This window comes from Carassius carassius, chromosome 38 (assembly GCF_963082965.1).
Source record: "Carassius carassius chromosome 38, fCarCar2.1, whole genome shotgun sequence".
NCBI lineage: Eukaryota > Metazoa > Chordata > Actinopteri > Cypriniformes > Cyprinidae > Carassius > Carassius carassius.
In genome coordinates, this window is record NC_081792.1 from 18882519 (window position 1) to 19129336 (window position 246818).

The window sequence follows — 246818 nt, forward strand, 5'->3', positions numbered from 1 at the left end:
AATTTGACGTATGTCCAAAACCTACTTTTGCGAACTAGTCCTAGGTTTTTCGCCCAATCTGAACCAAACCACTGCAGAAATGTTCTCTGGCCAGTGAATATCAATAATTATCAAAAAAAAAGTAGAAATTTCGACTCACTGTCGTAATGGGATGCCAAAATGTTCGAAAGTCGAGGACCAATTTTACGCAACAGGCTATAACTCATGAATGAAATGAGATATAACCAAACTTGCTGAACATTTTTATTAGCTAAAACTTTGGTCAAATAAAAAAAATTGCAGACCTCTGCCACTTGGGGGCGCTATAAAAAGAAAAAACACATAAACGGCTATAACTAGGCAACCGTTGGCTCGATCGACTTGAAAATTGGTATGCAGTGTCTTGGTCTGAAGGGGCACAAGTACCTATGAGGACATTTGCATATCTCAAAAAACATGGCCGCCATTGGCCAAAAAATTTTAGGCACCTATTTGAAAGGGTTAACAGATGTTGATCGGAACGAAACTCGCTGGGTACGTTCGACTCATGAACCTTAAGGTCTGTAAGAATTTTGAAAGAAATCGGCCACTAGTTGGCGCTAACGAGTTTTATGGCTCTGTAATCACGTGGTGTTTCACATATCAACACAATATGCATATCATTTGAAAGATCTCCTCATAATGCACAACTTTGCCTCAAGAACCATTGCTGTCAATCAAATCGTTCAATTGTTATTCACAAATATGTTAAAAAGCTACTTTTGCGAACTAGTCCTAGGTTTTTTGTCCGATTGGAACCAAACCACTGCAGTAATATTCTGTGGACTCTCTAGATCAATAATTATCAAAAAAATGTTGAATTTTGTACTTTGGTTGGCTTTAAAGGGGTAATTTAGAAAAAGGGTGTGGCCAAACACACCCCAAAGCCGATAAAACCTAAACGAAAACTCAAAACTTTATGAAACTTGGTGAAATCATGTAACAGGTGACTCTTAACAAGCATGCAAAGTTTCATGAAGATCGGACCATAGGTGGCGCTATAACAGTAGAAAAGGTCTCAAAAACACAAGATTTATATGGTAAATGGCCTCAAATTGGTTGAAAATGCTCATATATTCACACAAACACTTGATCATATGATAGATCTCCTCATTCTGAACAACTTTGCCTCTGGGAGCGAAGATGTCAATCAAACCGTTCATTAATTATTCAAGAATATGTTAAAAACCTACTTTTGCGAACTAGTCCTAGGTTTTTAGTCAGATCAGAACCAAACCGCTGCAGTAATATTCTCTGGACTCTCTAGATCAATAATTATCAAAAAAATGTTGAATTTTGTCCTTTGGATAGCTATAACAGGCTAATATAGAAAAGGGGCGTGACCAAAATACCCAAAAGCCTATAAAACCTAAACGAAAACTCAAAACTTTATGAAACTTGGAGAAAACATGTAACAGGTGACTCTTAACAAGCATGCAAAGTTTCATAGAGATCGGACCATAGGTGGCGCTATAACAGTAGAAAAGGTCTCAAAACACAAGATTTATATGGTAAATGGCCTCAAATTGTTTGAAAATGCTCATATATTCACACAAACGCTAGATCTTCATATCATATGATAGATCTCCTCATTCTGAACAACTTTGCCTTTGGGACCAATGTTGTCAATAAAGCTGTTAATTAAATATTCAAGATTAGTTTAAAAAGTTACTTTGGCAAATTAGTCCAAGGCTTTAAGCTGAAAATCAATAAAACCACTGAAGTACAATTCTCTAGACTCTGAAGGTCAATAATTATCAAAAACATGTTGAACAATTGCATTTGGACAACTATAAACCAGTAACTTAATAATATGTTCTTGTCATAGTGCACGCAAAGGCCTATTAATACAAACAGAAAGCCCACAAATGATCAAAACTGTGTAAAATGATGCATAATTTCATTCTAAACAAGCATGCAAAATTTAAGAGAGATTGGGCAAAAAAAAAATAACACTATAACAGTTATGTTTAAAAACAAATTGTTGTTTGAGTAAATGCAATTTATAACCACTAGATGGCAGCGGAAGACCAATAATGGGCTCATTCAGCTAAGTTAAACAGTACTGTTGAAAGGATTCATTAATTCAGGCCTAAACAATCAAAAAACACTGTTACAAAATTTTAAATCTCATTGAGTTAAAGTTTTCCATTTTGTTTATACATATATATCAGTTTTTAAATGTTTGCCACATTATGATTACAGTGAAACCTGAAAATGACATCTAAACTCTGAAAAACTAGTTTAATCATTTAATTTCAGTGCATGTGTCTGACTGTGACTACCTCAGAGGCCTTAAATGCTTGAACCCCGGTAAATGCTGCTTGCAGCTTTAATTATTATTATTATTATTATTCTTCTCCCCTAAAACTGAACGTGCAGCCCAAACCGTAAGGCCTAGAGACTTGAAATTTGGCCAGATTGTAGAGCTCAATTTGGGGAGAACCTATCAAAGTCTCAGCCCAATCGGCCAAAGGGGGGCGCTACAGCGCAAAAAACAAAATTTTCAGACATTTTTGGCCATAGATCGTAAACCGCTTGACGTAGACTCAAAAACTATGCATCGTTGTGATCCTTGGGTTAGTACGAAAAAAATTGTTTTCTGCCTTTTTTTACTCTACGACGCACCGTTTTTCCGTAAAATGGACCTAAAGCTCAAACCCACTTTTGCGAACTAGTCCTAGAATTTTCAACCAATCGGAACCAAACCACTGCAGAAATATTCCCTGGACACTCAATATCAATAATTATCAAAAAAAAGTTGAAATTTCGATTCTTACGCGAAACAGCACGCCAAAAAGCGTCTATGCTAACGTTAGCCAAATGTTATTTTGACTATAACTCTTGAACGAAATGAGATATCTTCACCAAACTTAGTACACATATGTATGAGCTGAATCTTTGGTCAAATAAAAAAAATTGCGCATCTCTGCCACTTGGGGGCGCTCTAAGATAGAAAAAACACATAAATGGCTATAACTAGGCAGCCGTTGGCTCGATCGACTTGAAAATTGGTATGCAGTGTCTTGGTCTGAAGGGGCACAAGTACTTATGAGGACATTTGCATATCTCAAAAAACATGGCCGCCATTGGCCAAACAATTTTAAGCACCTATTTGAAGGGGTTAACGGAAGTTGATCGGAACGAAACTCGCTGGGTACGTTCGACTCATGAACCTTAAGGTCTGTAAGAATTTTGAAAGAAATCGGCCACTAGTTGGCGCTAATGAGATTTTTTTGGCTCAGTAATCACGTGGTGTAACACAGATTCACACAATATGCATATCATTTGATAGATCTCCTCATTATGCACAACTTTGCCTCAAGAACTATGGCTGTCAATCAAATCGTTCATTAATTATTCACAAATATGTTAAAAACCTACTTTTGCGAACTAGTCCTAGGTTTTTCACCCAATCAGAACCAAACCACTGCAGTAACATTCTCTGGACGCTGTAGATCAATAATTATCAAAAAAATGTTGAATTTTGTCCTTTGGTTAGCTGTAACCAGGTCATTAATTAAAAGGGGCGTGGTCACATACAAACAAAAGCCTATAAAACCTCAACAGAAACTCAAAACTTTACGAAACTTTGAGAAAACATGTAGCAGATGTCTCTGAACAATCATGCAAAGTTTCATGGAGATCGGGCCATAGGTGGCGCTATAACAGTATAAAAGGTCTCAAAAACACAAGATTTATATGGTAAATGGCCTCAAATTGGTTGAAAATGCTCATATATTCACACAAACACTAGATCATATGATAGATCTCCTCATTCTGAACAACTTTGCCTCAGGGAGCGAAGATGTCAATCAAACCGTTCATTAATTATTCAAGAATATGTTAAAAAATACTTTTGCAAACTAGTCCCAGGTTTTTAGCCAGATCGGAACCAAACGACTGCAGTAATATTCTCTGGACTCTCTAGATCAATAATTATCAAAAAAAATTGAATTTTGTCCTTTGGTTAGCTATAACAGGCTAATATAGAAAAGGGGCGTGACCAAAATACCCAAAAGCCTATAAAACCTAAACGAAAACTCAAAACTTTATGAAACTTGGTGAAAACATGTAACAGGTGACTCTTAACAAGCATGCAAAGTTTCATAGAGATCGGACCATAGGTGGCGCTATAACAGTAGAAAAGGTCTCAAAACACAAGATTTATATGGTAAATGGCCTCAAATTGTTTGGAAATGCTCATATTCACACAAACGCTAGATCTTCATATCATATGATAGATCTCCTCATTCTGAACAACTTTGCCTTTGGGACCAATGTTGTCAATAAAGCTGTTAATTAAATATTCAAGATTAGTTAAAAATGTTACTTTGGCAAATTAGTCCAAGGCTTTAAGCTGAATATCAATAAAACCACTGAAGTACAATTCTCTAGACTCTTAAGGTCAATAATTATCAAAAACATGTTGAACAATTGCATTTGGACAACTATAAACCAGTAATTTTATAATATGTTCTTGTCATAGTGCACACAAAGGCCTATTAATACAAAAAGAAAGCCCACAAATGATCAAAACTGTGTAAAATGATGCATAATTTCATTCTAAACAAGCATGCAAAATTTAAGAGAGATTGGGCAAAAAAAAATAACACTATAACAGTTATGTTTAAAAACACATTGTTGTTTGAGTAAATGCAATTTATAACCACTAGATGGCAGCGGAAGACCAATAATGGGCTCATTCAGCTAAGTTAAACAGTACTGTTGAAAGGATTCATTAATTCAGGCCTAAACAATCAAAAAACACTGTTACAAAATTTTAAATCTCATTGAGTTTAAGTTTTCCATTTTGTTTATACATATATATCAGTTTTTAAATGTTTGCCACATTATGATTACAGTGAAACCTGAAAATGACATCTAAACTCTGAAAAACTAGTTTAATCATTTAATTTCAGTGCATGTGTCTGACTGTGACTACCTCAGAGGCCTTAAATGCTTGAACCCCGGTAAATGCTGCTTGCAGCTTTAATTAGGGGTTCAAGCACGCAGTGCTGAAACCCTATTGTTTTTGTTAGGATTTTTATTATTATTATTATTATTCTTCTCCCCTAAAACTGAACGTGCAGCCCAAACCGTAAGGCCTAGAGACTTGAAACTTGGTCAGATGATAGAGCTCCATTTGGGGAGAACCTATCAAAGTCTCAGCCCAATTGGCCAATAGGGGGCGCTACAGTGATCGAAAATGCGTTTTAGCTAATAGCTCCTAAAGCGCTTGTGATAGAGCCAAAAATTTAACATTTCTGGAATCCTTGGGTCATGCGAAATGAAAAACGGTCACTCTGATTTTGGGTCTAGGAGGCCTCGTTTTTTCGCAAATTTGACGTATGTCCAAAACCTACTTTTGCGAACTAGTCCTAGGTTTTTCGCCCAATCTGAACCAAACCACTGCAGAAATGTTCTCTGGCCAGTGAATATCAATAATTATCAAAAAAAAGTAGAAATTTTGACTCACTGTCATAATGGGACTCCAAAATGTTCGAAAGTCGAGGACCAATTTTACGCAACAGGCTATAACTCATGAATGAAATGAGATATCATAACCAAACTTGCTGAACATTTTTATGAGCTAAAACTTTGGTCAAATAAAAAAAATTGCAGACCTCTGCCACTTGGGGGCGCTATAAAAAGAAAAAACACATAAACGGCTATAACTAGGCAACCGTTGGCTCGATCGACTTGAAAATTGGTATGCAGTGTCTTGGTCTGAAGGGGCACAAGTACCTATGAGGACATTTGCATATCTCAAAAAACATGGCCGCCATTGGCCAAAAAATTTTAGGCACCTATTTGAAAGGGTTAACAGATGTTGATCGGAACGAAACTCGCTGGGTACGTTCGACTCATGAACCTTAAGGTCTGTAAGAATTTTGAAAGAAATCGGCCACTAGTTGGCGCTAACGAGTTTTATGGCTCTGTAATCACGTGGTGTTTCACATATCAACACAATATGCATATCATTTGATAGATCTCCTCATAATGCACAACTTTGCCTCAAGAACCATTGCTGTCAATCAAATCGTTCAATTGTTATTCACAAATATGTTAAAAAGCTACTTTTGCGAACTAGTCCTAGGTTTTTTGTCCGATTGGAACCAAACCACTGCAGTAATATTCTGTGGACTCTCTAGATCAATAATTATCAAAAAAATGTTGAATTTTGTACTTTGGTTGGCTTTAAAGGGGTAATTTAGAAAAGGGGTGTGGCCAAACACACCCCAAAGCCTATAAAACCTTAACGAAAACTCAAAACTTTATGAAACTTGGTGAAATCATGTAACAGGTGACTCTTAACAAGCATGCAAAGTTTCATGAAGATCGGACCATAGGTGGCGCTATAACAGTAGAAAAGGTCTCAAAACACAAGATTTATATGGTAAATGAACAGCTCATTCTGAACAACTTTGCCTCTGGGACCAATGTTGTCAATAAAGCTGTTAATTAAATATTCAAGATTATTTTAAAAAGTTACTTTGGCAAACTAGTGATAGGGTTTAAGCTGAAAATCAATAACACCACTGAAGTACAATTCTCTAGACTCTGAAGGTCAATAATTATCAAAAACATGTTGAACAATTGCATTTGGACAACTATAAACCAGTAATTTTATAATATGTTATTTGCATAGTGTACACAAAGGCCTATTAATACAAACAAGAAAGCCCACAAATTATCAAAACTGTAAAATAATGCATAATTTCATTCTAAACAAGCATGCAAAATTTAAGAGAGATTTGGCAAAAAAAAAAATAACACTATAACAGTTATGTTTAAAAACACATTGTTGTTTGAGTAAATGCAATTTATAACCACTAGATGGCAGCGGAAGACCAATAATGGGCTCATTCAGCTAAGTTAAACAGTACTGTTGAAAGGATTCATTAATTCATGCCTAAACAATCAAAAAACACAGTTACAAAATTTTAAATCTCATTGAGTTAAAGTTTTCCATTTTGTTTATACATATATATCAGTTTTTAAATGTTTGCCACATTATGATTACAGTGAAACCTGAAAATGACATCTAAACTCTGAAAAACTAGTTTAATCATTTAATTTCAGTGCATGTGTCTGACTGTGACTACCTCAGAGGCCTTAAATGCTTGAACCCCGGTAAATGCTGCTTGCAGCTTTAATTATTATTATTATTATTATTATTCTCCCCTAAAACTGAACGTGCAGCCCAAACCGTAAGGCCTAGAGACTTGAAATTTGGCCAGATTGTAGAGCTCAATTTGGGGAGAACCTATCAAAGTCTCAGCCCAATCGGCCAAAGGGGGGCGCTACAGCGCAAAAAACAAAATTTTCAGACATTTTTGGCCATAGATCGTAAACCGCTTGACGTAGACTCAAAAACTATGCATCGTTGTGATCCTTGGGTAAGTACGGAAAAAATTGCTCTGCGCCTTTTTTTACTCTACGACGCACCGTTTTCCCGCAAAATGGACCTAACGCTCAAACCTACTTTTGCGAACTAGTCCTAGGATTTTCCACCAATCGGAACCAAACCACTGCAGAAATATTCCCTGGACACTCAATATCAATAATGATCAAAAAAAAGTTGAAATTTCGATTCTTACGCGAAACAGTACGCCAAAAAGCATGTATGCTAACGTTAGCCAAATGTTATTTTGACTATAACTCTTGAACGAAATGAGATATCTTCACCAAACTTAGTACACATATGTATGAGCTGAATCTTTGGTCAAATAAAAAAAATTGCGCCTCTCTGCCACTTGGGGGCGCTCTAAGGTAGAAAAAACACATAAATGGCTATAACTAGGCAGCTGTTGATTCGATCGACTTGAAAATTGGTATGCAGTGTCTTGGTCTGAAGGGGCACAAGTACTTATGAGGACATTTGCATATCTCAAAAAACATGGCCGCCATTGGCCAAAAATTTTTAAGCACCTATTTGAAGGGGTTAACGGAAGTTGATCGGAACGAAACTCACTGGGTACGTTCGACTCATGAACCTTAAGGTCTGTAAGAATTTTGAAAGAAATCGGCCACTAGTTGGCGCTAATGAGATTTTTTGGCTCAGTAATCACGTGGCGTAACACAGATTCACACAATATGCATATCATTTGATAGATCTCCTCATTATGCACAACTTTGCCTCAAGAACTATGGCTGTCAATCAAATCGTTCATTAATTATTCACAAATATGTTAAAAACCTACTTTTGCGAACTAGTCCTAGGTTTTTCACCCAATCAGAACCAAACCACTGCAGTAACATTCTCTGGACGCTGTAGATCAATAATTATCAAAAAAATGTTGAATTTTGTCCTTTGGTTAGCTGTAACCAGGTCATTTATAAAAAGAGGCGTGGTCACATACAAACAAAAGCCTATAAAACCTCAACAGAAACTCAGAACAATCATGCCAAGTTTCATGGAGATCGGGCCATAGGTGGCGCTATAACAGTATAAAAGGTCTCAAAAACACAATATTTATATGGTAAATGGCCTCAAATTGGTTGAAAATGCTCATATATTCACACAAACACTTAATCATATGATAGATCTCCTCATTCTGAACAACTTTGCCTCTGGGAGCGAAGATGTCAATCAAACCGTTCATTAATTATTCAAGAATATGTTAAAAACCTACTTTTGCAAACTAGTCCTAGGTTTTTAGCCAGATCGGAACCAAACCGCTGCAGTAATATTCTCTGGACTCTCTAGATCAATAATTATCAAAAAAAAAATTGGAATTTTGTCCTTTGTTAGCTATAACAGGCTAATATAGAAAAGGGGCGTGACCAAAATACCCCAAAGCCTATAAAACCTAAACGAAAACTCAAAACTTTATGAAACTCGGTGAAAACATGTAACAGGTGACTCTTAACAAGCATGCAAAGTTTCATAGAGATCGGACCATAGGTGGCGCTATAACAGTAGAAAAGGTCTCAAAACACAAGATTTATATGGTAAATGGCCTCAAATTGTTTGAAAATGCTCATATATTCACACAAACGCTAGATCTTCATATCATATGATAGATCTCCTCATTCTGAACAACTTTGCCTTTGGGACCAATGTTGTCAATAAAGCTTTTAATTAAATATTCAAGATTAGTTTAAAAAGTTACTTTGGCAAATTAGTCCAAGGCTTTAAGCTGAAAATCAATAAAACCACTGAAGTACAATTCTCTAGACCCTGAAGGTCAATAATTATCAAAAACATGTTAAACAATTGCATTTGGACAACTATAAACCAGTAATTTTATAATATGTTCTTGTCATAGTGCACACAAAGGCCTATTAATACAAACAGAAAGCCCACAAATGATCAAAACTGTGTAAAATGATGAATAATTTCATTCTAAACAAGCATGCAAAATTTAAGAGAGATTGGGCAAAAAAAAAAAAAAACACTATAACAGTTATGTTTAAAAACACGTTGTTTGAGTAAATGCAATTTATAACCACTAGATGGCAGCGGAAGACCAATAATGGGCTCATTCAGCTAAGTTAAACAGTATTGTTGAAAGGATTCATTAATTCATGCCTAAACAATCAAAAAACACTGTTACAAAATTTTAAATCTCATTGAGTTAAAGTTTTCCATTTTGTTTAAACATATATATCAGTTTTTAAATGTTTGCCACATTATGATTACAGTGAAACCTGAAAATGACATCTAAACTCTGAAAAACTAGTTTAATCATTTAATTTCAGTGCATGTGTCTGACTGTGACTACCTCAGAGGCCTTAAATGCTTGAACCCCGGTAAATGCTGCTTGCAGCTTTAATTATTATTATTATTCTTATATTTATTTTTTTAACATCAAAACAAAACTCATATGGGTTTGAAATGATGTGAGAGTGATTAATGACTGAACTATCCCTTTAAATCAAGGAAGAGAGCCTAGATAAACAATTGACATCAAAACAAAATACAGACACTGCAAATCAGAATAACACAATGTATAAATAGGCACTCACTGCAGATGGCCAAGGTTTTTTTGTTTGTTTGTTTTTGCCACAAAAAAAGGCCATGTAGAAATATATTGTTGTTAGCAGAAAGTGTTTAGCGCTTTCCTTTCTAGCACCAAAAGGTTTGTGTAGTATATGGTCAACATTTTCTTATTAGTGGTTTTTCTGTTTGTCTTTCCCCCAACTCTCATCTCTGTAAAGAAATCATTAAAACTTATGCATCAATTCCTCTCGGTCTCTTATATATTTCCTTACTTTTTTATCTCCAAATTCACATCACCTACCTCCCTGTCTTATGCAAATAAAAAAGCTTTCTTATCCTCCTTCCCTTCTGTCTGCCTGGCAATACCTCAAAAGAAAACAAATGGCTATCACTGATCTAAACAGAACAAAACTCAAACTGAGAAAGCGAGCTGTAATAGTGGGAGAGGGAACAGCAGTGGAATGCAAGTGAAAAAGAAGCAGAAGAAGAAGAAGTTTTCAAGGATAAATGCTGCATTTCAATGAATGTGAACGTGTCAACCCAGACAGCAGGGTAACCAGATCTGCAGACTTACCTCCTGATTTAGGTCAGGATTGTTTGCTTAATTTCATGCACTATTTTCTTTCTCATTTCTTTTTCTTAAATTTGTTTATCATTTAGTCAATAGAGATTAAATTCATAAGACATAAAAGGGAGTCCAAGGGTGGGTGGGTGCTTTTTCTTTGGCTCAATAAATGCTGACTAATACAAAACTCTTCTATAAAACAAGTGTAGACTATAACAGTAATGAGCATCAACCCTTGCCTCTTTCTCTTGTGAATACAAACAAATGACAAACCAAGAACAAATAAAGAAAAGCTAATTAAATTAGGAGAACTCCCTAGCCTGGGGGTCTAAGTTGCAAATATAGCAATCAACATATTTCTTCAGGAACATGCATTTATCCACATGCAACTTTAGTTGAGTGCCAATTCAGTTGACAACCATTTTAGACACACTTTATGAACTGCAGACATGCATTCAGATGAAAAATATTTACTGGAATCTGTGGTGCAAACATGTCATAATGCCAAAGCAGCAACAGAAACCACTGACCGCAGCAACTATTCTGTGTTAAATTGGGAGAATTCTGGAAAATCCCTTGTGTGCTGTGAAAGTGTCGTACATGATTAGTAAACAGTTGAAATAAAGAAAGCTGAATAATTTAACCTTACTGAATGTATGCTTCTCAAATCCGATCTCTTGATTCTCATAATGAATAGATTTTTATTATAAATCACTATTACTCTGGGTGTTTCTCTTACTTGGGTCTTCATTGGGAAGATATTGAGGTTCATCTGTGGGTTCCTGAGGGATCTGAGGGACCGGAGGCATCACAGTAAGCTGGAAGATGCGTCTCTCGTGCAGGCCGCAGTAGTGATGGTGGAGATGACAGGAGTATAGACCCTGATCCATGGGCTGGGTGTCTGAGATGATCAGAGAGAAATCTCCCTGCGAGAACGCTGTGGCAGAAATATTCATCTTTTGCTGAACAAACAGCGGTCCGTAGTGACGTCTCTCACCAGAAGCGTACAGGTCGATGAGCCGATCAGCACGGTCGTGTCGGACCCCTGGAGGTTGACGGTCCCAGTGCACCACTTGTTGTTGGTCCTCCTGAGTGTTGCCCTCTGTCCAGATAGGCCGGCGGTTAACACAAGGGAGAACCACCGTGCTACCCACCAGAATCACAAACACTGCCTTCTGACCGTCCCAAAACCGCCTCTCCTTACGTGCTGAGAGAAAACCACAGCAACATGTATATTTGAGTATACATATACAGTATAATTACTGTTCAAAGGTAATTATTAAAATACATATTTTAATTTTTTTTTACTTTTATTCAGCAAGGATCCATTAAATTGACCTAACTGACAGTTAAGACAAAAAACTATTATATATGGTAAAAAATAACATGTTTTCTACAAAAATATTAAGCAGTATAACTGTCTTTGACATTGATAATAATAAAAAAAAATTACTTGAGCACCAAATTAGCAAGTCAGAACGATTCATGAAGGATAATATTACACTTGAAAATTCCAGATTTGCCATCACAGGCACTGAATAAATTTGAAAAGATATTAAAATATTTATTTTATTTTAAATTGTACTAATACTCACTGTCTCTATTTTTTATTTTTTAAGTTGGTGAATGGAGATGAAAAGAAAAGTGCAAAGTTTGCTTTTCAAATGGTCTTCACATTCTTTCCATTCTTTAATCATCAGCCAGCTCCTTATTTGGCATGAACTTAAACAGTCTGATAAAGATGCAGGTTAAATGCCAAGAATAGCCAGACAAAAATCTCCTCTTAAATATGAAGTGAATTTACCAACCTGATCTGGTGACATTGAGCTGAACTTTGATTGACTCATACAGGTGGCAGTAATGATGATGCAGGTTACAGGAGTAGATTCCTTTGTCACTCACTGCAACATCTGTATGAACCCAGAAAAAATGTATCAATTTAGAATCAAGAAAAGGAACATTCTGAAATGTGAAGGTTATATACTGTAGGTCTTATGTAGTTTAAAAACTTGAGAAGTTTGAATGGATTTGATGTTCCAAGGGATATAGCTGGTGGCTCCCAAAGCATTCTGTGTAGTTGTTAGGCAGTTCCTCTTGGTGCTTACTATGATGTTATTTACAGAAAGACAGACTGATTGACTGGTGGCTGCTAAGGTTTGAGGCTCATTTCTAGGGAGTTCCTTTGCATTGCTGAAAAGTATCTCACCTTTGATTACCAAAGAGAAGTTGCCATCCTTAAAAGCGGTCTTTGTCATGTTAATCCGCCCCTGGTTGTAGCCATTGTAGATGCGCTGGTCTCCAGTAGAAAACATGTCTATAACACGTTCCATTGCGAGGTCTGGGCCAATACGAAGTAAATCCCAGTGCACTACCCTTTGGCGATCCTTTATGCGGTCTTGTGTCCACACCATGCGCTGACTATGACATTGCAATACCGCCTGAGATCCCTGCAGCACGCTGATATTGTACGTGGCCACCACCACGCCACTGCCATCACTTTGGCCTAGTGCTGAAACACAAATGGCCGGTTTCCCGGACACAGATTAGGCCTAATCATTGAAAAGCACTATCATGTGTGATTACCCAAATTTACATTACACTGTTGTAATCAGCCATAAGTAGCTAGAGAACCAGTAAACTGGTGTTTGAAGTAATCACAGAATTCTCAGTCCTGCCGCTGTAGTTACTCTTCTCTGTTCATAAGTTTGGGGTTGGTAACTTTACTGAATGTTTTTGAAAATAAGTATCTTATGCCCACAAAGACTGCATTTATTTGATCAAAACTATTGTAAACACAGTAATATTGTGAAATATAATTTTCAATTACATATGATTTATAAAAAAATTATTATCAGTGTTGAACAGTTATATGTGGAAACCTTGCTAAAAGAATCTGGATTATAAAGAATAGAAAGTTCAAAAGAGCAGCATTTATTTATTTTCAATTAAACAGAAATCAATTGCAGCAATGTATTTGTCAATACTGTCACTTTTGATCCATTTATTGCATCCTTCTAAATAGCATTAATATATTTTTTTAAGAAATCGTACCGGCCTTAAACTTTTGAATGGTAGTGTATATTTTTGGATACTTATATTGTTAAGTAATATGCTCTATACACTTTTGATTACATTTTTTTTTAGTTTTAAGTAATGTGCTTACCAGGGCTGAAGAGGAATGAAGCCAGAACTGTAAAATAAGCAAAGAGAAAAAATTTAATACATAAGCCACCTCATACTTTTCTTCCCACTAGGTTCAAGACTAGAGATGTGCCATAAGGGATTTATCATTGTGTTTTTTTTTAGAAATAACTGTTAAAATTATTAACTCTAAAAAAATCAACCTGCTGGATGTTTTATGACAAACTGGGCCTTGAAACTACCAACTGAAGGCTTCGAAGCACAATAAAACAATATATTGTAGGTATAATATGTGAAACATACAGCAACACACAAAAAGACGGAACCATGAAACATGGTGATGGCCAGCCATGTACAGTAGGCTTCCCTGTCTGCATAACATTACTTTGTCAACAAATATTTTGGGAAAATGAGCAGCACCAATATATTGCAGCTGTCTGGAAGGATTTTTTTGGATGTTTGCATGAGTCTACTATCAGGAATAAACACCTCTTTGTACATCTACAAGAAGAATCCAAACACTCCAGGCTAATAAAACATTACCTTGTAATCTCTGCTCAAATTTAGGCTTAGAATATAAACATTTAACTATTACCTAAACCCAAATTATTCTCAATCACTGAAATGTTTGTCAAGTTTTGTAAATTCAAGGGACAGCTCACAAAAAAAGGCCTACTGAAATTTGCCCTGCAGTGGCTTTCTTTGACATGTTCATGAGATAAGTAACAATCACTGATTTGTGAACAAAACAGTCAGGTTTGGAACAATATGAGGGTAAGTAAATGATAACCACAATTTTCATTTTATGAACTTTATGACTAAGGGAGTGGTTGGACAGTCCCAGATTATCTTGCATTAAGAGGGTCTGGGACAATTCAACCACTCCCTTAGTCATAAAGTAGTAACATTTTCTGTGTTTCCATTTCAACATGCTACAAAAATATAAGAGAATTATATAAAATGGGTTGGTTTCCTTTTTTTCTATTCACACAACCCACAAGCTTAAAGAAACACAGTACAAAACACAAAAAGTCTGTTGGATGAACAAGACATTTTAACATTTCACAACCATGTGAAACACAGAATTTCATGAAAAACAAGAGCAGTGTAGTTCTTTTTGCACAGCTGTCTCTAACAGCTGTGACTACCATTCAGATGACTTAACCAATTCTGTACAATTATTTTCAAAGCAGTGGTTTCTCTGAAAGAGCAGACTGAAATATAATGCTTTTTAGAGACTTTTACAATAAAGAAAGATATTCAGTTAAGATACACAGTAATAATTATTTTCACATGGGTTTTCATCTCTGTATATGATCTTTGAGGGTTGTTATGTCATAATGATTTTGTGTCAAATGAGTGAAAAATAAATACTTTTGGGAATGTACAGCAAAACCTGAGGGCAATAGAAAGTAATAAGGATGTGTTAGGAGAAACCACAATCATTAGAGTGAAAGGCAGAGGAGGAGGAGAGAGAGTGTCAAGCCTTTGGAATCTGCAGAGGAAGCATTTTGAAATGCAATGACTTGTCCATTTGCTCATATAGGGTATTCATCTTTCATTCACATATGCACACTCAAATTCACACAAACATGTTGAGGGCAAAACAGCACCTGCACATTAGACTGTAAACCTACAAAACTGCATCTCTCTTTCTATATCTTTTTCATGTTTTCCCCAAAATGACAATTCTGTGCCATTTACTAACCCCTATGTCATTCCACATCTGTATGACTTCAGTGAAACACAAAAAAAGACATTTTAAAGAATGTTCTTGGCAAAACAAAATTGGACCCCATTGACCTTCATTGTATGAAAAAGTACTTTGTTGTTTCAAGAAACAGTAAAGCAGGTTTGGAATGAAGCGATGTAAAGTAAATAATAAAAGAATTGCATTTTTGGATGAAGTCAGGGCTCCGATGTTTTTTTCTTCTCAGAATTATGAAACAGCTTCAGAGGAACTGTATTTAACTGAATAAGGAACTGTATTTTTAGTGATGAAAATGATTTCATAAATAGTCCTACACCAGAAATGAGCCCGGGTTCTTAATCTCAGCCCAGCAGAAAAAGAAAAAAAAAGCAGTGCTGTTTATCAAGCCTGGGTATTGGCTTTGTAACTGTGGTTTGTTTATATGGGTTAAACTATAGGTAAGATTTCACTTAAGTTGTCTCACAGACCTGCTGAGTGTGCAGAATCATAATGTTTTGGGATTATCCACTTAAAACAGAAAACCATTGCAAAATGTCTAGTGTATTAATTTAAGATGAATGGTCAAGATAGGGGATAAAGTGAAAAGAGTAAGTATAGTGAACATTTTACTTCAGAAATTCAGTGTATGGAGAATTTAGCAGGCTGGATTGATGAAACAAATCCATTTAGAAATTCAAATAGAGCCACAGACATGTATAATTCAAACAGAGTTTAGTTTTACACCAAAACATTAAGCTCTGATTGAAAAAAAAAAAAAAAAAAATTGTCATTGGCCCAACTGCCAAAAGGACCTGTCTTAAAGGGTTATTTCACCAGAGAATGAAAATTCGTGACCCTCGATGCATCCTAGGTGTATGTGACTTTCCTCTTTCAGAATAATTAAAAATCGGAGTTATATAAAAAATTGTCCTTGCTCTTCCAAGCCTTTCAATGGGGTAAATGGGTGTTTGTTGTCAACAGTTCAGAAGACGTGAAATAAAGTGTCCACATCTGTATTAAAACGTCCCTCATATGGCTCCGGGGGGTGAACAAAGGCCCCCTGTAGCGAAATCATGCATTTTTGTAAGATAAATATCCAGATTTCAAATGTAATAAACAATTTTTTCCTCACTTCTGCTGACTGTGGGGAACCAGAAAACATGCAGGTGGATCAGCGCAGCGTGGTTAGTGACAAGCGCGGTGAGAGAACAAAACAAATCTCTGGACACGAATCAGAAGCACAAAGTGAGGAATTGTGAAGAAAAACATCGTAGGATTTTGAAATAAGCAAAGAGGTGACTGGTTTTCCTTTGCTAAAGTAAGGACACTTTGTTTCCTTTTCTCCTACATTTCCCAGAGGCGAGCGCGACCCATACATCTTCCAACTTCCGCTTGCACATCTTCATTCTCGAGTGAACTAATCCTTTAACTGACCAAACCTGGTTAATCATACGTTTACAACACTGACTCAATCTGTGATGAGTAGATCTGAATAATAAAACATCTACACTTGTTTTAAATAAAACCGTATGCCTTTGCTGTTTGTGTCAAGTGAATCACCCTGAATCACTCCCGAGTTCTAAATATGCAACTCTAGGTCCAATGTGTTAGGTAAGGGGAATTTTCAGTGCAAAGAGAATACGAAGAATAAGCTTCAGCTCTTTGTAAACCATCACTGGATCAGACATTTCAACAAGAGAAAAACAAGGCCATCATGGACAAATATCTCATGCTCACCACCTGAATTCCCCTCTGCACAAAATAAAATTCCATACCACATCTAGCATTCATTCCACAGAATGTCCAGAAATATATTAATTTCCCTTTTTATCTTTTATGTGCTTAACTTTTGGTGCTCATATCATGATGGGGGCAGAAACTTCTCTTTAGGTTAGTTCAAAACAAAGTCATCAGTCTTATTGGACACAAGTTTGAAGTTATCTGCGTTTCAACAGTGCGAAATACAGACTGAAAAAAAAACATTAAATTACTTAAAACTTTTAAACAGCGGATAATATTCGCAAACATTTACTACTCTCCAGAGACATGCCAAAGATAAGCCTACACTCAGGTGAGAGAAGGGCGACATACTGTACCTTATATACCACACAAAATTAAGCATTTTAGTCAATTTAAATATTATAGACCATATTTATTCATATCCGTCCATGTAAATAGAGCCACACTAAAGCTTAAAGAACAACAGTAACTTTGTAGGTAAATCAGATACTCACGTTGAGCCAAGAAAAGCGCTCGAGCGCACAACGTCACAGCCAAGTTCTTCATGTCCGATATCTTGGGTTATTGACTCTAGGATGTGTTGAAAGCAGTATAAAGACGAAATTGTAGATTTATTCACCTAACAAACTTCTATCGCGAAGGAAGACTTGCTGTTTGTCGACCAGCGACATCAGCGAGACTTAGGTCTGTGCAGAGCAAAAGTGGGCGTTTATCACCATGTGGGGGTTTTCAAACTGCTGGGTGTTTCTAAATCATGCAATCTAAATGATCCCCCTTACCCAACCCCACCCCTAAACCTAACGTCACTATGACATCAGCAGCAGTCTGCTCTACTGACCCGCCTTCAGTTGACTACTCTCTCTCTCTCTCTCTCTCTCTCTCTCTCTCTCTCTCTCTCTCCACTTGTCTGCCCTCTTTAAACACGAACAACTGTTAAACCACTGAGCTACGGTCTTTTTTCATATCCTTTAAGCCATTAGTGATGTGAAATAAAATGTAGGCTATACTTGCTGGTGACTCACGTTTTGCGAGCAAATATGAAAATCTTAAAAACAGTTCTTATAAGAAAATTAGCAAAATGCGCTAATAAGTTTTATGATATAGGATCTATTTATTAGCCTACAGCAGAAAGCCGTCCAATATCAAACGATTCCCGAACTAAACGTCTGCGTTCAGCCAAAGAAGCTTTTAAATTTTCTTTCCACAACATATATTTCCCCCCATTATCAGCAGAAATCACTGTCACTCCGTTCAACTCAAGTTCACTGACAGGTGAAATAGCATGAGTAGGATATTTGAACAGTCTTTGCGGAATACAAATATATAGGCCTAAACTGGGGTGCGTTTCCCAAAACCATAGTTGCTAATTAAGTTAATGCAATTTCCCATTGCTAACCAACAAAGTTCCTAACAGGTTAGCAACTATGGTTTTGGGAAACGCACCCCAGTTTAGGCCTATATATTCAGTTGTATAGTTGTATATCCAGGTCAGTTGTTATTTATTTATTTATTTATTATTTTTATTTTTTGCATTTCACGACGTAATTTTTTTGTATTTTACAGATGATCATGCAAGTTGCATGGCCAGAGTTGTCTAATGTAAGACCTGGTTATAATTAGTGAAGGTGGCCCCAGTTAGCATTGTTTCATCAGGGTGTTGGTGTGTTTACAGGCGTTTCTCACAGCATGGTTATGAGCCACAGTGAAGACTCAGCTCCCTCTATGAGCAATAAAACTCTAGGAGAACAAACCATCAAGACAGCCTCATTCTCCTAAGAACGAGAAAAGAGAGAGGTACAAATGTATTTCTACAGTTAGGCAATTTTAGACTATAAAGATGTGGAAGCAGATTCTAATAATTTCAGTAGCCATATTATAAATACAAAACAAATTCCAAAAACGTTGGGACACTGTACAGATTGCGAATAGAAACAGAATGCAATGATGTGGAAGTTTCAAAATTCAATATTTATTCAGAATCCAACATAGATGACATGTCAAATGTTTAAACTGAGAAAATGTATCATTTTAAGGGAAAAATAAGTTGACTTTAAATTTCATGACATCAACACATCTCCAAAAAAGTTGGGACAAGGCCATGTTTACCACTGTGTGGCATCCCCTCTTCTTTTTATAACAGTCTGCAAACGTCTGGGGACTGAGGAGACAAGTTGCCCAAGTTTAGGAATAGGAATGTTGTCCCATTCTTGTCTAATACAGGCTTCTAGTGGCTAAACTGTCTTAGGTCTTCTTTGTCGCATCTTCCTCTTTATGATGCGCCAAATGTTTTCTATGGGTGAAAGTTCTGGACTGCAGGCTGGCCGTTTCAGTACCCGGATCCTTCTTTTACCCAGCCATGATGTTGTAATTGAAGCAGTATGTGGTCTGGCATTGTCATGTTGGAAAATGCAAGGTCTTCCCTGAAAGAGACGACGTCTGGATGGGAGCATACGTTGTTCTAGAACTTGAATATACCTTTCAGCATTGATGGTGCATTTCCAGATGTGTAAGCTGCCCATGCCACATGCACTCATGCAACCCCATACCATCAGAAATGCAGGCTTCTGAACTGAGCACTGATAACAACTTGGGTTGTCCTTGTCCTCTTTAGTCCGGATGACATGGTTGTCCCAGTTTTCGAAAAAGAACTTCAAATTTTGATTCGTCTGACCACAGAACAGTTTTCCACTTTGCCACACAGTCCATTTTAAATGAGCCTTGGCCCAGAGAAAACGCCTGCGCTTCTGGATCATGTTTAGATATGGCTTCTTTTTTTTACCTATAGAGTTTTAGCCGGCAACGGTGAATGGCACTGTGGAAAGTGTTCACCGACCACGTTTTCTGTTAGTATTCCTGAGCCCATGTTGTGATTTCCATTACAGTAGCATTCCTGTATGTGATGCAGTGCTGTCTAAGGCCCGAAGATCATGGGCATCCAGTATGGTTTTCCGGCCTTGACCCTTACGCACAGAGATTGTTCCAGAGTCTCTGAATCTTTGGATTATATTATGCACTGTAGATGATGATAACTTCAAACTCTGTGCAATTTTTCTCTGAGGAAACTCCTTTCTGATATTGCTCCACTATTTTTCGCCGCAGCATTGGGGGAATTGGTGATCCTCTGCCCTTCTTGACTTCTGAGAGACACTGCCACTCTGAGAGGCTCTTTTTATACCCAATCATGTTGCAAATTGTCCTCCAGCTGTTCCTTATATGTACATTTAACTTTTCCGGCCTCTTATTGCTACCTGTCCCAACTTTTTTGGAATGTGTAGCTCTCAGGAAATCCAAAATGAGCCAATAATTGGCATGACATTTCAAAATATCTCACTTTCAGCATTTGATATGTTATCTATATTCTTTTGTGAATAAAATATAAGTTTATGAGATTTGTAATTATTCCATTCATTTTTTACTCACAATTTGTACAGTGTCCCAACAGTGTTGTACAGTGTTTTTTGGAATCGGGTTTGTACATGATATTGTCATAATTGATGAGCAAATAGCCCATTTATTTCTGAATATTAAATTGCCTTAGTTGATGTTACATTTCAGCCTGCTCATATTTTGGTTTACATAAAAATGATGTAAATGATGGAAATATAAATTGCATGAGCACATCTCTTTATCAGCTGTACAAACAACATATGAAGTCGAAGGTTTAAAAAAGAAAGTAGATTTTTGCTTCCACCTTGTGGATTATTGGAATATTGTAATTTCACATTTGAGAGCTCACTCCTGTACTGCACTGCATTCTAAACCCATGTTGCATTAAATGTCACACCAAGAAAAATAAGCACATAGTGTAACCAAAACATGATTAAAATTAGACAAGGACCATTCAGATTTGCTTGGAATGATATAAACATTTGGAGACACTCCAATTTTTGGAATTTCCTCTCAATAACAAGGGATGATATCATTCATTCAGTTTCATAAATAAAATGGACACATTTTGGCAGTGGATTTGGAGTCTGAAGCATTTTAATGGGAAGCTTGCAGGTTGTGTTTTCTCTTTTCTTTCTTTCTTAAGAAGAACTGTGCAAATTTGTAACCTGTAAATATTGAAGCTACATATGTAAACCAATCAAATCCAGAGATAAGACATAAGATTCAGCCCTTTTTTGATGTCAATAGACAAATCAGAGACAGTGCTAACCATTCAAATAGCAAAAAGAAACATAATCAAAAGGCATCAACAATAAAAATGTTCTACAAAACAGAGGAGGTTCAATAAATACCGTATTTACAGAACACTAAAAAAAAACAAATGCATGCAAGTTGATTATTGTGGCGTTTGAAGCAAAAATAGTCCACAGTTGTTCTTTTTTTTTCGTATCACAAGTGAGATTCAGTAAATTCCTACAACCCATTTTTATTTTAGGTGTTTCAGGAGCTACATTATCTACAATTGAAAAAAGCCCTTAGGACTCAGAGGTCAAATTAATTGACAATTCAAGCAAAATGACAATTCAGGTAAATTCTGGAATTAACAGTGCTTCTGAGCTTATAGTCATACTTTTTGTGAAAATAGATCAAAGGGCATGTATGGAATAGAGTTAGAAGTTGGAAACAATTATTTTCTTTTCTGTCCCTTTTACTCTGCAAAAGCCCTGACTGGTGCATCACTGAATGAAAACTGATTAACTCAAGTCTCTTTTTGTCAGACAGGTATTATACAAAATGTCTTTGTACATTATATATAACCCTTTACCTTTATATTCAACATTGAATTATAGTCATGGCTTTTAACTGAGTTCCATAGTGTTCTCCCTGTTTCTGCCTGTTTATATTTGAGTCACTGAGTTGTACTTCCTCTTGGGCACATATCTTTGCAGATGTAGTCTTGGACCAAAGACTTGGTTTAAGTCCCACCAATAGACCAGCTAATGGCATCAGCTTCATTTACACCAATACTAAACTTCCCTAGAAAGAGAGACAGAGAGAGAGAGAGAGAGAGAGAGAGAGAAACAGATTTTCTTTTTAAATAGTAAATTAATGATATATCTGTAATGTGACATCATATTTAATATAATTTCAAAGCAACCGAATAGCATTTCATAACAACAAATCATTCACTCAAACATCAGGGAACAATGAGAGACCTTCAACAAGGTGGAAAATATATACAATACATGGAAAAAAGTGAAAACCTCGGTACTCAGGATTCTAGATCTAGTTATTGTCTCTGAAGGTCCAATTCTCTAATAAATCTGGGTAGAGACTGAGTTTATTAGATAAAAGACACTGGGGACAAAAGCACTGGCTGTTGAAATGCCAACTTCCTATGATGACTAGACAATAGAGGCTTAGCTATCCTGTGCCTCACTGACCGAGATCACTGTGTCTCAACCTATTAAAAGCTATATTAGAAGAGCACATTGTCTTCTAATGGGCTGAGTACACTCTGATGGCTAATGGTGTGCCACACTCTGCAGAGACCATTAACAATGAGGAGGACACGCTGTGCGAGCATGTCTGGACAATGAAGGAGAGTTTTATAACAACATGCCGGAACAATCTGTCAGCAAGCTATTAGTGAGATGACAAGAGTTTGAGGGGTACATAGTAATGCCTAGTGCTCACATCTTTTTATAGCAAGTTTATAAGAATGGCTAAATTACCACGTGCAGTTAGTGTGAAGAGAGACAAGGACTAAGCAACATGTTTGAATTGCAATTTGTTTGTGGATATACGACTGAAATTACATTTTGCATTAAAAATAATACCTATTTTATTAAAACCTATTTTATTTTCATGACAAAATATTCTCAGTAATAAAACTCATCATGTCCATACACAAGCACTAAATTAAATGTAATACAACAAATATTACCAAATTCTACTTTACAAATGTACACTACCATTCAAAGGATTGGAGTCAGTAGGATTTAGTTTAAGTATGTATTAAATTGATAAAAAATTACAGTAAAGACACTTACAGTGTTACAAAAGAGTTCGGTTTCAAATAAATGCTGTTCTTATGAACTTTTTTCAAAGGCACCTGAATATATCACAGTTTCCACAAAAATATTAAGCAGCAATGTTTTCAATATTAATAAAATAATAATAATTATAATAATAACTGTTTCTTGAGCACCAAATCAACATATTAAAATGATTCTGAAGGATCATGTGATACTGAGGACTGGAGTAATGATGATGCTGAAAATGTAGCTTTGCTATTCAAATGAATAAATTACATTTTAAAATATATTAAAACGCTTCTTTTAAATTGTAAAAATATTTTACAATATTAATGATTTTTTTAATAGTATTTCTGATTAAATAAATGTAGCCTTGCAAAAGACTCACAAACTTTTACAGTACTGTGTACTTTTTTAATTATAGTAGACTGAAAATTGTCAGTGTAAAAATACCTAAAATTGGTTTCCTTATCTTTGTGCAAAATAAAACGATATATATATATATATATATATATATATATATATATGTATATATAATCTAATTATGAAATTAGAGTATGCATTTTAAAGTGTAAATATTTATTTATTTTTTCGATTTAGGAGTGAAATATGACCTAAACATGTGAAATATTAGGTGTGTTTGTAGACTTACGATGCTGTCAGTGTTGAATTGAGCACCATGGTAGCACGTATCCTGTGCAACTGAGCCACAGTCAGTTTCTTATGCTGCTGAAATTGCTGCTGGGTTAGCACCAAGTCACTCTTTTCCTCCAGACCACCAGAGGGTGGTGTCTCATTCTCTTTAATCTCAAAGTCTGCCTGGCCATTGGGGCAGCTGAGAGGCCTTTGTACATGCCTGGACTCTGCTCTCCTAAGAGTGTTTGTCAGTTTGTTCGACAGTGTGTTGGGGTCTTCACGGAAGTCTTCCTCGTCTGTCTGGAATAGCACTGTGCTGTGAGACATCTGTTTGGCGAGGTGTGTCAAGCTCTTGCTGATGTTGTTCCTGCCAGAGGGACGGAGAGGACCTGTGAGGCATTGAAGGAGGTCATCTTCGGAGCGTGACCTGAGGGCAAAGTGCTGCAGGTGGTCTGGACGTGGCTGGATGGGCGAACGGCGCCGCAGTGTATGTGAGCGACAACCTGTAACCTGAGAAATCGCCGAAAAATCATTCTTCTGGCCAAGCTCCTCTTTGCCTGCACTGCCATCTAAAATATAGGACTCATTAACAGTAATCTGAGAGCCATTCCAGCTCAATGAATCCTCCTCATCACCATCTTCATCATCCTCAAATGCCTCTTCTTCCTCCCCAGCATCAGTCTCTTCTCCCTCGCTCTGGCAAACCACCCCCTTTAAGTCCAGCTCTGTGATCAGGGACTGAGGTGAGAGAGTTCCATATGCACTGTCTATAGAAAGAGAGCGACTTTCTGGATCCAGGTCTCTGGCACCCAAATCACTCAGACCTTCCAGAGTTTTACTGTTACTAGTAGAGAAGGAATCTCGCAGGCTTGATGAAGACAGCAGGGAATTTCTCAGCGATGCAGTCCGAACTGTCGACAAGGACCCAACCTCATCAGTTTCTTCCATAGTCGCCACAGAAAGGGTTTCGGTGGAGCCATCAGAGTGACTTGGTGAAAGAGAGAGGCTTTTGGAAAAGAAAAATTTAACTTTGATCTTTAATAAATCTATTGTGCCATTTCTATATTTAATTATATTTATCACATACATTATTAATGCATTAATACATATCAGTTTCATATATATATATATATATACACACATACATCATTTAAGCAAGAAAGATACATTTTATCTTTTATTTACATTTTAATTGATAGATTTGGCACAGGCTTTTAGCTAAAATTACTTACATTGCATTACTTAGGAAATGAAACCATAGTTTTGCTAGTGCCATGCTTTACTGTTCGAACTACATACACTATATACTATATATACAGGATATAAAGAAAACATTACCTCTTGCCTAGCGGCTCTCTGTGCTGTATTGATGGAGAGCTAGAGGTGGACATGCTGCTTTCTGTCTCATCCTCATCTCTGTCATCAGTGTCATCTCTCTGGGTCTCAGAGCAAAGTCTCTGGAGCTGGTTCTGCATGGGAAGACTCTTCAAATTAAAACCAACAATCAAGGCCAATGGTTACAGTAACCAAACATTATTAATCAGAAGGATGCAGTAGGTTAATTCGAATTACCTGTGCATTGTAAATGGCCTCAATCCAACTGCGGCCCTGAGTGCCACTGTTGGCCTGAAAGCAGTAGGAGGCAACAGCACAGCGAAACTCGTTGAGGTAGATAAGGAGGAAGCTTCCTGGGTCTTTCAGCTCTCTGCACACCATGTTATGGATGACAAGAGGCTGCCGGATCACCTTCACCTTCTCCACACGCTTCACGGACTTAGTAATCAACAGAACATCAGTGAATAGGAAACAGTATACATCCATCTGTCGGAAACAGGAGTTAATGGAGACCAGTGAGAAGCTTTTAAACAACTACTAGCTGTTAGTTACAAATGTATTTCATACTAAAGTGCACTTATAAATGCAAGCTTTGAGTCTTTTTCCAGTAACAAATAAAAAAGAAGGAAATCGTACCCTGCTCTCTTTACCCTCCTTCATTTTAAGAGCTCCCTCTAGGAGCAGCTGCCGAGTCTCTTCAGGTGGGGTGCCCATGACTGGAGCAGTCAGGTCAAAATTATTATATTCCCTGAGGATCTGAAGGATCAATGCACAGCACAATGGATGATTATAGAGACACCGAGCAGGTCACGCTGTTTGTTTCTTCAAGATCTCATATAAACCAGGCAGCATTCTGAAGCTATGATAGTGACTCATAGTTTATGCATCTCACCCTCTCCACCTCCTCGCTGGCCCCCTCCACAGCCTCATACGCCTCTATGCGTCCAGCGATGGCAGCCAGCTTCTGTTTTTCCTCCCTTTGTCTCATTTGTGAGTCCACACTGTTAATGAAGCATTCAACAGTAGCCACCTGACCACAAAAGCAAATATTAACAGTAGTTTTGGGGCTGTCAATAGATAGTAAAAATAAAAGACAATAAAATTAGCCTCTAGAAAATAGACATAAAAGAAAAAGAAAAAAATATGAAAGGTGACGTGACATTTAGCCAAGTATGGTGACCTATACTCAAAATTCGTGCTCTTCATTTAATCCATCCAAAGTGCACACACACAGCAGTGAACACACACAAACCGTGAACACACACCCAGAGCAGTGGGCAGCCATTTAGGCTGCGGCGCCCGGGGAACCCAAATGGGGTTCGGTGACTTCTCAGCTCAAGGTTCAGGCTTATTTGTTCATTAATGATGTCAGCAGCAACTAGTCAACATCGGCTCAACTTTACATGGTTCAAATTCTTAGAATTATTATTTTTTTAAACCAAGAATTTAAATGTGGTCTTAGATATTTGAATATGTCAAATTATTGTGAATCCCAAAACCCATGGGCATGAACACACTATTGTAAACAACATTAAAATAAACAAAATACTACTGAATAATGTGTGCATGTGCACCTCCTTTCTTACCATTTTGTTAAGGGCCTCACGAGTTGCCAGGTCATCTGTCTTTTTCAACACACTTTTGAGCAGCAGTGGGTATTTAGTGAGCCTTTGATGAGGCTTCACCAACATGTCTGTCAGCTTCAGACGGTTGCACTGTTTATGAGTTTCTGCCCACTGCAGGATGGAAAGTTTATTGAAAGTCTCATTTGGTGAACAATCATAAACATACACTCACAGCATAAGCAAACTATGAGAGAAACACTGAGTCATAATGAGGGTGCTGTCACTGTACAGGTTATTATACTAAAGACCTCTCATATCTCTTGTATATAATAAACCTTCAGAGCTGCCTTTATATTTGCCGCCAGACTGAATCCATCAAAGGTTAATGTGTCTGTCTGAAGAGCAACCAGATACGGATGGTAATAATTACTCACAGTTACATATATTCTGAAGAGCTCATTGTCTTTCAGTAAAGTGCGCATGTACTCCATACAGGCCTCTTCTTCCATGCAGTAACGGATGTAGGGCTTGAATCGGAAACCAAACTGCACACAAAAAATTTAAGTAAAATGAAGTTTAAAAATCTTTAGAGGCGATTTTGATAACTTTAAAGGAATAGTGCACCCAAAAATGAAAACTGCTGTAAATCTAGTAATGAGTGCTGTCAGAATGAGAGCTCAAACATTATAATGATCTACAAGTAATATACAGTACATGAGTCCAATCCAGCAATTAATATCTTCTGAAGTTAAAGGCGTTTTAACTTTAAACCATTACTTATGGCCAAAATACCAGTCCACAATCAATAAAAATGCTTCATCCCCATACTGTCCTCATCAGAATCCACCAACATATTTGTTAAGAACTAATTGGGATTGTTTTCTTGTAAAAGGTGCTTGATCTGTAGATATTTCTTTTCTGAATACAAGACAACTTTTTCACTGGAAGAAGCACTATTATGGACTGTTATTATATTTTAGCCTGAAACAATGGTTTAAATATTTTATTAAATTATTTTTAATTTCACAAGACATTAATTTATAGACTGAAGTTTTACTTATGGATTATTGAGATGTTTTTATCAGTTATTTGTACTCTCATTCTGATGGCACTTATTCACTTATTCAACAAACTCATAAATTCTGTATCTCAAGGGGCTTCAAGGGGTCCTATTACGCTCTTTTACAAAGTCTTGGTTTTGTTTTGGGGGTGTACTAGAACAGGCTCTCATACTAGGTTGTTAGAAAAACCACATATTTTTCACATATTTTACATTATTACAACACCTCTCTCTCCAGTCTAGCATGAAACAGCTCAAATAGTTCCTGTATCAAATGAAAGCCCGTCTTCTGAAATACGAAATGCGCTGTGATTGGTAAGCTGGGCCAGTCTGTGTTGTGATTGGCAGCACTCGGCACCTGGTCGGGAAATGTCATACCCCTTACCACCTGCGATCTTCAGTGTAAATACAGCATCAAAATCAAATAAATTTGAACGTGATTTAAACCCGGATGATTGTAACCACTCTAAGTTCGTCTGCCTTGGGAAACCTATCTCTCAAATGGACCACCGACACTCTATCTACAATCTCAATTATGAGTGTCAATGGTCCATTTGAGAGATTGGATGGCGATAATGCACTTATAAGTTTGCAATCAGCCATAAAGCAAGAAGAAGATGACGCGTCGCGCTCAGGACAGTTCAGACATTGTGGTGAAAATCAGAGGTAAATAACAATATTAATACTGTTCAGTTTCTTGCACAGACCGATTGTTTTGTGTCTTTACACATCAATGTATCGCCACGAGCTGCAGGGTTTAATTTGATTTTGTTTGTGTTTGATATATGACTGTCAAAGCTGTGATTCCCATCCACTTACATTATATGACTGACAGACTGCAACGATTTGAGTTAAAAATCTCTGTTTGTGTTCTACTGAAGAAAATTGGATGCCCTGGGGGTAGGCAGATAAAAATCAAATTGTATTTTTTGGGTGAACTACCCCTTTAAGTCTTGAAAAATGATGTGTGCAGCAAGCAGTGTCTCCTGTGTGGGATAGTGTGTGCACACACTCACCGTGCTGAAGCCCTCATGTAGTTCAGTGGGGTTGATCACTGATCTTTTTTGTCTGGTTTTCTCTAATGTCGGCAGCATGACCTCAGCCCACAGGGATGTATGCAGTTGCACAATATCCTGAATGTTACTGAAGAGGCGCACAGGTTCGACTTCACTTAATAAACCACTCTCCTGCAGGTTTAACAGGCCACATAGAAACAGCTGGCAAAAGAGGAAAAGATTCTGATTATACCATGCTATAAAGTTTCACATGTAATCTGTCACAAGTCATATAAAAGTATCATAAATGCTGAAGTCAATGAGCATTGGACAAGATAAATATAATAAATTTGTCTCATGGTCTTGTTGAAAACAATGAGAGATATTTCAATGACATTATCAGACAGATTTCCACAAGTACTAAGATACATGCATTGAAGTTAACATCAGTGGGCTCTTACATCTGTAATGACGTGCAATTTCTTGATGTAGTCTGACTCTGTCTGAAGCAGTTCCCATATGGCCTCTTGTTGATGGCACTGACGTCTGGTTAAAATCTATACGAAAAAACAAACAAAAACAAGTAAAAACACTATATTTCGCATGAACATACGTACCAGGATGACTCTTAATTCATTAAAGAATTAAGACCAAATGTAAACAATAATAAGAAAAAAAATTTCTTGTGTACCATATCAACATATTAGAATGATTTCTTAATTATATTGTATAGTTTGAACAAAGCTGTACAGTAAGCTGACACCAATATTTTATATAGTGATGACAAAACACTCTGCTGAGCTGGTTCTGCATGGGGAAACTCTTCCTATTAAAACCAACAATCAAGGCTAATGGTTAATGTATTCACACATTATTTATCAAAATAATAGCTAATTTAACAATAGTTTTGAGAGTTAAAGTTTTTCCAGACAGAAAAGATTGATCTGTCAGACACTTAGTAGAGAGTATAATGAAGATCTTTCCTGATAATTCATCTAGTCATCTAGTTACTTCGACAAGGGCAATAAAACTTCCATCTCCATGATATATACCAAAACATCAATGAAAAAGCTTAACTCATAAAACCATTCTTAACTGACAAAATTACCAGAATTACATGAAGTAAGATGATGTTATTCTACAATTTATGATGGGATATAATTTCCTAATAAAATGATAAAATGATAAAAAATAGTGTGTTTACTTCAGGATTGTCCAAAAGCTGCTTCCAGCTCTCTTCTAGCTCCAGGCTGGGCTCCTCTTCCCATGAGTCTCTGTGGAACGAGAGCTGTGGAGGCATCTTGGGTAATCCGAACATAGTGTATGAGTATAGTTTACTCTGCAGCTGTTCCACGCGATCACACTCCTGAGAAGAAAAATTTAAACATTTAAAGTGGAGAGGAAATTAAAACTGAATGAACTTATTATCAGGGCTTTTAAAGATTAACTTAGGCATTAGATGAATGTAAAAATAAGGTTGAGCAATGAATTAAATATTTAATACCATCTGATAATGGTACTGATATATTGTACATACCAAGCATAACACAAGCTATTAAAAACTCCAAACAAATTATGAGAATATGCTTACTATTATTATATATAAACACTATGGTGTATTGTTTGAAGCATGGATTTAATGATCTCATAAGTGGTGGTCACCTTTAAACAGGCATTGTTTTCCAACTTTAAGCTATTATGTGATTTTAACAAGAGTCACATAGAGAGGAAAAGAGCACAGCCTGCTATTTGACCCCAACTTTACACTCCTGAGCCAGCCAGGGTATCAACCAACCTAAATCTCTAGGGCATGCCAATAAATAAAAAACATCAAAGGTCCAACACGTGAGGGAAAACGGAGTGTGGACTTATAGGAAAAGTCTACTTGTACATTTTCCTGTTTTTGGTTCATTAAGTGGAGCAATACTTTGACAAATTGATATCTCTTCCTTAGTGGTTCCCTACTCACTCAGTGTGAAATGCAAAAAGCTTGCCAGGAATATGTAAGTGCTTGTTTTGCATATGAGAAAGTGCTTTGCACATGTACTGTAAAACAATCCTTGAATGCTCACAGATGCTTACCTTCCCAAGAGAGCCGTTTCCTGAGTTGGAACTGAAGAGGCCGCTGAAACGACTGGCAGCACGGTTCCTCCATCGATCTGTACCCGTTACAGATCCTGGAAGAGAACTGCTCAACTGGGATATGGAGTCTTGATTGGGGACACTGGCATCACCCAGAAACTCCGGCATGTTCTTTCGCCGACGCGCTTGACCCTGTCACAGACAGAGAGTGAGAAAGAGAGGTGATGAGAAAAAGTAAAAGTAAACCGAGAACAAAGTTTGAATCGAGGCAGGGGCTGGGGTGGTCCTAGACCCTTCATAAAAGTTAAAAGGAAAAAAAAAGAACACAAAAGAAAAGGAAAAAAACTTGGGGGGTTCTATAGTTTTTTTTAAATGAATAAACAAATAGGCTACTTTTTTTTATTACATTTGACTAATAATAAATATTTACAAATATTTTACACCATGGCATTAGCAACGCTGAGGTAATGGGTTCGATTCCCAGAGGAAAGAAGAACTGTTGAAATGTGTAGGCTACCTTTATGTTTGATTATTGACATACTTGAGTTATTTTATCTCTAAAACAAAATTGAATTTACAAAATTTTACATGTGCCTTTATTGACTACAAATATTTATTAAAAAAAAAGAGAAAAAAAGCAAAGAAAAACATTAAAATTATTCATTATTATTATTTATAATAATAATAATAATTATTATTATTATTATTATTAATTAATTTAGGAAATAATTATATTTTTATCATTATTTACATTTCATTATACAAAACACAGGCAAGATGAATAAACCAACAGTGTAGCAATAGTCACAGAGGAAATGCTTCTGTCATACAAACTTTGACAAAAAGTCAAAGCAGACACCTTTTGTCAAATTGTCAGGCTAAACTGTGGAATTTTAAGTTCCAGATGTAGTCCGGCTCTGACAGGTAAAGGAAGCACAAATAAAACACTCAGGACATTTATACATAAACAAAGACAGGCCTGTTCTCAGATCATCTCCGTACGTTCAGGGACATCTTTCACCTGAGGATGGGACAGCACATGTGTGTTAAAAAGAAGAAGAAATAAACTGTTGACCTTAGGGAGCATATTCAGCTGTCAACAGGTGAAAATGCTATTTGGGTTTTGTCAACATTCTCTGTTTAGAAAGATCAAAGCATTAGAGACTTGACTGACAAGAATTAGCAAACTCTGTGACCCGAGCCAACGAGAGGAACCCTTCGGCAACAACAGGAAAAGAGACAAGGCATGTCTCGGAAAGCAGGGGAAAAGCTTTTCCCTGTTCACGACAATGGGAAGAAATGAAGAATGCATGAGTGTAGCAGGGAAAGCCACTCAATGTCCCTTGAGGTTCATTACTTGGACATTGTGTTCTGATGATGCCTTTCGTTTCAATGGAAAATGCAATTACAATGAATTAAAAACAAACCTGGCATTTTTCGTCAGATAAATGTTTTCAAGATCTTCAGGCCAATTCATTCGTCAGTGTTCTGGGACAATGCCAATGTTTCTAACGGACGTAATGTTCTGTGCCCAAGATGGACTTCATGATGAAGACAAAAGCCCATTTGTTGCTTACCCAGATTGATAAATGTTTCTAGATCAACTCAGTATGTTTTAATCAGAGAAATTAACTCATCCGATCTCTGAAAAGCATAGATCAATCAATGTTCCCCTACTTGCTACATGTGACAGACAATACTGGCTGCAGTAATTCAAATTCAACTAATTCAAATCACCCTTCCAAGATGACAAGCTGACATTGTCTTGGTCTATGTCCATCGGGAGAACCTGTTTGACTCATTTGTTTGGTCGAAGGAACACAAAGTCAACACTGCGCCCAGACAACATGTGATGATATTATATTTCCAAGAGTTATCACAGCGACTTCTGTATACACTTAATCATGCCAAAAAAGCAGACTTTGGCTCATCCTCTAACAAAATCACTTTTAAAATGAGCCAATATGCTTGATGACACCATTATATTTGTTATATTTAATAAGAAATGTGTGAGTTCGATAAGAAAGAGCAATACAAGCGCTGCAGGCAACATTTTCCCTATCAATTCTCAGACAGATGCTCTTTGACCATTTATATTTGATAAAAATTTTTTTATACAAACCATGCAGACAAAGCCAAAGTGTCAAACACGAAAGAAGAGCAAAAATAAGCTCACCGTAGATGTCAGAGGCATTTCCAAGGCAGTCCAGAGCATTGCACGGCATCAAAAGAGAGCCTGGCCCATGCTGCTCCCACAATGAATCTCCTACAACCTGCTTCCCTCCTGCAGCCTCACAAAAGCTACATTGATGTCAAAGGACTAGTGCATTCAAATCCACTTCTACAGGCTCGTTGGCTTGCGTGTCTATGTGCGTGCGAGTGAACCTGAAGGAGGCTGAGAGGACTGAACGGTAGACCGCTGCATTGCTGAGGAGGGCTGGCCGGATGTCATAGTAACTGCAGAATCCTGCCCTCCTATTGTGTGAGCAGGAAGAGAGGGGAAAGGAGCAGGGGAGGAGGAGCTCCTTCTGCTACCTAAACTACCTCAAACAACCGATCCTAGCAGCGGCTCGCTTTAAAATCAACAGCACTGAACGAGTGACACGAGCTGACTGCAAAACAGTGTTTAATGCACATCTGCTATGTATGCAGAGGGCGAAAGGGAATAGTGATGCTGGGCACCGTACGGCTGCTTGTGTGTATTATTTTTTTAAACAGTATGGATATTTTCAGAATCAGTTTGGTAGGACAAATTGGTCATTGTCCTAGTCAGCAAGTAAGGATGCTCAAACAGTTCCACAGGGCTTATACTTCAAATCAAACTATAAATTGCTTACGTTTTGTTGTTCCTGCACATTAAAAAGAGACTTCATCCAAAAATGCTCTCTCTCTTGTTGCAAACCTGTATGGCTTTTCTGGAACAAGAAAGAAGATATTTTGCAAAATACATGTGTTTTTTGGGTCCATAAATTGAAATTGTTGTTTGGACCACATTGCCTTTAACTGTGCACTCTTGCAAATAAAGACTCCAAAAGTTTTTTTTCTTCTTCTTTAACTACAAACATTTCTTGAAAGAACAAATTGTTTCCTTAGTGTGAAGAACATTTTTATAATCTAAAGATTTTTTATCCACTGTAAAGAATCTTTGTGCAGTTTAAAGTTTATGTGGATGTTAAAGGTTCTTCATAGAACTCTTGATGTCAATAAAGAACCTTTATTATACATTTTTTTAATGATGTGTATGGACAGAAATTTAAAATGTAAAGATCAAAATATCTTATTTTGTGTTCCACAGAAGAAGAAGAAAAGTCATACAGATCTGGAACAACATGATTGGCAAGTGAATGATCTCGGAATTGTAATTTTAGGGTTAGTATGGCCGCCATACGGGTGAACTGTTAGAAAATATTTTAACACACACACCCTTCAAATTTAAAACAGAGAAACATCTCAAGATGGTTGAACAAGTGATCCGGATAAGTGTTAAAAATGCACTGTGAATATAAACACATTTGGGGTCCTGTTTTTTGAGGCACAGCACACAATTCTTCACTTTGTGACAAGTCCAAAGGTAACTTGAGTGATTGTGACTAATTAGGTGCTTGCACAATTTGCATAATGGCCTAATTTGCATTTTGCTGAGAGTCTCTCTGAACCGTTCAAAACCAACATTGAGAACAGGTAAGGAAAGCAAGATCTCTCTGCTGAGCTCTGTCATCTTCTTAAATCTTATTGGGATAGAATTTTGTGTTTTAAGAATCTTATTTTGTGTAAAAGCTCTCTTTACTCATGTGATATTGCTTGCAGAACATACACAGTACACCCCCTTCAATAAATAAGTTAAAAGTTGCTAAAGACAAGGCTCATTTTACACATGCAGAAACGAAACACTTAGGTCAGCAAAAGAGTTAAACATTCCAGGTGCTTCTGTACATTGTTACACATTTACACAGATTTCCCCATTAAGTAACACGTTTCTAATCATGTGATGCTGCATAAAGATAACAGAAGAGAAATTGTAGGATTCTGTTTCCCACAAAAGACATAAAAATGGTACATTTCATATAAATCTTATATAATATTCATTTAACTGGAATCACTGGAATAATATTACAGTGTATAAAAAAGATGACTGACCCTTCTCAGCGTAAAAATAGGATACATACAGTATCTTTTAATGAGATTTTAATTAGCTATTTCTACAGACTTTCATGAAACTACTTTGTATTAAACACTAATATGACATAATACATTGTAAGCAGTTAACTTAGATGCAGCCACATGAAGTAAAAGAAAAAAATGTAGGTTACCTGACCTTTTTTTGGAGAAAAAAACCATAGTATTTTCCTGAACTTAGAGGATTTGAGACTGATATGAAACCTGTACAATGCAGAAATACCTTGATCCCTTGTTTAGTATCTCCGGGAAGATACGTAGGACTGTAAGGAGAAGTTGGTGTAGTCTCAGGCATGGGGCGCAGAGGTGGCGCATCTCCAGCTTCGAAGCGCTGCACGCGGGCAGCCACCAAACCCGTAGCAAGAGGCCTGTGGGCATGAGTCCGGGGAAGCTCATTCAGAGGGCTGCAGTGGATGAGCATTCCACCTGGAACCTCAGGTAAAGTTGGCAGGCTGGGTACATTCCATGTCCTCTGACGAAAATTCAGCATTTCCACGCTGGCACGGGTTTCTCTACCATGCAAAAAGGTGTAAGATGTAAAGGTCTGAATGGAGTAGTTCCAGTAGATCTGGTATAAAAGATACCTTGTCAATGATTTAGTTCTCTTCAAATTTCCTGTAGTTTTGAGTCATGGCTCAAAAAAGAAACATCATGGATGATGACTGTACTCAAATTCTCCTCAAAAGTCCTTCAAAACTTTTAACTTGTTCTTCCGTTTCTTCTCTGTCTTCCTGTGTTGTTCCACATGTGTATCTCCCTGCTTATGCACCAGTCTTCTGATATGACCTTTGACCTCGATGCCAATGCACGTTGGAAGGTGGAGCGACACTCCTGACACTCTTCCTTGGCCAATCTGTTCTGCTTTGTTCCGTCTTTCACTGATATGACACACAACACTGCCTCTCCAGATGGTATTAACCGGCTGTATGGCGCTATCTTATCATTTCTCTATGGCTTGACAATCACTTTTATGGCTAGCTATGTAAATCTTACTGGTTAGCACAGGTCTGACCTTAGTACAGTAAAAGGAACCTTACAGTACAGAAACATCACTGCTGCATTATATCTTCAGAGCAAACTGCACCTGTCATTACAAATCACATTAATCCATGATGAAACAAGATCAATATGTATGAGGATTGAATGAGTGCAAATACATTTTGCTGAATTTCTGTCTTTCCTGTTGAAAAAAAAGTGTTTGTTTACAACAAGGAGCCAATCGTTCCAACTAATTCCACAGGACTTTCCATCGCGGACATCCCGGGTGAAATCGGTTAACCTTGTGCTCCACTGAACTGCTGATGAAGCAGACAGAACTTTTGGACAGGCACAAGGAAATAAAATGTCATGAGCTTTGAACTTTGCTCCTGTTTGAGACCGTATGCAAATGCTCCATGGGAACCGGAGGTGGCTGATTTCAACACAGGCCGAAGAACACATTCAAAGTTTCACAGGATTGAATTGTGCTCTATCAAAAGGACGAGTGTTTGCTTTAATGGGAAGGTATATTTGTTTGATTTTGAGCTTGAATACTCAGGCTGGCACATGCTGCTTATGTGGAAGTCCAGTCATTTGGCAGCACTATCAGGATTTCCGAGACACATCCCTTTTTTCAAACAAACTCAACCCTGAACGTATCTCTGATATGATCCTAAATAAAGGCAGGCTGGTTTAGAAACCTTGCAGTCACTAAATGAGAGTTATACCGGGAATAAGTAACAGGTGGCAACACAAGATTGTCATAAAACAATGAGTCAGTTGTTCACTGGGTTTGCGGTAAGCACTTAAAAGTAAGCACATTGACTTTGGAAAAAACATTTATTTTAATTATGTTTCACAAAACGTTTGCACGATGGATGAAATTGCAGGGTTTCAGATGAGAAAAATCATATACTATACACTACTACAAGAACAGTAAAAACTGGATGTGATAGAAATAATAAAATGAACGAGAGAGTGACAAAGAAAAAGGGGAGATTGGGTCTAGTTGTCAATTTTTTTTACTCAACGGAATATTTCCAAAAAATAAGGTTTTTTTTTTTTTAATCTTCTATATATGCACACACTACTGATCAAAAGTTTGGGGAAAGTTGGATTATTTTATTTAATAATTTTTTTATTCAGCAAGGATGTCTTAGATTAATCAAATGTAACAGCAAAGACTTTTACAATGCTACAAAAAACGTATTTAAAATAAACTTTCTATTCTTCAAAGAATCATGTAAAAAGGTATTAAGCAGCGCAACTGTTTTCAACATTAATAATAATAATATTAATACATGTTTTGTTGGGCACAAAATCATCATATTAAAATGATTTCTGAAGGACCATGTGACACTGAAGACTTTAATAATGATGCTGAAAATTCAGCTTTGCCATCACATCAATAAATTAAATTTTAAACCATATTAAATTAGAAAACATTTTAATTTTAATAATGTTACAATATTATTATTTTAACTGTACTTTTGGTCAAGTAAATGCAGCCTTGGGAAGAATAAGAGACTTCTTTCAAAAAAGCTCAAACTTTTGAATGGTAGTGTATCCTAGCAAAAAACAATCAAACATTTCATCTTTTAATGCCCAAGAAATAAAATAGTGTTCTCTGAACACGTTTGAAGGGCATGCTGTCACACTTAATAGGGTAAGCTGTCACCATGGAACCTGTTATCAAGTCTTTTCAATAAAATCTAAACAGTAAAATAAACTAAACAATTCATGAAATAAAAAAAGGACAAAGTCCTTGTGTCAACTAGCCCTGGTCTCCCCTGTATAGAGAGAGTGACCTACCAGGCCGACCAGCAGGTCTGCCGCCTCTCGGCGTCCCAGAGAGCCATGCTCTGCTCGGTCAGTAGAGGAACTACGTGTGCTAGAAGACCTCATAGTGGGCAGACTGAGAGAACGGGGGTCTTTCACACACCTCTCCACCTTCAGCTCCTCTCCTGGTCGAGCTGCGCACACACACACACACACAATAGTAATTTATGCATTGTGAAAATGTCTCATGAATTTATCTAATTTCTGATAAATTCTCCTGTTGATAAATGATCCAGAATTCATTCATATCATTATTTAACATTGAACATTTTAAAGGGATACTCCATCCCAAAATGAAAATTTTGTCATTAACTGACATTACCCCCCATGTCATTCCAAACCCGTAAAAGCTTTGTTCCTCTTAAGAACACAATTTAAGATATTTTGGATGAAAACCGGGAGGCTTGAGACTTTTGAAAACGGGGAGGTTTTGCCAAGTAAGTTATACTGTCAAGGTCCAGAAAAGTATGAAAGACATCGTCAGAATAGTCCATCTGCCATCAGTGGTTTAACCGTAAAGTTATGAAGCGATGAGAATACTGTTTGCAAGCGAAGAAAACTAAAATAACGACTTTATTCAACAATTCCTTTGTCAACAGTCTCCTCTGTGTCTCTCCATATCACCGTATGCTGTGTATGCTCTTCTGTGTCAGCCGGGCAACAAGGATGCACTGTTTTCTTTCAAATCAAAGCTAAATACACGTAGAAACAGCGCATCCTTGTGGCCCGGTTGACACAGAAGACCATATGCAGCATATCGAGAGACACAGATATGGAGAGACTCAGAGACAAAGGAAAAGCTGAACAAGGTCAATATTTTTTTTGCACAAAAAGTTTTCCCATCGCTTTATGTAACCCAGATTGGACGTCTGATGGCAGATGGAGTATTCTGACGATGACTTTCATACCTTTTATGTACCTTGACACTTTTATTTACTTGGCAGTCAATGGGCAGTCAGAAGGGTCCCGATTTTAATCTAAAATATCTTAAATTGTGTTCTGAAGACGAATGAAGCGTTTAGGGGTTCAGAATGACATGGGGCTAAGTGATTAATGACCACATTTTCATTTTGGGGTGGAGTATCCCTTTAATTACTTTGGGTCATTCTCAAATCATAAGATCTTGAGCATTTTATGCTTCCAACTGATGTATGTACTATTTCAACAAATAGCTTTTTATTGAATCTGAGGGAATGTATGAACTTCATGTACATCATTAATACATTGTAGGTTAGTGTGGATAAAGGCTATGCCAAATACATAAATGTAAATTCTATAAAAAGTTCTATGACCATTTCAAGTGTAAAAGTCAAATTCATACAGTATTTTTTTTTCAACATTCCATTACAGAAACTTCTAAATCATAACATGCCCTTTGTTTTTTCCTGAGAAAATGATGCATCAGTATCACATTCTCCTTCTCTCTGATAAAATGCTACATTGAGAATCTCCAGCTCACCAAATCACATATTCAGACTTTCAAAATCCATTCAGATTGTGTCTATATAGTTTTTGGCTTAGTCATTAGAAATTGTAGCTGGAGGACCACAAATTTTTACTAAAAAAAATACTGATATAATGTCAAATGTACAATAACTTTTCCTTCACTCTCACTGTTACAATAATAATTTGAGTTCTGAGATACAACTGTTTTGAATTTGATTACTAGCCAATAAAGACAGAGTACTGTCCGTTAATTTCACAGCATTTAGAAGGCAGCAGGGCATTACCTCGTACTCTGAGGTAGTGGCCACCAAAGCGGTAGGCTTCAAATCCCAGTGAAAGTGGGGTATTGGACTGATCTAGGAACAGGTTGACCCTTGACAGCTCAATGCCTTTTCGTTCAAATACAGCTCCCAGGACTTCTCTGAAACACAAAGCTAACAGGTCAGCTAACTATGATTCTAAATGCATTGATTTGTTTATTGCACCACCTAGGGGTTCAAACACAAAATCACCTCAAGGTTTTCTTCTTCACAGCTGGGACGATCTCCATGCTGACGTCAATATTTAGGTCAAACTTCAGAGTAAAGCACTCCTTGCTGGGGTCCTGCAGGAGTGAAGAATGGAAAACCAGTTTATGCCTTAGGAAAACAAGCTATAATTTATAGTAGATACTAACTAATATGATTACATTTTCAGACAAAGAAAGGGTCAGAGTACTGACTCAGAGGCACAACAAGTCTCAAAGTCTTGCCTGCAAAACGAAATCATTTGTCTGAGACAGAAAAGCAGTACACAGACTTAATAAAAATCAGAACTCTAATTCCTCTCTTACATCTGTGTGTCGGCGTATGGTCCTCTTTTTAACCAGTTTCATTCCTCCACTCCTGTGATCCCTGAGAAGCACAAAACAAGGAATGACTGAACCTACAAGAAATGCCAAGGTGTCTTTTTCACTAACCATAACCCAGTTTAATCAAGAACAGGTATTTAAATGTATATATTGTACCTTGTTCAAAAAAAAAAGTCAGCATAATGTGCCTGGCACAATAATGCACTACTGCCATCCATAAAAAAATGGGCAGTGAACTGAATTTTACTAAAACTAGATTCATGTTTACATTTTCTATTGATAATAGTAGAAGTAATACATGAATGGTGGTTATTTCTCAAGGAATAAATAGTAAAATCCCAGATGTTCTCCAGTGGATGACGCCACTGGACAGTACACAGACTTCCTCTTTCATTAAAACAAACATCAGCGAAACCTAAGTGCGTGCCCATAAAGGATGTAATAATAGAGGGATAAATGCAAAAATGAACTGACCCTAGGTCAGAGTATCCATCCTCTCCGTCCTCCATGTCAGAGGGGAGACCGGTGCGAGGCGGACAGGAACGCGTGGACACGTTCCGGGTCAGGATGGAACCTGTGGGGGAGAGGAAGTGAGGCAACACTAACTAACATCCTGCCAGAAGATTGTGATCATAATTAACCATTACAAATTCTATGATAACTGTCATGCTTTAGATTTTCATATAATTAAAATAGCTGAAAGAAGTGATAGGTTAAAAAAGAAAACAGATAGTTAGAGCTTTACTTTGTGGTTGCAGGTCAAACCGTGGGTGCCTATCAAAGAGCATGCCGTCTCGGGTGACGGGATGGCAGTTTGAGTCACATGACTCACAGAGGTGAAGGGGGCTGCCGTCTCTAACGTCCTGACATGACGGGTGGTGACACACCTGAGGCATAAATCATAAAGCAATAATGTCAACTTTGAAAACACAGTAGTGTGAAATCCAACTGTGTGTGCATCATTTTCTTTTTGGCAGTATAACAAAAACCTAGTTTTCTTTCAAATTTAACGTTGACAGGTGTTTCTTCAAATATTGTATGGGTGGTTCTGACCCTGGGGAATGTGAATAAACATTCTTAAAGCAATATTCCCACTTTCATTTCCGTTTTTAATTTGTCCTCTAACAATTTACATATCTTTTTTTACAAACAATCACAGGAGAATGTTCTCTAAGCCTATGTTGTATTTTATACATTATATATATATATATATATATATATATATATATATATATATATATATATATATATAATTATTATTATATATATAATTATTATTATTATTATTATTATTACTTTGTTTTGGAAGCTCCATTGGCAGGAAAAAAAGTCCTTTTGTGTGTAAGCATTTGTCAACAAAGCTCAGTTTAATTAAATTCAATAATCTATATATTTACTTTTATGATTTTCCTAGCTTGATAAAGCCTGGATCTAAGATAATGATTACACAAAATGTATACATAAAAAGCATTTGAAAAGTATAAAAAATAAATCATGATGGCATGGTAAAATTTTTCCAGCACTTTAACGTGACCTTCAATATAATGTTATAAATATTAAAAAGTTGAAATTTGCTAGTTTAAACAAAAGTAAACCTTTGGGACATAAAAAGTTCAGAAACTGCCTGCTGTTCTATTATGTGACATTATGTTACTATAAAGTTCAACATCAGTTTACATCAGCACTCATACCCAAGGCCATTTCCAAGACAAGTTGTAAGGCCAACATCAGCATGAAATAAAGTGTGGAAAGAAGAGTGGAAAAGAAAGAGGGATTAGGACATCCTGGTTGTGTGCTTTCACTGTAAAAAATGTCTGTGAAATTAACTGTGTAATTCTGTAAAATCGTGACATCAACATTTTGTAAATAGAAAAACAATGAAATTTTGTTAAATTTACAGTACTATTTTGAAAATAGTACAAATGCTGTTGTAAAATACTGAACCAAACAAAACTGTTGATTTTACAAGAATGTGTTAAAATAATCATATTAATTTGTAGAATTTACAGATTTACAGACTTATGCAATTTAAGCAGAAAAAAAAACTATGCAGAAAGCAACAATGCAGTTAAAATTACAACATGACAGTGTTAAAATATTTTTCGGACATACATATTCTCAATAGCCTATCAACAAGAACCTGTACATTTTATACATGATATATTTTACAGACAAAATATGTTCAAGTACAGCATAACTGTGTTAATATGAATTTTAAAATTCATATTTAAAAACAGGCAATGGGTCTTTTAGGTCCAACAGCACTGTAAAATGACTAGCTAAATATAAACTGGTAGGAATTGCACATTGTAGGCTATCTGTCAACAGTTAAGGGGACATTATACAATAGCCAAACCGTTCACTTGTTATTTTGAACAATTGATTAAATTGTAAATGATCAAATAAAATAATTTCTTTCTTTTTTTCATTTACAGAATAATGTAATTTATTCATATTTATATTTTGTCGATGTAAAATTTACATTCCCATGTAACGTTACATGAACATCTGCGTTTGAATGTCGAGCAATAGATTTCAGATTATCGCGGGATCACGGATCAGCTGTTTTGATGAACTTCACGACGAGAGTGTGCGCACACCAATTCTGCCAGCAAGTGCGTGGAGTTTTGCATGACATATCAAATCTGGTAAGTGAACGGTTTGTTTTCTACAAACTTGAAATACATTACTTGTAAGACAATTATATGTTATGACTGAGGCTATTTTGCGTGGACTGGGTTTCATGTTCAACGCACAACTCTTTCAGTTTTTCTTTCATGCTGAGAAACGTTAACTAGGATAAAAAAAGCGATTTTGTTAGTTTGCTCAAAAACGACCAACTGTAGTTTGTAGCAAAGCAGATTTCTGAATATCACGTGATCAGCAGTTTTGACGAACTTCATAAGTGTGAGCGCGCGCCAATTCTGCCAGTGAGCTAGAGGAGTTTTTGCGTGACATCATGTAATATTGCGAGCTCTTGCAGTAAGTGAACAAACAGTTCGTTTTCTTCAAAAACAGTAACGTGAACTGTAGCCTACAAGTATATGTTGATATCTATTTTCCCATCATAATAATGATGCTGACGAAGCTGTTAATGTGGGTTTTATTATGAGCTCAACTCTGTCAGTATTTTTCTTTCATGCTGCGTAACGTTAACTGAGATAAAAAGAGCGATTTTGTTAGTTTGCTCGAACGACTAACGTTAACGTTTCCTGTTTCTGCAGCAAAGCAGATTGCTGATTATCACGGGATCAGCCATTTTGATGAACTTCACAAGTGAGAGCGCCCGCCATTTGTGCATGACATATAAAATTGCGATATCTAGCACTGGTAAGTGAACAAACAGTTCGTTTTATTAAAAATAACAGTAGCTGTACAAGCAAGTTATATGTTTTGACTGAGGCTATTTTGCCATCATAATGATGCGGACGATTGGTTGATAAAGGCTGTAACGTTAGACTGGGTTTTATTATCAGCTCAACTCTTGTCAGTTTTTATCTTTCATGCGGAGTAACGTTAACTGAGATAAAAAAAAAGAGCGTTTCCTGTCGTTTCTGCAACAAAGCAGATTGCTGATTATCACGGGATCAGCCATTTTGACGAACTTCACAAGTCATTGTGGCGCCCGCCATTTCTGCCAGTGAGCTCAGCTAACGTTAACTGTTAGTGGATTTGTGCATGACACACAATTCCGATCTCTTGCACTGGTAAGTGAACAAATAGTTTGTTTTATTTAAAAAAACAGTAACTGTACAAGTGTATGTTTTGACTGAGGCTATGCCATCATAATGATGCAGACGAACTTTGGTTAATTAGGCTGTTAACGTTAAGCTGTGGGGTTTTTTCATTTTTTTTTCAAAACTTTTTCAGTTTTTTTTTCTTTCATGCTGAGTAATGTTAACTAGTTTAAAAAAAGAGCGATTTTGTTAGTTTGCTTCAAGTCGACTAATGTTTACTGTCATTTCTGCAGCAAAGCAGATTTCTGATTATCACAGGATCAGCCATTTTGACGAACTTCATGAGTGGGAGTGCCCGCCAATTCTTCCAGTGAGCTAGTGGAGTTTACATGTAAAATTGCGATCTCTTGCACTGGTAAGTGAACAAACAGTTCGTTTTTTATATAAAAAAAACAGCAACTATACAAGTATATGTTTGTGACTGAGGTTATTTATTCAATGATGCTGATGATTTGGGGTTTAATCAGGGTTTTAGTTTCTTTCATGCTGAGTAAGTAACATTAGGATTAAAAATAACCATTTTTATTAGTTTGTTAAAAAAATGATTAACTGTCGTTATTGCAGCAAAACACTAGAGACATTGAGGGGTTATGTGCTGCATTGTAGAGTTCATAAGAACGAGCCCCGTTGTCTCTTCAAATGTGCTGACGCTGACTGCAAACGGACATTTTGTACTTATGCAGCTTTTAAAGCTCATTTTTATCGGGCTCACAATGAGTCTGAAACCTCTGTTACTGCTGGGGCATTTGTTGCAGATTTTAAGTGTGCCATTTCACTGTGTGATCAACAATTTCACACAGTTAAAGAACTTACGTGCCACTTAAAAGAGCATATAGTGGAGGGGCGACCTGTGGCATGTCCAGTAACAGGATGTAAAAATACATTCATTGTGAAATCATCATTTACTGCTCCTATGTCCAGGAAGCATAGATCATGTTCTGTTGATAGCATAAGTGACATTTACAGGGAAACTATTTCTCAGTCATCTACTGCCATTGCATGTGAAGATGCTTCCCAGGTCTTTAATGATGAAACAGATGACAACATTGAATTGCCACAGAATTTTAGGGAGTCCTTTCTTAGGAATGTATGTTTACTGTACCTAAAATTGCAAGGGCAGCTCCTCCTTCCAGTTTCATCAATACAAACGATTGTTGAAGGGATGCAAAATGTACACGAGTTAGGAAGAGAATACACTTTAAGTAAACTGCAGTCACTTTTAAAAAATGCCATGCGTCTTACAGATGATATTGTCAGTAAAGTCTGCGATTGTGTAAAGGATTCAGATAGTGTTTTTGCGCAGTGCGTCTGTGTTACATATCACCAGGCGTGTTACACATGACCAGCGTCGGCCAATAGTGAGCCTACGTGGTGACGTGTAACACAGACGCGCTGCGCAAAAACACTACGTAAACTAAATCGAGGCCCAGAGAGAAGGAAATGAATAGTGGAATAAAGTCGTTATTTTTTTGTTTTTGCGCACAAAAAATATTCTTGTCACTTGATAAACTTAAGATTGAGCCACTGGAGTCACTTAGACTATATTAACGATGTCTTTACTAACTTTTCTGGGCCAGCACGTTATAATGTCTTAGAAGCCTATGGAGGAGTGAGACAGCTCTCAGATTTCATCAAAAATATCTTAATTTGTGTTCCGAAGATGAACGAAGGTCTTGCGCGGTTGGAACAACATGAGGGAGAATAATTACTGACAGAATTTTCATTTTTGGGTGAACTAACCCTTTGAACTGTTATTTGCTTAAGACGAGTTGATGCATGCCTCTCTCATCTCAGTGCGTGCACTCAATTGCTCTGGCGCGTGGTGACAATTTGATAGCACTTAGCTTAGCCCAGTTCATTCATTAGGGACCAAACAGATTAAGTTAGAACCGACAAAACACCTCCACGTTTTCCCTACACTGAAAAAAATTATTGCTGATTTTACTAAAAAAATTATCGTAAGCGGTTGCACTCAATTCATTTTATCTACATTTAAACAAATGCGTTAAGTTGAACTAGTTCAACCTAATGCATTTGTTTAAATGTACTAAAATCAATTGTGTGCAACCAATCACGATACATTTTTTTTTTAGTAAATTCAATGAATAATTTTTTCCCGTGTATTTAAATACAGTTACACGAGTAGTTACACGACCAAGTATGGTGACAAAATAAAACGTGGCGCTTTTCTTAGCGGGTAAAAAGGATAACTATAATGTATGGCGGAATAGCACTTGGGACTCGGGAGCACTTCGACTCGGCGCAGTAATATCGAAGTGCTCCCGAGTCCCAAGTGCTATTCCGCCATACATTATAGTTATCCTTTTTACCCGTCAAGTCAAGAAAAGCGCCACGTTTTATTTTGTTACCATACTTGGTCGTGTAACTACTCGTGTAACTGTAGTTAAATGGGGAAAACGTGGAGGTGTTTGTTCGCTTCTAACTTCATCTCTGTTTGGAACCTTATGAATGAACTGGGCTAAGCTAAGTGCTATCAAAGTGTCGCCGCGCACTAGAGCGATTGAGTGCACGCACTGAGACGAGGGAGGCATGTATCAACTCGTCTTAGTTGAGGGAATAACATAGTTTAATATGAAAAAACGGTGGAGTGTTCCTTTTAATGAAGTTTTTAGTTTTGTTACTGTAATGTTGTAGTATCTTTGAATATTTTTTTTTTTTCTTACTTTTAAGGTCGATCCTGTTTTTCAGCGAAACGGTTCATGCTGTGTGTGGATCAAAACATAATACTGGACAACATCTCCTCCTTCATTTCCGCCCTGTGCATGATGTTTGGGAGCTATTATATCTTCAACATCCATTACCCATCAGAGCTGGCATCAACCCTGGAGTTTCTGCAGAGGTATGTCTTCTTGCATAGGCTTTATGCAACAATTTCACTTTATTGAACTTAAAAAAAATTAAGGTACTCAGACTCTTACGCTGTTGACGTAACATAAACAGTGCAACGCTTCCAGAATGCCGACGCTATTCAGGTGAGCACCACGATGCATGCGTGCGATTCGTTCCTTATTGGAGGACTTGGAAGCGTTGCACTGTTTATGTTACGTCAACAGTGCAAGAGTCTGACACAGGCTAGAAAAAAATTGAATAAAATTGTTATTTTTGTTTGTTTGCCTACAAAAAGTGTTCTCGTCGCTTCATAAAATTAAAGGACAACTCTGCCGCAAAATGAACCTAGGGTGTATTAAAGGAGAACTCCGGTCAATTTTAACATTAAGCTCATTTTTTTGTAAATTTAGAGTGCTGTCAGTACAGAGAACAACGACAAATCTGTGTTGGCTACACCATGTTATCCTCTTTTTACAATTTGCACCCTGTTGACTTCAATGGGGCAAGTTTTAAACCTGCTTTTAGCCTCTTAACATCCTTGATGTGTCATTACAAGTGCACCAGCCATGTGAGTGATTCCTTCAGAGTGAACACATTAATAAAAATGTTATTTCAGCCAGCGCACATACCTGTATTTACATCCTGTTTTCGGTCGAAGTCCATAGTAATCGATTGTTGAGTTCACGCGCATAGGTTTAGTTACCTATGATCACGCGCGTGAACTCGACAATCGATTACTGTTATACTTCGCGCCGTGACCGCATTACCACCTCGGGTGTGCATTATTTTTCTAATAATTCAACGGCCTGTCGTCAATTATTCCTTACATAACAGACCGCTGCGAAGTGTAACAGACCGTTGCCATGAAAAACAGCGCGTTGCTATGGACTCGGAACGGACTATTTTCTTTGGCGGAAGCAATACAATAGTTTTTAAATCAATAAACTCCTTTTTAAATCAATAATTTGTGGCAAATTATTTATTTATTTTGTATAGCCATGTAATAAGCGGGATAATGTATAGAGACGCGGTCGTTATAGCGAATAACAAGCCCTTCAGGCTGATTAAAGACCCCTCCGCTTCGGGGTTGTTATTTGCTATAACGACCGCCTCTCTATAAATTATCCCTTACATAAACATTGGTCAGCAAACACAAACAAACTCAACCAGGCCTGCTTGACGCACAGGAACAAACCTCATTGGTTCTTGAGAAAGCTCAAACAGGCTGCCTGGTTCTCACATGTCAAGTGAACATGCTTGAGCTTCTATTTACCACAACTGATGTGTAAGCTGATGAATGTTTATTTGTGAATAAGACTAAATTAACTTTGTTCATCATATAAACGATTGTGTCTGCAATTTTTTGGAATAAACCGTTCAATTCAGATTAGTTTTTCAATCTCTTTCAACTTTTTGAAGCAAAGTTTCAGTTGCGTAGCAGTCAATGTAGGGACAGATATCTCAGATTGCATTAAAAAAATCTTATTTTAAGATCTTAAGAAGACTTAAGAAAGAACTAAAGTCTTGCGGGTTTGGAACGACATGAAGGGCGAGTAATCAATGACAGCATTTTTGGATGAACTAACCCTTTAATACCTAAAATATCTTGAATAAAGAAATCTAAGTTATTTTTTTCTGTTAATAAAACTATTTTATAATTAATAAGTTGCCTGTTTTTCTTCTTTCTCAAGGTGTTTTTTCTCCATCAACCCAGAGAAGGGCACCAAAGTGGAGAAGACACAAACTTCACGCCTCAATGTGAACCCAAGAGTCCTTACTTTAATTCAGGAACTTTCAGATCATGAGTGGCGCGATGTCTGAAACTCTATGGACATTTGTTTGGACTTTACCCTGAATTTTGTTTTAGCTTCTATGCTCAGTTCTTCAAGATCAACCCAGAGAAGGGCACCATTGTGGAGAAGACACAAACTTCACTCAATGTGAACCTTTCAGATCATGAGTGGTGCGATGTCTGAAACTATGGACATTTGTTTGGACATTACTCTGAATAAGGTTTGTTTCAGCTTCTATGCTCTGTTCTGAAGATAACTTTTTCAGGTGAGTTTGTATGCAACTTAGTTTTATTGCTCTTATATTTTGTGATATTGTCCTGTACGTCAGTTCGCAGAGTGATATTGTCCTGCAAGTCAGTTCGCAGAGTGATATTGTCCTGCAAGTCAGTTCGCAGAGTGTTATTGTCCTGCAAGTCAGTTTGCAGAGTGTTATTGTCCTGCAAGTCAGTTTGCAGAGTGTTATTGTCCTGCAAGTCAGTTTGCAGAGTGATATTGTCCTGCAAGTCAGTTCGCAGAGTGATATTGTCCTGCAAGTCAGTTCGCAGAGTGATATTGTCCTGCAAGTCAGTTTGCAGAGTGTTATTGTCCTGCAAGTCAGTTTGCAGAGTGTTATTGTCCTGCAAGTCAGTTTGCAGAGATTCATTGTTTAACAAATATTCTTTCTTGCGCTCTCCTTCTCTATTTTTCATTTGTACTCTTTTTCTCGTCTTTGTTTCCTTCCATCTCTTTACCTCCATCTTTCCTCTATCAGTTCCAATGAGATAATTAAGCTGTACATATTACAAATGTGTATGTTGTGCTGCTTTAATATTAATAAAGAAGACAAGACAATGCAGAAAATGGATGTTTTTATGCAGTTTTGTACTAAAATGCAGTTTAAAACAAAGTTGTTTACAATGACTGTCATTTTTACAAATTTATTCTGGCAACCACAGCTGCCAAATTATTTTTGTAAAAACAACAGGATTTTTTTGTATAAACAAACTTAAAGTCTGTATTTCTTACAGTAAATCCCTGTACATTTTACAGGATTTTTTTTACAGTGACCTGTAATTTTTACAAAATTATTCTGGCAACCCAGCTGCCAAATTGTTTTTGTAAAAACGACAGAATTTTTTTTACAGTGTTCTTCTATTGTCCTGTTCATATGCTTCACAACAGAAGCAGCTCACACTCAGACAGAGAACCATGCAAAAAACTGAGCCGGCATATAAAAAGATTTCTCTTCATGGTTATTTCTCAAACATCTGCTTCTCAAACAAATTTAGTACTGGATCAAATATAATCCACTCAAAATACATTTAAGGACACATACTCAAGCTAAACCTTCTGAAGATGCCAAAACAAACACGTCTCCTACATGCTGAAGTAGTGACGAATTGCCCGTGCACTTTCTGAGAGAAAACCACAAGAAGTGAGTAAGCAAGACCGAGGGCATGTGCCAGCAAACCCCAACAAACAATTGGAGAAAAGCAACAGGAAAATGGGCAGATTTTAGAGGTTAAATAATCACAAAAACCATATATTGAAAAAGAATTCATCTGGCTGAAAATGTGAAGACTTGAATTCATGATCAATTATATATATATATATATATATATATATATTGTGACGAGTCAGCTGCCTCCTCCCTGATTGTCACCGGTACCCCGTCCTAAATCGCCGCCCTTCACCAGGTTCCCGACTGGAGTGGGTGTGTGAGAGGAGTGGCGCTGGACGAGTCAGGGCTGGCGGCGTGTGATGGGGCACACCTGAAGGAAATGTAGCCTCATCACCACCGCTGTTTAAAAGCCCAACGCGCCTCTCCTCGGGAGACCGGTCTATTCCCCGTGCATGCACACTGGTGTCCTCGTGGGTCCAGGAAGGGTGCCTTGAGGGACTCCCGCGCCACTAGAGACGTGAGCTGCGATCCGGATGGGAATCGCACCCGTTTACACGGCCGTCGGGCCAGGATGACGGGCCGTCCATCCCCTGCCAGCGCCGCGGCCAACAAAAGTGAAGCGGCCGCTAGAGGAAGCCGCCACCCCTCGCGCCCCGGACCGAAGAGGGGAGCGCGTGCGGCCGCCGGACTCCGCCCCTTACCTGGACCCTTCCTCCACGAACACTGCCCGACCCACACGAACCCCGCAGCACGACGAGGATACCAGATTTCCTGTTTATTTTGGACACTCTTCCCCTTTGGCCACCTTTATCCCCTGTTTTATTTGATTTTCTGTTAATAAAAGCCTCTCCGAGGCCTGACGCCACGCCCACTGTGTCTGTCTTGTGCTCCTCCCGCCACTATATATATATATATATATATATAGGACCCTATTACTCAGTTCCACTATTAAACCCTGTCTGACACCCCTTAGCATGTATTCAAAATCTACAGAAATGAAAATAAAGTCATCAAACACAAATCTAAATTAAATATAGATTAATCCTTACTGATTTCCTCTCTTTTCTTTTGTTCTTGGATTAACAGGCATCACAGCAGCTGATTATTAGGTTATTTTGTCTGCTTTAAAACCTGCCACTGCTGAGCATGACTTGGATCTGACATACATATTTTCTCACAACTCTTTACCTTTTCTGACTCACTTCAGTTTAATTTTGTGTGTTAGATGAGGGAGACAGTGCTGGGCTTTTGAAAACCACTGCATTTCAGAGATAGGCTATGTTCTCAAAAGTTGACTCATATACAGGTACATGTCGTGGAAAAGTTCATTTATTTCAGTAATTCAACTCAAATTGTGAAACTCGTGTATTAAATAAATTCAATGCACACAGAAGTCAAGTCTTTGGTTCATTTAATTGTGATGATTTTGGCTCACATTTAACAAAAACCCACCAATTCAATCTCAACAAATTAGAATATGGTGACATGCCAATCAGCCAATCAACTCAAAACACCTGCAAAGGTTTCCTGAGTCTTCAAAATGGTCTCTCAGTTTGGTTCACTAGGCTACACAATCATGGGGAAGACTGATGATCTGACAGTTGTCCAGAAGACAATCAATGACACCTCCCATATAAGGAGGGTAAGCCACAAACATTCATTGCCAAAGAAGTAGGCTGTTCACAGAGTGCTGTATCCAAGCATGTTAACAGAAAGTTGAGTTGAAAGAAAAAGATGCACAACCAACTGAGAAAACCACAGCCTTATGAGGATTGTCAAGCAAAATCATCAGGATTTGACACCTGCCCACACTGCCAAATGCACCAAAAGTTGGTTAAATGACCATGGTGTTGGTGTGCTTGACTGGCCAGCAAACTCACCAGACCTGAACCCCATAGAGAATCTATGGAGTATTGTCAAGAGGAAGATGAGAAACAAGAGACCAAACAATACAGATGAGCTGAAGGCCACAGTCAAAGAAACCTGGGCTTCCATACCACCTCAGCAGTGCCATAAACTGATCACCTCCAAGCCACGCTGAATTGAGGCAGTAATTAAAACAAAAGGAGCCCCTACCAAGTATTGAGTACATGTAAAGTAAATAAACATACTTTCCAGAAGGCCAACAATGTTTTTTTTTTAATTGATCTTACAAAGTTCTAATTTGAGTGAATTGATGGGTTTTGTTAAATGTGAGCCAAAATCATCACAATTAAAAGAACCAAAGACTTAAACTACTTCAGTCTGTGTGCACTGAATTTATTTAATACACAAGTTTCACAGTTTGAGCTGAATTACTGAAATAAATGAACTTTTCCACAACATTCTAATTTACTCAGATGCAACTGTACATGCATGCACAGTTTTAAGGCAGATTTGATAACATTTTTGGTAACTTCATGACTTAACTGACAACATAACTATGACACTGCATGCTTGTAGTTTCATTTGTGCTTTAATATGAAATGATATACAGTGCACGCTTACGCATTTGTGCATGCAATTGAAGAGCATGTGCTATGAGCCAAGTATAACGGGCTGGCAGGACAGGAAATTTTTTTTTTACTGACATGTAGCCTGACAACATCTAATCTAATCTAATATATACTGTATATAAATATAGTTTCCATCTGGGAACAAAGTAAAGCCAGATTGCTGCTCATAAGTACACATTTAGGGCTAAATAAGGCTAAGAGGAACTACTGCCAAGCCAAACTGTTACATTATTCAACCTGGGACTTTTTTTTTTCCCCTTTGTCTTCTTACTTGAAATGCTTTTGGAGGAACAATTCTTGTGAACGCCAGGAGAAGTGCTCAGAAAGCTGAAACAATGCCTTTTTGTTTGAGTTTTGTATTTATAGTTCAAAATTAATATAATTTTTGAACACTTCAAAATTAGTACATTTCAACAACAAGTCAAGAAGAATAACATCAACCCAGTGGCCACTGCTGCATCTTCATGTGTGATATAAAATTATTCAGCTATGTGTCTGTGACGAGTGGGGCGTGGCCGAGAGCCATGGGAACGGAGCGAGGCCGGTGGAGTGATTGGAAATGAGCGACACCTGCGCCACTCACCGGTCTCGAGTCCCACGGAGGAGATCGGAAGGATACAAGAGGAGTGACGACAGTGAAGGACGAGAGAGGACCAGGCCTGGGTTTTATTTTGTGTTTTGGTTTTGTTTGTGCACTACAGTCGTCTTTGAGGAGCTGCCACGCTGTTCGGTATTTATTTGGTTATTAAAGTTTCATTTAAATGTTTGCTGGTTCCCGCTTCCTTCTTCCCGTGACTACCAATGTTTTTATATTGTTACAGTGTCATAATACTAATAATGATCTCCTATCAAAGGCCATGTTACTATTTCTCATGCATATATATATATATATATATATATATATATATATAAAACAGTAATATGATTTTTATTTTTTTTATTTTTTAGCAATTAACATTTCTTATTATTATCAATGCTATAAATAGTTGAGCTACTGCTCCTTACTGGAAACTGTGATATGTTTTTTTAGGATACTTTGATGAATAGAATTACAGACTATATATATATATATAGCATTCATAAATACTGTAGATCAGATCATGAAAAAGTCAACTATTCTAGTCTGTGAACACTGTTTTTAAAATTGTAGAGAAAAAGCTGGCAAATGGCCAACACAATGCTGATAAATATACACCTCAATTTAATTTGTGTAAATAAAACATACATATTATTTTCCAAAACATTGATTAAAAACCAAACACATCTTACATTAACATCTTTTATCTAAAGACCTGCTCAAAGTCGAAGAGAACAGTAAGGTTCACAAGGCCTTGTGAGTACAAAATCCATCTTTAGTTTTGCCCCACATGTCCCCCGAGAGTCATGTTAATAAAATCAGCTTGTTGATTATCTTATGCCGACATTTACAAAGGGCCTGGAGAGGACTGGAAAAAGTCCATTATTGTTCTCTACTCGCAGATATCACAACCTGAACAGACCTCCTACAATCTCACACCCGTTTAAAAGGTCACTGTAAGAAAAAAAAGTCATTCAAATGACCACAAAGTGCAATATCCACCAAACAGTAAAGCACGACACTGTGACTCAACAAAAAGCCAATGAAGGAAAGCACATAGACTTTACCTCTTAGTTGACTAAAAGCAAGAGCGAGAGAGAGCACTAACTCTGTCATCAATTTGGCTATGCCTCATTTCTCAGACCTTTCACACATCTGTGGTAAAAACCGCAGCACTTCACGCAGCTCAGAGACTTTTTAATAACAACATAAACCTCAGCTGTCACCGTGAAATAACATACAATAACGCATTCATGACACACACCTGATGCCGGTGTCACACGCATGTGTGTGTGCACGAGTCTGCCTGTCTCTCTCCCCCCTGAAGTGACGGCTTCTCGACGGTCTGTAAGAATAGAAGAAAACGACGTAGTTTCAGGACAACTCGATGCTTTGAGTGCCCAACACCCCCCTCTCTTGCTCTCCCTCTCTCCCCTTTCCACTTCCCCTGCTTCCTTCCTTCCTTTCTTACTGGCTGCTTCTGAACAGCTCAGAGTCTGTCTGTGATCTAGGTGATTCAGATAGAGCAGCTGTGTGTACAGACTACCGACTAAAAGGTCTAAAAGAGGGGGGAGAACAGTTGCGGTTTTCCAGCCACACCCGCTCCCACTGATTTTGCCATTCGCAAACACAGTTGTACAACCACCCATACAAAAAACAAACACACAAAACTCTGCCTGACTTAAAATCTTTCACTGTGTATTCTCATTCTCTGTTCTAGTTTTTACTTTAGTCATTTATCATCTATAACAATCAGATGAACCAGGCAAAGATAGCCTCATTTATTTGCACTGTAATCTTAAAATCTGTCTAGTTTGTACTAGTGGTGCGAATATAAAATGAACTGTAACACTATTGACACTGTAACAGAAGGGTTATAGGAAATACATATTTAAAATGATGAGTAAATACATGTAAATACAAATGATGAGTGATGTACGAAAAACCTGTGTGTCTGACACTTTTCCTTAGTCTTAGTAATTTATCTCTTATATGTACACCAACTTTCTCCTGCCATCATCTACGTCAGATTTTTTTTCCAGAGTTCACCCCTGCAGTGGTGTCAACATATCCTACATAAAAACAGACTTTGAAGCCTGCGGCTGAGCTTACTTTTACCAAATCCAGAGTATTACAGTATCAAAATCCCTTTTCTTCTACTCTCTCCATCCTTCCTCTCATACTGACTGTGCTTTATATAGCAGGCTGATGTAAGGCCTAATAATGTTCTAGTTCATAAAATACTGTTCCTAATTAAAGTCATAAGAACCTCAGATTCATTAAATGACAATGTGCAAAACTCGATTTGTCTTTCTTATCACGCCATTACTGACCCCAGAAGAAAAAAAAAAGTAAATAAATAAATTAAACAAAACAGCAGAGGATGTGAATGGTCATGTAAAAAATGCCTCAGAGACAGCAATCTCTCAGAAACATGAGGAGACAGAAGTGTCATCATGAAGGACGTTTCCAACAGTTTAACGTCACTCTTGTATCCATTTCCTGTTTTTACTCAACTCTGAATCCATAACAACTTCCTGTGGCTGTGTCTCTTGGCCTTCCCTTATGAGGACTGGGATGTGGAGGACTAGTGTGATCTCACTGCTTGTCCCTTGTGAATGATGGGAAATACTCAAGCATTTGAAAAATGTCCTATCAGGCTATCACATGTTTACCTTTTGAGTAAACATTAGTAAACTATAATTTATACAAGATATATAGCATCTAACAACATATTGTTTGATATAAGATGTCAATGTTATATCATTATTTTAAATATAATATTTTTTTCTGCTCTATTCTTTAGATATAAAGAAGTATATTACATTCAGATTTTGTAAAAAAAAATAAAAAAATATATATTTTTTTTAAATAGCATGTTGATCCTATGCACTCATCAAAACAACTGACATTTGGCTTTATTTCAAAGCATGTTGTCATTACACATGAATACGCCTGAGGCAAGGAAGTTTCCGATATCTTATGGAGAGCTGAAAACGACTGTAATTTTACTCCTCAGGGGTCATGCATTGTGACCTCTTTGTTCATCCAGAGTCTTAAATCTCACTTGGTGACATCAGAGGTCTCCTTTAAAGGAGTGAATGAGAGAGCGGAGAGCTGTATTTGGCAAAAAAAAAAGCACAAACAAGAAGGAGAGAATTATGATCTTCAAGCTGACAGCTGACAGCATGGAAAATGAGAGTAAATATAGGTTGTTTTCATACTTGGTCCCAAATCAGAACCAACAGGAGTAGAAGTACAACTAGGGAGAAGTTACAATATTTAAAGTTGAATCATGTCAATCTATCTTGTGTATTTCTACCTCTATTAGTGCCGTAAAATAGTATTGTAAACTATGACTGTTTCACAAAACACTCCAAAGGTTGGTCAAGGAAACAGAAAAATGAAATTGAAATTTTTAAATAAATTCAACTTGAATGAAATCTATGTATATTAATTAAATCTAATTAAATTAAACATAATAAATCTGTATTTTATTTCATTATTTTGTCCATGTGGCCAAGCACACACACATAGATTTACTTATCTGAATGGGGAATTATATTGACTCAGTTTTTATATACAGCTAGTTATAAATGCTATAACCTAACCATTACCAACACCCAAATCTTTACAGATTTTATTTAAAAAAAAAAAATTACAGTAAAATCTTCATTTCGGGGGGTTTTGTCAGGTTTAGCTCACTTCTGGGAAATTTCTTCCTGGAAATATGGCACAAACACACACTAGAAATGTTCCTAGTAGCTGAGTATTATTGCTCCATCTTGTGGTAGAAAGCGGTAGTGAGGCTCCTCTATCCAAAGCATTCCATGAACAGATTTACTCCAGTTTCTTTTGTCCTTGAAATATTTCAGGCAGCACATAAAGATTTCAAAGCGTGCATCTCCTGAGAATGTTGTGCTTTAGACGTGAGTTCAGCCTCTCCTCACACACAACAGAGAGAGACATAAAGCAAGGTCAGAGGAGACAAAGCACAGACCTGCTGCAGAAGTTGATATAATCCTTTCAATCATATTAACGGCTGTAAACGAGTTTGATAACCTGCTACGGGAAAGTAACACAAAAGAAGATATTTTGAACAATGTTCGATGCTGTTTGGACACCGTTGACTTTTTGTATACGTAGACAGAAACCACTGACATTTTTTTTAAATACCATATTGCTCAGAAGAAAGTCAGAGGTTTAGAACAGCGTGAAAAAAATATGACAAATTTCATTTTTGGGTGAACGATCAATGTAATAAGCTCATTTCATGGTTGTGAGCTTCTTGATGTCTTTAAAATTACTTTGTGAGGAAAATCCATTGCGACAGGTTGCCAGGTTAACCTCAAGCCAACAGATTAAATATATTATTGAACATTGAAAAACAATTAACCTACTTTTCTAACTGAAATCAAGCCTCTGAAGCCAAGACATTGGACAAGGCGACATTCTGGTGTTTTTATAAAGAAACTGTCTGAAAAACACCATTATCCCATCTGCTAACCCATAATACTCTTGTCCTGCTCCAGCTTAGTGTCTTTGAGTGAGTGAAGTGACATTCAGCCAAGTATGGTGACCCATACTCAGAATTTGTGCTCTGCATTTAACCCATCCAAAGTGCACACACACAGAGCAGTGAACACACACACACTGTGAACACACACCCGGAGCAGTGGGCAGCCATTTATGCTGCGGCGCCCGGGGAGCAGTTGGGGGTTCGATGCCTTGCTCAAGGGCACCTAAGTCGTGGTATTGAAGGTGGAGAGAGAACTGTACATGCACTCCCCCCACCCACAATTCCTGCCGGCCCGGGACTCGAACTCACAACCTTTCGATTGGGAGTCCGACTCTCTAACCATTAGGCCACAACTTCCCTTTTGTAAGCAGCACATTCATCTTTTACAACACAAATTACAGTCAGCTGCTAATGTCTGTTTATTATAGTGCAGTCACTGTTTAGTCTGTATTTGTGTAAGGGATGAGAACAGTCGGCTTATTTCGCAACTTTTTCAAACACACATTTACATGTGCACACAAGCATGCAAATGCACACACACATAAATTATCGATGCATATACACATATGGATACACTCACACGCTCTTACACTATGCTTAAATATTACAGATCTTGTTCTGTGTTGGTTCTGTGTGGAATTAATGTGTAATGGATCCAATTTTGCCCCATACTAATATATATATATATATATATATATATATATACCAATTCATTTACACACAAGAAATCAGTCAAACTTAAAGTTGAAGTGTGTAACTTGCTTCTAGCTACAATTGGTCAGACAAATGTGATAGCCAGCCATGTCCCAAACTCATGCCACTGGTCTAGTCACTGTACAGGATGCTATTTTAAAAGTGTCAACACCTTTTGGGGAAATTAATCTATGAAGGACTTACTCAATATACCTGGCATTGTATATTACGAATAAGTCACTTTGGATGAAAGTGTTTGCTAAATATGAAAGTCGGTTTCCACCACAGGATAAAGAAATATTATCTTACAATTCTGACAATTTTTCAAGCAATTCTTAGAAGAAAAAAAATCTAAATCATGAGACAAAGACTCAATCTGGAAACAAAAAAAGATTAATTTGCGAGATATAAACTGAGAATTCTGACTTTCATTCATTCAATTCTTGTTTTACATCTGGCAATTCTGGCTTTTTTTTCAGTTTTGAGTTGAGTTGACTTGAGTTGCAAGTTTATATTGTAGCAATGTACAAACTTCATAATCATCGGGAAGAAAGAGGCGGGAACCGGCGGACAATCAAATAAGGTTTAATAATCAAAATAAAGACAAAACAGCGCCTTCAGCCCCTCACGGACGACTGACGCGCACAAATCAAAACCAAAACACAAACTAAAACCCAGGCCTGGTCCTCTCTCGTCCTTCACTTTTGTCGCTCCGGTTTTATTTCCTTCCATCTCCTCCATGGGACTCGAGACCGGTGGGTCGAACAGGTGTCGCTCATTTCCAATCACTCCACCGGCCTCGCTCCGGTTCCCACGGCTCTCGGCCCCGCCCCACTCGTCACATACCCCCATCGCCCCTCGCAGGCGGGGGTACCCTCGAGACTGCGCTCTACTCCCCCCCTCCCCTCCTCTGAGGGGACCGCTCACGGGGACCTGCGGGAACCTGGGGGTAGGACAGACGAGGCGAGAGAAAAGGAGATGGAAGGATAAGGAGCGACAGAGACGAGAGAGGGGAGAGAGGAGAAAAAAAAAAAACATCCGTTTCCCAGACGCACTGCTGCTCGGCCCTCCACCAGCTGGGTGATCTGGGTGCCTGGCGGTGGCACTGGACAGCCCTTGGCGGACGGCACGACACTCCTCCGCCGCCCGGTGGACGGCGACTGCTCCTCCGATTTTTGGCGGACGGCAGGAGCCCCCGTTCCCTGCTCCTCCGGATTCCTTCATGGAGGCAGCAGGCTCCGGCCCCCTGGCGAACGGCGCCGACTTCTCCGCTCCCTCACAGACGGCAGCCGCCCGTCCACATCGCGGGCGGCCGGCAGCGAGCTCGCCCGTCCCTGTCAACTCACTCCAGCCCACCGCCTCGAGCGTCCATGGCGGCCCACTTCCTCGCCTGATCGATGGCACCGCGGATTCACCACAGCGGACGAGGGATCTTCAGCAGCGCGTCCCTGCTTCTCCCGGGCTTCGGCACCACTGTAGCAAATTAAAACTCCATGATCACGGGAAGAAGGAGGCGGACACCGGCGGACAATCAAATATAAACTTTAATTACAAAATAAAGACAAAACGGCGCGTCAGCCCCTCACGGACGACTGACGTGCACAAATAAAAACCAAACACAACTAAAATCCAGGCCTGGTCCTCTCTCGTCCTTCACTGTCGTCGCTCCAGTTTTATATCCTTCCATCTCCTCCGTGGGACTCGGAGCTCATCTCCAATCACTCCACCGGCCTCACTCTGTTCCCATGTCTCTCGGCCCCGCCCCACTCGTCACATATATTAATAAAAGTACGAATTGTGAGACATAAATTTCGAATTGCAAAAAAAAAAGTCTGAATTATGATATGAAAAGTTGCATTTACATTTTTATTTTTTTTAACCCGTGGTGGAAACAAGCTTCCATGGCTAAAAGCATAAATATTATTGTAATTCAAGCTGTCTCTGAGATAAGAGTATTTTAACATTGAAAAAATACACAATGCACCTTTAAATGTCAGCTAGCACAATGAGCAGTTATGTCAAAAGCAAACTATAGTCATCATCTTTGTGTATTTTCACCTATTGACCCTTTGCAGGAGAAAGGAAGAACAAACCTACATGAAACTTGTAGTGCACTAGAGACAACCGCAAAGTCCTCAAAACATAAACAAGCGCATACACACACTTAAACTCTCCTTCGCTCTTTTTCAGCAGAAACCTTTCCAAATAAACAAGAGTCCTTCTCATCTTTCCATATTTTAAGGGTATAATGACATAAGCATGTTCTTGGTTCAGATAAAAACACTGGGTACATTAAGTTAAGTCTGGCTTCGATCAGAGAGGACTAGAAAGAGAAGTGTTTACCCAGAGACTCTTTTCAAAAGCTTGCTAAAGTTCAGAGGACACTGGCAGAGTTGAGCTCACAGGAAATGTAGGACACCAAAAAAAAGCAATCATCACTGTGATGTCCTATAATGAAAAAGACATGCTCCATGTAAACAAACTTTATCGGTTTCCTTTATACAAGGTTTATCTGTATCCAAAGTTTGAAGAGGCCTGGTACCTGCAATTATTTTTGTGTACAAAAATTGTCAGTACTCTTATCGATACCTGTTTTACAAGATAGTCTGCCTCGTTGGTCTAACTAGACAAAAGATTGTTAGTCTCGAAAACCAGGTTTGATAATACGCTTTATTTTGACCAATAATCATCCATTCAGATATGAGCTGTAACTATATCTGACATGCACTTCAGTTGTTTTAATGTGAATTTTAGGAATGGTTTGTAGACCAAATGCATTCAGAGTGGTTGTTTGCTTATTTCCCTTATTGTGCCTGAAAATAATTCTATTATAAATAGCTATTCATTTATGAATTATATATATATTAGGGGTGTAACGGTACGTGTATTCGTACCGGACCGTTTCGGTACAGGGCTTTCGGTACGGTGCACTTGTGTACCGAATGACCGAATGCAATATTTTGTGTGCGGAAAATAGGTACATTTTCGTGTTTCCAAACGAACATATTAAGTGGCAGAAGTCTCCGCGTTCAGCGCAAATCCCGCCCTGCAGCTGATTCTAAGGCCGGTGACACACATTGGCTGCGTGGCGTGAGTGTGGCGTGTCTGCTGCGTGTCAGTTGCGTGACGGCTGCTTCGCGTTTTCTGTGTCTTTACACACCAGAATCGTGCCCGACGCGCTGCTGGTGCACTGCTGCTGCTGTAGGTGACATAGAGGGAGACCGCCGACAGACCAGGATCTTGTCTTCACGACAACAATATCTATACTTCATGTTGAGCATAAATATAAAGCCTAATGATAAAGGACACCGTCAACAGTATTGACGGCAAAATAGACTATGTTTGACAGGTGCAATATGCCAGTGTGTCACCGGCCTAAGGTTTTCAAAAGACATCACGCGAGTGTGAACATCACTACAACTAGGAAAAAAATGACCGTAATTCAAACGCAGCTCTCGTCGGCATTTAAACAGACCTTTGCTCTTAATTACGATCGGTACAACGCAATAACGAAATCTGAGCAGGTCTAAAAACTGAAACTGTTGATGCTGCAACTTTACACTTTGGAAAAGTTATATATATTTTTAAATATGAGCAGGCCTACAAGCTGGGATTGGTAATGCTCCACTGTAATCATAGTTATTTATTTATATTTTTCATTATATTTTATTATATGATATTGGTTTGAGACTGAGAGTATTTTATTTAGTGGAGAAATTTGCAGCAGTATTTTATTTCTTATTCTTTTTTATTTTATATATATTTTATTAAAAAGTATTCAAAAAAGTGTAAACAAATTGTTAAAAAAAGTTTATAGTAATAAACAACCTGCAGTTTAATGTTTGCATTTCTTTCCCTTACTGTACCGAAAATGAACCGAACCGTGACTTTAAAACCGAGGTACGTACCGAACCGTGATTTAAAAAAATATATTTTAAAAAAATAGTTGACTTTTTTAAAAATATGTATTTTTTAATATATTGAAGAAATTGATTTTTTTAAATAAAAAAAAAATTCTAAATGATAATTGCTTATATATTTAATAACAGTAAATAATTAATTAATAAATAAATAAAAGCTTAGTCAACAGAGTCAATAAATTCAAATAATCATAGATACATTTCTTTGCCAATAAGAAAAAATAGGAGTGACTGATTTAAAAGAAAGTGGACAAAGGCAGTAATACACTGGCTTTTTAGTCAAACCAGTTTGGCAATGGTCCCAAGACAATAAAGCGCAATCAAAAACAGACTAACAGAGAGGCACAGGAAGTGACAGTGTGTATAAAGGGAGAGAGAGAGACAGAGCAAGACAGGAAGGGAGAGACATATTGTGTTTTGTGTAGGTGTGTTTATATGTGAACAGCCTCATATATTAGCGAGCAGTAATCTCATATTTCCATGCCTGCATCCCCAGACTCCCAGGAGATAGTGAAATACCACCTATAACATCATATCCGTCCTCTCACCACTGAACATTCAACAGCACAAAGACAAACAAAACTATTGTTTTTCCTGTCAGTTCCCTAAGTCAAAATGCTGACAAATTATTATTATGCTGGAATATTCCATGTGATAAATGCAATTGGCATACTTGGGATTTTTGTCCATAAAAGTCCACGACAAGTTGACAACACTAAGAGGTAAACATTTACCAGCTTGTGTCACCGGCCCTACAGGGCTTCACTGTGCCGTGTGACAAATTCTGACAGCTCACCTTGGAAGCAAGCCGTCGTTCGGGACAGCTGGGATGCTGACACAAGATGCCGGTTTTCTCCTCCTGTGTAGGCTTCTCACCTGAAACAAAACACAAACAGAGGTTAAAGATCAACCCTGTGTGGGAGGGAATTATACATGAGGTCAAGTTGTAGGCCAGACTGGTTAAGTCAGATCAGTGAAATTTCATGGATATAAAAGGTCAACTGTATGCTGTCAATGTTATAGCGATGTATGAGGCACAGACATACAGTAAGTTATTTATTTTCGCTTAAGACGCTTCGAGAGACGCTTGTGAACATGGCGAGTCTGTGGGGGATATGTCGTTCGGCATGAGCCAAAAGACATAACAGCAATATGGGACTCAAAAGATGAAGCAGCTGGAGGATAGAGAGACTGATTGAAAAAGAAATAACTCAAACAAAAACCAAGAGCCACAAACAAGAGCTAATGCTAAGTAGGATAATGATATGGTAAGCAACTCAAACATGACATCCCATCATTCAGCCATGCTAAGTCCATAAAGACAATCAACTAAGTATCAGGGTACCAGGGATCGATGATTAAAAATTACATTAAATATTAAACATTTAGAGAGGGATTGACTAAAAACTGAAGAATTGACAGTAACACAAAAAGGGAAAAGAAAGAGGAAAAGGAGAGGAAAACAGACAGAATGAAAAAAGTTGGCAGAAATCTGAGATTTCCAGACATTACAAGATTGCTGGCAGACTGGCTGATTTTCCTTTCAGTGATGGCAGTGATATTCCACTTACCTAGAAACCCACAAGTTTTAATGTGAAAAAAGTGCATGATTTTTTCATCGATTTCACCCCTCATTCTCCTTTCTAGCAATGCTGCCACTTCAATACCGAAGTCAACAGAAGCCATTGATGTTTACAGAGTACAGACAACCACATTGGAAAAGAGAGACCAAATCTGACTTTGAATATATTATATAGAGCAGACATTACGAATTACTGAAAAACATTGCTATACAGGCTGATTCATTACAAAATCGTAGCAAAATTCTATGCTACAGTGATGGTACCATGGAACACCGATTCAAGGTTCCATTCCTTTATTCCCTCTGAACCATCATGAATAAAAATTCATTTGCACCACATCTTAAATCATCATTTAAGTGATGAAAAGGTTTTTTAAACATTTTGTTTCATTTGGAATAGTTTTATCATGGGCAAATTTGGGTGGTGGTGGAAATGTTGCCACAAATGAGAGAGTGATGATGTGTAACAAGTTATAAGTTTGGGTCTAGGATAAGTGAAAAGCAATTTCAACAATGCATTAAAGGCATTAAAGCGAAAATAAACAGACGAAGGCTTGGAAAAAAAAAATCTGTCCCCCTAGGACATAAAAGTGTCAGAGGTTAGTGAAACACCCATATACAGTGGTTGTGTGAATGTTTTCTGTGTTCATACAGCATGATATTTACAAGGTACACAGTGCCTACCTCATCAAGGCACTGCAAGTTTTCTAACATCCTGAAAGCAGAACATCACCACATAGCCCAAGCCAGACTTTAGATATTATCCTCAACGCTGCTCACATTCCATCTCCATACTCGCCTCCATCTCTCCATGAAGAATATTCCATTTCTCCTTCTTTAGTGAGAGAGGCAAAGGGCACCTACTAAGAAATCCTCTATGTAAGGAATGTGCAGAATGCCAGGATCTGTTTTTCATGGCCCTCTGTTTACCCAGTCGTTTGCCGAAGTTCCTGAGGAGTGTTAAGCACACCTACTGTCTCAAGTGCAAGAACGGAAATATTTTATTTAATACTCGTTTCCTTTGCCTCCACCGGAGGAACAGAAAGCTGATGCCATGGATGCCAGTATATGATTTGGATGGTCTGAGAATGTCAAAACATGACCGGGAGAGGAACTGTCACTGATTCTTTATTCCTGGATAACTAATCCTCTTGTGTTTTGGGCTTAAATGAGATTAGGTGATAGAGTGTGACATAGCAACATTGGCTCAACCGATGCTGTGTGTTTGGGGAGGCCCAATCTGCTTATGTAATGGCCACTGAGTTTCTGAAACCTATTTGAAAACAGTCATTTTAACAATAAATGACACACTTCAGTTCATTACACAACTGCTATGTGTGTTTTCTTTTAGCTTTAAAAGAAACCTAAAGATTTAGACAATAAGAAAAGACAATTTGTTTGACTGCAAAGACTGGAAGAGGGATAGAGTTAGTGATTAGACAGACAAAATTCTTCCAGAGGCAAAGGTCATTCTTAGTGGGTCCTAATTAGGGCATTAGCACACAAATCAAACAGTAAGGGTAGAATGGAAAAGCTAAAACTCATTCTTTCTGTCTACACTTAGGTGTCACAGTGGTCTCTAAAACCGTCTGACTTCTTAGTGGAGACCACACTTTGTTTAACTAGATTTGAATATAAAAGTTCAATTTCTCCCAAATAATAAAATTCTATCATTATTTATTCACGCTTATGTCTTGCAAAACATGTATGGCTTACTTTCTTTCCCATGGAACACAAAAGGAGTTATTTATAGCAGAATGTCATTTGTTGTCGCTGCTTTTCCACACAATGAAAGTATATAGTGACCACTGATCTTCTAGGAAAGATTTTCTGCAAGTTATTAAAATTTTAGCCAATTCCTCACACAAAAGTTTCACATGACTTCAGAAGATTTGGAAAAGTCTACATGTGTTGTTTGGACTACTTTTATGATGGTTTTATTATGTATTCTTGACAGCTCCTGGTCCCCTTCAACTTTCATTATGGATGAGAACAGCATGGAGATTTGGCTAAATATCCCATTTTAGCTTTCCACTGAAGAAAGCCATACAACAACATGAAGGTGAGTAAATGATGACAAAACGCTGATTTTGGGAATGAACTACAGGCCCTCTGAAAACAATATTGCATTCTTATACTTTCAATGAAAAATATTTGCCTGTAAGAAGAAACATGGCCTGGGAAATGATATAATACAGAGTCTATCCATCTTAAACTTTATGTAATATCTTCAAAAAATACAAACAAAATACATTTTAAAACAATTTGATAGTTTATCTTTGAAGGTAAAAACTAATGATACAACCTAACTGTCTCACACTATTCGCCATTCAATAAAGATCTCTTACCAAAAGACTTCTGGGTAATGTCCGTGAGGGAGGTCCAGGTGTACCTCTCCACCCCCAGCTCATCCTGTGTACATGGCAGAGTTTCCAGCTCATAAGACCCGTGTCGCCGCCAATAGAACATTGTGATTTACAATCCAAGCGCAACCGATAAATCTAACACCGCATCTCACTTGTGAAGATCAAATTTATGTTCTTCAAACCTTGAACCAAACATCAATGTTTTAAATATTAATGCTCTTCAAGTTTCCCCATATTACAGAAATTACAAAAACTTGCGTGAGTTGTCTTATGGAGAGAAGTTCTCAGAAGTTTCCAGGCAGGGTGCTTTGGACTTTGTGAGCCAGTATGCGAAGGGGAAAAAAGAGGGGGGCTTGACCCACACAGCACGCCAGACAAGAAATGCATTCATCCACATGTGAAGTGCATGCTGGGATGTGAGGGAGACTTGGACCTGTGACTTTTCAGAATGGCAAGAGATACAAAGCTGCCTTTTGAGATGTCCACCTACTTGTTGCCCACAAACGCCATGCATCTCAAAGTTACAGTATCATATAGAGCAAGGATGCAGAAATCATACGATTTACAGACACTCAAGACACAGTAAGGAATATAGAAAGAGTATTGCAGGACAAAATACTTTATATAAAGGTTTATAGAGTTGAAAGTGAGAAAGGGTTAAGATAAAGATTAAGAGAATAGCTGCAAAGTTTGCGAATGCCCTCCAGAACCCCCACAATTTCTAATTTTGCTCTTACAAATTAGAGAGTAGCATACGAGAGTCTTAGCAGTCGGGATCCAACATTTCCAGCCATATGGTAGTGATTTGGAGCAGTGTGACGTGCAGGGGTTAGTTTTAATGAACAGGCTTCCAGTGGCAGTCAAGCCAATACACCACAGTCTCAGACTCTGTCAGCTTAATCATTCGCTGGGACATGTACTGTACAAACAACAAAGCTCTTTTGATCTTCACCTAGACATTTCTCTCTGCGAGCTGGTGTACGACTTTTATATTTATGGCCTATTTTATCTGGCTATTACATTAAATAATTACAGTTGAACTTTATCACTGCAAACTAGCACGGTTTTGTTTCTGCTGTACAGTGTGTTTCTCTGTAGCTATTGTTTGACTATTTAAATCGTTTGTCTGGTGTATTGTTGGTCACTCTTGATTCTTAGAATGCAAAAGAGTTTAAATGAAATTGAAATTAATTAATCAAATGAATCATATATATAATCTGATAAAAAAAAATATATGTGTGTGTGTGTATTTACCAGAATTAAAAAAACTTTTGGTCTAAATATATATACTTTCCATTAATTAATGCACTGTCCATCTGCATTAATACCACGAGTGAGAGATTTTAAGGTTGTTCTGCGGTAAATTTGATCTTTTAAAAAACTTTTTTAGGCCCGTCATAGATAAATAATGATGATATTAAAACCACCAGTAGGTGGCAACAAGCCCCTGTTTTGAGTACTGATTTATTGAATTGATTTGTCATTTTCAATACTATTTAGGGCAGATAGTCTGGATAGTATGCACATTGGGATGCAGGGAAGCTGTCCATCTGAATGGAAAAAACATAAAAACTCATACATGGGTATTTTTTCTTTAATTAAATTATAAGGTTATTTTTACCTGTGTTCTAATAGGCTTCATCATGCAGTGAATGCTTTTGGACTTTGATGTCAGCTCTCCTATCATCACCCAATCCCTCACAGTTACAATTACAGCACAATAATATTATGTCAGGGTGATGTTTTTAAATTCCAATGAAGGAAAAATCATACCTTTTCTGTTGTCTTCTTTTTAAGGAAATTCAAAAGTTGCGCTTTAACCAATTTTGCTTGAAAAATGACGAAAACTTGCTTCCGCTTGTATATGCAACTTGTTACAAAACCGAATTCTGATTGGCCAATTACCGTTATTATAATTTTTATTTTTTTCAACCAGGGGGATCCCATCCACCCTCAATTAGAGCCCTGACCACACCCAACTTTTGTTTGCAGCATTGCATTTGGCTGTTAATAATAATGCTATCTTCAGCTCATGATACTCAGCATGAAAAGCATATGTTACCACCAGCATGTTGGCCACACATGAAAGAGCACTGCATGGTGTGACAGCTACTACAGTCAATTATAATAACTAGGCTAATCCTCTGATCTGTGATTCTCCTGAGACTGTTTATCTTTGTTTAAAACACTAGCATTAGGACAGTCATGCACATGGTGTAGAGGCCATTTGAGCTGAAACTAGTAATGGGCTTGGTTTGGAGGCTAGATGGCAAATTAGTCAGGCAAGTGACAGTTCTGAAATAGACAAGACAAGTTCCATGCAGCGGTTCCTATTCAAAATCAGGTAAACAAGTCTATTTTACTGGCGTTGTTCATCACAAAAAATAAAAAGCTTAAACGGTATGTAACATCAAGAAATACTACTCAATAGCTTCAATGATAATAAATTATGAACATCATTAAAGCCCCATTTGTTAGTTTGAAGTTTGAATTTAATAACTACCCTGGACCTCACAGAGAGAGCATAATTTCCTTCAGTTGGAAGAGTACTTTGCACTGTCAAACTATAGTATATATATATAAATATTTCAAAATATTTATATTTGCTAAAAAGAATATAAAATAAAGATCTTGTGGCCAATCCTGCTAATTATATATATATTAATCCTGACCCTATAATTATAATAGTCACCATTTGGAATCACTTCCCATTTTCGATAAAATCAGCTGGTCTAAATATTATCTGGATAAATAGCTCATATCAGATTATCAAAGTCTTTCCATTTCTTATCATTGCATCGCAATTGCAACATATTTTTTCTAACTTTTCCATGATTTTCCAAACTAAATGCAGTCTCTATAAACAGAGCTGCTGACTCTCGATAAAGAGTTAATCATATTTCCTAATGATAAGCCAGTAGAGAGGTAATCTGTCTACATGTCACAACATAAATACAATTTAGCCCATATCTAATTGTGATGAATGAGAAAAGCTGAGATCAAGAGTGGCAGAAAATATGGATTTAAATAACCAAAAAAAAAAAAAAAATAATAATAATTCTGTTCAGGCAGACAGACATACAGTAATAACGAGTTAAACTGAATCTAGGCTATTTTCAGTTATCAAACAGTCAGTCTCTAGTCATTTAAGGGTCAGATGTCCTACTGAAATTACTCAGACATTACACCTTTTATGATACTTCTATGATGATTTTGCAGCATCTTTAAAGTTTGACATCTTCAAGCATTCATTCTCAATGAATGGAAAAGAGAAACTGGGACATCCAGCAAAATATGATGACACAGGGTTGAGAAAATGAAGACAGAATACAGGATGAACTATCCCTTTAAGACGTCCCCAAAACTTGTAGCTTCAACTTTTTACCTTAGTTGTCATTATTGCCACAAAGGAAGCACAATATGAAGGTAGTACACACTTTTTTTATTTAATTGCAGCCGGTAACGCATAAAACTAAATTTCACTTACTTAGTCGCAAACGAAGCCCAAGCCAGCTCTTGGGTGGCGATCCATATCGATGCATTATGTGCTGTTGACCATGTGGCTTAATTTCCAAGTTCTGCGTATTCATGTGTTTGTTGTTCTCAGTGATGAGACATCCGACCATACCGTCCGCTGAGTATCAGCTGGAGAGCAGACATGGGCTCAGACGCGCTGTTGGCAGTCCTCCAAAAACAAAGCGTCAGGCAATTCACTTGAACTAATTTTGATATCGTTGACATGTATATTTCATGTATAATCTGTAATGGTCCCTATAATATAACGCAAAACTATTTAGTTTCTTTAAAATATCTTATCTGTACGCTTGACTGACGTCCTAAGCGCTTCACCTTGCGTGCGCTGCAGAGACACATAAAGGACCTGTTGACAGTCGTTGACGCACTAAGTTTTTGTCTCCTTTCTGGCCTCAAGGTTTACTGAAACTTATTGAATTGCGATGTAAGAACATGGTATATCCTCTTTCAAAGCCAACATGACATATTTTGAGTACACACAGCTTTGTGTAATGCAACAAAAAACAAACAACAGACATGTTATTCCACATACACACACACACACACACACACACACACACACACACACACAATGTTGTGTTCTCACCTACTTTAGACATGCAGGCATTTCCCCAACCTGCCCTACCCATCCTCACTCGTTTTACATGGCAATCTGACATTTCATTTTATCATTCAGACATGATATTTAAAGGCAAAAGTCACATTTTTTTTGCTCTTCAATAACTGACATCTACTTAATTAACAGCCCCTCATTTCTTTACTTGACACATAATTATTATGTTTTCAGTGGATATATATTGGCCATTTTTTATTATCAGCATCTGTTAAGTGGTGAAAGCACACAATTTTGACATATTCACAAACTGCATATGAGCTCACATTCACCATCTTCATTAGTTACCTGTCTTTATTTAATAGTCCTGTCTAATAGAACCATAAAGACAAAAAACAGTATAATACCTTTTTAATAAAAAATTTGTCTTCATGGTTCTATTATTAGTAACAGAAAGGCACTTGCTATACTACTTTCTCATATACCATAAACATTCAGCAAATATGCATATATATAATTGAAAGTCTTCAAAAAATCTGGTTAATTCTTAATTTAGTAATGTTTTTGTTTGTTTTTTGTTTTAAAATTAATGGTCTAAAAAGTAACATCGCCACCCATGTTTGAGCATGCTAACTTTTCATTTTCCATTTGTAGTGTTAAAAATTACATTAAGTTTACACTGCTTATGTGATTTGTTTACATGCATTATAATCAGCTGTTAAATATATTTTAAATTCTCAACATTAATCACATACAGGCATACCTTGGTTGGTCTCTATTCCAAAGGTGACCCAAGTGAGTTAAAATAATGGAGGCACTCTCTTCCCAGCCTTCCCCCATTTCTTTTCATATCTTAAGCAAACCTGTTCCTGGCTTGCCAAGCCAGCCATATGTGGAGTATTAACCCTCTTCAGATCCTTCTCCCCCCATCTCCCCTACATTAAACACCTTGTGCAGAAACCACAGTTACTTAGACAGCCCACAAAACAGACAATTCTGCCTCAATGTTCTGTGCTAATACTCACCATCACAAGTATGGTATTTGGGTTCTTTATAGCCATTCCTGACACAGTGCAACTGGAAAAAAAAGATCTTATTCTGTCACTGATGTGCAAAAAAAAAAAAAAAAAAAACCACTCAATCATGATGCTATCCATCACATTTTAGATTTATTTGTCCCAGTTATAGACAGTGAATCATGAGTATGGAATGTGAACATGTTGAAGGTGTCTGGACCTTTAAGGACACGATGTTCCTGACTGGTGAGTTGTCAGGATTGGTGCCCTGAGCTGGAAAGCTGAACTTCAGATCTGGATGATCTATTCCTAGGTTGTTTTGGATCAGATCCCATCAACATTTAAAGCCTTGCTCTTATCAGGTGTGACCAATCCCTAATCTATTGAGGTTGACGACAGATATTCTTCTATAAACTGGGTCTGTCAGGCATTTTTAGGGAAGAGTAAATCTGTTGTTTGCTTGGTCTAAACCCTTATCCCACACCTGACCATGGTCTATAATTTAAAACAGATAACCTCATCTTTGATAATATGTGCATGCAAATATACACAGGCTGTTCTTACTGCCAAAACATGGTTGTATGATCTCACTACCCTTGTTCAGAGTAATAAATGAAAACAAATTAATGATGGTCTTGATTATATACTTATCATTATCATCCTCAAATACTCTGTCTTTTATCTGGCTTTTTTAAACTGAACGTGTGTCTGCTCAGACTCCTGCTTACTGTATCTACCGGCTCTTAAACTGATTAGCAGCTCAGCAGATTAATTAGTTTGGAAATAGAATGAATACATTTAGGTCATTATATCTGAAGGGGAGACTGGGGTCAGTTGGAGTTTTATTTCACCTTTTTTCTTAACTTGCACATTAACAATAAATCTATCTGTCATTTTTTGATATAGTGGGCAACCAGAATGGGTATGTAGGAAACATACACATGTGCCAACATTAATATTTTAAATATTTACAACAAGAAAGAATTACAATTAAATGATAATTCTAAATTAAACATTTTATATTGATCATATTGTGGAATATAAAATTGTCATTTTGTGGGAAACCGTAACACAAAAAAAAAAAACTCCTCAGATAAGAGTGAACATCAAACTCATAATTTATATAATACTTATAATTGCAATACATATTTAAATAATTATAGCTTTCACCTTTGTTTCACTCATATAAATGGCTAAAACAAATAAAACAAAAACTGATTTAATTTTACAATCAATTTAAGCATAAAATGTTTATTTCTTAACTTGTTACAATTGCCTCCAACTTCAAATAAAAGTCAACTTCAAAGTAAAAATAAAATTCTTTAGTACATCAGAGAATTCTCCTTTATGGGTTACTAATTCCTTAAGCTATAAAAATAAAGGATATAATGTAATTCTCTCTCTCTCTCGCACTGTTTGTGTGTGTAAGTATTTGAAGTATTGTAAGTATTTCAAATAAATTATATGAGTCATTGAAAATTATTTAACTACAGTATCGTGATCCGTTTCCAACTTGGCATTTTAATGAAATAATGTTCATTAAATATTTAAACACTCAATTATTATTTAACTTGTATTACGATTGCTGCCAACTGTATGGTTGGACAATAACCAATAATTAGTATTCTATAATATTTTCCTAATGACAATTTTGTGATTTGTTTATGTACTACAAATACTTTTCCCATTTTTACAGTTTCTGTAGAGTTTCTAGACTTAATCAAAACGTTTCTGCTTTTTATTCAGCTTATACAGTGATAGGTTCCCGCCTCCTTCTTCCAGGAACTACAAACTTTGCTCACAACAGACGGCTCCTGAAGACAAAGCAAAAGAGGATGACGTATTCAGCAGGTGCCCTTTTATACTTCTGGGTACCCCGCCTATGACGTAATGGGCCAGGTGGATAAATATATTGCCGTTGTTTCACACATGCTTCAGACACCGGTCATACGTGGAGTTAGCTAGAAGGGGAAGCACCATTTACACATGTATATCACAATAATACAATACAAAAGCTTTAACAAAACAAATTTAAAAAGATGAAACAAGTTTACTGTTTTATAAGCTTTAAGATTCTTGGACCCTCTTTTAAAAAAATGAATAAATAAAGGATTTTGATGAGTGAATTTACTTCTGTGAATATTAAATTTTGCAGTAATAGTAATAACAGGTTAATAATAAAGTATTCATTCATTTTATCTCTTTGTATATTAAAGGAGTCAAACAGTACATCATTGAAAAAAAAGAGAAATTTAAATCCAAAATAGCTGTGTGTGAGGATAATCCGAGAAGATATGAATATCTGAATATGAACAGCTTGTATCTAGCTCGATGCTGGATTACCCATAGACAGTAAAAGAAATGGACAGTCAATTAGAAGCACGCACTTCCTGGGGGTCGGGCGTACTGCGCAGACTCAAACTGAGCTTGATGACGTAGATGTCACGTGAGCAGCCTGTAAGTCTTCTAATCGCTGTGCCAAGAGAAATCTGAATCACCCACCGAATCTTCCAGAGAAGGCGAGCGTGAACAGGAGCACATTTTGGTAAGTATTCTGATTATTTATCTCCCTTGACTTTATGCCTCCACGTCCTCCCGATAGCCTCATAGACAGTAAAAGATTGCCTGCGAGCTTCTCCTCCTGTCCATACGGTAATTTCTCTACTGTGCGACAGAGAGTCGCTGGTTACAAAAACTGCTTCTATGGGGCCGTAACGTAAGATACAAGGTAATGGAGCCTTTTATACATTTTTGTGTTTCTTTAGAAATAATTAATGGACAAATGGTGTCTTTAAACGCCTCAGATGTAAATTTATTCGCTGTCAGAGTGACGCCAAAATGAATGGGAGCAATGGAATGCTAACAGCAGGAGGGGGTCCGCTAGCCAATGGTGGTGCCCAGGGGTGCTTCAAAAAAATATGAAACCCTGCCACCCTCGGGGATTACCTGGCACATCATAAATTATTACTTCTATGAGTCTGTCTTGGTCTTTCTGAGGGAGAGCGCCCTCTGGCTTCGAGTATGAATGAAACAGACAGTGCATGACAGTGTTCAGCGCTCTGTAATGTAAATTGCCTTTTTTTCTTCTCTCTTTTACCAATATATGTTTTTTATTCTATATCTTAAATTTATTATGTGGTATAGAGTATAATATGAAAATTTAGTTTTTCTGTTATTGAATGAACGCATTCGTGTTGTTGTTCTAATTATTCGAATTAAAAAAAAAAAAGTTCACATCACCTCATTCTGGATACCAATAAAATATTACGTCATGCAAATCACTATCCTGTTTCTTTGAATTTAAATCTAAAAGTATTCATCAACCCTTTAACCTATATGTAACTTGCCCGAAAAAAGGGTGGGGGACAAATTTATTTGTTATTATAGGTATTCTACACCATGACCAGTGACAGTGTAGGCAACTTCTTACTAACAATTTAGAGATAAATCACCATAAAATAGTTATTGAAACGGAAGTTGCAATCCTTTTTCCTTTATTGTGATGTGTATATCTGACAGCTTCTTGAACGAGAAAAACTGCAAGACAGGACTTGATTTTGAATTCTCAATGGAATTGATTGGAATCGTTTTTGAATGCTAATCGCTTGAGAATTGAGTTCCTCATGTGAATGACAGATTGCTGGAGGCAATGGATAGTACCTCCCCTACTTTTCAGCACAACTGTTAATTTTTCTTCAAGGATAAATTTAGATGCTTGAAACTAGAACTGTCTGCAGCATACAGCCAAAGTCTGCAGTCAGAGAAAAAAAAATGCCTGAGGTCTTGATCAGATTTTTTTGTCAGTTTTTAATCAGTTGCTGTCATTCTCTCCCCTGTATTACCCTTTCCTTCAGTTTCTTTAGTTTCTGATGCCTCATATCTGTTTTTATACTTTCTCTACTTTGTTTCCTCCATATCCACCTCTAATGCATTATTAAAAAGATATAACTATGCAAGATGGAACCTGCGGAAATTATTGCATTGTTATTTGCGAAATCTGCGTAATTCACTTAAATGTAATAAAACAAGTTAAAGCAAACCGAGTAAGCCTACATTGGGCTAAACTGCTAAAACCATAAAACTATTCAAAACATTTAATAAACAACTGCACAGTGCTTAGCTTATTTGATGTTTAGCTTATCAAATGACAATTCTGAGTTCTGCAGACACAGATTTTGATACTTATGTATCTACTCCCTCTGGTGGTAAATCCTAGTAAATACAGGACTGTTTGACAGAGAGAGTGATTCTGCCATCACACGAATCTACAGACTGAGTCACTTGGGCCTTTATGCCTCATCTTTCCTGGTGACAGGAGCTGTTAACACTAGTGTGTGAGATTGAGTGTGCTGCTAGATATCCTTCTGGGCTCACGCTGTCAGATTTCATTCCCTCAGGCACAAATATACAGAGTTCAGTATATCCAGCCTGCAGGCTATCATCAACAGCAAAAGCAGAGTGGGTTTGAAGTCAGCCAGTTGCAGCTGCATTGCAGGTTCATATCTATCCTCAAGGATCATAAAAACCTGAAATCACCTGCATTGTGGGTCAACATTTCTTACGGGGAAAATGGCTTTATGAACATGTTGTAATGAAAATGTACAAATGCAATAAGGTGTACATGACAGTTTGGTTTAATGATAAGGCTGGGTAAAGTTTGGTATCGGTCTGTTTTTTTTTTATGTTTTTGAAAAAAGTATCTTATACTCACCAAGGCTGCATTTACATTTTGAAATACTAAAAACTATTTAATAGCTATATTTTATTTGAATATATTTCAAAATGTAATTCATTAATTTATGTGGGGGGAAAAAATGGTGTACGGTTTCTTTTGCATTACACATTACTTTCATGATAAAGACAAAGTTCAAAAGAACAGTTAAAATAGAAAACTTTCTTTAATGTATTCAATGAAATCGTGTCTTTGATTTTTATTAGATTTTTTTTACTTTTTTAAATCTTTTTATTTTAGTATTTTCAATACTGGATACTATATCAGTCGATACTAGATGTTTAATTTTGAATCCACATTTGTGTGACTTACTGAACTAAAAGTAATGTTTATGTGTGAAATGATAATGGCAGCCTACAATTTTTGCTTTGATAAGAAGCTTAATGCTGAAGCAAAAAGATCAGTTAGCAACTATAAATAGCGTCCCAATTATTTGAATGTATGTGTGAATTCCATGTGCTGTTTTCTACTTAATAGATGCAGCACATGTAAAGCATACACACTGTTGCTCTTTGGTTTGAAAAGCTGCTGCACGTTAACTTTACGCATAATCTTCTGTCCACTCTCCATGTTACATCACTTCACAGCAATACACCTTACCTTGATCATTTGTCGAGCTGTTATAGACAATTTTAAGCTTCATCTGAGACTTCCGTCTACATACCGCCCATTCTAATTAACATTTAAAACAACCTCTAAACCCGACGGCTACATTTTTTGCCACCTGCTTCCTGATCAGGTTCGACTTTGTATAGAGATAAAGCCTAGACAGGGAACACCATGGACACAAATCAATTTTCAATCCCCCCACCTGGAAAACACTTTATAGATTAGCCCACAGGCGTGGGTCTTTTAGGCTGACCCCCAGTCATTACAAAGCAAACTATTGGATTTCACCTCATTAAGACAGAGCCACATGACAGAGTGCCACCACCTGAGGTCAGCAGCTTCTTATCTCTCCTTAGACACAGTTAAAGGAAGTGAAGATAACAATGGTGAACTTGCTCACAGTTACAGTAGCCCTGCTGAAACCTCCTATACTGAAGCTCTGTGTATTTTCAGTCGTACTGTAGCATATGCTGTTGAGAAGCTATGAACCTTCTGGAATGATCCAGAATCAAGCATTCCACTCACGTCCACACGCAGAAATCTAAAAGTGAATAAATGGATGATGGCCTCTAAAGATCTGCAGTCTTCTAAGTAGCCTACAGGAGCTCCATCGCTCACAGTTCTTATTTCGGTTGCCCCTCCAGACTGATTGCATTACAGTGGAGCTCTCATCCATCGCAATAAGAGGGAATAATGAATGCCCGATTCCATAGCGCGGGTGTTATGACATGTCCATGAGGGTTTTTTTTTTATAGGTTTGTTCAGGGTTTAGTTCATGTTGTAAAAGCAAATAAACACAGAAGAGGTACTGATTTAGCTTTTCTGTCTGGTATGAGGCTATCAAATGGTCTTATTTTTGTCTATGAAAAGGTTCGGAAACTAGCGGCAAATGAATGTCATTTTGGTGCCACTGTTTTTACCACTGGCCCATTTAAAGTTGCAGTCGTGTATCAAATTATCGCCAATGGTTGAGAAAATGTTTCTGCGTCATGCTGTTAAGGACGGTCAAAGTTTTGTAGGGATGCACAATATCAGAGATTGTTTGAATTGATCTAGTTGGTTGATGTTCAATACATTTGCTGATATTCTGATCCTGAATTTTTTTTAAAACTGCAATCATTTATTTTTAATTTAGATAAATAGAATACAGTATATATCAAATGAAACAGAATCAGTAAATATATAATGTTTTGAAAATATATTTACTATATTTATTTCCATTAGAATACCAAAATACATACATTCATTTGTTACATTTAAAACAATTTATTTAATTTTAGATTTACTTTTCATTTTTGGCTTCCCTGTTGGTCATAGGTTAATATCGGCACATAATGTTTTAAAATACTGCAAATCACTGTATTAGTTTCGGAGGAATCAGTGGTTTACTAGTTCTCTCTCTGTAAATTAATCAGATATAAGTAGAAGTATTATAACATGGAAAATGGAACATGGAAAATAAACAATAAAACAATCTGTGCAGAAAGACTTGGTGTCAAAAACAGAAATTGACAGCTATAGACTGATGATGTGGGCTTGTCCCAGTTGACTGCTTTACATTCGTTCACTTATAATTTAGAATTAATGTGGTAACTTATTTAACATTTGAACACAATTTTTTTTAGAGTTTTTTTTATTTTTTACTTTTTTAAACACAAAGCACTGTAAATTCTCCCATAGTGCCATAATAAGGTGTTAGTAAATCTATTTAGATGATCTGCAGACTAATGAGAGTAAAACCTCACTTGCTGACTTTAACAAAGACTTAAGAATGACGGTCCGGACAGATAAAACAGCCATGAATCCTCTAAAGTCAAAGCAATCCTCCTTGCCTCACCCGATCCTTTAATCTTCCTCTCTGTATCTCTGTTTGGTATGTCACGGTTGTGCAGGTCCGGACATAGACTGATAGCTAATGAGACCTTTCTGCATTAGTTGTTTTCTGATCTGGAAAAAAGACACCCAAGGCTGTAGATCATTTGTGTATCATTTGTCTTCATTGATAAGCAGCACTGCAGATGGCTGAACATGAAAATACGATTAAATACACAATGAGAGATTCAGAAACATCTTTACATTTGACAGTAAATAATTATGTAAATCCCCACATGATCATGTACGTTAGCAAATGGTGTTTTTAAAACGCTGTATTTATGCGGAGTTATAATACCATCCAAACACATGCAGAGAGGTATTGATCACCAGAGCAATGACGACACATTGACTCCAGGGAGACTAATATGAAATCAACATTTCCATTATAGTCTCTTGTTTTAGAGGGGAAAAAAAATTAAGAATCAGGAGAAGAGAATAAGAAGTAGAATAATGTAAAGGCCTATGGAATTTAAAAAATATGTATATATATATAAAAAAAAAAGTATCTTCATTTGAATAGCTGAAAATTACCTTTGAAGTAACTGGAGGTTTTTACAATAGTGGAATGTCCAAGGGACAAATATTATATCTAAATGGATTATGGGTATTAATATTATTGACAAAATTAGTATAAATGAATACATTTTTATTTTAGACATGAAAATTTACTGCTATTTCTAATCCAGTCTCTAACACTGAATGAAATGTTGGTCCTGTACTGTATTTACTTTCCTTAAGCCAGTTAAGACTCATGCTTCAGAATGTGTTATGCCATTGAGATGTAATTAATTATTCTGTCAGTGGACATTAGACTCTGTGTCTATTTCAACACAAACACAGAATCAAAGAAGAGACGATTTTACTGTCGAAGGCACTGCAAAGTGCTGTCTTAAATGTGTTTTACGTCAGAGGTGGAACTGATACAGAAGGATATTTTTTTATGGATGGGTTAATGGATGAGCCTTTGTATGTATTTTCTAAAATATTTTTCTCTTCAGTTATAAAATGGAAGCCTATTTCTGCCACAAAAGAAAAAAATTAATTAGATTTTAAAAAATCATAATGAGATAAAAAAAAGGTAAAAATTATGACATAAAAGCAAGTCTTATCATTATTAAGACTTTTAGCCAAAATCACTATTTATTAATCTGAAGTTTTGAATTAAACATTAATTTTAGCCTTGGAAACAAAAAACAATGCTGAATTCAGAATCCAGGAAAAATGTACTTGTGATTCAAGTAATATTGAACAAGTCTTTGTAGTGAACACGGACTTAAACTCAGTTTGTTCCTCACACACAGTGATCATCTGTATTCAGAAGACTCTAAATTTAGTGCATGAGACATATATGGACCACCTCTGTGATACTTTACTTGAAGTGTTGAAACTGTGATGTTTACTTGATACGTGTTTTTTTTTTTTTTGTGTCCTTTTTGCATCTTGAAGGCCCCTGGCCCCTATTCACTTTCACTGTATAGGAAAAAAGCAACTTAGATATTCTAATAATCTTTCAATTTGATATTCTACAAAAGAAAAGAAAAACATTATACATCTTTTGAATGACATGTGCGTGAGAAATTGATGAGAGAATGTTCATTTTGGGTGAAATCCTGAAAGCGGGCTGGTGCTTAGCAGCCACATTAGATTCCTCTGTTAATATAGCATCTTCGAATCTGGAGAAGGTGACACATGCATTGCCCTCCTTCGGAATTTGCACCTTATTATCATTCCAACTGTTCTGTCACCCTAATGCGGGAAGAGAGATGAATTTAGTTTTGGAAGGGATGATGGTGCAGTAAAACGGAGAGCAAAAATACTGCACATTCAAATTCTACGTTAATTTCTAATCAGCTATTATACCACCCCTATATATCTTGAGCTACTGAATTAAGACAGGCCTACATTACAGGATTGCAAAGTTTGCAGATTTTGGCAGTAGTTATAGTAACATTTAAAATGCTGTGAAATTACCTTCAATAAGACAGCAGAAACCACTGTAAAATTAAAACACAGCCCACGTATATTACTGACCTAACCTGCCATGTTCATGTACTGTAACTCCCACAGGTGATTCAACAATTTGGATGTACTGTGTGGGAAAATACTGTACAGACTACTTCCTAGAGTTCCTCTGTTTGAATGAAAACGTGTGCATACTGATTCAGTGCATCAGGACTGATACTAAATGAGTTAACCCAGGCGTGCATGCAGGCAGTATACAGTAAATCTGAGCCAGGGTCATATAGAGATCAGCAACTTGCTTCAAAATCAAACTGAGGAAATGTGGGACCATGCAGTTCGATGTTACAGGATGTTAACAAGAATATTAACAAGAATAAATGAAACTTTCTATGTGCAGATCATTACATATATATATATATATATATATATATATATATATATGTGTGTGTGTGTGTGTGTGTGTATGTGTGTGTGTGTGTGTGTGTGTGCGTGTGTGCGTGTGTGTGTGTGCTCTTGTTTTTGTGACATGGGTATGACACAAGTATTACAAGGAGAGGGTGACTTATGAGGACATAAGGAGTTTTTATGAGAAAATAAAAATGCACAAAGTTTCCTGTGAGCGTTCCGGGTAGGGGTAGGGTTGGAGAAGGGCCATATAATATACAGTTTCTACAGTATAAAAACCATTATGCCTATGGGATGTCCCCACTTTTCACAAAAAAATGTGTGTGTGTGTGTGTGTAGATAATTTTTGTGATAAATAGAAAGTTCAAAAGAAACAGCATTTTAACATGATCAATTTAATGCAGCATTGGTGAATAAAATTATTTATTTCTACTGTTTAAAAAATATTCCAAATTAGCATATTAAAATGATTTCTGAATGATCATGTGACACTGAATACTGGGATAATGATGCTGAAAATTCAGCTTTGCCATCAAAGGAATAAGTTACACTTTCTCTCTCTCTCTCTCTCTCTCTCTCTCTCTATATATATATATATATATATATATATATTATTAGAATATATATTATTAGAATTTTTTTTTATTTTGAATAAATGCAGTTCTTTTTAACCTTTTATTCATCAAATATATTAGACAGCAGAACTGTTTCCAACACTCATAATAAATCAGAATATTAGAATGATTTCTAAATGATCATGTGATAGACTGGATGTTACATGTGACACTGAAGGCTGGAGTAATGATGCTGAAAATTCAGCTTTGCATCACAGGAATAAATTATTTTTTAAAGTATATTCAAATAGAATTAGAAAATTAGAAATAGAATTAAGTTGTAATAATATTTCACAATATAACTGTTTTTTTTCTGTATTTTTGATCAAATAAATGTAGGCTTGATGAGCAGAAGAAACTTCTTTCAAAAACATTAAAAATAGTAATGTTTCCAAACTTTTGGTCTGTACTGTATATGTATGTCAAACAGAAGACAGCTCTTTTAAATAGTAAAAATATTTTATTATTAAATATTTTGATCAAATAAATGCAAACTGTGAGCATAAGTGGGACTGCAGTGAGCATGAAAGACATTACAAAAATCATAATTATTCCAACTTTTAATGTTAGTGTATCTATATTTATTTTGACAGAAAGAAACACAGTATGTGTAACCTTCTGTACTATTGTCAGAGATATACTTCTTAAGTTTTATGCAATATTTGAATTTGTTAGTGAAGGAATACTTCCTGTGATTTGATGGTTTGACTGGGAAGAAAAAGTGTTATGGCTCCTGCTGTGCTTTTCAGAGATGATTTTCACCTCTAATCACCTGTTTTAGAGCATCTCATACAGAATGGAAGAGCTGAAATGAGTTCTCCAGAGACCAGCTATTTTTCTCCAAATCTGGTCTCTGTGTGTCTCTAGATGCTCCTCTTAGAGACAGTCACAGGTTGCAGCTGAGGCCCTCACACTGTTTGCATATTAAATATTAATCAGTGTTCAAGGCCTCCGCGGAAGAAGCCGATAAGCCTGTTCCAAGCAGATGCTCCCTATTAAGGAATATGAGCAGGAACAAGCTTTCTGTTGTTGTTTTTTCTTCCAAGTTTTCACACTCTGCCTGTGATTGTTTGACTACGTTATTGCTTACTGGCTTTTCCTCATTTCTGTAGACGTGTTTGATTTAAACGCAAGTACGATAATTATGGTGCCATGAATCACATCACACCCCGAAAATAAAATTTTGATTGCTCTTTGCAAATAATTCTTACCCTATTAGGAAAAAATAAAATGTGGATGCCTGGATACTTAAGCAACGGCACATAGATGGTTTTCTAATTAAAAGTTAAAGGAGATAATAAAAAGTTAAAAATAAATAAAATAGTTAAACAAAGATAAAGTGTCAAATTTTTAACTTTTGTATTTTCCAGATAATATTTCTCACATATATTCTTATTTTTCTTTATGTCTGTATGTGAAAATATATAACTGTCATTTTATGGGTTCTTTGTAAGGAGATGTATATATTTGGGGGCCATACCAGCATAATAAATGCTAAATGCTACTGTAAATGAAATCCAACAAGCAAAGTCAATTATGACAGACTTTCCCAATTCACAAAAACTCACACTTTCAAGGATTTCAGTCTACCTAAATGAGTTTAAAAGATATTTAAAAGCTTTTAAAAGATTTTCATTTTCTCTTTATTTTAAAGAATCAAAATTGTAGAATCATGGTACCAAATCTAAAGACAAGAGGTTTTCAGTTGAATGCAGTGACTCTGAATGACAGCGAACCCTCTTTAATGTATTCTCAATTCAGCACTCTATTGGTAACACAAACGCTTCAAGTTCTCTATGTGCAAAGAAAAGCTTTGTAGATGGAAACATAAAAGTTTTAGGCAGAGCAGCAGTGATGCCATGTCCCTGCTACACTCTCCCCTCTACTTTCCTGGTAAATTTTTAATAAAGGATTTTTCTACACATCTTGTCTTCTTTAAAAACCGAGACAGTTTTGAAGTGCAGTTATCCTAAATGTTCTCCTCACATTCACAAAGATAAACTTTACTTCTCACGGTAAACTACGTATTACACAATCCAAGCATCAATTATTAGAAAAAACAGCTTCAAATGTTCCAATTATTTTTTTTAAGAAAATGATACCTTACACCTTACATATAAATATTAAATATGCATAAATGTATAAACTGAACAAAATCTATTCAAAGCCAAAATGAATTAAATGAAACTGCAAACATTCATGGATCATCTCATCTGCCCTATGGCTCATCAACTGACACGAGTCAGCTGAAAAAGGAATCTACCACTGACCGTTATGGAATATTTTATTAATAGAGTGAGTAAAAAAAGAGACATTTACCCCTATTTTGTGATATTGATTGATTGAGTACTTGGGACCAAGAAATTTGATTCCCTAAAGGATCTTGCTTACCATTATTGAACCATAAATGCACCATCAGGTGATCAATAGCTACTAAAAAAACATTCAGATCCCACAATCTGGCTGTAGTATCAAAGAAAACCTTCACAATAATGTAAGAAGTGAATGTAGGTACTCCATTGAACTAAATAATAGAAACTTTGGGGTATATAGTCTATAACAAAAAAAACCTAACAAATTCAGTGTCAAGAAAGGGAGAGGAGCAATGGAAGGGAGGAGGAGCTCTCCTTTCCCCTATCTGATGTGAGAATAACTGGAGAAGGGAGGATGAAGGGGAGGGGAGGGGAGTGGACAAAAACTGATGTGTGACCTGTGCTTGAACAGTAGCTGAGAGGAAGATCTAGACATAATGTGACACAGCACTTTGGCTCCCAGAGCACCTGGGGGTATTTTTGCTTCATTAAGGCACCTTCCCACACAATCACACACCCACACACGAACTTCCAAGAGTTACAGAGAGCGACCTTGTATAGTTGCATCTATTTCTGATGTGCTATGACCACCATTTGTCTACTCCTCCTAGATGATAAAGGGACGAAACACTTGGGATTTAGGCTCACAGAATGAGTGCAATCGCCACCAAGGACCAGGATGTGTTCTGCGAGAAGGCAGTGGCCCTCATCGTTGACCTCTGCCTGGATGACAGCCCTCTTCTAGATCCAGAAACCTGTCAGGATTTCCTCTTGCTTCTGACCAATGAAAACCCCAACATCTCCAGCGGAGGTAAGTTTCCTGTGGTGTTTTATGGAGAGCTTGTTTGTCGGGGGTGACTTGGGTGGAGTACGTGCTTATATTTATGTGCGAAAGTAAGGCAAACTTCAAAGGATGGTGACCTTTTAAATATGCCCACTTTCTGCGATTAAAACCAAGCCAACAGACTTTTTGAAAGTAAGTTCTGTATAAATAATTAACTGCCATTAGTTACCTGGCACTTTTTTCTTTGCCTAATGAGCCTGCATGTGTTTGATGTTGTTCTCCTCTAAATTAAGGATGCTAGTCATTGGCGATTTAGATCATTTGTAACCGTGGCACCTCCTTTTCCCCGATGTCTAATGACAAGTGTACAATTAAGCTTCGGTTGGAGAAGTTTTATAGAAAGATGGATGCTCCTGTCTTACAATGCACCACTCCACACTGCAGGTTCATGGCAGACACAAAAGGTAAAATTGACATGAAATTGAATTTTGGACACAAGATCGAAGGAGCTGTGATATCTCTGAGATGGCAGGTGATAGGAATGTCTAAAGCAATACAAATTATAATGAATTCCCAATCTGGCGAACTGCCATGGAGGAAGACACAGAATCTAATTGTCACTCTGAGTTTCTGTCATGGGAGAAATCAAATAAACCACTGCAGGCCCTGACCTGCATCATTTTCCCAACCACTGGGATAGTGAATGCCACTGTGTGTTATCCACAAATAAACATGAATTACTGACATCACAGAAAAATGATAATGCCAGCTCTTTAAAAATGCCCAACTACTTCTGAAGTCACTTTTAATGGACACACACACACACACATATATATATATATATTACATGTATTATTGCTACTTATATGTACATATATATGAACGTAACAATAATAAATATGTATAATATGATTTATATATATATATATATATATATATATATATATATATATATATAAATATATATATATATATATATATATAATACTTTTATTTTAATTATTAAATAATTTTTCATTAGTTTAATAAATAATAATTCAATAATAATTCAATAATAAATAATTATTCATATTTCAATATTTATTAACTTGCATTTTATTTAACATTATAAATTATTGTATAAGTATATCTTATAAGCCATATAACTGTGAATAGTTAACATACTAAAATAAATACTCTTAAATAAGAGAAAATGCTTCCCATGTTACTTGTTTCTGATGTCAAAACCATTTGTCCAATCAGATCATATTGTGACACTGAAAAGCTAGCCAAATTAGTCATATTCCAACAGGAACATGCTGAAAAACCATGGACAACCATAAAGAAAACTACACAAGTAAACAGAAAATAACCTCCAATAAATACCCATTAGACTTAGTACTGTTTTGGGTTGCCACTTGTTTTTTGATTTAAGAATCACAAAACCAATCATCTGTACTACTTTTTCCATGAGTAATGCTACAGTTGAAAAAAAGAAACACAGCTCATAATGTCATAAAGTCATTATGATTGAGCTCTAATTAGAAAGGAAGCGCTGAGTGTGTGAAGGGGAGATGCCTGCTGACTTGACTAGAAGTGGAGGGAGGTTCTGGAACTTGCAGTCCACAGGCAGTAATACTAGATGAATGGAGGACTGACGCTGGCCTCCGCAACCCCATGGCGAGAACTGCACCCAGCCTGCCAAAAAGCAAAGGTCATGCATCAGGAGAGCCAGGTGGTGCAGCACTCATGCAATGCCAAAACCCAACATGACATAGCAGCACTGAGAACGTAACAGAGGGCGGCACTGATCAACACTCTGCAGTTTGTTGCTAATTGTCTGAAGCAATTGTCCAACATCCCTCTTGAATAGATCTCAAGTGGAAGAGCCATGTGTTACTGCAGCTGCACTGTAGTAAAAAGCATCCCTTTTTATTAGGAATTTATGGGATGCTTGTGTTGAAGTCATGCCTCAGTTTCTCATGAATTAATATTTCAAAGATGTCAGATCTAAATGTAACAAAAATGCTGTTTGTTTAATAATTCAGGGTTTGCCTCCCACAGATCAAAGAACCTTCCTATATTTCACTTTTTCTCAAAGAATGTTTACAAGGGCCTGCTTTCAAGCCTGCATGACACTTTATGCTTTTATAAAAACACTGTATACCATCTTTGTAATGGAGCTACAAAGCAATGTCTTACCTGTGTCCACAGGCATCAAGGATTTTTGCCACAAACAATTATGCCTCCACCACATTATGAAATTGCTTGCGGAATAGATATATGTAATATTGGATGCATCTGCAGGTGTTTTCATTTTGTTCCTGTGTGTTATGTTACACTGAAGCAATTAAATTTGTATTTATTTGTATGTGGTCATCGGTAAGGGAAACGTAATTTTGTTTTCCCACGTACATTCTTTCGCTGATGCTGCAGCAACACCACCACTGAATGATTCTACAAGCCTCTAAATGATTCACTTGTCTGAGCCAGCAGTTCTTTTTAGTGATTCAAAATAAATAAATAACATTAATAAATAGATACAGCAGTAATTCGTTTCTGGAACAAATGAATCAGGTAGCCTACTCAGCAGCAGGAACTCAGATTTCCTGAACAATGAATCTTGTAAAGCGGATATTTTCAGTTAATCAAAAGCATACAGCGCCACTAGTGTTGTTCAGTTCCAGAACAAATTCATCTTTTTGTGGCTTTTTTAGTGAACCAAAAGCAGTGCAGCCAGAGTAGTCTTGATTCACAAACGAAGGTCTCAAATGAGTGGCTCTTTATAGTGAATCAAACACAGACAGCTAACAGATTGTGAGAACTGCCATAGTTACATTCGTTTAGTTTACCTTTATATCATTATTATTTGTTCATTTTGCATTATTATTTAAACGTACACTACGTAATTCTAGGATATGGGGTTCAAACATAAATTTGCAATTGATACTTCACAGGGAGCTTTATTGACAGGAGATCTGGCCAATCATAATGCTGAATCTGTCATTTTTTCTGACAAACAAACCAGAGAGGAAAGTAGATTAACGTCAGTGGACTTGAACTTGAAAATGTAAACATTGTAAACAAGCATTACAAGTTTATTGACCAGCTTGTATTAAAGGAGTGCTGAGGAAGGTGAATTTAAAACGGTCAAAGTCAATATAATGCCACTCAAGCACACAGTGATGGCGTATGTTAGGGATGACCTTTTTTTTCACTCCATTTCTATTGTATAGAAGCCCTAAAGGTTAAATCAATTACATTTACTTTCAAACATGACGAGAGGGATAAGACTGGGTTTAATAGTTGAGCGATAGAGGGCATGTGGATTGGGGACCTCATTTCTTTTCACTAGTGTTGAATAAGAGGAAAAGAAACCATGCAGAATGCCGGTCGCTTTACAAAGTGGCACCTCTCCACCTGTTTCTATAGCACATTGAGCAGAACGTTACTATTAGCCACCAAAGAGTAGTTCAGCACACTAGGTTTCACTGCAGTGAGCCAGCCACTCATTCTATTCTAGACCTATTACTGCAGCTATACTGCATTATGTGGCCATGAATAAATAAAACAGCGAGTAGACATCATACCAGCAGGGAAAATAGCATACACACTCTATGTGTTCTCCTCCCTGCTGAAGAAGGAACAAGATAGATAGAGAGTTTTGTTTGGCTGTGTGCGTAAAATAACTGCTGGGGGAGTTTATTCTCAGTAACCCAGTGGGGAATTCCTGTGTGCGGTGAAGTCCTGTGAGGTCTAATTGAATTATTTAGCATACCCCAGTGCAGTGTGCCAAGCTAATTTGTGACCATACCTTTATAGACTTTGTTAATTACTGAACAGGTGTAGGCTAGGCACAGCCAAAATCACTTCCCTTGTCATTTTTCTTTAAATGCCTTAAGCATTCTCAATTGCACTACGCTTATTCTTATAATAGCAAAATCTGCTGGGAGTTTGGCGGTGCATCAACCTAAGAATGAATTATGTAAATTTTATACTTCCAGACACCCAATGTCTAGTGAAATAAATGTGAGAAGCAGTTTAGCATTTCATCCTTGTCTCACAACATCACAATATCACACTAGCATCAGACCGTATGTATCAGGAAAACAAATGCTCCATTAACTACATAAATCTTCCGGAAATGAAAATTCTGTCATTATTTATTCACCTTAAATGGATTATAAGCTTCTGCAAAATGCAAAAGTGTCATTTAGTCTATTTTATGATTCATAAAATGAAACATAAAAGTAGTCCATATGACACTTGTGCTATATTCCCAACAGCTTTGTGTGAAAAGATAAGAAATTTAAGTCATTTTTCTCTGATAATCTTCTACTCCAAACTGTTAACTGCAATGGAATCAATTGACAAATCATTCAAGTCAAGTGACAAATAATTCAGAAGTGCATTTCCCAAAACATCATTAGCCAAGTAGTCGCAAGTTCTGTTGTTGTTTTATTGTTTCCTGAATCCAATGATTATTCGTAAACAGCATCGCAAACTTGTGTTGGTGGAACTATAGATTAAAATAAGTAAAAAAAAAAATGGCAGAATTTAAATTGTTGGGTAAGCTATCCCTAAAATGCAACATTACTTAAATCCGTCCTTGTTTTCTTTCATACATAAACCTCTAGGATAAGGCCATTGAAAATAAGATACTGGAGGCTTTTTGTGCCAAATGTGTTTAGACATTGCAAAGAACATTGATCTCTGATGTCTTCTCAGATATCTCCATGTGCATCACTTCTAGGAATCAAGACATTTAAGTCGTGACCATCTCAAAAAATGAGAGCGAGCAAAAAAAAAAAAAGAAAAAAAAGGGTGTTTAGGCAGAGAGTAACATCCAAATGGACTCATTTCTAAAATCTAATTTCCATGATCGGCCTGTTATGGGTGACTGTGACATTTCATCCCTGATTGTGTTAAATTTGTTTTGTGTTTAGTGGCATGGGCCGAGGTAAACAAGCCATGCATGTGGCTGTTGACACCCCTGCGAATAGAGGTGGATTCTGACAGTTATATTGCCTCCCAGAGGCAAGACTCTCAACAAAAGAAATACAACAGCATTTTCAATATTTCTTGCAGTATTGGGCTTGTACAACTATTGCATGATGTGTGTGCCATGTGCTTTTACTGAAAGTGAGTGATATATAGTATTGAATGATATCAAATTTGATGATGAAAATAAAATATCCATCACAGATATATCCAAGCACAGATGTGTAAATATTCATGATATTTTTCTGGAGAATCTGGTCACACAGCTAAACAGAATGTGTACCCTTTTTAACTTAAAGATGCATTCATTATTAAATAAATTAAAGCAATAATAAATTAAAGTATTGTGCAGTGCAAAAGGTTGTGGGTTCTATTCCCAGGGAACATACATACTGATTAAAAAAAAGGTATATCCTGAATGCACTGCAAGTCGCTTTAGATAAAAAGCGTCTGTTAAATGCGTAGATTAAACAACGTGTATGCATATAATACTGTGAAATATTATTTCAATTGAACTGTTTTCTATTTTAATGTATTTCAAAATTGTATATTATTCCTGTGATGGCAAAGTTATATTTTCAGCAACCATTACTCTGTTTAACTTCTTTACTGTCACCTTTTATCAATTTAATGCATTGTTGTTGAATGAAAGTATTCATTTCTTTTTTCTTTTTTAATCTCACTGACCACAAACTTTTAAACAGTATTGTGCAAATAGCAGATTATGGTATCTAATAAAATTTTTGCTCATTTATATTTTATACATCCTTTTTTGGATACTTTCACTTGTAAAATAAATGGCAGACTATTAATACATTGGTATCAGTAACTGAAGGTACAAGTCCAAGTCGTTCAGGAAAAAATATCAAATGTGTTTTTAAATTACACACAACACTCATATAGACTGCAAGATGTGTTTGGTACTATGAGCAATTTTCAGAATTGATTGAAAAGCCTCTTTAGAATGAATAAATATAATGCAGCATTTGCTTGGACAATGAGCTCTACTATAGAGTGAAAAATAAATAAACATGTAAATGCACAAACATCCTGGAGCTACAGTAGAGTGCTTTTTTATTCTTGGCAACAGACAGGAGTCAACTATTTTCACAACCTGAGAATAGAACATGCAATTTTTCAGCTCATAATGCTAATTACACAGCGGCAAATGCAAAGTGCCATTGAGACCGATATTCATGAGAGGTCAGAGGCACAATCAGTCTTGCAATGGTTCCAAGGCAAGCTGATGGGTTCATAAACTCATCTACTGTCATACTGTACATTCATTAGATCAGTGTAGGCTCTGACTCACACATCATTTCTATATAATTTTATCAGTGTAATCTTAGCCAAATGCTCAAACGTCAAAGTAACTGTAACTAGCATATAACTTGCAATTCAATAGGTTTGATTTGGTCACACAAGGTAATATAAAAATTAATAATTATGTTTCACATGAGATATCCCGTACTCTACCATTTGCACTTAATTTCATCTCCCATTAACCCCTGTTGCTAATTGTGAATGATGCACCTGTTGAATATTGCAAAGGGCATATTTCTACACTGACAGACAATCAAAAGATAAATTCATATATCTGCATATTCTAGTTATTTATTTCCTTCCTTTCTTGTCACACTTCATGATGGTTGACTAAATATGCAAAGATAAAAAGTTTATCTTGGCAAATTATTCAAAAATAAATATTATGTGTGAAATGACACTAAATTCAGTGAGTGCAGTGAGCTATCATAAGTGAATATGATTATTTCGCATTTTTAATCCAATTCCAAGTCGAGTATACTGTATTGTGTCTTAAGCCGTGTAGTGGTTTGGTGACTTTAGTATGTATATTACATACATACAGCTATGGAAAAAAAGTTTGTTTTGTTTGGAGTTTAGATTAAGTGTGTTGTTTTTTAATAATAAAATATAATGAAAATTTAAAGAACCACAAATTAAGGCTGCTTCTAATGTACATATTGGAATTACATAAATGCTTATGAAATGATTTATGCAATTACCATTTCACCTAATTTTCTCATTTATTCCTTATTATCCAGGGCATGAGTTTATCTCAAGTTATTTTAATTAAGTTTCTTCCAGACCTTTTGCTCACCTGCTTATCCATCCCTTTTCCATTTTTTATTCAACAGTTCCACATGAACTGTTTTTCACAGAGGTCACACTATCTGCATACATGCAGAAGGCAAGATTTTTGTAGTATAAAGAAGGCACATTTGAGTGGTAAATATTTATTTTCTTTTCATGTGTGTCAGCATGTAGTACTGCTAGATTCATACACATTAACTTGGTATTCCAAAACAGGACAAAAGTCAAATTCATCATTCCTGGCAGAATCATTATCCAAACTTATGAATATTGATTTATCACGACTGAACAAAGGAAAAAAAAAGATTCTGAAGTAACATGCAATAATATATCTTACCATTTAGTATAATTAATGACCAATACACAAGAATGATTAAGAATTGTTCCATATCTCCAACTTTTTTAGGGTTAAGTGATTTGCAGGTTTTCCCACCTCTCAACAAACTTTGAATTCTTTACTTTACATTAAGTATTATGCTTTGTGTTTATGCAATAGAATAACGAATCTCTGTGTACCCATGCAGAAATATTCAGTTTTTATGCCACTATAATTTCATTGTGTGACATGATAGATATATTTATTATATAACCTGCATATTTTCCCACTTTTAAAAAAATATAATTCAGCCAAAAATAAAAATAAAAATAAAAATGATGTGATAATAAATTCATCTGGATGACTTTCTTTCTTCTACTGAACAAGATATTTTGAAGAATTATTCAACTGTTTTTGTCCATACAGTAAGTTAACACTGAAACTGACAGAGTTGTAAGATGTAAACTCAGAATTCTGAGGAAAATTGTCATAATTGCGAGAAAAAAATACAAACTGTGAGATATAAACTCAGAACTGCAAGAATAAAAGTTAGAATTGTGAGAGATAAGTTGCAGAATTGTAAAAAAATAAAATAAGTGAATTTTCTCTTTAATTGTTCCCTGCACATTACCATTCTATAGCTGACAACTGCCTTACAGCAGAATTAAATCCATGTTTCATTCTGTTAGTTTGTAAAATCAGTCTGCACTGTGAAAAACCTAGCCCATGTGATTGAGAGTGCACATAATTACCACATGATTAACATTAGAATAAGCCTTGTTGTACAGTATCTCATTGTAGGCAGGAGATGGAAATTAAAACAGACCTTGCGCTTCTGACTGAACCCTCCAAAGGCTCCTCATTCAAACCACTACCTTCTCTCTGCCGTCATTAGCATCCTTGTCTAAAAGCCCATATTTTAAAAATCTAAAATCCTGAATCGTGTTTTGATACAAAAGATAACAGGGCCACAATTACCACTAGGCAATTAGTGTGTTTAATAAAAGATGTGATGTATATCATGCTTAAAATACACTGAAATATGAACCATGTAAGATAAATGGAAAATTGCACTGGACCATTGGAAGACTGGTGGAAATGTTTATATAGTATTTATGAAATTGCAAATATCTGTGAGCCTCTCACACCAGATTATATCTTGAAGTTCTTCTGAGAGCTTTCAGTATGTTTTTGTAAAGTGTGTGGATGGACTATTCAGTGTTACTTAACTGCCTTAGAGGAAAACAGAGATGAAAGTCCATGGCTCTGCTTACCCACCCTTCCCTCTACATCCAAGAGCACATCCCCCTCTCAATGCAGCTACAAGATCACTGATGTTAATCTGTCTAGAAGTCAGCTAGGGGGAACGGTGACATCGCAGCTAAGTGGCAGCAAACCACAGAAATATAAGAACAAGACACATAGGGGTTTTTACAACAGAGGAACTTATTCATGCGGCCATGCATGCATTACTGAGCATACAACACAGTCAGACCTGGATCCTGCATGCATCTATGATTAAAACATTTTACCCAAAATGATCATTCTGTCATTTTACTCACCCTCATGCTGTTCCAAACCTGTAGGGCTGACGTTCTTCTATGGAACGAAAAACTGTGTTTTTTTAATGAATATCTGTGCATCTATTTCCCATGTAATAAAATTGAATTGGCACTGGGTTGTCAAGCTCAAAAATGAGGGAAAATGACATAACATAAATTTTTCATTAAAAAAATAATCAATTCAAGTTCATGGTTTCAATGAAAAAAATATAAGGTGTGTGAATCACTGTAATAATACTTTTTTGTCATTTTGAAGCTCGACAATACAGTCTCCTGCATGATTCATTGCATTTCAAAGTTGAACCTTTTAAGTCTTTGATACCCTTCCTGCCTTTTAATCATTTTAATTGAAAATAACAACTAAGCCTTTCTTGTCAGTGTTTTTTGAAATTCATGAGGCTTTTAATTAACATGCATGCTTTTTATATCACCCTTCCTTCATTATGAATTCTCATGGTTACCTTTTTAAATAATAGCAATTTTGTACATAATTTAAATATACAATAATATCAGCTGTTATATTTTATTGTAAAGGTAGTTAAATATATCTTGTTTAATATAATATAGATTTTCACCATCAGTTATATGGTGACGCATTCTTTTTTTTTAAATAATTGCACAGATAACTTTTATTGCATCATTTGTGGTGATGCATTTTTAAATCTTAAAAAGCTGTTTTGTGACAGCTTACAGTAAATTTAATACAATTACAGTATACGTTAAATCTAATATTATTTCTACAGTAGGGTAACAGGTTAACGTTTTTAATTTTACTTTAAATAAACAAAAGTGACTTTTGTTGCGTAAGCCGCGGCGTTATTAGTTTGAAGCAGTTGTGACCGTTCTCCGACTTGCGCGTGCCCCTAGACAATTACAATACGGCATCTCTCGCGCTGAGCAATGGCTGGCTTCATCGCGGTGCCATAGAAACGCGGTCCCGTGCGCGCTGCTGTGGAGAGCTCATTCTGAGACGAGCTTGCGGAAAGACAAGAACTGGTTTGAGGCAGGAGGTCTCAAAAACTGCACAAAAAAAGCGAGTTGAAGTAGGAATACCAGAAGTGAGAGACACGGTAAAAACGCTTAGCGGTAAGAATTAATGTATATATTTGTATTATCATCAATAAAGTTTTTTTTCCTGTATCAGTGCTTTACGTGCATTGACAGAATCGCATTACCTACAAAGACGCATTATATTGTTTAACTTGACGACTATTTGTGCTTTCTAAAATACATACATTATCATTTTGTTCTTTGTGTATGTTGTTTAATTTGAGAGTTCAAAGTTCCTGCAGCATTGATAGGATTTTCATGCAGGTGTTCAGTTGATTTGCGTTAACACCTCTTCAAGCTACCTCGACTACAGAAGCGAATAGGCTGCCCTGTTTCATAATAGACTAATTAGGGCATAAAACATAACTTTGAGAGAGGGTGGGAGACTTTAATGTCGTTTTCTTCTATTCTAGTTTTTAGCACCTCTTAATAGGCACCATCTGTGGCTGTTTCGTCCCAGGGAAAGTCTTTATGACCTAAGTACTAAGGTTGATGTGTTTTACTGATCTAACAATAGTGTGTTGGTGCTTAAGCTTTGAGCATATTAAACATATGACAGTGAAAAGAAGGTGTTGGTGATGCCCTGGGGCTGCTTAGGACAGAAGCTTCATTTTATACCAGTTGTATGTTCATTCAAGCACAGAGCCTGTGTGCAGACCCAGTGAATGATGGGGTGCTGAAAGAAGGCAGGATGAATGTAGTGTGTAAACACATACATTATCATCCATGCAGTATGCTTTTGTTTTGTGTGTTTAAGCGTATGTTTATGTGCAAGTGCAGTGATCTGCTTCCCTGTGCAGGGGCAGTTCGGTCCATCACGGTTCCTCTCAGCAGGGTGTCTGGAGCCTCTTCCTGCATTGGCAGTTGATCACACTGGAGGTGATAGTGTTAAAGCATTGTTGTCAGCTGCATCTCCCCAAACTGCAATGTAGGCAAATGAAAGATCTAGCTGGCTGTGGTGCATTGCTTATCCTCCCTTAGTATTACACTGACTCACTGTCCCAACCTTTAGGTGATAATGACAGTGCTGCCAGTGCATTAGCCGTCCAAGATAGAATGGCTTGTTATAGTACAAGTGGGAATGGGGGAAACTATCCCAAACTGTGTGTTTAGAGCAGATAGACTCAACATCAGGGGTTGCGTTCAATGCACTGGCGAGAGATACAGAGGCTACAATGATTGCTTGATGAAATTGTTAATAATGGTAGTAGTATTTTATTTGTTGTGATCTACATGAGACGTAATTATGATTTCATGAGACATCTTTTGATGTTAGAGCTAGTAAACTTATTAAAAGGCATTTTTCTGTCATCAAACTATGTAGCAGGGTTTTATTATCAGCTTTACCAATAATGGATGCTTAATATTGGTTGGCTTTTTGCTGACAGGGTTATATCTTTATAGTACCATTGGCGCTGTGTCATCAGTACAGCACTATTGACTTGGTTGAACTATGGCAACCTCAATATGTTTTGTTAAAACCTGTGTGGATTTTTGTTAAAAGCTGCTAGCATCTCATGTTCATTTTTCTTTTTTTCTTGTACAAAGTACACTGCATGTGATGGAAACACTAAGAGACAGTTTTTACCTTTAGGCTTAAGGCTGTAGTCAACTGAAGCTATGGCTACTACTGTGTCACCCCATATTGTTGTCCTCAATTGCTTATCGTAAATGCCTCAATTCACCTTTCAGGGGACCCTCGTTGTTGCCCTTCAGAATTGGTTGGCAGAAGGATTTATGGGTATTTGTGTAGCCAAATACAGGCATTGTCTACTCACATCAACCTATTCTGTGAATGACTGGCCATGTCCATCAAGACCAGTAAGCTAGCTCTTCTCTCGTCTTATCTCTGGCTCACACTCCCCTTTCGCCTGCACAACAAATGCTAATCTAGCCCAGTTTCAACCTAAAGGAAGGGGATGCATGTAATGAGCTATATTTATAAGTATTCTCAGTACACACTTGCTTCTTCTCTCTTCTGTGCTGAACACACATCAGCCTGTGGGGTGCAATGAAGGCGAGGAACATGCTAATAACTTGTTAAAGCTGCAGTGAGATTTTTCTGCTTCGCTTAATTACTAGGAGTATATATTTTTAAATCCAGCACTGCTTAAGACTTTGCTAAATGGTTATTTTTAAAGTTATACTGAGCTGAAGCACAACATCTCTCTTTAAATTTTCCTCACATATTGTTGCACTAGTTGCATACAGATTTCTAATTTAACTACATTTTAATGAGTTACACACATTATGTCAACAACGACCCCCCCCCCCCCAACTCATTAATGTAATAGAAATGGAATGAAATTGAAGATATAGAATAGACATTCACCATATGTATTTTCTAAAGGCATGTTACAGATCTTATTGTGATCAATAAATGTATTTTACATTTATTTATTTTTTTACATTTCATTTTTCCCTTTCTACTTTCTATTCCTGCATTCCGTGCAGTATTTTGTCATTATCCATTTCTCTACCAACAACCAAAAAATATATAAGCTTAAGCATCATATTTTGCATGTCACCAAGTAATGCAGAAACTGGCCTGTGTGTAAAAGTGAAGGGAGCATCAGGAGTTGTCCCAGCAATCACTCCGTTCTGGGAGAAACCCTGCTCTGAGCAATCTTGGAGCAAGAGAAACCCTGCTTCGAGCGATCCTGCAGCGAAAAGAAACACATGCATTTCGACTTTCAAAAAACCTGCTCCTTGCTTCAGGCTAAATCTCACAACTCTCCACACTGTTCACTTAGTCTGGTCTGAAATACAGAACACGGTCCTGCTGAACATAATACATCCCATTGCTGTTATACTAAATGTCAAAAAGTTAGAAGTCTGGAATCCACTGTAAATCACTGTAAGAGAGGTAATCTTATGTTAACCTATGGCCATTACCGCTCAGCAATCAGAGTAATTCCTTGTCTGCAGATTACTGCTAGAGTAGGGCGTGAAAGAAGAGGAATTTGGCCATGGGGGCAAGAGCAGAGGGAAATATTAACGGCAGTTATTTTTATTTAATCCACTCTGATTTAGGATTTTTTACTTTTTTTAAACCTTAACCCACATTTGAATCAAGCATTCAGTGTTATTTCCAGCTTTATATAAAGACTACCAGCTTGTCTGCAGGATGTAAGATCTTATTACTGGCATCCATTTACCCTGCAGTTTACCATGCAGGGAATACTTGGTCCTGCAGTGAATGAAATAAATGAGCAAATCATCGCAACAACTATAAATAGTGTGATTTTAATGAAGCACTTTTGAGATGCTTTATTAAAATGCTTTGTATCTGCATTAGACCTGTGTTTCGATTGCTGATGACAAGCATGCCGTTCTATTCACTGAAGTGGGCTATAGCCTGAGGTTCTCTTTGCCGGCCCTGACCACAGCTGTCACAACCGTATACCACAGGGACTTGTGAATGGCTCCAAGCTAATAGCAGAAGCACATTTAACTAGATTTCACCCTCTCCCCTCCAGAGCTTTGATAGGGCTCAGTAGTACTTGATGGAGCTTACATAGAGTTAGAGGTTGAAAGGAAGTGTTAGGCCTATATAAATCTCTTTTCTAGTTGCATTTGATTTACTTTATATGGCAAATCAATAAGGTAAATAATTGAATGGTTTATTGTTCTGGAAAAAGAGCTGTAATAGATTCTTGGATGTAATTATTATTTAAAATCATAGATTTTTTAAAGAAAGCATTTAGTTCTGCTATTATTCACTTTACCTCATCAAATGTAATGTCATCAGTTTTCTGTTTAAGCTCATTCTCATGGCTGAACAGAACAGTATTTGATGGCAATACCGCTATATCACAAAGCTACTGAAACTGATTGGACAAACATGTTCAGCACTATTTTTATGATTGGATAAAAGTTTGAAGGATAACTGAATAAGGCATTTCTAACAAACCATGACAGATGAAAGCAAATATAGCCTTGGTTTGCAGGTTTGCAGCAGTGACAGCAACACCATCAACAATGGCACTAAACCCTTACTTCTCAAGTAGCAGAGTTAAAATAGGGGTTGGGATATGTCTAATGGACAGGTTTCTATGGATACCAGGTTAGATTTGAAGACACTTAAAGAAAAGTTAAGAAAAAAGCCCTGGAGCTTTGGTTGCTGTCTGCCACTGGAACCAAACAAGCCTTAATTAGATTTATTGGTCACAGGAAATGTTTCACTGGTTTTGTTTCAGCCTCAGCAGGTTAAATAATAATACTTGATCAAATTGGACTCTATTTATACACACACATGAACGCACACACACACACACACACACACACACACACACACACACATACGGAGCCCCGCACATGACATGCAGGAAAAAATAGTAGGCTAAATCGTGTGCACGATTTACTAATTCATTCCCTCAATTTACTAAAACGTGCACACGATTACTATTGCGTTCCCTTGATTTACTATTTCGTTCACTCGATTTATAAATTGTGCGCACAATTTATTAATTCCTTCCCTCGATTTGCTAATTCATGCGCACGATTTAGCAAATCGAGGGAATGCAATAGTAAATCGAGGGAACGCAATAGTAAATCGAGGGAAAGCAATAGTAAATCGAGGGAACGCAATAGTAATCGTGTGCACGTTTTAGTACATTGAGGGAACGAATTAGTAAATTGTGCGCACAATTTATTTTTTCTTGCATGTCATGCGAGGGGCTCCGTACACACACACACACACACACACACACACACAAATAGATTTTGCAATGTATGACTTGTAATATACACAACAAAATTGTGTTCTTTTTAAATGCAATTTCACATTTTAGAGAACTATAGCAATCTAAAGTAATCTTCTAGATTAAATTATGTGGCTACTGTGCACCATTGTAGTTGCCAGTATGCTTTGAATTAGACTTAATGGGGAGAGTAAATGGTTAAAAAATAACAATTGTTTTATGTGTCTTTGAGCAAGATGAGAAATTGGGGAAATTCTATTGTGTTTAATGTTCAGTTTTGTTGGCATTCAGAATTGTTACAGTTACACTGGGCTCAAATTGTGGTGTTAAGTGTAGCTTTTGCTTAGACAGAGAATTTAGAGCATGTTTGTGCTACTTTACTCAAGCAGCATTTAATACTTAGCATTTTGTGTTCCAATGTGCTATCATTAGCCAATAGTTTATTAATTATTAGCTAGTACAATCTTATAATTCAGTGATAAAAATAAAAAACAATTAAAAACTTGACCATTTTGGTCAGGGAACCATATAAAATAATTTTAAAGGCTCCTTAATTGTGTCACTATATTAATGTCAATCCATAACTGGATTCTGTGAAGATATATTTGTGAAACTTTATTCATGTGGAATCAATCTATGTGATTAAAACTTTTAAATTCAGCATTTGATAATCAGTGCAGACAAATCAACTTGTAGTTGATATTATGAAGCTCAACAAGAAGTAAATTAGTTTCTTTTCAAATGTAGAAATTCACCCAATATTAAAGTCATCAGTGCCTACTGCACTTGTTCAACACTACATACACTTGTTCAAATTTCCACAAGAATACTGAGAAGAATGCAGCACTGTTATGTTGTCATTTTGTTTCTGCATATGTTAACACGATCATTCGTATCACTGAAAAGTCTTGGAGATCTTTGGATGATTCCAGCTGGTTCTGTCACGTTCAGTGATACAGGAAACAAGTAGAGGTCCAAGTGCAGGTATGATGTTTTATTGAGGGCAAATCCAAAAGGGTAAACAGTCCAGGCAGGGTCGAAACCAGAGTATCCAAACAACATGAAACAGAACAGAACACACGGAAATGGCAAGACTACGGATATCATCAAACATTTAGACAAGGACTCCGTGACACAGACTCAGACAGACCGGGTATAAATACACAGAAGGATGATGAGGGAACTGGAGACAGGTGGGGAACAATCAATTAACTCAAACAAGGAGGAAGGTGACCAAATAAGGGTACAGGAAGTGATAAGGTGACAGACACCGTGGGAAAGGAGGACACCTAGTGGAAACCCAGGGAACACAACCCAGACACTGTGACAGTAACCCCCCCTCTACGGAGCGGCTCCCAGACGCTCCACGACAGACACAAAACAGAGACCAGGAGGGAGGCGGACAGGTGGAGGCTCAGGGGGAGGGACGGAGGCCCAGACTAACAGAGGGGAACAGGGACAGAAGTGAACACATAAAACAAAAACAACAACATGAAGCTCCCCAGGGCGGAGCGGAAGACCACCACAACCGTGTAGTGAATGCCAGAGTCCTCCAGGGCGGAGCAGAAGACCACCACGTCCGTGTGGTCAGAGCGGAAGCCCCCCAGGGCGGAGCAGAGGACCACCACGTCCTCGTGGTCGACGCCAGAGTCCCCCAGGGCGGAGCAGATGACCACCACGTCCTCGTGGTCGACGTCAGAGTCCCCCAGGGCGGAGCAGATGACCACCACGCCCCTGTGGTCGACGTCAGAGTCCCCCAGGGCGGAGCAGATGACCACCACGCCCCTGTGGTCGACGTCAGAGTCCCCCAGGGCGGAGCAGATGACCACCACGCCCCTGTGGTCGACGTCAGAGTCCCCCAGGGCGGAGCAGATGACCACCACGCCCCTGTGGTCGACGTCAGAGTCCCCCAGGGCGGAGCAGATGACCACCACGCCCCTGTGGTCGACGTCAGAGTCCCCCAGGGCGGAGCAGATGACCACCACGCCCCTGTGGTCGACGTCGGAGTCCAACAGGGCCGAGCAGCAGACCACCCAGTGACTTGACTTGACTCTGAAAGTTCAACGGTGACCCGCCTTGTCTCTGGAGGGTCAGCGGTGACTGGACCTGACTCGACTCTGGAGGGTCAGCGGTGACTGGACCTGACTCGACTCTGGAGGGTCCACTGGGACCTGACTCGACTCTGGAGGGTCCACTGGGACCTGACTCGACTCTGGAGGGTCCACTGGGACCTGACTCGACTCTGGAGGGTCCACTGGGCACCTGACTCGACTCTGGAGGGTCAATGGGCACCTGACTCGACTCTGGACTGCCTGTGGAGAAGTGAGACGGCTCGGCTTCGGGCACCGCCTCCGGAACGGCATCGGTCACCGCCTCTGGAACGGCATCGGTCACCGCCTCTGCCTCCGGAACGGCATCGGTCACCGCCTCTGCCTCCGGAACGGCATCGGTCACCGCCTCTGCCTCCGGAACGGCATCGGTCACCGCCTCTGCCTCCGGAACGGCATCGGTCACCGCCTCTGCCTCCGGAACGGCATCGGTCACCGCCTCTGCCTCCGGAACGGCATCGGTCACCGCCTCTGCCTCCGGAACGGCATCGGTCACCGCCTCTGCCTCCGGAACGGCATCGGTCACCGCCTCTGCCTCCGGAACGGCATCGGTCACCGCCTCTGCCTCCGGAACGGCATCGGTCACCGCCTCTGCCTCCGGAACGGCATCGGTCACCGCCTCTGCCTCCGGAACGGCATCGGGCACCGCCTCGGCCTCCGGAACGGCATCGGGCACCGCCTCGGCCTCCGGAACGGCATCGGGCACCGCCTCGGCATCGGTCACCGCCTCGGCATCGGTCACCGCCACGGCCTCCGGAACAGCATCGGTCACCGCCTCGGCCTCCGGAACAGCATCGGTCACCGCCTCGGCCTCCGGAACAGCATCGGGCACCGCCTCGGCCTCCGGAACAGCATCGGGCACCGCCTCGGGGATGGCGACAGCCTGCTCGGGAACGTCCTCCTGGACGGCAGCGGCCCGCTCGGGAACGTCCTCCTGGACGGCAGCGCCCTGCTCGGGAACGTTCTCCGGACTTTGAGGAATGGTAGGCGCCTGTCTCCTCTTCCTCCGCCCTCTATGATGGTGAGTCGGTGGCACCTTGTCTTGAGACTCAGGCGTTGAGTCGGCCATCTTGTGCTGTGGCTCTGGGCTGGTAGCCATCTTGTGCTGTGGCTCTGGGCTGGCAGCCATCTTGTGCTGTGGCTCTGGGCTGGCAGCCATCTTGTGCTGTGGCTCTGGGCTGGCAGCCATCTTGTGCTGTGGCTCTGGGCTGGCAGCCATCTTGTGCTGTGGCGCTGGGCTGGCGGCCATTTTGTGCTGTGGCTCTAGCTCAGCAACCATGACGTTAACCGTCTTGGGAACCTCTAAGATCCTTGATAGCATCTCGAAGTAATCGAGAAGGGTCTCAGCGGCCATCCTGGGCGTTGGTGCTGAGCTGGCAGCCATCTTGCCCTGTGGGGTGAGGCTGGCTTCCATCTTGCCTCGTGGTGCAGGGTTGGTGGTCATGCACCGCAGCGGCGCTGGGTTGGCGGCCATCTTGTGCTGAATTTCCTCTCGCCCACCTCCTCCTCGGTGACCTCCCCTGGTCCCGCGAAACACAACCAGGCGGGTTCCCTCAAACCGACTATCTCTCTCCCGCTCGGTGGCTGGGGAAGAAGCGTTAGTCGACATACTGCTGGATCTCAAGGTTTTGACGGAGTCCTTCTGTCACGTTCGGTGATACAGGAAACAAGTAGAGGTCCAAGTGCAGGTATGATGTTTTATTGAGGGCAAATCCAAAAGGGTAAACAGTCCAGGCAGGGTCGAAACCAGAGTATCCAAACAACATGAAACAGAACAGAACACACGGAAATGGCAAGACTACGGATATCATCAAACATTTAGACAAGGACTCTGTGACACAGACTCAGACAGACCAGGTATAAATACACAGAAGGATGATGAGGGAACTGGAGACAGGTGGGGAACAATCAATTAACTCAAACAAGGAGGAAGGTGACCAAATAAGGGTACAGGAAGTGATAAGGTGACAGACACCGTGGGAAAGGAGGACACCTAGTGGAAACCCAGGGAACACAACCTAGACACTGTGACAGGTTCTTGTTGATGTTAATGCACTCCGGCTTCTTTGAGGTAAAGCTGTCAAAGTGTAAACAATGTAATGGTTGTGTAACCTTGTATCACACCCATTAATATTTCATTTGTGGCAGAAAAGAGTCTGACTGTCTGAGAGGCTAATAGATTTCTTATCTGCATATCTGGTCTGATGAGGGTCCAAGTCATATCATCATTGAAATTGATAGCATTATTATTTTGTGATGGTTAAAGCATTAGAATTATAAACAATACATACTTCACACAAAATACAGAAGGGTAAAAACTGGACAGTTTAAGGAATAATAAACCATCCGAGATGTAGATGAGTTTCATTGGAACAAATTTGGAGAAATTTAGCATTACATAACTTACTCACCAATGGATCCTCTGCAGTGAATGTGTGCCATCAGAATCAGTGTCCAAACAACTGATAGAAAATTGATTCCAGTCCATTAATTCATGTCTTGTGAAGCCAAAAGCTGCATGTTTGTAATAAACCAATCCAAAAATATGCACAGATCATGCACTGTTTACAAGCAATACAGTCCAAAATATTTGTAAACAAATATTTTGATTTGAATGTGAGAAGACAACGGGGATGGACTGATGGATACAGGAGGAAGAGTTATTATATATTATGGCCAGATGTGACTGTTTAAAGTTAAAATGTCTTAATGATGGATTTGTCTCTTACAACACAGCCTTTTGCTTCACTAGATGTTACTTGATAGTCTGAAGTTGTGTGGATTACATGTGGATTGTTGTGATGCTTTTATCAGTTGTTTGGACACTCATTCTGATGGCACCCATTCACTGCAGAGGATCCCCCTGCAAGTGATGGTAAATTGCTCCAAATCTTTTCTGATGAAGAAACAATCTCATTCACATCTTGGGGGGCCTGAGGATGAGTCAGTTTTTAGCAAATTGAAATTTTTGACTGGGCAGTTAAAATCATTATGTTTTAAGTTCTAATAGCTATATAGCTCAAAAACAATTACAGCATTATATAATATTTAAAGGAATTGTGTGGTTTATCTTAACAGAACTTGTGCTGAGAACACTATTGCGTTTAAAAACAAAATTATAAATAATAAAAAGAGTTTTGCTGATATAAAGTCCTGATAATGATAACGTTGGTCCTGCTGTTTAATTTTCTTATTAAAGACAAGACCTATGTATACGAGAGCAACCAACTATGTGCAGATTGATTGTCACTGGTGAATTTGCTCTGTGATGAGTGTACAGAAATCAGAACACATCTGCAATTAAGTGATGAATTATTACATTTTAATCTCAGAGCGTGTGGTGTACGTTTATAATTTTCTTCCACAAAGCCTCCCAAGTGGCCAGTTTTCCACATTTATTGGCACATTAATTATTTTGTCAAGTTGTTTATGTGCTCCCACAGTCCCCCATTTGGAGAAGCGAATAACTGTGAGAGTGTGATTGAAAGGAGAATGTACATCGGTGCGGCACCTGTTTGTTTTCTTGGTTGCCAGCCAAGTGCTCCATCCCTGAGAGGCACGCACTCCAACGTATTTGTAATAATCATTATATCAGCATTTTTTTCATCCACTCAGATAATAAAATTGTTGTTATTGAGCAGGAATAAAAAAATGACCCGCTCTTCTTGTATCAAGAAGTAGGTCTATGTAATTACATTTAGCTCATTTGCAATTCCATCTGAAAGGGGGTGAACTTTATTGTTAATTCTGTCTACATGATGGTGGTGGGAAGTTACTGTGGTCTGACGATTTATTCATTACCCTGTGATATTCACAGAGATGGGTTTAAAAGGCATAAGAACCAATTGCCATCCCTATAAAAAGGCAAACAGCCTCATCAGATGGAGCATTACACTCACTGAATGATCATTTCTACAACTATGTTGGAAGTTTGTCTTCTCAGCATGTGCTGATTAATATTTATGTGAGTGCTCTGTAATGATTGTCCAGGAAGTGTGCAGCAGTCGTGCAATGATCAGGACATTTGTTTTAATACCTTCACCACAGGCTAAAGCAAAGAGACAAATCATTAGTTGAAATATGCTGTTTTAGTAAACCAATGAATGCTGTTGTCAAGTTTTGCAGTGATTCAAAAAGAGGCTTAGCTTCTACGCGTTCCCTTTGATGTATAAGCGGCTCTTTTTTATCTCATTTTTAAAGTTCTGCTTGCTGTTGCTGATTTTATAAGGCAGGGCTCAACAAAATAGACTGCCCGCTGACCCAGGGCCATTGTGAAAGGGTTTCAAAAGTAGTTGATGAAATGGTTACATATCCTTTTAAGTCAATGCTGCATTTCCACTGGAAATTTTCTTTATATACACCTTGAAATTGTAAACATTTGGTTTCATGTTATGTATTTTACATTTTTGTCGCAAATTCTGCTGAATTGCCACCAGGTTTTATCTAGCTCGGGTGTCAAGGGCTTTAGCAAACTTCCAAGGGTGCTGTAGATTAACTTAAAGGGGACATTGGATGCCCATTTTCCACAGGTTGGCATGATTCTTAGGGTCTTCATGAAATGTCTGCAGAATACTTTAGTTAACATTTCTCAATGATTGTGTAAAACAACAACCTATTTACCTTGTCAAAAACAGCTCTATTCACAGGGACCTGTTTCGGTGCATGTCTCTTTAAATGATAATAAACTACTGCTAACTCCTTCCATCTCTTACATTTTTTTGTGTATTTTGTGGCACATTACCATCAAAAACCATACTAACCCAATGCATCCTCAGTGGCTCTGATGTCAGGAGAAAATAAAAACTCTTATTTTCACTTTTACATCGAACTACAAAACACCCGCATTTCTTACAAGACATTGTTGTTGCTACAGCTGCTCTAGTGCAGAGAAAATGGTGGACAGTGTACATCTGGCTGAGGGTAGAAATATGCTAATACGGGACAGTCCATCAGTGGTTGTGGGCGGGGCCTAAACAGTATGATGTCATACTGCTCAGAAAATCGTAGGGTGGTTGTGTCCACACTGCTAAGACATTTATATGCAAACAATTTATATGAATTTTGCATCCAATGTTTCCTTTAAAAAAGAAATTATTATTATTAATGTAATTATTTTACCTTAACTAACAATTTAACTTAAATTATCTGCAAATTAAACAAAAAAATATTTCCCCCGTCAAAAATAAAAAAAGAAACTTCTGTAATAGCAAAATAAATTTTGTTTAATTTACCTTTATTGAGACACCCAATTTCTGCTAATAATATTTGCTATTTATTAGGGGTGTAACGGTACGTGTATTCGTACCGGAACGTTTCGGTACAGGGCTTTCGATATAAAGCCTACTGATAAAGGACACCGTCAACAGTATTGACGGCAAAATAGACTATGTTTGACAGGTGCAATATGCCAGTGTGTCACCGGCTTAAGGTTTTTAAAAGGCATCACGCGAGTGTGAACATCACTACAACTAGGAAAAAAATGATTGTAATTCAAACGCGTCGGCATCCTGTCGGCATTTAAACAGACCTTTGCTCTTAATTACGATCGGTACAACGCAATAACGAAATCTGAGCAGGTCTAAAAACTGAAACTGTTGATGCTGCAACTTTACACTTTGGAAAAGTTATATATATTTTTAAATATGAGCAGGCCTACAAGCTGGGATTGGTAATGCTCCACTGTAATCATAGTTATTTATTTATATTTTTCATTATATTTTATTATATGATATTGGTTTGAGACTGAGAGTATTTTATTTAGTGGAGAACTTTGCAGCAGTATTTTATTTCTTATTCTTTTTTTACTTTATATATATATTTTATTAAAAAGTATTTAAAAAAGTGTAAAAATAAAAAAAATAAAAAGTTTATTGTAATAAACAACCTGCAGTTTAATGTTTGCATTTCTTTCCCTTACCGTACCTAAAATGAACCGAACCGTGACTTTAAAACCGAAGTACGTACCGAACCGTGATTTTTGCGTACCGTTACACCCCTACTATTTATATATTTTTATTTTTCTAATTAGATATGTAAAAACAAGTTCTAGTTCTAGTCAAAATGTTCAAGTCAAATATAAAGTTATAGTTTTTGTTCCAATCAAAAAGGATGAAAACAGCAGAAGAAATGTACACAGTGTACACTGATTTGAACCAGTTTTAGTACACTTTTTAATTGTGTAACTGAAACATTGATTAAAATCTAGAAGTCCATTTGTTAAGTCCATTTGTTATGTGCATTTTTTACAATGTCCACTTCTGTCCATGTTGTATCTTCTGTCCAGACGTTTCCTTCAATCTCCTGCTGCTTGTATTTGTGGTGTGTGGTTTGGCCCTGCTGGGAGTCATAAGTGTCGCCACCTGGAAACTGTGCTGGGTGCCCTGGCGCAGCAAAGTGATTTCCTCTAGCGCCACTGCCCTTGCCCCTACTTGGCCAGAGAGGCACCAACACAGAGAAGAAGGTCACGGTGACTACTACCCAACCCTCAGAGACATTATGGCAACAGACAAGCTGAAGGATCCTGGGAACTTTCTGGAGGCGGCAGTGAAGATTAGTCATACATCGCCAGATATCCCCGCAGACGTGCAGCTGTCCATGAAGGATCATCTGCTGAGACGTACGCGTATCTCACGGCAAACAACCGAGCCAGCCTCCTCTAACAGGTCAGTGTTCTGGAAGAATGAAAAAATGTTTGTGTCTGAAGACCTTCATATAGGTCATCATAGTTACATTATAGTACTGTATATACAAAGCCATTATGAGGTTAGTTCCAGTCATTCCTAATCATGTTATTACTTAGGAAATCTTGTAAATGTCAGACAGAATTAGACCTGAAGTAGGACTCTGGGTTTTACTGACTAAAATGAAGGTCAGATGATGGAAAAGCATGCTACGTCCAGAGTAGAAACATATTTTGTGGGAACCCTGCAGCAAATCCAGAATTATCAGCATCAATTTGCATTCGATCATGTGTTATAATTCAAATGTAGATTAACACCTGGTGTGTCTTTTGTGAAAGACCCACCACATCAGATCAGGATGATTCAGTAGCCAAATTTTGTTTTGCCAGGCATAGTTCCTTCAAAAAGCACCTTCCAAGGCAGATGCACCATGTGACCAGTCTGGACCGTGGAAGTGAATTTTTAGATGTGGAGGACCATCCCACCTGCACCGCTGCCTCTCTTGGTCGCATCCAACCGGAACTTTACAAACAGAGCATGATGGATGCTGAGGAGTCATCTAAGAATGGCACTGCCAAAACATGCGGCAAGATCAACTTCTCCCTAAAGTACGATTACGAGGGAGCGCTCCTCCTCGTTACCATCCTCAAGGCGTTCGACCTACCCGCGAAGGATTTGTGCGGCAGCTCCGATCCTTATGTCAAGATCTACCTGCTCCCAGACCGTAAGCGTAAATTCCAAACTCGTGTGCACCGCAAGACACTCAATCCCACATTTGATGAGACTTTTCAGTTTCCGGTGCCATATGAGGAGCTGGGGTCCAGAAAGCTCCACTTGAGCGTCTTTGACTTTGACCGCTTCTCAAGGCACGACATGATTGGCGAGGTGATACTGGAAAACCTTTTTGAAGTTTCAGACCTGTCCCGGGAGACATCTATCTGGAAGGACATCCAGTATGCCACTAGCGTAAGACACTTTATCATCTTTACTACTCAGTGAGTCCAGACCCCACTGGTGATTCATCACATTAATGTGGCTTATGTCACATTAATATCACCCTAATGATTTGGTTTTCTAGTATAGGAATCCACTTGTATTTAGTATTTTTCTGAAAACACAAAGAATGAATAATTAGATGATTTGTAGACATAATTTCCTATGGGGTGTGAAATTGTCATTTGAAACTGTAATTACCAAACATGATAAATTGTACAATGTACATATATTAAGTTCTAAAAACATTGAGACCAAAAATGATTGACTTATTATATGACACTACTGCAATAATCTGCAATAATCTCAGCTGTCTTAAAGGGATAGTTCACCCAAAATATGAAACGTCTCTCAACCTCTATAACTTACTTTCTTCTGTGGAATATAAAATAAATATTTTCAATAATGTCTCAACTACTTGTCCATAAAATGATAGACATTTGTGTCGAAAACAAAATTAGTGCCCTTTTACTTTCATTGTATGGACAAAAACCCATCTCCTTTCTATTATAAAATATCCATAGGATCCAGGACAGAAGTGACATTTTGTGTTTAACTTTCACTTTAATTTTCAATCTAATAATTTAACTTGTTTTATTGTGAATGAATTTTGTTTATTGCCAATTTCAGGATTATTTTCTGTGCAGATTTTTTGGTATCTGGTTAAGGCAGAGACGCTCAGTGCCCTGCAAGACTATTTATCATTTTGCTTTTCTAAGCAACTTACATCATAATAATGTGGTGCACATTCTGATTTTTTTGTTGCATCAGTACATGAGCTCCTCTTACTACTACATGTTAGTGAGTGTAGTGTTTTGAGTTCCAGGTTTGTATCTCTTCTACACAGTAGGGGGATTCTGGCATAGACAATTATTGTCGCCTAGGGTTCTCCAGGGTAAAGCTCTTGGATCCACACTTAACTTCTGTATCACTCACCCGCAGCAGTTTGATAGAATTGTGCAGCACACTTTCAGTTCCACCCGACTATCTCACTGAAATTGAACTTTTCCAAGCAACTTTCTGAAGCTTGTCTGGTCTCACCAAGGACGACATTTGAATCGAGACAGCCACTGCTTCTAAATTTGACACATGTTACTGTAGCTATTTACTACCTCTCCAAATCATGTACATGTACATACTGTACAGTTTAATATATAAAACTGAGAAAACAAATTAAATGTCCATAATCAATTCTTGGAATGGAAAAGAATGTAATCCCTGCACAGTGATGAATGTCACTGATCACTAATACATCAGCCATCTTGCTGAGTGACTCGCAAAATTATTATTTGCTCACCGTAAAATCATTATAAATACTAATATAACTATATTAGTCAATATTGCTATTAATGCCAACATTATCTACTAGATTTTGAGCATCTCCATTTGACTCTGCAGGAGAGTGTGGATCTGGGAGAGATAATGTTCTCTCTCTGCTACTTGCCAACTGCAGGGAGGCTTACACTTACTGTCATCAAATGTAGGAACCTCAAAGCCATGGATATTACCGGTTATTCAGGTATGATGCTTTCCTTAATTTCTCTGTGTCTTTTTATTTTCTTGCATCTGTCTGCTTGGCTACATCTTCCTGTTTATTTATTTGGACAGTCACATTTTTCATTGTCAGCAAGCAAATTACAAGTCCTTTAGTCAGACATATTCAGACCATGAAAGACAAGAAGAAAGATACGTTGAGAAATTGTGTCACACCTCCCTGCTCTGTTGGCAGATCCGTATGTGAAGGTGTCACTGATTTGTGATGGGAGACGCTTGAAAAAGAAGAAAACTTCCATAAAAAAGAACACGCTGAATCCAGCATATAATGAGGCTATTATCTTTGACATTCCACCAGAGAATATGGATCAAGTCAGCTTACACATATCAGTTATGGACTACGATCTGTGAGTATTATTCAATCTGTGATATTTTCGCTCTACAAATATTATGTTGTGCATGCTCTTCATAATCTATTCTTCATTCTCCTGCTGTATAGAGTGGGACACAATGAGATCATTGGAGTCTGTCGTGTAGGGAGCCATGCCGAGGGCCTTGGGAGAGACCACTGGAATGAGATGCTCGCTTACCCTCGAAAACCCATCGCTCACTGGCACCCGCTCTTAGAGCCCAAGAAGTCTGAGAAGGAGGTGAATGTCTCTCCTTAAAAGTTTTCAGAGTGGAAAATATATTTTGATTTCAATATTTTCATCTCTCCATCTCTTTTTCAGTGGAAGACTCGTACCGCAAGCTTTGACAGTCAGGGATCTTGCCCATCTCCCAGACTCCCCTCCAGTCCATAAGGACTAGATGGCCTCTCCTTATGTCTTTAAGCCAAGTGTCTCCCAGGGAGTGATAGTGAGATCCAAGATATGTCCTTAAAGAACGTGTGACACAACTTATGTCTGTGTGTACATGTATGATGGAGCAGGAAGAAAGAGGGTGCCGTCCAAACTTTTCCAAGTGCATCTAAGCCTAGCTGAGTTTTAGTTTTTTGTGTGTTTGGATTGAAGTGTTGCTTTCTAATGTTGGGTAAATCCACAAGCTACCCAAAGAGGTTGAACGATACACTTTAAGATGAGCAAATCAGAAGACTAAAAAGGTGTTAATGAATATTGTATAATTGGTAGATATATGTTATAATTTAATTGACATTATAATGATATGAATATATAGTTTATCATATATATTTAGCCTTAATGTCCTTCCTTTTTTTTTTTTTTGTCTTCTTTGAAAATAAAATACAAGTGTTAAGAGATTTTTATGATTGGAGAGATATGTTAAGAAGACCTCAATATTTTCAACCTATTGAGATATTTTAACCTAAATGTTTATTGTTTATAGAGCAGAGATATTCCATTTATCTTTATTTTGTTTGTGAAGTAGTGAAACTGTTCTGCCACCAAAAGCGCCAATGCCAAGAATAATTTGTATCCTGTCTACAAATGCTTTGTCTGTATTTAAATGTTTAAGTTGCTGATTGTTCTAGGAGTATTTTGTATAAATAAATAATTTTCCATCATTCTCTTTGATCAAGTTCACCTCAGTTAAATGCAGCCATGCACAGCTATGTCTATAATGTACAGTCATCATAATTTCACCATACAGTAATTGTAGCTTCCAAAGTAAAACTATAATGAATGCCAAGAACTGTGTTTTAGATCTAAAGGATGCAAAAAATCCTTGGCTTTCTAAAGACTTGAAATAATATCATTATGTACAGTTAATTAGAAGCACTGTTATACGAAGACCAATTTTGTATTTTAAATAAAATGTGATAAATGTTGTTCTGTATTTTTCCAGTTACCGTTGAGGTGTTTTCTCTTCAGATAACATTATATATTTTGTTGGCTGGCCTGGCTGCAACTCATTATATAAATAATCAGTGGAATTGGTGTTTCTGTATGAAATGCCTGATTCAGAGCCACTTTCCAATTTTATATTGAGACTTTGTATTTGTAATGTACAGCTATCCCCTTGTACTTGAAAGGTGTGATTAAAATTCCTTGCTTCTATCTGTTTTGTTTTTAATTTCATTCCTTGTTAAAAGGAGAGTTCACCCAAAAGTGAAAATTACCATGTTCATTACCATGATTTACTCACCCTCGAGCCATCCTAGGTATATATGACTCTCTTCTTTCAGAGGAATACATTTGGAGTTATATAAGAAAATGTCCTGGCTCTTCCAAGATTTTCAAGTATAGGTCTCTGCAGGGAAGTAATGGGAGTTACCAGATCAGGGTGTTTTTACACCATGATACCTGATTGGTTGACGTCATAGTGACGTTAGGTTTAGGGGTGGGGCTGGGTAAGGGGGATCATTCAGATTGCATGAGTTAGAAACACCCAGCAGTTTGAAAACACCCACAAGGTGATAAACGCCCAATTTTGCTCTGCAGAGACCTAAGTCTCAGGATTTTTAATGGCAGTGATCGGTGGTCAAGATTTTGAAACAATATAAAGGTCATCCATTCATTAAAAGTACTCCACGTGGCTTTGGGGGTATACTCAGGGCCGTATTAAGACAGTGTGGTGCCCCTGGGCACTATACCTAAAAAAACAACCCCCCCCCCACCCCCCATCAGACATAATTAAGGTGATTTCTTAAATGTAATTTGAGCCTGTCCTCCAACAAAAAATTACCATATAGGTCGTTTGTGCAAGCATTTATTACGACCTATATTTACGTTTTACAGTTAAGCACCCTCTAGCGGGCGTAAAAATAATGACAGGATCTTGTTGCGTCTGTCGTCATGAAATGACGTATAACGTCATTACCAATCAAAACGCACGTTTATTTAAATGCAATGTGTGGGCTTTTTACACCGATCTCACAGTATTTCCTACATATTTTACTAGGTGGCTTATTCGTTCGAATGACCACACCTAACCCCACCCCTAAACCTAACCCTCACAGAAATCATGATAAATTATGATTTATTGAGCATATACATTTTTGTACGTCTGTTCCCTGGGATCGAACCCATGATAGCATGATTATATATCAACTTATAACGCAATAATCTACCAACTGAGCTACACGAAACGCAAACCAGAGTGCAAATAAAAGAGCATAAAACATTAATATGAAAACGACCTTTTGCCGATAGGGGCGCAATAGTGGTATATGCTCTGATGGGTTGTATTTCAGGGATTTGGACAAACGACCTACACGAGCGTATTGGTTGGAGGACAGGTTGTGTAATTTATTAACTTGTCCAACTACATACATGTAGGCATATGAGCAGTGAGCACTATATTCAAATGTCTCAATTCAAAATGTACATCAAATCATTGACAGCGTCAATTCACGTTTGCCCAAAAATAATAATAAATCAGGTTTTTTACCTTTAGCAGAACTGCTTCTTCCTTGATTTTGCACAAGCAAATGTGTCAACTACATCCCCAAATTTTATTTCCTTGACCAAGTACGATTCTAGGGATACACGATCATGATTTTTCATGGCCGATTCCGATTTTTTACATGCAAACTGGTCGATTCCGATACCGATTTCCGATTTTTTTTTTTTATCTTTAAGCAACAAACAAGAAAGAAGGAAAGTGTTCATAAACCAGATGTTTATTTGGTATTTAATAGGCCAAGCTGGCTTTTGTCCATTTAAAATAATTACCATAACAATCTGAAATTAATGGGAGTAACTGCACAGTAAGTAGCCTACATTCAAAACAAACATAGATTGTACAGACATCAGCATTTAGCTTTAGCTTTTGAATTGGGTTGAAACTACATAGAACTGGCCTTAAATTAAAAGATTAACTGTAACCATGTGAAATTAAAGGCAACAACTGCATAGTTCTACAGTCCAAACACCACAATCAACACACATTCAATAAGATGTTACTTAATCAGCATTCAGTATTTGTTTTAGTTTTAAAATTTGGTTAAAAAAAAAAAAGCTTTACCAGTGAGAATAAAAAAGTATGCTATATAAATAAATTATTCCAAAATGTTAAAATCAAATAATGTTGGTGCGAATAAAACAAAAATGCAAAGTGTTTCATTCGTCCAATTAAAAAAAAATAAAAAATAGGGTAATGATTCACATCTATATTTTTTTACTTGAGCCAATGAAATATAAATAACTATTGTCTCAAGTTAAAAAATATAGATGTGAATCATTACCCTAAAATGGTTTAATTGGATGGATGAAACACTTTTTTTCAGTGTGCTACAGCGGGTGATTTTTAAATCAATGTAATTTTAAGGTAAAATAAAAATAATCATCTTATACAGAACTGACGTTTACTTCTGGCTTTTCAAACGTATATGCAAGTTCTACTTCACAAAAAAAAAAAAAAAAAAAAAATTCAGTTTTGTAATGGTTTAGTCCGTTTGGTTTCTCATCCAATACGCGAGAAGTTGATCTGAACATCCCTTCACTGTCTCCGCGTGTGACGGTTTCAACGCCAACAACATAAACAAACGTTACTGCGCATGCGCGCTTTTGTGGACCTAACTTAACTTCCGGTAGACTTCCAAATAGAATCAAAAACAGCCAAGTCCCTCTAGAATAGATATTTTTTGATAACAAACAAAATATGTTTGTTGCGTGGATCAGGCGGACTTAATGAAAATGCAAATTCATTCTTTGCCAGCAGAGAAATAGAGGAGAAATAGAGGTTTCCCCAGTAACAGCTGTAAACAAAGCAGAGCTGGTATGCTCACACGCTGTTTTATCAGGCATATAACATGGAAGTCTTCCTTCAGAAATACAGCGATATAAAAACACCAGTGCCTCGCTTTGATATTAAAACATATAAATGTAAGGAATTATTATTATTAAACGTGCAGTACGTAACGTTACTCATGTTTATTCAACGAAGCCTTTTTGAAAATCGATCAGTTTTAAAATTGTGGCGAGTCTCCAAAAATAAATAAATGTATGGGAAACACATCCCGCAGCACAACCACCTGAGCCCAACTGATGAGTCTACTCATCACCTTGACTTTAACTGCGTTTGTAGAAGGCATTGCAGCCAGTCCGATATACACAACACAGAACGGAAGTTAATTTAGGGCCAGGCGCGTGCGCCCGATGAAACCGTCTATAGCCTACAGTATGCTCGTGCAGCTTCAGTGAGCTGGAAAGGCTCTTATTTGTGCATCAGTACAACAACTGCTGATCGCTTCCTGTATCTGTGCCTCAGACGTGTAGCTCTGCACTTCCAGTGCTGTACAGCTTACCGTGTCCTGCACACAGATTTTGAAATACTTGCACACAAATGACATAGCGAATGATTACAATGTAGTCTGTGCACGCGAGCGCACTTCCGGAAAAATCGTCCGAAAAAGGACCAAAAACCGGCCGATTGCCGATCGCGTATTTTAAGCAAAAACCGTCCGGTTCCGATTTATGGCCGGTCAACTGGTGCATCAATGGATAGCAGGGAGAGTGCAGTCAATCGCTTCTGTGTCATTGTTGTCCTGAGCTCATTCTTTACTCGTTTAAAAAAAACTTTCGATCCCTGGAACATTTTGAATTGTAGCTAAACGTCTAGCGTCCTTGTCTTTCTTTAACTTTCTTTTTGCAAAACCACTCAATTGACGTCTGTCCATTTTGATTCATTTTCTGTAGCCGTTAAAAAAAATGACACATTTGCGAGTACTTGTTGTGGACCAACTCAACTCTGACAGATTGGGGAAGGAAGGGGGGGACTGATAGTGGTCATGTAATCTTTATTTATTTATCATTTATTATTATTATTGTTGTTGTTAAGTTAGTGTTCATAAACAAGTTATGTATGGTCTTTGAAGAATTTCAAGTTAATAATTAAACAATTTCAGACAAATATTTTTAAAGCTTGTGTCATGTGGTGCCCCCCTAGTTGTTGTGAATGGTTGGTGCCCCTTGGCACTGGCCCAAGTGCCCTACTAGTAGATCTGAGACTACTAACCACCTTCTGAAATGAATTGATGTGTTTTTGTAAGAAAAATATCATAAACCATCTATATCAGGGGTGCCCAACCCTGCTCCTGACGATCGACTGTCCTGCAAAGTTTGGCTCCAACCCTAATTAAACACACCTGCCTTTAATTAACCTGAAGACCTTAATTAGTTGCTTCAGGTGTGTTTGATTAGGATTGGAGCTAAACTTTGCAGGACAGTCAATCGCCAGGAGCAGGGTTGGGCACCCCTGATCTACGTATATAAACCAGGGGTGGCGAACTCTGCAGACCTGCAGAATTCAGCTCCAACCCTAATTAAAATTCACCTGCCAGTAGATTTCTAATAACCCTTCAGTCCTTGATTAGCTTGTTCGGGTGTGTTTGGTTAGGGTTGAAACAAAACTCTACAGGGCTGCGGTTCTCCAGGACCAACGTTCGCCACCCCTGATATAAACAGTGTTGGGGAAAGTTACTTTTAAAAGTAATGTCTTACAATATTGCGTTACTCCCTAAAAAAGTAACTAAATACGTTACTTAGTTACTTTTTATGGAAAGTAATGTGTTACATTACTTTTGCGTTACTTTCACGTTACTTTTTAAATATGAGCAGGGCTTGATTGTTTTTAATATAAGAAGTTCTACTTATAGCAAATGTAAAAGCCCTTTCACACCAAAAAGTGTAATGAATAAACCTCAGGCTGAAGGAAAAGTAAATTCACGTCTGTACAGTAGAACACAGGAGAAGAAGGTTCAACACTCTTTAGCAATAAAAAAAAAACAATGAAGCACAATTGTTAGTTTATCTAAAGTCATTTTTTAATACTGGATCATTAAAGGTCAGCAGCAAAGACACTGTTAATAAAATGGGAATAGATACATTTGTGTTATTTAATATATTTAGTTATTGCAGGTTTGCGTCATATTCTGAGTTTGCATTTCACTGTTTTGATTAATTTTGATGAATACTAAATCTGTTTTGTTTTTTTGTGAGTGGGATGAATTAATGCACATTCACATTTAGTCTAGAACTACAGTAACATGTTCACACAGCGCACACAACGCCTCCATACTTCCGATTTCTCCCAATGTGGGAACAGGAGGCTTGTCAATCAAAAAATGGGAATACAAAGTAACTGGCGTTACTTTTTTGAAAAGTAATGCAGATATTTTCTTGTAAATTAAAAAGTAATGTGTTACTTTACTAGTTACTTGAAAAAAGTAATCTGATTACGTAACTCGCGTTACTTGTAATGCATTACCCCCAACACTGGATATAAACCATAATCTTTAGCTTCCGCTAACTGACCTATTTGTGTTCGGGAGAGAATGGCGTTCCAGCAGATGACTTAGGTGTAGTGTAAACTCCGGTGAGAATATGCTAGTCTCTTGAGAACCAAATTTAGTTTACACTAAATCATGAGTAAATCGTGGTTTTATTTTTTGGGTGAACTATTCCTTTAAATATAATAGGGCTGGTACGTACAGAACACGTTTTGCATTTAAAAACGCGAGACAGAGCGATGGATTGTAAAACGAAAACAAACTTTCTCTAAAATTAAACTTATTTTAAACTTGAGGGCTAGTACTTATTTTAGAACCCCATGTCATCCGCGAGCCAAGTGCGTTGTTGTGCTACGCGGCTCTCTGTAATACTTGATTCTGATTGAACAATCCCACCATGCATATATGCCAGATATGTCCCCATCGTTAACATTACGTTTCGTTTCATACTTTTACTATTTTTCCTCACGCATTTCGTATTTTTCGTATTACACGTCATATCGGTTTTAGTGAAAATGACCTCAAAGGGCTTCATATTGCTGCAAAGTTCGTCTTGGTGCTAGGTTTTAAGTACAATATCAAATTGGACTATTTCTCCCTTTTAGTGGAAGCTTTAAGATTAGGTAAGATCATGTAACAGGTAAGATGCTAAAAAAAATAGTAACTAAATATAAACCCAATTAGAGTAGATAACGACATAATTTCTTAGATATATCAGTGTTATGTAGTTGTGAATATTGCAAGTAGGCCTATATATAACAGTACTGTTGCAATGGCTTATTAACAGTAGAATTATAGTCTTTGTACAATTATTTATTACCAGCACATTTCATGTCAACATAATATATAAAATCATTTTATTTGTTCTGCTCCTGGCAAACAAAGTTAAAATGGGTCTTCTTGAGCCCAGTACATTAATCTCTAGTAAACAACTGAACCTGTATCAAATCAATCATATGTTGTGCTCTCTTTGTAACTACAAAGCTCAACGTATTGATGTGTGACCCAGCTGGGTTGCATAAGATAAAGTAAGCCAATAACATGGGCATTTTCTCTCCAGCTCTGCTTTCCTCAGGCTTCAGTACAACTTTTACACCTCCAGCTTCTTTTTCATTTGAAGTTTGTAGAGAATTTGATAGCCATCGTCCCAAGCATAAAGCAGCTGCTCCACAGGGCTGTATTTGATGCTGGCATGAGTGCCGTATCGTTTGGGAAAGTGTACATGTGGAGCGTCATCATTTGTGACCATGTCACCAACGTCAAACACGCACTGAATTCGAGAGCGGCTTGGAAGTTTGGAATTGTAGACCACGTAAACAGTACCACAGATGACGAATGCTGCCTCTGCGTTCTCCCTCAAACAAGGAGTGTCCCACATCTGCTCAATGTCTAGTGTTTTAGAGTCTATCTTGGCCAAAGAGATGTACCTCTCATTCTCCTGAGTGGCATAGATAGCCCACAGACCCTCTTCATCAACTGCTAAATCGATGAATGTCTCTGGATTCAGGCTGTACACTGGGAGATGGTTTTTAGCTGGAAACACGGCACTGTCTGCAACTATGTTCTTCTGAAGATCAAACTTCATTAGTTTCATCTCCTCACCCTGCTTCAGATAGTACAGCTGGTTGTTGTAGATGGCATGACCCATACCACCCCAGGACGAAGGGAGCTGGATGCTGGTGGCCGCAGAAGTGCCTTGGGAGGAAGTGAATTCACGGACTGTACCAAATTCATACACTGTATTATCCTCAGTCCCATTTAAGATGTACACCTTCCCAGTGCCACTTCCCATATCTTTGGTCCACATTCCCTTAGCGCCACCCACTCGTTTGAGAATCTTCATGGCTTTGATGCTGGAGATCATGTCACTGCAGTCTAAACATAAAGAAAAGTCAAAATAATTTACATTTTTGCCTGAAATAACTAGGGCTGTGCGATATTCAAGAAAAATGCGATATGTGAACCCCGTTAAATAGTGCGATATTCTATATGCAGTGCGATATTGCTTTAAGTGTGTGAGGTCGATTTAAATTATACTGAAAAATTATATAACCAATATATCTTTTTTACATTCTTTCTTGGAAAAGAAAGCATCACTTCAACTTCTGAAAGTGACGAGCAGTGTTTAAGCATTACATTAAAAAGCAATGTCTAAAATCTGAAAATGTAATATTAACATCAATGTAAACAAACAAACAGAATTAAGGCCACTATTTAAATATCAAAAACTATTCGCTCAGCTTGGTAATATATAGTTATATCAGCCCAAAACCTAACATCAAGAACATCCAGGTAAACAAAAACACTTGAAACTAGGGGAGGACGTCAATTAGTTATTTTTGTTATTATAAATAAGAACTACAAATAAAATATAACAAAGATACAAATGAAATAAACAGTGCTTTAACTGTCAGGTAGGCCTATAGTATATTAGATACATTTTACAGTAGCATTCTAGTATAAGGATTAATACAGAAACTGTATCAAATGTAAAACTGAAACACTGCATACTCTTCATGAATTAAATATACATTAGTTTAGTTTTAGTTTATTACATTGATTTGTAATAAAGCTACAAAGGTTATTCAGTCAAGAGCAGATTTATCTTTTTCTTTTGTTGTATGACAGACAGCTGCAGGTTTACTGTATTTGGCTGCTGGGATCCTATTGCTCTGAATCCGATTTCTTTCCCAACTGTTCACATTCTCTTAAGACTATGCTGCACGATTAATCGAAATTAAACTGCAGTCGCGATTTGGCAAAGGCTGCGATTTTTCATGCGCAGCTTGTCATTGAAGCATGGTTCTGTGGTTAGTAGTAAATTAACACCCCAATGGCAAACAAATTCTTCTTTCAGTTACTTTCCTTCATGTGAGTCATCAAATATTCAGTGCAGTCTGTCTCTTGCTGGATTTAGAATACCAGTATTGCCCTTTACCAATCCGTTTCAAAGTGCATCCCTTCCTCATGATATTAATTGCTATGTGCTTTCCAATAAAGTCTGGTTTAACACTAAATCCTAATTGGAATGCACGGTACACTAATGACAGCCTGGGTTAATCAGATTGGAGGCGTTTTACTATGAAAAGACAATACAGAGCTGCTGAAGTGTAGAGACGCTATACGGAAAGTATCATGATTTGTCCTCCAGCAGTATAATTACTGTCTCTCTCAATGATAGAATAATAATACATTTTATTTAGTACCTCTAAGTGCTTTTCTAAATGAAGACTTTAGGAAGATGAGACCCACTATTTAATGCATTATGTATTAAAGTCTGTCAAGTTATAATAGCTCAGAGCTTCATGTGATTTAATTGCTTCTCTGTCATTCTCGTGCCACTTACCCGCAGAAGCTGCTTCATCATGAGCTTCTTTAACTGAATATATGAAGTGTAGCCGGCACTTTCAAAAGTTAGCTATTTTTTCCCTCTTCATTTTATAGATTTTTCTTTTACTCTGTCATAGTTTTGTTGTTTTTAACTAAAACTATTAGTCTTTTTCAGAAATTGAAATAAAACTGATTTAAAAGAACATATGAAGATTAAATAAAACCTTTCGCAGTACTGGATATGTTGAATGAACCAGCTATGGTACCATCATGCTGCGTGGCAAACATTAATAGTATCTAAGCCTGTGTAATGTTACCTAAAGCTCTTTACCTGTGAGCTTGGCGTATTTGGCTTTATTCCTCTCCTTGACAACCGTCACCTGCTGCTCCACCAGCTTGTCATCCACGTCCACGCAAGGCTGCACTCCATTCTGTGTTTCGAGGTAGTCCATCTCTCTCTCCACGCGGTCTACGCGTGTACCCACTGTCTCCAACTCGCTCTGCAGCACCTCCTTGCTCTTGTCCAGGCCCTCTAGCTGTGCCACCATCTGCTGCTTGAACTCGCGCAGCTCTGAGGCGTAGCGGCTGGTCTGCTCATGCCACAAGGAGATGCGATCCTGCCAATGGAGAAATAAACAAAAACAAGTCTCGAGAGCCTCAGTAAAAGAGATTTGAATTAGTCAGCTATAAACATGTCTTGTGAAATTGCCATCTTTCATATGATAAGATGAAGTGAAGGCTAGCAATTTGTTTCAAATTAAATGTGAGTTGTTCTTCTGGTTAAAAGTTATCACCACAATGCTATGGTGGTTGCCAGCCCATTGCTATAGTATACTGGAATGCGCATATATATATATATATATATATATATATATATATATATATATATATATATATATATATATATATATATATATATTTATCCTCCGTCCCCATTATAAGCATGAGCATATTACTGTGCACCTTCTGGTTGTCGTCTTCTTTGTTTCAGATCACTAAGGCTTTCAAGCCTTAGCGGGCATGGGCCTCACTGCTGAGAGACACTCATCTTCATAACCAGGCTACAGGATAGACGTCCCACTGCCACATCTACATGATTATCACTGTTTGCTTTAAAGAAATTATTAAGAGTCTTAATTGTCATGTATTTCCAAGCTGATGGTTCCGGGGGGTTAATGTTTAAAGCTCTTGTATGTTCAATTATTTTGGGAGCAAGAACCTCCATAAGGAACCATACCACCAAAGATAAATTGTGTTCAATAAACTTAAGTAAACTTGCCAAAGGGTTCCTGTCTGAAATATATATATATATACATGCATATCTTTATCGGCATACGTATACTCACATAAAATTATATCAACTATATAACAAATCTCAGCAGCTTTGAGTTTTTTTTTTTATATCATCACAAAATGTAAAGTATATTATTGCCCAGTTATATATTTAAAGTTCGATATACAGTATATCCTTATTTACCTGTGTAAATATAGTATAGCTACAAAAAGCAATATATATACTGGCCTATATTTAAAATCCCAGCTGTTATATTTTTTGTTTACATCATCACAGACTATAATTATTTTAGCACCCAGCTCTTTATATAAAGTTCCAACTTTATATCCATACATGTAGTCTTGTCTGGGGCAGATAAATATTATATAGCAAATCTCAACTGCTTGATTGCTTGTATCTTTGCGAAATGTAAAATAAACAATTGCCCATTTCTTATCTGCTAAATGTGAAAGAAATGTGAAGATATTATAAACATTAACATTATGATTTTCTGTAAAGCTGCTTTAAAACAACCCGTATTGTTGAAAGTGCTATATAAATAAATTTGACTTGACTGATATTATGCAGACATTGATTTCAGATGGCTTTTATGCATATGCATGCTTTAAGCAATCATACATTTTAAACTGTGAACTCGAGCAACCTAAATGCTGAGTCAGGCAGCCTCATGAGTGTAAATTATTCAAATGTAAACCCTCCCTTGACAGCTGCTGAAATTCATGAGGACTTTGATATTGGAACAGCATCATTTGCGCATCAATTATTATTTATTTTTTAATTTGTGACTCAGTGGAAGGAAAGAAGCAGAAAGGTGTGTTTTAACATAATCACACACAATGACTTGTCTGAGAAGCACTGCACATGCAGAGTCAGCACAGAGTAAAAACTGGAGAAAATTTCCTTCATGTGGCCTAATCCAAAACACAGAGGGAGATCGAGTGACCGACTCAAGGAGAAAGAATCCTGGCAATGGGAACAGAGTGAAAGCATAAAGGAAGCATGATAGTGTGCATGTGCATTTATGACAAATTTAGCTATAAATAGTACCACCGGGAGCTTTTTTTATCCAGCACTATGTCGGACTTTTGGACCTGTTTTGCATATATATACCTAACAGAACCTAAACGACAAAGTTTTACAAGATCTAACAAGTAACTACCATATACGTAAATTCACAATTCATCCAAAACTCAGTCTGTTGTTTTACTCTATGGCTTCACTCTTATCAAACCTCCATGCCAGCCTGTATCTGGATGCCAGAGTGGAGATCGATGGAATGGAGATCATTGTTGTTCTTACCTCAATAGCAAGGAGTCTTCTCTCCAAGTAGTCCATAAGGGCCTGCTGCTGAGCCCCCACCAGGCCAGAGAGAATGAGGACAAGGAGCTGGATGGCTCTCATCTTAAAGACCGGAGGAGACTGCTTTAGAAACATTGAGTATGTGCGTATGTTAGGCGGAGTGGAAAAGCCCTCATGCAGAGGCACTGAGTTGGCTGGAATGTTTAGAGAAAGAGCAGAGCGAGAGGAGGAGCCTTACACATCTGGAGCAGCTCTTTCTATGGAGAGCTGGATGACCTCCAGTTCCTTTTCTGGTAAAACACAAAAACTACTAATGGCCAGACAGTATTATTTTACTCATATTTCAGTCCAGGTAGACAGTAAAGATAGTATTTACTGATTAGCTTACCCTTTTTGTTCTTCTTCAGCTTTAATTTCTTTGGATGAACAGCACGGCTCACATTCAGTCTGTTGCATAACACTAGACAATTTCCCGTCACTGACTCACATTTGAGTCTAGTGTAAACCATGGAGCTGCAGGCACTGTTTCAGTCCAAGGAGAATGAAATTCATGAAGATCATTCACAGTGATCAGTCAAAGTGTAGGAACATGTTGAAACAATCATAGATAATGGTTTGCTTGTGGCTCTTTTGGTCTGTGGTGAAATTTGATTGAAATTTAAAGTGGGTGAAAATGTCACTGCCTCAGAAATCAAGAATTGAAATATAAAGGGTAAGTATGACCAATTTTGATTTCAGAAATCTTGCATGGTCCTTTTTAAGCAACATTAATGTTCTTAAACCTATAAAACATGATGTTAAATAATTGTCAGAAAAATATTGATCTTTTTTTTTACATTTATGGAACACATATATGGCTCATACAGTATGATTGAGTGACAATGTGGAACTAATATGTGAGGAGGAAAAAATATGGCTGCTGATATTTATATGGTCATAAAGTAAGATGGAATTCTGAAAACTTGTAAATCAGTGAGATCTAACTATATGGGAGACTAATTACATAGAAAGTACATATGAATATCAGTCGTGACTCTCAATCTCCCTATAATATGTTTTGAATGCTATAAAGAATGTTTTAAATGCTTTGTTTTAATTGAGGGCAAAACACATAATGTAATGGAAGACAATGATGATTGAGAGATGTAGAAAAAAAAAACATTTCTCAAAAGTCTGATGTATCATATTCGATGCTCACGTTTTAACAAAAAAAAGATGCATGTATAATCAAGTAAACCTTAATTGCTTCAGTCCAGTAAGTGTTCATCTTGATATATTATTACAATATAAGAGTTAATATTATTTTTACTTCATAAAAAAAAACTGTAAAAGTCACCATGTGTACATGATCTGAAGGAGGACAGTTGTGGAATTTTACTAAAAGGCTTTTTACTTGCTAAAAATGCTATCGATCAACTAACAACCAAATGTTAGAAGAACTATCAATCTGATGGCTAGTAGTAGATTGTGAACAAGATTTTTCAGTAAAGTTTTTTATTATGTTGATCATTTAGATGCTTTTTTTGGGTTAAAATGAAATAAGTCAACCTACTACTTTAAATGCTGACGTTGGTTTACCAGAAAAAATAAAAGAAAGAAAAATATATAGTTTACCACTAGGAGGCACACAGTATTAACTTGCAGCATCAGGAGGTGAAGTGCATAGGAGATCCTCTTCCTGTTTTGGGGGCAGAAAGTAAAATAAACATAACCTATACATTTCTGCTCTAAGTAAAGAAAAATTACTGTTAAGGTTTCCTTAAACTCTGCTGTATTATTAGGCCAAATAAATAATTTCTCTCAAATAAAATTGCAATAAATGTTCACAATCAACGAGCGAAATGCATAACACCTGAGATAGTGAAATCAGAATACGTTTCTGATTGTGTGTAATTGAGTGTGTGTTGTGGGATCAGCATAGACTCCTTAGTTCAGACAGTCTGCCTATACAGAATCTCAACTTCTAACAAAATTCTCTGAGAACATTCCTAGTTTACATTTCTTGCATGTCTTGCAAATATAGTGCATGCACTAAATCCAGTGGAAAAAGCTTAGGAGGCTGTAAAAAACAAATCTAAAACAAGAGAAACATCACTACTGCCTCCATTTTGTATGAAAAATGTTTGAGATGGCCTTGGGCCTTTCTTTACTTCTTTGCACTCCGGTATGGGAATTATGTTTTCTTCCTGATAGCAATATGTTAACCACTCTGTGGTTAGACTGCCATTTTTTTCTTCTTCTTCTTCTTCTTTTTTTAGTTTCAGTACAGATTAGAGAGCTGTGATTATTTGTAGCATAATTTTGTTTTACATCATAATTAATGCAGTGAAAAGTGAGTGAAGAAAGTTTACTTTTACTGTAAATGCATTTAATTTAAAATAGCAATCAGGGAACATTTTAAATATGAGCTTTAAAGGGTTAGTTCACCCGAGAATTCAATTTTGTCAATCTTCTACTCACCCTCGATGCATCCTAGGTGTACATGACTTTCCTCTTTCAGAATAATCCAATCGAAGTTATATTAAAAATTGTCCTTGCTCTTCCAAGCCTTTCAATGGGGGTAAATGGGTGTTTGTTATCAACAGTTCAGAAGACGTGAAATAAAGTGCGCGCATCTGTAATAAAATGTGTGAGGGACGTTTTATTAAAGATGCACACACTTTATTTCATGTCTTCTGAACAGTTAACATCAAACACCTGCTTAACCCATTGAAAGGCTTGGAAGAGCAAGGAAAATTTGTATATAACTTTGGTTGGATTATTCTGAAAGAGGAAAGTCACATACACCTAGGATGCATCGAGGGTGAGTAGAAGATGGGTGAATTTTCATTCTCGGGTGAACTAACCCATTAATATGTATATAGAAAGTTATAATCCATTAGGGGCTCCTTTTCAAATGGACTTTATTTATGAAAATGGAGAAAAAATTGAAAAATAGCCTCATTGGATGTGATCACCCGATTTGGATATTATCATTCAATTGAATGGGCATTATCAGTGGTTATGAGCTCATAGATATGGGCCAGAAGGGGTCTTGATAATAAAAATTATCCAGTTGTCACAAATATACGACTAAAAGAGAATACAGCACACTCTGTAATAATTTCAGACTTTATTGTAGATGATTTGATAACAATGGGCTCTCCCTCACTCTCTGAGCCTGCTTCTGCCTCATCTTCAATGGAAGTAGGGGAGAGTGGGGTAAATTGACCCACCCCCTGTTTCTTAGCAACTGTACACTTTTACTGTCATGTGACCATGTATTTTGGAACCACCCATCATTTCTGCCAGACTGTGAAAAGGAGAAACACATTGGGGGAATAGAACACCCATTTACTTTAAAAATAGTTTTGGGCTTGTCAAAGTAAAATTTTAGCATAACACGTAATGTTGTTACATCAATACAAATGTATCAGGTCTGAAAATATTTATGATACATATAGGCAATTTAGCAACATACAAAACCATGCAAATCATTTAGCTAAATATTAGCCTGTACTGGTAAGCTACAATAGTTTTTTTTTCCAAAATGGCAGCTATGGGGCAAAGTGAGTTGTGGGGTCAACTGAGTCAGCATTTTAACTTACCCCACCATAAGGCACTGTAGTTAAGTTAAATCTCTGAATTATAAACTGTTATTTTAATATGATATTACTGGTTTAGTTTATCATACATATTTTGAAGTTTATTTGATAGGGACAAGTGCACTGAATCCTTCTCTGATAAGAACCAGGAAATGCTTTCCATTGCATTATAATCAGATATATCTCTCCACCTGTGGTCCCTAATGGCCAACAAACTCTCTGTTTAGTCTGTTTTTAGGAAGGCTAGGCTAACCCTAACTTTGGTGTTCAACATATTGTTTGTAGACTAACCCTAACTTTGTTGTTCAGCATATTGTTTCAGATATGCAAACAAATAAATACTGAAATTTAAACTACATGTGTTTGGTTTTATGTTGTTAAAGTTAACTTTATGAAAAGAAATATGAATATGTTTGTAAAAGGAAAATATTAAATTAGTTTTCATTTAAATTGTTATTTATTTCACATGGGTTTGAATCTGATTTGGTCAGATGGTAATTTTACACCCAGATGGTGCATCTTACCCACTGACTCGGGTTAACTTACCCCAAAACCTGGGGCAAACTGAGCCATGGGAACACTTTTTTTTTTAGAAGCCATATTTTTAGAACATTAGTTACATTCTGATCATTTTAAATTATAGGAATACTTTCATTAGGATAGGATAGATACTTTATTTGTACTTCTGCGTTATTTTCTTTTGAGGACCACATAAGTATCTTACCCCACTCTCCCCTATAAGTATTAGACACTTAATTTAATATTTTAGAACATAAATGTATATTATATACTAATTAACAACTCATTTAGAACATTTATATATATTTTTTTATATATTTAAAGGCCTAGTGTTAATATGGGTTTAATAAAATATGTGTTATAGATAATTAGTATCAAGACAAGTTATTATAATGGAAAAAATAATTAATTAGAAGTTAATTAAAGTGTGACAAACTGCTAAAAATTCTATATGATGATTTACCTGTTGGCTTGCTGGAGCTTTGAATTCATGATTGCAATGCTGGAGTGCCTTTAGAAGCCTCCTCTTTGCTTTCTCTCTGTCTCTGTCTTCTTTTTTGCGAATGCATTTTTATTTATCTATTTTTTCTGTCTACAAAGTGTGCCAACAACTGCAAATTTTGTGTTATTTATATTAGATCTGAATGGGTACAATAATTCGATTAGACATTCAAAGAACTTGGATATTTTGTTGTTATCACTTTTAGAAGACCGACAGCAAATCATTAACATCAGAAATAAAACAAACTACTGTACCAAATTACTAATTCAGCGAATCATCCACTGAATTTAATGTGGATTGTACTGCATCTACCTGTTAAAGGGATACTCCACTCTACTTTTTGTAAGCGAAGAAAATAAAAATAAGGACTTTATACAACAATTCCTCTGTGTCTCTGTGACTTTTTTCCTGTCGCTTCATAATGTTACCGATGAACTTCTGATGGCAGATGGACTATTCTGATGATGTCTTTCATACTTTTTTGGACCTTGACAGTGCAATTTACTTGGCAGTCTATGGGATAGTCACAAGCCTCCCGGTTTTCATCCAAAATATCTTAAATTGTTTTCCAAAGACGAACAAAGCTTTTATAGGTTTGGAATGACATGGGGGTAAGTGATTTATGAAAAAAATTCAACAAAAGATGTTGAAGAACCTAATTTATTTTTGGTGTGTGATGATGCTGGAAATTCAGCTTTGACAACACACACAGTATTTAAATAGAAAACAGATATTTAAAATTGTAATAATATTTACATAAATAAAAGCAGCTTTAGTGAGCCTTTTTTCAAAAACATTAAATCATTCTTACCAACCCCAGACTTTTGAATGGTAGTGTACTGTATCAGAATTACATCATAAAATATTATATTATGTATTAATATTTTGCAACATGTTGTATGATTTTGATTATAATTCAACAAACTCAATTATTGGAAAAAAGCAAAATCATACTCAGTATTTCTGCTCTTAAATTAATGCATTTCTTTTCAATCCAAATGTAATAAATATGATCAGTACCCATTTGAAGATGGTGACATCAAAGTGAAAACTGTAACCAAAATAGCTTTTCTTAGATTCTTGTGAATTTAAATTATGAGAATAAAGGGTTTTATATATAAAAGGAAAACCAGTAATGCCATACATGGAAAAACCAAATGCATAAATTGCAGCATTTCTTGTATATTATATACATTTTTAAAAATTGATGCATAAAGAAAATAAGTTAATACATCTAAAAGTGAAATGTAAATGTCACTGATGCAATTGTACATATACAGTACACTGGTTGAAACACTAATAAATTGTGCTTACTGGTGCAGTAAATCAGCTTAGAAACTCTCACCCCAGTCCTTCACAGGAAAGAACATGTTGTGAGCTGCTGAATCAGAAAAGGAGGTTGAGAAAGCCTGTCCAATTCTTTAGTGTGAACCTGTCAAGATTTTGAATTTTCACACAACTAAACACATAGTTGGAACATTTAGCTTTGTATTCTAGTCGAACAATCCACTGTCTTCAAAATGAGCTATGAGGACCAGAAAGACCTGCATGAGATAATATTAATTTAATACATATTCAATGGTTTTAAATGATCTATGGTTTTAAATATAAGCAAATAATCATATTCATAAACATATTCATAAAACCAGATCACTTTAAAAGGGTATGATACGAGTCCACTGAAGAGTTTTAAAGATTTCTAAATTGAATAAAAAAAGAGCACACTCAAACATTTTTTTCTTTCTGCTCACAAGTTTGATGTGAACACAGATGGCATCTGCATGAGTGCGTATGAACCCCACACTCTCAGTGCAGATTCAGCTGATTCTGTGAACATCAAGGCCTAGTTAAGGAAAAATGCTATTGATTTAATGAGGTAGATTCTTATGGTGTCCTGATAGACTTTAAAAATAAATCATACATGATCTTATCTGCTCATGGTTATCACTTGTGGCAGTAATTTTCTAAAACCAGAAGCCCTGTTTTCTTACATTTATAGAAGTTATGTGGCAGCCTTTTAGAATTAATCACAAACTGAAAATTTCCAGTATCAAAGACTTGGAGTGGCACTGTTATCATTAGCTAAAATTAAAAATCCAACCTTATTCTAACAAAATGTTTTTTTGTTATCCAGGTCAAACATAAAACCAGTAATCTTATGACATGACAACAGTCAAGAAAGTTTTTCAGGCTTCTGTGTGCTAAAATGAGCATTGTGTAAAATATACTGTAAACCCAGACAGCAAAATTCCTGAGGCCCAGATCAGGCCCACACTTGACACTTTCATCTGGCCCACATACCATGTGGAATGATGGCAATTGGGCTGTCCGCTTCTTTTTGTCAGATTTGGGCCACAAGCAAGCCAAAAGAAGGCCCAATGTCAGCCATGAATAAACCAAATAAAGCAGAACTAGCCCAAATCTGGGCCACATTGATTTGAATTATGGCCCAGATCCAGCCCAGAAGCAGTTGACAAAAAATACATTAAATGTACATAAAAAAATTGTAAAAGTTTATTTTAGGCTTTTTTGCCTTTTGGCTGCTATATGGTTTCAGAAACATTTCTAACAGGTATCTAAATGACAAGCAATAGCAGAAAATAAATACAATAATAGAACAAAGACACAAATTAAATAAACAGTGCTTTTCAGGTTTTTCATGTCTAAAATAAGTTTTCAGGTAGATAAACAGAGAAGTCAATTAAGTATTGACGCGCTGTTTGAGATGCGGCTGTCTGTGTGTGCCCTTTGAATGTGTGCGCAAAGAAAACCTCTCACACAGCTCTCGTCAACTGCCCTGTTAAACTCATCCTGAGCCTTGTCGAAATGTGTCAGGTGAGTTTGAACGAGAATACACGCATGGGCCGTAAAGATGGACAATGTGTGAAAATGTGGACAGTGTCAAAATAAAGGTACCTATTTATACTACAAGTAGGCTATCCATTTTGTACGCATTGCATGATAGCCTACATTACTTAGACATTTGATCGATGTATGAAAATGCTATTTATTATAAATACAGGCTTTATTATTTATTATAAATACTGGTGAATGAATCATATGTTTCATGTTCATGTTTGAAATGTAAACATTTGTAAGAATAACCCAGCTGGTTGGCTGGTGGTCTTATCTGGTTTAAACTAGAAGTAGCTAGTTTTAGCTGGTCTCCCAGCCTATGTCTCCCAGCTATGAACAGGCTGGACTATAATCTAAAACCAGCCAACTAGCTTAAGCTGGTTTTAGCTGTTTATTTTTTTTCCGCAAGGAAAATTATTTGCTTTAAAATAGCATTGAAAATCATTGAATCCAATCTTACTAACACAGACACATATGTCACATATGTTCTGTCGACATCTCACCACCAGAGGCCAATATTACTTAAATTCTGATTTCTGTTTTCTACAGCTCTCATAGTGTACTATGCACGTTTCCTGTTGAGTTTGCATTTTCTGCATTTGTTCACATGGCTATTAGTGTATACATAATCACTTCTGAACTCAAAAATCTAGATTTTACATTTAGATTGAGTTCCTCTCTCTTCTGAGACTAGCAACAGATTATGCACCCTGCTGAAAAAAACAGCATATGCTGGTTACTTATGTTTTGATGCTGGGATGCTGGTTTATGCTGGTCCTTTGCTGGTTTATGCTGGTCCTTTGCCAGGACATGACCAGCATAAACCTGCAAAAGGACCAGTGTAAACCAGCAAAGTACCAGCATCCCAGCATCAAAACATACCTAACCAGCATATACTGTTTTTTTTCAACAGTGCATAAACAACTCATTATTGCAGAAAAAAGAGATAAGTGTGAGAAAGTTCTTTTTGGTCAGACGGGTATTTTCTACACTTCCTATCTCAATTACACTGACAATAGATAACTCTCTCTTTGCTTGTTACCTGATAATTCTTCACAGAAGTGACCGCCTGAGGAAATGCAACCATGGTTTGTTCAAAGATCTTCACGTTCCCTCAGTGACTTGCTTGCTACAATGTAACATCAAGGCTCTGGATATATAAGTCTACCCTTTACCCAGTACAAAGCCCTTGTTATAGAGGCCCCAAGGGCTAGATGAAAGTATACAACATGTTAAGGCACTATACTTTAAAAAAACGGAATTGTATTATGTATGCTTAAGGAATATTGTAAATATTTTTACAAATATATTATAAATTCTGTCTCTACCTAATGCAGAAAGTGAACAGAAACTAAAACTAGAAAAAATGTCAAATTTGAAAATAAAATCATCCTCTAAATGCAAAGTTAACAGTCAGTGCTCCACCGAGTGCCTAAGCTGTATGATTTTGAGATCCACTTTTTTTTTTACACTGAGGACAATTGAGAGACTCAAACACAACTATTAAAAAAGGTTCAAACATTCACTGATGCTCCTGAAAGAAACATGATGCATTAAGAGCCGGGGGTGAAAACTTTTGGAATTTGAAGCTCAAGGTAAATTGTGCTTAATTTGTGTTCCGGGAAACATACAACTATCTTCTGTTGCTTACGAAGGGCAGAACTAAATGGAAAAAAAGTATATTTCGTCTTTCGAAAAGTATATATATCTTCATCGTGTTCAAAAGTTTTAACCCCCGCAACTCTTAATGCATCTTGTTTCCGTCTGGAGCATCAGTGAAACTTTGAACCTTTTTAATAGTTGTGTTTGAGTGCCTCAATTGTCCTCAGTGTGAAAAGATGTATCTCAAAATCATACAGTCACTGCTGGAAAGGGTTCAAATATGCGAAAGAAGCTGGAAAACTGAAGAATCTGCAGGACCTGAAAGATTTTTCTGAAGAACAGTGCTCAGTTTAATTGTTCAGAACAAACAAAAGGGACTCATGAACCACCATCACAAAAAAAAAATCATCCAGGTAACCACACAAAGTATTATGAACCAAGGGTCCCCAAACATTTGAATAGGGTAATTTTAATAATTTCAGTAATTTTTTTGTGTTGTGGACTAAATGTAAACATATTTTATGTACAATATCTTACTCAGGACAGTACTAAATAAAAAATAACGTGCATTTAGTATGATCTCTCAAATTTTTTTATAAAGTTATCCACATTTTCTCAGATTCTGCCACGGTTTCCCAAACTTTCGCATTCCACTGTATATATATATATATATATATATATATATATATATATATATATATATATATACACACACACACACACACACATTTACGGTATTTATTGCTCGAAAGGAAATAAAACATGACTATCCAGTATTTTTGTGCAGTAAGCACATGGGTACTTTCATCCATCTTCATTCTGTTAATAGGTAAGTTAACCTTTGATTTATATGAAATCATAGACAAAATACTGCTCCTAATCTGTATTTTGAATACTGGAAGTGAATATACCTTTACTTTGCTCTTTGTAGTGGTAAATGCGGCAAACGCGACATCGTGGAGCTCAGCTGATTTATGACTGATTTATTCACAATTACAGTGGGCGAGTTTCATTCAACATGAGGGAATTCATTTGCCAAGTTAATTTTTCAAACACTGTTGCATTGAAATTACATTGATGTCTCTGTAGCAAGTGATAATAGTTGTGGGAATAGGCCTACTTACTAAAAGTAGCCTAATTCATCAAAGTTTTGTTATTGCTCGTTTCTACAGCAATGTTACTTTGCCCTGCACTGAATTCTTATGGACATTTTATCTTGATGGAGATTATTTTTGGCTGAGAATACACCATCTAAAAGCAGCATGCACACTGCAGTTCATTCAAAGGTTAGATACCTGAATGTCTACATTCACTTCACATTTTATTTGTATTTTAAACTTACATCAAGGCTCTGGATACCCTTTAAAACCCTTGATATAGAGGCCCAAAGGGCTAGATGAAAGTATAGACTTACAACATGCTATAAAGTGAAATAATGACTCTCTCTAAAACTATGGAGCTCTGCCAAAAAACACATCTATATTGTATTATATATGCTTAAGGGATATTTAAAATATCTTTACAAATATATTATTAATTGTGTCTCTACCTAATGCAGAAAGGTTTGAACAGAAAATTGTCTACACAAAAATTATGCATCTGCACATCAAATAGGTCATGAAGTTTCCAGTGCTAGAAGTAAAAATGTCAATTGACAATACAATTGGCCTCTAAATGCAAAGTAAACATTCAGTGCTCCACCGAGTGCCTTGAACTTCAAATGTGTAAAGGTCATGTCTGTTTTGTAGAATTGAAAAAAATGTACTGTTATTTTAAAGCTTTAAAGTGATGAGACTTGAGAGTCATAATGTGTTGAAGTAAAATTTAGTACTAAAAAGTACTAAATACTAAAAGTAGCCTAATTCATAGTTTTGTTATTGCTCGTTTCTACAGGAATGTTATTTGCCCTGCACTGAATTCTTACGGACAGTTTATTTTGATGGAGATTATTTTTGGCTGAGAATACAGAATCTTAAAACAGCATGCACACTATAATTTTCTGGAAGGTTAGATACTTGAATGTATACATTTGATTCACTTCACATCTTGTTCATTTTTTACAATCCATATAGTTTCAAAGCAGCTTAACAGTTTCATTGAAACATTTGGCCCTAATAAACTGGGAATCTAAGCGGTTGGTGTTTGATATTTTGTCATACATAGAGAGTTATTTAATATTTACTTTAATTAAAAATCATTTTAATAATGTAGTCCTTACAGTGTGTCGCAGAATTTTGATAGAGGGGGCTTTCTTTCTGCTGACTTGCACACTGATCAGCACAGGAAATCTTCAAGACCTCAGGTTAGTGCCAACATCTCTAAGTGCTTTGTAACCACCTCTAAACCCAGTGCATGATAAAAATTACAGCGCAAAACAGGAACCACATCAATAGGCAGTCCTTTCCAAAACAATTTAAAAAAAAAAACTAATAATAATACAACGGGTGTAAACATGCATACAGATATCATGAGTAAAATATAAACTACAATTTTTTTAAGGAATCTGAAACTAGAAATATGCAACAGTTTTACTAGTATAACTACAACTAAAACACTGGAGGTCCCCTCTTCATTCGTCTTAAGGTGTAATTACATTAACTGTTGTTTTTCGTGGGAGAACTTGACTTACATTTAAGCAAAAGATTTCCTCACTCATTTCGCAACAAGTTCAGGTTGGCCACATTCGCAATGTTAACCAACAGAAACCTGCTCAGTTTGAAAGCAACTTTTGTGTGAGCTGAGCTTCATACCTCGCAACACTCGCATTTCCCTCAAAATGTCCTGCTACTGCACATTTACGCATCCATTTTATTTATTTCTAATGTCTTTGTGACAGAAAGCCACAACTGTAATCCTATATTGAATATTTATAACCTGTCTTGTATATCTTCGATTAGTGTAAAAAATGTGTGGTACCTCTGTAAAGGAAACCACAACAGCTGTAAAGATTTCTCAAAAAAGCTTTGGACCTTTCACGTTCTTATTCTTCAGGTTGCTGCACCGTTGAATTACAAAAATAAATCCCACTTACCAACTACATCATTTTCTCACTTCTTTTTTTAGCTGCATGCATGCTGTTTTTCTCATAGTCTTGCTATGAGGAACTGATTTTGCATTTATGAGAGAACTGATGAAACATTAATTATTCTCATGACAAAAGATCCCATTACAAACATTTGCCACTCACATACTGTACTCACATCAACTGCTGAGGAAAGCTTTTTCAAGAGTTTAAAAAGTAACTATAGTCATGACCCAATTAGCAGTAAGTCCCTCTATCTATATTGACATGATGGAAATATACCAATATACCAGTATTTCACATTTCAGAACTGTGAATTTAAAAAAATGCATCTCTTTATGATAAATTTAAACGTTTTAAGGAAACAGAGAGAGAGAGAGAGAGAGAGAGAGAGAGAGAGAGAGAGAGAGAGAGAGAGAGAGAGACTGTTATTGCAGTTTGTGGTTTCGAATCATGTGACATAGGTTTTCTCTACTTTGCCCATCACTTGTGCACAGATGGCAAGCAGCACAGAGATGGCACTCTCTGATGTTAAAACGAGCTCCACAAGCGATTACTATACTCATGCTTTTTCAGTGAACTCCACAGATGACTACGACTACTTTACCCCTGACGAGAATGATTCGATATTGCTGCCCATGTCAAATATCTACATTCCTGTGCTGTACTTCATCATGTTCCTCACTGGCTTCTTGGGAAATCTGTTTGTTATTTTGGTCATCGGCAAACAGCGCAAGAAAAACGGACGGCTTGTGGACACCTTCGTGATGAATCTGGCATTAGCCGACCTTGTGTTTGTCTTCACGCTGCCTTTGTGGGCGGTTTCGGCCCGTTCTGATGAGTGGCCCTTTGGCGAGACCTTGTGCAAGATCAGCAGCTTCATCATTGCGGTCAACCGCTTTTCCAACATCTTCTTCCTCACGTGCATGAGTGTAGACCGATACCTGGCTGTGGTGCGTCTCATGGACTCTAAGTTTCTGCGGAGCAGTAACTGTTCGCAGATCACCTGTGGCGTCGTGTGGATCATTTCTTTCTTCCTGGGAATTCCATCGTTGGTGTACCGTCAGCTGAAAGATGATACCGTGTGTTGGGAGGATCAGAAATCCCCTATTGTCCAAGGAATTAATCTTCTGACCATATTTTTAACCTTCCTGCTCCCAGTACTGATTCTCGGCCTCTGCTACGGGTCAATTTTGGTTAACCTGCGGCGTCACAGTCACACTGCAGCAAACTCTCGTGCAGAAGCCAGAAGACGGCATTCAGTTAAAATCGTGTTCGCCATAATTCTGGCCTTTCTGGTATCCTGGCTTCCCTTCAATTTGTTCAAGACCATGCAGATCATCGAACTGATGAGTACAGGAAATCTTAGTGGGGAAACAAGAGTGATTGTACATAGTGGACTGACACTGTCCTCCTGCCTGGCCTTTCTTAACAGTTGTGTAAATCCAGCCATCTACTTCTTTTTGGATCAGCATTTCCGGCGCAGAGCTTCAATCCTGTGTCTGAGCTGCCTGGGTCAAGGAGATGTGCAACAGACTTACATCTCCTCTAATTCTCTCTCTAATGGAACATCTGAGTCTTATTCTGGAAATACATCAACCCGTGGACGGCTTTTCTCATTTACTGTAAAGGAATGAAACCTTCTTTTCTGTTTGCTGTTTTCCGAATGCTCTCTCTCTTTATCAGTGAAACGGTCATATAAAGCTTACATTAAGATCTTCAGTTTTAAGCATTTGCTAAAATGAGATGAATTAATGGATGAATGGATTAATGAATAATTTAGAGCATTTAAAATGAACATTTTTGAGCAATGTTCTATTCATTTCTATATTTAATTTCCCACAATTATTATGTAAACATCACATAGTGTACAATTCATTTTGTAATGTACACATTTTAACAGTATTCAATAATTTATAAAGCATTATTAATCTACTTAGTCGTTGTGTAGCAATTTAGTGACACTTGTGAATATTCAGATTTATTGTTCATACTCTTTTAGCAACTTTAAAACAAATGCTTTTTTTATATTTAGTTGTGTATAACAGTGTAATAAAATATTGTGTATATTTTTGCTTTTATTGTATATAAATCTTGAGCAATGCTCCAAATATTTCTATATTTACTTTCCTACATAAAAATGAATTATGTGTTGGTCAACATATTGCTTAGTGTAGAAGATTCATTTAAATAATTTGCAAGCAGTTAAAGTATTAATATACATATTTTGACAGTAATCTTAAGTAATCTAGAAAACATCATTAATGGTCATTATTCCTATATACAACTTTAAAATAAATAGTTTAGTTTTTTTATATTTACTTGTGTATGTATGTAATGAAATTTCTTACAGTTATCATAATCTCTTTCAATTTTATAGCTTAAATATAAAACTTGAATCACTATATATGCAAACTCTTAAATTCAAATAGTTTTGAGAAACATTTTATCAGCCTTTATCTCTTATTACACAGCAATATCACCTACCGTTCTTTGGAGTGTTTCATGATTTAGTATTCTACCTCAAAATTAAGGCACTGATCAGTCATCATCTTTAATCACTGAAAAAAAATGAAGATGGAATATGGTTTTAGAATGAAAGTTTCGATTTATTCTGGAAAAAATGTACGTATGTGTTAATGAGTGGGCTGCACTGCAGTTGCTCTTCTAAAATGAATCACATGGCAAGTTTTGAAATTAAATGACCCTCATATGTACCGCTCAAAATGCAAACTTAGGTCACAACTTAGGTTTCACAACTTTAAAAAAAAACTAAATGATACTTTATGTGAAAATGCATGGGCAAAAAAGCTGCCCCAAAACAAGAAACTGACAGTGGACCAGCTACACAAAAGTCTTTCCATTGCCGTGTGTTGCCTACCACTTTGAAATAAATTATTAAATAAAATAAAAAATATATATATATAATAGTATTTAAAACCATTATAAAATAAAATTGAAATGAACGGTCAGTGACTGGGTCGCCGAGTCAGTTAAATTGTTCCCACCGTAAGTGATTCATTTCAGTAACTGAGTGGGATGTTTCTGAAAGTTCGATGGTTCATCGTTTTCTTTTAGGTATGGCACCTAGTTTTAAAAATAAAATAAAATAAAATAATCAGATTTAAGTTTACTGAATGGTGCCCATTAAAGCTGTACATTCCACCAGCATAAAAAAACAAATGTTAGAATACAAATATAATGAAAATATATACCAATATATACAAATAAAATGAAAAAGATGTAAAGATGTAATTTTCAGATCTGTAACTTTTTGCTACTTTTTCAAAAATAAATAATCAATTGATAAACTCTCAGGTATTTTGTCCAGCCTCAGTTCAACTTAACAAATTAATTAACTGACCTGGCTGCATTGACTTTACTTACTTTCTACGCCGTCAAAACAAAAACAGCTGCCACCTTAGCCCCGGCTCATCAGTATTGCATATTTTCCTAAAAAAAAATAGGTTATGACCTATGCTTTACTTTTATGTTCAAGTTTTACAGCTGCCCTCACAGACCACAGTTTAAGTTGACATGAAAACCCTGGTGAGAATGTTATGTCACAAACATTCCCATGAACGTCTTCCACTGCATAGATAAGCTATAATCTCGGTTTGAGTGTAAATCCTCTTTCACAATTACTCTGTCCACAAATTCAAAACACACAACAAAGGGAATGTTTTCATAAAACTAAAAGGTTTGCATACAATATGAGATAAGAACTTCCCCCTTTTTTTACAATTTAAAACTCAGTGTATAATACGTGGAAAACTGCAAAAAGAGTATATAAATAGATATAATATATATAGTTATATAAGATCATTGAAAATAAGAACAAATAAAAAATTATGTTGTAATGCCACTTTCTTGAACCAGTTCGATCACATGATGCTTTGTGGCTTAAGTCTAGACAAAAGCATTAATGTTGTCCACAGAAACACAATTTAATGCACTCAGGAAACACATTTTCACACATTTTCACACGGTTAAGTTTCACAACATCTCCTACTTACTCTCTGTGTTTAACGTGCTGGCAAAACAACTCAGTAACACTTATAAGGCTATTTAAAAAAAAAAAACCTTTGAGAGAAAAAAAAATCTCACTTTTAAATGCTTTGCAGCCAATGGTAAGTCTGTAAATCATAATAATATAATATTTTTGCTAGAGACACAGATCAAAAGAACTATAATTTAGTGCGTTGCAAAGTAAATGTTTATGTATTTTTTTTCTTAGGGGAAACCACATAGTAACTTACTGGCAAAGAAAAATATTGACAAACCCATCTCAATTACACAGAACTGTTACTCTAAAATCTCAAGCAAATTTAAATGTAGATTATATTACATAATGTTCTTAATGCAAGTGATTTTGTTTTCTGTAATAACAGACTGAATACATGAATGACTGCATTACTTTGTATAAGCGAAAACATATTGGTGGATTTTTATATGTTAAAACTAACGTTTCTCCAAAACAATAAAGAAACCTCACAGCTCGCCACTGACATCTAGCGGTAGGTTTTATCATTTATCATTAACTGCATTATAACGTGACATTATTATTACTCAATATTTTAAAAACTTTTCGCATTACAGCCAACCCAGCTGTCATGATGTTTTAAAGCTACTGGTCGTTTCGCTTATTTATATATATATATATATATATATATATATATATATATATATATATATATATATATATATATATATATATATACATACATATATATATATATATATATATATATATATATATATATATACATATATATATATATATACATATATATATATATATATACATATACATATATATATATATATATGGTTTGGCCAATCACAGCGAACTGGTGAGGAACAGCCAACCAATCATAGCCTGATTTAGTGCTAACCTTATTAAATATTCATGCTCTGCAGAAACTTTCCCAGACTGTAAATTCAGTCTCGTGTTACGGAAACCGTATTTTTCTTCTTCTTCTTCTGTTTGTTTTAAAAACACGCAAGACAACCGAGGGATCCACGTGGTGACATTTCCACAGATGGACACTATGGAGATGTTATGGAGCTGCTCTCGCATCCGATATTGACATAGTCAAATATATCAAATAAGAACGCTAACGCAGGATTTCCAAATGTCTCGAAACCTGTTTTACTATATGTTTAAATACCTTTCGGCAAATCAGTGAACACTTCTCTCTTTTCTGTGATTGACGCTTGAGCATTTACTGTGAGACCGTCTCCTTTTCAATGTGAAATCTTTCATATGTTAATAAAAGACACCAGCACCCTGCAGTCACCTAATGGCACATTACATTATTCTCTGCCTTTCTATAGATCCGACTGAATGAAGCTCAACTGTTTTTTTTAAAAGAAATTAAAAAGCCCTCATTTCCTATCCAATACTTTGCAAACGATTTGGGCCATCTAACTGTACAAGCTGCCCGCACGTGTTCAGTCCAATTTGTGAATGAATCATTTGAACCGGTTCACCAAATCGGTTTGAAAATTTCGTTTACGAGTCAACAGAAAATGAAAACCGTCTTTTTCAGACAAGGCCGATCGTAGTGATCCTGCTACAACATTTAGCGTAAATCAGAGATTTGAATGGTTGGGGAGAAGATACTTTATCGTGGTTGTATCAAACAGAGCTGAAATTACAATAAGCACGCGTATTATTAAACATATAATCATTGTTAATAATAAAGTAATATACTACAACTATTTAAACGTTTAAGAATCGTTTTAAACCGGTTATTTTAAATGAGTTGTTCTAAGGATCCGATTCGGGGAAATGAGTCGAACTTCCCACAGCTAAGTTAGTTCAGTCAGCGCAGTGAAAAAGTTTCTGCAGGGGTGAGGGCCGTACCATTGTGACATGGGGGATATGGTTTTAAGTTTCCATAAAAGTGCTGTTGTAAAATTATAAAGAATAAAAATACAGGTCTCCCACTTCTTCGTCTCATGTTAATTTCACTACTTTATGAATTTCTTTTAAAGGTTATTTTTATTGTCAGAACCATCGACGATAATCTACGTGAGGACCAACATTTTTAGATCGCGTGGTTTGGTATCGTCCATTCTTCAGAATCTCGCTTCCATCAATTTGGAATGCGGCACAGGAGAAAGCGTGGTTAAATAATATCCCATGATAATGCATTGCACAAAGATTTGACGACAATCGGTTTTCCTGTTATGACGACAAAAGGTATGGTAATATTTTCCTTAATCGATAATACCTACACATAGGCTTAACTAACAAAGCTCACCACCTTTTATACAGCATAGCCACTTCATCCCAAGTTTTGCAAGTATTAACTATTTTCACCTATTCAAAGTTAGACATATATAAAGAAAACTTATACTCTATATATTTAGCCTACTTTTATGTAGTTTTAAGGCAGCGTACGCTGAACGAAATTGAACAAAGTAACATTACATTCTCCTATTTGAATTGTTCTAGAAAATGTCGCAAAATATACAGATTCGAATTTTGCAACGATGACAAATGCAGACCTTGTGTCAAAACTATCACTGCAGAAGTTTATCTGAAACATATCTGCATGCTTAATCGTATGTAAACTCTTTGGCCTCTTTGAATTTATTTAGTAACTAAGAAAATCCAGTTTTAAACTCTTATTAAACAGTTAAGTAGAAATGACAAAAATTATATTGTATTGTGAAATGCAGAATGGATGGGAACATGTTATACTGATGAAAACATTTTTAAAGTGTGAAGTTAGTCAGCTCTTGCGATTGTTGTTTATATGGAAGTATAGTATTCTATGGACAGAGTAGAGAAGTTGTAAAGCTTTGTTTAGAACCCAAGGAGGAAAGAAACCTTCACAGGTATTTTAGCTGCAGTGTGAGAATCACATGATTATATTGTTTCATTGTCTAAAGGTGGATATTATTGTAAGAAACACAACTGAATTATTTGTCCTTGAGTAGTGCTGTGGAATCCAGTGATCAGTGTGATTCAGAGCATCAAGGATGATTTGAGTGGGCTGGCATATGAGGGAGGTGTGTAGACCACTGAACGTGAATAGCCCTGGAATCTGTGGCTTTGTTGGTTCAGAGCCAGGGTCGGCCAAGCCGGAGCCAAGCAGCGTGTGTGTATTGTTTGCTGCTGACAGCTCAGTTTTAAGGCTCTCATTAGCACCTCTGGATGTGGCCTAAAACAATGACAGGCGCTGTAGTGATGTTTCTATTTCATCCACTTGTGCGGCAATGCATTATATTGGATTTGACTTAATTTGTGTTGTGTTGTGTTATTCTAATTTCTACCAAATTACATATTTCAACATACAGTGATTACTGTACTGTACCTTCCTTTCCATACAAAATATATTGAACTGTAAGATGTCTAGAGTAATACAAGTCAAAACAGTCAGTCTTGAAAAGTGAGTTATTTCCTTTCTTATAAACTAATACAGCCAGCATCATTGAGCACTTGTAAAGCTGAAGGATTTAGTAATAAAAAGCCTTTTATTAAACTGTGTTACTGTTACACAGTCACATATGCAAAATATCTATCTACTGTCCTGTGTTTGACACAAAGACTAAACAGGAACCAACTAAAGCCATATGTAACCATAACACACTGATTTCAGAGAAACACTGCACGTCCTCTTGGATAAAGAAAGGACGTTTAAAACAATATATTGTTTTCTTGAGTAATAGATAAAAAACATTAATACAATGCTGCCCCAGTCGCACACCAGACGAGTCACGTCGAACCACGTCTTTAAAAATCGAACAACATATATTTTTATGAGTGTACGCACACTGCCGGCGCCCAGTTACGTCATGTCGTACTTGTTGTAAGAATTGATCTAGACAAAAATGCTGTAGTCCAAACGAGCCGTTCGTTGTAGTTCTTAAAAAGGTTTTTTTTTTTTTAACAAAATATCTCCCTTTGGAGTGGACTTTGAGATTTGTAATTTTGTAGATATTTTTATGCCCAAACATAAACACTAGACACTGACTAAAATTTAAAAAGTGAAAAAGCATAATATGACCACTTTAAAGATAAGAGGAGGGAAACTCAAAAATGTTGTAGTAATCAACATAATGGCACAAGTGGTATTGATTAAAGAGGGAATATCCCTTTATTGTGCTCCTCAAATACTTTTTCTGATATTATTCTGCTATTTGCCTATTATAATGATTATATTCAAATGGGTGAATTAGCCACAAACATTTTCCACTAGCATACATACCACTGAGTGGAACAGAGTGAGTTAAGCCAGGATATGTGAGGTCCATTTTATTTGCCGAGTCTTGCCGCAGATGTAATGAATATACGGAGGGGAAGTACTTTTAGGGTTTGCAGTCTGAGGGATTCGTACCACTCTGCAGTGCTGGTGGTACAGGGCATGACATGTCAGTCCACATCAGAGAATCCTGCTGTGCTTTGGCTCACTTGAAACCAATTTCAACTTTACACCCTCTTTTTCCCAAAAGGGTGCCTTGTGGCCACACAACTACCAAATGCCAGGGTGCGGTGTTGGTGTTCATAGGCCTTTTTCCTTCTCAGTTTCACACACCAAAGCTTTAATTATCTAGTGTCATACTATGGATACTAGTTTGAAGTAATTACAAGTCACTATTACTGACATCGATGCACGGAGTGTATAGTTAAGATCAAATTTGAGGCCCTTCCTATTCCTATTAAGGCTAAATACTGTACTTAAGTCTACTGTAATTTTGATAAAATAAATGTACCTTTGGTGCCTAAAGAGATTTCTTTCAAAAGCATTTAAAAAATCTTACAGATCCCAGACTTTTAAAATAGTGTATGTGTATAATCTTAGTAATGTTTTGACAGTCTATTTTCCCTTGTATGTAATGGCAAAAGATTCAGTATCATGCAAATGACCTTTTCCTTCTCATAATTTTTATTTTATTTTATTTATTTATTTGTGTGTCTGGTGTAGACAGGTCCTAAGTAAAGGTTAATATGTGACTGTCACAGTTCACTGATGTTCCCAGCATGCCTGAGCTCCCTGTCTGAATGGGCAGGATGGGGGAGATCCCCACAATAATAAAACCCTCTCCAACTCCCATACATGCTAATCCGACATATCCCACATCCCCGGGAACAGGAGAGATATGAATCTACAGGCTTCTATACAATATCAACTTATAGACAGCTAATCCTATAGAAATCCAGTGGGTGTTGTACTAAATAAACAGTTCATATATTCTATCACAGCTGTCTTGATCAATTTGCTAGTTTAGATTTGTGACCCATTGCTGCCCTTGCAGACTTTATTGCTACATAACTTCACATGCACTTTTGACATGACCCAAGAAACATTTTTTACAGCAAAGGATTTTAACTAGCTTTCTTAATAAAGCTACAGGAAGATTTAAAAAAAACTATCCTAGAATTGACTAATTAGTGTCATCCCACTAGTTAAACAAACACTAATGAACTGTTCTTTTTTTTTTTAAATCACCATTTGTGCGTTTACTGTCCTTAAAAGCAGTTCTCAGAAAGTTCCCTACTTAATATCAGTTGTGTTTGCCTGATTTGTTTGAAATAGAACACTTGGGCCTACAGTAACTCCTCCTAGCAAGGAAGTCCCTTTGGGATTTATTTTGACACAAATAACATGATCCAGAAAACTCAATTGCCTCCTAATTAAGTCTTGTGGCTAAATCTGGTCAGTTCAGAGTCCAGTCCTCAATTCAGTGTTTGTGGAGCCCAGCCCATGGTTATGTTAGGCAAAGGCAAGTAGTGATTTCTGCGTTCTGCTATCATTTCTCAAACCCTTATGTTGTTCTAAACCCATATGACTTTATTTCTATTTTGGACTCAGAAATTGACTCAGAAGACTTGACATATACAGTAGCTCATGAGTCTAATCAACCACTTTATGATACTGTAATGGTGTTTTGTATGTTTTTGAATCTTGAAAACATGTATCCCTTTTAAAAAGCTGCCATGATCCCAATTAGCCTTTCGCCGAGCCCCGCCCCCCTTAGTTACTGTTGCTACTTCCGACAAACAAATGGTCAAACACGACCAGCGCGACAGATTGCTATGATGGGAAGAGGTATACCCGTGCGTGTCAGTGACCTTTTTTGTAAGATTTATAAATTTATAAGAAAGACTCGTTTTTTTTGGTGCGTTGGCCTATTTATAGGCTAAATGAGTCTATACCTAGGGCTATTTAGAGTTCTGAGATGTTACGATGTCACAGAGGACTTATTTTATTTCTTTGTTCAAACTTCCAAGTGGCCTATTACGTTAGTCATGTAAAAATTATGTTAAAACATGTATAAATGACTCATTCTTGACAAAAGGCAAAAGAGCTGTGTGTGTGCGTACATTTGAATAATGTCGGGCTGTAAACGGATTCGGGCTTTTAAAAAGCTGTCAATCAAAATGTACTTGTCTGGCTCGAGCCGAAATCTGTCTGGCTCGGGTCCTGTCGGGCCTAAATTTTAAGGCCCGATTACAGCTCTATTCTAGTGTCCGATTTACAAACGCCGTGGGCGCACCGATTCACCATCTTGCTTGGAGTCAAAGTTTGTCGGAACTGCCTCACATAGTAACGGTTGCTATGATGCTATGGACAATGGCCGTTTTGGGGGAGGGGCCGGCGAAAGGCTAATTGAACCCTGTTGCAATTATGTTATCCTGGTTTCGTGTCAAGATATACAAATTAGGGCCTAAGAGGGGAAAAAATCATATGATGTGAAACGTTTGTGAACATATGTGCCACAGCACTGTGCAAGGTATTTTTGAATCAAATTTGGAAAGTAGTCAAATTCAAGCATTTACATGTTTAATTTTATCCTGTTGATTGGATAATTTTAGTTGTACACCACCCTTTTAAATCTGATCAAAGTTTTATTTGGTTTAGGGTCAGTCAGATTGGTTAATATTATAAATGTATAATTTGGGTGCATACAAACATAGCTACTGATCAAAATCAAGTGACTATAAGCAAAAGTGAAGCAAAGATTCAAAGTTTTTTTTGTTTCCTATAAAAATTAAAATGCTTATAGCTTTGATAAATGTAAATTTATGTTAGAGTAGTCAAATGTGCAAAGTGACCAATCCATTCCTAGTATTTTGTTATAAGCGGTAGCCAGATTTGTTTTTGATACAGAGTAATTGTGTAGACTAGTTGTGAAACCAGATACTGGTATATCACATGCAGTCGTGTTTGCTTGGGTGATAGGATACTATCCCGTCTGGCAGCTGTGGTGACTCCTATAGGCGTTTAACTGGCATTCTTGGAGAGCCAGTGTGAGAACAAGGATCCTGAATGTATGTGAATGGTGCATGAGAGCAGCAGGTGCAGCGTATCCCACAGTACTCTAGAAAAGCCTTCCCCTGACATCTGTGTGTGGGTTGGTTTCCTATTGGGTCAGAATGTTAGAGTGGAATGATTGTCTACACATTGCCTCTCTGAGGTAACTGTAGTGTGACAACAGCATTTGCGTTACAGTACTGTTAAAAGTGTCATTGAACAAGGAGATTGTTTGCTTGCTTTGCTTGCTTGTTTGGTGTTATATCTTTGAATCAGTTAAATGTAAATGGTAAATTGGGGTAATCTGGGACACCAGTACTCTGAGGAAAAAAAAGTAAAGTATAGGCAAATGGTTTAAAAATGGTGTTGGTCTAAGTGTCTCCATTAGGCGGCAGCAGGATCTCCTTAAAACACAGACCTGTGAAGGCCTAAGCATACCAATTAGTATGAAAAGTTAAACCAAAAAATGTAAATGCATATCACCCTTTTATTTCGCCCTTTTGCTTTAATAACAACATTTGAACTGCATAAACTTCTTAAGTTCATATGATCATATTCTTAAGCATTTCAATAATAAGAAGCAGGGTTATCCAAAGGTTTTTTTTTTTTTCGTGGGGTTATGAAACCCTGTTCTTTTTTTATATAAACAGTCATTTCAGTGTTTGAGTGGAAAAATAAAAGTGACAGAAAACACATGAAATGGAGTAAAGAGGAAAACTTTGTGTAAAGTATGAGCAGTGTGAAATGTGAAGCAATATAACCCAGGATTTTGTTAACCCTGGTTTTTAGAATAACTAACTTTATTTAACTATTTAAAGTATGGAAAGCCAATTGTGTTTTTTTTCCAAGTCTGAATTACACTTTGAGTCCAAGATTTACAATGTTTAGACTTAAACACTTTTATGATGTGATTTCATCACTTGCTACATACGTGTGTGTGCACATTCTGATAATAAAGAAAACAGGGGGAGTTATAGCCTTCGTCAAGTGTGTACAAGAGGTGTGACGTTGTGATATCTCTCACACACGGATACAAGAGGTATGCACAAGACGCGCCCAGGTTCATTTTTACAGTACGAACTCCTACCGGTGTTCATCCAGAGTTAGAGTGCAGTGTGGAGCTAGACATCTCAGGGAAATCAACTGATTTTGTTTGCTGGATACACTCATACTTTAAAGGAAATCAGTGTTTTACAATATGTGAGTACTTTTATGTAATAATGACTGCAGTTTATCGTATATGGTATCATGAAAGCTCAGCTAAATGCTTTCATACACAGTTGTCTTGTATTCTCTTTTTGTTGTTTAGAGAATGTTCTCACTGGTTGTGTGATATGTCAGTTGTAATTCTAACAAGCAACATTTCTGTGGGTCAGTTTAGTGTGTTTTAATATCTGCATCGGGTTGACTGATTTTTCTAATTGGTCAGTTATCGGTTCTTTAATATTGAGTCTACTGAAAAATTACACCAATTATTTAAAGCCATTTATTCTCAAATTAAGAAATGTTAACTTGAAAGTTATAGCCCAAAGCAAAATTTATATTTAAATAATATTACTAATAATAAAATGCAGAACTAAAACTGTAATTAAAAATTGATTCCCAACATAAACATATCAACTACTGGTTAGGATTTAATATTTTATTCATTACTGCTGGTAGAACTGTTAACATTAATTATAATAAAACCTTATTAACATGAGGTTATTTCTTTGTGTTATATCTCTTTAAAGATTGTGATAACGAGAATGATTGACCCAGTTGCACTATTAGTGAGTGAGAGACTGTCAGATTTCTGCAGTTTCAAAGTAATAAAATCACAGCTGTAACACACTGACAGTAAACCAACTGCTGACTAATTATAGATCACATATCTAACATCTGTTAGTCATTGTCCCTGCTGTAGATATTCACAGCTTACTCAGGAAATTGACATCATGACGTAGAATAACATTTTGACATACTGACAGGAAGCCAGTGAGACTCTTGGATTTGTAATACACCACAGTACATATGTGTCATAAGCTGGCAGGAGTCTGGACTTTGGCACTATGATGGCACATATTGTTGGGAAATGCCTCAAAGATATATATGAGTTGTTTTTGACTATAAGGAGATTTTAAAGAGGTCATGTGACGTTGCTAAAAAGAACATTTATTTTGTGTTTTTGGTTAGTGTTTAAGGTTCAAAAAACGCATTCTTTTCCACATACTGTACATTATTGTTGCTCATCTATGCCCTGCCTTTCTGAAACGTTTTTACAAACCTCATCGTTCTGAAAAGCGAGCTGTAAAGTGATTGGCGAGCGCTGCATAAACAAAAAACCATGTCTGCATTTGTGATTGGAGAAACGACAACAACAAGCATTACTCTACACAGCTCAGAACTCATGTTTGAATCATCAGTGGCAAAGTCTTTAAATATGAAAACGTACTTACAGTCTGTGAGTCAGAAGCACCAAACTGTCCTTGCAAAGTTGAAATTGCCCAACTTTATAGAAATAGCCTTTGTGAACAGCCGGCCTTGTACTCTCCCAGGTTCAGGAAACAGTCCTCCGTAAAATGCGTTTTACACAAAATTTCGGTTAAACTGTTCTGGAACAGTGTTGTAAATAAAACTTAACCACTGATTTCTAGTCGTGTCCTCTTTTGGAAGACCAAAAGAGGTTTCACAACGAAACACAGTACCTCCACAATATGACAGTGGCAACAATACTAAAGCGATTCAGAAGAATCTAAGTTACTCCTTCATTTTTTGCGTGTACTTTGATTATGCAAATCTTCCCACACAGTGATGTAGACATGTGGGGGCATGTTTAGACGAGGTGTTTTAGGAGGGTGTGGACAAGTCTTCAATTTTATAAAGAATATCTCTTTGGGTTTGAGACTTTAGTCTTTGCAACTTTAGGGATCTTATCTATTCACAAACAATTTGTAACACAAATTAACATATATATTTCATTTAGTTGTTACCATTTTTGGTTACTTTTAGGTTACTATATATACACAAGTATACATATGTAAATATATAAAAGCATTTGCCATAAATGTTATTATAGTTGATGTGAAAACCAGTCAGTAGCTAATCACCATTCCTTTTAACTATAAGTAGTCAGAGAAACTTATGTAGAAGTGAATCAAGGTTAATTAATTACAAGTGAGTGCAATGAGGCATAGCAGCCCACTTCATTAACCTCTTCTGTTGGGAACATTCCAGTGTTGTAATATAAGCACAGCACAGCCTTGTTCCTCCTGGATGTTTAAAGGAAGAGCACTTACTTGAATAGGCTCTTAGTTAAAGCTCACCCTGAGCTCCTGCTGACGGTGCATAACTGAGAGCCATAGTTAGACTGTGATTTTTAGTGGCCCTGTGAAAACTATTGTTTACCGGAATCCGCTCTGACCCTTGTTGCTCTGGGTCAGGAGACCCGTCACAGCTGAAGGACTGAGTGGTTCCACGAGACAAGTTTTTGTTCACTTTGGCTTGAACAGCTAAATTGGTCTCTGGTGAGTGTGATAAAAGTTGTATTTACTTTTTAGGAACTCGTAAAGTAAGAGAAAACCAAGGCTTTCACTTCAAAGACCACTTGACCGGCCGTCATGGAAGGAAAAGAGGAGATCAGTGATACTGATAGTGGGGTTATTCTGCATTCTGGTAGGTTCAGCCTCTTACACCTTGCCTGTATAATGATATGATGCATGTTGTATAATATAGCATGTGGTTGTGAGCTTAAAGAGATAAAGAGTTCACCCAAAAATGATAATGAAATGAAAATGATGATTATCATCATTTACTCACCTTTGTGTCAGAATGATTTCTGAAAGATCATGTGACACTTCTAGCTGCTGAAAATAACGGCTGCTGAAAAATTACATTTCTGAATCTAACATTAAAAACATCTAACATTCAATTGTAAGAATGTTTTATTTTGTACGAATATTTTATTTTTTACGGTATTTTTGATCAAATAAATGCAGCCTTGGTAAGCATGACCACATTTTTAACAGTAGTGTAATTTTTACATACATTTGTACGGAGCACCGTCACATGACATGCAAGAAAAAATAAATAAATTGTGCACACGATTTAGCAAATCGAGGGAATGAATTAGTAAATCGTGCGCACAATTTATAAATCGAGTGAACTAAATAGTAAATCGAGGGAACGCAATAGTAATCGTGGGCACGTTTTAGTACATTGAGGGAACTAATTAGTAAATCGTGCACACGATTTAGTCTAATATTTTTTCCTGCATGTCATGTGCGGGGCTCCGTACATTTGAAAATGTATGTAATGGATGTTTCTTTTTTCTTTTTTTATTATGTACATTACACCTGTAATTGTGTAAAAAAGTTGAATTGGAAGCAACTACTCTATACCAGGTTGTTTTTTGTCTTTTTCTGACAAAGGAATGTAATTTAGACTTAATAATAAAAAACAAATCTGTGCGTTTTTTGTCATTGCTTAGTTATTTCTTTGTGTGCTGTCACATGATTGATTGGAAATGTATGTTTAAGAATTCAGTAAATAAGATCTCCAGGCATGCCAGAGGTATTTGTTTCCAGTTACCAGATACAGAAGACATAAATTCTTTGTTGTCACTCATTTAGCCATTTTCAGTGACTCAAACCACCAGTCATAGTCTTCATTTTCATTTTTGATCATATCATAGGTGTTGATGGTATTTGTTTCCTGAAAGCCTACACCAGTTTAAGATATGCCCTCGCTCAAAAGGTGATTAGAAATTAGCATCATTTGGATTTTTTGCAATGATATTATATCATAATTTGGTTATGATTTAGAGTAGACAACATTTAGAGTTATATAGTCTATATTGACTATACTAATATTGAAGCAAAGACCAGTACTTTATATAGTTGCTGATTTTCTGTTATCTGCTCGTCATCGTGGTGTGGTTTCTGTGTTGTAGGGCCTGACAGCCCCGCCACAGTGATGAAAGATGTGAACACTCACACTCGGGTCATGAAACTCAAGCAGCAAGCTCTGGAGGACAGGCTGAAGATGTGCTTACTGGAGCTCAAGAAACTCTGCATCAGAGAAGCCGTGAGTCACCGTTCTCACTCATGAACACATCCTGATCCACCAAAATATTCCTAAGAAGAGATAAAGAAGTTTTCACATGGGAAATAGAGGGGACTTCCACTGCATGCTGATACCATCATGTTTTTGAAGTTTTTTCCACCCAAAATAACTTCAGAAGGCATGTCAAATGCTGCAGGATGCTTAAAGATTGTTTAAGTCATTAATCAGAACATTCCCACCTCTCTCAAGAGCACAACAGGAGTATTTAATATAATATATATTTAATAAAGTATGCCAATGACTGAGTGCACAAGTCACCCAAAGGTTTATCATCTTCAGACCCAGAGGCTTTGTGAACTAGAAGTCCTCCGGATAAGCTGTTAAGTCTCAGAAATGCATCATTGTTTCCTGTTGGAGTCACTTGCTGTGACATGTCCAGGTGTTGTGTGTCACAATAAGTCTTAAGTCATGCCAGTGTGTGTATCATCTGTTTTTGATGGGCTTCACCTCTATTGTGGCTTTTTAAGGATATGTAGGCCCGAGTTTTTTGTCTCAAAGAGAACTGTATCTAAACGTATGCTGGCATGGATTTGGAGAAAATAGACGGCTGGTTTAGTTTAGCAGGTAGGGCTCTCAGTACGGCTTAGGCAAGAACCGAAACTTTCAACAACAGTCTTGCATAATGTAGCGGTTGAAAGCTGTAACTTGTCCCAACTGGCTGAAAGGTTTCATACTGGAGAAACAGGAATTCTGGTTAAAGGCCTGTTCGTGATAACTTGCTTGTGACTTAATTACCTGACTATGTAATTAGCATAATTATACTTACAAATTACACTGACAAATTACAGATCTTGACCACCACAAAAAGTTAATGCCAGTCTTAAATATCAGCTGATTTTCATGATTTATATTGTATATGTAACAATGCTGCTCATTTCCACTATTTTTACATTATGTTTGGCATCTTTTAACGCCCACTTAAAGTTAATATTTAGAAGCACTAACAATTTAATGACACTGTTAAATGCAGTCTTTAGCAAATCTGAAAAATAATATTCACTTGTAGAATTTAAAAATATTCCATTTTAGTTTAGTCAATTGTAATATCGATGCATCCCTAATCAGTTCCTTCTTCTCCTTCAGGAACTTACAGGACATTTGTCCTCAGACTATCCTCTGTTACCTGCAGAGAAGCCCCCTCAGATTCGCCGGCGCATTGGAGCTTCTTTTAAATTAGATGAGCCAAGTATCCTTCATAGAACTGAGGTAATGACCTGAACTGGCACTTAATCTTTATTTTCAGAAATCATAAAGATCTGGATAACAATCGACTTGTTTCCAAGTCTTTAAACATCTAAGATACCCATCAAGTTCATATAAATAAGTTTGAATCTGATGAATATGATACACAGGACTCTGAGCTGAGCTCTGTAGAGGCTGATCTGGCTCTCCAGCAGCAGATATACGTGGCGGCCCAGAGACTGTGCCAGGAGGAGCATCTCAGCAAAGCGGTGAAGAGGAGTCGTCTGCAGCAGTACAAGCATGAGGAAAGGAAGCTCAAAGATCTTCAGGAAGCTGTGTTCAAGCTGCGACTGGAACATAGGCGATCCTCACCACACCCTGGTATGATCACACAGAGAGGATGTGAGTGATTTATAGGAGCACTTACTTTTTCAATTTTGTACTGTGTAATGAGTTATGAGCTTGATTAAAAATCTTGTCTTTCCATCAAGGCACTTCAGATGATAGCTCATTGTCAGACTCGGCTATTCATGATGAGGGTAAGTGAAAACTTTTTGAAAAGTTTAAAATAATATTATATATGTATAATATTATTTATTTAAAGACCTTATTTTGTTTAGTAATTATTTATAATATAAGAATTATTTACTTAAAAAAATTTTAAGGCAATGTCCATTTTATTTGTCAGTTGCCCTTGTTAATTTAAATAATCTCTCTCTCATCCGTGTTTCAGAGGAATTTTCTTCCGAGCCTCCTGCTCCTGCTGTAGTCCTTCCCCCTTCACCTCTAACCAACTCTAATCCTCCTCCTCATACACCTGTAGCCCCCTCCTATCGGCCCCTGGAGGCCATTGTCCATCAAACCCCCCAACAATCTCTGGAGGACTTGCACACATGCCAGAGTCCAATCTTAGAGCATGACCCTGCCCCCATTCAAAACTCTCCCTGGAAGGAGAGTAGTTTGGACCAGCCCTATCAGAAAAAGAAAAGATCTAGTAGCATCAAATCCAGGTACATGCATTTTTTTTTTTTTTGTACTGTGCAAAGCAGGTGTTAAATGTCAAAGGCATGTCATCCGTGACCTTTGAAAAGCAGTTTTGACTCATTTGGTCATTAAGTCATTGTTTAGTAATTGTTAAGGATGGGTATGACCACACCCCCTCTTCTGTAATGCCTATTAAGCCAAACATCTCAAAGCTGATTTATGGAACACATGTATTGTTGTCAGTAGAGAACGTCATAAAACTGCAGCTGTACTGTTTTGGTTTTGTCTTTATAATTGTAAAAGGAAGTGTTTTTGTTTTTCACTGCACAGTAGTCCTGCTGTTACACCCACATTGCCTCCTCTGGAGGTTTGTCTTGCGGATGCCGGGATACCACTGCAAATACCCACCCATACTGCCCTGAAACACACACAGTCCTGCAGCGCACCTACCACTCCAGAGATGCACCTGCGCAGGAGACATACCCTTAGGTTTGATCTCCGTTTACTCACAAACCTTGTATATACACTACCATTCTTAAGTTTGCGGACTGTTTTTTCTTCTTCCTATTTTTAAAAGCAGTCTCTTATGTTTAATGCATTGAGGCTGCGTTAAATTAAATTAAAAAAGGTGAAAACAGGAGTATTTTAAATAATTATAACCCATATATTTTTCATATATAATATGATGCATTGTTATGATCAAAATAGAATAAAAACTGTAATATTGTGAAATATTATTACAATAAAAAAAAACTTTGTTTTAACATGTTATAATGTTACTTCCTTTGATGTCAAAGCTGAATTTTTATCAGCCATTACTTCATTCTTCAGTGTCACATGATCCTTCAAAAATCATTCTGATTTGGTGTTCAAAAAACATTTATTATCATTATAAATGTTGAAAAATTTTGTGTTTCTTAGTTTTTTTTTTGGAAACCCAGATACATTTAGTTTTGACGGTTCTTTGATTAATAATAATAAAAAAAACATTTATTGTAGTTCATAATATTTTAACTGTCTTTTGTCACTGATTGGTAGTGTACACTTCAGATCATGGATATTGTTTTATGTTTTATGGATATTATGGCCATCTCAAATCTTGACAAATCGATTCATTTCTCATTATAACAGAGTTTCCAACACTGAATCCAACCCTTATTCTCCTGAGAGGGAACGTGGGCGCTCAAGGGGCCCCAGGAGACGACTGACAGAGTATGCGGTGACACCATCAGAATACTCTCCTTTAAGTCTAAATGTAGGACACCCTTTGTACTACTCTAGTTCTGAGGACAGCAACTCAGAGCACTCTGTACAGTCCTACTCCAGCTCGCCCTGCCAGGAGCACCCTGGGGAACTTCCATGGCCCTACCAAGCCCAGTACGGATACCAATACGCCAGTCTTAATGACAGCCATGTACCACAAAGATGCTCCCCTAACCACTTCTACAAGAATCCTCAGTACCAGTCCTCACCAAGTTTTTCCAGGGGGTACATGGAGGACGGATGGGGTCACCCCTTGGAAAGGGACAGTGGAAGGTCATACATAAGCCACCAGGCCCCTATGCCTGTTTATTCTTCTAATGGTCACTATGAGTACTACTATAGCGAGGCTATGCCTTCCCAGCAGCGAAGTTGCAGGATGTTACCCGCCCATGTGAAACTGTCACGGGCTCCTTCTCTGAGAGAGTGTCCTCACCATCCTAGCAGAGGACTGCCACGGCAGGTGGTGTCAGAGGAACTCAAATCATGGCACCAGCGCAACCAACTCCGACCGCACTCGCTGGACCGAAACAGGCAGGGCACGCTCCGCATCCGAAATGCGCCTGGGCAAGAGTCCCCACTTTCGCTTTCCCAGCACCAACATTTCCAGGAACAGCAGGTAAATAGTTGTTCCTCTCAGTCACTCAGAATAAATGTGCGGGAAATGTATTGACCTGCAAAGAGAAAAGAAAAGCTCCAAATATGCAACTTTCTTGGCTTTCGATATAGAATAGAGCTGTATCACCATTCTGTCAAATATCAGTCTGTTGGGTGAGGAATTTCCAGGGAAGGCAGATCAGTTAACAGTGCCCAGGCCTGCCTTGGGAACAGGGAAAGTTTCGCTTGGTGCTCTTGCTGCGTCATAGTGAGGTCACTGCTGGCTCTAGGTGTGGTGTTCAGATAATAGAGCTTTTGGTTGGAATAAGTTTAGGGAATGGCACAATAGCAAACCGCAAACAAATCATAATTGTCATTTTGTTGTTCATGTTTGCCCAGAGACATTAGAACACAATGCTGTAAATCAGTGCAAAAGTTTAGGGGACTGTAAGAGTTTTGTAAGAGATGTTTTTAAAGAAGTCTCTAATGTTCAACAAGTCTATATTTACTTGATCAAAAATACAAATAAAAAAAAACAATAATATTGTTAAATATGATTACAATAAAAAAAATGCTAATTTAGTGATGGCAATGGATTATTCCAGGCTTCAGTGTCACTGAATCACATGATCCTACGCTAAACATTCTAATATGCAGATTTAGTGCTCAAGAAGCATTTCTTATTGTCAGTGTTGAAAATTATTGTTGTGCTGCTTAATATTTTTGTGGAAACCATGATACCATTTTTTCAGAATTCTTTGATTAATAGAAAGTTCTCTTTGAAATACAAATCCTTTGTGACTTTATAAATGTCTTTACTTTCACTTCGGACCAATTTAATGCATCCTTGCTGAAATAAAATATTAACTTTTGAATGGTAGCGTATGTGAGTATGAGGAGTGTCCGTGTTCTCACACATTTAAAGAATGTTACCGCTCCATTTTGAGCATTTCATACATTAATAGATAACGCAGTTGCATGTCAACAAAAAATGTATCTTAGGTTTACAGTGGTGATAGGCTATTTATTACCAGTCAAAAATAATAAAGATGGAATTTGTGAAATTTAGTTGGAAACATGATCAAAAATAAAAATGTTAAATGAAAATTGATGACAGAGTATGAATGACTACAGATTTACCGTGGAAAAAAATTATACATATTTTTTTTAAATTACAGAAATGTAAAGAAAATTAAGAGATGCTCTGTCATACAGTATAAGGAAATAAAATCTAATGATGGGTAGCATGTCACTTTCTCCTCTCAGATGTGTAGTCTTTCAGGTTTCCCATGGTCATGGATAAACTGGAAATATCAGGGAATTTTAAAAAAGTGCTTTCCTGGAAGTGTCATTGGAGTTCATAGGATTGGCTTCATGTGTCCGAGCCTTTAAAGACAGTCATGGACATTTCTATAGTTAATATGTGTTCTTATTATGCTAATTATGCCAAAATATACTTAATTGTTAGAAATTGCTGTTTGTGAATTAAATCTATGTAAATTCATGAACATTTTATCTAACAACCACAAACAACTGAAGAAAAAAAAAACATTGAAGTTGTGGCGTGGGAACTTTACATAATTTACAACAATTATATCAGGGATTTCCAACCCTGCTCCTGGAGAGCTACCGTCCTTCTTCAGCTCCAGCACTCCTGTCTGTAATTATCAAATAACCCTGAACATCTTGATTAGCTGGTTCATGTGTGTTTGATTGGGGTTAGCGCTGAAATCTAGAGGACGGTAGATCTCCAGGAGCAGGGATGGAGACCACTGAATTATAACATCACCCTTACAACAGTACAGAAACTGTGCAAACATGATTTGACCTAATATATCATTATATAAAAAGACATTTTTTAAAAGAACTGGGTGCAATTACAACTGTGGAGTGGTGTGTGATTACATACTCCATTCTACTCACATACTCTGCTCCAAATGCCACAAATACTTCACACAAAGCTTTTCCCCATTCCTCGCGCTCATGAACTTTCCCATTAACACAACAGTCTAGTGGGAAAACATGCAGTCAAGGCTGTTCTGCTGTTTATTTCCATTCAAGCTTTCAGTGGCTACACTGTGTGAACTTGATATGAGCATTGCATTTCTCAGGGACAAAAGCTTGATTGGTTGGAAGGAAATGGTGATAGCGGCCTGGCCCATTAGCTCCTTTATTTTCTCTAGAGAATGCCAGATACTTTGTTTGGCCAATGCACTTTTTACTCCAATTTCAGTATCTCCTCAAGCAACATTTTGATAGCTGGCATATTCCCAGCTGAAACCGATTGGTGTAATTGTTAACTTTTTTTTTTTCCTATTGTTTGGCATTGAATTTGATCGTACATTAGGTGGCAATAATACATCAGTAAACCTGAGCATATGCTGTGGTGTCACTCATCAAGTCCTTTGTTAAGATGTCAGAAGCATAATTCCCAAAGCCCTAATGCTTTTCACTTGAACCCATTACTAATTGGAATACTAGTAAACTGAAGTTCTCCTGAATGTCAGTAGTTTTCTTCGGAACCTAGATTTGGTGCTGAAAAACAGCATCAAAATTGTTTGTTATACACAATTAAAAAATGACATAAAAAAGAACTTGTATTTTATGTGTAAGCATAACAATATGGAAAAATTTTAACAGACTGAATAGTAATAAGAAGTAGTATAGGTCATCTCTATTTTTATCGAATTCTGTGAATTCAGACATACCTCTCTGTTCATGTACTGTTTTTCACCTCCATCTAGTTTGGAAGAAGGCATATTCAGACACGATTGTTTGTTCCCTCCATTGATGTATTTGGCCCAATCAGAACATTTATTTTGAGTTGCGACACATCATTTGAGAACTACTGATTTGATCATTCCCATACAGAAACTGTTTCTCAAAACATAATGTGGGTGTCAGACAGTGTTATTTGCGTGAGAGTCAGGTGATTTATGCTACAGTCAAAAATGTGCAATCAGACACCGAAGAAATGCAGTATACATGTACCAACAAGTCACTTAACAAATTATTGAAAATTACCTGCTGAATAAATTTAGGTTGAACTACGAATGCCTTCAGGATACAAGTAAAATCAGGAACTTGGGTTGTGCAATGACACATATTCACTCATTTTTACATTTTACAGAAACCACAGGAATTGAAAACCACAAACTTTCAGATGCATTTGGTTGGTTAATTTAGTCATTTGGTCTCGGATCGTCCCTTTGAAGATATTTAGATTATATGTGGGATTATATGTCCTTTATCATGTCATGCAATGATTTCCAGAGACATGTGTTTCAAATACGGAGGCAGCTGGACTCAAGCTGGACTACAACTCAAATATCTTATTATCTGGGAAACTTTTAGTAAGACACTTGTCTCCTGTACTGTTAATCTGTAGTTTAGAAATTATTGGGACAAAATGGGATAATATTCTGCACATACAATCTAATCCATTGCATAATGGCCTTTCTGGTTGTAAGAATACACTGTGAGCTCCATGATTTAAGACCCAGCTGTTGTGTAACCCAGTCCAGATTTATGACACCTTCAGACAACACCAGAGATCTGCAGATTGTGCAGTCACTCCTGAGTTTCATTTCATCAACAGTCAAGGGTTACTAGAAACCAGTGCAAACTAATTTTCCTATGGACTGACCACTTTTCTTCTTGTTGTGCTCCTCCAGGTATCCCAGAAACGGGTCATTCAGAGGACTCTAGACAGGATGTATGAGGATGACTCTTAGGTTGCCAGCCAGGTGTAAAACCATGGACACCCTTCTGACAGCAGCCATATTTATTCAATAATTTATTCATCTGATGGATTAAAGGATGATAGATTAAAGTAATGACTTTTTTAACATCGAACTAAAATATATAGGGATGACAAGACAGTCATCATTTTCTATGAAATGCCTTGTCCCAAAATTTATGAGAGTATTACTGTGAAAGACAATTTAAAAAAAAGTGTTTTATAGGTTTTTATATATGTATATATAGATTATCTATAGATTAACTTGATTTTTTGTACGATGAATTAAAATCGAATTTGTTACTAAGTGTTTTTAATGTTATTTGGTTAGTGTGTGTTGATTCTAAGATGAAAAATAAAGTTTTATGAATAAAGATTGTTTGTCTATTTGATGTAATCAATGTTCGTTCTGATTAGTTATTATGGTGACCTGTATATATGGTGACTCACTGTAAATGGTTGCTATAAAAACAAATTAAATGCTGATTGGTGTTATAAAACAGCTTCTGAAATATTTTAAACTTGTTAAATCACCTCACAATGATTCTGGTGACATGATGATCACAGAAGCATCCTTGAAAGCCACAACACGGAAACTTGCAATTATAAAGGGTAACCATTATATTATACAGATTTGCTTGTAGTATGGTTTCTTAATGGGGAAAACTGTTCCGTATCCATTTTAATATTCGAGAAAATGCATATTCACATATCCACGGAAGTAGTGTTTAAATAGAGTTTATTATTATTTTATAAAAAGACATGAAAAGCCAAAAGAAGATTCTCAACAATATATGAAAGATATTTATTTAAACACACACATTTTTCTTTATGCAAAATGTGTGTAAAATGGCTATAAACGAGTTTTTCTATTATATACAATGTATCTATAAATTGTATCTAATTTGCATACTAATGTGTTTTTGTGGCAACATAGAATGAACAAATAAGTGCAATAATGGAAGTAATAAGTTGCAGGATTTTCATAATATCTAATATTTAATAGGAATATTGAAATATATTTAAATTAGATTTAAACTATAATTACTAAATATTATCATATTTCAATAAGGGTGTTACACTTGATCACTAAAATATTATCAGCCATTTTAAAGGCCAAGGAGAGGGAGAGTCATGGTGAAACATCTAATCATTTAGTATCTCTGAAAAGCCCTGAATGTGCTCTGTACAGGACATCCAGACTTTTAAAACTGTGACATGTAACGTCTGAGAGAAATTGCTAAAACATAATGTCCTCTACAGAGGACAAAACTCCATAGCTGGTATTCGGGGGGATATAAATAACATAATCGTTTTTAAGTAGTAGCATTTCAGTATGTATGAAACAGTGTTTTCTTATTGGTCAGGCTAGCTGTCATGTCTTTACGACAAACAACACTGCGCTGCAATAACGCAGAGAATGATAGCGTAAATCCCATCCACGTGCTATAACGATTAGTCTTCCGGCGCTTACCGTAGATTGTTTCATCACGGTTGGTTCACTTGTGAGTGCAGGAACAGATTGTGGGACGTTAGCCGGTGTAGCTTTATATTTTTGGTCAGTAGTACAATGGATAAATCATTTACGCTGTATTCAGACCAAGCCGAAGACGTCGCTACCTCCTCTAGTTTCCGCCAGTTTAAAATAGAACATTTTCATCTCGATCTTAAAGTGGATTTTGAGCAGAAAACCATATCAGGTATCGAAACAATAAAGCTGCAGTGCACTCAGGACGGTCAAAGTGAGTTACAGCTGGATATTCATCCAACACTGTCTGTGCATGAGATCACATTCAGCCATAATTCACTTGACTGGACCACAGCCGAATTTTTGATTCGAGACTTCACCAATTATGGGACAACACTGGTCGTGAAGTTTCCAACGCCTTTCAACTCAGATGACAAACTTCAACTTGCAATCAAATATACAGCTTCTGATGGACCAGGGGTAAGCATGCAAGCTGCTTTTAATATTTTTTATTCATATTAATACCCAAATTGACGGTTCATAACAGCCTGGGCATTTTATAGTGATCAAAACTGAAACTTGTTGGCGTGTTATCACGAGACCTAGGGGAACGAGAATACTTTGGTTTCTCTTCTGCTCTACAAGCAGCCCTTTAGTCACTTTCGTTCTTCAGATCAGCACTGATAATGCCAGAGTCATTCATTTATTACACAAGCAAGCGTGCATCACTTCTCTGTAGATGTCATGGCTGGACCCAGTGCAGACGGCTGAGAAGACGCTGCCGTTCTTGTACACATCTGGGTTCCCTGTCCTGAACCGCAGCCTGTTTCCCGGCTTCCATACGCCCATGACAAAGAGCACTTACTCGGCTGTTGTGCAGGTAATGTCTCACCAAACGCATGTATCTTCTTATAGGTGTGTTGGCTGGAACCAGAGCAGACTGCGGGAAAGCTCAAGCCTTATGTTTTTACTCAAGGCCAGGCTGTACTCAACCGCTCCTTCTTTCCTTGCTTTGACACTCCAGCAGTCAAGAGCACCTACTCTGCAACAGTTCAGGTGAGGCCTTTGGGCCGGTCAGATTTACAGACCCCAAACTGTTGAACGGGGTATATAATAATTGCAATGCATGAGTAAATAATATATTATAAAACAAGGTTGGTCTGAAACATATTTAATATGTATTATTGGTCAATATTTATATTTAATTTCAGAGACTATCGTCGGCAATAGGCTCACATCAGATTCTCAACAAAGAAAGAAGCACAAGAATGATGAGATCCAGCTCAGCCTACACGATTGATTTCTTATCGCTGCACTTTGAACTGTCTCATAAACACAGAAGCTTCTTTCTTTGATGTTCCACACTCTTATCATCAGGTTCCTCATGGATTCACAGCAGTTATGAGCGCTAGTAAATGGGAACAGAGGCAAGCAGACGGCGCTTTCCCGTTCACCATGGAATGTCCCATTCCGGCTTACCTGGTAGCTCTGGCAGTAGGGGACCTGCAGTCTGCTGAGGTGGGACCCAGGTAAAAAACAAATCCCAGATATTTGACCATAAAGAAGTTCTATCATAACTCATAAAGTCTTTATTGCTCCTCTGGAATAAAAAAAAAGTCAATTGTGCTATAAAAACAAACAGTAGCTTTCAATAACTCAACATTTCGTGAAAGTGAAAGTGATGTGACATTCAGCCAAGTATGGTGACCCATACTCAGAATTCATGCTCTGCATTTAACCCATCCAAAGTGCACACACACAGAGCAGTGAACACACACACACACACACACACACACACTGTGAACACACATCCGGAGCAGTGGGAATCCATTTATGCTGCAGCGCCCGGGGACCAGATGGGGGTTTGATGACTTGCTCAAGGGCACCTGAGTCGTGGTATTGCCGGCCAGAGATTCGAACCCACAACCCTAGGTTTAGGAGTCAAACTCTCTAACCAGGCCAAGCTAAGCTGCAGTTGTTGAAAATGTTCATGTCAAAACTAAATTACATTTGCTTTTAGTGCTGTACTAACATTATATGTGTGAGCATATTATAAAGAAAGCATTGAATTCAAAACTATTATTATAAACCCTTTTAACTTCATTTTCAGGACACGCGTCTGGACCGAGCCTTGTTTACTGCAGGCAGCCAAGCAGGAGTATGATAATGTGATCGAAGAGTTCCTGTCCGTGGGGGAGAAACTGTTTGGACCCTACGTTTGGGGAAGGTGCGTTATGCTTTTTTGAACAGCTTCAGTGAACTACATAATTATTACATTACAACAGACTTGTGTTTTGTTGTAATTGTTTAGATACGATGTGCTGTTCATGCCTCCATCCTTCCCTTTCGGTGGGATGGAGAACCCCTGCCTGACCTTTGTCACACCATGTCTGCTGGCCGGCGACCGTTCTCTCGCTGATGTCATTGTACACGAGATCTGCCACAGCTGGTTTGGAAACCTCGTCACCAACGCCACCTGGAGTGATTTCTGGCTGAACGAGGGCTTCACCATGTACGCTCAGCGCAGGGTTTGCAGGGAGCTGTATGGTATGACATACATTATTTGACCTTTAATATTTCACGAATAAAGAATTTATTTAAAAAAAGTGCCATTTCATTCTCAGGAGAGGCTTATACGTGTCTGGAGGCGGCCACTGGTAAAGCTCTTCTACGTCAACACATGGACAACACTGGAGAGGATCATCCTCTCAATAAACTCCGGGTTAAGATTGAACCAGGTAGATCACCACTAGATTATCGTCTGCTTAATTTGACATTGTTGGCAGAAAATAGATGGCACTCTCGCATAGCATTGTTATTTTTATTGCAAAAAGTAATGAAGTCTTTTAACTGCAGGCGTCGATCCTGATGATACCTACAATGAAACGCCCTATGAGAAAGGCTTCTGCTTTGTTTCCTACCTGGCCCACCTCACAGGAGATCAGTCACGCTTTGACGCGTTCCTCAAGGTTAGCAGAAGAATTAATAAATATATTTCAAAAATTGTATTAACCCTAGGCTTGTATATTGACAGTATGTTCCAGTGGTTTTCAAACCCGAGGGTTGCAAGACTTAAAAAATGTGTCACCAGGATGATTTAAGGAAGAGGAAATGTTATTATTGATTACATTTTGTCTCTTCAAGGCTTATGTGGACAAGTTCAAATTCAGAAGTGTGTTGGCAGAGGACGTATTGGACTTCTACCTGGAGTTTTTCCCAGACCTGAAAGAGAAGAATGTCCACAAAATCGAGGGTGCAGAAAAAGACCATTAGCAGCATTTCTTTGTCATAAAATCGCAAAAGATAAATTCATACTGTTTGGTCAGACTCCCTTTTGCATCAGTTTATGTTTTGTTTCTTCTCGGCTGCTTTGTTAGGTCTGGATTTTGACAGCTGGCTCAATGTGTCAGGTTGGCCTCCATATGTGCCTGACCTCTCTGCTGGTCAGGAGCTAATGAAACCAGCAGAACTGTTAGCAGAAATGTGGGTTAATCATGACCTAGACTTGGAATCGATCTGTAAAACTGATATAAAACTGTGGAAGACCTACCAGACTGTCTACTTCTTGGAAAAGATCCTTGAGAAGTCACCACTTCCAGATGGTGCAAATACTTCTTTGTGTTTACAGCTTGTTTATATATAGTAAAAGTTGTATTTGGATAGACTGTAAAATAAACAATATCCCCGTATTAACAGGCCACATAAAGGAGCTGGAGGAGTGCTACTCGCATATTATTGAGTCCAATAATGCCGAGCTGAAACTGCGATGGGCACAGATTGTTGCAAAGAATCAACATAAACCAGGATTCCAACATATTCGCAACTTCCTCACAAGCCAGGTTAGAATCTGTACAACTGTTTATTAAACATTTAGCTCTTTAGACTAATAATTAGATTGCTGGTATGCATAGATACTGGTTGACTTTGTTTTAAAAGACTGATTTTCATGTTTTGCGTTCAGGGGAAACAGAAGTACACATTACCAGTTTATCGGGCCCTTTGGAATGGATCAGAAGAGACAAAGGCTCTGGCATTGGAGGTTTTCTCAGCCACCTCGAATCAGCTTCACTTCAATGTTCGCAATTACGTAAAAAAGATACTAGCTTGAACAGAAATGATTTAGGAAAATGTAAGGCAACCTATGTATTCAATGAACCACTTTTAAAAGCACCCTATCATATTATTAACTCTATTGATTTTTCAGGGAATTGCTCCTTTTTTAAATTTACAAATTGTTGTGGATATTTGAATAAATAAAATATCTTCTGGGTATTTAATTACTTTCTCTTTTTTTTTTTTTTTTACATTTTATTGTAATAATAAATGTTCTACTTTTTACTACAAAAAGAATGTAGATGACATTTATTATTTGCACTCTAATAAATTATATTTTAAAAAAAATATTTTAAATAAAGTTTTTATATATGGACAAAGAAATTAATGAACTATTACTCCACAAATAATCGCAGCCAAAATAAAAGTTTTTGTTTACATGATAATGCATGTGTACTGTGTATATTTATTATGTAGGGGGACAATCGCGATTAATTGTTGAAAGCATATATATATATATATATATATATATATATATATACAGAGAGAGAGAGAGAGACATACATTTATCAGGACTTTCATTTTTTTCTGGTTTTATGGTGTTCACTGAGGCAGATGCCGACCGCAGACATTAGATAGTGTTGTAATGTGGATGGCATTAGGCCAAACGGAATGCGTTGTTCGAATCGTTTTACTATGCGCAGTAACGTGCGCAGCGTTGTTTGCCTCCAACACAGCTGCCTTCATGTTCATGGGTGTGCCGACGAATTTTTATTCAGAAGCTTCGTTCTGACTGAATCTCTGTAGAAGTACATCTACTGCCATGAGTTACGCGGTGGTAAGTCATAAAGCTTTTAAAAAATACAGTTTATTTGCGGCAATGAACTGTTATTGAGACTAAATGTTGCTTTGGCATGCCACCAAATTTGTTTAACATTGCTGGTTATAGGTTTATCAGCACAGCAAATTGACTAGTCATGGGACTAACTTCAAGATATGCTATTCAGCCATTTCTATTTAAATTTCAGAAAACTAAATCAGCAAACAGCTCTAATTGAAATGGGATACCAAAGCAGAAACGTCCAAGGTTATTTTCAGAGATACAGATGATTCATTCAGGCATTTTAAACTGCTGAGGATCTTTGTTAATGTTTGAGTCACGTTTCTGTTGCATGTTGTATATCAGTGAATGCATTTTTAGCGTTTATTTATTGCTCGTTTTCTGTTTCGTGTTTAAAGTGTGTTTTAATCCGTGTTAATGTGCACTAATCTGTGTTTTAGTCCACTACAGTTGCAGTCACGGTTGGAGTGGTGCTGGTCTCCACAGCATGTCTTTTTAGTTATTATTACTTCAACAGGAAAAGGAAACCAAAGATTACCCTGATTAATCCATCTGAAAAATACAAATTGAGACTAGTAGACAAAGAGGTATTTGCCCTGTCTATTTATTTACATGTGCTAGAATTTACATCCGTGGTACTGACAAGATGCTTTTGACAAAATAAGATATTTTTATTTTCCTACAGATCATAAGCCATGATACCCGCAGGTTTCGCTTCGCCCTGCCCAGTCCAGAGCATGTTTTGGGATTACCAGTAGGTAGGTAGTAAATCTTTGAGGACTGGGTTTTAGCCAATTACTAAGAAACGCAAACCACATCAGATTTGTAGTGAAAATGCTGATCTGTCCTGATGTCAATCGACTTTGATCTAAAACAAGATTTTAATTTAGCGGTTTTATGCTTTTCTCAATATTTCCGGATATCAGTCTTAACACATCTGTGTCTTAACACAGATCATGCACATCAAACTTAATATATTCACTGGTACAGTTATCAGACAAAAATAATGATGATAAATATTTCTAGAGTATATACAAATCAGTATCTACACTATTTAGTTTGAGTTTATTTTATACACTTTTATTCAGCAAGAATGCATTAAATCAACCAAGTGGCTAACCAGATTTTGAATGTTCCAAAAGATTTCTATTTCAAATAAATGCTGTTCTTTCCGCACAAAAATATTAAGTAGTTCAACTGTTTTCAACTCTGATAAGAAGAAATGTTTCTTGAGCAGCACAATATCATATGCTGCATTCATGCCTTGTCGTAATTACTGTAATTTTGAGATGACAACACGTGACGTTCATACCTGTACCTGTGTGTATCAACTATTAACAGTAAAGTACTCTTTCTCCCTGTCTTTCTTTCTCAAGGCAAACATGTTTATCTCTCTGCCAGGATTGATGGGAATCTGACTGTGCGTCCCTACACACCAGTGTCCAGTGACGATGACAAAGGATTCGTTGACCTCGTTGTGAAGGTTCTGATTGTCTACATTTATTTTTTATTTTCTTAAAAAGGTCCTGAGGTTTTAAACTGTAGTATAAAGCTGTATTATTTCTTTCTGCAGATTTATTTTAAGAATGTGCACCCAAAGTTCCCAGAAGGGGGAAAGATGTCCCAGTACTTGGAAAGTTTGAGGATCGGAGATGTGATTGACTTCAGAGGACCAGGAGGTTTGCTGGAGTACAAGGGGCAAGGTCTGACTCGGCACATTTAATATCAATATTTGAATTTAGATGGATGTATTTACATACACAGTGGTCAGTCCTTACATCTACATCTCGTCTCAACAGGTCAGTTTGCAATACAGGCCGATAAGAAGACCCCTGCTGAGACTAAGACTGCAAGAACGTTGGGTCTTATAGCTGGAGGAACAGGTAGAGTGTATTTCGCCTCATTTCTAGTCATAATGAAGCTGTATGATTACTAAAGTCATTTGTTCTGCTCCCCTTGTAGGCATTACACCAATGTTGCAGCTGATTCGTGACATCATCAAAAGCCCAAGTGATACAACGACATGCAGCCTGCTGTTTGCCAACCAGGTTAGAGTTCCATAAGAAATGGGATCGTTTCAAATTTACTACTGACCGACTTTTGAGTGTGTGTGTCTCTTTCAGAGCATGATGAAATGGTTTGTTCATAAACGACAAATTAAATAAAAGTGATGTTCAGACAGATTAAACTGCAAGTCTAAAACGTATCTGTTTACCTTTCGTCTGCCTTCCAGACTGAGAAGGACATTCTGCTGAAGGATGATCTGGAGGAGATTCAGGCGAGGCATCCGGATCGCTTCAAACTCTGGCTCACAGTGGACCAAGCTCCTGAAGGTATATGGCTTCCCACCTAACCTACAAATGATAAAGCTTGGTATACATTTCATTTCAAAAGTCCGGGGTCAGTAAGATTGTTTGTGTTTCTGAAAGTCTCTTATACTCACCAAGGCTGCATTTATTTGATCAAACATAATGTTAAGCAATATTGTGAATCATTATTACAATCTAAAATAACTGTTTTCTATTTTAATATACTTAAAAATGTTATTTATTTCTCTAATGGCAAAGCTGAATTTTCAGCATCATTACTCCAGTCTGCAGTGTCACACGATCCTTCAGAAATCATTCTAATAGCTGACTTGCTGCTTAAGAAATATTTCAGGTTCCCACGCGTCCTGGAAAGTGAATGGAAAATGAGAAAACATGTAAAATGTCCTGGAAAATCTTGTTTTTGCTCCAAATGCGCAATCAGTAATTTTGTTTCATTTCAGACTTGCACACAAACTGAATTGCAAGATTTTTCTAAAATTAAATTTATGTGGAAATATTACGAAGTCTGTAAACAGGACGTTAACAGAGGCCAGAGACGCTGAAGATGTACAAAGAGGGAAATAAACTGTAGCTGGCAGAGTAGCTCAATTGTTTAATAAATAGAAAGAACAGAAAAAACAGCTTTTATTTCAAATAGAAAATATATAATTCATTAAAAATTATAAATACCGTTTTTATCGATTATTCCTGTCATTTTTTATCAATTTAATTCAACCTTGCTAAATAAAAGTATTCAAAAAGAAAAGTAAAAAAAAAAAACATACTAACCTCAACGTTTTTAACAGTAGTGTATGTTGGTCATTGACACTTTTTTTTCTTTTTTTTTTTTTTTACAATTTATAAATACATTTTAAAATTGTAATTTATCCATAAAATGACTTGACCTCCTGTGATGAGTGTTTTTAATTTCGGAATTAAAATTCTTTTTTGACATTTCATTTGGTTCATAAAGTCAAAAATCTCATTGAGATACAACTGTTTCAAAAAAGGGAAACCAACAGAAAATATTTCTAAAAACTTGGGACGTGTTTTAGACTAGATTTATATTTTTATTGATCATATATATATATATTTGTTTTTTGTATTACGTTTAACTGCATTCACGTGTCCGCAGATTGGGAGTACAGTCAGGGCTTCATCAGTGCTGAGATGATTCAGGAGCACCTGCCTCCACCCGGTGATGACTCTATGATCCTCATGTGTGGTCCACCTCCCATGATCCAGTTTGCATGTTATCCCAACCTGGACAAACTGGGCTACAGGCAGAGCCAACGTTTCGTCTATTAGACCGTAGTCAATGCTCCGGGCCCAGACACAAATTACACAGAATTACTCACAAATTAAGCTAAATTGCACAATTCTGTTTAAGCAAATATTGCATTACAAGTCTCATCATATATATATATATATATATATATATATATATATATATATATATATATATATATATATATATATATATATATAGGGCATATCCGTTTTATGGACAGTATATAATATTAAATGTTTAAGTGCTAGTCTGTCCGGAGGTAATTGGTTCTCTATAGTAATAGCCTATTATTCTAATACGATACAGAGACGATCTGCTGTATCCTCAGGCTTTATATTGATTATTGTGGCTTGATGTGCTATAAAAGCTCAATATAAGAGGAAATACTACAAAACAGCCCCAATTTAATGCACTAAAAAAGGAACCAGTGTTACGACACATGCTTGCTGAATTTAATGCACAATATTTTAATTCACGTGACTGACATTCATGCTTAATATATGTATACCTTTTTAATGAGATGCATTTGCCGTGACTGAAATATTTTTGTATGCATGCTGCACTCCATATATATTTATCTTTTATGTTAACCATATTTTAATTTAAAAGGCAATACAGTTGTTTTATATGTAATGTACTAAATAAACAACAAAAAAGTTCTTATGAAATTGCTTTCACTTGCATTTTATTGTTTTTAATTCCTTTCCAATTGGAGGGTTTTATATATGTTGTGGTTGTATGATACTCACATTGGACTGCGATTATAAAGACGGCCTAGGATGAGGATTGGGGATTTTAGTGGATTGTCGGCAAAGGGTTTAGCACAGAAATACTCCATCCTAAAAGACTTAATAGGTGGAATTATATTTGTTTATCACACTAAAGCCTGCCAGCACGTGCTGGATAAATGTGACCATCCCACGAAACAGCCTGCATTATAGTAAAGCCCTTTAGTATGTTCTGTGCAGTCCTCTCTCTGGTCTTACATTTACAGGCATGTGTCTTATCCACTGCGCCAACACCACCCCAAACAGCAGAAACAGAACATACATCAGGACAACAGATCAACCTTAACCACCCTGGATTTGAACCCACAACCTCACGGTTTCGGGACCAGTGCCTTAGCCAAGTGCGCCATATTAGTTGACACATTAGTAGTCTTTTATAATAAAATTAATCACCTGCTAGAGATAACTGCTCTAAATTTGGAAACATTCACAAGAACCATCAAATAAATAGGTTAGTGTCCCTAAAGAGCGCTGAGCCTGTGGGGACTTTACAAAATCTAGCCCTTCGCCAGCAGGCGGCGCCACCGCGGTATTATTTCAAAGACAACAGCGCAATAGTATACTGCAGCTTTCAACTCTTATTTCTCCATCCTGCTGGTGTTCGGTGGCCATCCGGAAGAGATCCAGTTTCTTTAACAGCGCATCTGGACATCAGGTAACCGTCTAGGCGAGAAAATGCATTATTATTTCAATGTAACGGCAAAATTATGATTCCCATGTTGTTATGTACGCATCCAGACACCGTAGTTTAGCGCTGCGTAGCGGTATCACTGCTAACCTGCTTTATTACAACACCTTTGTGTTTTAAAAGGCTTAATTTCGTACAAATTAATTAATCGTTGTTATAGACATATTTTCGTATTATATAGTTGTTGTTATATCGTTGTTTGTATGCTATGTATCTTGTAAATGTTAATCATGACGTGTGCCGGTGTTTTGACTGCTCGTTCCCTAAAATTTAAAGCCCGTTGTTAGCCATCAGGCTAATTTCCGTTAGTCATGGTTATGAGTGCAGCTGTATGATGCTGCTTAATACAGAGATTGATGTCAGTTATAGTGGGGTTATTTCGAACTCTACTGAGCTGTCTATCTAGGCGGTGTATTTGGAACCATATGTGCGTTCGAACGTTCGATTCGAATTAGTGAGGATTTTGATACAAAAGAAAAATCGTTCGGTGGCTCTTCTCCGCAGCTCGTGGCGACGGATGAGTAAATAGAGTCGAGTTTACTCTGATTCAAGAAACACATTGTCGCTCACAAGTCTTTATTATCAAGGCTCGAATTAAGGGGGGATGCGAGGGGGATGGCATACCCCTGGTTAAAAAAAATGACAAAAAGCAATCCCCTTAGTAAAACCACCATCCCCCTTTACCACCCTCTTTAGATTAGTTATGTGTATCATGTAGAACTTCTAATGCAAATGAAATGTTAAAATAATCTACTTATGAGATTTCACAAACTACATAGCGGCTATTTGCCGATCAGATCTCGATATTGTAACGAGCTGCTCCCAAAGCGGAAGCTATATTTCGTTATTTTTCGCGCAAAATGCTTCAAGTGCAACTTAGTTTTTTTAAAGTTCTTTTAAAAGACGACAACAGAAAAGGTAAAGGTATTTTTCATTGTTTATAATTTAAAGACATTCCCCGAGATTGTTATTGTGCTGGATTGAGAGAGCTGACTCTGTCGAGTCACCGATTTTGCAAAAACCAAACAAAAACAGGTCTTGAGAGCCCAAAAGCATTCACTGCGCGATGAAGCCTGCTAGAATGCAGTTAGTATGCTCTTATAATTCACGCAATGAAATAAAAAAATTACTATAATAAATAATATGAATGAGTTTTTATGGTTATATATTTATGGCTCAGTGGTAGAGCATTGTTAGCTGCGCAAGGTTGTGGGTTCGATTCCCAGGGAACACATGTTAGGTAAAAAATGTTAGCCTGAATGCACTGTAAGTCACTTTGGATAAAACCATCTGCTAAATGCATACATTTATTTTAATTTACATGTATTATTGCACAAGCAATGTACTATTCTGAATATCACATAGCAACACAGTGTTTTGTTGCAACAATCAGATTTTGAACGAATCGAGTGAGCCAGTTATTCAACAGTACATTCAGATGGAATTATCAATTTTTAACAATCATTTTGAACGAATCATTTAATTTGAATGATTCAATAAATCTTTTATTTAAACCATTGACTGTATAAAACCCAAGCGGTAACCTCCCGCTCTCTCTTGTGAAGCCATACGGAAGTGACTTAAACTGTAATTCATCGACTGGCCGCTAGAGGCTGGCTGCAAAAGGAGTAAATCCCATAGAATCCCATGTTAAAATGCCCAATTTTACAGCAGAAAAAAAACATGAACAGCAAAATTTTGGTCTATATAGCTAATTTTGACCTTCATGACAACTGTGAGGGATGGGGTGAATGTTTTCATTATAACTCAGCCGTTTAAATTATATTAAGAATAAAAGTTCTGCATAATTAAGGGCGCGGTCACTTGAGTGACAGGTGGATTGACGCCGCTGTCACCGCCATCGAGCTAGGTAGGCGTGGTTTCAGGAACAAGCTCCCAAGATGGCGACGGCCGGCTCTGCCTACTTTTCGCTTCAAAAACGCTCTTCAAAAACCTATGGGTGACGTCACGGACACTACGTCCATGTTTTTATACAGGCTATGATAAAAACAAAACATGGACTTACTGCCACCTACTGGCGGTTTTATTTATTTCATAATTTTTTCATGACAGGCCTAAACTAGACAAGGTACCAGCTAGAGCTGAAACAACGAATTGATTTAATCGATTAAAATCGATTATTAAAATAGTTGTCAACTAATTTAGTCATCGATTTGTTGCTAAATAACTTTTATTTGCCGTAAGCGGCTCATTTCGTGCATATTTCAAATCTGCGGTGACCAAAGTGTGGCAGTAATGAGCCACCGGAGGTTTTACTCAGCCAGTACAGCAGGAGAAGTAGCGAATAGCCAATAGCTGGCCTCGTTTTATGTCACGTGCTTCCCGAACAGCGTCTCTGCAGCATTCAGCGTGATGTGGGAATACTTTACTTTGAGCCTTCAAAAAAGAAGAGTAACCTGTAAACTCTGCACTACTGAACTGTTTAAGGGGACGTTCACATATCGCGTCTTTTGTGCGCTCAAGTTCGTTATTTCCAACACCGCACCGCATCGAGTTAAAAACATTTCAACTTTTCAGAATGCCGCAAGCGCACCGCGGGTCATGTGACAAGAACTAACCAATCAGCTTCATCCTTTCCCGTAACAACGTTAAAAGCTCAGTCAAGATGAAAGAACAGCTGATCATAGCTGTATATGGATTTTCCATTTTGAAATAAATTTAGTAGCAGAGCTACTGCAAGCGATTTTTTTGAGCTGCAAATCCATTTATCCTTTGCTGAAATTTCCGCGTCTTCAAGGAGAGAGCAGGTCATGGTTGCTTAGCAAAGGCAGACGCCTCAGGGGCGCTTCTGCCCGAGCGCTATGGAAAGAAGGAGAAAGCGGTGCGCCTAGCGTTTTCCACGCATTTTTAGCGCGATTTGTGAACGGCCCCTAAGACTTTCATTTGTGCAGATTCTCCAGTACAATGTTGTTTGCAAATGTTTAGTCGTAAAAGCTGATAACATTGCTTTTTAACAGTTAACATTTAATGCTTTACAAACATGTTCTGTGATCAGTTTGTCGTTTACCAGTTCAAAATTCAGTCGTGCAGCCTAATTATTAGAGCTGAAACAAGGAATCGATGTAATCGATTAAAATCGATTATTAAAATAGTTGTCAACTAATTTAGTCATCGATTCGTTGCTAAATAACTTATTTGCCGTAAGCGGCTCATTTTGTGCATATTTCAAATCTGCGGTGACCAAAGTGTGGCAGTAATGAGCCACCGGAGGTTTTACTCAGCCAGTACAGCAGGAGAAGTAGCGAATAACCAATAGCTGGCCTCGTTTTATGTCACGTGCTTCCCGAACAGCGTCTCTGCAGCATTCAGCGTGATGTGGGAGACTGGGAGTACTTTACTTTGAGCCTTCAAAAAAGAAGAGTAACCTGTAAACTCTGCACTACTGAACTGTTTAAGGGGACGTTCACATATCGCGTCTTTTGCGCGCTCAAGTTTGTTATTTCCAACACCGCACCGCATCGAGTTAAAAACATTTCAACTTTTCAGAATGCCGCAAGTGCACCGCGGGTCATGTGACAAGAACTAACCAATCAGCTTCATCCTTTCCCGTAACAACGTTAAAAGCTCAGTCAAGATGAAAGGAACAGCTGATCATAGTTGTATATGGATTTCCATTTTGAAATAAATTTAGTAGCAGAGCTACTGCAAGCGATTTTTTTGAGCTGCAAATCCATTTATCCTTTACTGAAATTTCCGCGTCTTCAAGGAGAGAGCACGTCATGGTTGCTTACCAAAGGCAGACGCCTCAGGGGCGCAACTGCACGAGCGCTTTGGAAAGAAGGAGAAAGCGTGCGCCTAGCGTTTTCCACGCGTTTTTAGGCGCGATATGTGAACGGCCCCTAAGACTTTCATTTGTGCAGATTCTCCAGTACAATGTTGTTTGCAAATGTTTAGTCGTAAAAGCTGATAACATTGCTTTTTAACAGTTAACATTTAATGCTTTACAAACATGTTCTGTGATTAGTTTTTTGTTTACCAGTTCAAAATTCAGTCGTGCAGCCTAATTATGACTGAATGAGAGAGGTAAATGTTTAAAGATATTTGAAACGCACTTTTTTTCCTAAGTATTCACTGCTCTTTTTCATAAAGCAGGTTTTTTGTGTGTGTCCAATTTTTTTTCTGGACAACCTTCTGATGGATTTTACTTTAAATTGTGAGTTCCATTCAGGTTTCAGGCCATTGGCACTTTTTTCGAAGGATTGTTTACAATTTCACAGCAAAAGCTATAAAGCTGTTTCCCAGTAAATAATAAAATACAATGCACTGCAATTTTATTCTGTTTTATCCTTATTCTTCATGAAAATATGTTCTGAAAGATTCCTTAATAAGCTTTGTTCGGGATGTTAAACTACTTTAGGAGCTCTAAGGACTGCCATGGTGAAAACATTATTTGAAATCTCCTTGTGTAATTTGCTAGAGTATGGGTCAGTGTTCTGATTGCAGAAGAGTTCGACAAAGGATTACTAACACAATAAAACAACTCCAGGTATATTTTTGATGAGGATATGACAGTGCAAAATGGTTAAAATCTCTTAAAAATCTATGCTGAAGGATAAAGACCATTTATTAATAATTTACTTGGGGAAAAAATGGAAATAACTAAAATATAAGTACATAAACCGATTAATCGTAAAAATAATCGACAGATTAATCGATTATCAAAATAATCGTTAGTTGCAGCCCTACTAATTATGACTGAATGAGAGAGGTAAATGTTTAGAGATATTTGAAATGCACTTTTTTTCTAAGTATTCACTGCTCTTTTTCACACAGCAGGTTTTTTGTGTGTGTCCAATTTTTTTTCTGGACAACTTTCTGATGGATTTTACTTTAAATTGTGAGTTCCATTCAGGTTTCATGCCATTGTCACTTTTTTCGAAGGATTGTTTCCAATTTCACAGCAAAAGCTATAAAGCTGTTTCCCAGTAAATTATAAAATGCAATGTACTGCAATTTTATTCTGTTTTATCCTTATTCTTCGTGAAAATATGTTCTGAAAGATTCCTTAATAAGCTTTGTTCGGGATGTTAAACTACTTTAGGAGCTCTAAGGACTGCCATGGTGAAAACATTATTTGAAATCTAATTGTGAAATTTGCTAGAGTATGGGTCAATGTTCTGATTGCAGAAGAGTTCGACAAAGGATTACTAACACAATAAAATAACTCCAGGTATATTTTTGATGAGGATATGACAGTGCAAAATGGTTAAAATCTCTTAAAAATCTATGCTGAAGGATAAAGACCATTTATTAATAATTTACTTGGGGAAAAAATGGAAAAAACTAAAATATAAGTACATAAACCGATTAATCGTAAAAATAATCGACAGATTAATCGATTATCAAAACAATCGTTAGTTGCAGCCCTAGTACCAGCACAAAAACACATAGCAAAATATTGACCAAAATTCTTAACTCATAACTGCGTCTCGGAGATAAGTGAAGAGGCACGTTGACCTGTCAGTCTATCAAAGTACCAAAAGCTTATTGCTGCTATAGGGTGTCTGGTGTGCTATAAATAAGGAATATATTCCAAGACCTAAAATATTATTTCCAAGCATACTGTCCCTACGAGTATGACACATGGCATGATTTGTGCTAATAATCCCACATATATTCAAATGAGTTGCCACTGGAATTGCGGGCCATTTGCATGCACAATATAGGCTATACTCTCAAAGTATTCCAACTTTAATCTCATAATGCAGGATTTTTTGTTGTTGTTGTTTTTTTTTACATGGTGCTAAAATGCCATTGTAACAATGAAACCTAGTTGTGTATACAGTGCCCTCCACAATTATTGGCACCCCTGTTTAAGATGTGGTCGTGGACTTCTAAAAATTCTCCTTTTTTTTAAACAACATAGAATCCAAATGCAAAAAAAAGAGAAAAATCCAACCTTTTATTTAAGTACATTACTTTGGTGGGGAAAAAAAAATCACACATTTAGGAAAAAAAAAACTGAAATCATGTGTCCCACAATTATTTGCACCTCTAACAATTTTTTTTTAAATATATTTTTCTGTAGTTGCTAAAGTTGGTCAGGGTATCTAGGAACTTTTAATTAGTAATTCATGACCTGGGGTATAAATATGACGTGACGCAGAGGCCTAATTCTCTTACCCATTTGTCAACATGGCCAAGACAAGAGAACACACCATTCAAGTGAGGCAGATGTGTGTCGACCTTCATAAGTCAGGCAATGGCTTCAAGAAAATAGCCACTTGCCTTAACTTGCCCGTATCTACAGTCAGAGGAATCATAAAGAAGTTTAAAACAACTGGAACAGTGACAAACAAGGCTGGAAGAGGTCCCAAGTTTATCTTGCCACAACGCACAGTGAGGAGGATGGTAAGAGAAGTAAAAAAAAAGTCCTAAGCTCACTGTCACAGAATTGCATCAAAGAGTGGCATCTTGGGGTCACAAAGTCTCCAAAACAACCATCAGACGCTCTCTACATGCCAACAAGCTGTTTGGGAGGCATGCATGGAAAAAGCCTTTTCTCACGAACACTCACAAACGTAAACGTCTGGAGTTTGCTAAGCGGCACTGGGACTTCAACTGGGATCGTGTGCTTTGGTCAGATGAGACTAAGATTGAGCTTTTTGGCAACAAACACTCTAAGTGGGTCTGGCGTAAAACAAAAGATGAGTATGCTGAAAAGCAGCTCATGCCCACCGTGAAGTATGGTGGAGGATCTGTGATGCTGTGGGCCTGTTTCTCTTCCAAAGGCCCTGGGAACCTTGTTAGGGTGCATGGCATTATGAACGCTTTAAACTACCAGGACATTTTAAATAAAAACCTGATGGCCTCTGCCAGAAAGCTGAAGATGGGTCGTCATTGGGTCTTTCAGCAGGATAATGATCCAAAACATGTGGCAAAATCTACACAAAAATGGTTCAGCAGTCACAAACTCAAGGTCCTCCCATGGCCATCTCAGTCCCCAGACCTCAACCCAATCGAAAACCTGTGGGGCGAGCTAAAGAGGAGAGTGCATAAGAGAGGACCCAGGACACTGGATGATCTAGAAAGAAAGAAATATGATCTAGTGCAAAGAAGAATGGTCAAAGATCCCTCTCTCTGTGTTCTCCAATCTTGTGAAATGTTACAGGAGGAGATTAAGGGCTGTCTTGTTGGCAAAAGGGGGTTGTACAAAGTATTAACATCAGGGGTGCCAATAATTGTGGGACACATGATTTCAAGTTTTTTTTTTTCTTAAATGTGTGATTTTTGTTTTACAACCAAAGTAATATACTTAAAAGGTTGGATTTTTCTCTTTTTTTGCATTTGGGTTCTATGTTGTTAAAAAAAAAGGAGAATTTTTAGAAGTCCACGACCACATCTTAAACAGGGGTGCCAATAATTGTGTGTGTGTGTGTGTGTGTGTGTGTGTTTTTATTAACCATGATTGAATGCAATTTGATAGAAAACATCCTGAGACCTGCCTGTGTTCAAAGCTTCTGCCAGAGGTAAGCCTTCACTGTTGTTGTTGTTAAGGATCACTGATATTGTCCTGACCTGACCCTGCAATGAAGTTTCGTTTATATTATATATATTACGTTTGGCACACAGTGAACTGAAGTGGAGGCTTCAGAGGTCTGGGACGGGTCAAAGGGCAGTCATCTGATGTCAGGCGAAATAAGGTCTGCCAGTCATGCAGACTGCCAGGTCACAGAGGAATGCCATGTCCCAGCTGACGTGGAGCTGATGGAGCTGGGTCCCCTGCTGGAGGAGGATGGCCCCATAGGAGCCAAAGGAGCCCAGTCAGAGGCAAGCCTAGTAATTATCAATCTGAATGCATTACGGAGTCTTTCATATTCTGTGCCAGCAGTGTTGCAGGCCCATTTTGATTGTGATTGTGTCCACAGGGAGCAAGCAGTCTCGCTGATGATGAAGAGGAGGATGAAGAAGTCGGAGAGTTTCTGACGCTACCACTGCAGGCTCACCATGCAATGGAAAAGATGGAGGAGTTTGTGCATAAGGTGTGGTCATTAATCACAGCTATTTTGATGCTTAAAAAGTAATGCAATTAATTGAATGCTGAATCACTGTTCCACAGGTCTGGGAGGGCCGCTGGAGGGTCATTCCCTTTCATGTCCTGCCGGAGTGGCTAAAAGACAATGACTACCTCCTGCACGGTCATCGGCCTCCCATGCCCTCGTTCCGTGCCTGCTTCGGGAGCATTTTCAGGATCCACACAGAGACTGGGAATATCTGGACTCATTTAGTGGGTAAGATTAAGGTTATGCTGTTGAGCTGTCACAGAAAATAGTGGCTATTGTGCACCTCATGCATATATTTAGTGCATTAAGTAATCAGCAGATCAGTTACAAGAACAAACACCGCTCTAATTTTGAGTGCATGCAAGATCAGGATATACCTTTTGCTTATACTGAAATGAAAAAGAATTTTGTCAATAAGATTACAATTTTAAATTAATAAAAAAATGAATATCATTGTATAATAGGGTTGGTCGCAAAGCATCCGTGATGAAGATGCTTATGCCAATGCAGTGTTGTTATTGTTACTATTAAAAAGCATCAAAAACTAAACTAATCCACTGCATCCTCAGTGGCTCTGATGACGGCATATTGCTCAGAAAAACAAAACGGCTTGATAATTTAGACTGTGTAGCTTTTTTGGGGATTAAAAAAAAAAGAAGAGAATGGATTTAGGGTGGTTGTGTCCTCACACTGCTAAGACACGTTTATATGCTAACACCATGTAAAAAAATTAATTTAGATTCTGATGTCCCCTTTAATAACAGTTTCAGAATATATTTCTTCATTATTGTATCAGGAACGTTGTGTGTCCCTGACATTTTTTACTGTATGCTCCACAAAAATCTTTTTAAAAGCAATTATTCACAAATTAAAAACATGTTCATCATAAAAAAAAATAGATCCATGCCAATATATGTATGAATTGCATTTTAATGTTTTTTTTTTTTTAATTTATTGAAAGATCCAGGCAAACAAATAAAAAATTGCTTAACATTGATTTTTGTTTTTGTTTTTTTTTCCACAGGGTTAATCTTATTCTTGGGCCTGGGCACACTTACCATGCTAAGGCCCAATATGTACTTCATGGCCCCGCTGCAGGAGAAGGTGGTGTTCGGGATGTTCTTCTTGGGTGCAGTTCTGTGCCTCAGCTTCTCCTGGCTTTTTCACACTGTTTACTGCCATTCTGAGAAAGTCTCTCGCACTTTCTCGAAGTAAGTTTACTGTCTTGTTATTAACTGATCTATCTCATGGTAGAAATGACTTTAAGTGACTTTAATCTCTCTGTTCTCTCTCTTTCTCAGACTAGACTACTCTGGCATTGCTTTGCTGATCATGGGTTCTTTTGTACCCTGGCTTTACTACTCCTTCTACTGCTCTCCTCAGCCGCGTCTCATCTACCTCACAATCGTCTGTGTTTTGGGAATAGCAGCAATCGTTGTTGCCCAGTGGGACCGTTTCTCCACTCCCCGCCACAGGCCCACCAGAGCAGGTGGGCAGAGACCTATTTGCCATAACGGGTCAATTTTGGTTCATTTAGGCCAATCTTTAACTCTGAAAAACTGAACCTGAAGTGAAGCAGTAAAAATCAATGAATGCTATGGAATCTCATCCATTTATTTATTTGTGCAGTCATGAAACCATTCAAAAGACTTGAGTTGATCAATTGTTTTGGTTTTTGCAGTGTTGCACTGGGTAGCTCCGCACACAGTGAAATCTCATTGGTCTAAAAATACTGCTCCTTATTACTTTACATTAATTTTCTGTAGTTATGAAATGAAAATTCTAATGATCTTGTCTCCATTATTTTGACATTTAACGGCTGCTTGAACGAGAAAATTGATTAGTGTTATTTGCTAATTGCTGCAGTCTCATTTCAGTGACAGAAAAAAATCATTGTCCTGCTCTTGTGCCAGTTCACATACCATCAGAGATGTTGTTGTTTGGGGAGAGGAAGTTAATGTTTTTGATTGAATATTACAAAAGGGTGCATACATTAAAACAAATAATTTATGAGAAACCTGGCTATATTCCATCAAAGAATTATCAATTTTGATTTCATGGTGACTTAAACATCAAATATCATTTGATTGGCTGTGATTGTGTCACGCTGCAAAGCACTTTCGCATTCAACTTGTCTTGCACCTTGATTAGCAGAGTAAATACATGGTTAATTCACCTGCATCAAGACCGAGTTATAATAGGTAACTATTAATAAAACTATAAAAATATAATAAAAAAATAAATAATTTCTGCTAGTAGCCAAAGCAATATTTATTTTGATTATTTAATAAAAACTATATATAGACATTTAATAAAATTTAGAAAAGGTACAGCAAAGTTACAAAAAAACATAAATAAAAATACAATAATTAAAAGCTAATTCAAAATATAAAAAAATATAATCATGCCATAGTGATACTAAAATAAAAATGCATCAAGACAACAATGCATTAATTAAATGTATTTGAAAACATTTTTTAGGAGTTTTCATGGGTCTTGGACTGAGTGGGATTGTCCCCACCATGCATTTCACCATCGAGGAGGGTTTCGTCAAGGCTACTACTGTTGGACAGATGGGCTGGTTCTACTTAATGGGCGCCATGTACATCACAGGTGCTGGGCTGTATGCTGCACGAATCCCAGAGCGCTTTTTCCCGGGCAAGTGTGATATTTGGGTAAGTTAATGTGCTTTTGATTTTAGTTTTTTAGTACTGACTCGGACTTCAGTTGAGAAATGGTTTCATAATCATGTTCTGAAGTATAGTGACATGCGTATGTTTTACTCACCATATTTTGCTCTCTTAGTTTCACTCACACCAGATATTCCATGTGCTGGTGGTGGCAGCAGCCTTCATTCATTTCTATGGCGTGTCCAACCTGCAGGAGTTCCGCTACGGCCTTGAAGGAGGCTGCACTGACGACACTCTCCTCTGAGAGCTTACAAACATATACCTTTTCAATTAGGATTTTTAGTGCCCATATTTCTACTCATTCGTTGATTTGTTTTTATTTACCTTTGAGTTTTTTCCTGATTGTTTCAACTTTTATTCTTTTTTCCTTGTTACAAAGAGTCCGTGAGTTCATTTGTTCCCTGTTACAAAGAGTCCATTTTAAAAGGGCACCGTAGGCTGAATAAGTATTTGGTAGCTGGAATGTGATGACCCTTGTTATCATCAAACTTTAATTTGAGTACAATCTCTTGGGGTTTGAACTTGTTTCTTTTGTAGTGAAAAGCACTTTCATTGCGCTTTAAAGTTGCCCCCTCAGAAAATAATGCATCTGAGTTTTGCTTATTGTAAAGAACAATTCTTGACATCATTTATGTACACCCAAAGTAGTGTCCAAACTTTGATTAACAGCAATGTCTTTGACATCTTTTTTTTATTTATACTGACTGGAAAATGCACAGAGGGCAAATAAGGGTTTGAGGGTTTTCAGCAAAATCGATCTGCTTTGAACACTCACAATTTTAAACCTTTACTACTAGGTCAAATATACAAGTTCAAAATATAAACAGGTCAACTGTTGCACCTTACTGCACAGATATTGAATATCATTGTTATTGAAGCCTCTGCATGGATATATCTGTGCAGTCTGTAAAGTATAAACTTTCCTGTAAAGTATAAGAATATTCCTGTGCCTTAGGCCACTGGAAATAGGATTAAAATAGATGGGCCAAAACTACAGTGTAGTAAATTTGATTAGTCTCAAACATAGCGAGTTAATTTACTTTGCAAGCAATCCAATCACATAATTAAAATGGTTCCATAAATAACAAATAAAAATGTTTAACCTTTATTGATGAACTTTCTCAAACTGCTGTTTGTAAAATAATAATAATAAAAATAAAGTAGTGTTTGATCCTTTTTATGAAATAAGCTAACTGTGTGGCTTTACCACAAAGGCTAAACTATCCATATATTCAAGTGTTACATGTAGAGGTGGTAAATCATTTACATTTAATTGAAATGTGAAATGTTTCAATAAATATTTATGGATCATACATAGAGTGGCTCTTATTTGGTGGAGATGAATGTTCAGGTAACAATGGAGATGTTAACAATTAAATTCCTGGAAGTCTTTATTATACATTTGCACAAACACTCACATGACATTTGTCTAAATAAATTCTTTAAAAAAAAAAATACAAATAAAAGCAAGATTGTAACTGTGTGATATATTATCTTGACTCCGGTGTTCTCATCGAGCGAACAACATGAACACATCGTTTGAAAATGGAGTCTTTTTCTGAGCGGAACGTAAAATTCGTGACTTGTTTTCAACCGGTCTGCTTTAGCAGTTGGGCAAATATTAGCAGTAGCGACACTAGTCCGCTAGTATTCTTTAACTGGTGTCTAATATTGTGTTTATACCTAATTACCCATATTCATACTCAACGTTTCGAAGACTATATTTGGGTAATACATCTGTCTTAAACAGAATCGGGTTTCCTCATGGTATGACTCAAGAGGCAAGTAGTCTTCTTTACTAGTAACTCATTTAGCCAGTTAGGTATATATATATATATATATATATAATAATAACATATTAGATGTATTGATGGACCGACCTTAATCACGTAATATATGTTAAACTCTAGTGTGTTCTAATTTAAGTTTGAACAGCTAACTTAACATGGATGACAGCAAGCAGACCTCGTCTCCTGAGGGATCTGTAGACCCCTCTCTCGTGTCAGAAGATGGTAAAAATGTGAAAGCAGTGTTGTGCCAGAGATGTGGCTCCAAAGTGCTCTGCCCAGGCATGGCACTGTTTGCAGAAAAGGAGGTAAAACATTTTAAACATAGTTATGGTTCATATGTTACATCACATGATAATTAAATATAATTTACACTAATTCATTAGTAAAATTATAGTCTGTGTGCACAACTGACTTGTAATATTAAACAGTTTATGTTATATATGATGATGATATCTCAAGACTGTTGTGTCCTCATTTTCTGTGCAACACCCCTTTCCATTTACCAGCTGTTTCTGCCTTCAATGAGAAAGAAAACCTCCATTGGTCAATCGGACGGGACGCTGGATGGGGACACATTAGCATCTCACTGGCTGGTTGATGACATGTACACATTTGAGAATGTGGGCTTCACAAAAGATGTAGGCAACGTGAAGTACCTTATTTGTGCGGATTGTGAGATCGGACCTATTGGTTGGCATTGCCTGGATGACAAGAAGAGCTTCTATGTGGCATTGGACAGGGTGAACCACGGATAGAGCACTTACTGACAATTCTGTGGTATTCGCCTACATAACTCATATGGGGTTCATATTTGAATTACTATAGGTCCTGTTTTTGTTCTTTTGCATTTTTTTATTATTGGGACATTTTCATTCTCACCAAACTGTATGCTAACATGTAACTGCACCTTTCTATGATAGTCTGCCATAAAGAAATGGAGATGATGCTTTTAAACATTCCTTAACACAAGGCCTTTCCATCCTTCTTATCTGTCCATGAGTAACACATTAAGTGACTTTTGTAAATGAGAAGATTTAGGACAGTCCTTGTCAAATAACAATAATTCATACTAAAAAGTAAATAAAATAAAACTGTTCTGAATTTTGTTTTTGAGTTTTGTCCTTTAAAATACAGAAAATAATTTCACACTGTTGATTTGCAGCTTGAAATGAAGACAGACAAAGTTTTTGTTTCATCCAGCTGTATTTACTCAGTGTAACTTATAACTTCCAAGATGATAGATAAAACACCAACATGTCATTTTGATCAGCTCTGCATGAAAAGAGCTTTCCTGGAGCATTTCAGTCCTTGTAGTGTAACTGAAGCAAACAATTAACTATGGGGGGCAAGGAAATGTCAAAAGATCTCCGTGATAAAGTTGTGGACAGGCACAAGTCAGGAGATGAATACAGAAACATTTCAAATGCTTTATCATAGCTTAGAAGCACAGTGAAGCCAATGATTAAGAAATGGAAGGTTTTTGGAACAACACAGACCCTCCCTGGATCAGGACATTGCTCCAAACTGGATGAAAGAGGCTTACCAAGAGACTTAAACCCCACTGAAAATCTGTGTCTGTCTTCATTTCAGGCTGTAAAGCACAAGAAATGTGTTTATTGTCTATACCCAGTGTATGTGTGCGCATGCTATTTTTCATGCAAGTTTCATGCATGTTTAAACTAAATCTATAGTTGCTGTTGTAAAATAACGTATTTGAAGAAAAAAAATAGTTTTTATGTTTTAGACATATCATTTATACTGGTTTAAGTCAAATGAGCAAAGATGGTTTATTAATTTCAGCAAATTTTTTTGATGTCGTCGGTATCAGGTCGTGCTACGTGTACATTAATCCGGATCAATTTGAAAAGTGCGTTTTCGGTTTAAAACGCTCTCCGTCCACACTAGCGTTTTCCAGCCTGCCTCGGTAGAAAAACGGGCTATTTCCTGCAAAAGGTGGGTCAGGGAACTGGAGATATCTGTCCTGTGTTATGGGGGCGACAGCTTCCGAGGTGACGTGTGGTACGTGCTCATACATCTCGCTCGCATGGATTAATACACTCGATGGACCTTCTGCATAGAAGTATGTAAAGACAAAAGCCAGCCGCAACGCCAGTACGGTGAGATAGCCTACGTTCTGTCTTGGCACAATATTTCATTTTCCGATGAAGGATCCTGTGTTCCGAAATTGGGTCATGTGACGGTTCAAATGCCCACGGATTATGTATTCAGACCGTTTTTGATGTGCCATTTGCACGATGACACTCCGCTCCAGAGGTTAATCGTGAATTTAAATGTCAGTCGAGTGAAGAGTGACTAAATTTATTGTCCCTGGATAACATCTGTTACTTCCTAGTGTGGGTAACTTGAAAGAGGCCATTTAAAGAAGTAGTTCCGGTGAAAACAAGATGTGGTGTATCAATCCGCGCAAGTCACTTGTTTAATTCATTGGCAGCCTTCTGTCTTTTTAAAGCTCTTTAGGGAAGACGTTAAAAGGCATAGATGTTTAAAAGTTTTTAAGGGGGTTGTCATATAAAAACTTTGTTTTGACCACAGATTGTATTTTAATTAATATGTTTTAGAGTTTGCGAGGAGATAAAGCAAATAAAAAAAGCAAACGCGTTTGAAAATATAACATGGATTAATTTTATAAAAAAGCCATGTGTGTCAATTTTGAAATGTAATTCTATATTTTGTTTGCTATAATGAAATCAAGTAATGTACATTTGTTGTGTTTATTGTATCATGCTGATCATGGCTGACCATTATAAATCCAAATGCTTTGTTAGTATTGATCGATATTGAAAAAATGCGGTTTTTACACTTGCCATACCCTATGGAAAATTTAAATGTGCATTTTACATTTGAAAAAAACAACCAACTTTTTTTTATTACATTAGTGAGAATGTCGGATGGAGAAAGGAAATCAGGTGTCTCTATTTTTGAAAGCGGAAGACTACTAAGCTCTGTAACGTTGGAACTCCGTCTTGTGTGTACGTTTCCCAAAGTGGATGAGGATGTTAATTGTCGGACTTCAGGTGTAATCATTCTTTATTATGGCATCTTTTCGAGACTAATTAAAACATTTACTTCAACTTCAAACAGTTTACTGCAGTTTCTACATGTCATCATTTGGATCAAGTTCCCCAGAATGACCCAGTCACGACCCAACGAGTTTATTCCTCCACCGGAGTGCCCTGTCTTTGAGCCCAGTTGGGAGGAATTTGCCGACCCTTTTGGGTTCATCAACAAAATACGTCCCATTGCAGAAAACACTGGCATCTGCAAGATCCGACCGCCCCCGGTAAGTTTCTTCGACATATAACACAACTGTCAAATGAACGCCAGCTCTCGGTCGTCTTTTTTACTCGTAGATCGCAGATCCCGAAACACTTTTTCTGAAGACAGGTTTTTTTTCAACATGGCGGATTGCGGCTCCAGCCATTGCGAACGTTCGTAACGGCGTGTGCGCGCAGCTACTAGCTATGCGTGAATGCTCGCGTGCGGTCTACTCCAAAAGCGACCACAATAACATCACTCACTTTCTTTTCAGCAGAGTTCTATCGTACTCTTGCCCTAATTTGAGCACCACTGCTGTTCTTTTGCTGATACTTTAAATAAATGTTTGGTTGATGGAAAATGTTGGAGGACAGAATTTAGTGATTGTTATTGTGTTCCAAAAACAATGTTGGCTAGAATGCATGCATCCACCCAAACAAGCACCATCCTTGATGGTGAATTTCAAACCGAGGCCAAATATTGTATAAATTAATTTTACATTTTAGTTTTGAACATTTTGTGACTAACCTGGACATTTTGGTGTTTTAAACCATGCAACTTCCTATTTTTACATTTTGACGTCAATGCTTTTACTTTTAAATGTAACATTTTATTTGATCCTTATGATGTTGTAAATGTCTGTTTGTTTAGCAAAAATTGATAATGCATTTTGTATTGTTTATTCAGTGCTACGGAAATACGGTCTTGCCTAACAATGGCCACTTTTGCTAGCAAATAACGCAAAACGACACTATTTGTCAACACATTTCTGTCGTTTATTAAATAATTTAAGGTTTAAGTTTTTATATAGGAACAAATATGTACACATTTCGCTGAAGTTTGAGGCGTTGTAATTGGTCTCGGTCGTTGTCCTCCATGTTGTGCGAGTTGTGAATTTGCGTTTGGCCTTTTGAAACTGAAAATTGATGTAAATAACATCGCAAGTGAAAAGCGAGGTTCGGTTTGGTTTAGGTTGCGTTTAAACGTTTAAGATACACAGATGTTGTGTTCGCTATGCATATTTTTGCGTTCATTTTATTCACAATTGTTAACATCCTAAAACGGCTTCCGTGGAAATATAAAGAAGTGTCTTGTAGTCATCTGTACCCATCCTACTATCCCATACTGCACTAATGCTTTCATGACTGATGTTTTACCAAGTATATCTAAATTAAATGTTAATAGTTCCAGAATCATACCGGTGGACCTCTGGACCCTTTTATTTACATTGTATGGAATTAATCCCTATGTCGTGACATAACGAAAGTGATTTCGTGTAAAAACTAGTCAGGACCTCTTGAAATTAAGACAGTCGTGATCTTGTTTTGAGTATTTAACATATATATATACACACAGTATATAAATGTGTGTGTGTGTGTGTGTATATATATATATATATATATATATATATATATATAATTTAATCACTTTGATGTAGATTAAATGTTATATAACTTTCATATATTGTATTCATAAGCATCATTGTTCAATAGAAATGTGGCATAATGGAAAAACCAACATGCAGATATAAGAAAATAATTCTTCCATTAGACAGGAGTTTAACTAACATTTTTATTTTTGTTAATGTCAGGGTTGGCAGCCACCATTTGCCTGCGATGTGGACCGACTGCATTTCACTCCACGCATTCAGAGGCTCAATGAGTTAGAGGTGAGACCTTTTTTTTTTTTGGCCTCCTGCTTGATTATTTTGATATTTGCAGATAAGTTCATGTGGCCTTATTAAATCTAAACCTGCAGCGAGTGTGACCCTTTTTTTTGGTCTCCCACACTTAAAATCACAGGGTTAGTGTCAACTCTGAAAAGGTCACTATCAAAAAGAAAAGTCACAATAAGATCTCATTGTTGCCACCATCTCTTGTGTGTGTGTGTGTGTGTATGTATATGTGTGTATATATAAGATTGTAAGATTTAAAAACAAAAATCAGATTTTGAAGATATCTCCAATGCTCACAAAGGCTGCATTTTTTTTGAAGAAAAATACAGTAAAAACTAATGTTGTTGTGACGTGTTATTTCAATAGCTGTTTTCTAATATAATATTTTACAATGTAAAGTTTTCAGCAGTCATTACTTCAGTCTTTAGTTTCATGTGATCTTCCACAAATGGTTTTAATATGCTGATTTGCCGTTCAAGCATCATCAATGCTGAAAACAGTTGAGCTGCTTAATTTTTGTGGAAAATGCGATTTTCATATTTTTTTTTTTTAATGATTATTGGATGAATAGAACATTCCTTTGTAAAACAATCTTTTGTAACATTATAAATGTCTTACTGTCACTTTTGAAGAGTTTAATCATCTTTGCTGAATAAATGTATAAATCTAACTGACCCTAAACATTTGAACAGTTGTGTGGGTGGCTGTATATTTATTTATTAAATTCTTTTGAATATAAAATGCCACGATGCTTTCTCTATTGAAAACCCAAAGCTATTGAAAGAACAAGGTCTTTGTTTGATTGTTGTTTTGTAGGCTCAGACCAGAGTGAAGCTCAACTTCCTGGACCAGATAGCAAAGTTCTGGGAACTGCAGGGTTGTACATTGAAAATTCCTCATGTTGAGCGCAAAACTCTGGACTTATATGTGCTTTACAAGGTAGGAGTTTAGATATAGAGTTTGTCATCTTTCAGTGTGTAAAGTTTTAAGCATAATGCTTAATTTCTGCAATTGACAGGTGATTTAGCATGCTAGATTTAAAAACACTGTCCTATACTTTCTCAGTGGCCTTTTTGAATATCAAATATGGATCTAAACATGTCTTTGGTGACCCCCTTGTCTCTGTCTAGCTGGTCAAAGAAGATGGAGGCTTTGATGTGGTCTGTAAAGAGCGGAAATGGACCCAGATTGCACTGAAGATGGGCTTTGCTCCCGGCAAAGCAATTGGCTCTCACCTTCGTGCTCACTATGAGAGGATTCTCTACCCATATTATTTTTTCCAGACAGGAGCTAATCTTATGGTGAGGTTTCTAAAGCGCTTGTATAACTTCCCCTTTTCCCTTTCCATCCTCATGTCATTCATGTCATCCCTATCAGGATAAATGTTCTTTGTTCTGGTGCGAACATGACAGCCATTGTCCATGTTTTTTTTGGCAAAGTGCTCATCTGTATCTGAACAGAAAGGGTGCCCCAGTGTATGAAGCATTGTTGTTAAGCGGCCTAGTTTATTTTCAACATATATATTCTTTGCAGATTAGGTGGCGCACTCAGTTATTTACATGAAAAGGTGAACAGACTTGAGGTTGTGTCCCTGTGTATGTTGATGGTGTCATTTGTAGTTTGTTTTTACTCTTAAAGAGTGTCTGGCAGGCTGTTCATCTGTGTTTTGGTGTTCCTGCGGGTTCAGTGGTTAACGGCTTTCTCTGACGTGCATGTTTTTCAGTGCTGTACCCATGGTCCCCTCCCCCTATCCATAAAGGGGTGTGAATTCATTCAATGAGCCCTGAGCTGTAGACCCACATGCCTGCTGCTTTTGCCCTATGGTTAATACCCTAGGGGTGATCTGCTTTGCCTCTCACTGTTACTGGCTTTAATAATGTCCACCCTGCTGTCATGTGGCTTTCTGGTTAATTAGATGAGAGTGAAGCCACATGTGCACACATAATGGTGTTATAAATACAGCTATGCATTTGTATAAAACATTTTATTATAAGGGTTTTTTATTGTAAATATATGGGTTTATTACTTGCACAGTGTCATCATTAATAGGATTGGGCAGATAGAGAAAGTCATCGTCCATCGCTCATCGCCAATGGCTGAAGGACATCGCGATGTTGAGCCCCCCCCCCCATGTCATCGTCCATCACAATGTTTCACTGTAGACATCATCCCATGCCAGTTTGGTAGACATCGCCCAACCTAATCATTAAATCTCTTTCTTGAACAGAACTCACAGAAGCCAACTCTGACTAATGACACCAAAGACAAGGAGTACAAACCCCATGACCTGCCCCAGCGTCAGTCGGTGCAACCAGCAGAAACCTGCACTATCGCCCGCAGAGCTAAACGGACCAAGGTAAAGGACCAATACAGAAATCGGATTCATACCTGGACCAGTTTGTTCTAACTAGATGATAATGCCTTAGTTGCTGACATTGCCTCTCTTCATAGGGTCGCTGTTTTAAATCAGAACTGGGTGAGGTATGTGAAAAACCCAACCTGAGGAGGAGAATGGGCTCATATGTGGCAAAACCAGAACCAGGTACAGATCCATATTTTTTACTTCTACATGTACTAACAAAAATCACTTTGCATGGTTTGAAGTCCATCATGGCTTGGTATTAACATCAATCTACTTTTATTTATTTATTTATTTATTTATTTATTTTTTTAAGAAATAAATACTTTCTATTCTGCATGGAAGTAGGGCTGGACGAGGTGTGTGTGTGTATATGTGCAGATTCGTTCTAAACATGAGACATTTATATTAAGGGCTTTTAAATAGCTTGTTAAGATATACAGTAGTTAAAACCTAGTTTAAAGCGGCTTGCCCCGTAAGATACTCTGGCAGATACATGTGAGAACACTTGTGCTGTTTAATGCGGAATCAAAATATAATGCTATTATTTTTTATTTATTTTTTTAGTTTCGTGAAATTCTTCTCCTTTAAAAAGCACTATTTTTGTTCTTAGATTATAATGTGAGGTGGGAATTATTATTTTTTTTGCCTCTTTTTGCACATAATAGCCCATAGCCTACAGATTTACTTTCACTATATTTGGTTTCATTGCCTTTTAGTAATTTTGTTTCATTGGACAACATTAGGCAGGTTTAAAAATCTAATTAAATATGTACCGTATATATTGCAATTCAGCCCAAAAATACAAAATTATCTTTTTTTTTTTTTTTTTTGTTCTGGTTAATGCCCAGTCCTTCATGGAACCATTAAATTGATCAAAGGTGACAGTAAAGACTTTTACCTTTTATAACAGTAAATTTCAATGTCAGATGATCAAAAAATCCTGGCTTTTGAAAATTCAGCTTTACTATCACAGAAATAAATTACATTTTAAAATAGAAAATTATTTTAAATGCTAAAATTATTTCACGATATTACTCTTTTTACTGTGTTTCTGGTTAGAAATATGCAGCCTTGTTGAGCACAAGAAACTAAAAAAATCAAAAACAAAAATCAAAACAAAAACAAAAAAATCTTGCCAATCCCATACTTTTGGACGGTCGTGTACTTCCAAATTTTAATCTCTGCGATGTGACATTTCAAACTTATTTACTATACAAATTTCTTTCAGTAAAGAATATTTCAGTGGATGTGAAAGAAGAACTCATTGAGCAAAAAGTTGAAGGTGAAAAATCAAAGGTGAGGGTGGAGGTCAGAGGACAAATTTGGTTTTTACACAACAAAGTATGCACTGTATTTCTTTATGGCAATGTTTTTGTTTTTTCCCCACAGGTGGAGCAGTATATTTGCTTGGTATGTGGGGGTGGAGGTGATGAAGATAGACTATTGCTTTGTGATGGATGTGATGACAGTTATCACACCTTTTGTCTGATCCCACCCCTCCATGATGTCCCCAAAGGTGATTGGAGGTGCCCCAAGTGCTTGGCTCAGGTGAGCCAGTCCCAACTGTCTACTTTTGAAAACTGATGACATCATGACAGCTTCTTTGTCTTTGTCACATGTTTACTTGGTGACCTCATATGATAGTTATGTTACCTTTGCTTAAATACGAAGTCATTTTCTTAGAAGCTGTTTTCATTAACTAAATTACAGCTGGTACTTTTTGTGCACTCTGCACTTATCTACTGTCTGTTAGTTACATGTGATGTTGCTTAGTAGCACTGGATTGTACTTATCAGCAGTGTTGGGGAGTAACTAGTTACATGTAACGGCGTTACGTAATTTAATTACAAAATTATTGTAACTGTAATTAGTTACAGTTACTAAGAAAAAATGAGTAATTAAATTAGTTACTTATGAATTTTTTAACGATTACAAAGGGGATTACATTTGAATATTTACACACATCCACATCCACATACAGATTTAACTGATTTCTTTCCCAAATTGCACTGACTATTCTGAGACATACCGCCCTAATCATTTCCGGGATGCGGAAATACAGTCTGGTTCGTAGAATCCAGTCATAAAAACGGAATGCCTAACGTGGACGGAATATGCCACATTTTGGATGACTAAATCAAAAGTAGGTCAGTACACTTGAATCAAAACATGACATGGACTAGTGTCTGTGAATATTAAGCCCCAAAAATGCAATATATGACTTGCACATTCTGCGTGTCTGTGGAAATCAGGCGCGGACTGGACACCGGGAGAACCGGGACAATTCCCGGTGGCCTGGCAGCCGATTTTGCCCCACTATTTAATATCATTATTGTATACTAAAGCGATCATTTGCGAATCCGCCATTTGATAATTAAATCTCTAATAAGTCATGAATTGTTAGTCATGACTCGCGCGCCTCCGCCAAACGGTTTGGATCAGACTCAATCAATGTAATCAATGCGAGAGAACAAGAGAGAAAAGAGTGGACTGTGGAAGCGCACAGCTGGAGCAGAGAAGCAGAACTACTGTTCAGGGTTTTAGGTCAGTTTCATCTGTAAAGATGCTTTTTTGTCTTTGTTTTTTTATTTAATTAATCAAGCAGCAGCACGTTGCTCATCAGTCATCACTCAAAATACTATATAAAGGACATCATTATTATCTGTTGTAATGTTACAGTAGGAATTTAGCTGAAAAAAATTCTGATTTTTTTTTTATAGGTTTAGGGGGAGCTACGAGAGACAACACCACAACCCTTACGAAAATTAACATTTTAAAATTTAACTATAAATCCAGAGAAAATGGTTACTATTGTTTAACTGTGGTAACCAAAAATGTAAAATTATTTTACAAATGTATTTAAAAATAAATACAAATCCATTTGCAAAAAAACAAAAACAAAACAAGGTTATTTTACTTTTATAGAGGCTAATAAAAGCATGTTAATTTTTTGTTAGGGAAAAACATGACTCGTGTACAGTATTAGGATTTTTCTATAAAGATATTGTAGAGTATTGTAAAGTATAGTTTTGTTCAATCTTGAGTATTAAAGTCATGAGAGAGATGGATAACAGGGCAAAATAAAGAGACTGAAGAGAAAAATGGAAGTGAAGGTGCAGTTCAGGAGAGAACTTTAAATTATTTTGCATGTCCCCAAATTAAAGATTTAAACCTTTTTTTTTATGTCAGGTCCATACAAAAAAATAGTTTTGTCCATGAATTTGTTTGTATGAGTTTGAATTTTCCAGTCTGAATTTTTTTTCCCAGTCTGCCCCTCCTGTAAATTAATGGCAAAGACATGGTTTCATTTACTACAAATAGGCCTACTGAAGCTCGCAGTGTTTTCAACCTCTGCCATCTCAATATACTGTAGGAGTACACGAGCACATAAACATAATTTCTAGAACTGCTCTGTGTCACTTCATGTGCATTTTACTTATTTTGAGAAAACTATCATCATATACAGAGACAGCAGTTTCAAAAAAACACCAATGTTTCAGGAGTTTAGTACACAGAATACGTCACATGCTTATTAGATAACTGTATTTAAGTTGATGTATATGCTTTCATTTATTATTCTTTAATTTTCACAAATTTAGAAAAGTACTCAAAAGTAATTAGTTACATTACTTTAATAAAGTAATTGAAAAAGTTACACTACTATTACATTTTAAACAGGGTAATTTGTAATCTGTAACCTATTACATTTCCAAAGTAATCTTCCCAACACTGCTTATCAGTCATTTGTATTTAGTTTGTGGTGATTGACCTTTATTCTCCCTTTAGGAGTGTGGTAAGCCACAGGTGGCATTTGGGTTCGAGCAGGCCTCCAGAGACTATACCCTCCGCACCTTTGGAGATATGGCTGACTCTTTCAAGTCTGACTACTTTAACATGCCTGTTCACGTATGTCTGTTAAACGACACTTGTGAGGCGAATGTGGTTGCATACCTTGTAGAATATGAAGTGATCGGCCTTCTGTTTTGGCAGATGGTTCCCACAGAGCTGGTGGAGAAGGAGTTCTGGAGGCTGGTTAGCACCATTGAGGAGGATGTTACTGTAGAGTATGGGGCTGATATTGCTTCAAAGGATTTCGGAAGCGGCTTCCCTGTTAAGAACGGCACATTTAAAGTCTCACCAGAGGAGGAGGTATGGAGTCTGAAAGACAGACCTGAAATGCTTTGTTCTTGCCATCTGTGTGCTGAAAGTCCAGAACGAAGTCTCACAAATGCATGTTTCATGAAATCATATTTCATTTTGCCCAGGGTTATCTAAGCAGTGGCTGGAACCTCAACAACATGCCAGTGTTGGATGCATCTGTGCTGACTCATGTCACAGCGGACATCTGTGGGATGAAGCTCCCGTGGCTTTATGTTGGCATGTGCTTCTCCTCCTTCTGCTGGCACATTGAGGACCATTGGAGTTATTCCATCAACTATCTGCACTGGTAATCCACTTGCACTTTCCAGACCGAAAGTAACCCATTTTACATGGTAGATGGAGTGAGTGTATCCACTCTTCATCAACTTTCATGTACATGGCATATTAAATGGATTGTATATGCTTCATTTGAACAGTTTCTGAGCTTGTTGTTTTTCCACTCACTTTTGTTGTTTTGATTTGCAGGGGAGAACCAAAGACTTGGTATGGCGCTCCTGGCTACGCTGCTGAGCAGTTGGAGAATGTGATGAAGAACCTGGCCCCTGAGCTCTTTGAGTCTCAGCCAGACCTGCTCCACCAGCTGGTTACCATCATGAACCCAAATGTGCTCATGGAACATGGAGTACCAGTGAGTGGAGTTATGGACTAAACAAGGACCATTAATAACATAAAACAGAGCCCTGTTTATTAATCTTAGGTGCCTTTTTAATCAATTTTTAATTCCTTTTAGATTTACCGTACAAACCAGTGTGCTGGTGAGTTTGTCATTACCTTCCCGAGGTCTTATCACAGTGGTTTCAACCAGGGCTTCAACTTTGCAGAGGCAGTCAATTTCTGCACAGCAGACTGGGTAAAGGACACTTAAAAGCATGAAATGAAAATTCACCCCATTTAATTTGTAAATGCATGTTATTAATGCTATTGTGAATGAATCATCCATTCACATGTTTATAATTTAGAAGTGCAGCACCCACATCTGAAAATCAAATGAACAACCAATGGAATAATAATGTTACACTTGGCTAGACATCACAATACAGAAGAAAATATCTGTGGCTATTTTAGTTTCATTGTGACTTTAATGCAACATAAGCATAAAAATTGTAATATAAGTTCTGATCATAATTGACTCAAATACGGTCTTGTTTCAGATGCCTCTTGGTCGTCAGTGTGTCGAGCACTACCGATCTCTCAACAGATACTGTGTTTTCTCCCACGATGAGATGACTTGTAATATTGCCACCAAGGCAAACACTCTAGAGTTAGAACTGGCCTCTGCTGTCCAGAAGGACATGTGCTCCATGATTCTGGAAGAGAAGATGCTCCGTGAGAAAGCCTATAAACTGGTGGGTGGCCCATTTTAAAGGTTGTGAGATTATTTAAACTGGTGTAATTTGCACTTCATGATCCTCTTGATTGATAGATAAGATACATAGTTTGGGGTTATTCAATCTATTATATTATTATAGTTTATATATATATATATGTGTGTGTGTGTGTGTGTGTGTATATTTATTAGTGGTGGGCATATATTAACTTTTTTTTTAAATCTAGATTAATTTCAATGTAATCTTGGAATTAATCTAGATTATTCTAGATTAAAATGGTTCATATGAATTCTGCCGAAGGCATTCAGAATGTGTTACCCAAATAAAATAATGATTAAAAGTAATGTTAAGTCTTTGAGAACAGGTTTCTCAAGACAGGCAGGGGCGCCGGACTGGGGGTAAAACCAGTGCTGATTACCAGGGCCCCAAAGGAAGAGAGGGCCCTTGAAAAGTCTGTCTCACGTTTAAGTCTCACGTTTTATATATATATATATATATATATATATATATATATATATATATATATATATATATATATATATATATATATAACACACACACAGTACAGACTAAAAGTTTGGAAACATTACTATTTTTAATGTTTTTGACAGAAGTTTCTTCTGTTCATCAAGCCTGCATGTATTAGATCAAAAATACAGAAACTGTAATATTGTGAAATATTATTACAACTTAAAATAATAATTTTCTATTTGAATATACTTTAAAAAAAAATAATTTATTACTGTGATGCAAAGCTGAATTTTCAGCATCATTACTCCAGCCTTTAGTGTCACATGTAACATCCAGTCTATCACATGATCATTTAGAAATCATTCTAATATTCTGATTTATTATGAGTGTTGGAAACAGTTCTGCTGTCTAATATTTTTAATGAATAAAAGGTTAAAAAGAACTGCATTTATTCAAAATTAAAAAAATTCTAATCTATATTCTAATAATATATTTTCTTTACTAACACGTTTTATCAATTTAACACATCCTTGCTGAATAAAAGTATTGATTTTAGTTAAAAAAAAGAAAGAAAAAAAATTACTGACCCCAAATTACTGACCAGTAGTGTATATTATTACAAAATATTTATATTTTAAAAACATAGCTGTTTTTTCTTTTACTTTTTATTCAAAGTATCCTAAAAAAGTATCACATGTTCTGAAAAAATATTAAGCAGCAGAACTGTTTCCAACTTTGATAATGAATCATCATATTCGAATGATTTCTAAAGGATCATGTGATAATGATCCTAAAAATTCAGCTTTGCATCACAGAAATAAATGATAATTTAAAGTATAATAAATTTAAAAACAATTATTTTAAATTGTAATATTAAATTTTTTTTCTGTCTTTTTGATCAAATAAATGCAGGCTTGATGAGCAGAAGAAACTTCTTTCAAAAACATTAAAAATAGTAATGTTTCCAAACTTTTGGTCTGTACTGTGTGTGTGTATATATATATATATATATATATATATATATATAAAATGTGTGTTGTCTGGGTTCATTTTGTCTGTATTCATGGTCTGTCTATTACTAATTGATCCCATTGTGTTTGTTCTGTTCTCTAGGGTGTGTGGCACTCTCAACAGGTTGACTATGATTTGCTGCCAGATGAGGAAAGGCAGTGTGCTAAGTGCCGGACCACCTGTTACCTGTCTGCCGTCACCTGTCCCTGTAGCCCCGACCAGCTGGTCTGTCTCCACCACATCGAGGACCTCTGCTCTTGCGCTGCTAGAAGCTTCACGCTCAAGTATGTGTTTGCAAAAGCATAGGACAAAACTCTGGATGATGGATCAAATGCAAAAGAGTGCTTGCGTTTATTTAGCAGGTTTTCTTAAAATAATCTTTTTGTCTTTTACTTGCACAGCTATAAATACACACTTGCTGAACTGAAGCCATTGTTCCAGGCTTTGACGGTTCGTGCTGAGTCCTATGAAGACTGGGCATCTAAAGTTGACAAGACTTTGAAGGCAGATCAAGATGATAAAATTGGTGAGTTATTGTAATATGTTTGTCTTTAACCCTTAGAAATCCCAAGTATTGATATTCATAATGTGTGTGTGTGTGTGTGTGTGTATATATATATATTTTTCATTCTTTGATCACCCTTCAGGAAGCTATTAGTTTAAACATTTTTTTTTTGACAGAATTTGCATTGGGGTGTAATTTTAAAAAGCTTAGCAAAATGGTACACTGGGCATTTAAGGTTGCAGAATTTTAGCACGCGCAAAAACGCGATAATATTTTGCTCAAGTTCTGTGCAGCTTGTCTGTGAACAACGGCTCTGTGTAGTAAATACTGCTCCATGTGAACGTGCGCAGGTGATAGAGATTTACCGCTGATTACAGAACCGGCTTTACTGAAAATTTGCATTAAATATTGCATGCGTTTTTTGTTTTTTTTGCCGAAAGTTTTGAACTCTCATTAGCAGTAGGCTGAATAGGCAAAGATTGACCCCCAAAGCCTAGTGTTGCATTTTATTAGACTTATGTTCGAGCTTTGAAGGCACGTAAGCCCTTAGCTTAGTATTTATTTATTTTTAATTTTTTTCACGTATTTAGTGAAAGTTAGCTATTATTCAATTGCCTTGTACAAATCTTGCAGTTCTTTTACAATGGGTCTCTGAGGGTTAAGTGCACTTTTATAGCATATCTAAAATAAGGGATTCTTCTTTTATTAGATTTGGAGGAATTTCGTTCATTAGTAGTAGAAGCAGAGAAGAAGAGTTATCCAGAGACTGACCTGCTAAGTCACCTGCGTAAAGTCATTCAGAATGCAGATAGGTGTACCTCAATGGCCCAACAACTCCTTAATGGCAAGAGACAGACAAGGTACATTTGTTCTTTCCTCAGTAATGAAGCACTATCTGAAGTTCTTGCATTTTTTAACTAGTTTAAAATTGATGCAAATCTGTATTTGTGTTAATAGGTATCGCTCCGGTGGGGGAAAGTCTCAGAACCAGCTCACGGTGGAGGAACTGAGGTCGTTTGTCAACCAGCTGTATGACCTGCCCTGTTCCATCCGACAGACCCCTTTCTTAAAGGTACCTAACCTCACAACAGGCTTAATGTAATTTTCCCAGATGTGTTGATCTGACATTTTCTCCCTCTTCCATGTCAGGCTCTTTTGAACCGTGTTGAACAGCTCCAGCAGGAGAGCTCTGATCTCCTTGCAGAGGACATGCCTGGTTCCTCCGCTCTTCAGAGCCTCCTAGATGAGGGCGCAAGCCTGGATGTCGAGTTGCCTCAGCTGGCGGTGTTGAGGCAGAGGTTGGAGCAGGCCCGCTGGGTGGAGGCCGTTCAGGAAGCCAGCGATCAGCCGGCTGACCTCAGTCTAGATTGCATGAGGAGGCTCATAGATCAAGGAGTGGGCTTGGCACCACACGCCTGTGTGGAAAGAACCATGGCCCGCCTGCAGGAGCTGCTCACTGTTTGCGAACACTGGGAAGAAAAGGCCCATAACATGCTCACTGCGAGGTTTGTATTGTTAAATATGAATGCAATTTAAAGTATGACAATTTTCATTTTTGGGTGAATCATCAATTTACTCACCCCCATGTCTTTCCAAAACTATTTTTGAAAGAAATGTTTAATGAAACCTGAGAGATTTCTGTCCCTCCATTGCAAGTCTGTTACACCAAAACTTTATTGCTTCAAAAGTTCATAAAGTGAAAAAGAGTTTTTTCAGGTTTTAAACACATCGTCCTTTCTATTTTGAAAATAAATGAAAGCCATATTGGTTTTAGAACGACATGAGGGTGAGAAAATGGTGACCAGAATTTATACAGAAGTTTGTTAGTGACACCATGCAAACTCTTAACCACGTTTATCACCAAGATCTGAGAAGTGAACGCAACTCCTGGTGGTTTAGATTTGGCAGTGTGCATGAAAAAAAAAAAGGTCTTATGACAAACTTAAGGATAAAAACAATTAATGCTGTCCCAACGTGCATGGTGTAAAATAAATATAAGCCAGTTCTTATTGGGAATAAAAAAGTGCAGGGTTAGCATTTTTATTTAAAGCTGCTTCCTGGCAGATTAACTGGATCAATCTATTGTGACTGTCCAGTGCATCACCTACACTGTCCATGTATTATTGTTCAATGTACTGGTCAAAAACTTTGTGAGTCTCTTATACTCACAAAGGCTGCAATTATCACTGTTGAAAATGGTTGTGCTGCTAAATATTAGTTTGGAAATTGTGGTCATTCTTTGTTCTTTTGAACTTGGTGTTCATAGAATGCTCAATCTATTTTATATAGAAATCTTTACTGTCACTTTTCATCAGTTTAATGCATCCTTGCTGAATTGAATTATTAATATATTTCAAATATATATTTATATTTGAAATACATTACTGGGTCCGAATTTCTTTATATATTAATATAAGTTAGTAGTATCCTTAAAGGAAAGCAGCATTTTCCCTATTTAGATAGTTGTTCTTAACCAAGGATATTAATCTTTACCTGTTAAACCTGTAAAATAATATAAACTCTCATTTGTTTCTTCTTTTTTTTTTTTTTTTTTTTAGGCCTCATCATAGTATTGAGACTCTTGAGGCAGCTATACAGGAAGTGGACAGCATCCCAGCATACCTGCCCAGCTGTCTTCAACTTAAAGACTGTGTATGCAGGGCCAGGGAGTGGATAATGGAAGCAGATGCTCTTCAGGTGCGTTTTACACATTTCTGTAGTGCTCTATTTGTAACTCTATGATTGGATACATAGAACCTTGTGCAAGTAGCACTCAGTCCATTTAAACATTTATTGCTACAGGCTGGAGGCCGTGTTCCTGGTCTTGCTGCCCTGTCTGAGCTAGTGTCAAGAGCCAGAGGTATTTCGGTAATGTTGGAACCACTAACTCGACTGGAAAGCTTAATATCTGAGGTACAGGCCTGGAAGGAGAGTGCAGCTAAAACATTCCTTTTCAGGAACGCATCCCATTCTCTCCTTGAGGTACATACTTATTTAGGATGTGAATAAATGTAATTTGTGTGAGTAAAATGTATTGTTCTGTTTTAATTTGTATTTGTGTCTTTTAAGGTTTTGTGTCCTAGGTGTGAGACTGGACCCCAGAAGTCTAAGTCCAAAAAAAGCAAGGATGTCTCTGTACCCTGCAAGAAATTTGAAGTAAAACTGGACTCCCTTTTTGATGTGGAAAAGGTGCTTTCTATGAGCAAAGACACCGCTTCAGCAGTAAGTCACATTTTGGTATGAAGTTATGAAGTATGTAGTTCTAGTACAGTGAAAGACCGCTTCTGCAGAAGCGCATCGCCTACTACTTCTGCCTCTTTAGCCCAACCCACTGATTCACACATGTAGTAGGAGGTGAGTACATACAAAAGAGATGCAAACACAGGATTTGTTAAGCAACAAAACTATAGAGATGCCTCCGAGGATTACAAGACATCGTGTTTTGCCAAGTTGTGGAAAACAGTGTTAGGGTGATAAAGGAAGGCAAATGCATGGACTGTCAACACCTAACTCGACCATTGTTGTATCACATCACATTGCGTCAGATTTCTCCTTCATGTAGGAAGTAGCGCTCGGCATCAGTTTACAGTCAGTGATTTTTTTCAGTTCTTATGCAGTGCTGCAGCCATTGTAGAGTAGGCAATCACTGATTATAATGGGATCCAAGCTGCCAAAACAGTTTAACAGTTTCGTATAGAAAAAGAACTGTTGGGTTCCATTGCTTTTGGACCCGTCACACTGGGCCTCTTGTGTCCAGTGTAGACACAGTGTGACGTTAGGAAAATTGCATGCGATACACCTATCAAAACAGGATAGAGAATAGCCTATTATTTTTAAATTATGATGTTTTGATCACATTATATGATCTTGCTAACATTATAAATTGACCTTGGAGAACATTATAAATAAAAAGAAAAATGCAGTTTATGTCCTGTTTAAATGGTATAACAAAAGTCTTATTTAAAGAGATTGGTTCCTTCAATTGTGGTGATTTTTGGCTCACATTTAACAAAAACCCACCAATTAACTAATCTCAACAAATAAGAATATGGTGACTTGCCAACCAGCTAATCAACTCAAAACACCTGCAAAGGTTTCCTGAGCCTTCAAAACGGTCTCTCAGTTTGGTTCACTAGGCTACACAATCATGGGGAAGACTGATGATCTGACAGTTGTCCAGAAGGCAATCATTGACACCCTTCACAAGGAGGGTAAACCACAAACATTCACAGAGTGCTGTATCCAAGCATGTTAACAAAGTTGAGTGGAAGGAAAAAGTGTGGAAGGAAAAAGAAACCAACAGAGAGAACCGCAGCCTTATGAGGACTGTCAAGCAAAATCAAGAATTTGAGTGAACTTCACAAGGAATGGACTGAGGCTGTCAAGGCATACAGACGTGTCAAGGAATTTGGCTACAGTTGTCGTATGCATCTTGTTAAGCCACTCATGACCCACAGATTATGTCAGAGGCGTCTTTCCTGGGCTAAGAAGAAGAACTGGACTGTTGCCCACTGGTCCAAAGTCCTCTTTTCAAATTAGAGCAAGTTTTTTATTTCATTTGGAAACCAAGGTCCTAGTGTCTGGAGGAAGGGTGGAGAAGCTCATAGTCCAAGTTGCTTGAAGTCCCGTGTTAAGTTTGCCCAGTCTGTGATTGATTTGGGGTGCAATGTCATCTGCTGGTGTTGGTCCATTGTGTTTTTTTTTAAAACCAAAGTCACTGGACCAGTGTATATCAGGCTTATGATTTAAAAGTCGTTCATTATGCATAATAAACTGTTACATTGCTTTAATTGTATGTGTTTGTTTTGTTTGGCCATAGAGCTCTAATTAAAGGGATTTTTAAATCTCTGACGAAACCGTTGTTTTTTAGTCCCCCCACCCCCAGCTGTGCTCTAGAATGAGCAATCCTTATTGTTGGGTCCTCACTGTACACATCTGTGATGGACATCTGGGTATTTGACTTGTGTGTTCTTCTCCGAACAGATGGCCACTCTCAGTGACATTCATCAGAAAGAGCTGGAGAGCCTGTCTATGTTGAGGACCTCAAATGAGTCGAAGTTTCAGTCTTCACCCAGCTGTTTGGCCCCCACAGTGTGCTTGTGCCACACTGTCCCAGCAGGCCCTATGCTACAGTGTGAACTCTGTCGAGAAGCCTACCACAGCGGCTGTGTGCCAGGGATTAAGGACATCCAGACAGTACTACCGTGGTTATGCCCGCTCTGCAAGCGATCGGAGAAGCCGCCTCTGGATAAGGTGCTTCCCCTGCTCGCTTCCTTACAGCGGATTCGGGTTCGTCTTCCAGAGGGTGATGCTCTGCGATATGTGATTGAGAGAACGGTGCGCTGGCAACACAAAGTGCAGCAGGTTTCTCCTACACCGCATCCGAATGGAAAAGTGAGCTTATTATGTTAATTAGTTTGAAAATCAATTAAATAATATAAATATAAATTTCTATTTATATTCCATTCTATTAATATGATGCAGGTGAGACATATCTCTGGAATCGCATCATCTCAGACACTTGTTGGGAGCAATGGTTCTTTCTACATGCTGCAGCCTTGTATTCCTCTCAATGGCAAGTAAACCACACCAGATGTTTTTAATACACAGAGTGGTTGTAAATGTTTGAATGAAAATATTTTGGATTGTATAATGTGTTCTAGAACTTGGTGCTGAGTTGGAGGAGCTGTTGGTGGAAGGTCTTCTCCTGCAGGTGACTTTACCTGAGCTTCAGCAGCTTTATAGCAGCCTGCTCAGCAGGTTTTCACCATCCCAGCACTCCCTGCAGAGCAGCGAACATGATCACCAGTATCACATTGCTCAAGACAGAAGTCCACCTCACAGAAGCCCCCCACACAACAAGGAACCGGTGGGCAAACATTCCTAACTTGTTTACTAATCTTCCAATAGTATTAGTTTTGTAGCATTCCAAATTCCTCTGATTTAGACATTCCCAAAGGATTCCCAAACTTTGTCAACCGAAAAAAATATTTATTTTATTTGACATCATTAATATCAATTGTTACATTCACGTTTATGGTTCTTTGATGTTAGTTGATGGTCACATGACATGCTGGTAAACAAAATATTTAATCTTTTGTTAGAAGTTGTAAGAAAAAACATGTTTCTGTGGATGCCTAATTCTGCCTAATTCTGGGCAAATCATCATGCTTATCAATCATAATTATGATTAACTAACATGGAAGAAAAGAAAGTCAGTTAACATTTTGTAGTAATTCAAAATTAGGACTTATGAGATAAAATGTCCAAATCATGATTTAACAAAAATTTTTTTTTTTTTTTTTTTTTTTTTTTCTTCATAAAGGTGACAGGAATAAGCTCCACGTGCTTGGAGCTTGATTTGATTTTTAAAATATTTATGTATTTTAAAGTTACATTTTTATAATTTAATTATTAGCTTTTATCAACTCTCAAAACCAAGTCTAAGAAACCCCAATTTATAACCGGTTTAATGTGAAAATACTTCCAAATAATAATTCTAAATTTTTTCTTCAGTAGTGAATTTGTTGTTAATCTAATTAAAATATATATTTTGATATTTGTATGTTCTGTATGATTACAGTGTTGTGCTGTTAGTGTAGCAACAGAAGCCATGAAGTCACCTGAGTGCTATTCATGTGAACTTCTGCCTTCTTTTAGAAAGTCCAAATCAACTAATAACAAGGTTCCCTAACTGTTGAGGTGCTACTTAGTAGACCGCTGTTTATGTAGGCAGCGAGACGGCTCAATAAGTTTCAGAAGGGAGCTTTCGACAGATTTTGATGTAATTTGTTTGTTTAATCTAGGATGGGGTGTCCGAAACCAAGAAGGAACCCGAAAAGCTTGAGAAGAACAGCAAACGTCATCTAGAGAAAGAGAATAAAGAAGGGCAGCACAGAGACAAGATAAAGAAGCCCAAGAAAAAGAAGCCTAAAATGAAGAAAGAAAGGAGACGAGAGGAGAAACAAACCCCCTCCCCCTCCAACTCCCTTTCTGATCTATCGTATTCAGACGACTCCGAGGAGGATTGGTCTGTGTGCTCTGCAAAGCAGTGTCAACAGCCAGAAGGAAACGAGGTTAGTTCTGGCATAATTTAAATACTTGAGGCTTTGTTTTCTTATCCACTGCATTATTCTTGCTTCTACAATTGGGTTATTGTGAGTCTCTCTTTGCCTGCATGAATAATTGATGCTGTTTCTCATCCTCACAGGTAAACTGGGTCCAGTGTGATGGCAGCTGTAACCAGTGGTTCCACCAGATTTGTGTGGGAGTGTCTGCTGAGCAGGCTGAGAAAGAGGACTACATATGCGTCAGCTGCGCAATAAACAATCTGACGGCATGAGGACCAAAATCATGTTTTTCGAAGGATAGTCAACAGGCTCCTCGTTTTGCACATAAGTTACATCACCAAGAATGCACCAGATATCATCCTCTTACTGAATCCCGCTTCCTCTGCTCCCTTGGTGCTACTGCCTTCTTGATAGGACTGTTAACAAAAAAAATCTGTATGATTCTGCTTTTTTTTTTTTTTTTTTTTTTTTTTTGAAGATTTCCTTCTATAAAATTGTATTTCTTCTCTAGAGAACGTGATGCATAGATGTACCTCAGGGGTTTCCATCCCATAAATGCAAAACAATGGGGAATTTCAACTTCCCCAAATGTATTTGTTCATATTTATTGTTTTATTTATTTTTTTCTTTCCCCAGTCACCTTTAGAATTTTTCAATCTGGGCTATTTACACCAAATAATATTAATTGGACTTAACACAATGGTCTAAAATTATTTTTGGAACCCACTGTTTTGGTACACGTGTCTAATATAAAATATTATTTATTTATCCCAGCATTAACCCTGCTGGTTACCCTGATTTTCAGTAGCTTGAGATCTGCTCTGATCTGTTGCTTGACGCATTAGAATGGTTTGTACAGAATCCTAATGTAGGTTGTCAGACAAAAGAGATGTAGCAGGCAGAAGAAAAAGCTGTGTGAAATATACTTTGTGATGTATACTGTGGCTTTCTTTAAAATTCAAAACAGATCTTTCCGATGCTAATTCAATTGTGGAATAAAATGGTTTGTTCTCACCTATAAATACTGCTCTACTTCTGATATCATGACCCCTTCGTGTCTTTATTTATGCAACTCAATACGAGTATCACGTAGATCTGAGCATAATTTGGCGACCAAGTAAAAAATGCAGTTCAGTATAGCTGTTCAACCTCCATTCCTGTGGATGGAGCCATTATGGTCATGAAAGCGCCAATGATTCACGAATGGCAGCATTTCATCGTTTCATAGTCCCTCCCTAAACGTGCATTGGCGCGCTGTGCGTGCATCCTTACGTCGGGTCCCCGGTCCTCTCTCCGTTAGCCTCGGCAAGACTGGCGAAAATATGGCGGGTATGAACGCGTCGGGTCCCGGCCCGGTTTCGACTCTCGACCAGGTCGATAAAGGACTGAAGGAGACTCTTATAGACGCGCTAAACGCCATTCTGTCGCCGGTGCAAGAAGTGCGTTCTGCAGCGGAGGAGCGCATTAAAGTGTTGGAAGTGACGGAGGGTAAGAAGTGACGCGAGATGCTGCCCCAACATGCATGACACCATGTGAAGTGCAGAGTTTTACACATGGGCCACTCGCTTTTTCATTTCGGGTGAACGGTTGCTGATTTTATGATGCTTGTCGGCCGTGTTTATCACTCATGCCGTCACGGTGAATTTGTCAACGAATTGGCTTGAGTTGGGGAGGCGAAAGCAAGTGCATCCGAGTCCAACATGTTCCCGCATTTTCAGTTGATGGTTGTGGAGTCAAATGTAAAGATTATAATTGAGAAGTTTGGTTCTGTCGATCTGTATTTAGTCAGTTTCACTTTTAAAATCACTCACATGATGGTAATTCCGTGTTGATAAATACGCGTCATCTTTCTGAGAATATGTAAGTTCTTCAGCGATAGTTTAAGGTTTGGTGTCGGAGTGTCTTTATCAATATTAATTCAGAGTAACGTTATCCTTTATCATCAAGGTCTACGTTACATCACCCAGTATTTCTAAAGTTCAGGTATTGCTTAGAGTTTTGTGGATCTCTCGGGAGAACAAGAGCAGAATTTTGTTTCTGTGGCTAGATGTGAGTCAGAAGCTTTGGCCAAAAATAAAATGTCCAAGTTTAAGAATCAGTAACTGGAAAGCCATATGATTTGACTACAAAAATGTCTTTTTGTACCCAGTATTTGATATATTTCATAACATTTTCGACATTAAAGTAGGCTACTCCCTTCACTTTTAGAGTGAATTGTACATAATTGTAGCAGAGATATTGTTGTAGTTGAAGATCCATAATTGTTTATATTAAGAATTTGTTTCTTTACTTTTATTGAATAGAATTGAAGTACACAACCTTTTAAAGGGTTGAGGTCGGTAAGAATTTTTTTTTTTTCGTTTTTAAAAGTCACCAAAACTGCATTTATTAAAAAATACTGAAATAAAATCTGTAACTGTAAAGTACTATTACAATTTAAGATAACTGTTTTCTATTTTCATTACTCTGTGGTGGCAAAGCTCAATTAAATCCTTCAGAAATAATAATAATATGCTGATTTGGCGCTCAAGAAAAAATATCTTATCATTGTCAATACTGAAAACACTTGTGTCCTGGTTTTCACAAAAAAAATATTAAGCAGCACATTTTTGGGGGGTTCTTTGATGAATAGGAAGTTCAAAAGAACAGCATTTACTTGAAACAGAAATCCTCAGTAACATTATAAATGTTCTTAGTGTAACTTTTGATCAATGTAATGTATCCTTGCTGAATAAAAGTATTAGATTCTTTAAAAATAAATCTTATTGACCCAGAATCTTTCAACAGTAGTTTAGTTACGGACTGTATATTATATGCTTTTAAGTCTAGAAAGAAAACATGCCCACATAAAGGTAGAAATGCCCTTGAAAATCAGTTGGCCAGTTTAACCCAGCAGGTCGCTGACTGTGGCCTCTCTCTCAGGGTTCTTCTGTGTGTCGAGCGTCAGCAGTAACATTGTCTGTTGGCCACCAGTCTCTCATTGAGCTAAATCCATGGATGATGAAAGATCTGGTGAATGAAGCATGATTTTTTGATCGTGCTCATCTGACTTGGCTTCCAATTCATTTGTGGTCTTAGCTTGTTAGCTTATTGATAATCAGACATATTTTTGGTTTTGCTTAAACTACACCCATATTTATTTGTAAACAGCTTTTTTTGCACCTGTTTTGTAGAGTTTGGCGTTCACCTTGCAGAGCTCACTGTCGACCCACACGGAGCACTTGCTATTCGCCAAGTAAGACTAGATATTTTCAGTATAAATGAGCAGATAAACAAGTATTTGATTCTTACTGTTAAATTTGCTTAATTTGTTTGCTATATGTCTCTTGTAGTTGGCCTCTGTCATTCTGAAGCAGTATGTTGAGACACACTGGTGTGCCCAGTCAGAGAAATACAGGCCCCCAGAGACGACTGAATGGGTAAGAACTGCATATTTATGATTAGATGTGATGTTATCTGAGATATGGCATTATGTTAGTTAGTTTCCCATATCCCTTTCTGTTCAGGCCAAAGCTGCGATCCGTGAGCTTCTCCCAAGTGGTTTGCGGGAGGCCATCAGTAAGGTGCGCTCCAGCGTGGCCTACGCAGTGTCTGCTATTGCACACTGGGACTGGCCTGAAGCTTGGCCTGGGCTCTTCAAGCTCCTCATGGACATGCTGGCCAGTGGGGATGTTAACGCTGTACACGGCGCCATGAGGGTCCTCACAGGTAATGACTCTGAACATCTACACCTTTTCCTCACAGTTACAACAAGTGACAATGTTTTTGCGATGTTACTGAGCCACATATTATCATGCATTTCATAGAATTTACCCGAGAGGTGACTGATGTACAGATGCCGGATGTTGCACCTGTCATTTTGCCTCAAATGTACAAGATTTTTACCATGGCAGAGGTATTATACTCAGCTGAAAAACAGAGTACAGTCCTTGCTTTTGAGACAGTCGTGTGTAATGTATGTTATTGACAATATTATTGTTGCAGGTTTACAGTATTCGCACTCGATCCAGAGCAGTTGAGATCTTTACCACATGTGCTAATCTCATCTGTGCGATTGATGAAGTTGCAAAGGTAAGGTTTCAGTGAAATATTTTTTCTTTCTAGTTAAACAGGTAACACTTTAGACAGTAAACACATAAAAAAAAAGAAATCCATTTAAAATGTTTCTTATTTATAGGAATCCTGACACAAATGTATCCGGTTTTCCACAAAAAATATTAAGCAGCACTACTGTTTTCAGCACTGCTAATATAAGTAATGTTTCCTGAACACTAATTCATCATATTGGAATGATTTTTGAAGGATCATGTGACACTGAAACCTGGCGTAATAACTGCTGAAAATTCAGCTTTATGTCACAGAAATAAATTGCATTTTAAAATAAATTAAAATAGAAAACAGTTATTTTAAATTGCATTAATATTTCTCAGAATTACTGTATTTATCAAATCAAATAAATGCAGCATTGGGTAGTAAAGAGACTTCTTTCAACAACAAAAAAATCAACCCCAAAGTTTTGAACTGTAGTGTATACATTTTAATGTCTATTTGTATTTGTATTGAGTTAACATTAAACTAAATTAATACTTGCAGTGGAACTTGTGACTTCGTAATACCTTATACTTCACAGTACATACTAAAGGTGTAACTGACATTTTAAACAATTATATTTGATTTTAGGGTGCTGCCAACACTCTGATCTTCCCGGTGGTGCAGCAGTTCACTGAGGCCTTCATACAGGCCCTGCAGATTCCAGATGGTCCCACTTCAGATAGTGGTCTGAAGATGGAAGTGCTAAAGGTGACTAGCTGTTGCATCATGCAAAAAAAACTTTTTACCCTCATGACATGATGTGAAATGAAATTATTAATAGTTATCTCTTCATAGGCAGTGACGGCTCTTGTGAAAAACTTCCCCAAACCCATGGTGTCCTCCATGCAACAGATTCTACCTATCGTATGGAACACCTTGACAGAAAGTGCCTCTTTATATCCATTCAATGACAGATTTTACTACTAGTATCACCATCGAAAAAAAGGTTCACCCAGAAATGAATATTTTCTCTCATACTCAAGCCATCAAAAATGTAGATGAGTTTTTGTCTGAATCATAACAGATTTGGAGCATTACATGACTTGTTCAGCATTTGTTCCTCTGCAGTGAATGGGTGCAGTCAGAATGACAGTTCAAACAGCTTATAATAACATCACAATAATCCACAAGTAATCCAAACGACTCCAGTCTATAAGTTAACATCTTAGAAAGTGAAAAGATGTCTGTAATAAAAACTAAAACTAAAAACTCATTAAGATGTTTTTAACCTTAAAATAGTTCATTAACATCCATACTATTGCTTTTTCCATCTTGGAAATCTTAGGGTGAGCAAATAAAAATTTTCGGGTAAACTGTTCTTTAATGTCTCAATGACCTTTAATGACTTTTTTTGATGTTTTTATCGGTGGCAGTTATTTCAGAAAGAAAATTGAAGTATTTTTCTTAACCAAGCACGCACTTATGTGAGAACTGAGGTCAACTACACAGAAGAAGTAGACGATCCAATTGACTCAGATGGTATGTGGCACTAGATTTTTGCAAGAACTGATCATTGTTATCAGACTAGTTTAGTAAGCGCTGAGCGCTGTTAATTGATTGTCACAGGTGAGGTCCTTGGCTTTGAGAACCTCGTCTTCAGCATCTTCGAGTTTGTCCACACGCTGCTGGAGAACAAGAAGTTCAAGAGCACAGTGAAGAAAGCCCTACCAGAGCTCATATATTACATCATCCTCTACATGCAGATCACGGAGGATCAGGTTTGTGGGCATTGTGAGTGTGTCATGTGTCTTTTTTTATAGCCTTTATCTTCATGTTCTCATCCATCTCACAGATCAAGGTATGGACAGCCAATCCACAGCAGTTTGTTGAAGATGAGGATGATGACACATTCTCTTATTCAGTCCGGATATCTGCTCAGGATTTGTTGCTGGTGAGAGCACAGAGAGTTTGTTTGTAGGTGTTGTGTTTAAATGTTTTCTCTCCTTTATGCTTAATGCATTCTTTTGTCCATCAGGCTGTTGCTGCTGAGTTTCAGAACGAGAGCGCTGCTGCTTTAGCCGCGGCTGCAACACGGCACCTACAAGAGGCAGAGCAAGCCAAGAACACAGGCAGTGAACACTGGTAAAGAAAGAAAAACATCCTCTGTCACAACTAAACTTGTAGCCTTTTTACACATTTGCCAAATGTAAATAAAACACTAGAAAAAAGATACTACTTTTATATGTTCAGTTGCATGTCATGTGATCATTAGCCAACATCAGAGAACCATAAACATGCAAATGTGTTAAATCATTGAAGTATTACCCTTATGTCTGGTGGTACTTCTAGTAAAAGGGGTTCGGCTGACAAAAAATGATTGGGAGCTCCTGCCTTACATCAGTATCTCCATGAATATGCAGGTGGAAGGTGCATGAGGCTTGCATGCTGGCCCTGGGGTCAGTCAAGACCATCATCACTGAGAATGTGAAAAACGGTCGTGTGCATTTCGATATGCATGGATTCCTTGCCAATGTCATTCTTGCTGACCTCAATTTACCAGGTAACCTTGTTCTAAAGTTTCATTTTGATCTTATGTCAGTTTATGGCCTGATTGTAGACCTGTGGATGTGATCCCCCATGTTTTTTCATTCCCAGCAGCCTCTCCATTCCTCTTGGGTCGGGCCTTATGGGCAGCCAGTCGCTTCACTGCAGCAATGTCCCCAGAGCTCATTCAGCAGTTCCTCCAGGCCACTGTGAGTGGTCTACATGAGAGCCAGCCACCCTCTGTCCGGATCTCTGCTGTGAGAGCCATCTGGGGGTAGGACTTTCATTTCCAGTCTCTCATGTGCAGTGTTTAATCATTTGCGCCAAACGGTATGGTTGTTATTTGCAGTTATTTTTTATTTATTTATTATATCTTTTTCACTATTTAAGCCTGAAATTAATTTAATACACTTTCAAATGAGAAATGGCTTGGGCTGCTCTTAAGCAGGAATCTTATTTGGTTCTACACCTTTTACAGGATTCTCACGCATCCTGGAAATCACATGGAAAATGAAAGAATATGTTGAATGTCCTGGAAAATTATTATTTTAAAAGATATGATTGTGTTTCCTTTAGCCAAGAGCCAACCGTTTACCACTTTCCCTAAGCAAATGTTAGTACCGTGTTTTTCGGACTATAAGTCACACCTGAGTATAAGTCCATCAGTCCAAAAATACGCCATGATGAGGGAAAAAACATATAAGTCGCACTGGACTATAAGTCGCATTTATTTAGACCCAAGAACCAAGAGAAAACATTACCGTCTACAGCCGCGAGAGGGATTTCTGGCAGCATAGAGCGCCCTCTCGTGGCTGTAGACCGTAATGTTTTCTCTTGGTTCTTGGGTTCCGACTTATAGTCCGGAAAATACGGTAATAGAAAACTTTTGAACGGCCATAAATTTGGACCCACCTGTTTTCTCTTTTCATATTGCCTCTGTATAATGCATATTAAAGTAGTATTTCTAGGCACAACCAAAAAATTTAATCAATTTAATTTAATTAACAGACACTTTTATCCAAAGCGACTTACAGTGCATTCAGGCTAACATTTTTTACCTAACGTGTTCCCTGGGAATCGAACCCACAACCTGCAATACTTAATTGAAACATATTTGAAGGATACATGCCAATATTTTTACATTTTCTTTATTATTATTTTTAGCATTAATAAGGGACTGATTTAATTTTTCATTTTCAAATAGTTGAATAAAATAATTAAATAGTTTCTTGTACAATACACTTAAGAACTCATATTAAAGAGCTGAACCTAAAAATATCTTGAGAAATGTACATATGTGACCCTGGACCACAAAACCAGTCGTAAGTCGCTGGGGTATATTTGTAGCAATAGCCAAAAAAATTTGTATGGGTCAAAATGATTGTTTTTTCTTTTATGCCAAAAATCAATTTTGAAAAATTTATACTAACAGTAATGACATTTAGAAAAGTTTATTTCAAATAAATGCTGGTAATGTGAACTCTGGTAATCAACAAATAATGAATGTTTTTTTTTATTTCCACAAAAAGAGTGATCCCTCTTTATATCGGTTTCACAGGTACTGTGATCAACTCAAGTTGTCGGAGAGTACTCACGTCCTGCAGCCCTTCCTGCCCAGTGTCTTGGAAGGGCTGGTGCAGCTCGCGGCTCAGTTCAGCTCTGAAGTTCTCACTTTAGTCATGGAAACCCTCTGTATTGTTTGCACCGTGGATCCGGCTTTCACCACGAGTGCTGAGAACAAGATCTGCCCACTCACTATTGCCATCTTCCTTAAGTACAGTAATGGTACGATTATTTTATAGTCGACAGCCAGTATCATTTCTAATTTGGAAAATTACTGTTGGCTTATCATGTTTGCTTTTTCTTTTCTGTTAGATCCTGTTGTAGCGTCTTTAGCGCAGGACATCTTCAAAGAGCTTGCCCAGATTGAAGCCTGCCAAGGACCCATGCAAATGCGCCTCATTCCTACTCTTGTTAGCATTATGCAGGCACCGCCTGATAAAATCCCATCTGGCCTTTGTTCTGTAAGTTAAAGTTCTACATTTGTTCTACTTCTTACTGTAATTTGTAAGTAATACATATTTTTGGTTCCTACAGACATCCATAGATATCCTAACAACGGTTGTTCGTAACACTAATCCCCCGCTGACTGACATGCTGGTGTGCCAAGCTTTTCCTGCAGTGGCCCAATGCACTCTCCGCACAGATGACAACACCACAATGCAGGTAGCATCATTGTCCTAGAAACAAATCCGATAGGTCTTTTCAGAGTCCTCATGTCAGTTGGTATCTAACTCTCATCGTTGTTGATTTTCCCAGAATGGCGGTGAATGCTTAAGGGCCTATGTGTCTGTGGCGCTGGAGCAGATTGCCCAGTGGCAAGATGAGCAAGGCCACAGTGGCCTGTGGTATGTCATGCAGGTTGTCAGTCAGCTCCTGGACCCCCGCACATCCGAGTTCACCGCTGCTTTTGTAGGTCGTCTGGTGTCCACTCTTATTACCCGTGCTGGCACTCAGTTGGCTGACCAGCTGGACCAAATACTCCGTGCTATTCTCAGCAAGATGCAGCAGGCCGAGACCCTCAGTGTGATGCAGGTAGGGTTGGATTGATACCAGAATTTTGGTCTAGGTGCAATACCACAATGCTGATAGAAACGTAATACTTTTTCAAACTAAAGCTTGGAGGCGACTGTGGAGAAAATAATTTCTTAAAGTGCATTTTCAGGGCTGTCAAAGTTAATATGTTGACTTTAAATGTTGAGAAGTTATGTTAGGACAGGTACAGAAATAGCTCTCACTTAATAAGCTAATAATAACTTTTATAAATACAGGGTTTTACCTGGGTCAAAATTGGTCTTCGGTGGTGGCTGACCGACATGGTCATCCACACACAACAAAGAGTACCCTAGTACCCACATGATCCCAATATTGACAATAAATGTTACATTTAAAATAAATACAAAGAAACAGTTAGTGATTTTTTTTCTTATCCTATTTATTAATGAAAAAAATTATCACTGTCATCCTTTCTTGCCCTCTTGTCCACAGCAAAAAAAGCTGTGATTTTTCTACGACTGGCTTTCATAGTTTAGAAAGATAAAATCCTTTTTTGATAGACCTGATAATTATTTTAGTATAATCATATCAATTAAAAAGTAGCATTAAAAATTTTAAGAAAATTAGCAGCTAGCTACCAACAGCTTGCTTTGTGCTTTCATCTAGTTTCATCTCACTCCAGTCTAACTTTAAATGATTTTATAGGTTATTTACTTACACATTGTCATATGCCTATTTATTAATGCTAAATTTTACTAAACACTCTTGATAAATGGTTCTACTTTCTCATTTCAGATGTGTATGTTCTTCTAAGAAGTAATGATTTGTTATACACTGATTCAGACACTGACGGGCAGACCAATTGCTTTAACCATTCATTATAATGATTCGGCTCAAAGGAGTCATTAGGTCGTGATAGCGGACGTGTTGTGTGGGAATCCTGGCTGTTACATTGCGAAAGATTTGTCAACACACTCACACACACACATACAAATAACACTTAATAACTATATATATATATATATATATACATTTTTTGCGTTTATTTAAAGTTATGTCAGCTGCATGTGTGGAATGCTTGTCACAAGTTGTAAGAAAAGATAAGACAAATTTTGTTTTGACTGCAATTCACACCCAGCGGTAATTCAGCAAAAATATTTTCCGAATGCACCACGTGAAACATGTATTCGGCCTTCCGAATAAGTTAACGTACACCTTTACAGATTAAAATTACAAAGTGGGGTGGGGGAAAATCACACAATAAAATATTTGTATTATATTAGAATGGAGTTTTTCAGCATTTACATTAATCTTCTTCATTGATCTGTCAACGTTTATATAGCACATTAAATATAGTTACTACTAAATACATTTAAATACATTTACTACTAAAATAAAGATTATTTATTATCATTGTTACCTAATGCCTTAACTAATGCTGTTTACAAATACAATCATATTATTTTAAGTGGGTAAAAGCCAAGTTCACAAATATCAGGGTGCAGGACCCATCCTTTCTATAATTATATCCAAACTAGTTACAATAAGCCAATAAACCAGGTATTATTTAGAATATTTTAAACAAACACATTTCTCGACGTAACGTTAGCCTTTAATAAAACTGCAGCGGATCTAATCTATTAAACAGTGGCAAAGTAAACAAGCATTTAGATATTTTAAGAGAAAGACAAAGGTATTTTAGCTGTTGATTTGCTTATGAAAAACGTTTATTCTTGCTAGCCTTTTTAACTCCATCTGACCGTCAAAGTAACAATAGCGTGTTAAGCAATATGCACCATTAAAGTTTTGTCGTGGCCACATTAAGGCAGTAAATGCGATGTTCACATGGAAATCATCGTTGTGTGAGCTTACCTTACGGCACGAACCCAGAGTCTCCGCTGGGTAACATTGGATGGAAAACGGTAAACCAAGCGTCTTTCATTCGACGACTTGTGCTTGCATCTCGGGACGCTTCTCGATGATGACGTCTAAAGTCCCTGCCAAAGGATGTAGTCCCCTTTAGCAACTTGTTAGCAACCACCGTTTTTAAGACACAATAAAGTTTTAAAAAATCACAAGCAAGTTATAACTGGTGTGTTTTATGTCATAGATCAAAACGTGAAAATATTTAGAGGCTTTGTTAACCACAGACCTTATTTCAGCCGATTTAGCAAAAACCCATTCTAAAAACCCATAGACTTTAGGGCGAGGGAACCCGTAGTGCTAAAATGCTATCTCACTTCCGCGTTTTGGCCTACAAAGTGACGTCATAACTTTGGCACTCTATTAGGAGGGAGAGAGCAAAGACAGAACTGAAGACGGAGAGTGCCCGCGTGGGAGTGGGGCGCTGTGCTCGTTCTCTCCGTCACTCCGTCAGTAGCCTGCTTCACTCACAAAACCCAATTACAGATCAAATATGGCTTTGGTGGGACAAAAAATCGTTTTGGCGGCCGCCAAAAACTTTTCAATGTAGGAAAAACCCTGAATTAGTAACTAATTGTTTACTTATTTTTGCATGTTGAACATTCATTTTCTTGTACAGCAGATAAGTCTATTGTGTTATAGCTGCTGGCTCAAATGAGGTGTGAAATACATTCTTGCTCTTTATTTTTACAGTCCCTGATCATGGTTTTTGCCCACCTGGTCCATTCCCAGTTGGAGCCCCTGCTGGAATTCCTATGCAGTCTTCCAGGTCCCACAGGAAAACCTGCCCTAGAGTTTGTCATGGCTGAGTGGATGAGTCGCCAACATCTGTTCTATGGCCAGTATGAAGGCAAAGTCAGGTGAGGGTTTCCAGTCATTTCTACAGTGTGCTTGAATAATGGCACAGCTTCTGTTTGAAATAACACTGTAATCGTTCTGTCCACAGTGCTGTTGCCTTGTGTAAACTTCTCCAGCACAGTCTGAATACAAATGACAAGCGCCTCCAAGATATAGTTGTCAAAGGAGATGAAATTTTTAATCCAGACGAGGGAATCTGTACACGTTCCAAATCAGCCAAGAGTAAGTTAATGATCTCTTAAACTACCAAATGAATGATTGTTATTGTCTCAGATATCTGACTGACCTATTTCTCTCAGACCCACAGCGGTGGACCAACATTCCTTTGCTGGTAAAGATCTTTAAACTCATAGTCAATGAACTGTCTTCTGTGGTGGAGGCTAATGCAAATAGAGCAAATCCTGGAGACTGGAGCCAAGGTACTTCTGTGGTTTACCCCAATTATTAGTATTGATCAATGACATTAAATTGTGGAGCCGTCTTGAGTTTAATACGTTTACTTTGCAGACTCTGGTGGAATGTGGGATGATCTGGCTGAGGATGAGGAGGAGGAAGATGAAGGATTAGCAGGACAGCTTCTGTCTGATCTCATTGCCTCCAACAAATACGGTGAAGTCTCAAATTACTAACACAGGGTTACGTTTGTATTAATATTGCAAATATTGTGAGACATTGTGACTCTAATTGCATTTAAGAAAATACTATTACATTTTTATTTATTAATATTTAGAATTAGAATTTTATTCTTACATTGAGTGTTCTTTTTAATTTACTTAAAAAAAAAAAAAATTATTTTGTGTTTTTGTCATTTTTGTGCTTTTATAAATTAAACCATTAAATGAAATATTAAATTAAATATTAGTATTTTTAATTTTAAATGAACTATCTAGGTTAAATGTATTTGTTTACTAATCTGCTAACTACTTTTTTATTATTAATTTTCATCTGTTTTATTTCAGCTTTTTCAATGAACAAAAATGTTTCAATAGTTTTAGTTAACAATAATAACTGCTTCACATCTTTTGCAATGCTTTTGTGGTGGACATTCATATGCCGTTCTTTACATGTTAAGATTTATTAGTAAAAGCAAAAGAACAAAAACATGAGTAAAACCATGAAGTACACAAATCTTTCCATATTCACTATATTCTCTTTTCTATAGATAGTCTGTAACACTGATTGTAATTTCCCAATAGACGATGATTATTATGAGGATGATGATGAGGACGATCCAGATGCTCTAAAGGATCCCATATATCAAATTGACCTTCAGGCAAGTTATTTGGCATCGACTCTAAAGTATTACTGTAACCAGACCTCATATCTTCATTGATCTTGTCTCCATGTTCTTGTTCCACAGGCCTATCTGACAGATTTCCTTACCCAGTTTGCTCAGCAGCCTTGCTATAGCATGTTTTCAAGCCACTTAAATGAGGTAGAGAGAAGAGCCTTGCAGTCCATCGGTATATGACCTGTATACCCAACATCAGCTCCTTGTCCTTTGTTTTCGTCTTTACCACGGAGTCATCTTTTCTTAAAACTTGGAACATTTGAGTGGACTCGGAATGCCTTTCGGACAACGTTCTTGATCCACAACCCAAAAGAGGACTTAAAGGTTTACATGCCTCTCCCTGTGTTTTATAAAGGGAAGGAATGGACAATGATTCCCGGGGATGTTATAAGAGCAGGGTGTGAGGGGCACACAGACAGGACTGTGTGCATTTGCATCGGATGTCAAAACACTACTGTGCTTTGATAGACCTGTCTAGATTGATGAATGTTTTTTTGCAAAGGGACTGGTAACATTATAGGAATGATTTAAAAATATCAACTGTCCATTTGTACCTTCTCACTTTACTTATTCATGATGTTAAAAATCTTTCTGTGGAGGAATGAAAAAGACTTCTGACAGATGATGAATCTACACTTTGAAAATAAGTTGGAACTGTTGGCGGCCTTATTAAAGTTCTCCATGTTTGTCATTACGTGGTCTCATGAGCATGATCTTTATGGCTACACTGTTGGGTGAGCATGAAGAATAATATAGTGTTACCATAGTGATCCTACAGTCTTATTGGCAGTATTGTCTCCATGGAGCTATGAGAAGAATTTCAAAATAAAAGGCCTGTTAAGTTCAAAATTTTAAGTGTCTAGTTTCAAAACTAAGTTTTTGGAAATTAATATTTTTTTTTACTGTAAACAATCTTCATTTACTCTTAAAGATATATTTTGCAGAGTGCTAAAAATGTTAAGTTAACTGTACTTTGCCATTATAATTTTAATACATTTGATTATGAACACGCAAATGGAAAAGTATTTGTGTATTACATAGATGTATGTTGTTGGGTCACTAATTTTTTTTTTTAAGAACAAATGTGGCCTCAGTTTTGTTAAAAAAAAAATACTTTTAAGAACTAAATTAATATTTAGGAAAATACAGACTTTATTACACAATTATTTACAGATTTATTAAAAAATTATTTAAAATATGAAGTTTTAATTACTACGTTTTCCAGTACAGCCTACACCGGTTGTTGCACAAAATACATTAATTTACACATTTTTAAAACAAGTTGTATATTTTAAAACAAATATGTTTTGTAGCAGATAAATATGGGAATTTTTATCAAACTTAGAGGTAATGAAACAAGTATCACTATATATATATATATATATATATATATATATGTATGTGTGTGTGTGTGTGTGTGTATTAAGAACTCATATATTTCATTCAATTTAACATAACAAAGATGCAGTGTAGTCTCCACATATAATGTGAATGAGTGTATTTATCTCCAGAAATGTGAACTATTCAGAGAGGCAGGGGCGCGCTGCTACAGGAGCCCACGGGCATCATTTGTCCTCGTGGAATTTCGCGCATCTGCGGTCAATCTACTGAATAAATCCCTTCATTTCCACTTTTAATGTGTACGAAATCTAAGCATAAGCCAGGCGAAATGAACGTCCTTTAATGTAGCCTATTTGATCAGAGAGTAGGCTGAGGCTGGTACTGGAGATCTGGCGTGTAGCGTCACGGGCGGCGTCTCATTCCACTCTGATCGCGTGTTGATCACGAAGCCGCTTGATTCGGAGCTCCGCTGTCTGCGAGTCGTGGCAGATTGTATCATTTAAGGTCTATTTTTCAAATGATGCAAACGTAATCGTTTTGTCTGCTGTAACGGAAAGTGTACTGGAAGCAGCATGTCCTTCTACGCCGTCATTATAACGGTCCTCTGTATCATTTTCTCGGCTTGGCAGGGTAAGACGATAATGTAGTTTCTTCATAGGCCTCATTGTCGCAAATATTTACTTACAAACACGTTTGTTTATAATGTATTATCTTCATCCGCAGATGAAATGAAATTGAACTGAAATGCCACGTAACGTATAGCGCTTATGTAATGCAATTAATATATACATAGCTGCCGTGGTTAAAAAACCGTATATGCCAACAGCTCTCAAACTCCTCAGATTTGTAAATTCACACGAGACTGCATTTGTTTTTCTTCTGCATTCTGTATAACACCGGGCCTTCAGTGAAGAACCAGAAACTTAACTGAAACATTATCCACCTTTTTCCTCAACGCGGAAGTAACGTTAAGCCTATGGGTGAGACTCAGTGTTGCCAGATTGGAAATGTCCAAGTATCGTACCAGAAGTTCAAAATTATCGTATCTGGAAGAAAATTATCGTGCACGAGTCAAAAGAGTTATTTATCTATTCTAAACCAACAACATTTTCACACGACCTGCAAATTACCACAATAGATAACAAGGCGTATTGTAGGACAGAAGCAGTGAGACAAAATACTATCCCATTATTTTCAGTGACTGTCTGCGTCGCATCTTGTCGTGTCCAGTGAAGAAGGAATTTAGTTGTTGCTGCGTGGTGCAGTTAACTCCACATCTGAGCCGCTTTCATCGGAATCGTGCGTGTTGCCAGATGTTGAAGGGGTTCTTGCTATCATGGACCGCAACTAGTGCTCGTTGGCTTTAAAGCAGGGCACTCTCCTACATTCTTAACCATGTTCTTAACACCTGAGGTGGACACGAACGCATTTAGAGTGTCTGTAATGAGCCGATTTCGTGTATGAGTAAAGAAGCCATATGACTGCAACTACCCTCGTTTAAATTTTCATAGAATTCTGAAATTATCGTACATTAAGGGATTTTTTTCATTATTGATCGTACATCGTACAGAGGTAAAAATTATCGTACAAATACGATAATTATCGTACATCTGACAACACTGGTGAGACTTCCGTTTCATTAGCCGCTATAGGTAAATAACGAGGAGAATAACATCGTGCAGTAAACAGTAAAACTGTTTGCAGTTCAAACCAGTGTGTTCTTAATTAAGATAACAGCTTAAAATAATATGATAGTACACATCAATATCAAGCAGCAAAATTAACTGTTTTGTACAGCTAAAAATAGAAGCTTTACCCATAGAATTTACAAATGGCGGCGCCCGTTTTTACCTCTTTTACTCGCTTTTACCACTGTCTCTGCTTTTACTGTCTATGATTTTTACATCAGGAAAAGGTGGATACAAGAGTTGAGACGTTGAAGCAAGTGGTCAACTGACTTACATGTAATTTCTGTAAAAAAAAAATTATAATAATAATAATTGTAGATGTTTTTAGAGGTTTTTACTCAACATAAATTCAAGAAATTAGCGGCACTTCAGTCATTATTTGAGTTAGCTAAATGAGCGTCTACACAGTTAAATAATCCTAAATTAATGATTAATGGACTTATGAATTAATGCACTCATTAATTGCTCCTCTGTCTATTTAGGTTATTGTTAATGTTTATTATGAATATTTAAGTGTATGTTTGTGTGTAAAATTTATTATTAAATGACAATATGTGTCATATAAGCCCAAAACATAATTAGATTTTCACACCAATCCTGAAGGTAGAGAAAGAGAATCCATTCAAACAGAGGAGAGAAAAAAATATATTTTCTAATTTATTTATTGAATTGTATGATCCGGTGTTAAATATTTATGTCAAAAGTATGTATTGTGACAATAACTGCAAATAATGTTTCTTGTAACTGCTGATCAGTCCTGCACAACAGTTTGTAGAAATTTTAACCCATTCCTCAGTACAGAACCACTTCAATTCTGTGGTGTTGGTGGGTATCCTCCTATAAACTGCTTGATTCAGGTCCTTCCACAACATTTCAATTGGATTAAGGTCCAGAAATCTACTCAATAATTCCAAAACATTAACTTTGTTCTTCTGTAACCATTCTTAGAATGACTTGTGTGCATAGGGTTGTTGTCTTGCTGCATGAACAACTTTCTCTTGAGATTCAGTTCTCGAACACATGTCCTGACATTTTCCTTCAGAATTTGCTGGTATAATTCAGAAATCTTTTTTCCATCAATGATGGCAACCCGTCTTGGACCAGATGCAGCAAAACAGGACCAAACCATGATACTACCACCACCATGTTTCACAGATGGGATAAGGTTATTATGCTGAAATGCAGTATTTTCTTTCTCCAAACATAACGCTTCTATTGTGGTCTCATCTATCCACAAAACATTTCTCCATTATTCCTCTGGCTCGTCCACATGATGTTTAGCAAACTGCAGATGGGAAGCAATGCTCTTTTTGGAGAGCAGTGGCTTTCTCCTTGCGACTCTGCCATGGACACCATGGTTGTTCAGTGTTCTCCATGACAGGCTCATAAACATTAACATTAGCCAATGTGAGAAAAGCATTTATTTACTTAGAAGTTACCCTGGGGTCCTTGGCAACCTCACAGACTATTACACGTCTTGAGTGTTCTTTGTTGGCCAGCCACGCCTGGGGAGGGTAATAGTGGTCTTGAATTTCCTCCATTTGTACACAGTTTGTCTGACTGTGGATTGGTGGAGTCCAAACATTTTAGAGATGGCTTCATAACCTTTTCTTGCCTGATGAGCAACATCAACACTTTTTCTGAGGTCCTCAGAGGTCTCATTTGTTTGAGCCATGATACACTTCCACAAACATGACCAAACTTTGATAGATCCCTGTTCTTTAGATAAAACAGGACACACACTGACACTTGATAGTCATCTCACTGATTGAAAACACCTCTGAACAGATGGATTCTAATTTCACCTTTAAATTAACAGCTAATCCTAGAGATTCACATACTTTTGCCTCTCACAGATATGTAATATTGGATAATTTCCTGAATAAATAAATGACAAAGTATATATTATTTTCATCTCATTTGTTTGATTGGGTTCTCATTGTCAACTTTTAGAACTTGCATGAAAATCTGATGATTTTTTTGGCAATATATTTATGCTGAAATATATCTGTGTGTGTGTGTGTTTTTTTAACCACTAGCTTTGTTCTTTCTTTCAGTGAGTGCAGATGAGGACTGCTTGTGGTATGTGGACAAAAATGGCACCTGGCACAATGGCTTTGATTGCCCACCCATATCCTTCTGCTGTGGGAACTGTCACCGCCGCTACTGCTGCCTGGATGGCTTCAAGATGATCACCGAGGCGGGACAGAAGCGCTGCATGCTGTTCCATCTCAGGTACACTTTTCAGGATTCTAGTTTATTGACCACTTAGTGGCCTAGAGAGGCTCCTCAACCTCACATTAGGGTGGCCATATGCGCCGTTCATACGGGACACGTCCCAGCCAGGATTTTAATAATGCCAGAAATATCCAGGTTTTGGCTATTTGCACTGTGAAGGTTGATCGTTGAAACATTTCTCCATTATTCCTCTGGCTTGTCCACATGATGTTTAGCAAACTGCAGATGGGAAGCAATACTCTTTTTGGAGAGCAGTAGCTTTTTCCTTGCGACTCTGCCATGGACACCATGGTTGTTCAGTGTTCTCCTGATGACAGGCTCATAAACATTAACATTAGCCAATGTGAGAAAAGCCTTTATTTACTTAGAAGTTACCCTGGGGTCCTTGGCAACCTCACAGACTATTACACGTCTTGAGTGTTCTTTGTTGGCCAGCCACTCCTGGGGAGGGTAACAGTGGTCTTGAATTTCCTCCATTTGTACACAGTTTGTCTGACTGTGGATTGGTGGAGTCCAAACACTTTAAAGATGGCTTTGTAACCTTTTCTTGCCTGATGAGCAACATCAACACTCCTCAGGTCCTCAGAGGTCTCATTTGTTTGTGCCATGATACACTTCCACAAACATGACCAAACTTTAATAGATCCCTGTTCTTTAGATAAAACACGACACACACTGACACTTGATAGTCATCTCACTGATTGAAAACACCTCTGAACAGATGGATTCTAATTTCACCTTTAAATTAACAGCTAATCCTAGAGATTCACATCCTTTTGCCTCTCACAGATATCTAATATTGGATAATTTCCTGAATAAATAAATGACAAAGTATATATTATTTTCATCTCATTTGTTTGATTATGATTATGTACAATCAGGCATTTATTCATTTAGCAGATGCTTTTATCCAGTTTTTTCTGAGTTTCTCCCAGAGAAGTCAGATAATTAAAAATTGTTGTTGTCTTTCTTGACAAGTTTTCTGTCCTGCCTCTCTCAGCCCTTCCACTATAGCTGGCATTGCTTCATCCATCCTGCTCTTTGTGGCTGCTATAGCCACCATGGTCTGTTGCTTCATGTGTTCCTGTTGTTACCTGTACCAGCGCCGCCAGCAACGCGGCAGAACTCCTTATGAAGGTAAGCGTAATTACTTAAAAAAAAAAAAAATAAACAAAGTAAATATCACATTTTTGCAGAGACAACATGAGGGTATTACATTTAATACTTAGCATGTATCTTGATGCATTTTTATTTATTTATTTTTTGCTGTTGGGTTATTTGCATGATATACAACTATAAATACATAAAATCCTACCTGGATATACTGTACAGTACACTCACATAATGCTGGATATAATATCATGCAAAACTCAACTGCTTGATTGTCTGTATCATGTAAAAGTGTAAACTATTTTATAGTACATATACTAAAAGTTGTATTTATAAAACGTAAAGTATATTATCAAACAGCTCTATTTGTAAAGTTCGATTTTTTTTTCAGTATACACAGAGAGCACGCACATTATATACTACAACAGCTTGATTATTTGTATAATTGGAAAATGTAACTATATTATCTTCCAGCTCAAGTCTGCTAAATGTGAATTTAAGGCATGAAGTTATTAAGGATTATCACTGTGGTCTTCTGTAAAGCTGCTTTGAAACAATGCATATTGTGAAAAGCACTATATAAATAATTTGATTGATTTCTTATTTCTCTTTCTGGTATTGCAGTTGCATTGCTCTTTATTATCATACTCATAAAAATCATCACCTACTAACATGAGTCTCAATTTCAGCCCAGCATATTCCAATGGCCAGCTATCCTGTGGAGCACATGTACGATGCTTCTGGTAAACCCATTGGACATCCTGATTATCCTGGATATCCAATGGTGCCGCAGTATCCAAGTGTCCCCCACCAGTATCCTATGATGGTCCAGGGTCCTTATCCTCCTAATCATCCTGACGCAGTATACAGTCAAGCAGGTATTCAAACAGCCTGTGGCCGAGATCACATACTGCAAACGAAGGTCCCAAAAAGGGTGTTTCACATCAGTGGTATTGACAAACTATTTTTGGTTTTTCAAAGAGGCTTTCAGTGAAAGGTCGTTAAAAGAACCATTTTTCTTATTGTGAAGAATGTTTTAATAATCTGAAGAAACTTTTTCCACTTTAAATAATAATGGCACGTTTCCATGGATGTTATGGGTTCTTCATGGACCATCAATTCCAATAAGAAGCTTCATTTTTAAAGTGTATAGTGGAAATAAAAACCCCATACTTGCATATAGTTGCACAGACAATATAACGGTTTTCTAAAATTGTGTTGTTTTTTCGTAAATTGTGTTGTTTTTGTTTTCAGCTCCTCCGCCGTATTCCCCTCCCCAGTACCCAGGGCACTGAAAGAGCTGAAGTCCCTCAATGAGGAGAAGATAACCCATAAAGCGGGTGATGAGGAGGGCCCATGCTTGTGAGGAATCCTTTGAATGAGAAGCCGTTTTAAAAACTGATTTATGTTATTTATTTCTTGATTAATTTATTGAGTGAAGCATGAACTGACCTCAAAATCGACTCACGCATCGGAGTGTTTTCTTGTTTGATGTACAGCTTTCATGTGTCATTAATCAGCGCGTCTCCTCCCACTTTAATCCAGCAACTCACAGACTCAAAAGACTGCTTTAAATGTGCCATTATGTTTTGGACTGTTAAATATGACTGTCTTGCAGTAGAGACTGGCTGCCAGTTCCGATTCACCTAGGATATCGTTCTTTGTTCAACCAAATGAGAAGAAGCTTATATTATTTGCACTTTATTCTGCAATAGACATGTTCAAAATGTATTTATTTGACCGCTAATCCGAGCATGTCACTTGCATCATTAACATCAAATCATGCTGTATGCTTTTCATTTCTTATAGACAGCTAACATACGGACATGAATCGTAGATGTCTTATAGACAGTTAATATGCAGTATGTATATAAGAGAGAACTTACATTAAGAATGAATTTCATGTTTCATAGCATCCAACCAAACATCAATTTTTGCATTTGCAGGTCATCAATTGTTTTTAGATCTGGATTGAGCAGCTGTAAAGTTAACGCCCTTTAGATTTGCATGTCTTTAACTGTATCTCATGCTACGAAGGCCAGTTGTCAAGGGAATAACTGTAATGTTTGAATTCAATTAGCTGTCCGTCTGTGCATTTTTATTTGTTTCAAAAAGCTTTTTGATTCTGTCATTTATGTTGTTTTGTTACATCTTCACAGTGATGTATGTTTAAACAAAGTTCCTTTAGTTTTCCCTCCAAATTCTGAGAAGGAAATCTGAATAGTGATATGAAAACGCAAAAAAAAAAAAAAAATGGCAAGATATAAAATTTGAATTGTGAGATGGCAAAATTTTCAGTGTGATTACATGCATTCAGGAACTTCATATATTGCTACACTAATGACAACAAACAACAGACCTTTTTGCTTACAAATTGTGGCTGAAATTTCACTAATGTGATCACACATAAAGGTGGGATTTTTTCCATTCATATTAACAGGAGTGGACCTTAATTAATTTAAAAGTTCATCATAAATGACACTTTTCATTGATAAATTAGAATGTAAATTAAAAGTACATCCTCATTAAAACGAGTATCAGCTTAAAAAAATTAATCTGTTGCATATGGTACATTTACTTTTAAATTATTTCTGCTACCTCATCATCTCACATTTGTAAGATTAGTTGTGATGCTTTTTCCATTGTTTAAATAACTAGTTAGTTATTTAAATTAATCTATAATTAACAGTGTTGTTTTGCTATATACAGCATATGCTCCTGTATTGTCACTTTGGAATGTGAAGTACAAATAAGAAAAGGATCTATAAAGAAGAATTTTTACAATGTGGAATATTAACAGGTATTTTCAACTGGGGGGGGGGGGGGGGGGCAATTAAAAGGCTACTTGTGTTTGTACTTGCACTAATCATCCTGTAAGAAAGGTCTAATTGAACAGACTGGATAAGTAGTATTGCATAATCTCTTTTTACAATAAAAACAGAATTGACTTTGCATGCTGTCTCCATTGGTGCAGTTCCTGAAATCAGTGTTTGCCTATTGTCATTATTTAATGCTGCCTTATTTTTACACATAACAATTTTGTAGTATAACAAAGATATTTTATATACCACAAAATAACTGTAGTGTTTCGTTAAAAAAACAGTTAATTATAACTTTTGAAAAGTAGGCTGAGCGAGACCAAAATAAATAAATACATAAAAGTGTGTAGTCTGGCTTTGTTTTTGTTTGTTTTGTTTTGTTTTTTGGTTTTTAGTAGGATGACACATTATCACTTCAAATTTCTGTATAGCCCAGACTTTTCTATTGAACCACATTAAACTGATTCCTTGAATAGCACAGCAGCCTATTATTCCAACATATTTCTATAACATCACTGGAAAAATGTTGTCAGTACTCCAGGAATCCTGATTTCCTTAGTGACCAGGAAGTAACAGTTTGTTTCTGGGATGCTTTTGGGTTTTAGTAAACCATAGCCTTCCCAATTGCCTTTAAAGGACTATGTACCCCCATCTAAATATGGGCATGCGCTCGCGATGGATTTCAAGGAATGTCCGAGCAGCACAAACTTGCGCTGACAGTCCATCGCGTCTCGCGCTGCTCACGCGATTCTTTTCCACATCCAGAAAGGCTTCAGTTTGACTCTTTTCAACCTCCTCCATTTTAAACTTTAATTGTTGATGAACAGTTTTTAAAAAAAGGTAAAGTAAGTGGGAAGACAGTGATATCTTCAGCGAATTCTACAGCCTATTACTTTGTATCACAACTGAACGCAGCTATGTCCCGGAGGAAAGTGAGGGGACTCACGAAAACCGGGCGACAGGTGAGCGAAGACCCGGACCTCGACAGTTTACTGTCAAACCTGTCGCCCGAAGAAATGGAGGAGCTGCAGAAAGAGGTTTCCGTCGTTCCCGATCCAGATCCGAGTGAAATAATCGTAGTGGACCAAACGGATTTAAAACCAACCACCGCGACACTTAAAAAGGAATCACAACAAAGCAGCCAGACCGATGACTTAAGATCCCGCTTACAGAGGAACCTGTCAACAGAGGTAAAATATTCACTACTGTACAAGTTCATCTGTGAAAATGTGAATGCTTGAGTTTGAACCAACATGCTTAATGCAGTAGGAGCTTGAAAGTAATGCAAAACAAATCAATAAATATAATGTGGTTTTCAGGGCAATTATTTCCAGGTTCTGTATAGACAGATGTTTTCAGGATAGATGTATTTATATAATTTTATGACTCTAGTAGCCTAGCGAAAGTCACCTTATTTTTACATATTGCACGTTTATGCAACTTTTACAAATTACTTTAAATGTAAAAGCTGTGATGGGCATAAATGTTTACTTTTTGAGGCATGATAAACAGGAGAGAAAAAAAACTCCTAAGATATATCTAAAGGAGATATATCTATCTTTGGATTTTAAGTCTCTTGAAATGTTGGCCTGTTTGAAGTTCCTTGGTTGATTGCTCCTTTGCTCACTGCCTTTTAAGGATAAGTCTTTCAAGGCTGGAGCTTTCTAGTGCAAAACAACGTGGCTCACAAACCAAACACTCAGCCACTGTGCAAGTTTACATCTTCACTGAAACATCCAGTGTAAACATCCAGTGTTCATGCACTACAGGTTTTGTATATCCATATGTCAAAGCCCAGTCTTCAGTTGAACATTTTAATATTGATATGTAGGCATTTCCTCCAGTCGGCTCCCCCAAAACAAAAAAATATAACATGTTGCATATGTCACCTTGCTTGTCCATAATTCATAAATGTCGAATCCTCAGGGAGAGCCGAAGAAGGAGAGCCGGAAGCAAGAGTACCTACGTAAGATGGGCCTGAGCCAAGAGAAGAATACCTCCGCGTCTGACAGCAAAAATGGAGGGCTTCAGAGGACCCCCTTTACCTCTTCTTTCTCTAAACATGATGGTAGAATGGAGGACAGGACCCGCAGAGTCACAGAGGCCAGCAAAGATGACAAATTTGGTCCATATGCCCTTTCCAGGAAGGACGAGGAGAGTGAGAAGCAAGTAGAAGTGAAGGAACAAAGTAATGGGAGTAAATTCAAAGATAGAAGAGAGATGAGAGAAAGTAGTAGCAACAAAACCAAAGAATTAATATCCAAGCTTCAAGAGAAGAAGGAGGATAGTAAAGAGAAAAACAGAAAGGAAGACTGTTGGAAAAGGGAATCTGGGGAAAGTAGAGCAAAGGAGATGATTTCTAGGATAAAGGAGAAAGAGGAGAAGGAAAGGGATAGAAAGGAAGAGTTTAGGAAGAGAGAGGAAATCAAAACTAAAGGCTATACATCCAGGTTAGAGGAAAAGCAAAATCAGGTTCTAGAAGACAAAACGAAAGAAGAGAAGAAGGTCAAGGAAGAAAACCAAATAAGAAGGTTAAGCGAAAAGTTGAAAGAGAGCCCTATGTTGGAAGTAATGGGACAAAATGAAATTGATAATGACGTTCATGAACCCATTAAGCAAGAGAAAATTGGAAACTGTGTCTCAGATACTATTTCAAAAAGTAAGACAAATGAGGAGGAAGAGGAGGATGAGTCGGCCAGCATGTTTGATGAAGATTTGGAGAGAGTTCGTTGCAATGATTCGAGCATGACTGACCTCAATGTGAACAATTCAGAAGTCATAAAAACCAAAACACTTATTCAGTTCGCCGAGGCCTTAAAAAACAACACACACATCAAAGTGTTTTCTTTGGCTAACTGCCGTGCCGATGACCACGTGGCTTATGCTATTGCAGAGACCTTACGAAATAACAAAAGCATCATTAGCATCAATCTGGACTCCAATCTTCTTACTAGCAAAGGTGTTATGGCCTTGATCCATGCCCTCCAACACAACTCCACCCTCACTGAGTTACGCTTCCACAACCAACGACACATCATTGGAGGAAAGTCAGAAATGGAGATGACCAAAATCTTGAAAGAAAACACAACGCTTCTGAAACTGGGCTACCAATTTGAGTTAGCTGGTCCTCGTATGACCATGACCAATATACTTAGTCGCAATATGGACCGTCAGCGGCAAAAGCGGCTGCAGGAACAGAAGCAGGCACAGGTCCAAGTAACTGGAGACAAGAAAGACACATTAGAAGTTCCAAAACCTGGCTTTGGTAAAGGCTCCCCGAAAGCTTCGCCTAGACCGTCTCCTATAACTTCTCCCGTACCGTCACCCAAGTTGACTCAAAAGAAAAGGGTCAGTGGGCTTGGTGGTGGACCACCTCCACCCCCACCACCACCTGGAGGACCACCACCGCCTCCACCTCCAATGCTAGACGGAGACTTCCTAAAGAACTCCCTGACGCCCATGTCACAAAGGAAACTAGACGACAGGAAAGGAGGAAGAGGAGGAGCTCAAAACTCAAGGGACCAACTTCTGGCTTCCATTAGAGGCACCAATATCAGACAGCTCAAAAAGGTAGGAATTTATATATATTTAAATGTAATAATATAAATAATATAAATTTCCAATTGTAGATGATATATAGATAATAGTAAAAATAGTAAAAATAATTTCTTATTTAATTAAAAATAGACATATATGCATTTATATCAGAGTTTATTATTTATTCCGTGTTCCCTGAGAAATTGTTGAACATTTTAACTCACCATGAATAATTATTTCATAGGTTGCATTACCAAAGCTCTTGCAATAATCCAGAGATGCAGAGAGATAATTCTGGGTGAAGAAAACGGCAAGAATGAAAGGACAGACATCTCACAGACCTTGAGAAGATCATTAATCAGAATCTTCCATAGAAAGTCTTACTTCTGTTCTGCCCTATAGTATGGAAGACATGCAAGGACTCTTATATATGATGATATACAACTGCTTCTACCCAGGAGTCTTTGTACAAAATACACTGGACGATAGAAAGAAATGGAAGTGTGGTGCAGTCATGGGTGCTCAGAGGCTTCAGTGGCCTGTGGAACTGCAGAGTTGATGCCTTGCTTGTCATTTGCACTAAATGAATATTTCATATGATAGATTTACTAATGTGTGTTGATACAGTAAGTGTGGATGTTGAAAAGGTATTTGTTTCTGCAGTCGAATTGGATGAGTTGAACTATACAAGAACAAATAATTGTCTGGATTTTATAGTTGTTTTGGGAATCTCTATATTAAAAGCTCTTGCTGATCAGGGAATAAAGATGGGATTCTAATCAATAATTACAAATAATATATAGTTTCAATTGTACTACAGAATTTTAATATCTTGTTTTAGAATGATGGGTGTGAAAGAGAACAGGATTACAGCTTTCAAGAAAAAGCAATGGATACTCAGATCTGTGAATATGATCAGTGTTTTTTTTTTACCATCCATTTGTAATTTATCAAAAGACAAAAAATGTAGTTTGTTATTACTTTGGGAATGGAAGCAATCTCTGCACATAATAAAGGTTAATGTACCTAACGTGCTTTGAAGACAATATATTTTCATACATGTATGATTTCAGTCTCGTCAAGAGCACATCTAGTAAAAGCTAAGGTGAAATGTTATGCTAATTCAGTTTGTGTTCGAAAATAAAATTAGTTTTGGATAAATCTGCCGGATAAAGATATGATTGGTCCAACAAACACACCTGGTCATGGGATTTTACTTTATTAATTTCAAGTCATTGTCAGAAAAATATCAGAATCATGTTTGTTTCAGTGTTTCGTCTCTTAATTTTTTATTTTATTTCAGCTTTATTTCATGTACCTGAAACTAGATTTAGTTGAAGTTATCACTGCTCTGTTAAGATCAAAACAAACTCCTTCAAGGGTTACTCCACCCAAATATGAAAATTCCGTCATCATATCTTCTTTTAAGCTTCATATAACCTTATGCGATACTGACCTACAGAGCAGAGCTACACTGAGTTCCTTAGGCATGGAAAAGTCAGTGATCTAATGCATTGTTGCAAATGCAACATAATCCTGCTTATCTCATTTGGTCACTAGGATAAAGAATTATACATGAAGGGGACGGTCAAAGGAAAAAACAACACAAGAACACACTTTTTTATGTTGCAAAGGCAACATAATCTTGCTTATCTCATTTGGTCACTAGGATAAAGAATTATACATGAAGGGGACGGTCAAAGGAAAAAGAACAACACAAGAACACACTTTCTTTTCTTTAAAGCCGCTTGTGAGGTAACACTACAAATTACATCCAACTTGGTCAAAGGTTTCGTATTTAAAATCTTTTCTTGTAGAATTGTACTCTTCAGATAAATGGCAGATGCTTATTGCAATGCATAGAGTATTGCTTTTAAAGTAATGCATATATTACTTTGTAATTACTGGATTGCAAAAGCATTTTCAGAGCACTTCAGAAGTGAACTTCTCCTTCAGAGTCAGAAAGTTTATTGGAATCGAAGCAAGCTAGTTTATATTTTGATTGCCCCCTGTCTTAATAAACCTAAGCAATGAAATGTCTATATTTGGTCATTTCTCAATGCAGGCTCAGTCTGCATCTCATTCCTTTCCCCTTCCTAATAATGGAAACACAGCCAACAGCCTGTCAGACTCAGAGCAATGACTTAAAGGCGACATGAGGGAGGGAGAGAGAGAGAGAGATTCTAGAGTTCTTGTTTTAATGCAGAGCCATCTACTTATTTATAGTCTTGCTCCATCTCCTCTCTGCCAAAATAATAAACTCTGCTTTAAAGGACAAGCTCAGTTTTATTAGTCACTTGACAAATTTCATTACATGGGAATTGTGAGATACTAGAAGTTGAAGTTTTTCAGGCATAATTCTCAATTTCAAGTCAAAATAAGCAAATAGCCAAATTTAAAAGCACAATTAGGTTATTATTATTATTATTTTGTTTAATTCCAGGTGAAAACAATGTGTGGAGGCCATCACAGCCTCTGGGCGAGGTGGAGTTCACACATTTTGGGGACCTCTGCGTAGTTGGTAGAAATATTGCCACTAGAGGGTCCTCTATACAACGATCACAAAGAAAGAGACAGCAAAGGAACACGCGAATAACCTGACGTCACCCGCAGCAGCAGCACGTGTCTGATTACGTCAGTGCGAACAGGAAAAGAACAAAATGGAGGAGTACGCGAGGGAGCCATGGTGAGCCGACAGCCACAAACGACTTATTGTTTTATACATTTCAAACAGTTATATATATCTGATAAATGGTCGGATTAATTGTCAGGCTGTTTGATGCTCGAATGATCGTGATATGGCCGGTTTGACGGACGCTACTCAACGCGATGTCCTTCAGTGCAGGCTTCATGCTGTCAGTCAAGCACATGACCTTGTTCTGCCGGCATCCGTGATCAGTTGATTTTGTTTTTATATTATGTTGACTAATAATATATATATTATTTATATTTTTTACAATATTAAAAAATAGAATATATATTTTTTCTATTAACATATGTATGACATAGATCAACCGACTAGCAAAAGACGTGAAAACATAAGCACTAAAGAAATCCCATATTTATATTTTTATAAGACTTGTTTTTTGTCTCGTTTATTGGGAGACATTATGAATACGTCTTCGAGTAGGATTTCCTTTAACAAAAAAGAAGTCATTGTAGAGGTGGTCCATGGTAATACCATATTGTTAATGATAGATAAACTTTATGTACATTTATCGTTCTCATCATCGTGACCTTTCGTTGTTTCTCAGCCCCTGGAGGATAGTGGACGACTGTGGGGGCGCCTTCACCATGGGGGCCATCGGTGGAGGGATCTTTCAGGCCGTCAAAGGCTTCAGAAACTCTCCTTCTGTGAGTGATGATGATATGCTGATGATACAGTGATGTTGTATTATTTTAGGTTAACTGCAGTCCTTCTTGGGTCCAATATTAAGATCACATTGGTTTTTTATTAATCTCTTTAGGGAATGAATCACAGAATGAGGGGTAGCTTGACAGCCATAAGGACCAGAGCTCCACAACTAGGAGGTAATGTAAAGTTCAAAGGATATCTATCACATGATCGCCATGTGTGCAGATTGATACACTCTGAAAAACGAAAAAGCTTAGGTTCAGTAAGATTTTTTTTATGTTTTTAAAAGTCAAACCAAAGTGGCATGTATTTATACAAAAAAAAATAAAATATAAACTAATATTGTGAAATATTATTACAATTTTAAAATGTTTTATTTGGACCTTATTATAGTTTTTTAGTGTCACATGATCCTTCAGAAATCATTCTAATATTCTAATTTAGTGCTCAAAATGTTTTATTTTGGATGAGATCGCCACTGGTGACTAGTGTTGTCAAAAGACCCGGTACTTCGGTACCAAGTCGGTACTAAAAAAGTGAAGTGACATTCAGCCAAGTATGGTGACCCATACTCAGAATTTGTGCTCTGCATTTAACCCATCCGAAATGCACACACCCGGAGCAGTGGGCAGCCATTTATGCTGCGGCGCCCGGGGAGCAGTTGGGGGTTCAGTGCCTTGCTCAAGGGCACCTAAGTCGTGGTGGTATTGAGGGTGGAGAGAGAACTGTACGTGCACTCCCCCCACCCACAATTCCTGCCGGCCCGGGACTCGAACTCACAACCTTTCGATTGGGAGTCCGACTCTCTAACCATTAGGCCACGACTTCCCTTTAAAAAAATTTAAATGTGACGGTACCAGGTTTCTTTAAGTACCGGTAGTACCGAGGTCCCGTTCAAACCCGGTTCAGCGCTATGATTTCCGCGAAGCAGAAAACGAGGACAGAATCTCAAAATCCAGTCATGAAAATGAAACTTACATTTTAATATGGACAGTCATAGAATTTGTCAAAGTTAGCATAAATTAATCAAATCAAATCATCCATATGGACCAGTATCTGTAAATGTTAAGCCGCAAATGTTGCTTGAAATATGAATCCGTGTTCTGCGCGTCTCTGTGTGAATTAATGAATGACAGAGACGTGCGGGTTTGTTTACTACATAGACTGAAGCGCACGACGCTTGCATTAATTTCAGCATCTGAGCTTCAGAGTTCTCTCTCCATCAAGCGATCTTTTCAGTTTCTCACACATGCAAAAGAGAGAGAGAGCGAGAGTCTTACCACGCTGAATCGACACGCAATATGTAAACTATTCTTTATTGTCTTTTCCTGTAATGGAGTTCATTTAGAATTATTCATATTCATTTTTGAACAAGCAGAAGACATATAAGCTGCGATGTGACTATCGTGGATTCGTACATCGCGATATCGATGCTTAAATGACACATCGTGCAGCCCTACTTTACATACTTGCATGTAAAATTAGAAAAGCAACATAATATCTGTGTTTAACTAAATTAAAACGCTGCTCCTCTGCCGCGCGTTACGCAGAGAGAACAAGAGAGGTGCGCGTACGAGAGGCAGAGCGAGCGAGAGAGAGAGAGAGACAACAGAGAGACAACAGAGAGACAACAGAGAGACAGAGAGGTGCGCGCGAGCAAGCGAGAGAGAGAGAGAGAGAGAGAGAGAGAGAGAGAGAGAGAGAGACGTGCAGATTCTAAATATTTTAAATTATTGAATTATTTTATTATGTTTTAATGGTATATGAAATGTCACCAATAGTAATTTTCTCATTTTATAATGTTCTCATAAAAAAAAATGAAAGATTACAATTCAGGCTATTTATAGAACGTGCTCGGCGGGCGACTCAGAGACTCCACGCGGGCTACCAGGTGCCCGTGGGCACCACGTTGGAGACCACTGATATACATAGTATGATAGTAGAATTAGTAGTAGTATTATCTTTTAATAATAATTATGTGAATACTAATTAATATGATCTATTACTATTTTTTTTACAGAAACCATCAATGACCAAAAATATCTTAAGCATCACCACCAGTGTTAAGTTCAGTTAAAATGACAAATATGCATTCATTAGGCCTAAAAGTTAATTTTTACATAAAGGCATTGTGCTAGAAATATTACTATTATTTAGTAAAATGTATGTGATACTGCTACTACTATTGAAAAAATTTATAAAACTTTATTTTTTAAAGAAATAAATCACAATATTTCTTACATGTTTTAATTTTAATAGAAAATCCCCTTTATTTACCAGAAATAAAATGTTTAAATTTCATAAATTAAAAGACAAAATAAATTTGGGTGAAACTTGTTTACTGTTTTTCATAATTATATAACTTGTAGAAAAACTTTAAACACAATTGTAAATAAGTATAAAGAATGCCATTGGTTTTATTTTTAGTGCTAAAAAGTTTTTTTTTGTTAATTAGCATATTTTTGTGTTTTGCTTTGGTACCGAAATTGGTACTGAGAACCGTGGATCTTCACTGGTATTGGTACCGAATACTGAAATGTTGGTACCGTGACAACACTACTGGTGACTATATAAATGTACATGATGACTTAAAAATTTGCATGAAATGCCTTTTTTCCTGCTTTTTTGCGATCACATCTTTTTATGTTGACGTAATAAACCGTGCCAATGCGCATCAAAGTTTTAGTGGAAAGTAGACTTTCAAACAGTCCTCATCTCTGCGAACTCCAGCGCTTACGGCACTCTTGCTAAAAGCAGCTCCATTTGTGTAGCTCGAGAGAGATTGAAAATGATGGAGACTTGCGAAGTAAAAGTGCAGAAAAGCAGTGTCCATTTTGTGCACAATCTGAACAAACTGCAGCAGGTAAAGCCGTCAGCTGTGAATAACCATTCAGCATCCATAAGCTCATCAGTCAGCCAGAAAAATAACTATAAAAAAATATTCACTATATTGTATATTCATTACATCACCTGTTGACATAAGAAAGAATGCAAGGAGCTAAAGATGAAATTCAACACCTTCTATATAATTGCATGCTACTAATGAAGAAAAACTGACTGAAAGTGTACAAGTCATGTGACAACATTTAAAGGATGCACACAGGAGGAGCCCAAACTGTGATGCTGTGAGTGAAGCTGACATTGTTATGGTCCGTGGTATTGGCACAGATTCTGTGTAATAAACAATTCTTTACAAACAGTTCTTTAGGCATTTGGTTCCCAGGACATCTACAAGATGGATTACAATTGCAATAATGCAAAAGGAAGGGAGACATAACCATATGACAGTATGATAAATTATTACATAATCTGGAATCTGATTAATTGTCCACTCTTTGGCCATTTTGAGGTTCTCAAGATTAGCAGATAACGGAGCCTTAGTAGCTAATTTTTTATTAATTTAGATATATTTGTTTGTTTAAATTAACCAATTTGTGGACATTTTTCTTCAATATTTTATTTATTTACATGTTGTCTGCATCAAATGTCTTGGTTTTAGTTTAAATTATATTACACATTAGAAATACTTGTCAAATGTTTGTCATCATTAGGAAGCTTTGCTGTGTGGGGTGGCCTCTTCTCCATGATTGACTGTGGACTGGTGAAGGTGAGGGGCAAAGAAGACCCCTGGAACTCAATCACAAGTGGAGCAATGACAGGAGCCATTTTAGCAGCAAGAAGTAAGTCAAAACCCAAAAAATTGTGGCTTGAATGATGTGGTCATGTAAGCGAGTTAACAAATATTAAGTGCATTCATCTTTTTTTCATCTTTTAAAAAAGAATAACCTATGTTTATGTGTGTGGTATTAATCTTTTGTCTCATCCCAGATGGGCCGGTGGCCATGGTTGGCTCTGCTGCAATGGGAGGTATACTGCTTGCATTAATAGAGGGTGCAGGAATTCTGCTCACAAGGTTTGCCTCAGCGCAATTCCCAACTGGTAAGTGTACAAAGTTATCCTTTGAAACGGAGTAAAACTTTTTAAAGGGGTGGTTGATTATGATTTCACGTTTTGAACTTTAGTTAGTGTGTAATGTTGCTGTTAGAGCATAAACAACGTCTACAAAGTTACAATGCGCAGAGTTCAATGCGAAGGGAGATATTTTCTTTTAAAGAAATCTCTGTTTATGGACTAAAAAAAAGGCTGGTAGGGACTACAACGAGCTTCTTCCTGGGTTTGTGACATCACTAACCCTGATGTTTACATAATGGTAAGGGGGCATGGCATTTCCAGACAACATGAACTAGGCATTTAGTGAATCATAAGCATGCTAACCAATCAGAAATAAAAATATTTAGAAATAAGGTAAAATATGTGAAAATAATGCATTTTTTTTTTTTTTTACCGAAACATGTTATATTGCACCCCATTAACATAATTAAGTTTTCGAAAAAAAAGCTGATCAACCACCCCTTTATAAAGTGAATTTTCAAAATTAATATTTAAATCAAAACAGAAAAGCCAACATCATCTTTTCTCTACAGGCCCACAGTTTGCGGAAGAACCTGCTCCCATGCCTGCTTCATCATTCGGAGACTATAGACAGTACCAATGAGAAGCCATTAAAAACTCAAGGCCTTTTCTTATTCCATGAACTCATCTAAGACACTGAAGTTACAGTGTGGAACTCATTCATCAACAGAGCATGCCACTTACCACGAATGACTGTGACAAAGGGAATATGAAGGGCAAACACTATTGTTCCTGTCATTGCTTTGGTTTTCAGTATGCCATTTGCTATTCTCAGCTTTGTGTGTCACCCTCTATTTAAGTCAAAACTCAGTTTTGTGTTTTCATCCACATATTCTGTGTTTTTGATTTCCTGTTTTGTCATTTTGTTGCCAGCACATGTTGGCTGAAGAAATAGGTGTACTGTTTAACTCATGCTAGGTTGTTGAAGTTGAACCCCAATCAATTGGCTGTATAAAGTCTGTGAGTGTGTGAGTGAGTGAGTGAATGTTAATACTATTGTTGTGTGATTGCATAAGAGTTTAATACATGCCTGTGCACTGATTTGTTTGCCTTGGTGTGTAAACTTTCTCATGGGCCTCAATAAGATCTTATATACGTATTGGAGATTTTTATTGACTGTTTCATGCCAAACCTTCACTTACAGAATATATTCTTTCACGTTTTACAACCCGAATTCCGGAAAAGTTGGGACGTTTTTTAAATTTTAATAAAATGAAAACTAAAAGACTTTCAAATCACATGAGCCAAAATTTTATTCACAATAGAACATAGATAACATAGCAAATGTTTAAACTGAGAAAGTTTACAATTTTATGCACAAAATGAGCTCATTTCAATTTTGATTTCTGCTACAGGTCTCAAAATAGTTGGGACGGGGCATGTTTACCATGGTGTAGCATCTCCTTTTCTTTTCAAAACAGTTTCGTCTGGGCATTGAGCTTATGAGTTGCTGGAGTTTTGCTGTTGGAATTTGGTCCCATTCTTGCCTTATATAGATTTCCAGCTGCTGAAGAGTTCGTGGTCGTCTTTGACGTATTTTTCGTTTAATGATGCGCCAAATGTTCTCTATAGGTGAAAGATCTGGACTGCAGGCTTTGAAATAGTCCATTTTAAATGAGCCTTGGCCCACAGGACACGACGGCGCTTCTGGACCATGTTCACATATGGCTTCCTTTTTGCATGATAGAGCTTTAGTTGGCATCTGCTGATGGCACGGCGGATTGTGTTTACCGACAGTGGTTTCTGAAAGTATTCCTGGGCCCATTTAGTAATGTCATTGACACAATCATGCCGATGAGTGATGCAGTGTCGTCTGAGAGCCCGAAGACCACAGGCATCCAATAAAGGTCTCCGGCCTTGTCCCTTACGCACAGAGATTTCTCCAGTTTCTCTGAATCTTTTGATGATGTTATGCACTGTAGATGATGAGATTTGCAAAGCCTTTGCAATTTGACGTTGAGGAACATTGTTTTTAAAGTTTTCCACAATTGTTTTACACAGTCTTTCACAGATTGGAGAGCCTCTGCCCATCTTTACTTCTGAGAGACTCTGCTTCTCTAAGACAAAGCTTTTATAGCTAATCATGTTACAGACTTGATATCAATTAACTTAATTAATCACTAGATGTTCTCCCAGCTGAATCTTTTCAAAACTGCTTGCTTTTTTAGCCATTTGTTGCCCCCGTGCCAACTTTTTTGAGACCTGTAGCAGGCATTAAATTTTAAATGAGCTAATTAAGTGGATAAAAGTGTAACATTTCTCAGTTTAAACATTTGCTACGTTATCTATGTTCTATTGTGACAAAAAATATTGGCTCATGTGATTTGAAATTCCTTTAGTTTTTTTATTTTATTAAAATTTAAAAAACGTCCCAACTTTTCCGGAATTCGGGTTGTACTTTTTGAAGTAGCTATTTATTTTCTAGAAGTAAAACTTCTTCGTGTCAAGATGTTATGCTGTATTGTAAGTATAATTATATAATTTCTCTACAGAAAATGTTAGAAGTTCTGATCACAAAGGATGCATCAGAAAAAAAGGTTCATGAATGGACAGATTTAATAGTCTTATGGGTATATGAGCCAAATTAGGCTGAGAAACCAAGTAAATAAATTAGTTACTACTGTGGTGGTCTTTGTGTGAAAAACATGAGATGTTATTTGCCACTGAATGTGGTAATTGCTTGTCTGTTAGTAGTTTTACAGACAAGATTAGCAGCATCTCCATTTCAAAGTCAATCTATAAAGTAAAACTAAAATGAAAAAGGGTAGTAATGTTGTTCACTAGAGAGAGGTGCAGAGTTAAAATCGAGCACAGAAATTGTCAAGTTGATTAACTTGAGTCAGTATTTTGGGAGAATTTTAAAAAGTTACTTTTGTCAGTTTTTACAAGTACTTTGTCTTACAAGTAGACTATCACACAATATTGACAAAAATAATAAGCACTATTTGCTTAATACATGAATCTGTTCGTATGATTCATTGGATGCACTGATTCACTGGAGTCTGTGGCGGATGTCCACTGATATTAAATTAGCAGTGGTCAATGCTCATCGGGCAAAACTCTAAACCATCCTTTTTGAAAAAAAAAAAAAAGGTTCAGGTTTTGGAATAAACAATATTTTTGTTGGTAGCCAATGCTGACGCCAGGCGTTACTTTTACTCTATGCAAAATAATGATTTGGAGTGGTGGGCATTACTTCTATAAATCAGAATACTTATTAACATGAGGAAATTGTGTTGTTAAATGAAATGTTCGCAAATATGTTGAATTCAGTGTTTAATCCTTTTCATTCTCTTAGCATGTTGCTGGACAAATGGCATTCTTTCTAGCAGACAAATGTTTTTCTTTGAAGACTGAAATAACCTGCTGTTTTCATTGGTTTTCTTGCTTCATGTCATTCGGTATTTTTACTTCAGTGTCTTTTTAGCCTTGCCAGTTGACGTCCCTTTATGGGAAAGTAATTTTCTCTGACCTTTTGCCTCAAGTCACAGGTCCAAGTAGTTTGGCTTTACTTCTGCAATTCCATTTTATGTTCGCTCCAATCCTTCTCATTCAGTAAAAGCATGTCTCCTATAAAAAGCCCTGGCACTTTACCTCACACTGCTTCATCCTGCTTGCATGCAAGTTTGTTTGGAGACAGCAGCATCAGGAGGAAGGTCAAGTTGTGGTGCAAACAACTCATTAATAATTTAAGGCAGCAAACATGACTGGTTGCTAATCTACATAGTTCCTAAAAAGTGCTGCGATTATTAATTCAGGGCTTTTGAAGACACTGTGGGAGCGTAGCATTCTTGATTGTATACAAGAGCATTGAACAAGCTGAAAGACGCCAAAAACTTTCTGTGTTCCTGAAGATGTAGTCTGAATGAGGAAGAGAGAATGCATGTGGCATTTTAAATTATAGACGAATACTTAGATAATGACGTGCTACTACAACAATCTCAGACCTATGTCCATCTCTGAACACTGCCAAGTACCAAGTTATCAAAGAGACTTTTAATTAGATGGTTTTTCTCACTTGAGGCCCTATGCTTTACCACCAGATACACACTAACTAGCTGCTGTTATTTCCTGATCTGCACAGCATCAGTGTTTGTCTCTTAAATTATTTATTTTATGTATAGATAATTTAGATAAACCTATAGAAAATAATAATAATAATTTCAAGTATTTGTATTTATTTTTTCAATTGAAGTGACAGGGAAACATATCAGCTGGGTGACAGTTAGATGATAAGAAATGTAAAGAGTGAATATCTTTATTGTTTATCATTACCAAACAGTGTGTATTTTATATTTTGTATATTGGGAATATTATTATTTTAACTAAAAACTAGTTAACAAGTTTAATTTAGTCAACTGTGCCCTGAAGAATCAGCCATATATTTCTTGTTAAATATTGGTGCCTAATAATGATCATAAAATGTCATAGATGTGTAATTGTTTTATTGAATACAGTCAAGACTTTTATTTTCAGGAAGGCTGTTAAACATTGATGCATTTGTGTCCAGTTATAAACAATGAATAGCATAAATCTGCCCTTTTATATTTTCTCCTTGTTTTCATCATTTTCCTGCTCTGTCCTTCACTTCTTCCTCTGAGAATTACAGATCATTTTTACATATGTGAGGCTTGCAGGCAATTGCCTGGAATAAACGGCAGTTCATAAATGTTGTATTAACTATTAATGTGAATAATCAGAATCTGCCATGTGAACAGTGGCAAGTGGAAAAAATAAAGAAGACGGAAAACATTAGACATGACAGCATGATGTACAATAGACATTATCACTGTTGGTGATAATGACCCTCAGATGTTTGGTGGAATGCTGTGCATTTAATGAGGTCTTGGTATGCAGAGCACTACTCTAGGCTTCTGTAACACAACTTTTGAAAGCGACTGCATTCACTTCTGTGTCATGCTGACATGCAAGAGTTTTGCCTTTAAATTAATGAAAGAAATATTAAAAACAAATTAAGCTCAACCAACAACTTTTGTGGCATAATGTTGATTACCAGAAGTCATTTGGCGTGTCCCTTATTTATTAAGCAAATATCAAGGTTGCAGTGAAGCACTTAAAATGGAAGTGAATGAGGGCAATTTTCAGAGGCTTTAAAAGCAAAAAATATTATTTCTTTTATAACAGTACTTAATTTTTTTTCTGAATTATTTGGGCTGTTCAAATTTGATTTAAAGTTTATGCTGCTCTGTTGTTGTGCATACATGGCAACAAAGTTGTAAGCGTAACTCTTTTCCCAGACATAGAGGATGTATGGTCACCCACAATAACTTCAAAAAAATCAAGATATTATAATATTATGTCACATCTTTTAGTATTTTAATTTCTAAACACATTGTGTTTAACATATGCCCCATTTAATTCCATTTATAATATTGTGTGTCTTTTTTTGCTTTTTTAAAGAAAATAATTTGTCATGGTAATTGACATATTCCTTTAAATTTAAATTGGATTAACCTTAAATTAGAATGAGTTTACTGATATTCCATAACTTGCTATATGTCAAGCATTAGGAGGAATGCATGAGTAGCAGTAAATCCGAACGTCACTCAGACCTCTGTTGTCCCTCAATATTTAAGATATCACTAAAACATTCACTAAATATTCTAAAACATTGTTATGGGCAGCTGCCTCCTTCCCTAAGGTAGTCATGGTGATCACAAGGGCATCAACCGATGGATAGAGATGCTCTTTGAGCTGTCAGGAATAAAAGAGGAGAAGTTTTGAAGAGGCAGTGTGGGGTGATGGAGGAGGGATTCAGGCCTGAACTAAATAAAATGCCCATAAAGAATGGACTGCTTTCAGAGGTAAAGAGGGGTTGGTCTAATTTGCACAAAGTCTTCTCCTTCTAAAACTGGAGCTGACAGCAGACGTTTTTATCATTGAGGAGCACACTGCTTGGAGAGAAACATTCATTCCAATGTGGAGTCCTTGCCAAGGACAATGGCCCAGCAGGATGGAACATTGCCGTCCTTTTCTGAAAATCAGAGTAAACATCATTCCATCTTATTTATTTGACGAGCAAACAATCGTGCCCACGGGAACTAAACGTGGCTTTTAGATGAAGGCCAGTGATTGTTCAAAATGTAGGTGGAACAGTCTTTATTCAGAGCTTTTATGTACAAACTTTTCTTAGTTCAGTAAGTTCCAGACAAAAGGTTAAACACATCTACTCTTTTCTTTTTATTTCTATTTTTCATGTTCTTTCATCCTTCTTCATGGTAAACATCTAATGCTTTTCAAACAGTATTGAAAGACTTCTGTTCCTGTTTATCATTAATTTGGTCCAACTTGCCCCTTTAAAATATAATAAAACCTTATTATTAAAGCAAATAAATTGTTTTATTTTATGATATATTTTAGAATCAAATATTTATTTATTAATTAAACGTTTCTTTATATTATGTAAACATGTATTTTATAATAAAATTTAATATTTTATTATAAGATAATATTCCAAAAGTCTCATGTCTCTATTATATGTATATATATATATATATATATATTCTATTTTTAAGACATAATATCAAAATTAAACATTTTAGACAGGTGTGTCCATTTTGTGTGGAATCTGGTTATTAATTACCACTGAAAAAATAAAATAAAAATACAACAAACTGTGTCCTTAGGAGGAATGACATCAGTGACACCTGTTCACCTCTCCATCTCCATGCTGTGACAAGCCAAAATCTCACAGGATCTGAATCCAGACATCTCATTACTCCTGGGAGAACTAACACATTAAAAAATCATGTTTTTCCATTCAGTGATGAGTGTGTGTGTGTGTGTGTGTGTGCGCGAGCATGCACGTTATCTCCACTTTAGACTATGTTTGTCTCAGGAGCTGTTCCAGCAGCTCATCTCACTGACTTTTGTGTCACTTTCTTCATTAAATCTGTGATCAGAAGTGACAAATTCAATCACCTGCAAGGCAGTTAAGCTTGGACACTAAAATCACATGCATTTACAGCACAAAGTGAAACCAATCTAAATATGCTTTTCTGATCAAAATATTTTAAATATTTTAAAGACTGATGTCATGTATCATGGACTCTTGATCACAATGCAGACCTAGCAATGAACTTATAATTTGCTATGAATCAAATGTCATTAAGTTTGTTTTTGATGTAAATTTCCCTACAATACAGACAGAAAACTTTAGCTGTTTGACTGGAATAGTTTTATTTTCATTAGAGATGCTGCCTGCAGCCCCTGAGATACAGTATGTGTGGACGAGGGTGAATGAGTAATTAGATGTCCTCTTCCTCTGATCGTTTGTGCCTCTGTGCAAATAAATAACTTGCGAATGCAAATAAACAGAGGCATCCATCATGAGAGCGTCCCAAAAGACAGTGACTGATTTCGGTGTAGGGCTCCTAAGGGAACAGGATACGTGACACTGCCACTTTTACTGTGAGAAATGGCAGCTGCCAGTGAAACAGCATGCACATGGGTGACATTATCCTTGAGATGTGAGAGATGTCTGCACTGATTGGTGAACAGGCAAGTGTGTAGTCACATGACACTATATTAAGTAACAACATGATCATATATATTTTTTTTTTTTTTAAAAGGTGTCCTTAGGAATTGATATGTGCTTAAATATCGAGGTTGCAGCAAAGGGACTATGTGTTTTCTTATTGTGAAAACACATAGTCTTATTGTTTTCTTATTGTGTGTCTAGATAGTTTCTAAGGTGCTCTTATTTTTTCTTTTGCACGTATTATGCAGATAGAAGAACGTTCTTAGACGTTATAGGTCAGGTGTGCCCAAACTCTGCAGGACACCGGCCCTCCAGGACCGAGTTTGGGCACCCCTGTTATAGGCGGGTGCTCTGGGTGTTGCTATACAGCTGGGGTGGCCAGCGTTGGACCTGGAGATTCACAGTACTGCAGAGTTTTAGCTCCAACCCTGATCAAACACACCTGGCCAAGCTAATCAAGGTCACTAGAAAGCTACAGGCAGGTGAGTTTTTTTTATCATAATATGGAGCAAGTTCTCACACATTACGACCCCTTCATTGCAATTTCCCAAGATTTTTTCAATTGTTTCAATTATCCAAAATGTGAAATTATAAAAGTAACAGAACATATGTCCTCATTAA

At 37.2% G+C, this 246818-nt stretch overlaps 15 protein-coding genes across 27 annotated transcripts in view; 12 read left to right on the forward strand and 3 right to left on the reverse strand.

Moving 5' to 3' along the window:
- Positions 1-17772, reverse strand: part of LOC132119481 (matrix remodeling-associated protein 8-like) — a 25704-nt gene extending 7932 nt beyond the window's left edge. For both annotated transcript variants that reach the window (XR_009426161.1, XM_059529500.1), the window contains exons 1-5: positions 17598-17772; positions 13696-13722; positions 12739-13041; positions 12341-12442; positions 11272-11739 (exon numbers count right to left, since the gene is read on the reverse strand). Coding sequence is in view for 1 of the 2 variants with exons in the window: in XM_059529500.1 (XP_059385483.1) it covers positions 11272-11739; positions 12341-12442; positions 12739-13041; positions 13696-13722; positions 17598-17649 (952 nt within the window). In the remaining variant the exon portion in view is untranslated. The remainder of the gene's footprint in view (positions 1-11271; positions 11740-12340; positions 12443-12738; positions 13042-13695; positions 13723-17597) is intronic.
- A 3297-nt stretch (positions 17773-21069) lies between these two features.
- On the reverse strand, positions 21070-69546 carry LOC132119482 (pleckstrin homology domain-containing family G member 5-like). 7 transcript variants are annotated; one of them, XM_059529501.1, is made up of 20 exons: positions 69393-69546; positions 62754-62833; positions 40738-40879; positions 40467-40566; positions 39975-40035; positions 39655-39746; positions 39427-39563; positions 37670-37830; positions 30704-30895; positions 29826-29987; positions 29083-29178; positions 28643-28843; positions 27001-27111; positions 26588-26737; positions 25894-26031; positions 25638-25757; positions 25239-25487; positions 25005-25135; positions 23683-24672; positions 21070-22029 (listed from the first exon to the last, which is right to left on the reverse strand). In XM_059529501.1, exons 1-20 carry the CDS (start codon positions 69529-69531, stop codon positions 22020-22022), a joined length of 3462 nt encoding a protein of 1153 aa, XP_059385484.1. In that variant the 5' UTR covers positions 69532-69546; the 3' UTR covers positions 21070-22019. The 7 variants fall into 7 exon arrangements, with proteins under 7 accessions (XP_059385484.1, XP_059385486.1, XP_059385489.1 ...); XM_059529503.1 differs by lacking the exon at positions 69393-69546 and adding an exon at positions 65888-66126; XM_059529506.1 differs by lacking the exon at positions 69393-69546 and adding an exon at positions 64224-64240.
- Positions 69547-83939: 14393 nt separating this feature from the next.
- LOC132119483 (synaptotagmin-6-like) lies at positions 83940-112314 on the forward strand. The gene is made up of 7 exons (XM_059529509.1): positions 83940-84328; positions 107416-107794; positions 108202-108778; positions 110204-110324; positions 110535-110706; positions 110799-110949; positions 111031-112314. The coding sequence occupies exons 1-7, from the start codon at positions 84169-84171 to the stop codon at positions 111100-111102; spliced, it is 1632 nt and encodes a 543-aa protein (XP_059385492.1). The 5' UTR covers positions 83940-84168; the 3' UTR covers positions 111103-112314.
- A 5966-nt stretch (positions 112315-118280) lies between these two features.
- On the reverse strand, positions 118281-140460 carry LOC132119484 (olfactomedin-like protein 3A). Of its 2 annotated transcripts, XM_059529511.1 has the most exons (6): positions 140392-140460; positions 125026-125089; positions 123800-123933; positions 123412-123513; positions 121150-121435; positions 118281-119363 (listed from the first exon to the last, which is right to left on the reverse strand). In XM_059529511.1, the coding sequence occupies exons 4-6, from the start codon at positions 123511-123513 to the stop codon at positions 118579-118581; spliced, it is 1173 nt and encodes a 390-aa protein (XP_059385494.1). In that variant the 5' UTR covers positions 123800-123933; positions 125026-125089; positions 140392-140460; the 3' UTR covers positions 118281-118578. The 2 variants fall into 2 exon arrangements, with proteins under 2 accessions (XP_059385494.1, XP_059385493.1); XM_059529510.1 differs by lacking the exons at positions 123800-123933; positions 125026-125089; positions 140392-140460 and having other exon boundaries at positions 123412-123752.
- LOC132119046 (probable G-protein coupled receptor 25) lies at positions 135927-137536 on the forward strand. Its single transcript, XM_059528787.1, has one exon. The coding sequence runs from the start codon at positions 135994-135996 to the stop codon at positions 137131-137133; it is 1140 nt and encodes a 379-aa protein (XP_059384770.1). The 5' UTR covers positions 135927-135993; the 3' UTR covers positions 137134-137536.
- Positions 140461-141545: 1085 nt separating the features above from the next.
- Positions 141546-159987, forward strand: LOC132119485 (innate immunity activator protein-like). The gene is made up of 10 exons (XM_059529512.1): positions 141546-141704; positions 150306-150420; positions 151697-151830; positions 152953-153075; positions 153222-153453; positions 153543-153590; positions 153785-154061; positions 154369-154524; positions 155167-155914; positions 159567-159987. Exons 2-10 carry the CDS (start codon positions 150366-150368, stop codon positions 159624-159626), a joined length of 1833 nt encoding a protein of 610 aa, XP_059385495.1. The 5' UTR covers positions 141546-141704; positions 150306-150365; the 3' UTR covers positions 159627-159987.
- Positions 159988-161084: 1097 nt separating this feature from the next.
- On the forward strand, positions 161085-165376 carry rnpep (arginyl aminopeptidase (aminopeptidase B)). 2 transcript variants are annotated; one of them, XM_059529513.1, is made up of 11 exons: positions 161085-161579; positions 162015-162155; positions 162477-162628; positions 163210-163326; positions 163411-163646; positions 163724-163837; positions 163956-164068; positions 164244-164352; positions 164477-164701; positions 164796-164938; positions 165061-165376. In XM_059529513.1, the coding sequence occupies exons 1-11, from the start codon at positions 161202-161204 to the stop codon at positions 165205-165207; spliced, it is 1875 nt and encodes a 624-aa protein (XP_059385496.1). In that variant the 5' UTR covers positions 161085-161201; the 3' UTR covers positions 165208-165376. The 2 variants fall into 2 exon arrangements, with proteins under 2 accessions (XP_059385496.1, XP_059385497.1); XM_059529514.1 differs by lacking the exon at positions 162015-162155 and adding an exon at positions 161839-161979 and having other exon boundaries at positions 161090-161579.
- A 466-nt stretch (positions 165377-165842) lies between these two features.
- On the forward strand, positions 165843-169721 carry LOC132119047 (NADH-cytochrome b5 reductase 3-like). Its single transcript, XM_059528788.1, has 9 exons — positions 165843-165990; positions 166434-166580; positions 166679-166751; positions 167370-167476; positions 167567-167696; positions 167793-167876; positions 167956-168041; positions 168227-168326; positions 169438-169721. Exons 1-9 carry the CDS (start codon positions 165976-165978, stop codon positions 169608-169610), a joined length of 915 nt encoding a protein of 304 aa, XP_059384771.1. The 5' UTR covers positions 165843-165975; the 3' UTR covers positions 169611-169721.
- A 1169-nt stretch (positions 169722-170890) lies between these two features.
- LOC132119487 (adiponectin receptor protein 1-like) lies at positions 170891-182202 on the forward strand. 2 transcript variants are annotated; one of them, XM_059529515.1, is made up of 9 exons: positions 170891-171036; positions 178517-178559; positions 178663-178860; positions 178959-179072; positions 179150-179321; positions 180118-180304; positions 180395-180582; positions 181575-181768; positions 181899-182202. In XM_059529515.1, the coding sequence occupies exons 3-9, from the start codon at positions 178717-178719 to the stop codon at positions 182025-182027; spliced, it is 1128 nt and encodes a 375-aa protein (XP_059385498.1). In that variant the 5' UTR covers positions 170891-171036; positions 178517-178559; positions 178663-178716; the 3' UTR covers positions 182028-182202. The 2 variants fall into 2 exon arrangements, with proteins under 2 accessions (XP_059385498.1, XP_059385499.1); XM_059529516.1 differs by having other exon boundaries at positions 170947-171035; positions 178497-178559.
- Positions 182203-183360: 1158 nt separating this feature from the next.
- Positions 183361-184664, forward strand: LOC132119048 (guanine nucleotide exchange factor MSS4-like). Of its 2 annotated transcripts, none has more exons than XM_059528791.1 (3): positions 183361-183564; positions 183719-183878; positions 184080-184664. In XM_059528791.1, exons 2-3 carry the CDS (start codon positions 183729-183731, stop codon positions 184326-184328), a joined length of 399 nt encoding a protein of 132 aa, XP_059384774.1. In that variant the 5' UTR covers positions 183361-183564; positions 183719-183728; the 3' UTR covers positions 184329-184664. The 2 variants fall into 2 exon arrangements, with proteins under 2 accessions (XP_059384774.1, XP_059384773.1); XM_059528790.1 differs by having other exon boundaries at positions 183364-183564; positions 183710-183878.
- Positions 184665-185547: 883 nt separating this feature from the next.
- LOC132119489 (lysine-specific demethylase 5B-like) lies at positions 185548-206471 on the forward strand. Of its 2 annotated transcripts, XM_059529518.1 has the most exons (28): positions 185548-185690; positions 186676-186874; positions 188441-188518; positions 189341-189463; positions 189655-189825; positions 190752-190880; positions 190976-191066; positions 192115-192182; positions 192276-192434; positions 194673-194792; positions 194877-195035; positions 195152-195333; positions 195513-195675; positions 195778-195897; positions 196199-196393; positions 197960-198141; positions 198259-198383; positions 199072-199222; positions 199320-199434; positions 199512-199867; positions 200921-201059; positions 201165-201344; positions 201432-201584; positions 203346-203756; positions 203847-203937; positions 204026-204231; positions 205169-205438; positions 205573-206471. In XM_059529518.1, exons 2-28 carry the CDS (start codon positions 186722-186724, stop codon positions 205702-205704), a joined length of 4422 nt encoding a protein of 1473 aa, XP_059385501.1. In that variant the 5' UTR covers positions 185548-185690; positions 186676-186721; the 3' UTR covers positions 205705-206471. The 2 variants fall into 2 exon arrangements, with proteins under 2 accessions (XP_059385501.1, XP_059385500.1); XM_059529517.1 differs by lacking the exon at positions 185548-185690 and having other exon boundaries at positions 186570-186874.
- A 190-nt stretch (positions 206472-206661) lies between these two features.
- LOC132119490 (importin-9-like) lies at positions 206662-219330 on the forward strand. Its single transcript, XM_059529519.1, has 23 exons — positions 206662-206920; positions 208606-208667; positions 208765-208851; positions 208939-209140; positions 209239-209327; positions 209417-209503; positions 210113-210232; positions 210320-210416; positions 210941-211003; positions 211091-211242; positions 211317-211415; positions 211500-211606; positions 211885-212024; positions 212120-212282; positions 213567-213793; positions 213884-214032; positions 214106-214234; positions 214328-214603; positions 217181-217347; positions 217434-217567; positions 217645-217764; positions 217853-217954; positions 218542-219330. The coding sequence occupies exons 1-23, from the start codon at positions 206755-206757 to the stop codon at positions 218676-218678; spliced, it is 3075 nt and encodes a 1024-aa protein (XP_059385502.1). The 5' UTR covers positions 206662-206754; the 3' UTR covers positions 218679-219330.
- An 844-nt stretch (positions 219331-220174) lies between these two features.
- LOC132119491 (protein shisa-4-like) lies at positions 220175-226476 on the forward strand. The gene is made up of 5 exons (XM_059529521.1): positions 220175-220607; positions 223723-223900; positions 224904-225040; positions 225703-225891; positions 226268-226476. Exons 1-5 carry the CDS (start codon positions 220550-220552, stop codon positions 226306-226308), a joined length of 603 nt encoding a protein of 200 aa, XP_059385504.1. The 5' UTR covers positions 220175-220549; the 3' UTR covers positions 226309-226476.
- Positions 226477-228670: 2194 nt separating this feature from the next.
- Positions 228671-232195, forward strand: LOC132119492 (leiomodin-1-like). Its single transcript, XM_059529522.1, has 3 exons — positions 228671-229022; positions 229759-231402; positions 231614-232195. Exons 1-3 carry the CDS (start codon positions 228750-228752, stop codon positions 231638-231640), a joined length of 1944 nt encoding a protein of 647 aa, XP_059385505.1. The 5' UTR covers positions 228671-228749; the 3' UTR covers positions 231641-232195.
- Positions 232196-233935: 1740 nt separating this feature from the next.
- Positions 233936-239864, forward strand: LOC132119049 (mitochondrial import inner membrane translocase subunit Tim17-A). Its single transcript, XM_059528792.1, has 6 exons — positions 233936-234055; positions 234624-234723; positions 234837-234900; positions 238276-238404; positions 238553-238663; positions 239209-239864. Exons 1-6 carry the CDS (start codon positions 234030-234032, stop codon positions 239277-239279), a joined length of 501 nt encoding a protein of 166 aa, XP_059384775.1. The 5' UTR covers positions 233936-234029; the 3' UTR covers positions 239280-239864.
- The last annotated feature ends 6954 nt before the right edge of the window (positions 239865-246818 follow it).

Bases quoted from the DNA above. Each gene is read 5' to 3' on its own strand.
- LOC132119482 (XM_059529501.1), bottom strand. From the start codon at position 69,531: ATGGTCGGATGTCTCATCACTGAGAACAACAAACACATGAATACGCAG. The intron at 30,896-37,669 runs GTAGGTCACTCT...TGTCTGTGACAG, and splicing joins CAGACCTGCTGGTCGGCCTG to GGTCAAGCGCGTCGGCGAAA. The intron at 25,758-25,893 runs GTGAGATGCATA...TTGATCCTTCAG, and splicing joins CCAGCGAGGAGGTGGAGAGG to ATCCTCAGGGAATATAATAA.
- LOC132119487 (XM_059529515.1), top strand. From the start codon at position 178,717: ATGTCAGGCGAAATAAGGTCTGCCAGTCATGCAGACTGCCAGGTCACA. The intron at 180,305-180,394 runs GTAAGTTTACTG...TCTCTTTCTCAG, and splicing joins GTCTCTCGCACTTTCTCGAA to ACTAGACTACTCTGGCATTG. The intron at 180,583-181,574 runs GTGGGCAGAGAC...AACATTTTTTAG, and splicing joins CCACAGGCCCACCAGAGCAG to GAGTTTTCATGGGTCTTGGA.
- LOC132119492 (XM_059529522.1), top strand. From the start codon at position 228,750: ATGTCCCGGAGGAAAGTGAGGGGACTCACGAAAACCGGGCGACAGGTG. The intron at 229,023-229,758 runs GTAAAATATTCA...TCGAATCCTCAG, and splicing joins AGAGGAACCTGTCAACAGAG to GGAGAGCCGAAGAAGGAGAG. The intron at 231,403-231,613 runs GTAGGAATTTAT...ATTATTTCATAG, and splicing joins ATATCAGACAGCTCAAAAAG to GTTGCATTACCAAAGCTCTT.
- LOC132119047 (XM_059528788.1), top strand. The intron at 166,581-166,678 runs GTATTTGCCCTG...ATTTTCCTACAG, and splicing joins TGAGACTAGTAGACAAAGAG to ATCATAAGCCATGATACCCG. The intron at 168,327-169,437 runs GTATATGGCTTC...ACGTGTCCGCAG, and splicing joins AGTGGACCAAGCTCCTGAAG to ATTGGGAGTACAGTCAGGGC.
- LOC132119046 (XM_059528787.1), top strand. From the start codon at position 135,994: ATGGCAAGCAGCACAGAGATGGCACTCTCTGATGTTAAAACGAGCTCC.
- LOC132119048 (XM_059528791.1), top strand. From the start codon at position 183,729: ATGGATGACAGCAAGCAGACCTCGTCTCCTGAGGGATCTGTAGACCCC. The intron at 183,879-184,079 runs GTAAAACATTTT...TCCATTTACCAG, and splicing joins CACTGTTTGCAGAAAAGGAG to CTGTTTCTGCCTTCAATGAG.
- LOC132119049 (XM_059528792.1), top strand. From the start codon at position 234,030: ATGGAGGAGTACGCGAGGGAGCCATG. The intron at 238,405-238,552 runs GTAAGTCAAAAC...GTCTCATCCCAG, and splicing joins AGCCATTTTAGCAGCAAGAA to ATGGGCCGGTGGCCATGGTT. The intron at 238,664-239,208 runs GTAAGTGTACAA...TTTTCTCTACAG, and splicing joins CTCAGCGCAATTCCCAACTG to GCCCACAGTTTGCGGAAGAA.
- rnpep (XM_059529513.1), top strand. From the start codon at position 161,202: ATGGATAAATCATTTACGCTGTATTCAGACCAAGCCGAAGACGTCGCT. The intron at 163,327-163,410 runs GTGCGTTATGCT...GTAATTGTTTAG, and splicing joins GGACCCTACGTTTGGGGAAG to ATACGATGTGCTGTTCATGC. The intron at 164,939-165,060 runs GTTAGAATCTGT...TTTTGCGTTCAG, and splicing joins GCAACTTCCTCACAAGCCAG to GGGAAACAGAAGTACACATT.
- LOC132119489 (XM_059529518.1), top strand. From the start codon at position 186,722: ATGACCCAGTCACGACCCAACGAGTTTATTCCTCCACCGGAGTGCCCT. The intron at 195,334-195,512 runs GTAATCCACTTG...TTTGATTTGCAG, and splicing joins TCCATCAACTATCTGCACTG to GGGAGAACCAAAGACTTGGT. The intron at 201,345-201,431 runs GTACATACTTAT...GTGTCTTTTAAG, and splicing joins CATCCCATTCTCTCCTTGAG to GTTTTGTGTCCTAGGTGTGA.
- LOC132119485 (XM_059529512.1), top strand. From the start codon at position 150,366: ATGGAAGGAAAAGAGGAGATCAGTGATACTGATAGTGGGGTTATTCTG. The intron at 151,831-152,952 runs GTGAGTCACCGT...CTTCTCCTTCAG, and splicing joins AACTCTGCATCAGAGAAGCC to GAACTTACAGGACATTTGTC. The intron at 154,062-154,368 runs GTACATGCATTT...ACTGCACAGTAG, and splicing joins TCTAGTAGCATCAAATCCAG to TCCTGCTGTTACACCCACAT.
- LOC132119491 (XM_059529521.1), top strand. From the start codon at position 220,550: ATGTCCTTCTACGCCGTCATTATAACGGTCCTCTGTATCATTTTCTCG. The intron at 225,041-225,702 runs GTAAGCGTAATT...TCTCAATTTCAG, and splicing joins CGGCAGAACTCCTTATGAAG to CCCAGCATATTCCAATGGCC. The intron at 225,892-226,267 runs GTATTCAAACAG...TTTTGTTTTCAG, and splicing joins CGCAGTATACAGTCAAGCAG to CTCCTCCGCCGTATTCCCCT.
- LOC132119484 (XM_059529510.1), bottom strand. From the start codon at position 123,546: ATGTTTCTAAAGCAGTCTCCTCCGGTCTTTAAGATGAGAGCCATCCAG. The intron at 121,436-123,411 runs GTAAGAACAACA...CTCCATTGGCAG, and splicing joins GAAGACTCCTTGCTATTGAG to GATCGCATCTCCTTGTGGCA. The intron at 119,364-121,149 runs GTAAAGAGCTTT...CTTTATGTTTAG, and splicing joins CAAATACGCCAAGCTCACAG to ACTGCAGTGACATGATCTCC.
- LOC132119490 (XM_059529519.1), top strand. From the start codon at position 206,755: ATGGCGGGTATGAACGCGTCGGGTCCCGGCCCGGTTTCGACTCTCGAC. The intron at 209,504-210,112 runs GTAAGGTTTCAG...ATTTGATTTTAG, and splicing joins CGATTGATGAAGTTGCAAAG to GGTGCTGCCAACACTCTGAT. The intron at 211,243-211,316 runs GTTTGTGGGCAT...TCCATCTCACAG, and splicing joins TGCAGATCACGGAGGATCAG to ATCAAGGTATGGACAGCCAA.
- LOC132119483 (XM_059529509.1), top strand. From the start codon at position 84,169: ATGAGTGCAATCGCCACCAAGGACCAGGATGTGTTCTGCGAGAAGGCA. The intron at 110,325-110,534 runs GTATGATGCTTT...CTCTGTTGGCAG, and splicing joins GGATATTACCGGTTATTCAG to ATCCGTATGTGAAGGTGTCA. The intron at 110,707-110,798 runs GTGAGTATTATT...CCTGCTGTATAG, and splicing joins TCAGTTATGGACTACGATCT to AGTGGGACACAATGAGATCA.